The sequence below is a fragment of the Ammodytes marinus genome (genome assembly GCF_949987685.1).
Source record: "Ammodytes marinus genome assembly, chromosome: 14".
Taxonomy (NCBI): domain Eukaryota; kingdom Metazoa; phylum Chordata; class Actinopteri; order Uranoscopiformes; family Ammodytidae; genus Ammodytes; species Ammodytes marinus.
The window spans coordinates 18,820,637-19,052,163 of NC_137218.1; the positions used below are offsets into that span (position 1 = coordinate 18,820,637).

Sequence of the window (231,527 nt, forward strand, 5' to 3'; positions counted from 1 at the left end):
CACCTAACCTATTGTGTGCACCCATTCTGACTTGAGATCACTTCAGCAGTAAAAAAGTAAACACATTCAAGATAAATCAACACAGCATCTTCCTTTGGGACATCAAGTGGTTTGCTAAAGAGTTTAACAGTGTTAAAAATCAAAAGACAAAAAAAAAAAGTTAATACAATATGATGTTGAAAAACTATATGAAAAACACAAGTTCACCTGCTGTATCTCCATGGACTCTTTGTGCGATTTCTCCATTTGGTTCATCTTCACCCTCATGTTGGATTCCTGGTACTGAAAGTCTGCTTTGATCTCTGTGAGCTAGAGAGAGGGAGAGAGAAAGAGAGATGGGGGGGTGTGGTTATAAATCACAAGTCACCAAATGATTCAGCTTTGACTCATGTGTGCTGAATGGTCGGGTGAGGCTGGTGATACCTTTCGGTCCTTCTCCAGAATAGTTTGATCCTTCTGCTGCAGGAGCCTCTTCATCGACATCACTTCCTCTTTCAGTTGGCTGATCTGGATGAAGTTGTCCGTTCCTCCGGAATCCATGGACTGGGTGATGGAACTGCTGTTAGGGAGAGAGAGGATAGGAGAGGAGCATTAAACCACAGGGCTGAGGGTCGAAATTCAACACGTGGAATGGATTTTTTATTTTTTTTTAAAGTAGACAGCGCGTGCTTTCCTCAAACTATTGCGAATCTTATCGCACCTGTCCCCGTTGGATGGCTTCATGTCCAGTTTTGGTTTCTTCTTTGGAGTCTCCTTCTGGATTGAAGACGATTTATGGCTGTAAGGGGAAAATCAAAATGGCAATGTACAATTTAGGCATTAAAAACTCTTTCTGATGCGTGTCATGCGGTTCAAAACAGGAAGGAAAAGTTTTACCTCTGCTTCCACAGTCCCTGCTCCTGCTCAGGACTCAGGCTCCCACTCAGTCTGAGAAAAAAAAGATAGCCGTGTGTCACAGGGAAGGAACTGTACAACTCTATATCTTTTTAAATTCCATTATCTTTTGAAAGCCATACTTTGCATATTTTTTTTATTTCCGTTATATAGTGATCACGGGATAGATCACGAGATAATAGAATAAAAAAATATATATACATGCAAGTATGGCCGCTAAGGGCTTCCGTAGAACTGCAAGAGAAGTGGCACAGCGGAGGACATACTTGTGATGAGAGCTGCTGTGTCTGTGTTGGTGGTGGTGGTGGTGATGGTGAGGTCTGGAGTGGTGGTCTTTCTCGTTGAGGGACGAGGAGTTGGAGGAGCCGAAGCCCTTCCTCTGCTCCTTGGTCTTCTGCAGGACGCGGCGATAGGACAGGGTGCAGAGCCAGCACAGCAGTTTCCCATCCACCTGTGAAGACAGTGGGTCACAAGATTCCCTTAACCATTCAAATGATGACTGTAAGTGTGTGTGAGAGTGAGTGTGTGTGTGCAAGGTTGGTACCTTTCGCCTACCCTCCTCCTTTCGGTCGAAGGCGCATTGCTGTTTGCACTGCTCACAGGTCTGTGGAGGTCCATATTTCTTCTCTGAGTTGGTACAGCGCTGGCATTTTGTGCCGATGAAGGCTGCAATGATGTTACAGTACTGGCAGGGTTTGGGCTGGAAAGGTAAGAACGACATAGACAAAGTTTAAAAAGCGTATTTGACTATTTCACTACGTGACTGTGAACAAACGTACACAGAGTTCTACTGCACTGAAAAGTGCATCAGGTAAATAAATAAATAAAAACAGGAAAAACTTGTTACTCACTGTTCCAAACTGTTTGACATTCTGGGCACATTTCTTGCAGATTGTATTGGTTTTACTGGAAAGAATAAACACTGTGGTTACATTTAAAACAAAAATGGCAAAATTCACTATATTAGCATAAATAGAAGCAGTACTTCTTCTATTGGAGCACATGATGTCTCACCTTTCCTGCTGGAACTCAGACCTACAGTATGTGCACTTCACTATGGGATGTGCAATGCGACACTCCTGTTGTGGTGGTGACAAAACAAAGAAATGTCAGTGCTCTCATTAGACTCTGTCAGCAAAGACTGACAACAACTCAATTGTGCAACGGACTCAATAGGAATTAATGAACGCCTCATAAATCATATCTCAGCACTCCTTGACATTTATTGTGCAACAACTCTTGGGATCAACATCTGTGGAAATGCACAAGAAGTACAGACGGACATGGGTGGGTGTACTTGTAACTGCTATTGTTCAACAATATGTCATCATCACAATCAGGAGGCTGGGGCGCATAGGGAAACCAGTGACTTTAGATGGCATTGGCTAATACTTAAACAACCCTGATTGAGAAATCAAACTGGATTATTCACCATCAGTTGATGATTGGGCTTTAACCACACTGTGCAAAGGAAAGTACGGAAGGATTATTTAATTTATTTATAGAGTGATACAACTGTCCATCCTTTTTGCCTTAAAAAACTTGGACCACCTAGCCCAGGATTGTCCTCAACTACTAAAAACACTGCTGTCTTGCAGTCAGTTCCCCAGTTTAAAGCTCTACAGGAGCAACAAGTTGGCAGTGATGTACATTAGAGGAAATTCTTCAAAGTAGTATCCTCGGAATGCCTCGTGAATTTATAATAAACTGGGAAAGATGAGGCATTTATGTGTTATTACCTCTTTATTCAGTCTTAGTCTATGGTTATTAACAGCTAAACAAGGCTGCGGTTAAGGTATTAGCGTGTCCAGGTTGGGAAGATAAACACTGTTACATAACCTCAGCCGATCTCTTACATGCTGCTCGTCCTAACACCATCACAACCGGCCCACAACAACAACAATAATCCTCCATCCCACTAACACACACATTCAGTGAAATACCTTGCAGAGCTGCTGGCCCTGCGACAGCTCCTCGAAGGGATACCGCTGGTTACACTTCGTGCAGGCGTACAGAGCCGACGTTGCCATTCTCGTTCACTCAACTAATGTCACCGGGTTAGAAGAGGTGAGCGTAGTCCAGCTGCAAACCCGACGGATTAACGGCCCTATTTCCCCTCTAGCCGCTTGCTAATTGAGAACTGAAGAGACCGCATACATATACACACACAGACAGTGTTGGCATCCAGCGTCGGCTAACGGTAGCTAACTCGGCTAGGTAGGGCAACAGAGAAAATAGCTAAGCTGGAGGGAGCAGGCGAGGAACAATAAAAACTCCCAAATAATCTGTGATCTCTAACTGCTCACGAGCTGTCCAGCCGGGCTAGCTTGAGGCCGACCGTTAGTTCTGCCGACACACAAGCAATTCGTCCATATAGATCTACCGATTTCTATTAAGTTTCCACTGTGCTCGCCAAGAAATGTATTTTCCTGTTTTCCTTCTCTCTCTTTTTGTATCAACGCCGTCGTCGTCTTCGTCATGTAACCGGAAGCGGCCCAGAGAAGAAAGAAAACCTATCGCGACACAAACATCCGTCCGCGGGATTCACATTTTAAAACGCGCAGAGCCAATCACATGTGAGGATTCATTCGACAAAGCTCCACTACTAGATAATCATGCCATTAAAACTTGCACTTTTTTAAAACTATTTTGGCTTATTTTCTTCTTGTCTTATTTCATGCTAGGCCATGAAGAAGGCCCAGAGTGTACATTTAGGTGTCTAGTATTCTACCAAACCTTGTCTGTTAGCGTCTTTTCCCAAATATCTCAACTTCTAAAGCGTTTTAATCAACTAAACTTCCCAAGAACCATTCTGAAGGTTATTGCTGAAGGATATGTTGTTAATTGTTTGATTAATGATACATTTTGTCCGTAAAAACTAGCTGAAAATGCCTTTTTAAGACCTGTAGCCTAGGCCTAGGCTACATAGGACTACTGTTTTGATTTATGAAATTAAAAAAGGCTGTATCCAAATAATTTTCTGTTAAAACTGTGGACACTAATATGTTGTTAAAAAAACATCCATATTATTTTGAAGTCTGCTATTTCCTATGTAATAAAATTCATCTTCAGGTTTGCATAGTAGCCAACCACTCTGCAGTATAGCTGCTAGAGTGTACTGAGGTCCCGAGGCCCTACACTGAAAGTAACAATATAATTACAAGTCTGCAGATACATTTGCAAACACGTTTTTTAAACTTCAGTTTGTGGCCATGTAGCCAAGCGACTGCCCACGATTCATAATTTGGGTAATACCCATTACCTAGTAATAGTAACTCCTTTATATTAGAAATACATTTGAATATTTCGTTTGTGTATATGGCAGAGATCGAATTTTCATGTTTCATTGTTTTTATTATAAATAAATGTTTTGGAATAGATTGATTGGTAATAAATAAGTTCAACATAAATATTTTGCTAATAAATAAGTTTAACATAAATATTTTTGCTAAATTGCCTTCAGGAGATGTACTAGGCAGGACTTTATTTCATTATTATATATATATATATTTTACAGTTAAAACAAACTACTCTCTAATGGACATACTATAGAATCATTTTCAAACCAAATAAGTGTTTCTCCATAGTTTCTGTCTCATTTGTTGTGTTGTTTTCATATGTGACAACTTAACAATCAGTAGAAGAAATAGGGAGAGCCTTGCTGGATTGTAGGCTAAAGAAAACCCAAAAGTTTCATCCATATAACATTTTAGTGACAAAATAAAGGAGCTCAAAAGTTGACTAGATTTTATCAGCAATTTTATTAATTTAACATGTTTACACATTTTGACAGTACAGTTTGATATTGTTGTTGCCTGCAGTTTGTGAATTTCCAAAAACAAGTTTTGAAACAGTGAAGTACACACAGCGTCGGGACTTCACTTCAATCGCGTGGTCACAAATTAAAAAGTGGACATTTTTAAAGGGAAAGTGATTCAGTATAAGTGGTGATACATAATTATTTTTAAGTATGCTAAAGTTTTCTGATCTATTGCAGTCTAATATTACCCTCCGATACTGTACATTTCAGACTTTAAATCACTTTGATATATTTCTTCATTTAGAATAAAAGGCACTCTTTTTCTCATCTATTATTGTAAGACCATAATTATAACCAGATATAATTAATGCTAATGCTACTAGGATTCTGTTTCCACATGACCCACTATGGCTAAATCCCAGAAATATGGAGGGTGTAGTGAACAAACCATGCTGACTCCTTGATGTTGAGTCTGGTGGTTATTGTAAGAAATCACCTGTGCAGTTGAAAAGGCTGACTCAAACTGTTTAACCTTGGCAGTTAAACACTTTCCTCTTGTTATTCTTCTGGTCTGTCATTTAGAGCAAGGCACAGGTTCATAGTCATTTAACTCAAAAACCACTCTAAGCAAATCATTAGTCGTTACACATTCTGCTGCGTATAAAAACAAAGATTGGCTGACACTAGCTTTGGAGAGCATCTGTACGAAATGTTCACATTTGTCATTCTGAGTAAATGACCACTAACTGGGACAAATGAGCTTTTGCATATTATGTGAGGCTTATTAATATTACATGGGAACATCTCTCATCAATGTATGACACTAGACAGAGGGTATTTATGAGCCATAAATACCTGTCCAGACTAATGCATAATAAATAATGTTAACTAGTTAGAAAAATGAAACTTACAAAAACTTAACTCACTCAATGAGAGTGATGCCATACATGACACATTATATGTTCGTTAAAAAATTAAAACAAAAACATAATAGCTATTTGGTCATAACAATCTAAAAGTGGAGTGAAAACAACTCGCCAAATTATGTTAATGCACTCTAGGACTATCGTTTTACTATTAGAATAAGCTAACATTACAGCCCTTTAGCCATGTCCTGAGCCATTTACTGTAGCTGGTTTTATTACTACAGGATTTAGCTCAGGGTAATTTTGCAGCAAAGTACATCTTCAAAATTGCTTCAGCTTTATCGCTTTCAGATCATTACCTAGCAAAATATTTGCAGTGTAGTGTTCCTATGAAGTGTATTATAAGGCATACTATATTATCTTACCCACATAATATTTAAGCGTATTTTTAAAAACTATCAACACTGATTGTAGGTAGTTTGACATCGTAAACCGTACTCACTAGTCTGGTTACATGTCCTTTCTGCTGTGGAGGAAGAGTACAATATGACTGTAGTGAAGCACTCGGAGACAGACTTTATGTGACCTGTGAGAGATGCAAGGACAATATTCTGCTTCGTATTAACACGGTGTGTCACCCAAAGAGGCAGTTTGGGACCCAGGTCTTTGATAGGTGCCAGGAACGGCCGTATGGCACTTTCTCACAAGTAGGATTCAGCCCGTACGACCGCCATCTAAAAAGATGACGTGGTGTCAAACAAAGGTCTGCACTGGAGTGATGGAGCGTGTTGGGGAACCCGCCCTCTCAGAGGAAGAGGAGGCAGAGCGATTGGTCACTTCTCTCTGGAGCTCGTCCACTCTCTTCTGCAGCTCGGCACGCTTCGCCAACAGCTCTTTGTAGCGCTGATGAACAGGTTCCTAGAATGAAATGTATGTGTTAAGCTCAAGATCAACCACTAAAGACAGAGCATGTATGGAGTGCAGACAATTTCCTTTGAAAACACTGATGTTACACCGCCCACACACACAGGTTTTTTGACATACCTGAGGTCTCATGCGAGGGTTCCAGCGGATGTAGTAGCCAACCCAAAGCTCTAGGTGGCGTAAACTGACTACAGGGAACAGCACATGGTTGGAATAGTTCACATACAAAGGATTGGTGAACTCTTCCAGCTGGCTGTTTATGTAAGACCACAGCGACACAGTCCTCTTGGGAAGATCCTGTAACGTAAAAGGCGTGGTCGTCATGGCGCTGGATGTACAACAGACCTCCATACCCTCAACAGACTTTCAACACGCGATCCGTCCGATATTCAATTTTTTAAAATCTCACTTTTGCAACCTCAAACATAAATAAGGCTCTTACTTCCTTCAACCTCTGCTGTTCGCTGTTACACAAGAATGTCCCGAACAGGCAGCTGTACAGGTGGTCCAGGATGGTGACCAGGAAGTACTCGTTAAATTCAAAGGCTGCGGGAAACTTAAAGTAAAAAAACAGCTTCATTAGATTATTTGTACGATAATGTAATTCTAAAGATTTTCCTCACATTGCCAGCACCGCTTGCTGCTTACCTGGCGAGTCAACTGCCAGACACAGTCGATGAACTGAATGAAAACAGGCGAGCGGTCTGCGTCCGTGTGGTTCTTATCACCGTGACCGATACGCTAAAGGAGATGGAGAAAGGACAGGAAGTGATGCAACTGGAGAGGCCTCACGGCACCTTTTATGGTTTTGTGGCACGTCCGAGGTGTGTAAGAAAATGCATTTACCAACTGGAAGCGGTGACCAAAGCTCAGCCACTCTTTCTCGAGCAGCACCTCAAAGCCGCGGATGGTGCGGTAGTAACCGTCCAGCATGAGCATGGCCAAGGAGGTGAGCTGGCCCGTGCGGTCCCAACCATCGCTACAGTGCACCACCACTGACGTTTTCCCAGACTCCACCTTGTCTGCAATCCGCAGCGCTCCTGCCATGATCAACTACACCCACACACACACACACACACACACACACCTTAATTTACTTAAATTAACCTCATTCTTCTCCATGTTCCCAATGACAGTGATGTATCATAATGCTGACTTTGATGTGCTCTAGCCAATGAGTGGACTCCAGATTGGAAAGCCAGTGGGAGTCCTCGATGTTTGGGTACACCACATCCTTCAGCTTGCGGAGCGACTCTCTCATCACGTGGATATTGTGAATATCCAAGAACACCAACTCAGCGTTTTGATACGCATCCTCGCTTTCATAACCACCCCCTTTCATCTGAAGGAGATAAAAAAAAGAAGTGGAGGGCATAGACGGATTATGAGATAATGGGCCCCTGGGCACAAACTCTTAAAGGGCCCCCCAATCGTCCCTGTCCAGTCAGTACACTGACTTTTCCACACAGATACATACAATTAATGGCAAAAACATATCAAGGAAGTCAGGATTTCCCACAGGATTTTGGGATACTGTTGGAGGGACCCTGTACCTTGTTGGGGTGTCCGGGGGCATGCAATTTTTTTACCGTTTTAAAGTAAAATGCATCAATCTGGTGCACTTTGAGAGGAAATTTTAGAGGCTATATCAAATCCTGAGATTATTATTTTTCAGATTTTCCTTAAACAGGCAGCACTCCTTACTCTGCAACTGTAAAAACAGTACAGTCCCATGCAGACCCATGTTCTATGATGGAGGCCCATTTCAACAGATTAAGGGTGGATAGCTACTTTTTATGAACAATTTAGAATTCACACATAGAAAGCTTATTTCTGTATGTGTCAGGGGTGCCTTCAAGGCCCCTCATGGAGCCCCTTAGACAGAGCTACTAATGCTGTTGTTTTTAACTTGCTTTTGTATTTCTCTCCTACTAGTTGAGGGGCCCATGATGAATTCTAGCTTGTTACATTTTAATGAGTATACTTATATTTAGGCTATTCCTTTTTGGACCCTGTTATTGACATCTTTGACTATGCAACATGAAAAGTTACAATCAGTATCTCTGGCTAAGGGCCCCCCTGAGCCCTTGGGCCCCTGTGCAGTAATCCACCCCTATATATATATATATATATATATATATATATATATAGACATATAGACAGATAGACAGATAGATAGATAGACAGATAGACAGATAGATAGCGAGAGAGAGAGAGGAGCACATCATTTTCTTATGATCTTGATAAAGACAGTTTTCCTTTTTTAAGAAAATATGTTGGCCAAACCTTGTTGGCGGCAGCGTTGACACTGGGCCTGGCATCAAAAATGAAGAGTTTATGGGACTGAGCGTTAGCATCCATGATGGCCTGGAGGTATTTCTCATCCTCTTTGCTGCGCTTCCCATTGACTCCGACCATGGGCTGACTGCAGCGAGTCACTGTCGCCTGGCTCTCTGGATGGATCCATGACAACACCTACACACAGAATAGAATAGTTGAACAGAATATCACTAGTAGCACGGGAGAGGAATGTTAAGACTCATGATTCACTGCTCACTCACAGGCATGCGTCCCTTTGCTCGGAAGGCAGCCACCCTCTTCAGCTCCTCGTCTGGTATGTTGACGGGCACCGCCAGAGTTGATGGGTAGGTGTCACACACCTCGTAGTGATCGTTTACTTTTGTTATCCTCCAGCTTTCATTGGGTATACCCTTTAAAAAATAATTCAGACAATAGACCAATGTAAAGAGCTTCCTTTGACATTAAAGGTGGAGTCAGCTGTTTTGTCCCACACTGAAAAAAGACCTGGTGTACACAGCCAAGGCTTGTGAAAATACAGGGTATGTAAACAAATGGGCCAACCGTAGTTGGCAACACGCCCATTTACAGAGTCTAGGCTGTGTATTAACACCAGATTTTTTTAAGCGCACACACAGTAGGTACAGGTAGCGGATCGTAAGGAGGTAGCCACTGATTTTGACAAAAGCGATTTCGACAACATGCATTCTTCAGTATTACTGACTCCAACTTTAAGCCAGGCAGTCTGACGGTGTAAGTTTAAATACCTGTCGTTTGTATTCCGAGACGGGGTCATACACCTTCCATCCGTTTTCGGGGAAGACTTGCCCATATTCAAAGGCAAAGATTTGCTATGGAGAGCAGGAGAGAAACTCATCAGTGGTGGGTAAACGGTGCAGCACATCTGTGTCAGAGACAGCGTGACTACAGATCACTCACCAACCCGTTGGAAACAGGAAAGGAAAATTTAATCAGCACTTCGAAAATGGACTTCCTCAGAGTGTCCTCCATTTGCTTGTGTGCAAATCGTAGATTACGCACATCCTGCAAAGAGGCAGAGCAGCAGGTCATGGCCAATGGCAGGGGTCAATAGCTATATGTAAACATAATTTCACAGCACTAAAGAAACAACAGGCGGTAAGGGCGGGCTATTGTAGATATTAAGCTTGTTCACAGGCTCACTCTTTCTTTATGACAGTGTTGTTTCACAGAGAGAATGTTCAATTGCTGTCAACTTCTGTGATGCCTATACGTCTTTGCATCCGTACACATCTGAATATGAAATAAGTTTAGATACTCCAGACTATATTTCCACGTCTTACTCACCTTACAAACTAGCCCATAGGACACATCCCCGCGGCTGGATGCGTTTCCAATCTTTTCAATACGACTCACCACTCCGAGAGGCAGGTCCAACACAAACGCTGGCTCCTGGAAACCAAACAATACATTAAAAAAAGGAGTCTATGAAATATGTACAGCGGTTTTTTTTGTTTCTTTGTTTTTAAGAATTCACTAATCATACCCTATCCATGCATTTGAAGAAAAGTCTGTAGTTGGTAACTATTACTGTTCCCCTCAGTGCTCCAATGAAAGGACAGAAGTAGGTGACTTCTTGGGCTATAGAAAAAAACAAGAAAACAAATCAATGTCCAAGCATATAACATTTCATATGTGTGTATATATATATGTGTGTATATATACTGTATATATATACAGTATCTCACAAAAGTGAGTACACCCCTCACATTTCTTCAAATATTTCATTATATCTTTCCATGGGACAACACTGAAGAAATGACACTTTGATATAATGTAAAGTAGTCAGTATACAGCTTGTATAACAGTGTAAATTTACTGTCGCCTCAAAATAACTCGACACACAGCCATTAATGTCTAAACTGAAGGCAACAAAAGTGAGTACACCCTAAGAAAAAATGTCCAAATTGGGCCCAAAGTGTCAATACTTTGTGTGGCCACCATTATTTTCCAGCACTACCTTAACCCTCTTGGGCATGGAGTTCACCAGAGCTTCACAGGTTCCCACTGGAATCCTCTTCCACCCATTCATGACGACATCACAGAGTTGGTCGATATTAGAGACCTTGCGCTCCTCCATCTCCCGTTTTAAGAAGCCCCAAAGATGCTCAATAGGGTTTATGGCTGGAGACATGCTTGGCCAGTCCATAACCTTTACCCTGAGCTTCTTTAGCAAGGCATTGGTCGTCTTGGAGGTGTGTTTAGGGTCATTATCATGTTGCAATACTGCCCTGCGGCCCAGTTTAAGAAGGTTGAGTGCACGTTTTCAGCGTCATACCAAGAGGTTGGCTTTGGAAAATAGACGTATGAATACTGCCAGCATTGCTGCAGGTCTTGAAGGGGTTGGGGGTCAACCTGTCAATGCTCAGACCATACGCCACACTCTGCATCATACTGGTCTGCATGGCTGTCGTCCCAGAAGGAAGCCTATTCTAAAGATGATGCAAAAGAAAGCCCACAAACAGTTTGCTGAAGACAAGCAGACTACGGACATGGATCACTGCAACCATGTCCTGTGGTCTGATGAGACCAAGATAAACTTATTTGGTTCAGATGGTGTCAAGTGTGTGTGGTGGCAACCAGGTGAGGAGTACAAAGACAAGTGTGTATTGCCTATAGTCAAGCATGGTGGTTGGAGTGTCATGGTCTGGGGCTGCATGAGTGCTGCCAGCAGTGGGGAACTACAGTTCATTGAATGCTAACATGTACTGTGACATACTGAAGCAGAACATGATCCCCTCCCTTCATAAACTGAGCCGCAGGGCAGTACTGCAACATGATAATGACCCCAAACACCCCTCCGAACGACCACTGGCTTGCTAAAGAAGCTGAGGGTAAAGGTTATGGACTGGCCAAGCATGTCCCCAGACCTAAACCCTATTGAGCATTTTTGGGGCTTCTTAAAACAGGAGATGGAGGAGCGCAAGGTCTCCAGTATCCACCAGCTCCATGATGTTGTCATGAATGAGTGGAAGAGGATTCCAGTGGCAACCTGTGAAGCTCTGGTGAACTCCATGCCCATGAGGGTTAAGGTAGTGCTGGAAAATAATGGTGGCCACACAAAATATTGACACTTTGGGCCCAATTTGGACATTTTAACTCAGGGGTGTACTCACTTTTGTAACCGGCAGTTTAGACATTAATGGCTGTGTGTCGAGTTATTTTGAGGGGACAGTAAATTTACACTGTTATATAAGCTGTAAACACGCTACTTTACATTGTATCAAAGTGTCATTTATTCAGTGTTGTCCCATGAAAAGATATAATGAAATATTTGAAGAAATGTGAGGGGTGTACTCACTTTTGTGAGATACTGTATGTGTGTGTGTGTGTGTGTGTGTGTGTGTGTATATATATATATATATATATATATATATATATATATATATATATATATATATATATATATATATATATATATATACACACACACACACAAAAGCTTACTTGCCTTAAAAAGTGCACTATGTAACTTTGGGTGTCAGAGAAGTAAACAATTTCTAAGGTATATTCTGGTAGATTCTAAACAAACTTTCCTCACCAAAAAATGTATCCCTGGAACACTGTTTGAATTTACAAAAAATACCTTAAAAGTAACTGTTGTTGTTGTTTAAAGCAGCAGGGCCCACAGTTCTGTTAACATAGTATAGTCTAACATTTGGTTCAGGGTGCCTCAAAATTAAAAATTAAAATAAAACTAAGAATTACATGTAGAGAAAATATGTATTTTAAACTAAATGTAAACACATCCCTGCACCTAAAACTGCATAGTGCAGCTTTAATGCAGGCAATCTGTTTATGATTTGAGCATAAAGAGAAACATACCCATGTCCTGCACAGTCTCATTTGGAAGCAACTGTGGTTCCTCTTTGTCTGAATCTCTAAATACCTGCCGGAAATACAAAATCAGAAACACATTTATGACTGAATGTGTAGCTAAGGTCATTATTCAAAGACACTTGATGGGTAGTTTTGTCATAGATGCGTTCGTGGCTTAGGGCATACCTTGGCAGGACCTTTGGGCTTAACCTAAAGGGTGCAGGGGAGAAAAAGAAGAAAGTCATGCTTCTGTTACTATCATTTCGTAGTCAATGATACAGCAGTGGAGTATGTGCGGACAATATGGCTATATACCAACCCTGAGCTCAGGGGAGAGTTCTGCAGAGTCAGAGGACATGGCAGAGGGCAGCTTGATCTGGGCGGAACGGTCGGAGCGAGAGGTGGAAGTACTGGTGAGAGATAACACATACAGTATGAGGGGAAATACTTTAGTCTGAGAAGGGCGTAACACACAGCCACACATCTCATTTCACTTCTGCCTAAACCACAGTTTGATTAAGCAATTGAATTGTCCCACCTAAAAAAGGTTATTGTTATAAAATAAAGAACTGTTTGTTATTTAATTTATGTTCATTTATGAGTTGACTAGCAACGTTTAGCTGTGTGAGTAAGTTAGGAAATCATGCTACATACTAGTGCTTTACCCATCATATTAGTCGACTGATACGCAATTATCAACTAATTTTGTGAATCAATGTTATGAAAGAAATGTATCAAGCAGCCACTAGTGGTTACAGCATCTCAACTAGAAGGATCTGCAGCTTTTCACTGTTTTTCAAACTTTGTATATGACATATTTTACAGGTTTTGACAGCTGCTTGGACAAAACGAGCAACTTGAAGGCGTCACCCTGGACTCTTGGATACCTTGTTATTGTTTTCTGACGTTTTGTAGCCAAACACATTAACACAACCGTGGATATTGTGGCTACTTTACAATCAGACTGTGCAAATTGATAACTTCATTTGCTTAATAATTCTTCTTTGTGATAAGGAGAAACTACAGCCGCCAATGACAGCAGACCTATTTTGCTGTCATAATCAGTGGTCGTTTAAAGGGACTCATTTTCCCAGGTTACAATGCGTGTGGTTTAATTAAGATTAGGAAAAGTGTATGAGGATAAGACATTGTTCATTTTTATCATGAAACATGTTATATTTAAGACGTTTGTTTTTTCTCTCCAAACTTTCAGCTAGCTTGACAGGCTCCGTGTTGTGTAGCGGTGGGTGATAGGGTAGCTATATACCTCGACAATGAATCAACACTTGGCTGTCGGGAAGAGGAGCGTTTCGAGCCCAAACTGTCGATGCTCCCACTCTTCTCCATGTCCTCTTGCTCGCTGTGGTTGGAAAACCGGCTGCACGAACCCTGAGTTAGCAACCGAGCTCCGTGAATCCACTGAAGAATGTCTTCAAATCCCCCCTCGGAGAACAGTACAGAGATTATGATCCCCCCACACAAAAGGAAGCTGCCATCTTTTCCCAGCAGCCTCTCAATCCCTGACCCGACCGAAGTTAAAGATGGCGCCCCCTGCCGAGAGTCGATTTATGGCATGCTGCCTTCTCTGTACCACGTACAAACCATTGTGTACTATTATAAGGGTAGATGAAGAAAGAAGAGATTTTACATAATTGTGTGAATGGGGAATAACTTGGGAAAAGCACTAGACTCCTTAAGAGACAAAGTGTTTAATTTGGTCATACTATTCTGGATACTCGATCAAGCTTAATCTATGATCTTTATTATAAAAAACTTAAAATGTATCCTTCCATTAGGGGAGAACGGGGTAAGTAGGCACACTTTTTACTCTAGTGAGAATTGCTCATCACCTAAACATCTTTCAATAGTCATTCCTACATTAAATTGAAGCTTAAGGTGTTGGCTTGAAATGTGTACCCCTCACTTTTTCTATCTTATTGTAAAAAAGAAGAAATTAATCGTCAAAGACACCCTTACACATTGTGACAACCAACCCCATCAAGGGGTCGGTTGTCACACACTATGGGGTTGTTTGTCACAATGTTATCTTAATGGGAATAATCTTAAAAAGAAGACGAGAAAGCAGAACTAAATTTGAACGTGTAATTGCATTGTCAAGTTGACAAATAGGCCTACATAACTTACTGTAGCCTTGGCAGCTGGTCTAGTTTGGGATGCACTGGGTTGTTTTGATTTTGTTGCCCTTTTTTCTTTTGCATGCTAGCTGCCTTTTCCTGCTCTATTCTCTCCTTCTCTGGGGTGTCAGTGAGGACACAGCTTGACAATTTCTTTCGTTATTGTGTTCCTTTTCTGGCTGCAGCCTTTGGATAACATGTGACAACCAACCCCCCAAAAAATTTGACGACCAACCCCAACTTGAATTTCTTGCTAGCATCAAGGCCAACAACCATCTGACAACTAATTAGCTTGCTAACCACAATCTAAACTATAGTTTACCCTTCACACTTTTTATGGGTAACAAGTGTTTTGTTATAAACCCATTGTGTAAAAGCCTAGAAGAAAAATACTGAGGAGCTAAATATTTTCAATTTGACATGAAAAACACAAACAGTCCTCTCACCTCAAATTCAGCAGTCTAACTCCAAGGAAGACTATGTAGGTGACCTCTGACCCCAATTGTGGATATTTACATACCAAATTTTCACAGACAGCGCCTTCTGGTTCCGAGATATAACGATTGTGACAACCAACCCGTGTGACAATTTACCCCGTTCTCCCCTATAATCATATTAATGCATTTCAGGTTAGCAAGTTCTCAAACAGTGTGTGCCACAGATAAAGAAATACCCTGTTTTTAGAAACCGATTGTTATTGCTCCATCTTTGACAGTAAATATGAAGTTTCCTTCAACACAAAACATTTTAGGACATAAATATTGTGATTTTAATTTTGTTGGTATCCAAAATCATTTGCATACTTCAAAAATAATATGAATACTCAAATTAAATATCAGTCTGGACTAGGTTCATAATAATATTCTCTCCACTTCAAGTTATTTGATTTTTCATGGTTCTTAAAAAGCTGCTTTTACATGATTGTAGAATAACCCAATGTAAAAAAACGTTTTTAGTTTAGGATTTTGCTCAATAAGAACTGTATAATAAATAAGTTCAGTGCGCAGACAAGATACAATTAAGAATTCAAGGTTTTGAAAACAAAAGCTGTCCACAGGTTCAGGCATCTCAGAGAAACAGCTTCAAGTCATTTTAAGCACAAGTCATTGTTTATTGAAATTAATAAAAATTAAAAAAATCCAGAAAGACTCAGATGTTGAATCAAATGTAACAATCCCATTCAACTTTTCACAAGCTTTATTCAGAGGATGGAATTCATCAACTGATTTATATACAACCTTTTACGTATGGTTTCAAAACGCTATCTATCATTCTTGCGACAGGATACAACTGGAGAGTGGAAACCAAAGAAGTTAGGTTTAAAAAAAGAAAAGAAATATAAATCAAGACATCCTATACTTTACTTTACATATTTCTCCATAAACTTTTTGTGGAACTCTGAGCGCAGGGTGTCATTTACAAAGCGTTTCTCTTTCCGTGCTTCGTCCACTCCTTTGGCGCAATTCTTGAACACAACATCGTCATCCCACCTAGAAAGATAATAACCAATTGTTGATGATAAGTGAATACAGAAGAGACATTTCCTTTTTTCAAATATAACATTCATGTTGTGCATACATGTGTGTGTTTGTGACATACCTTCTCTTGACTCTGAATGTATTCTGAACCGGGGTAATCTGTTGTTGTTGCTGCTGTTGTTGTTGTTGTCCTGCCAAATTAATCAATGGATTGCCACTCAAGATATTCTCCATGCGAATCCTCTCCTCCTCTGCCTTCTGCTCTCGCTCCTGTGATACAAAAAATAATAATTCACTGAACTCAAACCTCTTCCAAAAGGTAACCCATGGGTTAATTTGCTGCTTGTGCGGTCATGCGGTTCTTGCAGGTAAAAATGGCCGGTCTGAAATGTCACTTTACTTTGCGTTCTTGCTCCTCAGCCCGCTCCTTCTTAATCTTCTCCAGTTCTGCCAGAAGAGCCGCAGTGTCATCATCATCACTGTCCTCGTCGGAGTCCTCGTCCTCATCGTCCTATTAACAACAAAGAATCGGTGGTGAGGAAGGGAGCACAATGAGCTTAATGAGCTTAAAGAGCATTCGTCACCACCAAGTGTCCGCAAGCACTTACATCAGTGAGAGGGTCGTCAGCATCAAGGTTGGCTGCTGGGATCTGATCCAGTCTGGGCCTCTTTGAAGATGAAGATGAAGATGATGAGGATGTGGTGTGCTCTGGAAAATCAGGGTCGGTGCAGTATTTTAATTAGTTGTTCATATGTGGATAACCATTAGATAAAATGAAGAGACTTGATGGGGAATATACACACAAAAAATTTTATGAACATAACGTCAAACATCTCCAGAGACACCCACCTCTTGGTCCTCTCTCTCTGGTCTTTTCACGGACAGCTACACGCTCCCTCTCTTCCAGCTCCCTGCGGAAGTCACGGGCACGCACCTCCTCGGGGGCATCCTGGGTAGGTTGCCTGAAGACAGCAGAATATTCGGGAAGGAAAAATGTTTTAACTATAAATATTACTTATAATATTTTGCTTGCAGCATATTTCCCTCCTTCAGCATGAACAGACAGGCGATGCAGAAGGTAACAGTCCAGGAAGTATGCAACACATCGTTACTCAAAGTAGTTTATTCCTTCTGCTATTAGCTGCTGAAAACAGACTTCACCAATTTTAAATGACTGTTATTTATTCTAATTTACTGTTTGTTTTTTATATAGTTATTATTGTTACTTATTATACCTTCTTCTGTTCTGTCCCATGTCCTTAACATGTTTCCTTTGATTTTATCATTGGTTGTCTGTTTTATGATGGATGGTGGATGTATGGCTGGGACCTATGGCTACGAATGAATTGCCCCTTTGGAGATAATAATACTGTACGTAAATCAGTGCTGTGCTCAGCATCCAGCAGTGCATCCAGCGACACACTGTTTCCAACCAAGAGCTCAACTCCATTCACGTTGCATCTGCTGACCTGTACTTGATCTTCGTGTGACCTGGAAGATCTCGACTGGAATACTGCTTGGACAGGGCACTCAGGTCCCCTTCTCCTTTACCCCTCCCTCCTCTCGCGGGCTCAAACGTTGGTCTGGCAGCTGTAGTCATCTTCGATGGCTCTGCTGTGGCAACACGTAAGAAATGAGCAGACATTAGTATAATTAATAAAGTCAACTTTTCAATGATGAAGCAGCAGCCCACTCGTTTCACTCTCACAACGAATGGCACATGTTACAGAAGTTTGGATACAGCAGTGGCTAGAGAAAGATCAGGAGGCTCTGCTGCTCAGAATTAAACATTGCACAGAATGTCTGCAGCAGAGTAGTGAAACAATTATAATTTACAGATAATATATTCTTGAAATAATGTAGTTGAGTACAGCATTAATATTAATGAGTATATCATCACACACACAGGGATAATGAGTTATGCTGCTACAGAAATGAAATAGCCAATTTCCCAACTGCGGCAAGTTCAAACTGTTCTCTCGTCAAATATAAAGCATAAAGAACTTTCAATAACAAGCTAAGCAACATATTGGACCAGGGGGTTGGTTTCGTAATATTAATAGCGCAAACACCAAGGTTAGTGTTATCATGTCTTTATGGGACATATACTCGCCATTATTGGGCAAATAATCAGTTATCTATCTATTGTTAACTACAAAACACAAGCTAGGTAGCTAGCCAATACAGCTAATAAGTTGCTAGCAGGCTCGGGTAAATCAACGCTGTTGATGAAAACAATACTATTCCGCGCGACTTTATATCGTCAAACAGGAATTAAATATATGTTATATTAGTTGAAATATGACTAAGATTGACAAAATGTGCATTTTATAGATGAATTTTAGAGCAATAATACTTACAAAGCTGCTACCACTTTTTTTCCCCAGCACACGACAAAGCAAACCCGACCGAAGAAATGACGTCACGTCCTGTAGAAACCTGTGCGTGGGAATGATGCCTTCAAGAATCACTGGGAAATTAGATAACCCATATTAATGTACATTCTAAATGAATATCATTAAATACAACGTTGGCAATATTCAGCTAAACATAAAAAATGTGTTTCTGTAAAAGAAGTGGTACTCAACAAATAGTCATCAGTTTCTACGTTTTAAAGTTTTTTTCGATTGCTAAACCACAGTGGGCACAACTGTAGCTCAATGTGCAAAACTCTAACTACAGTCTGCACTACCAACAGTCACTGGAGCTGAACAGTTCACCTCACCTGCAAAATCATAGACATAATATTGCAAAATAGTCTCAGTGCAGCAAACACTATGAATTGTCCTCACTGAGATAACACACACTGTCACTCAGAATATGCTCAGAGTACAAACACTAGCATCAAACCCCAATACATAAATTACAAATCTTTAATCTTTAATCTTTACAGTTTGAATAATTTGTGTTATTTCACACAAATTACGTAATATTTTCTTTGATGAAAGGGTGAAATTCTTTCACATGAAATTGTTTATTTTATAACATAGCCTACCAGTTTTTTTTAGGAAAACAAAAATAAATTAAAATCAGAAGTTTGCTTCAATAGATACACATTTTGTATATTTTATTGAAAACATTTCCAAGTATTTATCCGTGTAAATATTCTATAATTATAATACAGAAATCTATCCTGTAATGTTGTCATTTACTGTGCTGGAAAATTCGTATTACAGATGCAACTTTAGATTTTTGCAGATTGGGTTGCACTCTCAACCCTGCCTCTCTCAATGAGAGACCATGATTCACAACAGGGTCTATCAGTGTAGCCCTTACTGTATTTCATCAGACATTACAGCTCTATGTCTTCCTCCACACATCCACACTCTCACTGCCACTCTTCTCCCTCCAACAACCTGTCTTCATTGGTCCATTTCCCAAAAAATATATATTTTTGAGCTTTCCCTTTATACTGTATATGTTCACTAACAAGTCTAAAACAAGACATCTTACAGTAGTGTTTCAGTTGAAATTGCAATCTGCAGTGTTTGAAATGCACTAGGCATTCATTCTGTTTTGAATGTGTGGTTTACAGTTGTGGCAGTAGTGTGTTAGTGTTTGAAAAAAAGGGCTGGAAATCCACAGTGTTGTGCAGGCTGTGGTTAAGCCATGAGATAGGTGTGTAGAGTTTTGAAAATTGTGTTTAGCCTTCCCACTTTCTACCCCTTAAGGGCGGCCCTGCCTACATGTTTACAATTTTCAAAACTCTACACACTTATCTCATGGCTTAACCACAGCCTGCACAACACTGTGGATTTCTAGCTCTTTGTTCAAATGCTAAAACACTAGTGGCACAACTGTAAACCACACATTCAAAACAGAATGGATTTCAGACTAATGCATTTCAAACACTGCAGATTACAATTTACTGTAAACTGAAACACTAAGAAGGTGTCTTGTTTTGGACTTTTTAGTGAACATACTGTATATACAGTATAGGGAAGGCTCAAAAATAAAAATAAATTAAATGGACCAATGAATGTTGTTGGTTGTTGGAGGGAGAAGTGTGGCAGTGAGAGTGTGGATGTGTGGAGGAAGACCTAGAAGACATTGAGCAGTAATTTTTGATGAAATACAGTAAGAGCTACACTGATAGACCCTGTTGTGAATCATGGTATCTCATTGAAAGAGACAGGGTTGAGAGTGCAACCCAATCTGCAAAGATCTAAAGTTGCATCTGTAACACGGATTTTCCAGCAAACAAACAGCTTACAGTTGCATCCTTATAGTAAATAACAACAGGAATTGATTTCTGTATTACAATTATAGAATATTTACACGGATAAATATTACATTTGGAAATATTTAAAAAAATATATAAAATATGTATCTATCGAAGCAAACTTCTTATTTCCATTTATTTTTGTTCATACGTAAACATAACAGCTATGTTATAAAATAAACAATTTCATGTGAAATAATGTCAGTCTTTCCTCAATGAAAATATTACGTAATTTGTGTGAAGTAACTCAAATTATTCAAACTGTAAAGATTAAAAGTTTGTAATTTGAGTATTGGGGTTTGATGCTAGTGTTTATACTCTGAGTATGTTCTGAGTGACAATATGTGTTATTTCAATGAGGCTGGTTCATAGTGTTTGCTACACTGAGCCTATTTTGCAGGTGAAGTGAACTGTTCAGCTCCAGTGAATGTTGGTAGTGCAGACTGTAGTTAGAGTTTTGCACATTGAGCTACAGTTGTGCCCACTGTGGGTTAGCAATCGAAAAAAACTGTAATGTCATATGCTGATACTGATACTAATATATACTAATACTAATTAGCAGGTGTTTAAAAATTGGTTTCATGGTTACATTTTTACACAATGTGCAATCCCTGCATTGCAGATGTAGTACACTTTTCAATTTAATAATAGGCAAATACTTTTTATGTATTTCATTTTCAGGCCAGTGTAGACATCTCAAACGAGGCCTCATAATATAAAAACTTTACAAGCAGTTTTCAACATGGAAATAAATGACAATGTAAATAGCTGAGCCAATATGGCAATATGAATACAAGGCTGTAAAGCTGCCAGTGACTTTCAAATTAAATGTATTATCCCTAAGGGGAAACAGATACATCAATCATAATTTCAAAACATGGGCAAAAAGACAATAAAAACAAAGCCCACACACTTTGAAACAAATCACGTTTATTTGTTTTATTCTGCTGTGCACTTACACTACTGTGCAATCTCATATCGAAAGTGAAATAAAACACTTTTCATTTAACAAATTAGTTGTATACGACATGCATTTAATCCTACAAAATGTAGCCTCATGTTTCTCTACAACAATTTTCATTGTGCAATACATATGTTCCTGTTCCAGCTGATCAGATCTGTACATACTGTTCTTTACATACATGCATAGTTGTGTTGACAAGAGTCATGTCCTGATACCATGCTGTCAAAAATACTAGAAATATTTTCTGTTATTGTTGGCTGAGGTTCAAGGGGGCAAAACCAACATAGGAGGTTATGCTGGATTCCACAAAGCATTCAGGTGCAATGTGTAAAAAATGTCTTATCTGTCTTTTGCAAAGGGGAAGAAACCCCAGAAAAGTTAAGAAACAATGCAAGAACTCTGCCAACAGACTGAACTATTTACAGTGTGACTATCATTTCCTGCAAGATTTAACTATTTAATGTTTTAGTATTCATAATATACAGTATACACACATGTACCTGTATGTCAATGAGTTTGTGAGAGAGCAAAAAGTGTGTGTTATTGGCTTTTTTTCTACTTCTTGATGTATCAAGCCATGCAGAAAAATATCAGACTTGCTGTGACAGTAAAGTATTATTGTAATTTCAGATATATATCTTTAAGATGTATGATACAATCCTCATGCAACGAAAGTAAATACATGTTTACAACGTTAAAACAAATACATTAAAATATCTGGAGTAAGGTCTCCTTAAAGAGGCAATGTGCCAGACTCACAATTTCAGTTGATTAAAATGTATAAATAACTTAACATGAAAAGACTGAGGTTTGTCTTCGTTTCTGTTTCCAATTCACTGAACAAGATGATCGAAGGCAGTAGATAAGATTCCCAAGTAAGATCAGGTATCTCTTGATTTCTGACATCAGCTCAACTAGAACAGTATGTTTTTCTTTGGAGCTATGAGTGTAACGACAAAAAAATGTTTCTGAGGAAATGTTTCTGAGGAAATGTTTCTGAGGAAATGTTTTCTGCGGGCGAGCTGCAGGGCTTCTGTACATGTATAGTGTTTGAAGTATGTTGTACAATGCTAAGTATGATGTACAAGGCTAAGAAAGGGGGGGGGGGGCACCACAAAGCATCACAATTCAGAATCCCCCAAAGCATTACAATTCAGGATTGGTTTAAATAGTGTGTAAGTTACACATACAGTAATACAGGAAGCAGGAAGAACAATGCCTTTAAAGAAGCTTTTCTTTTTTTTGTCAGGAAAGAGTGATTGTTAAAATCTGTGTGGAAAATGGCTCTGGAATGTAACAAGCAACTATTAAGCAATGGCACACTTCGGCCAACTCCGTTACTGTCATGAAAAGCATCCCGGCCACCCACTGGATCGACCTGACATACAAGGGGGTTGGAATCTTTTACATGCAGAGGGTGTGTGGGGGCTGCGCTTGAAAGCATCTATATATACTATACCTGCCTGCCTGACTGAGAGAGAGAGAGAGAGAGAGAGAGAGAGAGACCCAGAGGAGACTCTACACCACTCTGCTTTGACAGCACACACACACAGGTGAGAAACACATCTTGGTGACAGGAGGGACGTTCACAAAGGTTCTGATTGCATGCTTCCTGACGGTTCCAGGTAAGGGCTCATCATAATGTCCTAATTGCTTTCATTCTCTATGCATAATGGATTTGGTTCTGTCACATCTCACGTGAGGGTCATCGTGTAAGATTGAATGTGTAAGTGCAGGTCAAAATGTTAACAGGTGCTTAAAGAGTATACATTCACAATGACATTCTCAGACTGCTTTGATTTATATCCCATCTTACTTTTTAAAAGAAGTTTATTAACCATCACTGTCTGGTGTAAGGGCAAAATTAAGACAACGCAAAACCCTGGGGGCACCCTTAGCTCAGTTGGTAGGGCGTCCTCCCCCGGGCCGGGCCCAGCAGCAGACCCGGGTTCGATTCCCTGTCTCTTCTCACTATCAATAAAGCATAAAAAATGCCAAAAAATATCTTAAAAAAATTATAAAAGACAAAGACAAAGCAAAACCCAAAAAGTCAGCAAAAAAAATGTAACCTGTAATCTGTGATTTAATAAATTTTTGGTCTGAAAGTTGATTGTTTAGATGATTTCCTAGTTATATGCTCACATTTATTAAAGCGTTAGGGCGTTATCAACTGACGGGCAACAGGATGGATCCAATAATTGTTGAGTATGTTTTGTTGAACCGATAGAGTAGTTTTTTTTTTGCAGCCGATTGTTGTTCGATTGATATCTGTTGTGTTAGCAGAACCATTGTGGGATATGGTGAGCACTGACAAAAGCTTTGACTTCTGCTCAGTAGTGCAGAATGTTGAACTACAATCGACAAATACTTAAATGTCACTTACTACACAACACATGACATATGAGCAAATGCAAAACTTTGAACTTTAAATTCTGGGGAAGTTGTTTTTCGGCGACGAATGTGGTAGTACAGGTTGTGTGAGACCTAAATAAACCGGTCTTAAGGAGTAAAAACAAATGAGAAGAGAAAGAGTGACAGATTCAAGTTCAAGTAGCAGTTTTGTGAATGAAAGTATAAAAACAAAAATTGGATACATTTTTTTTTTTTACTTTAGATAATCTGATAAGGTTGAAGATCTGACAAGAATATCAGCAGCATGTCGAAACGTAAGTCATGTTTAAAGATATTACCCAATTTCTATAAGATCATTTACATTATGCCAGTATTCTTGGTGCACAGAACTGACATAAAAGTGTGTGTTTGTGTGTGCGCTATAGCAAGAGAGCAGGTGTTTCAAACAACCAGGGTGCGGACTTCACTGAAGAACGACAGTAGCTGGATGGCGATATCAAATCAGGATAAGGACAAGCAAGAAAGGTATTTATCATTGACTAAAATGTGCTAAATTAAAACTGAAGTGTTAAATATTTAAACAATAATCCATTGAATCTCACGCAAATGTTAACTGAAAAAAGGATGTACATTCCCAACAAAGTATGTTTCCTCTGTCTCAGTACGGAGCAGGCAGAGGACTCCAAGTCCACACGCAAATCATACGTCCTGTCCACAGCCAAGAAATTTGAGTGAGTGCTGAATAGTTTACATTGAAAGATCTGAATGACGTTTTTTGTTTGTCTTTTTAAAGAAGAAAAATTGAACAGTCTACAGACTAAACTAGGCTTTGAGAAGCAAATAGACAAGATCCTCAATGTAATACTAAATAAATCTTTTATCAAAAAACTTTAGGTAAGTAGAAATCTAACCACTTGTATTCTCACCGATCACGATTTCAGATTGAATCCATCCAGCCAGCAGATGGCGCCATTTCTTACTGTATCAAACGCTTAAAAAACGGTGAATCTCTTACAAAACACAAATTGTTTTATAGTGCTACTAGTAAAACAATATAATGACAAATAAAATGTCCTTTACACATGTTATTAACAATCTAGCTTAGTTTTGGGAGTTGGAAAATGCAGTTAATTCCAACATGCAACATATTCAGTGGTTATAGAAGGTCAGTTTGGTATGAGGATAAGATGATGTGGTGGCAGCCCAGCACATCAAACTGAAATTCCCCTTTGGTTCTGATCGTCAGGGAACAAAAACAAAAACAAAAAGGCTTTAGGCACAAACTGCCATCATCCGTGACATGAACATACATCAACATAAAGTTCAGCTATTACTCTGAATACAAATCTTACTGGAGTATTTGCCCTCAAGGCAAGCCGAGACACGCTTAAACACTTGCACATTTGCCCTTAAATACCTAGTGCTTCCAGCCTTCTAATGGACATTTTACAAATACCCAATTTGAGCTAAACAAATATTTAGCCAATCATCATGTCAGTGTTAACTACTAATCTTGTTGTCGTGCTGAGCATAAAAAAGTTACGGTTATTCCATCTTCACACACACGCATAGGCTTATGGACACATTTGTACTGCAAAAATATTTCAAAAATACTTTTATTCTATTTCATTCACCCTGAGATCAGCCGGAAGGGTCTATTGTTCTGTGTGAATCAAAAATATTTCATATTTGAACACATGTGAGAGACGCCCCTTCGCAAACTGAAAAAGGAATAAACTTTCCACATCATATTGAACAATATATTTATTTTATAACTACTTAATGGGCAAATACATTCACAATATCTGAGCAAAAGAATAAAAGATTCAGAAACGTAAGTAGTTAGCAGTTTCTCAAACATGTAATCGTTTTACATTCTCTCAGTACAGAAACAAATATTATTCACCCCTGTGTTATCTCAGTGTGTTTCACATCAGGCTTGTACACCACAAAGAACAAATCACAGTAACAGCTTTTATAATTAGATATTGTTTGCGAATATTTCTGTATACACACTGGAACATGTTGAATGTTGAAAGACCTCAAACTCTAACCTAATTTTCACAATGAAATAGTTTCTGTAAGTACGGAATCTCAAACAGCCTACCACCTGACAATGTGGCTAAGTTTGAAACCTGTCCCTTATATAAGTATAAACCAGTTGTCTGGTCCATAGAACTGATTAAGACATTTTGGCTGACAGTCTTACACCATGTAGACTTGCTTACTGTCAATGATCCACTGAATAAAGACATCAAGTGTAACATATAGATAGTATTTATACTTCTTGAAAATAGTCAGCTTAGATAGCTGGCTTGACAAAGACAAAACATTACAGAGCTTAAATTAATTGGCTGTACAGTACTTCTCTAGCTATTCAGCTTTTGATCCCCTAAAATGTAGCAGGTTATTATTACAGGTTATTGCTGTAATGTAGACATGATTTGTGAACAGCTCAACCACTGTTTTTTCTGTTTCAGTTCAAATTGAGTGATTTTTTCTGAGGTGAGAACAAGTGAAAGTAATGCAAATTAAAAAAATTTAATAAAAACATGATTTTGTTTAACATAAATAAATATTGTTTTCTTTCTAATTCCGTGAAAAAATATTTGACTCCTTTTGATTTATCTTGCGACCTCCCCTGAGGTTTGGAACAGCTGTTGTGCTGAATTCTAAAATTTTTACTGAACTACCACATCTGAGCACGATGTAGACATGTAATTACTAGCTGCACGCTCTTTTCTGACAAACAGAGCTCTCTGCGGGGGGGCTGGAGGAGGTGGTGCAAGTGCGCAAGCGGGATTGTAAAGCCATACAAATAGTTACTTATCAACTGGTATGGGTTCATTCGGGGTTTGTAACATGATGCATTCAGCTAACCCCCACCAAAGACAGTGACAGCCGCCTGATGAGTCTTGAGTAGCAGCCTAATGATTTAGGTAGAGGTCTCAGTAACAGAGTTATCCCCCACAGTTAATGTGGACAATGAGGGTCCGGCTTCTGGGCCCATGCTGTGCACTGGCATTATATGACCCTCTTCGATGGCAAAGTGGTTCAGTGGGTAGATGCCACATTTACAGAATCCTTCCTTCACAGTCCTCACTCCGTGCTCCTCCTTAGCGACCTCATACGTCGCTTTAAAAACACCTGAAAACTCCTTCTTGCTGACTGCAAAGTGAGTGTCGGAGGCAGAGCCGTCGCCTGCCAGTGCTGCAAAGCGCTGCCTTAGGAGGGCAAAGAGACCCGCGTCCAGTGGCTGCAGTATGTGAGAACAATGTGGCGGGAGACACAGCAGGGTGACGTCCTCCTTACGAGCTGCCTCCACCACCTCCAGGCTGACAGGTGACTTGTGGCCGTCGAAAATCAGCAGCAACGGGCGCTCCCTGGGCGCGTGAGCCAGGAAGTGCTTGAGGAACCATTTCTTGAAAAGGTCGGAGTTGACGCACCCCGAGTCTGACCATCCGTAGAGAGCGCCCGGAGGCCCCTGTGTCTTGTAACATACCCCCCCTGGATAGGCCTTTGAGTAGATAATAAACGGGGGCATGTCCTCTCCAGCTGCGCTAAAGCAAGCCAGGACAGAGATGTGGTCCCTCAGGCCTTGCGTTGGCTTGTAGCCCAGGCTGGCAGATTTGGGGCCAATCAACCTTTTCCTGCCCAGCTGAAAGCCCGTCTCGTTGCAGTTGAAGATTCGATGAGGCTTGCCTCTGAGCCCCTGGGGGTCCATGACCGCACGAAGTAAATGAAAAAACTGGTCCACCGCTTCCTTCCTCACACACGGCGTCCTCCCACGGACAACGCCGTCCGCAGGCTGAATTGAAATATTATTTTCTTGACGCTTCCTAAAATTGAGCCACCAGGTCTGGCCTAATTTGGAAAATGCCACCCTCCGATGCTGCCGCTTGTAAATGGACGAGGCGAAGGACACCAGCTGCTGCTTGGTCAATGGAAATCCATGCTTGGACATGTGCAGGGAGAACTCCACCAGCATTTCTTCGTCAGCGGACGTTATGAGCTGGGCTGGCCCGCTGCGACTCCCCGGCGTCACCCGACCACTGACTCTGTCCCCCAGGGAAGATTTAGGCACCGCAAACTCCTTGGCCGCCTGTCTCACCGTACACCTTCCCGACTTCACCTCGACTAGGGCACGCTCCATGGCCTCCTCTGTCCATTTCTTCTTCTTCTTCCTCCCGATCTTGTCCAGATGATTTCTCGATGGCATTTTTTTTTCTAGGATGGCACAGGAATTTCAAACATGAATATTGCAAAAAAATAAATTATAAAAATATACAATACACTCAACAAAAACAAACAACACATTTTTTTTTTGCCTTTGAGCCAACAATGAACAACACACAGCTTGGTCTGACCTCCTTCCGAATTGTTAATGGGATTATATCACTTCCTTATTCTGACCCAAATTTACAAAAAGAAGGCCGTCCTGCCTGTTGTTGCTTACAAGTGCAATGCTCAAGTGTTGTTGTCGATGAATGATCAAGGCAGAAGAAGTCTGAAGGTCCTGATTCACTTATTGATCAGATTCTGGTTCTGGTTCACAGCTGATCCTCTGTCGTTGTTGTTACCACCCCACTGTGAGTTGTCAAACATGCTAAAGAGCCAAAACACAGACAAAAACTCGAGTTGTTTTGTCAACAACCGAAAGGGGATTGTGGTGCTACTTGAACTAGTTAAACCAGTTTTATACAATATTTTGAATATGTAAAATACTTATTCTATTCTAATCTATAAAAATCTAGGTCAAATAGCCTACCTGCAGTGTTGACTAGTCAAAGTAGAATATGATTAAAAATGTATTAAAGCTGATTTGTCTTGGAGGTGGTGGCAGAGGCGCCCGTTCTTTTCAGTTATACACTGATAATGTAGTTGCTCTGTGTCACACTTATCGCTGTCCTTGTGCTGTGGTCAATGTGTTTAAATACTCGCAGACTTACTGGTCCTGGGTAGTCTTCGTACTAATTGTTTCTGGGGACTGAAGTCAACTCGTCCTGTGTTGTTGTGACGCCGCACGACGTAACGTTACTGCATGCTTGCAAACTACAATAATTTGAAACCTGTTGGGTTTTTTTTTCCAGACGAAAGTTTTGTGTAAAACACAAACCAAGTGGCAGTGTCTATTCTACAGTCGCCGCTACATGTCTGTCGGTCAGAAAAAATTGGACCTCACACACAGCTTTTAAATACATCCATGCACACAATATGCGAGCATAGCATCAGATCAAACTGCTACATCACGAGCCAGGGAGGAGGAGCAGGAGATGGCGGAACTGAACCGGATGTACGGCGGTGGTGATTTCAAAATAAAAGCATTGATGTTCATTTTACAAAAATAAGTGTCCAACTCTATACGTTGTAGATGTGTTGAATTATTGAAATCACTACCATCAAATGACTCGAAAAATAATAGATGTAAATTAGATAATACTGTAAGAATTATAAAAGAGTAGTTGAAAAAAACAAGCTATTTATTTTCACTTAAATATCACCAGGCTACATCATCAATCCTCAATGGCTTATTAGAGTTTCCTTTCCTTGGTTAAAAATGCATGGATGCAAATATCTGAGCACAGCATGTGATGTGTGTGTCAAACACACACTCATACTATTCATCTGAATCATTACTCAAATATAGTTACTGTAAGAATGAAAAGACTCACATGCTTTACCATACTTCCTGTCTGTAGTGGACCACCTATCCTTACAATCCATCAAGGATGACATCTTTATCAAGATGTTTTGTTCATGCGGGCATACTTGACTCCAGGCCAATTCTGTTTGCCTCTCAACAGCAATGGTAATAGATGAGGGGCACAAACTGGGACCTAAGTGACTCATCCATGTTGCTCTATAACATTCCTTGTTCAAGGAAACAGCTCCACCCCCTTACATCAGTGCAACGTGCTTGGTGATATTTTCATCGTTAATTAACATTGTGTTGACATTTAAGACTGAATTTGTCAGCTTTGCCTCATTAATCAATGTAGCTGCACAGCTCATATGCATGCCGCTTATATGTGAAATTTGGAGCTGTCATAATCATAAAGAATTAATTTGCAAAATATAACATTCTACTCTTTTGTAGTCTGATACAAGATTATACATGCAAGTTCTTTTAAAAGTGTACTTTTTATTCAGAAGATCAGTAGATTCTCTTCTAGAGTGCTTGTCACCCAGAAATACATCTGAAGCATACTGGACTTTAATACAAAAAATTCACTGTGCACAATATGAGCAATTTCTTACAGCTTCACTTGTTCTAGGTTTGCATTATTAATCAGTTAAGGCAAAAAAAATTCAATTAGACCAGTTATTTAATTGGAATGTATGTATATATTTTGCAAATGGACTGTCTTCTGTTCTAGGGTTTCAGCTAATGAGGCAGAGGGTGAATATTCTCCTCCCCAAAAAGATGCTCAGCCTGAAGGGTCAACAGTGGAAACCTCGGATGACATAAAGTTAGTATTTGTGAGCATATTTGTATTGACTGTAATTGCAAGTTAATGTTATAAGTTGCATGGTGAGGGATTTCTGATCATGTTTTCATTTTTGCATAGTTTGAAATAAGTAACTCTCTCTGTTACAGGCCCAAAGCAGCCACAGAACAACTTATTCAAAATGGCAAGACACAACCAGTTGACATCACAACTGCACAAAGCAAGGAAGGATCTGCTGATATTACAGTAGCCCAATCAAACAAAGAACAAAAAGAGGTGGTGCCTGAGGTCAGTGCAGATATTCATGTAGAAGAAAACATCCAAAATGGTGCAGCAAAGCCAGAACAATCAGTTGCCAGTACAACTGCAGAAAGCCAGGAAGGACCTGCTGATGTAACAGTTGAGAAGACAACCACAGAACAAAAAGAGGTAGCAGTTAAGGTCAGTGCAGATGTTCAAGAAGAAGAACATATCCAAAATGGTCATACACAACCTGTTTCTGCAGCAGCAGTGTCTCCGGTGGAGCCAGCTGAGAAACCAGATGCTTACACAACAGCAGATATCCCGTCAAACGTAGAACATAAGGAGGTCCAGGTCTCTGCAGATGCTCATGTGGAAGATCCTGTTGCAGAAATTTCTGCTGCAGCTGCCACAGAGGGGAGCGAAGACACTGCTGAAGTCCGTGCTGCGCTTACAGCCGAACTGAAACCTGAAGAGGAACCTCCGATTCAAACAGAGCCAGAAAAGGCAGATGCAAGAATAGAAACAACGGTACAACTTGCAGAGGAGAACTGTTCCCCAAAACAGGAGACAGAACAATCAGTTGCCATTACAACTGCAGAAAGCAAGGAAGGACCTGCTGATGTAACAGTTGAGAAGACAACCACAGAACAAAAAGAGGTGGCAGTTAAGGTCAGTGCAGATGTTCAAGAAGAAGAACATATCCAAAATGGTGAAACAAAACCTGTTTCTTCAGCAGCAGTGTCTCCGGTGGAGCCAGCTGAGAAACCAGATGCAAGAATAGAAACAATGGTACAACTTACAGAGGAGAGCTGTGCTCCAAAACAGGCTGCAAAAGAAATTGTTGAAGCTGTAGCCGAGGTTCAGAAGAAACCCGACGAGGAACCTACGATCCAATCAGAGCCAGCAAAGGCAACACATGTTGATGATGAAAAAATAGAAACAACGGAACAACCTGCGGAAGGAAGCTGTCCTCCAGAACAGGCTTCAAAAGAAATTGTTGAAGCTGTAGCTGAGGTTGTTGTACTGACATCAGCTGACAAGAGTGATGATGTGATTGATGCAAAACAAGTGGAAGAGGCTGCTCTCCCAGACAGTGTGGAACCAACCTCTGTGTCACTGGCAGAATCTGTATCCGAATCGCCCGCTCAACCTGCTGCTGTGACATCAGTCGAGTCTGTAGAATGCAAAGTGGGGTCTGTAGAGTCCAAAGTCGAGTCTGCACCCTCAGCACAGCCAGTTTTGGAGACCACAGTTGAAAAAGTAGTTGAGTGTAAAGTCCAGCCTGTTAAAAACCCTGTTGTCAAGCAAAGCGTTGAGCCAACACCTGAGAGTGCAGCAGTTCCTGATGTGGAGTTAAAAATCGAGGACGCTCTTGAACTGGTACCAGCTTCGGAAGCTGAAGCTGTTCAGGATAAGTTAGCTTCCCCAGCCATTGAACTGACAGATGCATTAGATATGGAGCCACCCACAGCCGAAGCTGCTCCTGAACCTCTGAAAGACCCAAAACTGAACCAACAGTCTGATCAGACCACCATGTGAGTAAGCACTTAAGGAACCACCCCACATTTATAGTTTTTTTTTCTATTCAATATTCAAATGTAGTCTATCACTATAAAATGCATCTTAATGTTTGCTGATGACTGTTTGTTGTAGCTCTGAAATGTCTCTGAAGCATGTGGAGGAACCGCAACCAACACAAACTCCAGTTCAGGAAATACAGTACAGGTAATGTCTCACGTTTAAGACATTTTAAATTTGAATTAGTAAGTAAAAGTAGAGCTCCAAGTCAATAGCAGCACAACCCATTTTAAGCTGCAGATGCAAAGTTTATGCACAAAGGTAAACAGAGGTGAATATATTTTAAACACTTTCTCCCTACCACAGGAACGGAGTTGCTGTTTGTACATTCTGTGACAAAACAATTGATGGATTGATCAAGCTCACATTCAGTGAACCTCTGATGTGCTGCCACCCTGACTGTCTAAAGGTTTGTCTTCTTCTTTACCTGAAACATAGTTTATATCTGAGGTTATATAACGAGTTACAGGCTTGTCTTTGCAAAATGGTAATATTGAATCTTTTTTTGCAGTGCGGTGTGTGTGCCATAGCCCTTGGCGATTTGCTGTCCCCAATGTTTTTGAATGACCAAATGGTACAGTGCCGTGGCTGCTTTGCAAAAACTTTCCAGACCTGAAACCTATCTGGGACAAATCTGTCATCAGAGAGGACTCAAAGCATATTCAGATTAATGTGAACCTCACCATTGTTGGCCTAACATCATATGCACCAAAGGTCTGGAATGAACTTCAAGCCACTCTAAAGCTGGAATCACTCCCACCACTCAGTACCTTTAAAAACATGTTACAATCAGCTCTAAAAGAACACTGCAACTGTTTTTAACCTGATGCTTTTTATTTATTTTTAATTTGTTTTTGTTTTTTTAGCTGTATGTATTAGCTTGTTTTTATATAGCCTGTTATGAAGTGTAATTTTAGCATTATAGTGTCAATTGTGGTGTACTTTGTTTGTGTTTGTGTGTGGCCTTGTGCAAATTCTGCAACTTCTTTTCTGCTGCCTGTCTTGGCCAGGACTCCCTGTGAGAAGAGTTACTGTAACTCAATGGGACCTTCCTGGTGAAATAAAGGTTAAATAAATAAAATAAAATAAAATAAATTCTGGATTTTGAACCAATTCCCTACTGGAACTTTTTATTATTTAGGATGTATATGGGCAGGATTAAGATTTCTGTAATAGGAAGGTTTTGTTGCATATTATTTATTGTAGTTATTGCCAGAGATGCTTCAATGAAATACAGACAACATGAAATGTTTTTATTGTAACATCCTGTATATGGATACAATAAAATCACAAGTTACTGCCTTCAATTTAAATGGTTTAATCAGTCTTAATTTCAAGTGAGCACACACAACACAACCCAGCTCTTAAGCAGCAGGGCTTCACATCAAACACGAGTCACCTGGAGGCACATTATTGAAGCATCAACTCCTCAGTATCATAAAAACAGCTTATTTTATGCAGTAAACTCAAACAAATATCCAGAGAAAAGGGACTCAGATCTTTGTTTCTGCCCTACGCAGTGGCATTTAAACAATGCAAAAAATGCTTGGATGCAAAGCACATGTGCATGTATTGTAAGTCAAAGCACAAAAGGAGATGGGAGGATACATCCAACCCTTGCGGAGCTTTATACATTCAGCTTCACTTGCTTTAGTTCACGCAATGTTGATACACAAGAAGGTGATAATGAGGCGGCGGCAAAATCATATTCAGAATCAGTGGATGCATCAGTAAACACTGAGCGGAGAGGGCATGCAGTTATGATTTGCGAGGCGAGCTGTCATTTCTCTTAATTATTCATGAAACGTCATACATCACAATCTGACAACAGTACCGGCACCAACCAAGCTTCACAAAGGGAACAAAAGGAGGGACACAACCTGCGGGAGTAAAAATGAACAACCAGGCTAAGAGAATCATCTGGTGAGGAGGAGACGAGAGCTCACTGCTGGCCATGAATTATCTTCATCCCTCTGTCTGTTGTTCATACGAAAAAGTGATGAAAGGAACATTTGTCTGTTATTAGACACGTCTAAAGGAGATACTGTAGCAGGTGATCCAGGTTTGGAGGTTGCTGCTTCCCAGAGGATAATTGAAGGAATCTAGTCTTGCATGTGCTGACAGTCCATCTCATAGCCAGATGGATGGGCATGACTGGGACGCGTTGTTGCACTTAACGGATCCCTTTCCTGCCCAGGAACCGCAACACTGCGTAGTTGTAGGTGGTGGCAACCATATACACAAACTACAGGGGAAGACATTTAGATGGAGGTGGGGAGAATAGAAAGGAAAATATGGATTTAAACATACAGTTTGAAATCATGTTTCTTAAGGGTTGGTTCACCAAAATGACAAAAGAAACATTCTCTCTGACTTCTTAGTTTTGGAGTTGATAATGATTTGAAAACTTTGAAATCTGATAGTGTCTCTGTTACTCTGGACATGCAAATACTTTACTGTAGTCAGTGTTGGAACTATTTCTTTAGGAAGTAATTCCACTACAAACTGCTCATACCAAGGCTTGCTGATTCTTTAAAGTCATTTTTTTTAAAGCTTTGAGGACCACAACCTTAAATTCCTTCACAATTCACAAATATCTCAAAACGTATACACAACTGTCGGCATGCCTTGTTTTTTTTAGAACTGACCCTTTAACTATTATTCAACTGGTGGTATTTAAAAGGGAAGTTAAAATTAAACACTACACATGACCAGAAAGCATAAAAAACTCCCAATTGCTCACCAAAGCCAAGAGAGTGATCCCGGCGCCAGCAAATGCAGCTATGAACAAGTCATAGGTGACGTAGAACTGTGAGACATATCAAACACAATTTAGTTTATTTTACACTCAGAGAAATAAAAACTAATATACTAGACAATGATTCTGCAGAGTGATTTTAAAGTGAGGATATGGTCTGAAATGTGTGAAATGGTATGTTTGATCAATCTACTTACTTCACTGGTTTTGCAAATAGATGCCAAGGTCATTCCACACACCTTGCCTGGCATTGCATTCCAGGGGAGCAGACCTTAAATAGAGGCATGACATGAATACCTCTTACGGGTCTATATGGGAATTGTGATAAGTTATATGACACATTTAAGTTCCTAATTGTGTACAGCATATAAGGGAAACAGCAGTAAAGAAATGAAAACAAGGTGTAGTCATACAACAACCAGTTTTGCATCAGCTTCCCATGGATTACTTCAGTGCTTCCATGGACACATTAACATTCTCCTCAGGTGGATATACGGTCAGCCATTATAATACACAACGCACCATACTGCCTGGCGTCCATGCAAATCCAGCCGTGCTGATTAATGCTGGGGGTTGTTTCGGCCAGGATGTTGATGTTGTGGCAGGTCTGCTCCATGTTGAACAGGAAGAAGACTGGGATAGCGGTGAAGGCAAACACTGCCAGCCAGATGAAGGCCAAGATGTACGTCACTATGATAAACTGTTGAAAGAAAAAAGTTCAGTACGTAAGGTCACAGAAGCGTGGCGCAAGAGCTTGGGTTCCGACGTGATAAATGTGGTGTTGTTAAATCAGCTATCAACCTATAACTCATGATTCTATGGATAAAACGCAGACAACGAAGAACCTTTCATTGAGTTAAAGGTGGAGTCAGTGATACTGGATTCTGGAACGCTTGTTGTCAAAATCACTTTTTGTCAAAAAAGTGATTTTTTGACAATCAGCTACCTGTCCATACTGCGTGTGTGCTGATAACTCTGGTGTTAATCCATAGCCTAGGCTCTGTAAACAGGCAAGTAAACAAAGGTTACGTTAACAAATTAGGGACCCACCAAACCCATCATTTTACAGAGCCTAAGCTGTGCATTTTGACAAGAAGCCTTCTCTAGAATCACTGACTACACCTTAAAGGAGCGAAAAACAAACCAGCATTCAGTATCTTAACAAATAACCTGACGTCATTATTCCCCTCCCCCTCTAACTCTCTCCTCCATGTTCTCACCGTCAGGCTTAGGCAGCGGCCACATTGGGTGCTCCTGAATTCACCGAAGGTCTGCTTGACGGCGCTCGTGGTGTAAAAACCCTCAGCCAGCAGCAGGATACCATAGAGGAAGAAAAATGATGCCAGGCCATAGATCACGTACTGGAAGTATTTGATACTGGGGGAAGTCAAAGGGAGAAGTCAGGTCAGACAACTATGGAGAGGTAAAAAAAAAATCACAATTCAGATCATTTAACTGAGGCATCACTCACAAGGAGGCCATCACCGCAAAGTCCTGAACATTGCGGGCGAAGTACGTCTCGACCAGGACTTCGGTCTGGGTCAACGCTTCGTGCCCACATCCACAAAATAGTGCCACGCCAGCATAGCACAGCAAGGTGGCCACCAGGGATGGGTAGGGCACTGCCCCAATGCACCGGATACAGCAATCATAGCAACCTGAGGGGGCATAATATATCAGCACACAGGCGGCACACACCGCACATATAAGCACACAGCACATCTACGCCACGGCGGGGAAGCCTTTCACCCTGTGGGGGAGCTATGAAAAAGGCCTTGTGCTGTTTGCAAATCCATGAGCATACACCAGAACCACCAGAAGAAAAGCAACAGAAAAAAATTTTTAGACAGCAGTGGCAAGCAAGAGTTCTAGCAGCAGAATCCCAGTAAAAGCGTCCAAACAAAAACAAAAAGCAGTCACCACCGACTTCACCACCAACTCATGCACTTCTTCCAGTGTAAGCTGCGCTGTTGAAGCGGGTAGCAAATATCCACAGGGTTAATAAATGCATTGGCAGAAATGGGATAGAGGAAAGCACCTAAGGCTTTGCAAAGCCAAGGCTGCCTGACCGGAAACATTTATTGCTGCTTCTGATCTCGTACTCCTCAAACAAGAAAGATCCCAGTGCCAACCAGTGACGTAGGGTGCTGCCTACAAGGTATCTCTACTGTAAAATGAGCCTCTCTGCGCTGATTTCATCCGTACAGTATGTGAAAGCTCCTCTGCCTGTACCAACACCCCGCAACTCAGCTTCTACTAACTCTGGTCCTGCCCTCTCTCTCTCTCTCTCTCTCTCTCTCTTCAGCGGTCACCAGTGTCACCAGGCAAGTGAGAGATGGTGGTGAAACTCTGGCTTCAGGGGCCTGAAGAAAAAAGCTTCTCTTTGTGGCTGCAGATACAATTTCCATTGTCTTTGCCATGATCAGGTCGGGGAACAAAGGGCAGCGATGTCAAACAAACAATACACACCCATAGTTGTAATGTGGTGTCAACGGGGGTCACCAGGACCGTCTCATCACCACTGGCAGTGTGTCACTACTCAGGCCATCCGCCATTCACAGCTGGCTGAGAGTGGTACCATGGCACGGGGTGTCATTGCCGGTGGGGGCTGGCTGGGTTCAAGTATCCAAAGAGTGGGAGGCAGCATAATGAGGGGCAATTTGAATATCTTCACAACAACAACACCCCCCCAATCAAAATGAGAGTTGTGTCGCCTATTCTGAAGCTTAATGCAGATAAAACGTTCTGATGATTTCAATACCTTTCGGATTTAAAGGTGGAGTCAGCAATTCTGGAGAATGCTTGTTGTCAAAATCACTTTTTGTCAAAATCAGTGAATATCTCCTCATAATCCGCTACCTGTCAGTACTAAGTGTGCACTGAAAATAAAATCTGATGTTAAAGGAATAGTTCAACATTGTGTTGCCTCAATCTCTGGCACAAGAAAAGGCGGCAGAAACCGTTTCTGTATCTGTGCGCGCATTTTTGATATATAAATCGGCAAAGGTCACTCTTCTAGGTTAGCTTAGCTCAAACACTGGTAGTCAAGGGGAGCAAGTCAAAATATACACTTTACAACATCACTAAACGCTCCTGTGTGCTTATTGGGACTTGTTTATTTACCATGTTATTTTGCGTTCTATATTCTAACACTTTATGTCATTTAAAAACTAAATGCACACTGGATGGAAACCAGGAAGTGCCTGTGATGGCCACATATGTATTTGATTCTAAAATGACATAAGGTGTCAAAATGTAGAGCGCTACATAATGTGATATACGAGTCCCAACAAGCACACAGGAGTGTTTAGTCATGTTGTAAAGTTTATTTTTGACCTGCTCCCCTTGACTACCAGTGTTTGAGCAAAGCTAACCTGGATGAGTGTCCCATACCCATTTCTATATCAAAAATGCTCGCACAGATTCAGGAACGGTTTCTGTCAACTTTTCTTGAGCCGGGGAGTGAGGCAAAACAGAAACATTTAAATGTTGAACTTTTCCTTTAATACACAGCCTATACTCTGTAATCTGATATGTAAACATATGGTATGTAAACAAAGAACGCCCACCGTAGCTAGCAACATGCCCGTTTACAGAGCCTATAGGCTGTGTATGAACGCATTTTTTCCCTTCAGCTCACACACAGTACGGACAGGTAGCGAATCGCAAGGAGATATTCTCTGATTTTGGCAAAAAGTGATTTTGACAAAAAGCATTCTTCAGAATCGCTGACTCCACCTTTAAGTTGGAAGGAAACTGCTACTAAAGTATAAATAGTAACAGCAGGGAGACTGTTAGAGCCCCATAAATGATGGTGCCTCCAGACGCCCACGCTTCAGCTGTGCCCTGCTGCAACAGTACTTACAGTGATGGAGTGATGCAAGTAATCATGGCCTCCATTTGAATTCAGCGCAAAAGTTATTTACAATATACACCAGATAATCAATCAAGATTCAAGACAAGCTGTTTAAAAAAAAAGTGTGACAGTAAGCGCTAGGCACACAAGTTGTTTGCAAGTGAGAGAAGAAGAAAAAAGCTCAGCAGAAGTTCATCTCAGTCCACAGTTCTCATGGAGATTTGCTGATTTATTCCCTGTGACACATGTGGGAGTATCTGACCTCTTTCACACAAGTGAGTGACCTGGCATGGCCTTGGCATGTTGAGAGTCACTGTCCCATCTCTGTCAGCCACACTGATTCCAGTCTGGTTTTTTAAGGTTAAAAGGGGTTAGGGGAGGTAATCAAGAGTTCTTTCTTTATTGCATTGCAAATAAAGAAGGTCTATCTATTGAAAAGTAATTAATCCTGGCTGAGCCAATGTGCTGCTTTCTTCTCAGTCTTCTGGAAATCACCACTGTCTGTTAAACCACATCATATATTAGAACCAAGGGCAAAAGGTGAAAGAATAGTAAATCATTGATCAATAGGTAGATATGAAAATGCTTAAGAGAAATGAAAAAAAAACAATTGATCAAATCAGCAAATCCTCCCCACAGTGTGTGAGGGCAACACCGTGTCTACGGACAGAGAGGAAATATTAAAGGCAACATTGGTGTAAGTTATTGAAATCCACACTTTTTCAAATCACATTCATAATAGATGATAAGAGTCATTAAAAATTCTGTGCACTCACCCATGTCCAGAACGAAGTGCAGTGGGTTATTGAAGTTTTGCTGGGTGGCTTTGTGACAGTGTTATGAGGGATATGAGAAGTTATTCCCCGCCACTCCTATATGAATCTGACTGCCGCTTTTGTCTCATCAACAATAGATAGACCACGTCTCCCCGAGTCACATCTTAAAGTCACAAAGTCCCATTTCAGCTGCCAGTCATTATTTATAGAGCCATGGGTTCAGGCCTGGGGACAGAGAGTGGCTCACACATTCTAATATGACATTTTTTCTCTGTATTTTGACGGTATTTGCGGTATTTTAGCTGTTCTGACGAACACATGTCGCTTTCTTTGAGTACATTAAATTGTGTGGGTCATTTTGCAAGAATGGGAGTTTTTACTCAGAATCTCAGACATGAAAATGAAAGATTTTTGGACATGTAATTTTAATTTTCTTAGCGCAAAGGTGCACTGTCTTCTTTATCCACATTGCAAATGATCTGAGTTAATTATATTTAATTAATTATCTTAACATGCTTTTCTTCTGAGGGTTGTTCAGTTATTGTGAGATCTCATTCGGGCGGCATTTCATTCACTTTCAGTAGTTCATCTAATTATCACTGTGCACATGCATGTGTTGTTGTCTGTCTGCACCCAACATGCACATGCTAGATGTCAATAAACAGGCGTGAGGGGCTTCTCAGAGCATCATCTTCAGCAACACACACAGAGATAAGAGGTACGCACAGACAAAAGGGTGAAATAAATCGAAACGCCAGTGGCTGACATCGATGAAGTTGACCAACAAGGGTGACATTGACGGTGGGGTACAGCTGCTGCCCTCCTTCCCTCCCTCCCTCATGTTTGACCCAGTTGATGTCAAAGCTGGGTCCAGTACAAAGGCGCCAGTGTGGAGCGGGAGAAAACACAATTTTTTCGTTCTTTTTTTGGAGAAGCCCCTCATCCTATTTTGTCAAACCAAACATATAGTAAAACACATTCATTATCCCTTCATCATATGATATTGCATTGCATTATAATATTAACATTTATATTTAATATTAATACTATTTAATATTTAAAACAGACTACTCTTTGTTGGGTACTAACATTTGCTTTAGGGACCCACATACTTGGGCACTGCCATTTTACCATTTTCGCCAGATAACAAACATTGATCTGGTCCCCTGAACATCCAAAGGATGTGATGGACATGTACACCATAAACGCACACCTCCTAAGATGATGCTTTTCAGAGATAAAAAGGCTTTTGGCTTGGTTTTGTTTGGTTTGAGTTTAGAGTCTGTCGCATTTTGTTTCTTAGAGAAACCCAGAGCTATAACAGATCAAGTAATTGGTATGTAGAAGGGATTAATGACATCATCTTTGTTAAGCTGAAAGTGAAGAGAGGAGGGGAATGAGGCCTTTGAAATCTCAGAGAAAACCGTGTGAGAGAGGGAGAAAGAGACAAGAGGCATTAATTAACCTCTGTACTGTGTGTGTGAGTGTGTGGAATGGCTGTCAGCTTTACTGCAGAAGTGTGAATTAGCGCTAATGTTGCCAATCAGAGGACAGGCTTAGGAAGGGGAAGACAAGTTTTAGAGGCTCTCTAGCTCGGGGGGACACGAAGAGAGCAAGCCGTTCGTTTATGAATAAACTATATTCCACAAAAGCTTATGCGGATGGTGGTTAGGGATGTGAGCAGCTCAGATGATGAATTATTGGCTAACACTCAGATCGCCTCTAACAACCATTACTTGACGAATGCATGAACTGACATTTTAACCAACACATTACTCCCCAAGCTTTCAATTAAGCTGCGGATACTGATTAGATGCATAAATCATGTTGCATAATCAGATAGAAAACGGTAGGCCTACTGTACCTCTATAATGATCATTGCTTTGTGAGTGTACCATATATCAACATGACACTATGTGGCAGTGTGTGTGGTAACAGAGTGCTCAATCTTTATTCTTTTTTGCCAATTGTTTGCAGTGTGAAAGATACACTGGGAATTATTTACGCACCCAAAGTGGTAATATGCATGTGTTTAAACAAGGGGAGGAGGTGGCCCCCCTTTAAAAATATTTGCACCACTTCCTATCCTCGCCATTGTGATGTGTTATCTTTTGACTGAGCGAACAAACAGGCGTCGAGACGAACAAACAATCACTTGGAGGACAAAAACGTCACGCCCAGTGAAGTCAGTGGCAATGTCCTCCTGTGGTGGGGGCCTAAATTATTTGTTTTATCGCATGATAAAGTAAAAGGGAGGGCTGGGCTGTTCTCCAACTGGGTGTTTCATCGCGTGCGTGTTTGATTGTCCTTCATGATAATCTCAGACTCTGCTGGCCGTGTCTTTTAAGCCCTGGGGAATCTGGCACCAGAACTGTGTTCCAATAATTCTAAAGAGTCAGAATAAAACTGCAGCAGGGGGCCGGTGCAGAGCCACAGCTGTTAAGATGCATGAGTGGAACATTATAGGGAAAGATGGGGAAAGAGGACAGTGCTTCTGCTTGAGGTGGTTAAGCATAAAATTGAAAGTGATAAGCACAGTATGTATGGTAGAGAAACTCGATGAGGTTTGAATAGTCAAGTCCTTCTCAACACACCATTAATCTACCAAAGTTGTACACCAATCAGGGGGTCCGGACTTGGTGTGATAGCCTTAAAAGTGGGTTAGGGTAAACAGGAGTCACCGTGACAACTATGTAACGATGAATGGTAAAACAGTGACAGTAGCATGTCATAGTGGTCATATATACCATGTTAGGCTGTAGTGGTAGGGTAAAACCATGGGTAAAACCCATAAGTTAGGCAATTGAACAAGGGTTCAATGTATTGCTTATTCATCCAATGTTTCATATTTAATAGGAAGAATATAACTATATTATTACACACATTTGTCATGATGCTTACATTAGAGTGGGGGCGGGACCCGATAAGCCTTTGGCTTCTCCTGCTTCCCTTCGGACGATAACACAAAGTATGTGTAATTGTCCGGAAGAATAATAATAAATAAATAAAAATTAGCCACAATGCAAATTGACAGCCAACATTTTGGTGAGAGATTCAGGTGTGTTTGTGCTAGTATTACAGTAGTGGCTAATGTTGCCCCCAAGCTACTAGCCTTAAGCGGAGTCCTCCCCATGTTCTCCCCATGTTTCAACTTTACAGCAGTCTTTAACTGTTAATCGACATTGCATTTAGTCTTTATTCCCCAAAATTGTATTTTCACTTTATTCTTTACATTTCTACTTTATTCTCAAAGTGCATAATGAAAAAATAAACGTCCTCATCTCCGGTGGCCCTAATAGTCTTCAGCTCCAACAGATTTATATATAAAAAAAAAATCCCCCAATCCCAAAGGAGCCACAAAAGGCTTGATAGCACATTTTTCACATATGCAGTAGTAATCCAACACACCTGTAAACAGACTTTGTAATGTCATCCTAGGCACCAACTGGGGCTAGTTTAACACTGAACCGGACACTACAATATATATCTGTAGACTAGGCTTACATTTCACACAATCATTACTGGAAACTCTGTAAACTTTTAAGGACACATCATAGTCACTTATTGAACCCACATCATCTATATAAAGTGTGATTTTTTATCAAGTAGACAATTGCTCGTATTTCTCTCCCCATTCTGATCAAAATCCCAATTTGTGACAAGACTCATCTTTAGTCCCAAAAATCTTTTAATGTCTCATTTAGATTAAACAACATTATGATAGGTTCAAATAAATCAAATCTCAAAGCATCATGTCCATTCAGTAAAGAGCGCCCCCTGGATATATCTTGGTACGTACGAGGTCCGACCCCTCCTTATTGGAGAAGGAGCGATAATCCGTAGGTTTCATGAAACTCCTTTTAAAGTGTGAATAATAGAGTTGGTTTACATACAATTACAATGTAATTACAGATATCTTTGACCTTTTCGAGGGCCTTACAGTATTCATAAACAATTGACAAATTAAATGTAGTTCTAAATTTATTCTGTACAAAGAAGCCAAGCTAAAAGAACCATGAGTTGGTTGGAGTAGGAAAAACACATTTAAAGCAATTTTCTTTGTATAGTAAAGCAGAAGTTATATTCCTACAGTGTATGAAACAAAATGATAGACATGTGAAACTAAAATATAGCAAGGATACTCAATTAGACTACAATAGATTACACAACACTACATATGCAAAACTGAAAGGTTAATTTCAAACAAAGCCTTATTTACATTTTTTTAGCGCACAACTCAGTCCACACACACACACACACGCATAGGCACGCACGCACACAGACACACACAGACACACACACACACACACACACACAGACACACACACAGACACACACACACACAGACACACACACACACACAGACACAGACACACACACACACACACACACACACACACACACACACACACACACACACACACACACACACACACACACACACACACAGGTGCTATATATTGCACTACCAGATAGAAATCTTTACCACATATGTGACCAGCATTTGATAAAAATTTCAATCCATTGTTCCTATGATTCAACAGTAACGCCTTATATGAGCGAGTTTCAAGGCATTCAAAAGTAATTACAGTAAAAATTCATTTTTATAATAAGCAATGTACCATGAGAAATATGTATAAAATAGCTTGATAATAATCATAACACTGCTTTCCAGCTTTCTCCAGATCTCATCTTCGTCCAGCACGAGTTGTAATGTCACTTTTTTTCCACGAGATCCAAATAGATATCACAGAGTAAGAAAAAACTTCCCATACAAATCCAACTGTATAAACATTATACTAAGTTCTTGCTAGGTAAAGTTCCAAAAAAGCCAGAGTGGAAAATGAAATGCACTTTTTTCTTTTGGGCTGCCTTTTTGAACATGATTATTATATAAAATGACTCTGCGGTTAGACTTCCTATTATGAGAGAGCAAAAAGGCAGGATGTTGGCGCCGCTTGTACACCTTTGGAAAAAGACAGAACAAACATATTCATTTCTATTTTCAGCTACACATTCTAAATACACAATTGCCTTGTTTTACATACAGTACGTCTCAGTTCCCTCTCTCTTCCCCCCATCTCCTCTCGCTCCCCTTGCCAGGCTATACCCGTGTGGTGGAGTGGGTGCTGGGCAGGCCTGCAGAGCTGTAGCCTGCGGGGAAGGTGCTGTATGGACTCATGTTGGAGAGGCCCATCAGGGAGTTGGGGATCATGGTGATGTTGTTGGGGGTCATCAGAGGGATGTCTTCAGGGGAGCGACGCCGGCCCAGTGAGAAGTCCATGCTGGGCGAGGCATGCAGAGGATTGTGGAGGGCTTCACACTGGTTCCTGCCGTGGGAGGACAGGGACTCGTCCACCGTGTTGGTGAGGCTCACGTTGTTGCCCTTGCCGTCACGCTGGGGACTGGGCTGCTGCGACGTGTCCTGCCGACTGCGCTTGTCCTTGCGGTAGTACAGAGCGGCGAAGGCAAGGACATTGAGGAAGAGCAGCGACGCCCCCACGGCAATGGTGACGCTGAGCTCCGTGGAGTAATCTCTGGGGTTGGGCATGATCAGAGGACCCATCTCCCTGCCAGCGTCGCCCTCGTTGTGGGCAGTGGATACGGGAGTCCGGCCCGTGCTGCCTGACCTCTTGCCATTGGCCTGGGTGGAATCCAGAGGGGTGACCTTGGTGGTGGTGGAGGAGTAGTGGAACATGTCGTGGAGGTTGTAGAGATGGGGCACCAGGTGTTTCCAGAAGGCCACTTTGGTGGCGCGGTAGTGGTCGCGGATACGAGGCTTCAGGCCAATGTGCAGGTAGAGCTGGTCAAAGGGGTCGTACTTAGACCACGCCACCTCCTCGAAGCGGTTGGCCTTGGTGTGGATGAACTTAGTGTCCTGTGGCACTGGCTTGTTGGGATCCCTGCAGAGACATCAGAGACAGAAAATGTAAGTTAAAAAAATGGTTGGAATTAAAAAAGCTAATTGGTAGTATAAGATACCGATTTAGACATATTATTGCTTATTAATGATTCAGAGCTGGCTGTAATTAAAAAACAACAACCTTTGATATTATTACGTTCTTCACAAAGTTATTTTCTTTGAACATTAGTGTGATCATGTGATTATGCTTACATTTATCACCACCGTGATGTATAGCATTATTGGAGAAAAATAATCCTCATTCTTATCGTGATAATAAACTCAACCACATTGCCCAGCCCTTTTTGTTAAATAGTAAAACAGAAAAAAGAAGATAAGGAACCAACAGCAGGACAAAAAAGGAGGTCAACACAATGTAATAACACCATCTCTCCTCAAGAGCTCATCCTTCTCTCGTTCCTACACACTAGACCAGCTGCCTACAGTGACCCGTGCTGTGTCTCCTCCCACTGGTGGGGCCGTCGTCCACATGCTCACTGCAGCTGCGCATTGAAAATGCAGAAATACTCTCATGGGGCATCACAGCAGTGTCATCCAACACACTTGTCTCTTATGTTGGAAAACACTGCAAATCTTTTCCTTCTCTATAAACAAGCTGATAGAGAGAGAGAGGCCTGTGGAGCTACACTCTGTTGTTTTTTTCTGTCTCAGTCAAAAACTATATAAATGCTAAACTGCCAGGAGGAAAGACAGTTCAAATGTTTGGGTAAATGAAGTCTATCTCTGTCTAACAGCTACTTGAAGGCTTCAAACTGAAATCTAAACAGCACTTGCCAAGATTGATATTTGGTTAGAGTGTATCAATATTGTGCATTTCAAGTGAACATGGATATACAGAATATACATTTCTGTACTTATCCTTTTTGCCGCCCCTACTCGAAATCACTACTCACAGTCAAGTTGCCTCAGGTTTATGGAGTAAAGCTTAACTGCCTCTTCAAATTTTCTCTTCAAAACAACCTTTTTATGAAACGGTGCTTTAAACATTTATGTGACTTGAGCTATAAATTCTTTACATCTGTCATCTTCAGGGAGTTTGCCCAAAGTGATGAAACTTTGTTACGTGCCCTAAAGAGATTTAATGCCAAAGTCTGAACTGGCTCTCTAAAAAGACACAACGTGGCACTCAAACAGACAGCTTCACTAGCTTCCATTGGATGGTGTGTGCTGCTATGTATGTTTTACGGTTTCATTGTTTTAATGTGACTATATCCGTATGTCAAGCAATGTCAATTGGCTGAGTGTGAAATGTAACTTACTCTACATGCATGGTGAGGTCAGCAAGATGAAGCGGACTTAACCTACAGTAAAAAGTCAATTCATGCAAATTGATAAAAACGGAACGTCTTTGAATTCAAGAGATAAATGTTTGCTATGTTGGCCCAGAAAGGAGTGTAAAATGAGACACTGAAGGATATTCTAATACAATTTTTTTTCTAAAATAAGTCACATTCATGTTGTCCAGTACTTTTGTTTGTCCCCTGGGTTTCACTGTTTACTTACCCACTCTTTGCGAAGTTGGTCCAGTAGGTCATAACCACGGCACTGAGCATGATGTCATTCCTGGAGAAGTTACAGGGGAACAGGTCAGTGGGGCCCACCATGGGGATGCCAAACACGTACGGCACCTCGTCTCCGTGCGCCGAGTCCGACCACACTGGCTTCATGAGGCTCTGGCAGTGGTGGTAGAAGGCGTAGAAGTAGGTGGGCGAGCCGTAGCGGGCGTGCAGGTCGGCCGTCACCACCGAGGGCTCCACCCATTGGTGGTCGGTGAACAGAGCCACCAGGGTCTTCCTCCTGGTCTCGGGGTTGTCCTTGTCAGCCCAGTCCGTGTACATGAACTTGATGGTCTCCCTCAGCGTGTCCTTGCCCTCCGGGTAGCCGTACAGACTGTCCACGAAGTCGGACACGGCGAAGTCAAAGTCGCTGCCGGAGACGCCGTCCTCCAGGTCCATGACGTTCTCCACAAAGCGTAGCCCCTCCCCCTGGTTGACGCCCAGCATGATGTCATAGTTGAGGAACTCCCCTTGCTCCATCAGGATCTCCGGGTCGTCGGGGATGACATCGCCGTCGATGACCGGACCGAAGGCCACGCGGTACCTGGCCGGCTGGATGTCTTGCTCCACCAGCTCCTTGGCGCTCTTCTTCTGCAGGCAGGACACCATGTCCACTGTGTCCAGCACGTTGCAGCCCACCCTCTCGGCCAGCATGCGAGTGTACTTGACCGGTTGGTAGTTGACGGCCCAGCTGGACAGGGCCGATCCGCTCTGGATGATGGCTCTGTGGAACAAACCTTTCGGATACAAAAATCCAGAAGAAAAAAAGACAGAAGCCCAGAGAACATTGGTTAGTACTCACTGCCCACCAATGTTTTAGTAGTTTGCAGCACAAGCCATGAGCACATTTAGAGGTGCCCCCTTATTAAGAAAATATATAATTGACGTTGCACTACTTGCTATTTGCAATTAAATCAAAGGCTTGTTGCCATACAAAACTTTGGTAGAAAGAAGCAAACAAGCCAACAGGAGATGTGCTTTGAATACAAGCCAGGGAGATTCAGCACTACAAAGAGTGGCAAGGCGAGATAGTTGAGCCCTGCTGATGAGAAGCTGCTCAGCAAAGCAGGTGGTAGAAGAAATGAGCTGGTAATAGGATGTTGGACCATTCTGTCATTAAAAAATGAAAAAAGAAAAATGCTTTTCTCTGTTGATCCCCTTACTTGTTTCATTGTGGTGTCATAGGCGGATGATTACAAGTCAAATTAATGATCAATTTGCAGCATTGTGTCAGTGCGGAGGTGTCTTGTTTTCCCTTCGCCAGTTATTCACAGACAGCGATAATTGTACAATCGTTAATACTGTGTGTCTAACCAGCTGCACAGCTTACATATAGACTGCTGATGCCGAACTGTGCAGTGGAGGGTCTGTGCAGGGAGCTGAATATGCAGTAACCCTGATCCTTCAATGTTGATACAGTAAACACGCTGCTCTGTTGAATTGTTTATATGCAGTGCGTCAGCTCCGGCTCTAGGGATTTTGTATCTACCACCTAAAAATGACAATTGATACGTATCAAATCTAAAAAATACTCTGTGCATGTAAGGACATGTAGCAGTCACTGGAAAAAAGAGCGCAGGGCCAGTGTCACTTCCTCCCTCCACTGCTGTCATTTATTTCAAATATGTTTTGGGGTGGAGAGGAGCAGCAGCTAGCCAGTCTACTTCAAAGACAACCAGAGGTCTTTGTGCATTCGCCGCAGCCGAGCTAGGGCATCAAATACAAACCTCACGAAAGGACAGTTGCCGCAGCCTCCCTGGAATTGATGAAAACACAATTTTTGCTCTTCTTGTAATTCGGTCCAGCATCAATAGAAGGACCAGGCCAATAATGAGGTGAAGATAAGAGGTTCAATTTCCTATGGGCCACCCATTTTGAAATACACACCTTTGAATGAAGCAAGAAGCTTTGGATACGTGTGGCATGAAAGAAGAGGGTTTGTCAACATACCAGTTTCTTAAATGTATTATGCATATACGTATATGTATTTTAATTGGATTCTTTTTCATTGAGACTGCCATTTCATGAATAATATTACAACCGTTGATAGCATAGTCAAAGCTGTGTTAAATAGAACATGCCATCTACAACACTGCCAATATATCTGTGAGAAATAAGAGAAATCAGTTGGTATATAATTTGGATTTATTTTCTGGTTGTGTTGTATTCTTACACCAACTTTGTCTTTGGCAAACATTGTCTTTACTCTGGGCGTTGCAATTACAATTAATGCTGTTATTTTCTTCTATATTTCTAGACAAACTTTGAATCTGTTTACCGTACAGTGGCGGTGGCAGGTAACAGAGCGAACGGCAAACAAATCTGAGAGTGAAATATTCATCAGTTGGAAGGATAAAAAGTGAGGGACACAGGTGAAAGTGATGGCATGGTTGAAAACTTTATAATGCCAGTATGCTTCTTTAAGAGCCTCACATTTTTAAGAGGCAAAGCTTTTAGGCTGATTAGACTAGAGTAGAAGGGGAACAAAAGCAATCACTTACTTAACGAACACCCCTTTCACCCTACTCCCATATCATAACACTTCATCTCCCTGACAGATCATTTACAGCCGCACTTGAAACAAAGAACAAAATTACCCAAACGATTAAAAGCTATTGTTCCAAAAGTACTGACACCTTGAAGATTTAAGAAATTAAAATGATTGCAAAAAAAAAAAAGTAATATTACATCTCTCAAGGTTCATGGATTAGGACATTGATTTGAAGTTATTGCAATAATTACCACTTCAACTTTAGCTTATAAAACCTCTGAAATAACTGAATTCTTACCCTCTGAGTGGTGGGACAAGGTAAGCAGACTGACACAGGAAGCGCCGATTCCCGATCCAAACACTGTGATTCGCCCCGGGTCGCCTCCAAAGTAACCGATGTTCTTACTGATCCAACGCAGAGCTTGAATCTGATCCAGTAGTCCGTAGTTTCCTTTTGCTGCCTGGTCACCGGTACTGAGGAAGCCTGAAGTGTACAGATAATGGATGAAGTGTATAGCCTATATGAACAGTATAGCCTAAGTCACAGCTTTTATCTGTCAAGTCGTATAGCACAGTGTGGCGTCGCACTAAACTGACACCATTTCCCCTCAGGTGCAAATATGCGTCTGCTCTCGCCCTGCAGCGCCTTGAATACTTCAGCCAACCCCTCGTAATAGTCTTCCCACGCAGTGCTGCCCACCTCAGGGAGTGATCAGGGCTCTGCTCATCAAATTTGATTCGAATGCTCTCCTCGCATGTGACTTCATAAAATTCGACCCACATGAATAAATAAATCTTTTACTTGTGTCCGATCCTTTTACACAGATTTCATAAAACCACACACAGAGGTCACTGGTGCTCTTACCATTGATCCTGTTGCGTATTTTGCTTGTCTGGTCCTCATCTAAACAACATGCTGTTTTGAATGCTAAACACAAGGAACTGAAAAAAAAAAAAAAAACTCTTGACCTTGTGGACGTGTGTGAGTGCTGCGTCCCTCTGTTCTGTATTAGCGAAGGGATAGCGGAAGTGATAATCTTGTACAGATTAGATAAATCCATCTAGAGGAAGATGTATTGTGTTTTTTAGAATGGGTTCGAAACAGCTTGGGTGCTTCAAGGACAGGGCATGATCCGCATTTACATCCATCCATTTAACAACTGAGGACAACATTAGTATGCAAATCAAGCTTTGCCATACCAAGATCTCAGTTGCCTATGCTTTCCCATGCTATTTTACACGATGATAGGTTAATAATCGTTACATAAGTGGGAATGAATGACCATTACGACAGCTCTCTCATATTAAACGGGGAATGAATACCCCATGAAAACACCATTAAAAGCGAAACCAAGAGAGACGTTGTCATCACCTAGTATTCCGATTCTGTAGTTTAGCGTGACGACAACAACATTCCCATAACTGGCCAGCACACTGCCGTCCATCATGTTCCCGGTGCCCTCCATGTACGAGCCTCCGTGAATGTAGACCATCACAGGTCGAGCTTCAGAGTCCCTTATATCTGCAATGTCAAAACACACACACACACACACACACACACACACACACACACACACACACACACACACACACACACACACACACACACACACACACACACATTGAGAGGCAACAGTAATGAAGCAGAGAATACTTGGAGTGGAGCGCTCAAAACGTAATATCAACAGTGTGAACTCAGCATGAGGTATGGGTAGAAACTGCTTAGAAAATGTGCTTAGAAGCAGTGGTTAGCCTGTGGTTTGCGAGGTGTAATGACATTCAGAAGAGTTTTTAAAAGTGCCTCTAAGCACTCAACCAAGCAATCTAGTGCTTTGTACCACATCTGAAATATGTAGATTGGAGGTAGGAAAAGAAAAACAGGCTTGTTGTTTGATCACAGTTGAGAAGAAAATTCTGTAACAAAGGCATTTTACAGTTCAACATATAATACACATGCATAAGGAAAAGGATGTAGACTTCAACTGAAAAGGACCACACTGCACCGAGCTCTTGTTATGGAGTATGAGCTAAAATGGAAACAGTTATTTTCGTCAATAAAATTATACGTTTCATGTTTGGAGACCAATTTGTTTTATTGACTAACGACTGCCCTTAAAAGGGACTCTAAGGCAGATAAGTACACGCAATGCAATCTCTGGATCAATGTGCACAGCGGCAGAGATGTAGCCCTTAGTTAACGGATTTCAACAGCGCTCAATTCAATACTGGAGGCGCGGGAAGAGCAAACTTACGTAATCAGTAAATGAGATAACAGCATTTTTTTCTCCTTCCACTCAAAATTAAAAGAACCCCCCCGCCGGTGCCTCGGGAAAGTCAACCAAACCAAACTAAAGAGTTGCAATTGTCTTCATCCACCAAACCCAAACTCAAATGAATCCATGCATCAAGACTGTGAGCTCTGTTAAAAAAAAAAATACCTTCAGAGATATGAGTCTCAGCATGTGAGAAAGCCGCCCCCTTTTTCTTGTGTTGGCTCCCTGGGATTCACATGAGGAGGAAAAAAAGAAGAAGAAGTAAAGGATTCAAAAGAGCATGGTGGACTGTGTGCCTCTTCGTTAATACACGGTCCAATCAAACTGACTGACCTTGGAGGGGGCGGGGGGGGGGGGGGGGGGGGGGGTGCTTACTTTGTAGGCAAAAAGAGGATTAGCCCGTTTATATACGTTGAACTTTTCCCTGTAATTGCTTTCTGACATTTGGAGAGGACTTTATGTGAAATCTCTATAGAGATGACAAGATTACATTATGAGTTAGAGGAGATTAATAAGTGTTCGGAATTCAGTTTTTATCAAGTATGTATCAACAAATTCTTGGTCCTTGTTAGATATCTTTTCAGGAAATGAAAAGTGTGTATATGCACAAGCACACACTGCTGGCTTTGAATGGTTAATTATCTGTACGGTTAAATGGACCCAGCTGCCTGGGCTTTGACCGGAGTAATACATCTGTCTTGGTTCATTGTATCTCAGTTATGTTTTACACAAACTGACATATCAATTCTTAAACGGCAGGATATTAACTGTAGATATCAAGTAAATGGTTTGTTGAAAAAACTCTGACTTGAGTAAAGCATCAGGTCACAAAAAAGAAGAAGAAGAAGAAAAAATGAAATTCTCAGTAATTTCAGAAACTTAGCATTTAATTTGACGTGGCAAAAAGACATCCGTATACTGGGGATAGGCAAAAATGAAAACATCAAAGATTTCACATCAGTGAAGCAAATAATCTAGTCTCAGAATGCCTGAGGTGCATGTTAAATAAATAATGAAAGTCTTCAGGAAATATAAAAATATATGTTGGTTATGTGATTCCCTGTGTGAATGTAACGTGAATGCAAATGTGAAACTTAATTAACGCGTTGGTGTGCCGGGGGAGAAGGCCTGAAGGCAGCAGCACTCAGACCAGGAGCTTTATGTAAACGTGGGCTGCACCATTTTGGAAAGCTACCTCTCCAGCAGGCTGTGTATGCATTGTTGCTATGCTACCATAAAAAAAGTCAGTCAAAGAGCGCTGCGTTACGTACCACAGCTGAACACGGCCCACTTCCAGTGCTGCATGTTGCTTTATCATACTGAATGCTTGCGAGGGAGGAAATACACGGAATTCCCCCGAACCCCGTTTAATTAGTTTATTGAAGTAGCATGAATTAGAGAGATGTGTTTGTCAACACTCGAGTTAGAGGAGAAACAGCATCACTGTGGTATTACATTGTTGTGTTGATCTACAGATCCACATCAACTGTTCCCTTGCTGGTTTATTTCACAGCTCAGTTAGATGCAAAAATAGTTGGGATTCAGCACACAGGAGTTGACTCCCGTACCAGACTAATTGGCCCCCAGCAGACACACTGTCGGAACAAAGCAGAGATTCAGTAAATTAGAAAGAAATTGTAATTTTTTTAGCAAACATGAAAAGCAGGCTCTGCTATAGGTTTCCCAGATCTCCTCTAAGCCATTCTTCATGATTATGCTTTGATGCTCAGCGGTGACAGCCAAATATGCTAGGCTCATCATATTATGCCGGAAATATATTGCTTGGTTTAGGGTAGACCACTACTTAACTAACAGCTGACCTCAGCAAGGGGGAAAACAAGTACATTCCCTCCGGTCACATTCTATGTGTTTCTCTATGTGAATACATTCATTGCACCAGGGCAACTTCTTCAGATGCCACCGCCGTATAATCATTAACGAACTTGTTGCTTTTACAAATGAAATATGACTGCAAAACGTGAAACAACAATTGCTTTGGATGGTAAAGCAGCCCCTTGGTGACAGAAATGGCGTGAGAATTGGTCATTCACACACGTGCGTTATGACGATTACAGGACAACACCAGGGGGCCATGATAACAACAAGTGATCGACAGACATGGAAAAGTCATTAACATTTGTCCATTAAGTTTACCAACTCACCATCATCTGTCGGAGCGTAGATGTTTAGAAACAAACAGTCCTCACTCTGATCCTGAATGTACGTGGCTACTGTGTCCAGGTTGTAGGTGAACCATATGGGCATCATGATCTCTGGCACAGTGTTGTGGATGTTCTGAGGGCACACGGGCATGAAGTGAGTGGCATTCTTGATCCCTGACCAAGAGGAGGGCTGCTCGGGGGGCATGAAGCGCTTCTCTCCCACGGGTGGAGCGGCGTAAGGGACGCCCAGGTACTGATCCACGGGCCTGAGCACCTCGCTGGGCACGGGAACCCTGAGGCCCCGCAGCTTCCCAAACTGAGTGGTCACAGTCGGGTAGAATTTCTGGCTTGTGGCCTTGGTGAAGGACCAGCAGGAGCATAGGATCCACCAGAGAAGAGCACAGTGGGTGATGGTTACAGTCCCTTGCTGGTGTGGCAGGTGTGCAGGCAACCGATGGTCTCTAAACGTAGCCAGCCACATGGTCTGGGCAAGACAAGTGCCCCGAGTTGCACGGCACAAAAGCACACTGTAGTGTCCGCTCAGTACACTCTGTCTGCGCCGACCCCTGTCAAACAGACATCACTCACTCGCTGTGCCTTTGGCTCGGACGCTTGTCGAATCCAAAAAAAACCTCAGCCAGGTATGGACAGCCACCACTTCCCCTTCTCATTGCAGTGCACACAAATCTGAAAAACAAGATGATCACAAAGATGAAAAAAAATCAAATCTATAAGAGTAGAGATCTTCATATCTGTCTAAATGACTGTATCCTGGGGCTCTCAATACATACTTTTATATAAGCTTGACATTAGCATGCCACATCCACTGAAACACTTCCAAGCTATAGTCCTCTGGGGTGAAATTGCTTTTTTAAAGAGCAAATTTATGCTTTCACATGTACAAATCACTGAATACTGATCTCTGTGCATCTGTTGGATGAGGCCATGGGAGGAATTTAAAAAAAATCCATCTGCTGTGATGTTGGAGTGATGCTGCGGAAGCGTCTGCAGATAAAAAGGTGTTGAGCATCACCTTTACCTTATGTAAAAGCAACCAAGTGAACGACAAAGGATGACAAATCTTTAATATGCATTGAAGGGAGATTAGAAAGACCTGACTCGGGAAAAACGTTTGACTATCTGACTTGACTCTGAGGCAGTGTTTCAGGTATTTTCTCAAACAAATATCTCACATCATGGACAGGGAATGTTTGCATCTCCTTTCGTGTCTTACATCTGAGCAACGTTGTCAGCTACATAATGGATGTGTCTGAACAAACATGTCTGATGGGACCACGCCAGCAGCAACCCCCCCCCCCCCCCCCCTTACAAAACAGAGTCACTGCAGGTTAACAAAGGAATGCTTCTAGGCAGCTGAACACCATTTGAGTTCAATACTAGCAGAAAGGAAACCTTTTACACTTTTTTGTGAAGACCTGGGGTGGGAGGAGCCATTTCTAATCATACGATCTTAAGAAATATGTTCAGCTGTTAGAGTATTAAGAAACACTGCAAAATAGTTTTTTCACAAAACAGATGCGATGGAAAGCATAAATGAAATCCTGTTGATTCTACATTAAAGCTATAGTGTGTAACTTCTGTTGCCCCCACGAGGAATACTGAGTTATTACAAAAACACTGTCGGCGCATCTACATGAGGTAAGCCTTAGGTGCTTATACTGCTGTACAGTACGTCCCGTTTTATTTCTTGGCATTAGAATCACTAACTGAAACATTCTGGGGTGCTTCTTGAGATTTTCTGAGCTCTTGTGCAAGTGTCAACACAATTTTGCGAACGCTGCCATCCTGAGAAATACAGAGAGAGTTTTCTAGAGCTGATAGGCTTAATCAACGTTGTTTCAAATTGCTTTGCGTTGGCTTGAATATAACCGACATCCATATGAGAAAGTTCTAAGCACTATAGCTTTAAGCTTTTAGGTGAAAGATTCCTTTCCTTAATTGGGATCTGCAGGTCATTTGAGTAATATTGGACTTCCTGATGTAAAGATGCAAACTTTCTATCCATTTTCTAACCCAAATGTGGTTACCAGATCTTCTGCTTGATGATCAACTCAATCACCCCTGATCAAATGTACTGTATGTCAAAAAAGGATCAAAAGTAAGCTCACCCATGGAGGGCTACGGAGAGCAAACTGTTTCCTTCTGCTTCCAATTGACAACTTTGTCACTCCAACTTTCCCCTTATAGCCTATGTTAGCAGTTAGCATAATATGCCTGACATTAGGTTCTCAGTAAACAAAGCCAAAATAAATAAAACAAGCTTGTTAACCTAATGAAATGTATTGACGAGTACGGCCTTGAGGATTGCCAAAGACTGCAGCTAAACAGCTTTCCTCCAATCCGACACACCTATCCATTAAGGCAGGGTACAATTTCTTCCTCCTAATACAAGAAACTAATTAACCATAGATGTGGTGCATTGGCTTTTCTCTTTCCCTGCAGCATTTTGTTTACACCAGCAGGAACGTCAACACAAATAAAGCCAGCTCATTCTCTCTCTCTCTCTCTCTCTCTCGCTCTCTCTCTCTCACAGGTGTACAGTAGCACATTACCTGAAATGGGCATCATCACAGTTTGCACATTTTTGGGTAAAAAAGGATGGGACAAATCAGAGTAATTCCACACAGGTTCTTTTGAGATATATTCTACTTCTCCGTCCCCTAATTTATGTATGTTCCCCATGGCCCAAAAAAGACAAGACTCCTTCCATCCCCTATCTGTTACGTGACAATGATGAACGTCTCCCTAGACATTTAATGGAAAAGATAGAGAACCAGATTTTTTTAATCTTTTTTTTTTTTTTTTTTTGCAGATTGAGGCATATCTCCTGGTTCAGAACTGACACTGATAATAAATCATAAGAAGGTGTTCTCTATGAAATGGTTAGCGATGTTCAGATTATTAAATTAGGGGCTTTACAGCGGGCATCACCAATTCCACTTGGTTAGTTGTCTCAGGCGTACGAAGCATCCCCAGCAGTAAGAAGAAGGGAGAGAAAAAAAAGACACCGCTGGGGCTGCTGTAGATCAAAGGGGTGATATGAATTCTTAAAATGAGCTGCATTCCCCTTTTATACATTAGGCTACACATGATATCAGTGTATTTGCAGTTGTTTTGCTATTTGACATCAGATCAAACACAATCATTTCATTAGGAAACAAACAAACTTATTTAGACTGGCAACGTGCCCAGCAACAGGAGAGGACAGAAACATGGGTAAAACATTTCAATAAATAGCTATGTTTCTTAATCTAAATGTTTTAAAGCCATCTACAATATTCAAATAGGCTATTTTTGCACCAGCCAGGTCTCATCATGCCAGCCAGTGGTGTTTTGGGATCACTGGGTTTCCTGGGACTTTAATACTTGTAGGCTATTCCCATTTGAATGAGTTGATCATAATAACAAACAGACCTATTAGAATGATTGCAATAACCATGTTTCTCTGCCACCAGTACTATCGCTACACCTGCATCATTGACAGGCACACAATTCAACACCAATTCACCACTAATAAAATTCTATGGGACAACAGCTTATCGATTTTGTTATGTTAGCCTGGGGGGGGGATGCTGGACATGAAAGCATTTGAGAAGGAGCCTATGTCAGACAGCAGTGCTGGGCTCCCGATGCCCTTGTAATTCGACTGGTCTGGATCAAAACGGTTTCAGTGGATTCCCCAAATCCCCCCCTTTTAACAGTGCAATAAAGAGGCGCAGAGATTGATGCAGGGGAGATTACCTTATAGAGAAGATGCAGGTAGCACTGAACACAGTGATCGGTGCTTTACGAATGAATGCATCCCATGGAGAAAAACCAAGCCACAGCCCAAACAGCATCTACTGCTGTAGTGTGTGTGTGTGTGTGTGTGCGCGTGCGCTGCCTCACGTTGTGACCGAGGAGCTTGTTTAATACAGGTCCAGCACGGTGTTCTAAGCGAATGTGGGATGAAATAGCCTAGAATAAAAATAAGAATAAAAACTCAAATTGGCGTGCCAACAAAAGCGTCACCGTGCTCTTGTTCAGTTATCGCATTCAATAAAAAAAAATATGAGCCCAGATGTGAGTGATCAATCGGAACAAAGATTCGTCCCACGAAAAAAGAAAAAAAATCCCCCAAAACTGAATCATTTGGTTAACTCACCTGCTTTTACACAAGCTGGGACGCGCTCCATCTCGAGATGTCCTCCATAGGCGACCATGCCCGTCTGTTTCGCCGAAAGACAAGAAGCTGTGTGTGGAATATATTTCCCCCGGTTCCGGCATCAAACGCACGGATCTTTTACTCTTATCTCCTGCTTTGCACAGTCTGTGTGCTTTGCGCATTCACGACGCCAAGGTCAGGAGCGCCAACGGTTTTAATGGAGCGCCCACCATAGAGATCTCTACGGCGCCCACTGCCAGCGCGTTACTAGGCAACCACAGGGATACGCCAGTGCATTAAACTCACCCTCCAACAACCGACACAATCCCAATTTAGAAACCATTAAGTATCCACCTTCACCTCGGACAGCGCTCACGTATGCCTACAAAAAACATTTTGAGCTCGGGCGAAACTCATCCAGACTACCTTTGACCGGATAAACAAGTGAGGCTGTTAAAGACAGTAGGCTACTGTGCACTGTGCTGGCCTGCACGGTGATACGATGTGCCTGGCCCTCTCGAATACATTAGGATATCCTACGTTTAATTGGCATAGGGCCTTTTAGCAACCATGACAAACGAGGTGGGATAAGAAAAGCCTCAGAAAAGAATGCAACCCATCCTCCAATTTCCCATAAGTTAGATTTCAATGTGATCATTGTGGGGGTTTTCTTTTCAAATTAGGCCTAAAGAAAACAAGCCTTTCAATTAAAGATTGCATTTTCGATGCAATTTTATTTAGCCACAATAATAAACTATGAGTCAAAATGACCATGCATGAGAATAAGCAGGGAAGTAAAAGTTTATGAAACACTTTAGTTTTAGTATTTTGGGAAACAGAAAAGTATTGGCATGATTGAGCGTTCTGGCTATTTAAATGAGTTCATTTCAACCATTAAGGGTGTCGGTTATTTCTTCTGTCGCATTAAAGAAATATGAATATCTTACTGAAATCAGCCCCAAACCACACACTGGAGACACACTCACATACAGTGTGTGGTTCAAGTCCAGACAGCTGCTGACAGAGCAAAACACATTTCCCACATATGCTTTTTTTTTTTTAAATATTATGCCCAGAAGCCATGGCTGTGATGCTGTGATTTGCGCATGTATAGAGCTGAGAGATTGTCTTTACAATCCTTTGGAGAGATGCTGCCTGTGATGCATGTTTTAAGCTGGAGAGCTTTCTACAGAAAAGAAAAACCTTGCATTTGTTGTCTGTCATTTTGCTCATGAAAAATCAGTTTGAAGCAAATGGGTTTCTAAAACATATAGGCCTATAATATAGACTAGATTATAATGTAAATGCATGCAGATAATTACCTCCCTGTTCACATGGTAATGCATTCCAGGTCACCTGGTTTTAGCCTTATGGATCCAATATCAATATATTTATGAGGACATCTTTTGTGTGTGTGTACCGCACTTATAACTATTATCCTTGTGGCAGTGTGTGTGAAGAGTTCAACAAGCACATTTTGAAAGGAAGACATCTTAATTAAAGATAGATATTTGCAGGCATGGACAGTTTCTCCACACGATCCCCGGGCTGAATCAGCTTGATTATGGACAAAGATAAAGCAAAGCAGCTTCCGTCGCCCTGGGTGAATCAGAGAAATTCTTCTGTCGTAATAAAAAGATTTTGCACACAAGGTTTAATGGACATGGGTTGAGCACTTTGAGCCATTGTACTCAAATGAACTGCTAACATAGTGCATTGGCATTAAAAGACAAATTCATGTAAATCTGTAAGGCACCATATAATTTTGTGTCTGATTATGTTATCGCCTCATGCAGTCCATGTACCAAAATCCAATGTTTGTAGTCAGGGATCAGTCTGCCAGGACTTCCAGACACTGGCCTATGAGCTCCTCTGCAGGCCTGGCTCGAGGAGGTCATTTTGTGTTGGTCAAACTCAGGTTTGGAAGATGTTTTGTTAGGCCATGGAGAAGGACTTTCAGTTTTCCTCAAAGAGGTTCTAGAACAATGTAAAAGGAACCAGGAAGCAGAAGTAGATAGCTGGGTAATACTGACTTAAACAACAAGGTTTTTACAAGCGGCTAAAATGAGCCTCATTCAAGGAACAAATGAAGCATTTGAGCTAAATTGGGCATGTAATAAGGCTGCCTCTCAGGCAATGTTAAAACACAACGAATGAATGGATCACATTCCCCAAGTGACCTGGGAACTCCTTGAAATGACCCAAGAGGAGCTGGAGGACATAGCTGACGGGAGGCTGTGCTAAACCTCGCTGTAGTTGCTCCAGCCCGTACCCAGATTCATTTGACACATTCATTTTTGTTTACAGTTTACAAGCCTGTCTCAAGCTGCCATATATTTGTTTCAAGTGCTTTCCACAGTGAAGGTTCACCTTGATTAGCTCTTAATTGTCCTTAAAAAAACGGTGCAGCATCTTAAGTATGCCCTCTTTCTAATAAGGACCAGTAATGCCTTTGCTTTTCCCAAGCTTTGTTCTTCAGGACCTACTGCAGTGTCTGTCGAATGATGAAAGGATAGAATACCAACATAAAGTAATGCACAGCACTCACACTGTTTTCTGCAAACAACCACTGAACTCCATAGATATAGATATTTTGTGTGGTCCACAGTCTTTCACGTTACACTGGAATCCCTTGAATTTATATGCAATGTGGATTTATTCTAATTATACATTTTCCGTCATTTCTTGAGATATTTATGTAGATGACTTGAGATGATTTATTTATTTGATGTTATTGTATAGGCAGCTTGTATCGATATGTGTGATCATTTATGGAAATAAATGGAAGTAAATGTCTCTTTGTTCCTTGAATACACCATAGATAAAGGAGATTAGATTAGATTAAACTTTAATGAACCCTAGAGGGAAAATGGGTCAAGGAAGCCAGAGAGAACAGGATACTGTGGGTAAGAGAAAAATGGGCTGCTAAAGATATCAGAGGACAATATGGTGGTTATAGTGATTATAGCCATCTATAGTGAATATATGTACTGCCAATCGTATAACAAGCAGAAGGATTCAGTCGGTTCATTTGAAGGTGTGCACACGTATTCAGTTTATAGATTTACAGCACATGTGCAGTGTGTGCAAAATGTGCATCACTGTAAATGGAGTGGAAAGTAAGCCCCTGCAAAAATCTGCTTATGCAAATGTGCAGTGTAAACTTTGCATAGACTGATAATTTATAGATCTTTAGATGCAGCCCAACACAAACACTCCGTTACATAACCTAATTATCAGCAATTACCTTCCAAACCTGCACTTATTTGCTGCCTCGTTGGCATGGCTTCAGTTTCTGCAGGACTAGGGATATTGTGCAGAATGAAAAAAAAAGAAAGAACTGATTGTCAAACACCCCTGGGCGTTCCCGAGGCAAGGGGAGTCCCAGGCAAAGAAATGGCTTAGTCTCAGCAGGTTATCACTTCATTAGGTGCATTTACACTGAGCCCCCTTGCCTATGATTATTACAATTAGCTCAAATAATGTCTGAAAACGCATCATGGAACCACCATCAGAAGAATAAAGTGTTACATCCCATACAAATAACATACAGACATATCCTATGGGAATGCTCTTAAGTGACAGTGAGGTAGGAAGATAAAAATAGTAGCATACACTCACCGGCCACTTTATCAGGTACACCTTGTTCGTATCGGACTGGACCTCCTTTGGCCTTCCAAACTGCCTTAATTCTTCGTGGCATACTTTCAACAAGGTGTTGGAAACATTCCTCTGAGGTTTTTTACCATATTGACATGATAGCAACACAGTTGCTGCAGATCTGGCGGCTGCACATCCATGATACAAATCTCTCGTTTCACCACATCTTAAAGGGGCTTTATTGGGTTGAGATCTGGTGACTGTGCAGGCCATTGGAGTACAGTGAACTCATTGTCGTGTTCAAGAAACCAGTTTGAGATGATTTGAGCTTTGTGACATGGTGCATTATCCTACTGGAAGTAGCCATAAGAAGATGGGTAGGCCTACACTGTGGACATAAAGGGATGGACATGGTCATAAGCAACAATACTCAGGTAGGCTGTGGTGTTTAAATGATGCTCAATTGGTACTAAGGGGCCCAAAGTGTGACACGAAAATATCCCCCACACCATTACACCACCACCACCACCAGCCTGAACCGTTGATACAAGGCAGGATGGATCATGTTGTTTGAACAACATGGATATCATCTGAATGTGGCAACTGAAATCGAGACTTTAGCAATATTTTTCCAATCAGCAGTTTCTGAAATACTCAGACCAGCCCGTCTACCACTATCAACCATGCCATGTTCAAAGTCCTTTAAAACCCCTTTCATCCTCATTATGTCGCTCTTTTTGAACTTCAACAAGTTGTCCTGGGGTCTACATGCCTAAATGCATTGAGTAGCTGCCATGTGATTGGCTGATTAGTTATGTGTTAACAAGAAATTGAACCTACCTAATAAAGTGGCCGATAAGTGTATATTTTCACATTGTATATTTTGCTTTCTCCACTGTGATTTTCAGGCTGGTGTCTAGCCTACTGTTCATAATATTTATTAACAAAAGCATAAGCAGTAGCCAATTTAAAGGTGGACTCAGTGATTCTGGAGAAAGTTTGCTGTCAAAATCACTAGGCCTATTTTGTCAACATTTTGTGAATATCTCCTCACGATCCTATGTGTTTTGTGTGTGTCTGCTGAAATCTGGTTCTTATGATTGAAAACAGCCTGTAAGTCAGCGGCCAGGGAAGTAGAACTCATACAGTACTTTCAGGTTCCCTTCATGCTCCCGTGATGCACTGCTCGATTTAATATGCTGTTGTTGTGACTGTGAGCATATGTTGTGAGCTGTGGTTCAATAAATAATTTCACCTATAGACTTAAAAGTTCATACATACTTGCTTGGATGTTGCCGATATTTGTTATTTAGCCTGCGTGTAGTTTGAGCAGGCTAGGATGTCTGGAAAGAAACAGCCTGAGCGAAAAGAGCCGAAAGTTACCGGTGAAACCCGTAACCATGGCAACGACGTATGACGTGACATGACTCGCGGGAGAATAAACTGAAATAGCACCAAAACAACCTCTACTCAGGCTGTTTAAGTTTATGATTCTTGGGGCAATTTAATGACAGGTGTTGAACATGGAGAGACATAACTCGGGAAACGAAAGGCTCATAGGACCCACAGAATTCACGGCACCCGCGCTTCCAAGTAAGTTTTTTGTTCTAGCTGCATGTTTAGCTGACATTTAGTCGTAACTCCAAGCAAATGTGAGCTAACGCTAGCCTACTGGAACCTCCTAGCTAACTTAAAACGCCAACTTAGCAAGACTGCATTCGCCAGCTCAAGCGTTAACTAAGAATTAAAAAAGAAGGAGAGGTTGTATTTGCCTCCGTAACTTTCCTCTGAACCTCTGTAGAACATTACTATTAAGGCAGTCTCGCACAGCCAGACCAAACTGCAGCTAGTAGTCGTACTATTAAGGCAACATCAGAAATATTATATTGTCTTTGGCTACACAAAATTAGATAAGCTAACGCATGGGCACCAATAAACATTTGTTATGTTATTTAGGGAATATCCAGAAGGACTTGGTACCACCATCGCATTTCGAATCGAGTGTCCCGTCTGCTGGAGCACACAGAGGCGTCCAAATCCAAGGGCCACCGCCACCCATCTCCTGGTTAAACCCGGGCGTGACAGCAGTACCATCAGGGGATTCCGGTCCTGCCAATCCATGGCTTGCCATCTCTCAGGCCCAACAGGAAATCTTGAAGCTGAGGAAGGAAAATCAGAGGATCATGATGTCACAAGGAGACAGCGTTAGAGGACGGATCCCTGTTGATCACCCATCAAGCCTTAGGCCAAGGTAGCCCCACCATATGTTTAATGTTGTCAGAAATACTTTTAATTGGTTTGGTGGCAATATTGGGTACATGAATAGTTCCTCTTCCTCAAAACACAGATGTTCAGCAGAGAGAAGTGAGCAGTGGTCCCGATGGGAGTCAGAGTGGTGTCTGGAGGCAGAGAAGTACAAGGCTGAAGGCGAGAGGTTAAAGGGGCAGGTGGAGGCACTGAAGGAGACTGCAGGGGGTCACAGGGAGGAGATGAGAGATAGAGACAGCACTCTGAACAGGTAGGAGATGCGCTTATATTGTCATGAATTCGAGTCATTCTACGGTTCGGTGCGACATTCTCTCTACGTGACTTAACATTTAGCGATGGATGATTTTGAAGAGGCTTAACGTGGCATAATCTCTGTACGACAGACAGAGCCACGAGCTGGAAGCGATGCGCGAGGAGCTTTGCAAGGCTAAGACTGAACTCAGCCACATCAGAGAAGAGATCACTCACAGCCGTGAACAGGAGGAGAAAATAAGCTCAAAGGTAATGCAGTTTTAGCAACAACATTTCCTTTTGACACTGACGTTGACGAGGATCACATGAGAGTTTCTGTCATATTATATAACTTATATCGGCAAGTAGGAGTCTTTTTAATCCTTCTTGTGGTCCTAACAATAGCTTACAGACAGCTGACAATTTTAATTTAGAAAGTTTCACAAGATTACATTTCTTATATTATGATTATTCTATGTTTAATATTATTGTTTTTTTTGTTTTTGTTTTTCAGCTTGAAAGACTAAAAGGCGAGTCTGGTGAAGAAATGACAAAGCTGGGGAGAGATGCAGAGAGGCAGAAAGAGGAAGCTCGGCAGCTCACTCTGAAGGCTGAAATGGGCCGGTTACAGGCTGAGGAGGAGGCCAAACAGCAGACTCTTAGACTGTCACAACAACTGGAGGAAATGCACAACAAGCAGGAGGTCAAGGTGTGTGGCACAATCTCTGCAAGGAAACATTGAATACTAATATCTATATAACTCTACTAATACACAATAACATCATGAACCTTGTACATACTGATGCGAGTGCCTTCAGCTCAAGGCCCTGCATCCAAGAACCAGCAGGCAGTGGCTGTGTTGTTGTCTCCCTGAGCAGAACAGTGACCACGTAGCACAGTGCTTTCTCTGTAAGTGACCCTTCACTCTGACCTTCCTCTGGAGGGAACTAAATGAAAGGAGAACTGATCCACTGCGATCGATATAGATATAACGCCCTTGTGTGTGTCTTAAAACTTCCATGGTTTGCCTCTCAACTTTCAGCTGCAGCAGTTGAACGCGTCCCACTGTGCAGAGTTGGGTGCGGCGAGAAAAACAAACGGTGAACTGCAGGACAAGCTTCAATCAATGACCTCAGAAGTGCTGCAGCTAAGAAGCACTCTGGCGGAGGTATCCACTGAGAGAGATGGGCTGAAAGAACATTTAAGGTGCCACATTCAATCTAAAAAGGAAGGCAGCTAAACATCTATAGCACTTTGTAGATTTACTGATTTTTTTTTTTCCCGGGGGTGGATGTGGTTTATTTTTCAGCCAAATGGGACAGGCTTTCGAGACCCAATCGGCAACACTGTCGAGCCTCAGAAATTACATCGGCCAGCTTGCCCCGGAGAAAGGAGAGAAGGAACGATTACATGACGCTCTTGAGGTGAAGACAATATAAACCGTATTGATTGCAATCAGCCCACTGTAAAGTAATTGCATGGGGAGAAAAACTTATAGAAATAATTGGCAAATGAAAGTTACATATTAACATGCATATTGCGTTGCATGCACATATAATCCATCCCATGAAGTTAACTTTTTGTTCTAACATTTTCCCTTTTATAGAGGCTGAACAAAGAGAAAGCAGCTCTTCAGTTGACCACAGAGCTTTTGACAGTCAGGTTTAAGTCTGTGAATGAGATACTGGCACTCCAAGAAGAGAAATTGATGAAAGAGGTGAGTGCCTTTCCGCTGCGGTCAAGATATCCTTTTTGCTTTGCTTTGTGCTGTCTCTCTCTCCCTCTTTCAACCTACACTTAAACATAGGCTACACGCGCATTCTCACATATTTTATGTAGTCCACGTGCTGGGCATTTGATTACTAACCGACTAGTCTTTCTGGTGCCGACTAGTGAAGCAGCCGGCATTTAAACGGTTAACCGACTAGTCATGTGCATCGCTACAAACCACAAGGTTTAATTGAAGGTGTGTTATGGCAATAAAGGACAAGGCACTCAACTTTTGGTACTTTTTAAAACATCAACCTAATTTGTAAGCAAAATTACCAATGCTCATATGAATCATTTGAAGTGGCGTCTGTGTGTGTGTGTGTTAACCGTACATGTGTGTGTTTCAATAGACCTCAACAGACCCTCTTGTGAAGAACGGATCAGAAGGCCTACAAGTGCTCCAGCTCTGGAGAGAGAAAGTGTTCAAGTTATGTGTCCAGCTTCGCTCCAAGGACATTGAACTTAGAAGAGAGAAGGATGAACTTCTTTCAAATGTATGAAAACAGTCATTCTGTTAGTACACCACAGTACAATCATGCCCACTCTGTCTGAAACTTAAGTGTGTTAAGTGTATGGGTGTGGTTTTCAGGTCCGATCCATGGAGCAGCAGCTCCAGCAGGAGCAGCACAGGGCTAGTGTGCTCCAACACAGTCTGGATGACAGGATAGCTGAGCTGGACCTAGAGAGAGTGGGGAAGGAGGTAAGCACCAGAATAAGTGATGTGATTTACGTGGCTGCCTGAAGATTTGATGATGCACAATACATTTGCGATTGCTTAGGAAAGTAATAAATGCTTGAACACTTGTTCCACAACACAGAATGCTGACTACATGAAAACGTTCATCCGCTGGACACGGATATATTCGCAAAACTGAACATAACAGTCGATTTGTGTGAGATACTCTTGTTCTATGGATATGTGATTTTCCTCCCAGACACTGAAGCAGGACTTGGTGCGGGCTCACAAGGAAAACACAGAGCTGAGGTCACGGAATGACAAAGCAGAGGCTGAACTTAAAACACTTACAGAAGCATTGCACAGGTAAACCAAAAAGAAAATAGAGGATTACTTAAGAGTGTAGAAATATTGAAATAAAAATGTCTTGTCAATGTTAATAGTTTAATTACAGTTAATATTTATTTCACAGTTTCCGTCTGGCTTTTGAAAGCAAGGTGGCAGATGTGGATGCAGCTCAAACGAGGCTCAACACTTCAACCCAGAGGCTAATCTTCGCTAAAAGACGAGTGGAGACAATCCAAGGTGTGATTATAATCACGTTAAATGTGCTGATTGCATTGCTACCATTTGAATTGCATGTGTCTGATAAATAAATGAAAAAAAAAATGACTCCACAATGTTTTCGCTTTTCAGGTCTCATCATGAGGAGGTTTGCCCTGCAGAAAATTCAGCATGCCAGTCAACGAGTAGAACAGGTTCCAGACAGGTATAATAATAATTCTAAAAACATAAAAAATAAAACTAATAATGATAATACTATTATAATTATTTATACATTTTGAATGCACCCACATGATCTTTACCCAAACTGTGTAAAAGAAAGACTTTTTTTTTCTGTGACTGGTTTCAGAGAACATTTCATCATCCATCTCTAATCAAAGTACTCGCCTGAGATTGAATGCAAATCATTTATACATAGCTTCAGTTCGTTTACGGTTTCCAAAAATACACGCAGGTATATTCAAATTTAAATAGGTATGTATACATGAGTTTATGTAAAGTTGTTATACGGTGTCACATTATCCCGATGCTAACCACCAATAATTTTTTTCTATAATAAACTGATCACAATCATTTAATCCTTTAAAGGCAAAAGTAATGCCAAATTCCTGTTATTGTGATTTCGACATTATTGTGATGTCTTAAAAGTGCCTACTTATTCAGATCGACAGCATCCAAATCCAAACTATTACATTTTTTAATTTGCGATGAAGAAATTCAAGCATCTATTTGCATTTTATGAGCTGTTAACAACAGATGTTTTTCTATTTTTCTCAATTTTGTTAAGTGATTAAAATCCAACATTTCATTATTCATTTTATCCATTTCAGAATTAGTTCAGGGAATTTGGAGCCTCAATTCAATGATAAGCTATTCACCCTAGCTTAAAGTTTACTGTCAAAAAATGCATAGTGCTTTACAAAACATGCATACAATAGCATCCAAACATGAACACATCTGTTTCAGCTTGGTTAGATTTTGATATTATATATATAGGGGAAGGTGGGGTGATTTGTGCAACTTTTTACTCAAAGTGATTTTAAAGTGAGGCCTTGACAGTTATGTCTCCAACTCAAATATGTACATATATTTCAGGATGTTGTGCATCCCTGGCAATAAAAACTTTGGATCTGGAATAAACTGTTTAAGAAATATAGCTTTCGGAAAAAAAGTTGTCTTGTCGCACAAATCACCCCACGTAGTGGGGTGATTTGTGCGTCATTGTGTCACAATGACAAAGTCACCATCATCATCTTTCTGGCCATCTGAACTCTCATCAGTGGTGTCGTTAAGTGGAATTGAGATGTCACTCTCTCCTGAGCTACTGTAGACTATCACTTTCTTTTGGTGACCAGCGTATACAGCCATGCCACTGGCACAACTCTCAGAAATGTACTTTGCACTAGTTGCTCCGTGCTTGTGGAACCAACTGCCACCTGACAAATGTGATTCCCCCTACATTTCTGCCTTTAAATCAAGGCTCAAAACCCATATGTACACCCTGGTGTTTCCTCCCCATTAACCTCTGCACTACTTACTTACCTCTGCACTACTATCTGTGTTTATGTGGATGTATGGGCTTTACGTCTTTTATTTTGGTTATTGTTATTTTACCTTCATTGTTTACCTACTGAATGCACTATGTACAGCACTTTGGACAGTGCAAACTGTCATAAATGTGCTTTTATAAATACATTTTACTTACTTACTTACTTATAACTCACCCAGGCCCTTGCGCACAAATCACCCCATCCCCAGAATTTTGGATAATAGGCATGATGCAGCAATTTAGGGTTGACATTGTGCTAACTATATAGACTCAAAGTGTAGCATACCAAAGCACTAAAACATGTGTCAAATGTTTTCAAACGTGTCTATAATTGTTCAGACACAATAATCAAAAAACCTTGATCATGGAAATTTTACTTTGAAAGGCAAAACACAGTTTTTTGAGCTTAAATGTGCTTATATCTTATTCCTTGTGTCTCCCTTCTTTACAGGATGAGTCAAATGGATGGCTCTTCTTAAATATGTGGTCACATTTCCAATTTCTTCCACGGTTTTCTAGAAACAAGGGGTTTTGCAACTTCCAAAATGCACAAATCACCCCACCTTCCCCTACTGTATATTTGATAATATGATTTATATTTATTTTGTGAAATGAATTTGATTATTTTGTATATTCTGTATATAGAGGGTATGTATGCTAGGTCAGTCAGGGTTTATTAACCTACATGTCAAAACAGTCACTTTCATTCTTTGTAGAGTTGGAATTGTTCTGTAATGTCTAGTTGCTATACTTTACCTATCTGCTTGACTCTGTGCTTCTTTTTATTTGCTCTGCCATCTTGTCTGTGTTGCTTTTCAGCATCACAAACCTCCAGACAGAGCTGAGTTTGGTGTGTGAAGAGAGAGACAAGCTCACACAGGAGCTCAAAAGAACCCCGGAGCTCATCGAAAGAGCACTCGCTGACCTAAATGAACAGTGTGAGCACCCTTACAACTTTAATATGATCAAAATCAGGCCTTAAATGTTTTGAATTTCATTGCAAAGTATTGAACTTCCTGTACAAAGGTTTACATTTTTTGATTGCAACTTCTAAATACTTGGAGAGGGGTCATTATGTAACGAATAAGCACGTATGTTATTTTTGTTATCAAGAGTTTACACATACTTCCCAAAATTATTGTTACAGTATATCAATGTGTGTATATTAATGTGAGCTTATAATAAATTATTTTTATTAAAATAACCTTTTTAAAATGCAACAGAACTTCCATTATTTACTTCCTACTTTTGCCAGTAGGGTCTTGACGTTGGCATTTAATTTTATTTTAAGTGGCATTAAAGAGGTATTAGAACGTCTTATATTGAACTTGGAAGATCCCTGGGGGTTCCCTGTTTTTGTATATCACTTTCTGTTTATCTGGGTTTTTGGCAATGTGCTTGTGTGTCTCGTTTACCCTTTTGCACATGGCCCTCAGATGAGAGCAGAGTGAGGCAGCAGCAGCAGGAGCTGGAGCAGAGCTCTGCGGGGGCTCACAGAGCTGTGGCTGGCAGAGAGGAGGCTGAGCAGAGCCTGCAGGAGATCCAGGCCCAGCTGGACCACAGCAACGTCCAACTGGAGAAACTCCGCTCTCAACTGTACAGCCAGCAGGAGCACCAGGAGCAAGGTGAGGCACACAACTGCCGCATGACTGTTTTTCAACCTTGACTTAGCCATGAAAAGCAGCAGACGGAGCACTCCTGCTATTTTTCTTTTACAGAAATGCCCTTTTTGTCACAGTCTCTCCACATATTCACACCTGGCACACTCCTGTCTTCTCCGTAGCTTCACTGGAGCAGTTGGGGGATTAAGCGACATGCTCAAGAGCACCTTGAATGTAGTAGAGAGTTATTGACTTTCTCTAATACATTTTTTCCTGTCGGTTCAAGGATTTTTCTTAGTTTAAGGGCGTTTTCACACATAATAGTCCGAACCAAGGTTAATTTTTTTGTTCCACTGTATAGTTTTGATCCGCTTAGGTTTGGTTTCACATTGCAGTTCTTGTAGTGCACCAAAGAACTTTCCATGACATGCCTAAATCCTGTTGTCCCTATACTGGACAGTGGACATTGATCGGTTTGTAAATGGCCGTGTATGTGACCCTGGTGTGTCTATGCAGTAGATAGTCATCAGTTTGAATGAATTAAAGGAGAACAAATTTATGAACACATTCCCTTCATTGCCACTATAATAATACAGCCCTTTAGGGATTATAGTTAAAGTGCCTAGACAACGCACATTGTATTAAAAAAACTAAAGTATTTTCAGTCGCCACCAGAACAACGGAAAAGTCCCAAAGTCCGGACCAAACAAGGTAGGTGTGCCCTACCTTGCCCTACGTCGCAGAGGAGAGGGTCACAATTTTCCAAGTGTCTTAAAACAATTATCCAGTGCCTATATGAACAGTGAAACAGGGTCTGCTTGCTGTAATCATTCTTTAGGAAGGTTTTTTTTCCCTAAGGGGGATTAATTCAAGCAAGCACAGCCGGTATCATTGTTCATATATGTGCTGGAAAATTAAGAATCTATCCCTTTAACTGATTCTTTGGCCTCTTAGGGCCAGAAATATGTTCCTGATTATTTTATGTTCACATTTATTAGCTTACAATTGCTTATTTACACACCCCGCAGTAGTGAATGTGTAAGTAATTGAAGTCCATTACTGACTCTCCTCTTTATCTCTGTTTTGCTTTCCACCTATTCCCAGGGGAAATATGTAGCTCTTTGGCTGTTTCCACCAGTTATTCTCTAACTGAGTCTGCCAGCCGTTAGACTTTGCATTAGAGGTTTTTGTCAAAAAAAACAACAACACAGGTGAGAGTGAACCACAACAGTGAAGTTGCTGGCCAATATGAGAAAAACAATCAGCACAATCGACCCGAGTCTTCTATACAGTTCTGGAGAGTTTGGTGATCATTTTCTCTGTGGGTTTTCCTTTTGTTTACCTGCCATCGTGTGATCCATATAAAATATATAGCCGCTTAAATGACGCCAACATCTATCCACACTAGCAAATTTAATTTCCTTTTTAAATGCCAGGAATAAATAGCTTCACTGCCTTTGCCGAAGCAAAAGACCAACAAATATGTGCCGCTAGCTATAATATAAAAAGAGTAAAAGTTTTTTTTTCTGACCTTTTAGTTTTACTGCCCCCCTTGCTATGTTGCTACCTAGGTTGCATCGTAATAATTGATCAATCTGGAATTGAATCAATCAGATCCTTGTCTGTGGTGGTCTTTAATTTCTACAAAGATTTGCTGAACAGATATAATTAAATGAATGTTTTCCCCCGACGTACAAATACAGCATTGAACCGTGTCTCATTGTGTGAGAATACTGTATTGAGTAAGATTACATTCGTTGTTCCCCTTCAGTCCTGCAGGAGAGAGTGTCTGAGATCAAGGACTGCTGTGCTGAGAAGCTGAGAGAGATGGAGGTTCAAGTCAATGCTGCCAGGAGAGAGCACACTAAAGCAGGTAGTAGGATTAGTACCATGCTACCTCAGCCCACAGAAGCTTAACATAGGGGGCCGAAACAATATCTGTAATGCAGACCGTGATCTAATATGATTGGAATTGTTTACACAGTATATAGCAGCATTTCCCTGTAGCTTTTGTTCTGTCTGTATTGTCTCTCGCAGTTATGACTCTGCGGCAGTTTGAGAGAGAGGCAGCAAGGAAACAGGATGAGATGAAAGAAGTGCAACATTTGGGGAGAAAACACATAAAGTGGGAAGTCCAGAATAAACAACTGAAGGAGACAGAGAGAGACAAAAACCGGCTGCCGGTAAGACTTTCTAGGGGCTTCTACACAGCACCGCAGAACATAATACGCAAAAGTATGTTTATGTCTAAACTTTTGAAACCAGGTTCCAAAGTGAAATCTTTTGAATACGCAATTCCAGCATCACTGTCAACAAGCAGCATCAGTCCCTGTGGAAACAATGACATCAAGGCTTCTCCTCCCACTTACGAATTACATTTGCAGTCCAATAACCACACGCGAGTTTAGAAGACAACATTAGCAGATTAGCAGATTACCGAGCTGTATTTGTTTGTTTGTGTTGTTATCTCTGGTTAGTTTCTTAACGCTCCTCCACCAAATTGTAGATTTTCTGCACCGTTACTGTGATCTGCGGAGACGGATTATTTACATGTTGTTTCTGTCATCATTGCTTATGTATGACTTTCTATGACCTGAATCTGTTCCAGGCCACTGTCACTGAGAGAGGGCTGACCTGCGAGTACACAACAGCCCCACCATACACTGCTGCTCCCAGGGAACATAGAGAAAAAACATCAGAGAGGGGTTGTTCTGTAGAAGCAAAAGTCCATCTACCTGCAGAAAGTTAGTACTTTATCATGCGTCAGAAACTACTATTTTTTTTAATTTAGCTCTTAACATTTACCCAGACATGACTGATCTGACCTATGGCCTGCCTGTGTTCTGTCAGATAGACTACTGTGTGTTTTGGAGGAGCTCCACAGTCTCAGTGCTGCAGTGGTAAACAGCTCCGAGGATTCTGCGGAGGAGGAGGGACACGATGACAGCGTGGGACCAGGCACAGAGGCAGACAGCTGATACCTGATGATGATGACTCACTTCAGCCAGCGAACCAACGAACGCACATTTTGGTTTGCACAAACGGTGGGCAGTGTAGACGCTTAAGGAACCAAACATAATGATAAAAGAAAAGTCAGTGGAAATAATTATTTTGAGCTGCTAAACATCAGAAAACCGTTTCACATTGCTACTGGGAATATAAGAAGAAAAATATCAATATAATATCTAATACAGACAGAGTAATCTTTGATTTAACAAATATATATATTATTTTTATGCATCTTCTTTGTCAATTTCCAAAAGGCCTTTTAATGATAGAGAGTACTGTACATCATTTGATGGATAAAGTATTTATTCTCTTGCTTGGACTAAATCACCTCACCAGTAAGACTACGCACCACATTTTTTACTTATTTTTCTTGATTTTAAATGGCATTTCCCCTTTAGAATTGGTCAAACAATAGTTGGCATTGTGCCCACTGCCATGCTTTTGTACTTTTGTACATTGACAATAGGATTTATTACGTTTATTTTTTATTTTTTAGTACAGATAAAATCATAAAGAATTTATGTGTACGGAAAATAACTGGACAGATGGGATGACTTTGATGAATTATTTGTAAGGTTCAGTGAGCCTTTTATCAGATGACAAACAGAATCCTGCCAGATTAAAAATACAGCTGACGTAGCACTAGTCCTGCTAATGTGAATAAGAGACTTTCTCTACTGACTTTGATCCTGGAAGTTTATGTGATGGTCTAAGTATTTCTCTATGTAGAGAAGGATGTCTTGATTTGCAGTGCAACTAATAAACTATTTTTGTATTGAAGTTCTATGGTGTTAAGCACTCGTACCTATTTACATTGTTCGATTTTTATCCAAAATTAAAGTTTTTCAGGGTTTGTAATTAGCTTAAAATGTTGACTTTGTTGGGATAGAGACAGTTTTAATATCATTGGTTTCTATTTAGATAACATAGGGAAGACCTACAGTCTCGTGTGAAAGTTTGTGAACCCCTTGAACCTTTTGGAATTTTATTTATTTTTACCATTATTAATTAATTGTTATCAATACCAGTATTTTTTATATGAAATAACAGATGTTTGTTTATCAATTCAACATTTTTCTTTTCCAGAAATCAATCCTTAAAAGACATAAAACAAATGATTTGACAACTGTTGTATGTGCAAAAGTTTGTGAACCCTGAGCTGCATTGATTAAATCGAGCAAGTAAACACAATCAGATGGGCCAAATTGCGTCATGAAATGGACCAATGTAGTGAGAGATCTTTAGGGAAAAAATTGGGCGGCACTAGATAAAACAGAGATAAAACCAGGTCAGTTTAGGCTCACCAAAGTGAACCCCTACAGGTCAGACATGCTAAAAGGGAAACAAATCTCAGAGGATCTCAGGAATAGAGTTGTGATGCTGCACATTTGTCTGGGGACAGCTATAAATTATTTAAAAAAAAGTTTTAGCTCCATCGGTCCACTGTGAGGCAAATCATCTACAAATGGAGAGCTTTAAGAGTGACTGAACATCTGCCTAGAAGTAGACTTCCTTCAAAAATATCCATAAGCACCACAAGAAAAGTTATTTTTCAGTTAAAAGCCAACCCAAACATTACATCTAGTGATTTGCAGACCTCTCTTGTAGCATCTGGGACAGATGTGCATGGTTCCACAATAAGAATAAGTCAAAATGTCTTTCAAGGGAGGGTTGCTGAAGAAGCCTCTGCTCTCAAAAAAGAACAAAAGTGCTTGTCACAACTTTGCCAGAGAGCACCTGGAGATACCTGAAGTCTTATTCTGTGGACAGATTAGTCCAAAATTGAACTGTTTGGTCATAACCAAAACCGCCATGTTTGGGAAAAAACGCAACTCTGCCTACCACCAAGATAACCTTCTCCCAAGTGAAGAATGGTGGTGTCAAATTGTCTGCAAATCTCCAGATGTAATGTTTGGGTGGGCTTTTACCTGAAAAATCACTTTTCTTGTGGCGCTTGAGGATATTTTTGAAGGAAGTCCACTTCTAGGCAGATGTTAAGTCACTCTTAAAGCTCTCCATTTGTAGATGATTTGCCTCACGGTGGACCGATGGAGCTCAAATTTTTTTATATGAATTTATAGCTGTCCCCAGACAAATGTGCAACATCAAAACTTTATTCCTGAGATCCTCTGAGATTGTTTTTCCTTTTAGCATGTCTGACCTGTATGGGTTCACTTTGGTGAGCCTAAACTGACCTGGTTTTATCTCTGTTTTATCTAGTGCCACCCAATTTCTTCCCCAAAGATCTCTCATTACATTGGTCTATTTCATCAATCAATTTGGCCCTCCTGATTGTGTTAACCTGCTCAATTTAAGCAATGCAGCTCAGGGTTCACAAACTTTTGCACATACAACAGTTGGCAAATCATTTGTTTTATGTGTTTTAACAATTGATTTCTGGAAAAGAAAAATGTTGAATTGATAAACAAACATCTGTTATTTCATATAAAAATACTGGTATTGATAAAAATTAATTAATAATGGTAAAAATAAATAAAATTCCAAAAGGTTCAAGGGGTTCACAAACTTTCACACGAGACTGTATATGATTTCATATTTTAAAAAAATCTATATTTTCTATTTAAAGTTTTTAAAGGTCAATTTTAAAATGACTTTGCAGTCATAGAAGAGATGATGATAAACATCAGGATGAACATGATAATTATGCTATTTTTCATGTTGTCAAGTGTGCAAATAAATCGAGCAGTAGTTGGAAGATTCAAGCCTCTAGGTAAAACATCCAATGGAGAATCGAGGGAGGGCAGACTAATAAAGTCCAGACTTTCGCGTTCTATTTTCTAAATCGAAAATCATTTGTGGGGACAGATTCTGTGCTGGAAAGGTGATTCATCATGCCAAGCAGATGATGAGTGCATCAAATTTAAGAATACTATCGGATTTTTTTTAGCAGTGCACCCTTGCCAAAATAGCATGTTGGTCATGAGAATATTTTAATCAGTAGTTTATTGTGTATTAAGCCTTTCATACAAAAATGAATAATGCCGTTGGTCACACAGTGAAGTAAATCTGTATGGTCTAAAGTTTGATGCATCATTAGATTGTTTAAAGGGAATAAGCTGCCACATGTAAGTGATATCAAATATCTTGTGAACAATCAGTCTTTTTGTGTAATGTGTGCATCGTACATCAAAACCATATATTCATGTCAGAAGCAGTGTCATTTCAATATAACTGAAATATTGATCATTGTGAGTCATGATAGCATATTATCAGGTAGAGTCTACCTGGTAGACCTTGCAAGAGTGAATGAGAAAGAGAGAATACAATTTAAAAAAATCACGTGTCTTTATATGCAGCTCAAATCCAGCAGAGGGAGACATTGTCAAAGGGGAGAGCAGGAGCAGCTGCAGTGATGTCGTCACCGTTCTTTTGGGCTACACTTTGTAAGTGCAGCGTACATTGTTATGGACAGCAACACTTTGATTTTTTTAAATGTTATACATTTTTTTATTTTTTTTTTAAATAGGCCAGTGAGTTAGGTTGGATAGTATGTGCAGTGTGCACACATCTAGTTAAAATGAATTAACACATTTTCAGTACTTCACTTAAATCTCTTAATCAATCTGAACAGCGAACATACCCAGAACCATTTAACACCTTCTCCACAAATGGCAAACAAACATGCACAAGTATGGCAAAAGATTGAATGCATTTAAACGTCTCCATTGCCTTGGCAGTGTGGAGAGTATTTCACAACACCACGGTTAACTGCTGAATAATTTAGTAGAGCAGTCCAATCCAGGCTAGACGTAAAATAGATGAGGTCATAAAAACCAATCAATAAGCTCCTGACGGATTTTTATTAACAATCTAGAATTAATGGCATGTAAAATGAGTGCTTCAAACAAACAAGCCAGTGCCAACCGACTGTGTGTTTACATGTGTGACTCCGAGCAGCACTGCAGCGGCCGTATCCATTCCTTACACGGGGTCTGACATCACTTAAATGTGTGTTGTGCTTATTTGAGCTTGACATTTGAGTGTCAAGAGAGCACATCAATAATTTATTGATATTAAATAGATTTACTATATTCAATCTTTTATGTTTATTGTAGGGTTATCACCGACCTCAAACCAGTTCCGTGCCACTGGTTTCGAGGATAGCTGATTTTTGTATCGATAGATTGTGATGTCCTGTGGTGTGCTTGTGTCTGAGGCCTCCTGCCTCTGGTTCTCAGACTGAGACTGTTGTCGGTAAGCAGCGTGTCAAATCAGGACATCTGCTGTCACCGGCTCTGCCTCTTATCCAACGCGGCGACTCAGTCCTACACTTCTTTTTCCTGGTTGATACGAAAACGCCCAAACCTGCAGGCCCCTTCTAGTCAGTGTTTGGATTAAATGTTCCACTATCGCTCACAGGATATTGGTTCACTATTATCAACAAATGATGTATGGCCTTATTATTGCTAAAGCTTGTATCAAATATTTATGAAACAACAAATGGAAAGTAACTCTTCCAAGTTCCTTTGGGATTGGGGAAAAAGCGGTGCTGTGTTGTCCACCACAATGAGGAACATTTGTCAAAAGATGGTGCTGGTGATGATCAGCTTCCTATTGCAAGTGTACTCTTTGCTGTCAGGTTTCTTACCTGTGTGCTCCTCACTTGGCAAGCTGTAAAGCCAAAGTCAAAAATCACATATCTCAAGTGTTGTGAAAACCCAATCCTCTGCCTGTAAAACTTTCTGTCACACTTTGCTATATGTCCCCACAGTCGTGTCCTCTTGGGGCCAGTCCTCATTCAAGTTTGCTACAGCCAGTGACTGGAATGTGCTACAAATATCCCTACAACTAAAAAGAAAGGGAAAAAAAGAGAGGCTTATATTATATATGCCTCCAATATTTAATAACTTGGTTTATACAATGTTCACTTAGAGGATGCCAACCTATTCAAAACACACTTAGTCCTTGGGTGAAGGTAACATTTTTAGATTTAGATTCCAAACCGTTTCAAACTACTTGGCTGACACAGCGCTCACTGGGCTCGTGTGGCCTCCCCCACATGTTTGCAAAGTTCTTGCAGGCCTGAGGTCAGAGCAAACTTGAAGCAGTGCAGTGTGTGAGGTTGATGTGATCCAGTCAGTCAGGGGTGACTAGCAGCAGTGCCGCATGCTGCATCAGAGCCTGGTGGCTGGTTGTGCACTGCTGTGGCAGGACATGCTACAGGGCAGAGTACACAGCCAGGGAGCAGTGCGAGGACAGGCAGCCTAGTTAACCCTATTAATAGATGCATTGCAATGTGGGGCATTGTTTGGGGCGAGGCAGCGGACTGAACTGTCCAATCTGTAAACTACGTTGTTTTCCTGAAGCAGGTGTAAATGAGGCAGAATTTTGTTATTATTATATAAACAAGAGTGTCAACTTCTGAGAATTATCATGGAAGAATTCTGCTTACTAGAGAAGCTGAGCAAAATGATCACACATTTGCTTATTTTATCATTATCGTATCTATCAGTCTTAATTTTGAGAGACATAATGGGGCATTTCAAGTAAAAGCAGGTCTAGCTTTCTGATGTCTACATCCATTATACATGACAGTATATGGTGTTTTTTCAAGAACAGCAACCATAAACCATAAACATGTCCTCATCCGGGCGTGATGAATTCTCCACCTTGGACGAATGAACGTATGAACAAATGTTGTAAAGGATTCTTCTCACATTTTATTGCTAGACTGCCACAAATAATATGGCTCTTGGCCAGCAGATGCTCTACAGTACTTATAGCATAAAATATAAAAATGTAAATTAGGCAAGGACCCATTTTACTTTAAGTTATGATTAGCTACACTTTAGCTGAGGTGGAATCCATTTTATGATTGTTGACTCATTTGGAAGAAGTGGTGAGAAAAGTGCGCTATATAAATAAAATGTATTATTATTATTATTATTATTATTATTATTATTATTATTATTATTATTATTATTATTATTATTATTATTATTATTATTATTATTATTATTATTATTATTATTATTATTATTATTATTATTATTATTATTATATTATATGCACGTTACTGTGGGTGTGCCAGCTTAGCAAATCAACATATGCGGAGAGTTACAGCTGCACAGGAAATGCACCGCTGCCAAAGCATCAGTCCAGGCCTGGATCTGATATAAAAAAAAAATATGGATTAAGATCGGTTGCAGGTCATTACGCTTGAATATATCTGTATATATTACAATGCCAACAAATGTGTTATTAGACATTGCTTTTTTCTCAGATTATACAGTTTGTAAATGTCCCATACAATCTAAAGTTGTTTGTACCTGTGTAGGTTGCAACAAGCATCACATTTTATTATTTCACTTCTCCCTCAATGTCTCAGGTGCCCCCTGTCCCCCATCTCAGTTGTCTCATAATGCTCCCGCGCACACACATACTGCAAAGCTCACAGAGCATCTAATGTGCATTTAAAAAAACATCAGAGGTCCCCTGCTTCTTTGTGTTCCTATCATTGTGAAATGTTGGCAGTAAACATTAGGTTCCAAAGGTGCTTTGCTGTTGGATGAGATTGAAAGCAATTAAGACTTGGATCAGCTTCTATACTGGAATCACTGGTATGAGCAGAATGGGGAAAATAACTGCAGTGCTCCTGGAGTCATATTCACAATTGCTTTTCTGAAAATTTGTACTTAAATGTTTGATATAGCAAAAACTAAAGGTAAAACGATCTCATGACATATCCTGCAGACTGTGTGTGCTGGGTTTAACTTTGATAAGTAAAAAGAACGTCAATGGGAAGTCAGCCAAAGGGCATAAAAGTCTAATGTTGGTTCTGTCCTTTAGAAGCATCTGTTGTTGAGATCTCATCAGGCCAAAATAGAGACAAGGAATGAAAGAAAACCGCCAGGCTAATTTGTTTTGTTCTGTAAGCGCCTTGCCTTTGGGATATTCGGTTGAAGACGTGGGAACATTTAATCAAATTTCCATTAATCTTCATCTGTGCTGTTACACCTTCGCTCCCCTCTGGTTACGGACATGCTGTTCAAATAAGACTTTTGTAATTACCTGATTTCTCAGACTTTCATTCCATCATTTTCTCCATTTGCGAGCAATCTGGTCCGCAAAAAGTATCACTTTGATTCAGTTGCTGTTCTTTCTTTACAAGGACACTTTGTTTGAGTGGATGGCCTTGTGACAGTTTAATTATACTGTATACTCAGTGTTGTAATGGACAAGCGCAGACTATCTTCAATTATTTATTATCACAGTTTTTTTTCATATTGTCAAGAATAAAGAGAAATAATGGTATGCTAAGATAATTCTGCCTTCTGCAAACAATATATACCTCTCAGTTACAAACCTCTATGATTCATCCCTCTACATGAAAACACTGCCTCCAGCTTCCCCTCTCTCAACAAAAAAATGCTAATGTTGCGGAACATAAAAAGTGGAAGATGAACTCACATGAACTCATTTTCACAAACACTCGACCTAAAAGAACATATTTATGAGATTATCTCACTGCAAAATTGTCTACCATGTGCAAGTTTTTTGGTGTAAAAAGCTGAGATTTCTCTCAGTGGTCCATGGTTTAAGACCCGTTCATATACAGTATGTCATAACAGGTAACATGGAACTGAATGTTGTATGAAGATGCAGTAGAATTAAGTTTTAACTTTTGATTTCCGTAACACTTACTACATTGTGTTGTCTTTGAATGTATTTTCTATCTGTAACACAAACATACCCAGGATGACGTGCTCTCCAAGCTTCTGTGCGATTGCTTTGCCAACAGTTTAGGAGAGTAGCTGGCAAGCTTCTGTTGTCACAATTAGAGCTGAAATAATGAGCCCATTATTAGAGTCATTGAGCAACAGAAATTACATTTTTTTTTGATAATGAAAAAATCGTTTTTGTGAAAAAAAAATTAAGGCAAAAATGACAAACATTTGCCTGTTAGCTTCTGAAATTTGAGGGGTTGTATTACATTATGGTAAACTAAATACCTTTGAGTTTTGGTTTTGGGAAATAATAACAGGCAATTTTCTAACATTTCATAGACAACACAATGAAACGATACTAATCAGACCATTAAAAAAATGCTTGAAAATAATGAGCAGCTTAGTTTTAGATAATGAAAAAAGCTGTTGGATGAAGCCCTAATTAAAACATTTTTAAAGTCAGTTATCAGCCTGGTGCATTAGCAGTTGTCATTTAGCAATTTTTTCAGCATAGTGCGTGGAGAAGAGTGGTGAAGGACTGTCATCATTCAGCTGTATCTCTCCATCTCATTTTGTATCAAGTCATCCCTGAACGTCACATCGGAGCATGAGCTGGGTTATTCAAGGATTTTCCCATTCTTGCTCATGCCTTTGTCACATCTTGTTTATATTATTGTGATGCACTATCTACTTACGTAACAGTCATCCCAAAATCATCTCTCAGCTTGTTTAAAATTCTGCCTCCAGGTTTTGAGCAAAGCCTCTTGACTCAAATTTGTTCGGTTAAAGCCTCTTAACACGGTCTCTCAGCACGTTTGAGATGATTTTAAAACCCTTTTAATTGCCTATAGGTCCTTCCATGGCAGGATTCTAACCTGTATTCTCCTTAATGTGCAGTGTATTTATTTATTTATTTATGTATTTATTTATTTATTTATTTATTTATTTATTTATTTATTTATTTATTTATTTATTCTGATTCACAGTTTGAATATAGGCTGCAGCAAAGTGAGTTTAATACTTTCTGAAGGCACATGCACATCCTTTACTTAACTCAGTACAATATCACTGAGCAATAGTGCACACAGCTTAGTAATCATCTATGCAGTAAATTGGCCAGATGGCATACACACACTTTAGTTTCTCCATTAGGCCCATAAACACTGAGATCAACACTGTGTGTCCAGTATTTAGTGAATGATGCTGCCTGTGTGAATACTTACACCACTGGGCCAAAAATGTGTTCCATTCACTAAATCAACTGTTTGCTGCAGGACTAAAACGGTCATGAACTGAATAAATGGCCCAAAATGTAAGCGTTCTGAATGTTTTCATTGGAAGGGTGAATCCATTAAGGGCGTTTATCAAAAAAGTGTCTTTCTTTATGCTTGCTGCATGGCTCTATTGGTGGCCATGTTGGTCTGTCGATCGGTCTGGAAGTTGTCCCCTGGCATTTCCTCTCATGTGGCCTCAGTGTTTGAGGCTTTGAGTGAAAGAGCCTCAGCAACTTTTTTGGATGAATTGCCATGACATTTGGTACACACATTCATTCCTCCCTCAGGATGAATTCACTTTCAATCTAGCTCCATCATGTCAACTTTTGAATTTGTCCAGCTGTTCTTTGTGTTTAGTCCTTAAAAGAAAGTTAGTATGAAGAGACGTTCAACCAAGATGGTGAACATGATAGACATTATACCTGCTTAATATCAACTTTCTAGCATTGTCATTGTGAGCTATACACACTGATGTGAGTATTTAGCTAAGAGTGCAACTATGCATACCTACAGCCTCACAGAGCCGATAGCATGGCCGTAGCATCTTCACAATATTTGTAATCATGGAAGTTTGGGCAAATAGAGCAACTCTTAGATATGCAGTGATACATATGAACAATTAATGATATAAGAAGACACATACAATTCGTCTCCTTCTAACCAATATTGCATTATTACATATACAACCCTCGCCAATGTCGTAAATTCTAAACTGATGGAATATGGAAAAATAAATTAAATAAAGGAAATAGTTTTGTTTACATGTGAAAAGATTCCAAATATTGTGACGTGTGACCCTTCTCAAAGGTTATACAACCCCCCACATTTAATAAGTGACGTCTACTTGCTGTAACAAGAAAGGTTGTGAGCTGAGATGTTGTAGAGAACTGAAAATAGAAAAAGTGTGAAAATCGGAGATTATAATCATTTGCACATTGATTATATTCTGAGTTTCCATCTTCCAAAAGTTTCTGTAGTGACACAAAGACTTCCTTCACTGTTGTTACTCAGAGCTGTCAGCTAAAACCAGAGCCATGGTATAGGAGACATCTGAGTAGGATTTCTATGATGAAGTCAAAGAAGAAGACACTATCTAAGTGAAGAGCTATAAAGCCACGGCCTGTGTTGTGTGATATGGAAATGCAGATATGAGTGGCTCAGAGCACTTACTGCTGAAACATGTCACACCGCTGTAAATACAGGAAGCCTCAGGAGAATGGAACATGATAGGTTTTATTGTGTGTGAGTTTTATAGGACTCAGCAACGCTCGATTCATCATTCTGACCTTTCTCCCGAGCTTCACACCACTTATTGCAGCCTTGGCTTTGGGACCTGCAACACAAAGTACAGTATCATCATTTCATCTCTAGATTTTTACGGGCATTTTTTTTTAATCGTTTATTTCCACGTAAAACCTCTCTTGGGAGGCCCTTTGCCAGGCAGACAGGCATGTTGCATACCACCCGTGTTTCCGGTTATAGCATATGGCTTATTAATCTCAGTTAATGCACTTCACACTAATTCCCTCTGGTCTGGTGTGTGTGCGTGCGTGTGTGTGTGTGTGTGTGTGTGTGTGTGTGTGTGTGTGTGTGTGTGTGTGTGTGCGTGTGTGTGTGTGTGTGATATTGGCTGAATGAAAGTTGTGGTATATTAAAGCAAACTCTGCCGCAGTCTGATCCGAGAGCAAATCGTTATCTCGCTCTATTAGATTGTTTTCGCTACCCTCTTGAACCCTTCGCCAAATGGTTTTGAAGACATTGTTTACCAGTGGATTTCTCATCTTTAATTATCGAGTGCCAGTCCTAATTTACGTTATCTGCCCAGGGAAAATGAGGCCGCGGCGCACGCATCAAAGCACTTCCGCTGTGCACTTTTCAATTGTGCCGGCAGGCTTTGGCCCTAATGTCATCTTACATGTGAAATGCAGAGCATCGCACATGGCTGCAAAGTTCCACATCCAATTTCACCGGTTCCTGCACTAAAACAGACACTTCGAATATAATAAAAAACAAGCGCATTTCAAACTTAATTATACATTTAGTATACAAATGTATAATGTTAATGTTAATGTATAATGTTTAACAAAAGGTGTACAAATTACTGTACATGCCTGGCACTGCTTTATACCAGATGAATGGTTCAGTAATGATGCTCAACAAGCTTATATCGAATGGGCCTTTGCTAATTAAAAGAGCATCAGCCTATTGTAAAATGCAGTGACACCTGTGCAGTGTGAATCTGAGAGTGTTTCTTTGTTAGCATCTGTTAGCATCTGCCTGATAAACATTCACATTGAATTGTAAGGAATGATTGCTAGGAAGTGAACATTCAGTTGCCTTTTTGATGACTTAATTACTGTGGATGGCTGGTGTGTCTGATAGTGACTGTGTGCTCTCTGCTACCAGTGCTATGTGTAACACTGGATATGCCCGTATTTAGGCCACTCTGCTCCCTCAGGCTTACAACTTGTGTGCATAATTCTGTGGGTTATTACAAGCAATTGCTATATATATAAAACAAGGTTATGTTCACAGACTTTGATAGATTAGTATCGACCAGTGATTGAAATCACTGTGTTTGGTTTGACACTGCACTGTAGACACATTATTCTATTTTAAAAAACCCACCTAGAATCCATTACAATGGTGCCAATGGTCTGCCCTGTTGTATCTCACTAACTAGCAGGGGTTTCATGGTTAATCATGTTAGCCTCTTGGAGCAATGCCAGAGCAACACCATGGCCATTAATAGCGCCCACCATATGCTCGACACTTCATAAATGCCATTTTAGCTTAAATTCCATTGTAAGTTCAGGAAAAGAACTGCTGACATTTCCACTCAATTGAATCTTGCTAAAGAGGCTGTGTATCAGACGGAAAGCGAGAGACTCCCTGAGCAGATCTCATTTGCCACGGTGGAAAGTGGGAAGCATGCCCAAGGTGTGCAGAGCAACGGTAACCTGAATGCTCTCCTAAAGACTCCTAATACTTATTGAAGTGCTGTCAAGATATTTGCTCAGGGACTTCTCACTCAGGGAAACTATGTTATCATGAAAGTCTCCTACTTTTATTGAAACCAGAGAATAAGCATGCAGTTGCAGAGGATGCAAAGTCACACTGACATTACTTGCACCGGCGTCAATCCAACCAAAAGGCAGAGACGTAAAAATAATAAGTGTGGCCCATATATCATCTTAAGGTTTTATGCCAACCATGAAAAAAAACCTTAACGATATGTCGATCCCGGTGAACATCATGACTATTTTCAGCAAGTACTTTAAAAAGCTGTCTTGCTCATACAGTCCAATATCGATTTCCTGATTTATTATGAATTGCCTGAATAGGGAGCAGCATCTTTCCAGTCATTTCTAAATCATCGTAAAGCCGTAACCATAGTTGAAGGATTAAAGAAAATGATAACACACAGCGTAGGCTCTGTAAATGGGCATTTTGCTAGCTACGTTGGGCCCCCTTTGTTTACATGTTTCCGAGTTTTGAGAACATTTTGATGATTATCAGGATAATATCCTGAATCGCGATTACTTTGGCCAGAATAATCGTGACGTGAATTTTTTATTATCGTCCCGTGCCTATTAGGAACTGTAGGAAACTAATCAGAAGCAGCCAGAGGGTAAGAATGGAGAGGTTATTGTCATTTTTCTTTTTACTGATGGTCTGACTTTTTCGGTAAAGCTTGGGGGGGCCCACTCACCACTTCATTGTTATTTTCTCGTCTTCATTTTCAGCGTTTAAATACTACAACAGATCCATGGCTCATAAAGGGTGCACCTTCCTGAATAGTACCCCCTCACCACACCAAACATTGTCACACAGTCCCTTATTCTGGTTCAACAGCATGGAGAATTTAGTGAAGTGTAATTCTTTGCTGCACTCTACTTATCTACATTTACCAGTTGAACATATACAGTTGTATAAACACGTTTTGCAAGAATTTAATGGAAACTGAATGATGAATCTGAATGTGTGTCCAATTGAACCAATGGTAATTGGATACTTTTTCAAGTGGATCTTAAATCTACAAATGACATGCTAACAGCGGTGTATGTCTTTGCAAAGGTCATACCGCCCAGACATTATTTCCCGTTCATGAAATTGAACTTAATTATAGTGCAGTTGTTCGGCTGGCTGTGTCCTGTGAGAGATTAGAGCTGTATGCCGTGCATTAAATCACGCCCAGATCAATAAGCACAGACTGTGTGTAGCCTGCTGTGCTGGTTCTGCAGCAGTCTAACAAGGAAAGTGTAATGATTCCCAGCACACCGGCACATACACACATACTGTACGTATATTAATATTATACGCACACATCCACCCCTATTTTGACAAATCACACTTTGCGAGCATAATTGATATAGTGTATGAATGTTTGAGTCGTACACGGTGAGTTAGGAATACTGAAGTGAATAAAGCGATTTACCTTTAACGTCGTCAAACTGATAAATGATTAAACAGAATGAACTTCAGGCAGAAGAGTTGTCTTTCTTTCTTTACTTTCAATCAAGCCATCGCCAAACGAGTTGACACAGAGTTGCTCACGCCTAGGCTGGCGTTTACAAACTGGTGTCACCCCCGACACTGCAGGAGCAGGAGCTCAGTAATATCCCAAGAAGCGCCCCAAAAATGTTTCAGCAGTTGATTCTACTGCTCAGAAAAAACCTGGACGTTCAGCAAATGCAATAAAATCTATGTGCGATCACCAAAGGCTTACCTCATGTAATGGCGCCGACAGTGTTGATGTAATTACTCAGAATTCCTCTTGGTGGCGACAGAAGTTACGCACTATAGCTTTAATACCACAGCTGGATTAAAATCACAATATATCACCTGTAAACTGTGATTTAATGTGCTGCATTTAGCACAACCTGCTGACGTTACAGACTATTGATTAAGACAAGTAAATAGAGCTGCAGCATTAAGCAGTGAGAACGTTTGTGGAGTTTACACCTAATCAAGCGGGGGCTGCTTCGCTCAAATTGTGTCCAGCTTGCTTCATTACTGGAGCATGTTTGAGGGTAGCTGCAAGCTTGCTCGCATCGTTGAGTTTTAAGGCCAGAGATGGCCTGCCAATCACCTCATTATGTAACAGAGGTGACTGTATGCTGCTTTGGTGAAACAGTGATGTTGTTGGTAAATTCCCATTCCTCTCTTATAATTGCCAGGCAGAGCACAACTCCCTTGTCATGTTGGAAATGCATTAATTGGACGGACCGCGTTAACAATTGGAGTCTCTACAAACTCAAACAGCTGCCTGCACAGATCCCTCCATCGCTGCCTCTATGCTGTCCACCTCAGATGGAGACAGCTTTAAAAAACACAATTGTAGTTAATAATGATAACTTCATGAATAATATTTTGTAATTGTGTGATTTTGCTGGCTAATGCAATGCTTTTATGATTACAAAAAAAAATATTTATTTATTTATTATTATTCCGGACAATTACACACAATAAACAATTTTCTCTTTGCATATTCACACATATTACTTTGTGTTATCGTCCGAAGGGTGGCAGGAGAAGCCAAAGGCTTATCAGGTCCCGCCCCCACTATTTACAGTTTTTCTCAGTTGCTTTGGTGCTTTTCTCAGATCAGAATGAAAATTCTCATAACTATTAGTTCAACCTCCGCAACATTTAGTCATTTGAGCACATCATAGTAGCAATTTCAAATTGCAAATGCTTTTGGACACGTATCAGTTGCTTTCATACAATTATCTGCTGTTTTATAACATTGTCATTTGCTTATGTCATGTCAGTCAAAATTAACTATACTTATGGATGCTGAATAGTCGTTCCCAATAAAACTAATAGTCTTCATTTCATTGCTTGAGTCATTACATACAAAATTGTTGAACTAGCTATCAAATTCTGTCAAGCAAATTGTATACCTTTCTCTATAATTTTCTCCTGGAAATGTCTCCTAAATTGAACAATTGCTCTCAGGTGGACTTCAGCTTTCACTCATGAGGAGGTGTGTGAAGTATTAGTTGTAACCAATGAATGTTCTCGCTGCATTGCAAGGGATAATATCTGTTGTGATGTAGATGAAAATATGTGGCCAGACAGACAGGAACGTCTGGATGTGCCAGAATGATTTACCTATATATGTTCAGTTACAATATGTCCTGTTATATTGTTCACATTTGTGCACAGCTCTACCAAAAGGGTGTTTTTTTATGTTTGTTCTAAATAAGTGACTGAAGTGTATTTTTCTTTTGCACAATGCTGTAGAATTGCAAAGAGCATATACAGTAAAAATTTGAAACATACGTATTCAGTGTCTTGTACTCACTTACTCCCCTAACTACAGCAATGTGTAACTTTACTGTAGTTTTCAAATGGCTGTACAAGTAGTGTATAGTGCTGTCTTGAGCATTTTCAGGTAGTGTCACCGAGTTCTGACCTTTTTTTTGCATTGGAAAACACTGAGAGAATAAACTGTCATAATGAAAACATGACAAAGCCATTTGACTATCTTGTTCATAAACGATGGTGTCAAGACTTCTCATTTTGATGACACTGGCAGTTTCATTGACATGAATACTTGCTTTTGAGGAATAGACTATCCATTTTGAGCAAGTGACGTACTTTTGCAGGTTATCCACTAGGTTTTGCAGTTTGCACTAATTGTTTTGAGAAATGCACTAACTGCTGTGCAAATGTTAATAGTGATGTGAGAAAAGCACCAAAGCGACTGAGAAAAACTGTAATTGGGAACTCCGACCCCATACTCAACCCATTACCACAGTAATGTCAGCCCGCACTTTTGTTAGGCTGCATCAGCTGTTTTGTGTTGCCCACAAAAATTAGGATGTTGAAATTGAAATTATTTACACAAACAAGTCAATCAGGAGGGTTCATATTTTGTATTAGTTAGGCCACTTTGCAACTGGTGATTAACAAGTGATAAATCAGTGTGTGAGCTGCCACATCCATCCAACAACAGAGAGAGAGAGGGGGGGGCCATATCTATCCTTGAGAAAAAGGATAGATAGATAGATAGATAGATAGATAGATAGATAGATAGATAGATAGATAGATAGATAGATAGATAGATAGATAGATAGATAGATAGATAGATAGATAGATAGATAGATAGATAGATAGATAGATAGATAGATAGATAGATAGATAGATAGATAGATAGATAGATAGATACGTGGCCTATATACACACACAGTGAGCTACAGACACACATTCTCAGTCAGCATTATACTATTGGTCCACACTGACTGGTGATGGTGGTGTGTGCTGTTCTGCCTTTGCACCACACACCAAACCCATCAGAGGCTTTACACCGCTCACACACAACTCTGCAGTGACGTTTTGAGGAAGACGGGCGGCTGCTCTGATTATAATTCAACGTCCGACCAAGTTTGATAAACGCCCCCTCCCTCCCTGCCCTCTGTCCTCTCTCTCTCTCTCTCTCTCTCTCTCTCTCTCTCTCTGGCCCATTTCAGTGGCCGTATTCTACAGTAGGCTATAAGGAGATCCGCTTTTCCTCTCCTCCTCCACCACCACCACCATCTTTAAGATAAAACACTGGCTTTAGGTTTCCAGCAGCAGCAGCAGCAGCAGCAGCAGCAGAGGTCTGGCGCTGCAGTTGCGCTGGCACACATTCAACGTGGGTGCACACAGTGAGTGTGTGAGAGAGAGAGAGAGAGAGAGAGAGAGAGAGAGAGAGAGAGAGAGAGAGAGAGAGAGAGAGAGAGACACAGAGAGAGAGAGAGACAGACAGAGAGATAGACCCGCCGCATCTTGTGGATTTCTTTTGCGTCCAAGCCCGTGTACCTACATGGTTCTCCCTGCTCTCCCTCTGTCACATCCAGACCAGGAGTTGATTTCACTTCACTTCTCGGGGAAAAATGTGGCATCGTTCAATAGCGACAGTCTTTGTATTGATGTATTTTTGGGGGGACTCGCTGGCCGGGTTTCCAAATCAGATCAACATCGGTAAGTTGACAGTGTTATTACAGCCTCTCTTGACTACACGTGCCTACGTGTATTCTTTTGCATTGTCTTAAATAGAACACGGCTCTGCAAGTCGCACCGATTTGCTTATTTGCATAATTCATGACCAAGTTCACTTCTCATAAAGCCAGGAGGTGGCGGGATCCTGCTCGTCTGTGTAGGCGGTTTGGTAAAAAATAAAAATAAAAATTGAGTTGATCCAAACAGTCTAATGGCGAGTTTCCGCAGTGATTTTATTTAGTGAGTGGTAGGCTACATGAATAATCTGGCCCGCCTTCTTAAAATGAACTCCTCTAATCATCTGCAATAATGCGTAATTGTAGGCTAAGGCACTGCCTTCCCCGCTTAAGTATTATCCCGATCGCGGGAATAAAGAGCGCATTCTTCGTGTGCGCCCGGAAAGAACTGATCTGAGAACTGTTCCATGTGACATTTTGTCTCCTGTAGGTGGGCTGTTCATGCGCTCCACGGTGCAGGAGCACAGCGCCTTCAGGTTCGCTGTCCAGCTGTATAACACCAACCAGAATGCGACGGAGAAACCCTTCAACCTCAATTACAATGTTGACAACCTGGAGTCCTCCAACAGTTTCTCTGTCACACACGCCTGTGAGTAGTTATACACAAAGCCCTAGAAAAGGCTCTGAGTGATACAATGCATATACTGCTTTATAAGATTTCGTGACGTAATTACAGCCTATTTCCAAATTGTATCCAGAAGTAGTGATACAGGTCGTCTACACACACACACACACACACACACACACACACACACACACACACACACACACACACACACACACACACACACACACACACACACACACACACACACACACACGCACACACACGTAGGCCTAGCTGTATTTGTCTCATTGGCAGACTTATCGAATAAAAAAAAAAAAAAAATTACACAGATGTTTATTAGCTGAAATTGGTGTTTGGATGAAATTGATTGGACACCTGGCAAGTGTCTGGCCTCATGGAGAAACACCTCGGTCCAAAATTTCCCAGGTGGATGGTGGAGCATCAAGGCCTGTAATTGGCTGAAAACAGTGGTTTTGTAAAGGGAGTAATTCAGTAATTCCAGAGAAGCTGATGAGTGTGCACTGACTGATGACAGTGTGGTTGTAAACAAACATTGCCATCCCGGTTGTTGTAATGTTCCGGCTGTGACACCAAAAAGATTGAGTTGATGGTTTGAAGTCACAAAGTGTGTTATGGTGTTGTTGGCCACTGGTTAAAAGTGGTGGCATTGTACAAATTCTTGCATTTGATCTTGTAATGACGGTGGCCCTGAAGTGCAAAATACGACAGCAATTCACACAACTCGACAGCAACTGGCCACAACACAACTGTATTGGTGAGACTGAAACTGAAAGGGTAATTACGTATTAGTCACTGATCCTCGCCCTGCTTGGATGTCCTGTCTCTCTTGTACAATTCTGAAGTTACCTTTCATAGTTTCTCCATCAGCATCTACTTTCTTAGTTTCACCCACAGTCTTACCAATGCTGTTGTGCTGTGGTGAATTGATGTTATGTTCTGGCAATTTGCTGTGTTGTTTTGTGAATTGCTGTTGTGTTTTACACTTCAGGGCCACCGTACATTTAAAAAAATGTTCACTCTACTGTCAAACAAAAAGCTAAAATGTCCCCAAAGTAATCTTCACATCTGCACTTTGATAATAAGGCTTGTGTTAAATAATAGATATAATACCGATTAGTATCAATCTTCAGGCTCTTACGCATTTTGGTCATGTACTTAGATCCAAATCTGACTATACTGTCATTCCCTTCGACAAAGCTTTAAAGCACCACATTAGGATTAAACCAGCAGCACAGCGGTGTCAATTCATCTGACCACCCTTTGGATGTATAAATAACATGCATGTCAACCAAGTACTCATCTCTACAAACGTGATGGATTTGATTGGAAGGGCTGTGTGGAGTGTGATGTGGCTTGGTAATTGCTCTACCAGTGGCTCTTACTGCCATGTAGGCCACCGAGTTCTGTCTGGAGAATTCATTTGTTAGCCTCCTTCTCCCCACCAGCCACACTCCACATTTCACGCTTGAGGATCTGCTCAAGCTCTTCAAACTCTGTCAGAGAGCCGTATACGAGTTTGGCTGTGCAGCCTAATGAGTTGAGAAACAAAATAAAAGGGGAAAAATGTAACACACATGTACTGTATAGATCTACCGTAGGGCTTTGGATATGATAGGAATGCCAATGCTTGTTGAGGTGGTCTGTGAGTGAGGCAGGGAAGAGGCAGCCGGCCTTGACACCCACACACCCACACACCCACACACACACACACACACACACACACACACACACACACACACACACACACACACACACACACACACACACACACACACACACACACACACACACACACACACACACACACACACAGATTTACACTCTCACACCTTGACGCTGCCCAGTTTGACCACAGTGACTGAGTGATTGCACTGGAGTGGCTGTGGGGTCACTGCTTGGCTCAAGGGCACTTGAGCAGTTGTCACTGAGGAAGAGATGAATATGACATGCTTGGCTAGTCTGGATCAGGGAGAAAGCACAGGCTCTCCTACTTTTTTTTTTCATTTCCAGGAGGTCAAAAGCAATCCATTACCTTAAATAACTCATCCACCCAAAAATGTGCTGACGGTTTGAATGAGCAATTTTCCATCCCGGGGTTGTCTTTTGGCCATACTCAAATCATTTCATCATACAGGATATCAATATATGTTTTGAATCATATCATATTTATCCTGCAGGGTTATGCTTCTAATGCCATTTTTTTTATGTCATCTCATCTTCCAAGTTTTTTTTTAGCAAGGGTCTACAAATATGTAGAGTTAGAGTTTCTGAGGAGTTCACCAGGAAAAATGGAGGCCTGCTGAATCACAGAAGCAATTGCTGTATATTTTCAAATCACGTCGCTTTAGAACGACGCTCATGGTTCTTCTCTGCAAAGGTTAGAGAGAGAAGAAAAAAACAACATAATAATCAGGAGGATTCGTTTTAGCCAGACAGGCTGATGCCAGCTGAGCTACTGTAGACGCTTCCCAGTTTGAAAAAAAGAAGCCCAGTGAGCAACTCATTATGCCGACCAGCCAGGCCAGCTTGTGACTTAAGGCACCACTTGAAAATGCACCAAACTCCACCATTCTTATTTTTAGCAGTCGTCGGATTGCATAATGCCTTGCTTGCCTGGCAGGTGTTGATGTGGCACATTTAATGTGATGATTGGGTTTTGACACGTTGCTATGCTGCCAATAGTTACAGGTTAGTCGTTGCTTTGCTTTCGTCACAGCTGACATTGATAATTTGTTTTGCTTTTTAAACGCTTGCAACCTTTTGGATCAATCTAAAAATGTCCCCTCTTTTTATGTAACAAATGAATTGATACAATAGATAGTCTTGTGAACGCAATGAATGAATTAGTTCTCAGAGCTCATTGGTTGCGTTTGTTGTATGGAGTGTGAATGGTTTAAAGCAAGACAACACTGCTATCCTCCAGCTGGGTCAGTATACTGTATAATGATCGTTACAAATCCTTGATGGCAAATGACTATGTTATTGGCAGTGCTGATCAATAGGTTGAAGGTTACAGTCCAGCAATTGTGTGTGTGTATGTATGTGTGTGTGTGTGTGTGTGTGTGTGTGTGTGTGTGTGTGTGTGTGTGTGTGTGTGTGTGTGTGTGTTTGTGTGTGTTTGTGTGGCTCCAGTTGTGTTCTCCTGAATGGAAAAATCAATTCTCACCAAGCATTCATTTTCTATCTGAGTCCCTCTTCACTTTTACTGTACATGGCCGTTCTCCAAATTCCCCTGGCCAGACACTAGCTGACTCTTCAGTTTGACACTTGCCCTGCAGCTCTTAAAAGTCGAGAAACAAAAACAAAGCGTCAAACAGCCTAGTGATACATCGGAGCAAACCGTTTCAGGTCGTTGTAGCTTGATCCAATCGCTTTCGACAACGACAACTTCACCGCGTGTGTTGTTTTGTTTATTATCTCACCAATTTGTGGCCCGGCTAGTGTGGAGCTGCGTGAGGTATTGATGTGACACTTTGCCCCAGGCCAGGACAGATTGTGTGCATAAATGCAGAAATTGTAATGTTATGTCCATTAAGGCCGAGGTCAGGGCAGGAAGTGACAGAGGAGACTGTGTGCACAATGGACCGGCTGCAGAATCACTAGGGGGGATTATTGTTTTTTGGATGTGGTTACAGGGCAGAGTGCGGAAAGAGATTTCTTTATATCTTTATTTCCGAAGCATTTATAATGAAGCATCCGTGTTCAGTATTAAACCCATTCACACTAACCCTGTGTTCCAAATCGCATACTCTTTCATACTTCATTTTACCATAACAAATAATCTAGTTAGTATGCAGTAGGCATACAATTAGGACATACTTTTACCTATTTATTTCATCACAACATTGCGCCTTGATCTTGCCTCTTGCTTATATATCTGTTGCACCCCCCGTTGTTTTCATATGGAGGCTCCGTCAATGGGAAGTCACTTAAGAAGCGTACTGTTTTGTGGGTCAGAATCGTCTGAAGAACACACTAAAAATCCTTTTTTCTACCATACTACTGTAAATAGCAGAAAGTACGGGCATTGGAACACAGCCTAATTTACCTGTAGCTACATGTGTGTAAAATGCTTATGTTACTGAAATCTGAATTTCCTGAGGATTTACAAGTGCACAGTTCCTATGCCATGTTTTAAAAAAAAAAAACCACATCATGCATTCCAAAGCCTTTTCCGCTTTGATTCTCTTGTCTAAAGCGTCAGCAGGATGGAGCTTCCGCGTCCAGGATTGTCTCAGAGGTGAACTCTGATCAAAAGTAAATATGACTGTGCTTCTCATTTGGGCGATTATTATAGCTACCTATCCCTCCTCCTCTGCTATGACTCAACCGGTGTGATGCCGCTCAGACAGAGGCTAATGTTAGAGCACTCCAGTGTGTAGGCAATGGACAGCCACTAATGCAACACAGACCAGTTTATGGAGCCAGATCTCCACCTCCTCTTTTCCCTCCTCTTCTTCTTTTACTTTTTCTTCTTTTCTTTTTCTTTTTTTGTTTGGACAGCGGTGAACACTTGGTCTCATAAGCTGTGACCAAATATGGACATTTTGCCCATGCTTGTATGCAAATTTAACATATGAACAACATTGATGGTTTTAAGCTAAAACAATCCCATGATTATTTTATGACTTGTAAGAGTAAAGGCAGTAAAGCAGGAGAGTTGTGTTGGAGAAGAGAAAAGATCAGCTTTGCTTGCCGTGAAACTTGTTCATAGTCAGCTGTGTTTGGTGGTGTTGTATTCAATTGATTATTTAAATGAATAGATCATGAATTGGGCATGCTCATTTGCTTTATTGCAGCGAGTTATATAAGAAGATTGATACCACTCTCACGTCTGTGTGCTTAATATGAAGCTACAGTGAGCACAAAGGAAACAGCTAGTCTAGCTCTGTCAAAAAGGCAACACAATCTTCTACCAGCACCTTCAAAGCACATTTATAAACATGTTGCATTCTGTTTAATTTGTAAAAATCAATGTAAGAAGTCCAGGTTTTGGTTTACTGTAATTTGGGGGATTATTCGTGTTTTATTATTATTTTTGGCTGGCTGCAATGGTTTCTTATCATCTATATGAGGTTGCCTGGCAACCAGAAACAACTTAATATGTCAGTTAATAAGTATCACAGGTTCTGGTAGCATATTACCTTTGGACAGAGCCAGGCTGCCCCCTGTTTCCAGTCCTTATGCCTAAATGATCTGAATGGCTGCTGGTGATAGCTTCATATTTACTTAACAGACATGAAAGTCCTATTTATCATCTTCTCCAACTATAGGCAAGAAAGCAAAACTCTGCTATGATCATGCCAATATAGCTAGTTGAAATTCAAAGCAAATATACATAGGCTACATTTTTCACAAAATGACTAACTATTCCTTCAAGTATTGACGAATTGTATAACTCTCACACAGGCAAAATGTGTTGAGGTTTCTGGAAGAGGGAAATGAATTCATCAGAGTAGGTTTCCACTGGTCGGATCATGAAAGCTTGACAGCTTTTGAACATTTTGTAATGTCGGAATGTAAATTTCAAATCAGACATGCTTTTTTTTTTGTAGTGACGGTAGCAAAGCAATCATGCTGTAACGTAACCAAACAATATTGAACATCCTTGGATCTGCAATAACTGAGCGAACTCATTTAAACCGACAAGCCATGAATGATGCATGGGCACCAGAGACAAGGTTGTCCAACTGTTTGGCCTGAGGGAACGCTTTCTGCATGATAGTTTCTCTCTTAATCCACACTCTCTGGCCAGAGTAATACATGTGTTTGCATAGAATAAATGATTATCAAACCGTCAGTCATGCTGCAGCATCAACATCAACATCCTTTCTTGGCTTTAAAGCTACACTGTGCACGCGTACATTCAATTATCCAAACAACAACACTCATGCTTAAATATTTTTGGAAATGTTTTGGACATTCGGACATCTTGTGGGTTTGTTCATCATTCAAAAGCTTTACACAGATTTTCTGGATTTAGGAGCCCTCGAGCAGAATGAGACACTCGCCCGAAAGCGTGTCCTTTTATCACGATGCACTGATGTAAATATCTGACTTCCTGCTACTGGAACCAGGGTCCTGTCAGTTTGGATGACCTGCCCCAAGTTTGACAAGTACTCATCCTCAGCGTTGTCATGGTGTTCTCATTGGGAAAGCTTAAAAAATACATAAGAGATTTCTGGATCTCTTTGGATTCATTTTGATCTAACTAAAGACTAATCTTAGTTGCATGTGGGGCCATTTTGTTCAAAACTAATACTTTCACCGAAAAAAAATACAAGTAAATTGGAGCTGTCGCTCAAGTGAGTAAAGTTTAATAAAGCTGCAGCCCTAGCTAGTTGTATTGTTGCAAAATGGCAGATTAGCAGTAACTATAGGTTCGAGGGAAGGCCAATTGAGATGTGCAGTTAGTCTTTTATCCTGTGCATCAGAATGTGCTTACAAGTCAGCACTGTAATGGAGCGAAGGTGATCACAACTGACAAGCTACAGTGGTTGCTGCAGCACTTTGTTTCTGTCTTACACAACGTCCTTCAGCGAGGAACGTGATTCACTAAATGTTACCTGAGATTATCCAAGGATAACATGCCGTGAACTACACAGTGTACTGCTAAAGAAAAACCGAAAATGCCATCAGGGCTGTGAATAATTTATGGAGGAGCCGCTTTCATGGAATTCGGTAAAGTTGTATGAACCTCGGCGGTTGACTGCGAAAGGAGAAAAATCACTTCATGTGTTTCATTGTTGGAAATGTACTTGAAGCCAGAAACAATTCGAAGCTCATTGGTTAATTATGCAGTTTTGATACTTGTATTTGTTCAGTCGAAGACATTTGTGTCATGTTATTTTGAAATACCGAGCACTGAGAACAGATGGTTTGAGTTGATATGAATGTGAAAAGGTTAAGAGTTGTGTTTTATAATTAATTGGAACCCATAAAAAATTAAAAGGAGCACTTTACTATTGTACTGTGCACACAGTCATAACATTTTCCACTTTACTCTTAAACCTTTTGCATTTTCTTGATGTATTTTCGACGTGAATCTATGATCCAGTATCTCCTGCAGCTTTACAGCCTTTTTAAATTGACTGTGTTGTATTGCTCTGTCTCTTTTAATCGTCGTCCTCGGATGATGTTTTTGCTGTATATGCAAAGCATGTGTAGGTGGTGTGTTCGCAAGCGCTTTAAACCGCGGTGCAGTGAAATATTCAAGTGTCTTCTTCCATACAAGACTCCAATAGCCACGGGCCTATGTCTGTGTACGGCTGCAGTAGATTTCCTTCTGTCATGTTGTTTTAGCGTGCGAGCTGAATCCAGTTGTATTTCTCAGATTAGGGCTAATCCAAACAGTTTTGCCGTATAATGAGTATTTGTTAGGGGTTAGCCCACTGGAAGAAAATTTGTGCTTTTACAAAGCTGTAATCTGTAGCGAAGAAGGGAATCCAGCCAACATCCAACCACACTGCCCGAGGAGAAACACCTACTCAGGCTCCAGTCCCTACATGCCCTCTGCTTTCTCTGGGGTTGGTCAACTGAGACGAATTGCACAACAATGCAGATTGTAATGTGGATATAAATATGAAACACTTAGATGTCATAACACACAGATCATTTAAAGCCGTGTGCACTTTGCCTTCATGAGATGATGCTGCGGCGAGTCTCTGTTATAAAACTCATGCAACATTTCAGGAAGATACATTATGTATTTGGCTCTTTTTTATAGCTATGTTAGCAGTGTGGCTATATCAGTGGCAACGTCATTCTGTCGTGGGACTTGGGTAACATCAAAATTAAAGGGAGGGTGGATGGATTTAGCCGTTTACAGTGATTTTGGAGAGTAAAAGACAGAAAATGGGTTGAACAATCATAGTCCCACAAGACAACGACCCAAAGCACAAGGCCAACGCTGTCAAGTGGCTTGCAAATAAAAAGGTGGATGTCCTGGAGTGGTCAAATCAAAGCTGAATTCCCATATAAAATGTGTGCAATGACTTGAAGGTTCAGCAACGAGCAGTGGGGCAGAACTCTGCACAGAGCCTGGTAGCTGTGCATGCTGCCAAATGTGCTTCTATGAAATATTTGCTCAGAATCAAAATTATTGCACTACATGGACATTTACGGACCACAACACGGTGTAAACAATTTCAAATGGGGTGTATACATTGTCTCTCAGCTTCGCCTGAGTTGGACACAATAAAATCAACAGTTTTAATTTATTAAACAGCCTGGCAAAAACCTTAAAACGGTGTGGACCTGATACAACGCTGATATTGTGTCGACGAACAGTACATACTGTATTTGGAAGTTATGTCCACAATTATACAAATTAATATGCATAGTGATGACATTTTATTTTTTTATTTTTAAATGAATATTTTCATGTTTAAATAGAGCAATAAATTAAACCTAAAAAAAACATCAGCTGCATCCCTTAATGATTAATGAAATTTCAAACAACTTTAAAATAAGATTGTCTTTATGATAACATTGTACTGTATGTCATTGAAGTTTCTATTTTTAGTTTGACAATAGCTATGCTTTTCCTAACATGGAAATGAAAACATTATATTGAAATTTACTACACCTACATTATAACTTCATTTATTGTTCCAACCCGCTTAAAATGGCTTGAGGGAGTAAGATGTCCAATACAAATGGAACATAATCGTGCGTTCTTAAAGGTCACGTTGGTCACACTGTAATGGATTTTTCCGGCGTGGCTGTGATACATTTCCGAAGAAGTGGAATCAACCAAGCTCCATTCTTATGCTTTGGAAATAGACATAAACTGTTGTGAGGGTAGGGAGGTGCGCTGCAAAATACCTGTTTACATGTTCTTTACTGAATTAAAGATATATTTCTTTCAGTGCCGTGTAGAGTTAAAATGTTCTTAAATATATACAGTATGTTGTCAAGCTTGACCTTCTATTTGACATGGGTGATCTAGGCTGCTCTATACCTGTGTTTGTATTATGTACTGTATGTATTGTAATATATCATTATGTTGATATGAGCAGGAAAAAAAAACTCCACTGTTGTTGAATCGGTCTGCCAAAAACATGCAGTTCAGATGATTCCTAAAGTATGTATGAACACAAAAAGTTATACATATGTCTATCCAACCACGTCATTGTCTCATTTCCCTGCTGCCCAGTGCATGCTGGGAGGGCCGGAGTGCCATGGCTCTCTGTTAAAGCAGAAACTGAATTACCGAGGGTGCTTGTGAATTTCTTGTGATGTCTGACGTAACATGACTATAAGCGCTGTAATGTTTGGAAATAACGTTCATGCTCAGGTGTCAGACAGACAGAGCGTCCTGAGATATTCCCACAACATCCCTGTAAATCCTGCCCAGCTGATACCCATAAAGGCTGCTGGCAGATGGCAAGGATGGAAAGGAGAAATGTTACCTGGAACAACAGGGGAGGGATTTTGGCTCTCTGTTCTGACCCTGTAAAAATCATCATTCAAAAGATGGCACAGCTAAGCCGCCCAGCTTGTTTCCATGAGGAAATACTGAATTTGCTGAGTGTCTGTCAGTCAGCACATTTACACGATTTGTAGGCCTTCTATGTATAGTCTAATTATGCTGTCACATTTGATGATCTCCTTCAGCACATTTTAAGAAAGGGATCTTGATTCATTTACTTTTTGAGTTCCAAAGTTCCAGTTTTTTAACACAGCCTCATTTATTTCCTCCAAGTTTCTGTGACTCAACATTGTCTCTCTGTTTTGATGTAATTGTCAACTATTAATACAGTGTGTCAATATTGGCATATGAGATGACTTAGATATGAATAGCATATTCTATTTCTACCAATTATTTTCTGACAAAACGCCAATACCCTTTACACACTTCACCTTTAATGGTCTGGATGTCTGATACAAAACTTGATGTAAGAACCAGTATGTGCAGCACTCGCTCTGCAGAGATGCATTAGCTGATGAATACACTGACATGACATCAGTAATCAGACACAATGAAATTGGACATTGAGATTCATTCAAAGTAGAGAAAAAAATAGTCAGCAGAAATTGAAAATGAAGTCTGCACAGTCCTAAAGCAATATACAGGTAGGTATTTGTTGTGTTGTTTTAGATCATGCTACAATCACAGTGTGTTAGATTTTGTATGGAATGGATTGCAGTGTTTGAAGCTTTATCTTTAAAGCTTTTGGTCTGTTTTTTATTAATTAATTGAATTAGTCAAACGAGTGATCAACAAAAGTCACCATGCATTGCAATGCAAGCATCCCGACTGCCCCCATTGTTAGCTGCAGTGCTCTAGGGATGGCATTGTCAATCTGTCACTTTGGTCTAGACTTTAGTATCTCCATATCTAATGAATGGACCGGTAAAACATTTGATACAGACGTTCATGGTTCTAAGGTGATGAATCCTAAGGACTTTGGCGATCTCCTGACTTTTCCTTTAGCGCCACCACAAGGTTCACATGTCTTAACAACTATGGAATGGATTGCCATGACGTTTTCTACACACATTGAATCCCTCCACAGGATTAATCATAATGACTTTGATGATACCCTGACATTTCATCTGGCACATTTCAGAAGGTCAAAATTTAAATTAGTCCCACACATTGGTTTATGATATAATACTTTCCCAACGGCCTCAGCTGTACTTTGTGTAGTTATTTTATGTAAGCATGCCAACATGTCACAATGAGATGGTAAACGTTGTAAATATTCCACCATCAGTTAGCATTGCCATAGTGATTGCGTCATGCGATAGCACGTAGCTCAAAGCACCACTGTGCTTAATTGTATCATCAGAGAGCTGCTAGCATAGCTGTAGTCTCTTCGGGCAGGAAAGAGACCTTACATAATACAGCTACTGTGGAGATTGTGTGGGATATTTAGTGTATGAGGCTTTGAATAGATGTGAATGGTTTTCATTAGGCTTAAGGACAGGATTATCTTCAAAGAAACCAGCTCCACAGCAGCTTGTTTACTTTTCTGCCGGGTCATTGCACATTCTGCAGCCTCTGTTGATGTAATAAAATAGTTGGTGAATTTTTTCCGTGTTTTTCTAGTTTCTCTTTGGCCTCATATTTCATGCGTTGGTTATTTTGGTGCAGAAGATGCATGTGCATGCTGCGTCCTCTTGACTTCCTATCTTACTGGATATGTGACCCCGGGACAGGACAGGTATTCTCATGTGGCTGAGAACAACACGTCCTCCCTCTCCCTCAGGGAAACACACTGAAGTCCTGCTGCTCTCTTCTCCTCTAGTATCACTGTGGGCACTTCTCTGAGACAGCGCTAGAAAAATAACTTCCCTCCAGGTAGCAGCGCAAGCATAAACTGGTCATGTGTTATCGTCACAAAACCTAAAGTCATTGTCCTGGCTTTGTCCAAGTGGAGTATCCAATTCTCTTAAAGCCCCTGCAAACCTAAATCCACAAAATCCTTCTAACTATGTCATTTCAGGAGTTAGTTGCATGATAGCAAGCATTTGAAAAGAGTTAGGCATATTTACAATACAAATTATAGCTATTGTCATTTAAGTTTGATTAACTTTACAGAAATTCGGTTAAGATGAGGCAGGCTATGCTCTGTTTCTTATTACACAATAAGTATTTTGAACCAATCACGGCAATTCTATGCCTGAACAGTCTCTAAAACACAATGACTGTTGCCATGGAGACCGTTTTCTTTTTTTTTAAACTAGGTTTTATAATATTTATGAAAACTTATTTTCTCTTTAGACCAGGTTTCCAGAGTCTTTAAAACCCCTAAGGCTCTCACCAGTGACTCAGTCCAAGAAAGTTGACCTCATCTGAACCTGATTCTTGATGTTCCCTGCAGGCAAGGACAGCAGCAGCCCCCCTCTATTCCCACCAATCAGCAATGGAGCTTTAAGAATTCACTTTGTCGGCTTGTGTCTGCCGTGCACACTATACTGTATACTATAGGTTCCTCCCTACATCAGTAAGATGTATGATTGACTCAAGAAAGATTGCCTGCAGGGGGAAACCCTCAAAGGTGCAGAGCTTTGGGATTCGAGGGAGATGTGAGACAGTGTTGGGGCTACTGCTGCAGCTTCCTTTTGAGATTGACGAGTTGGCCAGAGCTGAAGAGAAAGTAGAAAAGTGGGTTGGGGAGCGGGCAACGGTAATGACAGGCATATGTGGGTGTTTGTTAGGTGATGGCGGAACTAAGATGTAATTGAACAGAGACTGACTTTCTTTTTCTCCAGTTGGGTATTAATCATGCAGCCTGTGTTCATAGTCTGAAGGGAAATGCACTGAGCCTACATTGCAACAAAAAAAAATTGCTGCCTCTGTCATAAAGCAAATGATGCGTACCTTCATTGCAGACCACGATCGGGAGAATTTACTTTAACTACTGACTAGTGTTCGCTGCTTCATGAGCCCAAATATTGGATTTCATTAGTCCTTTATGAGAACACGCTGTCTAGTTAACCTTGACAAACAAAAAAAGCTATTGCTGCCATTTTGAGAGTAGAATTGTGTTGTATATGATGAGCCGAGAAGTGTTCATTTAACGGCTGTCCTCTATTCTTCTTGGATAACATGAGCTGAATTATTGCCTGTTGCAGGAGACATCTGTGGATCTGTAATTTTGAGGAGGATCTGTGCTGTGTTGTAATGTCGTCCACTCAAAGAGCTGTGTGTAGTATGCTGAATCCAAAACTGAACAGAGGATCATCTGTTCTGACATTTATCTGTATATGAAGTGGGGAGATTTAATGAACTGTTTACGAAAGGCCCGTGCGGCCCTTCAAAATGAAGCTTTTAAATTGTCCTTCAAATGTAAGAACATTGGCGCAGCAGCCCGCGGAAGGAGTACTTTTCTTGATTACAGCATCCATCCTCTACCAAACAGGTGCTGCCTTTATTTCTTTGCATGCGTGGGCTTGCTTAGTATAACCAGTGTCACAATGGCCTTTGAACACACACACCAGCAGATGTGTGTGCTAAGTTAAGTTGAAGTCTGAGAAAAGAAATGGAGGAATAAGGAAATAACTGTTGAAAAGATGACTGAATCAAGCAACCAAGGATAAGTGGATGAATAAATGGTTGTCTACGATAAATAGATAGCTGAACAGAAGCAACCTTTGAAAAACACACAGCACTGAACTCCAACGGGAAGGGCTTATATAAGGGCGGTATAAGCACAAATGTGAAAGACGAGTGACGCCAAGGGAGCTTAAATGATGTCATTTGCCTCAAGGAAGGTCACTTGAGTCAGCATTGTTTGGGGCTGAAGACTAAATGTTTGAAAACATATTTGGGGGGGTGTAAAGTCAGAAAAAAGTGAATCTACCAGAACCTTTAGTCTGTGTAACCTTTCATCTCTTTTATGAAGCTAGTTGCTGCTACGAATGTAACTCGTCAAGATTTAATTGTAGGTTGTTACAATACAATAAGTCTGGTTCTGCTCCATCGATCAGAATACTTTTCTGTCCACCACGAGTCAGGCATTGATATAAAAGTGCAATGCTAAATGGCTGTTGTTCTCCTTTAAGTATGTGCTTTGTTCACTTAATATGAAGGAATTCATAGTGTGTTTACAGAGGGGTCTTTCCTCAGGCTGACTGGATTTCAACCTACGTATCCTCAAAAAAGACAGTTATCTTAAATCCAACCATTCCCTTAATAAACTAATGTAACATTGATTATAGAGACTGAGCAGCTTCAGTTAACACTGTTGGACATTGCAATGAGCATAAGGTCAGATATACCAAAGCAGCTCTTCTTGTTTTATCAACATTTGCTTCAGTCATTACTACCGTTAAGGCAAGAGTCATATCCCAGATTCTATCCTGCTTGGTGTCATTAAAACCATCTACAATGTACAAATCAAATCAAATAATTGGCACACCCTGATATGCTGAGCGTTAATGGCCGCGACTCATTTCCATAGGCCCGCAGATGGCAGCGCATAGGCGCCTGCACATTTGCATGCTCATGTTTCGGGGTATTTGTCCATTAAGAGCTGTGGCCAGTGCACTGATTTCCCCCATTATTTCTAGTTGATTACCCAAGCAGTTGCATTTAGACCAAGGAGAAGTGAAGGGCAACGGGCAGCAGAGCATGTGCATTGGGAAGCAGACATCCCACATAGCCGCTGCCTCACTCAAGACGATGAATTCCTTGATGGATGTGCCCACATTCTCCACCTTACATTCAGTTAGTGGATTCAGCAATTTTAACTTTTTGAAATGTTCTAAAATGGGCACCTTAACTTTGTTTTGGAGGGCCCAGTTTTTGGGCAATTTGTTGGCGTCCTTTATGTCTGAGAGAACAGCTGGTCAGGGGCGACTTGTTTTGGCTCCGTGCTTGTCCCTGACCTAGGGCTGTGACAGTATAGACTTTTTTTTCCTACTTCCTGTAATCACTCAACATATCATCGTGGTGTTGTGATTAACCTTAACTTTTTCTTCATTAGCTATTATAGCCTCCATGTGTTCATTTATATGGCTTAATATTGCTTATTCCATACAAAACAATCAGAAGTGTTTTAATTTGAACTCTACAGAATTGCTTTGTAGGTCATCTGCCCGTACTGTATTTCAACTTGCATGAAAGGTCGCAGTTGAAATGGCGAGTGGCCCCGGCTGAATTTAGCCTAATAAAAAACAAAACAAATCTAAGCTTACGAAAGCCACAAAACTGTAAGGGAAGACAGTCGATCACAAATCATTTTTTTGATATGTTTTCATTTCATACAAACCTTACAAACATTAATTCGAGAAGAAATAAAATTAAAATGATTGACACAGCCCTGACCTGAACCTGCTCTCTCTCTTTCCCTTGTCACCAGTCTGCTCCCAGTTCTCCCGGGGAGTTTACGCCATCTTCGGCTTCTACGACAGGAAGTCCATGAACACACTGACCTCCTTCTGCGGCGCGCTGCACACTTCCTTCATCACACCCAGCTTCCCCATCGACACAGACGTGCAGTTCGTCATCCAGATGAGGCCCAGTTTGCGCGGAGCCGTTCTCAGTCTGCTGGCCCATTACAAGTGGGAGAAGTTTGTCTACCTTTACGACACCGACAGAGGTAAGAGAACGGGCCCTCTGGGGAAAGTATAACGCACACCTTTGGACAAATAAGCCTTGTTTCCACTGAGCAGTGCGGTTCGGTTTGGCGAGGCTCTTCACGCATTTATTTGCATTTCCCACTGTCAAAAGTTGGAAAGGGTACCAAAATAAGCGTGCCGAAGCCGTATCTATTTTGGTCACCCTTTCGTTGCGGTACCAAGCTGTCCCAAAGGGTCCCAAAAGGTTGGAACTATACACTGCAGTCCGTTGATTGGTCTACAGAATCATTTCCGTGTGAGAGATAAACTGCCGTGTGTAATCTCCTTGGCAAGAGTATTGTGTTAAGAGAAAAATGTCGGCACGCAGCTCTTTGATTGTGTGGTATTTTTCCTCTAAATTGAAATAATAAGCAGGCTACACTGTGTCCAGGGTTACCGTGCCCTACCGAAACCGTGCCAAGCTGAACCGAACCGTGCTGCTCAGCGGAAACGAGGCAATAGAAAGTTTCCATCTAGAGAGAAGGAGTTGGGGGGGAGAAGTAATTTGCACACCAAGCCCTCTGCTCATGAAGACGTGTTATTACACTGTATATATGATCGGTCTTTAATATGTAAATCCCTTATACCCAATCCTCATTCTAAGTGGTCGGATACATTCTAATCTCTGCCTGTAATAACCCCTAAATTGCTTCACTATGTTGCTCAATGCTTCTCGCTGGAGGAAGTCAATAGCTCCTCGCTTTCTCGAGGAATGAGTCATTTACAGGTGCCGCTGATCCGCCGCCGTAGTGCGACTCCAGCCGCCTGAGCCCCTAATCCTCTGCACTTTCTGATTATCATTTAGCTCTAATTGGATTATATAAAAGACAGAACACAACATGCAGTACTCTGTAACTTCTGCATGCGCTTGACGGGCTCCCGCTCTCCCCTTCATGTAGGCCAACTATTTACAGACTTGGTTTCTTTGTTGTTCCCCGAGGGTCAGCATCTGGAGAGGCTGCATTAACAAAGAGCACAACAATCTGTCCGCCTAGATTGGACCACACGCCGGCCGGCAACGATGTTGTGTATGAGATGATTCATTTGTGTTGTTGTGACTTCTGTTTATAAATGTGGACATAGAGGTTTTCCGCGGACAGTATCTGCTGTTAAATGTGCCAATTTGTTTCGAGAACATGTGCATTGCAAGTATTTTTAAACCGACATAGAGCATTTTCTAGGACAAGTGCACTCCTTCTTTTTTTTTTTTTTTACTTCCCCCGCCTCACTTTATATATCTGCAGTTCAGGTGGGTGTCTAAGCTACCGCTGCTCACTCATGAAACAGATTCTCACAGAGCCACAATTGTGCATTCTAAAAATCGTCAAAAACACCTTTTTTTTCTGGCAGTGAAAAAAGAGATTCTTGAAAAAAACATATATCAAAGAAAGACAACTGCGACACTCCAGCCTTAACTGTGATGTATGTATTCAGAGCCATGTTTGACCCCATTAAGGAAGGCTCTCAAATTGGGGAGGACCTGGGTTTCATTAATCTTGCCGACGTCTCTGTCTTTTGGTGGCAGATTGCAGAAGGTGATGACTGGTTGCCGTGGTTGAGACAAAATGATTTAACGGTTTATAGCTTCTCTAGGGCACAATCAATCTCCCCCAGAAGGGCCTTCCGATGTGGTCCTTAGAGCTCTGCTTGACTTTGTTGGCCCGTTTCACCTGCTGTGTTGAGGCTGACGGGCCCTCCACCATGTGTAGTGATGTGTGATTTCCACAGCGTGACACCACTGTAAACGCTGTAGTTGTTTGGGGTGGATTTCCAACATGCTGCACAGCTTGTGTTTGCTGAGAAGCTAGTTAGCCGTCCTACTATGGCTGTCAGTCCCAGCCCACTCTTCTCTGTCACGGCTTTGGAGCAATATAACCAACACTCATCCAAAATGTCACTTTAATCTTCATTATAGGAAAAGGGCCCTTTTGAGGTTGAGAGGGACTCTCACTCTCCAGAGATGCTAGTGTGTGAGTGACTGTTGATAGTTTGTTGGACAATATGACAGTTTACTGGCATTTTGCCTCGACTCGTGTTTCTTCACAAAACATTTTTTGAAATGTGAACTGAGCCCTTTATCAGAACAAAAGCAAAGGCATCTTAAAGTCAGCTTGAAGTTGGGACAATCAATAAAATGAAACTGTCCATACCTATGCTGCAGAGCCTGGGCAAGTGGATGCTGCCTCACGTTTAATCACACACCATAAAAAGGACTTTTGATCATATCCTGAAGGCGTAACTACCCTCGAACCATACATGCATGATGGGATTTTGACTGTAATAGAAACTCAAATGCCCAGAGACACTACTTAATGTACCCGTGCATGAAAGGCCCATCTCCAATGTGTATTACAAATTAGAAATAGTACGGACATCAAACGTCAGTGGGTGCAGCTTCACTTTTCACTCTGTTGGAGATGCATTCCTCTGACAGAAGTACTGTCCTGATTTAAGCCGATTTAACTGACATATTCATGGTGATTATTACAATGACGAGCAGAGTTTGTTTCACATGGCTCCTTTTTTGTACAGAAAAATGATTATGTATGCATGTACTTGTTTCATATAGTCCCAACTCCCAACTTTGCATTAGTAGAACTGATTGTTCACAGATCCTATAGACGTAACTCCTTCACACACTAAAGACTTTATCTGCTGCAGTGCAACATCGCCTATTTATGCTGGATGCACTGGTTACGAAATGTCCTCATTAAACAGGCTAATGGCTGCTGGCAGAAAAGACCTCTTGAACTGAGGAACATCTGGGCATTACCAGCTGTCCACTGAGAGTTGGACCCCGCCAGGTTTTCTCATATTTACCTAATTTACAGCAAATTGTATTTGGTGCTAAAATATTTTCACAAGGGGCACCACAGTATACCGTTCATGCCAGTTATATAGTCTTCATAGTCTATATGGTCATTGTCAAAATTATAATAATTTAGAAAATATTCTTGATTATTACCCGATCCTACAACAGAATTGAACCATACAAGATTTTAGTGAGTGACAATACATATTCACACAAACAAAAATCTATTGCAAAACGACGTGTATTTAATGTGGTTAACTCATCATCTACGTGCTTTGAGCGGCAGTCTACACACTACACAAGATAACACAGATTTTACACTAATATTAATAGAAGTACAGTATGTTCTCCATTTGATACTTAAGTATTGTATTGCAGTTTGTTCTATTCTTCTCCCCTAATGGCCTATTGTTATTCCATCTAGGCAAGGGGAGATGTATTATTAATCAGTGTGCATATAATGTTGCGATCCTAAAGTCTAAAACCTATAGTATTACGTTTGGGAAATCATTTATTTTTAAATTTTAGTATTTAATTGAGATCAGTGGTGGAAGAAGCACTAAGATCCTTTCCTTGTACAAAAGTTAAAAACAAGTCTCTATTAAATGTAAAAGTCCTGCATTGCAAATGTTTGAACACCAAAGGATCAAAGGTGAAAGTAGTAAGCAGAAGAATGGCCCCAGTCAGTGTTTTATTATAGAATATAATTTAATATTTTTTTATCCATACATAATGCATGGACCAGTGTGCAGCTATGTAATATAGCAAATGAGTTTAAAATCAAGACTGTGTTACTTATAAAAGAAAAAAGGACACAACCTTACTCTTACAAATGAAAGGTTGAGTTCACAAGCAATTAAACAAAACCTTGCTCAAAACAACACACCCACTTATTTTGCTGGCACAGCCTTGCTATGGTGGCAAATGATAGCTAACTTTAGATGGCTAAGTTTAAGCATTTACGAGTATCCCATAAGCACACAGTACTCCGCTCGAGCCACACACAGTCCTACTCTTTAACCAAAAAAACACATTAATGCATGATATTATGAGGTCATATGTTTTGTATGTAAAATCTTAAACCTGTGAAGTAACTAGTATTTTTATCTGTTGTAGTCAATTAGGGAGTTTAATATTTTCATCTGAAATGCTGTGGAGTAGAATTCCTAGCGCCTCAATGTTGTATTTAACAACCACCCACTCTGTAATCTATATAAGGCCTCTTGATTCATGAACTCTACGAAATGCAAACTAGATATTATTTTCCTCTTGTTGCCATCCCAATGAAGGACTGCAATCTTACAACAGTGATTGCAAGCTTTTCCTGCATTCTCCTGCATTCTCCTGCCTGTCTGACAAATGGGGATTGTCGGGTATACGGTGGAGAATTTGCATTGGCGGTGCAATCACACTGCGCCGCTGCTGAATGTCTGGTTGGTTTTCGTCTCTGTGCAAGGAAAGGTCTGATTAATTGCATGCCGCTAAAGAGCTGCACTCAGCAGTCAGGCACACAGGCTCATTAACAGAGAGTGGGAGAGAGAGAGACAGAGAGAAAGAGAGAGAGAGAGAGAGGCCAAATGGTACAAAGCAGCTGTTCCACTCCGTGAACACCTTACTGCATGCACCTTCACTCCCATATTGGCACCTATCTACCCTCTGTGGGTACACACTGTTTTCCTCCCAGGCTTTGATATTAGGACGGAGAGGGAGAGATTCATCAATTGTGCTCTTTTTTTCTTTTTTGCTTCAAGAGAGCCATTTTCCTCTGTGTGCAAGGACTCTCTGCCTTATAGAGAACATGCAAAGACCAAAGGAGAGTGGGATTGGGCTGCACATGTAACAGAATAGCCAAGTACGGACTGAAAGGTGCCTTTTCTGTAAGATGGCTTTCAAAGGATTCAGAACAAGAGAGAGGCAGATGAGAAAGCCCAACGCTCCAAGTTTAAAGAATCCCAAGGTTAGACTGGACTATGTTAATTGTAACAAACTTTCTAAAATAAAACAGCGCCTTTTTCTTTTCTATTTGGCTCAGTTCTTCTGACTCTTTATTGAATGAATATTAGATTCTCGATGGAAATCAATTCGCCTTTAAAATTATATTCTCAGCTGGGCAAATTGAGTGTGTTTGGAAAGGCTGTTGGCTGCTGCAACTGTGTGTGTGTGTGTGTGTGTGTGTGTGTGTGTGTGTGTGTGTGTGTGTGTGTGTGTGTGTGTGTGTGCGAGTTTGTGCACCAAGCAGCGTGACGTCATTGGTGAAAACTTAAAAGGGCGGTGTGCATTCAGCGAGAAGAGATACAGCTGAGGCGTTTTCTCCCGTGTCTGAGTTTTTCTGCATGAACCAAACCTCCTGTTATCAAGCGCTCACTCCGCTCTGTCAGACACCAAAAAATGGCACCAATTGATCCGTGCACATCCACGCATGCAGAGGCAGTGGAGTGCAGCTTGAATAACAACATCAAACAACATGTAAGCTGCAGGGTCTCTGCTCCACACCGCACCGTCAAACCCATTGTATCAAAATCATGCATGTGAATTGTTAATGCAGAATTTCAAAAATTTCATGGAGTTTCTCAGCATGCAGTAGGATCTGATGATGCCTTCATTTTTCAGCATGGATCGTCTGTGAATTATAGACTCAGTATATCGTACATTTTTTTAAAAATGAAAGTAGTATTTGTTATGAATATTCTTGCTTTGCGACACTACAGCACATCTTCTCTCCGTTGAATGGATTGGCCAACAGGCTTGCATTGCAGAGAGTCAGAGACACTACTGTAACTACAGCAACCTTCAAATGGCATTACATAACAGTTAAACAGTGACATCACTTTGTACATTTTTGTTCTTTGCTTGAAAAGTGGGAGTTGCAATGAGGCTTTGTTCTCATTACAGGTAGTGTGTACTCTGGGAAGCTCACGGCAAGCAGCTCAATATGTAGCGTCACTACTGGACCAATCCAGCATACACACACTGCTTGACTGGCAAGAGAAGACAGGAAATGAGCATATGGTTAATTTCTTATTTAATTCACATAACACATTGTGTAACTAGTTTGGACTAAACAGAACTTCTCTCTGTGCAGGGAACATTGTTTCAGGACCTTGGACAGCTCCTATAGCCTTCATAGCTTTCTATGCCTTTAGTGGTCTATCCTATTTAATTATTAGCCTTCCTTCATATATGTTTTACTATACTGTATTTCTATTCTGTTGTGGAGTTAAGATACACATGGGGGTTAAGATACACTTGTTTTCTGCAAGTAACAGTTTAGTTCGAAACAGATGATATCAGTGTATGATGAAAAAGTAGCCTTGGCCACCTTGCTATACCAGTCCATTAGTAATGGTGTCACTTACTATTTATTTTCTCTAGAAATCAGTGCTAAATGTCTATTCACTTCTGTCGGCTCATGGAGAACAAAGGGGCAGCAGCAGCAGCAGCAGCAGCAGCAGCAAGAGGTTTATGGCAGCTAAAGCACAGATTCCCCCCCTTTGCTCAACATTGTTGCCTCAGTTGCTCACAGAAGTAGAAATTCCCAGTGAAGAAATCTTCCAATGAATAACAAATATGAGTGGAGTCAGCAAAGCCTTTGTGTGCCCTCTCCTGCGTCAGAAATAATCAGCAAATGGCACAGAGGGCAAAGCACTGTCAGGCATGCTGTCAGATGCACCAAATGTTTCAGAGCCCCTTCCTCCCTTCATTTTCTTTCTGTAAGATCCAGACTTGTCATAATTAATGTGCTCTGACCTCACCACTTCACAACATGGCCATATGAGAAACCAGGTGACTAAGAGTGTGCTCCCTCTGCTTAAAGGGCACTGCTTCCGTTGATGCCTATAGACTCTTGTTCTCTGTGTTGCTCAAATGTCTCTCATCTATATCAGGATGCTTGCTTTCAGGATAACTCCAACCAGACCATTACCACAGTGGTCTTTCCTTTTTGCATTATGAATGAGATTGATGGGATGTGTGCTTCCCCTGCTTGCCCAAGAGAAAATGCCATTTTTATTTGCTTAGAGGATAGGAGGGCGTTTCTTGTGGAGCCCTCACTGATGGGCGAGAGCAGGCCTGCTCCATTTATTTTGAATGTGGTTCAAACTTCATATGTGAGCATTTTCTTAGGCTCTAGCTCTGTCTGTCTTTATGTACTGTATTTGCATGTACAGTATTCCACTTGACTATATAACTAAATCATCTTTAAATCCCAATTTTTTTTATGGGCATGGGATGAAAACTTACATAATGGGTGAAACACCGAAGACTGACACATGAGGAGAAATGTTCAACAGTATGTTAGCAACTTTGCAGCCGTTGTTAGATAAGGAATAATCTGTTTGATTAGCTCCGATCAGGACTTTGGCATGAGTGGGTGGTTGTGGGGGTGCATGGCTGTTTGCAGTTCAGCTAATTCTGAACAGGGAGCTGTTATCTGCATGGGTCTGCATTGGGAGTAGGTGTTGTTAGGCTAATTGTACTCAGAAAAGTGTCCTTTTAATGTCATTTGGCAGCTTTAATCCCTTGCATTTAGCCTTGCAAAACAGCCGTCTATGTGAAGCTCCCATAAAGCTCGGAGATTTTGAAATATTTTGTCTGAATTAGGTCCACCGGCTTTGTCAGAGTTCCCTGGTGGTAGCTCAGCTTTTCGGACATCCCATGACAAGGCGCGCTGTTCAGATGCCCGCAAGAGAATTTCTAAAGAGGTCACCTTCTCCAGGGAGGGGGGATGGATGACTGAGTCACTGTTGAGACTGCACACACCACACTCCACTGCCATGTGAGCCGCTGCCCAAGACGGACAAGAAAGAAACACAAGGCAGGGTGCCAGCATAGCCTAGGACCATCTCCTTCTTCCAACTCTTGTCTGTCACACAGAGAAAATAAATGGCTTTGTAAATATATTATTATGCAGAAAAATCTAGGCCCTGTGCAAGAAAAAACAGCCAAAGATTTAGTATGCCTTTTCTGAGGATGCTTTATTTGTTTACATGACTGTGAGCAAACTGTAATATTATTTTGTTCATAGTTGAACCCGGCAGCGCTCTATAAAACCAATCCTCTGAGCAGCGAAGCACGCCATATCAGAGGAGTGCATACTGATCTCCTGGGCAGTGCTGTGTGGGCCACTAAGCTCATATATTCAAGAGAATCCCACACACAGGCTTTGTGTTGCTTGCTCTAACAATTGCCGTCATCTTTGGGCATTTCTTTGGGTTCTTTCTGTGGACAAACTTCAAAGGAGTGTGTGTTTAACATTTTCTTGTGGCTTTAGGCTTGAGCATAAACACAGAGTAGAACAAAATCTCAGCCTTTCGCTTGTTGTCATCTAGCTTAGAAAAGGGAAGGACATTTGTATAACTTTTTTTTGACCAGATAGTACTTAGGATTTTGGACACATTAGTCATGATATGAGGTGCCTCTCTGAATTTGCATGATATTAAACTATTTGAACCATTACAGCATGTCGCAAGTGTGGTTCGGGGCAGCACTTACATTTCCTATAGGAGAAAAGTTGTCCTCTGTTCTTTTTCTTTGAGAAGCAGCCACCAAAACATTGAGTTAAAGTAATGGCAAGCTGTCGTACTGGTGCAATATGAAACTGAGGAGGAATCATTTGTTGCAATAACTCAAAGCTTTATCTTCCCTTTTGTTCTCTGCATAGAGAGAGTGTGTGTGTGTGTGTGTGTGTGTGTGTGTGTGTGTGTGTGTGTGTGTGTGTGTGTGTGTGTGTCTGTCTGTCTGTCTGTCTGTCTTTCTCTCTATGTTCTTCAGACTTCAAGGTTATTGCATCATTTTAACAAAATAATTCCTGATATTAAAATTGTCTTACTTAAATCTGCAATAACTGATATTTTGGCCTGTTCAGGCATTGGAAACAAGTTCTAAACACACACTGACACCCAACTCAACTCCATATGGGAAACTTGTTAACAAGCAATTGCTTATTCACACCTGTACCAGATAGGGAACAACATTCACACTTATTAAGAGAAGTGTTTCTGGTGTCAGTCCAATATTCCTTCTCCTTTTAGCTGTTTTTGGTTTACACCAACTTTAATGGGGAACTATTTGGCTCTTGGAGCTGCTTAACATTTTGCTATGTTTGCTAGCTAATGACTAACTGTCAGCCCACTGTACGGTGCAGAGCAGGTAGCGCAGTTTTTTACAACTTCTCCCTATGAGTTCATTAGTATAGTAGTGACCCTTTTCACATCAAAATAGGCATGGGAACCATTGTTAATATAAAAATTTAAACGATAGCTTTAAAATAGCATTGTTAATATAAAAATTTAAATGATAGATTTAAAATAGCATTAATTGATGAGACGGAAGAGCTTCAAAACAACCTGATAGACACTAATTTGGCTAATGTATTGAGCAAAGCGCAGCAGCATAAGCATGTATTTGTTTGTTTGTCGTGTTTTCTGAACGTTTGACAAATACACGTCCAATATTAATGACTCTGTTTTGGTCAACACCCACTTACCAACTGTGAAGAAAATATTTGGATCTTTAGCTGGCTAGTTGGTTTTTTTTGTCCTTCACTAGCTAACGTATGTGCTAACTTTGTTTTGTCTGCTTAAATGTGCTGCCTGCTCACCGAGGCTGAAAGTACAGGTGGAGGCTGTGATACTTAAACAGTGAGCTTCATGAGCTGGAGAGCCTTTTGTATTTTGTACCTTTTGAAACATTCCTACTTTAAAAGGGGAAACTTGAGACTTGCGATTTATGTCTTTATTTTCCTGAAGTTAAGGCTGAAAACTTAAATTTAGCATCACTTCCGGGCGTTCATTCATGATTCATGTTTTTTCTGACATCAAGGCCTTTTTTTGTAAAACACTTAACTTGCGTGAGAAAGTGTTATAAGAATATGCTTCTGGTTTTAAATATGTATTGTTTTGCAGGACGGGCTGAATAATTGACTGTAAAATGTCCTTGATGGTTGTCCCGCCTGCTGGCTGTTGTAAAAACGTACCATCTGTTTACAAAGTCAACCCAAACTCTTTTACCAAAAGACATCGTCATTTGTGCGCAGACTGATGAATCCCCCCAGTGTTATAATATTCACCAAGAGACTCTTGGTGTTCTTTGACATTCAGATTTCACATTTGCGTTGTGGTTATTGAAGTTAGAGTACACTAAAATGTCACACTCAGATAATACATTCAGTTCAGGACTTTCAAACATGGCTTTTATTTCCCTCGCATCTTCAATTGTGTAAGCACACTAAATACAGTCATATGAAAAAGTTTGGGAACCCCTCTCAGCCGGCATTATAATTGACTCTGCTTTCACAAAAAAAAATATAAAAGTGGTATGTCTTTAATTTACCAGGAACAGCTAAGTACTGGGATGTTTTCCAAACAAAGATTTTTTGAAAAGCAGTATTTGGTTGTATGAAATAAAATAAAATGTGAAAAACTGGCTGTGCAAAAATATAGGAACCCTTGTGGTTTTGTTGATTTTAATGCCTGTAACAGCATGTAAAACTGATGACTTTAAACAAAAAGTTGGTTGAATTATGTTGTTAAGCCTTGAACCTCATAGAAATGTCTGTTTAATCATGAGAAAGGGTATTTTAGGTGCCTAAATGCAAGTTGCACTTCTCTTTGACTCTCTGCTGAAGTGAGACAGAATGGGATCATCAAAACAGCTCCCAAAATATCTGAAAAACAAAGATTGTTCATTGTCATGGTTTAGGGGAAGGCTACAAGAAGTTTTCCCAAAGGTTTCAATTGTCAATTTCGACTGTAGGGAACGTTGTCAGGAAATGGAAGGACACAGGCATAGTGGCAGTTAAACCCAGGCATGGCAGACCAAGAAAAAAACAGGAGCGGCATAGGTGGAGGATTGTGAGAATGGTTGCACACAACCCACAGATCACCTCCAAAGACCTGCAAGAACATCTGGCTGCAGATTGTGTATCTGTACATCGTTCAACAATTCAGTGCAATTTGCACCAAAACATCTGCTTTTTATAAAGACCAAATAACTTAATTTTTGTCTCATCAGTCCAAAGCATTTTCTTCCAATATGAAGCTGGCTTGTCTAAATGAGCTTTTGCATACTCCATGCAACTGTATCTGTGGCGTGGGCGCAGAAAGGGCTTCCTTCTCATCACCCGGCCATACAGATGTTTTGGTGCAAATTGCACTGAATTGTAGAACCATGTACAGATACACAATCTGCAGCCAGATGTTCTTGCAGGTCTTTGGAGGTGATCTTTGGGTTGTGTGCAACCATTCTCACAATCCGCCGCATATGCCGCTCTTGTACTTTTCTTGGTCTGCTAGACCTGGGTTTAACTGCAACTGTGCCTGTGTCCTTCCATTCCCTGACAACGTTCCTTACAGTAGAAATTGACAATTGAAACCTTTGGGAAAGCTTCTTGTAGCCTTCCGCTAAACCATGACAATGAATAATCTTTGTTTTTAAGATCTTTTGGGAGCTGTTTTGATGATCGCAAGCCTGTCTCACTTCTGCAGAGAGTCAAAGAGAAGTGGAACTTGCATTTAGGCACCTAAAATACCTTTTATCATGATTAAACAGACCTTTATATGAGGTTCAAGGCTTAACAACATAATCCAACCAATTTTGTGTTTAAAGTCCTCAGTTTTACATGCTGTTACATGCATTAAAATCAGCAAGACCACAAGGGTTCCCATATTTTTGCACAGCCAGTTTTTCACATTTTATTTAATTTCATAAAACTAAATACTGCTTTTCAAAAAATCTTTGTTTGGAAAACATCCCAGTACTTAGCTGTTCCTGGTAAATGAAAGACATACCACTTTTATCTTTTTTGTGTGAAAGCAGAGTCAATTATAATGCCGGCTGAGAGGGGTTCCCAAACTTTTTCATATGACTGTAGCTTACCATCAGCAAGCTCATAGGCCTACTAGTGTATCCAAAATATCCAGCTTAGTTTTGTGACAGAAAAGGAACAAAAATACAACTCAAATACAAATCCCCCTCAGATCCTTTTTCCTATGCAGCCACTAACATGTCTCCAAATGTCATGCATATCCCAGCTTATGGTGTTCAGTGCTATGTGTCGGGATACTGGGAGGAGAGCTGACACTCAGCCCCCCCTGCCTTTTCATTTCCCCCTCTGCCACCAGAGATATATACTGTGCTGGATTCTTGTTTTGATATCCCCGAGCTGAGAAAAAAAAGAAAAAACATGTTTCTGCCTGCTTGACCTGATAAAGTCTGGATGATGACAGAGCTGGGTCCAGCCTGAGGTCAGCTCAGCAGCTTCTTATCTATTTTCAGACTGCTCACAATGCACTTAGACAGGACGGCCACAACGACACCCACTTTTGGATTCCGTAACGTCCCAGAGTATCAGACACATGGATTTGAATCTCCTCTAGCCTCTTCAGTCTCCTGAGTGGCTTATGTGGTGGCGCCCGGCGAGATCCACTTGTCTTTAAAGGCCATACCTGATCTGAGTGCTGTCTGCCGAGCACTTCAGCGTGAAGGTCACTAGAGTGAGGAATGAAGGGCGGGCATGTCAGCTGAGTTGCTGTGCTCTGAATACTTAGTAAACTCTGTGTCAGCCCACATGTCCGTTACTATTGGACATCAGTGGATGGTCGAGCCGGGTGAGAACTGAGGGATCTTTTTGATTTGATTTGTAGATTTTTTTTTAAACATTTCTAATCAAGTGGCACACATTAATAAGTGGAATACAGGTCAACACAGCCTGAAGCGGACAGGGTCATCTTTCATATGGGTAATTTGAACATTTATGCTCAAGATAAGTCTTAAAGCTCTGCCCCTTCCATCTGCTTGAGGATATTTTTCTGCTTCATAAAATCTTTTTTAACATACACGTCTTGAACATTCCCCTTCAGCTTTCTCATCTCAAAAGCTGCACAGTGAAGGTCAAACATCCATGTGAAGTAGCAAATAGGCAAAACACATATGTGATTGGAAGTTCGGGGGTTGGTGGGAATTTAAAATTCTGGTCTAATAGCAATAAAAGATAAATAATTCAAGGGATGTGGAACCTTAATATTAAAAGGGCCCTGTTGGACAGTCTTGCTTGGCCTTGCCGATGCTTAATAATACCCATACCTTTAAGAATAATTCATGGAGAACTGAGTAACACACCCAAACTCGGTCTCAAGTATTAATGAGCACCATACATTTCTACCTTATAAAGAATACATGCAGGAGGTGTTATAACAGCAGCAGAAGCCGTGATAATAAAGTGCAGTCGAGTCTGTGCTGCAGGGAGGTTGTGTATCACTTGACTGTGATACATACTGAGAACCAGTCTTCATTTAGCCTGTGTAATGCCAGCTATCAGCCCAGGGGCTCAGTAGCTGGCTAAAATGTATATTTACATACACATTTTACACCAGCTTATTCAGCAGCACCCAAAATAATATCCATTACTTTATGGAATCAGCAGTTTTATCCGTGCTCAGAGAGAAACGGGTAAGACAGCATTTGATGCTGCTTTAGTGACCATTTGGTCCAGTCAGCTACGACGTGCCTACCGTGGTAAACAGTTATGACCCAATACAGCACATAATGAGTGTCCGAGCCAATACGCATTTTCACCGGCACTCAACATATTTCAGTGCACTGTTCCTCAGATAATGGGAATATGCAAAACTAGGTTATAGGTTGTCATTATGTGTCTGTTTGTTTATTCTGCTGTTTTTGTGTTATTAATTATGTTCGTGCTTCATAAGGTGACATACCTTTTCGAGGGTCACTGCTCTTCCTACATGATGTGTTTCTTTAATGGCTGCAGTTCATCCGTGTTTATATTGGCCTCAATATACAATGATCTGGATTTGCATTGAGTTGCATTCATTTTAAATGTGGTAGCTTAAAGTTTTTTAGATGGGATACAATTGAACTTTATTTCTTAGAACAAGCATTTTAGCATTTTAATCTCAGGTTTTAAAGATATTACAAAAACTAGAGACTCCTACTCTGCAAGATACAGTTCGTTATATTCAAATTAAATTCATCTAAGTGTTACACAGCAGCACAGTTACACTCTAAACAGCCAGTTTGCCCAATGCTGTTGCAGCACAGAAAACTGATCGATGCTTGACAGGAGATTGATCACTTTGAAAAGCCACATGGCCTGGTGCCCGTGGCAGTGACCTATATTCTGTCACTCCAGCCAAACACTGTGTTTATCACAGCCTACGTATTGCCAAACAAGAACAAACAGAATGTACTGGAAATGCTAATACACACCTAGTAGTATACTCATTATCAACAGCAACTACTACAGTGCATGATAGTTTTGAATGATTGAATGTCATTTAATATTATCTCGGAAACGTACATACTGTATGTTAATGTTGCAATCATTTACAGAATTAAAATGTATTAAAAGACAGTTGTATTTAGCACAGAGTGTGGAATCTGAGAGGTCCCTTCTAAGCATCTATGTGACACTCCTAGCTAGGACATTGTGTGTGACAGTATGTATGAGCATGTCACTGCGCTCCTCCTCCCATAACTAATGTTTTGTTGAATGGACTCCATAAACAACCTTCACACAGCATAGCAGGAGGGTTCTGCCTTCCTGGAACTATCCCAGTAATCAGGCCTTCACATCCTTTTAACTGCACCACCAACTACAGTATATGTCTAAATTTACCAATACAATGACACCCGGTAGCTGATCATTTCTCCACATACTTTACAGAACAGCATCAGATTAATGGGTAACAAGCTTAGGGCTCTTGCTTCAAACTTCAAACTAAAGAACAAGCATTGTGTTTGAAGATCATGTTAATAAACAAAATTAACATAACATGTTGTTTCTGAGGTTCAAAATGATCTTAATGTCGCTCCTCTTGTTCACAAACACTCTTGTTTGTTTTCCCCAAGGGAATGTTGAAAATGCCACAGATGACTTCCCTCTCAGTAACCATTTCAAACATATTTAACAAAAGTGTTCTGCTTTCTTTGGTTTATCAGCTGGAGTCACTGGTGTCTCTTTTGGTTTTGATTTAGAGACTGCTTTTGTAACCCATTCTGACAGCTGACCATGTATCCTTAGTGAATTATATCTGTGGAGCAGTCTAAATTCCTGCGCTTTTATCGTGGGTTTGCAGTGTGTATAGCTGCTCAGCCGGGTTACTGTTAGCTCAGCATCTTCCTTTCAAACACCTCACCTATACACTGATTCATCCCGTGGCGCCTGAACTGCCTCTTTAGCTGTCCATTTCACTCCATTTTGCAAGAGTATGTGCTACAAGGATTATTTTTTTGTGTCTTTGCTCTCTGCTCGTGTCATCTGTCAGCCTTAAATCTGCAACTTTGACTTCCTCAGCTAGCCAGGCGAGAGATAACGGCGCCAACCTCCCGTGACACCCCGCTAAGGTGTCATGGGATCCTCAGCCATCTCCCAGTTGATAGTCAGTTAATTATGCCCTGTATAACCTCGTTATCTTTTTAATGGGCGCCACAGCTTTAACTAAATCTTTTGTGGGTGTATCGACCTTTCTCTGGACTTTTTTTCTTTCTCTTCATTCCTGAAGAGAAAGAAATTGTTTTGTGATACCATATTCGTACGCTTTTATCAGGCTTCTCTGATATAAAAGGTCAACTATTATGCAAAACACGTTTTCATGTTTTTTCATCATTAATATGGGTCCCAAGTGTGACTAGAGACTCCCAAAGTATGAGAAAAAACAACCCTCTTCTTTTTTCTCCAACTCTATCTTAAGCCAGTCTGCCAATCAGAGCACACTGGGCTTTTCGGAAGGCAGGGCTGAAAAGAGGAGACTCAACTATGTCAGTGTAAGAATTATAAAGGTTTTTTTGTACACCAAACTATGGAAACTGTTTCTAGTAGATACCAAATTTCCAATTTTGAACCTGAAAATGAGCTCAATATGTGACCTTTAACTCTAAGAAAATAGTGATTAATGTTGTATTTGACTGCAGTGGTATGTTACGTATGCGTACTGTAGGGTCATACGCTGCAAGGGCAGTGAGCTCATGTTTAAGTCATGTGCAGTACATTTCCGAAAGTGTTGTTTCCGTGTTTCTCTTGATTCAGATCACTGCTATCCATCAGCTCTAGCAACTGGATGTATATCACACCACTTGGTACAATACTCATCAATCATAAGATGCTATACAGCATGTACGTATACAGGTAGTCCTTATGAGGGGGATTTTATTGTTCAGGTAAACACTTCAACAACAATGCATTTGCAGTTTGCTGGTCGTTGTAAAAGTAGGCTTATGAAAAGCTTTTCAAACATCAAACATGTTCTTCTTTACAGCTAACCAGATTCTACGCAAAGACATTTAGATGCTGGTGTGCTCTGAAACAGCGAAAAATACAGCTGTGTGATGGCCTTGTCCTCCCTCTGCTCCTCCAGGTTTTGCCATCCTCCAGGCCATCATGGAGTCGGCTGTAGCCAATAACTGGCAGGTGACGGCTCGCTCGGTGGGGAACATCGTGGACCCCACAGAGTACAGGCGCATCATTGAAGAGATGGACCGCCGGCAGGAGAAACGCTTTCTCATTGACTGTGAGGTGGGCAGGATCAACTCCATACTGGAGCAGGTATTGAGCCAACACACACGCACGCACACACACACACACACATACACACACACACACACGCACTCACACACACACACACACACACACACACACACACGCACACACACACACACACACACACGCACGCACACACACACAAACACACATACACACACACACCACTACTAGTTGAGCCTGCTTCCTTTGACAGAAAAATAACACACTGCTGCAGACAACCGTCTCTCCTTAAATACTCTTGTTTAGCCTCGAGCGCTCCATGTTCCATTGTTTGAAAAAGGGAGTAAACACTAACTGTCTCTTCTTCGAAACACCATCTTTATTTTGACAATCAGTGAAATGAAGCACTCTCCTTTGCCCGCTCTGATCCCCACTTCTCGTTAAATGTTTCACTGTTACCCTAAAACAATTGGCGTGTGCATCATGATTGCCGCGGATCTCAGCATTCTCATTAAGAAGACGATGTTAAAACAGATGCGACGGGCTCATTCAATCAAGACTTGTTATTTGTTGTTGTGTGTTTTTTTTTTTGCGCGTGTTGTTTGAGGTCACCTGGGCTTAATTCACATGGAGAAAAATAAACAGCCCCCTCATCCTTGTTTCCTAGGTGATCGTCAGCTTTTACCCAGCCTCGGTTCAGACTCAGCGTTTGCTAATGGTGTGTGCTGTGGCGGCACTGCAGAGCATACTTTAGTGCCAAAAAATTATTAAAGGAGGGATAAGTGGAAGTCTGTCTACTCAGAAGATCATTAGAAGAAGATCGTCATTGGTGGATTAGAGGCTACTTAGCACCTGAGGTCCCCTTTCGCCTTGCAAGTTAACTTGTGAATGTGTTGTTTCTCAAGATCCATGCAGTTGAATAGAGGCTTGGATTTCTTATCTGTTTTTTTGTTTTACCGTCTTCTCCATTTGTTCAAGCAAACAGATCTAGCTTTATTTGGATAGCTGAATTGCTTATTATCTCTAATTCTAGGGGGTGGGTTGTAGTAGGCTAGTAAGTTAAAGTGTACATTTCACTTTTTTACTTCATTTCTGACCGTGCTCGCAACCTTTAAATGAAACTTACAGTAACATTTATAGGCAAACAGTTATATGTTTGACTTGAAAACAACTAGCCCTTAAGCGACACATCAAAGACCCTCAATAATAAATGAATCAACAACAGTCTGTTTTCACTTATAACAACCTCTGTTTGCATTTTACATTTTCAGAAATGCTCAGTCGTTTTTGCAATTACTGACAAATGACTGATCTTGTGTTTAGTTATGAGGACTACATGTGTTCTTTGTTGAGATATTTTTTGTGCAAACGCCTCTGGCATCTACATAATGATCTTCATAATGGTCGGCCTTAATGAGTTCTACTGTGACCCTTACATCAGATCTGTCTCCGTTTCCATTTCACGCTGGGGGAAATATTTGTAGTGACAGCACAGAACATTTTCATTAACTAAGGGGCATTTGCATTTGTCTGCCCTTCACACTGATACAGTAGTTTTCTTCAAATGTTCTCAAATCGCCTCCTAGATTCTAGTTGTCCAATCAGATAATTGTGGATTGCTTGGCTTTCACGTCAGGCCGATCCGATTATAATCTCTTTTAATGTGGCGTATTAATGTGAGTGGTGGCCGTGTGGGCAGCATCTGTCAGACAAGCGTCTCTCCAGACGCTCGAGAGTGGCAAGACACGCCCCGCGTCTCTCGGGAAACGGGTCCTTATGCGAGCTGTGACATCAACACTTGCCTTAATGTAATAGCAGCTCCCAGTGTAAGTAGGACACACTGTCCCGTAACAGCAACAACAATGGAGCCTACTATAAATAGCCTACCCTCCATAGCCTGAGGGAAGATCTCTCACAAAGGCAGGAGTGAGCAAACACAACCGACATCACTCTGGCATCAGGAAGCAATTATTCTGGACATGATTTATTATTTAACTAGTGCTCAGGATCTGACCTCATAAACACTTTAATCACCAACATAATAATTCAATTCTTTTTGCACCTGCCATTCAGGTTATTATCTCTACCCAGCGCAACATAAATTAATTTATACACCGACATCTATCACTCATTTTGTGCTAATTGTTTTTGCCTTTAAGATAGATTCATTTGTTACAGGGGGGCTTTGATTTGTGAATAAATGAGCTGTGTTTTTATTTTATTTTATTTTGCCTCCCTGGCTGGCTCTCCTGCCACTTTCTACTGCTCATCTCTGCAGTAAAGCGAAGACTAAGTGACAATCACCTTTTGGCATTCTCATCAATAATAGAAGCTCATTGGTTTCATCATTGCTGCTATTAGGACCAGTCACCTCCAACCTCCTCCTGCATAGTGGACAAACAGTCAGGGGAAGAGTCAGGGGAAGGAGAGAAAAAAGTCTGCAACTTGTGGGAATTGAGCCATGTAGTGTGAGAGTCTTGTATTCTGGAGGGAAATAAGAGAAGCTCTTACACCCAGAGGTGCACTGAAATTCCACACTGTGTGAGAAGCATTGTTATACGAGATGATGATTTGCTATATTTGAAACTTCTTTTGTCCGTTAACTTGCGCCTGCATTGGTTTTAGTGACATGACATAATGTTTGAGTTTCTGTCGTTGTCTGGTCCTAAATGTGCAGTCTATTTAAACAAGATTGGTGTTTGGCCATGCTACTGTGTAAGGCTGAACTAAGGTACAGCGGTACTTTTAGTGTAGTGCTATCATGCTCACAGTGACAACGCCAGCATGCTAAGGTTATCAGGTAATAATAACAATAATAATACAGCAGAGGCCGGGAATATAATAATAATAATATTATAGTTTTGCAGGTATTTTTTGAAAAGTGAACAGTTTAAAGCTAACCAGTACAAGTTTGGCCACTAGTTGCAATGTAGAGCAATGTTTTTTGAAGAGAATTGTCTTTATTGTATATTGTTTGTTTCTCATGTTCTTCCAGCATTGCCATGAGGATGTACAACATCCCCAACCCAGAGGGTGATGTTCCTTTGTGCAGAATTCAGAGGGTGGGAATGAGTACAAGAAGTTAGAAATGATGAACCATAAAAATATAATTAATACAACCCTTTCTTTTCCAAGATTTCCATGCTAGCTTGCCACTAAGTGACGTGTACATGAAACCTCGACTTGAGCTGCAAATAAAATATTAAAGAAACAGCATGAAAAGTAACATCCAAGGTTGAAATAGATGGCCCCGCAAAAAAAAATCACAACAAGACAACTGCATGTGCTTAGCCTTTCATTTCCTTTTTCATTACTCTGATTATAAACAGGAAAACATGGCTTCTGAAAAAAGGAAAATGGTGACTCTAAAAGAAGTCGTTTTTTTGTGCAGTCTTCTTTGTAGCCTAGGCATCCAAAGGAGACCCTAGAGGAGTCTGAGTTAAAAGCAACCCGAAATGAAAAACAACATCAAACACACGCAATCGGGAGAGTTGGCAGATGCACAACAGCAACAAGGGTAGTAAGGACATTACAACTGCATACACACTGTTTTTATTTTGGTGAAATTGGCATTCAATGAGAAGACTGTTTAAAAGGCTGCTGCAAGCAGGAAGCGACGGCTGTCCCACTCCCAGGAACAAGGCTGGCTAAAAAAATTATAATATAAGTTCTTGGATGAACCGAATGAATGCAGAAAAAATATGAACATAATGTTTTATGATTCTTCTGATGATTCTAACTAACAAATATTTGATGGATATTAGAAATGCCACATTTTCAAGGTTTCACCAAAATATGTTTCAAATACTGTATTCATTGTGTCCAACAGACAGGAAGACAACCATATCCTTTATATTGAGGATAAGTGAACAACGGGGCATTTGGAGTAATGTTTGACTTACTGTAGATACAGTATAGCCATGTTTTTTATTTTTCTATATTTTCTTTCTTTAATGCACTTCTTCGACAGTCAAAACCCTCCTCACGTTTTGCCCCACTTGCAGTAGCTCAACAATAATTAGTTAAGTGGTGAAGAGGGACAGTTATCAACCTTAAGTTTGCCCGTTCCTATTCTGAGGGAAGGCAGACAAATCTCTGTAACAAAGAGAAGCCTCCATCAGGGGGGTAGAGAGTCAAGTCCTCTTGAAGGCACTTGGGCAGACATCCAGCCTTGCATAGGACTGTGGCTCCAGTCTGCTTAATTAGAGTCGATTCCTACGGGAATATAAAGGCTAATTGTCCTCAGCCCATCTCAGGCATGCTTCAAACAGCACAGCACAGACCTGCTCGTCGAGGCGGGCGGGAGGATGGACAAAATAAACAAATAAAGATAATTGAGACCAGAGGCAAGCTCTCACTCCACTGTCACAGTTTGTCGCCTGCATAACACAGGGAGATTGCCCCATATTTCTGATCATACCCCCAACAAAGAGGTTAATGCTGAAGTGTTGATGTGACGCGAGTCTGTGTGCTGTGTTGTCTGAAAAGCTATGATTCATTCGATTGTGTTGAGCTGGTAGGGGCTTGGAAGAGGATGGGCTGTGTTTTTAGCTACAATTCAGCAGTTTGACAAGAAGATCGATTGCTCTCCTCCTGTATTTGTCACCTACACAGCCAGTTAGCTTAGCTTAGCATGAAGACTTTTTAAGGATATCCTGTGGAGTTTTCTTGTAAACCAACATGTTTTATGTATTGTTGAGGGCTAACAAACCTGAAGAATGTGTTTAACAAAAAAGTAATTCAAATGTTGCTCCATAGTGCTTCTAGTAGTCAAAAACTCCACAAGGTGCCTTTAAGTTGAAAATATATCCATACCAGGACATGTCATGTTTTGAGCACATCATAAAAAAACAACTAACTTTGGTTTAACCCTTCTTGGTTGAACTGTTGCCAGGTGACAACAATAACTTCAGAAAACAGTAGATAGAGGATGGCACCTTGACTAACCTTACCATTTAATGAGCATTAAAAATGTAGGAGCCAGTCAGGACAATCAGTGTTGCAGGTTTCTTAGCTCACTTACAGGTTCTCTTTTTCCTCAAGCTGTTTGTAGGAGCTCGTTTTTTGAGGCAATGCATTCTGACAGAGAGGAAGATAGGAGTGCTGTGAGCTTTTTCCAGAAAGTAAATAGCAGAAAAATCACTCGAAAACATAGAATATGTCAATATGATGAATCAGTTATTATAGCGGTTTAATTTTTTTATGTTTACAATGAAAACACTGACTTAGGTGAAACCAGAGTGATACTGTAAATATCAGAATGGTTGAACAAAGTCATACTTTTTTCTTATTTTTACCTCACCATTGCTTGGATTCAATTTGATTTATTTCAAAAGGTTTCATGTTTATGTTATATGTGAAATGGTAAAAAAGAACGGGATAGGATTTTCCACCATCTGATAATCTCATAACAGATGAACTATTTATATTTCAATTTGAATGATCAAAATATAGAATGGAAACTGAAATTTACACAATATAAGTCACACTGGCAGGAGTTACGGAAACTAAAATGATTTTGTTATGCTTTGTGATTACTTACACATTATTACCTTACCTTATTATGATCATTGCTGCCATTAAAGCATTTTACTATGCACTATAGATACACTCCAATACATTTAGTGTAGCGCCTGTACAGCTCTCAGTTTGCCATTGCTTCACTGATTTTTTGTGTAAATACAAACTACCATCCAGAATAATTTCTTCCTCTGAATCACCAGCCAGATTCCTGAACTTCAGAAGCATTATCAGTCTCTGCTCTGGCCGCCAACTCAGTGACTGCAGCTGCCAGGGGTATTTTCTTCTTTATTTCATGCAAGTAGTCAAATAATTTTCAGGTTGTCCCTAAAAGAAAAACTTGACAAACAAAAGCAGCAGGAGGGTAAATGAGGTGAACAAAATCAACAGTGAATATCTACGAGGCAATAGATGCTAAAATGCAATGGCTTTACATAATAGTTTTAAATTAGTTCTCGTATTTCCGGATTAAAATGTTTGAAATATTAAAATCAGGGCTACAAACGCTTGCAGCATTTTTGCAGTTTGATAAACTAAGACGCATACATTCTGTTTATATAACCTTCAGAGTTGCATTCAATAAAATATTTACCTCCCCAGTCCTCTACAGCAGAGACACCCAAATGAAATAGGAACTAAACCACCTTATATTGTTTGTTTATGTGTGCCTCGTGGCTACGTTGAGCAATACATGTTTACAGTTGTTTGTATTCTAACAGCTAAACAAGGATTTGGTTAGAAGCAGCAGTCGAGGTGCTACTTTTAGTTGCTCATAACGGAAGTGTGAAGTTTGCGCTGTGTACTTTTTGCCTGAGTGTGTTGCTGACAAACGGGAGTTGCCGCCCAGTCACTCCGGGCACTGTAGCTTCATTAAGTGCTCGTGCTGTGTTCTTGCTCTTGGGTCACTGCGGTTCCCTCTCACATGGATGAATAGTAAAAGGAAAAGCTTTGCAAGACACTTTGGTAGACAAAAAGCAGGAGAGCTGTCAGGAGTTTTAGATTATGAGTGAGAAAAAAGGTGCTGGATTGTGGGGCCTTTAGAGTCTGTGGTGGAGGAGCAGGATGTAGAACACAATGAAATAATTTTGCATATCAGGGCAAGGTAATTGGATTAATTGTTACATTTCTCAATGCATAAGCCGGTCGGAAGACAAACTTTGCAGCATCAAGGACGTTCCCTCTCCAGAGACAATTAGGAGACATTAAAGCAGGAGATGGTTTCAAAGTGTGTACGTGTGAATAGAAGCACAGGAATGAGAAAGGTCAGGACCTTAAAAGTCATTTTCAGGTTCAAAATTATATTTTGGGATTTCACAAGAAGCGGTTTTCATGATGTAGTATTAAAAAAAATATATATTTCTCACAGTGCCTTGCTGGATCTTCTTTTTTCATCCTCTGCTCTGTTTGGCTCTGTATCAAAATAGAGAAAATGAGAGTGGGTTGTTTTTTCTCATACTAGGAGTGTCAAACCGGGGACCCATATGAATGTTGATAAACCATGAAAAAGTGCATTTTGCATAAAAGGGGACCTTTAAAGAAAAACATTGGAAATTGTTTAAGAGTGAGCACCACAGAGATGCATGTCCAGGTCAGTATAAAAGGCCTCATCTGCATTCAAGTCCTCTGATAAAAATCTCTCCCACATCACTATCACTGTGGACATTTAACATGTGGATGATTTCAGTGCCTCAGTATACTTCATATCAAAACTGTGTGGGAGTGCAGAATGTGAAAAAACAAAAACAACTATCCACCCACCACTGTATCTTTTTTGAAGCTTCATCCTCTGCGAAGGAGAATCAGAAGCAAGGGAGACGCGGGGAGAGAGAAAGTGACTTGCGTGTGAAAGAGCGAGTGAGAGAAGCCAGCGCTTGGCTGTTTGAAGGGGTTGAAAGAAATCAGCGAGTGCAGCTCTTTTTCTCTCTCTCTCTCTGTCTCTGTGTGTGTGTCTGCTCGCTCAGACAGGTGGCATACAACGGTTTTTGGGTTTAATTAAGTCTTGTGTGCGGAGCAGGAAGAGGCCCACTGTAGAGCACGGCAGCTGCAGAGAGACAGAGAGAGAGAGAGAGAGAGAGAGAGAGAGAGAGAGAGACAGAGAGAGAGAGAGAGAGAGAGAGAGGGAGGTTTGCTGGAGCCGTGACCTTATTTAACATGTTGAAGTTAATGGAAAGGAACAAGCACTGTCATCACAGTTTCCCGCTTATCTCTCTCTCTCTCTCTCTCTCTCTCTCTCTCTCTCTCTCTCTATTTCTCTCTCTCTCTGTGTCACACACAGAAATGTAGAAATGTGCTCGCACGCTCCCTCGTGCCCTCCCAAATGTCACTCTAAAATGTCTCTCTTTTTTCAAAGTTTTTCTTTCTTTCTACCAACTACTCTAGATGTATGAGGGTGAAGGTCTTTTGTAGTACTTCTGAATCTCTCAGCCCTCTCTGTGTTATGATATGTGAATGTGACCCGCTGTGTGTCTCCTAATTCAACCTTGTAGGTGGTGGTCTCGGGCAAGAACGGCAGAGGATACCACTACATCCTGGCCAACCTGGTGAGAGCTCGCAACATTAACCAATCCAACACAATACCCAGAACAAGCACACACTGCTACTCGGTGTGATGCAATGCACTGCAAAGGATTGCAACACTCCAAGCGGGATAGTCGAACTTGCCAATAAGTAGTAATGATAGACTTATAATTGAGTGTGTGTAGTTAAACAGAACTCAGAGATACGCTGGCTGATGATGAGCAAGCTTAAGCACTTTTCTTTGCTGCTAATGATTCCGGGCCTCCACTACCAGCCAGTCACTTGTGCTCTTTTGCTCCCAGGGTTTTTCCAACATGAGCCTGGACAGGGTGATTTCTGGTGGAGCCAACATCACAGGCTTCCAGATCATCAGCCCAGACAGCCCAATCGTCCAGCAGTTCCTCCAGCGCTGGGAGCGCCTTGATGAAAGAGAATTTCCAGAAGCCAAAAACACTCCGCTCAAGGTCAGTGAGGCATATACTGTAGCTGCCGATGCCGCAGTTCCATTTTTATTCCAGATACACTTTTTTTTCTCTCTCCCACCTCCTCCCCCTCTTCTTCAAAGTTGTAACGTACAGTAGTAACTCCGCTGAAAACTGAAAACATATGTCAATACTTCCATTGAGACATTGCTTAAATAACTTGTCACCTGCTTGTCCTTGAATAGAGGCAGCTTTTATACTCGTGTCACTTAGAACGCTTTCATTCCCTTACTTACTTCCTTCCTTTTTTTTTTTTTTTTTTTTTTTTTTTAAGGGACAACACACAAACATGAGCACCAGAGTCTATCATGAAAAATTATTCAGATTAAGCTGTACAGGCTCATTTTCATCTTCAGTCCCTGGTCAGTTGATAGCTTAAAAGAAAAAAAACATAAAAAAAAACTACAGCAATACAACATATAAGCAAAACAAAACAAGAACACATGAACATAGGCAAGTAAAATGAACCAACCACTATTCCAGACCATAACAGCTTGGCAGGTTGGTGGCGTGTGGAAACCTAAAACAAGAAGCATATAGACACAAATAAAAAGCATATAAACATATAGCCCACTTAAACACACAAGCACACCAGCAAGGTCTGTGAAACTTCTGCAAGAGATAATAACCTTCTCTGTTTTTGGCCTCTCTCTCAGTACACGTCAGCGTTGACCCACGACTCCATCCTGGTGTTAGCAGAGGCCTTCCGGTACCTTCGGCGCCAGCGAGTGGACGTGTCTCGAAGGGGGAGCGCGGGCGACTGCCTAGCCAATCCCGCCGTGCCCTGGAGCCAAGGCATCGACATCGAGAGAGCCCTCAAAATGGTAGGACTGACGGAGCTCATCATATCTGTGAACAGCTGTGCTTTTTCATTATAGAGTTTGTCTATTTAAAAAAATAAAAAAATCCTTCTTTGAGATTCCTGGTCAAATCTTAAAGGGTCACTGAACAGTAAGCCACAACTCCACAAACCCTTACCTTACAAATATACAGTAGTTATTTGTGACCATTATTGGGAAGAAAGTGCTGTCACACTGAATACGCCCATTCCTTACAAACGCATCATCAAACTACTAAAATGTGGGCAATGTGAACAAACTGTGTGAACAAATTGTCTAAGCAATGTTTCCGTTACTTTAAAAAATCTGTCACCTCCACTATGTTTGAACAATCATACAAACTCATTCCCCTTTCCACATTGACCCAATAAGTCCAAAATCACACTTTCCTGCCGCAACACTAGGCTCTCCAATATACATACTACATGGTGCCATTCGAGCTAGTATTATTTTTACTGCTATTTGGACACGTTTTATATAGACCATTTGTGGCATGTTTTCATGTGTAGTTTGCCTCCTGTATGTTAGGAACAGCTGTTGTCATTTTTTTTCTTGGTGCCTGGCAGGTCCAAGTACAAGGTATGACAGGGAACATCCAGTTTGACACATTTGGTCGAAGATCTAATTACACGATGGATGTGTACGAGATGAAGTCGGGAGGCGCCAGGAAGGTAAGTGAGCGTATAGCCCTCGGTTACATCCATCATAATTGAATCAATGCCTAATGAAATACTCTAAGCAGGATTAGCATATGATATAGACATTAGCACTGTATGTGTTGAACCCACTTACATAAATAGAGACAAGTTTCAAGCAGCTCCTAGATATGGATTTAAATTTTTCTCGGCATGTTGGCAGTATATACGAGCAGTAGGGTTGATTCTGATTTGGCAGGAGCCCAGTCTTGCAACGCCAGTCTGAATCATGTGAGCTCTCGTCCAGATCTCAGTTGAGCCTTTGCAGATGGACGTTAAACCAATCTACAAACTTTTTTCGGGGAGCGGTAGTTTGATGAGACGTGACTATTTATTGCTGCACACTTATTCCCGAAACAGGTTATGGTCCATAATTGAGAAGAATCGTGGTGCTTCCAAAAGATCTGCCATGTGTTTCCTACTAATTTGCTAAAACCCCTTACTGTTGCATCAGGCATTTGAAGGCGTAATGGGGATGCCTGAAGGAAGAACTGTCAATCTCTCCAAATGACTAATGCCTATGGAGTCAAGGCAGACAACAACAGGCAAAGTTTAACTTTTGGGCTTGCTTTTTAAGATTTTAAATAGCTGATAGTTTGTTCATAGCGTATGTATTGTTTATTTGATTGGGACTTTTAAAAGTTCACTCACAATTCTTTCAAACATCCATAACAATGAAAACTCTCAATTAAAACTCACTATATTGAGGCTGATAGGATAGTTAGCAGCTCTTGTAGGGCAGGTTTTCAAAGCTTCAATCCCCAACACGGATACCTGCATCAGCCCTAGGTAGCATTAAAATGCAACTAAAATAGCATTTTTATTTCATGCAACAGCAGAAAAGTATGGTCTGTTAATTAGATGTCCTTTGTCATTTTTTAAGGGAGTCAGGATGGAAATGTATATTCCTGGTCATATAGCCAATAAAAACGTCAGACACATCTAACACAGAAGAACTGGGAGTCGTTGCACACATTACCCGTCAGCTGCAGGGTGTCTATTTGGTCTCCTAGCATGGACACGTCTTATAGTAGACAAGCAAGCAAACAGGCCCCAAACAAGGGAAGAAGTGCACTTCGCTTCAGAAGAGTAATTAAGCTGCTCGGCTTGACAGCTGTAGCAATTGTCAATGTCTGTTAGTTTAGATGCTGAATGATTACGCCCTGAATGAAACGCTGTCTACCCCCTTATTAGCTTGTAAGCTACACTGACCAGAGCAAGTCTGTTCATAGACACGAGCACCGAGGCTAAAAGTTCATTTCTGAAATATGTCCCAAATTTTCCCTTTTGGAATATCAGAAAAAAAGACAAAACAAACAAAAAACTAATGGCGTAGACTTTTCAAATTTCAATTGGACTTTTACACTCACGTATCTCCCGATTCTGCACTGCAGCCACATGATCCCTCAGTGCTCTGCTGTAATTTTGGGGCCTTTGTATAACCGGCCAGGCCATAATCCTGCCTTCAAAAGGCACACACACACACACACACACACACACACACACACACACACACACACACACACACACACACACACACACACACACACACACACACACACACACACACACACACACACACACACACACACACACACACACATCCCTGACTAGCTCCATGACCATGAACTCTGACAAGGTCCCCACAAAAAGCTGGCACCAACAGGAATTGTCCTCATACTGTCCACATAGTTCAACTCACAAGGCGACACACATCACAGCTCCACAGCACATCCAAACTCAGGGTGAGACAATCTGCAGTGACAACAGAGTGAGTACTGTGCATCATAGGAGTGGGAAAAGGAATAAACATATTGCAGCAAGTGGAATCATCGCGGGCTGGGTAGACACAGGCCAGTGTTTGTTTTCGTGTTAGATGAATCTATGTGTATGCCATGTGTCGTATTAATGGAACAGTGGAACAACCTACTGCACTGGCTGGATGAGGTACATTTATTCTATTAGCTTTGTCTTGTTAGTACTAATCTGATCAATTTTTGAGTGCTCTATTGGTCCTGCTTTCTTATTATGCTAGAGAACATTTGCTGAGCCAGGAATTGCTCACGCCTACTCTGCTGAAGTGTACAGTCCAGGTGAAGTGAGAAGCACCACTACAAGCTTTTTATAACATCGTACAACATGCAACACCAACACTGTGTCTCTGTTGTGTTGCACGGATAGAGCCAACTCGCACGTACTTGGGAGGCTCTACTGTTAAGATGTCTTATTTCTGTTTCTTGTAATAACTGTGAAACCTCTGTGTCGTTTTTCAGATCGGCTACTGGAATGAGTACGAAAAATTTGTATATATAATGGATCCGCAGGTCACCAACGAGTCCTCTTCTGTGGAAAACCGAACAATTGTGGTCACTACTATTATGGTACACTCCCAAGCAGGTTTTTAAGTGTTTTACATAAACGATTTCTGCCACTCAAGGTCAAGGTTTCCATTGTTGCAATCTGTCCTGGGCGGGTAGAATTATTTTGTTTTTGAGTTGCTTTCCATCCACTCACTACATGTTGAAACAGTCGAATCACAAAAGAGTGTTTCAACTGTATCCGTGTGGGTGCCAAAGCATTTTATTTTCTTATATTACGGTGGGCTGTTGTAGTAGTGATGCACAATAACGGCATTGGTAATGATAACTTTAGAGATAGACTCCATTGTAAGTAAAAAAAAAAAAAAAAAAAAAAAACGTTTCCCTCTCATCAAGTAAACCGTCAGTGACGCTCTGGTGAATGATCTGCACACACGGAGGACATAAACCGCTGCAGGCTGCAACCTTCGGCGGCTTATCTCTTTGCTCAAATTTACTTCCACTTTGGCACTGAATTGTAATGTATCTATTGTAGGCATCTCTTAAGACCAGCATATCAGGCTCAGGGCCAGACACAGTGTTTAGTCAGACAGACAGACAGCAGCGGCAGGTTAGTCATCATCAGCCATTTTTAAATGTAAAATAAGGTGCTCCTTATCTTACATTTAAAACCATGGCCTCTCTTTCCTTCTGACTTTGCCTATTGTGTTTTCATCTTAGGCAAATTCAGAACGCAATGGTCATACGTTCTCATTTCAATGTGAAGAAAGTCATTGTCCTCATGAGCAGGCTTTAGATAGAACAGGAAGGACAGACAGAAGAGTAGTGTCATTCCATTATTTTCTCACCACCGGGCATGCCTTTGGTTTGAATAAAGACGACTATTATTTTAGACACATCACAGTCATGTCATGAACCTCATGTTGCTTTTCTTACGTTCCATAAGTTCAAAGAAAACGGCATATTTAATAATACAAGGTCATCCTGCTATCATAAGAGATTATTGAGATTATTTTATTTTTGTCTTCTTCAACATTGTACATGAACGCAGAATGAAAGAGACAGTGAAGGACTAGTTCAAACGACAGCGTATAGAGTAAAGACTGAAGAATGCTTCTACTGGGAGTCGAATAACCTCTGAAAAATATGTCACTGCCACTCGACAAAGTATATCAGAGTTTCTGAGGTGCCGTAATTTAACCTAAGGAGACTTAACGGCAAACATTTGGACATTTTTACATTTGGAGGAACTACATGACATATTTTATTAAAAGTCAAGGCACAGAGGTGATGTGGAATAGCCAAACGGCATAATCAAGGCAATGCGCAGATTTTTATCGTGATAGTCACAAATGTAGGCTTAAGTAAAATGAATCAGTGTGATATTATATTTGGTCACACAACGTCTCTGCTGATGTGGCTCACTTAATATTTGTTAGAAGAATGAATTAAGGTGTTTTTGATGCTTCACTGACGGTTACTTCATGAACTGGAAAGGTGCGCCATTCAGCTTGTGCCCCTTACCCCCAACCCAAACCCCAACCCCAACCCCAACCCCAACCCTACTCCCCTATCGCCCATTGCTACAGATTTAGATCCTGGATGAGGTTGGCATGAGGGAGTCCCAGAAACTTGCACTGCCTCGTTTATATATGTGTTAGATGCTCCTCTCCTTTCCCGCTGGCCCAATCAACTTCTTAACTCCACTATAGCGGCCCCGCTTTTTAACTCAGTCCAGCCCACTCTATCCTGATAACATGCCTGTCACTGATTCAGCGTATATAGCTCCTTTTCTAGCCTCTACTCTGTTTGTATCTCTATATTTCCCATGTCTGTTTGTTTGTCGCCCCCGGCATGTCCGTGCATGTACCACCAATCAAGGCCTTTGTTTTGACCCGTGCGGTCTGGCCACTTGTTGGATTTGTGCTTTCTCTTACAGTGAGTGAACTAAACCAACTATGTTTAATTAACAGGAAGCTCCGTATGTGATGTACAAGAAAAACTATTTGACGGCGGACGGGAATGACAGATACGAGGGCTACTGTGTCGATTTAGCTTCTGAAATTGCGAAACATGTGGGGATAAGATATAAGCTGTCAGTAGTTCCCGATGGGAAGTACGGAGCCAGAGATCCAGAGACCAAGACGTGGAACGGGATGGTGGGTGAACTGGTGTATGGGGTAAGTGCCGGTGTAGCTCACAAGAGAGAAGGGGTTAACTGTTCATCTATCATTACGTGACCCAACCATCTGATTTAAACACATTATATTAAAGCATACAGCTCAATGTTTTTCCTCTATTTGTTCAGAAAAGTGGTTTTATAAAACTCACTCAGACAATTGTTTGGCCCATGCAAGATGTAGGCCCACACGTTTACAGTAAATGTTACCATGTAAAAATGTAAACAGGTCTATGCCATTACCAACACAGGATGAATGTGAACGCTGTTTTCCTAAAGTAGTGAAGATGGCAGCAGCTTGTGAAAAAGCCATTTTAAATCATTATAAAATAAATCCCTAGTTGATGCAATCAAGGCCTGTCCTGTCTTACAACGGAGAATTCACAGATGATGCTGACAATCAGTCTTGCAAACGAAAAAGAATTCATCCGATTTAAAACATGGTGTACAAATATGTCGGTCAAAGTCGGTCTGAGTGAGTTTTTCTGAAATCTTTTCAACTGTGAAATGGCCTACGCTGGTTTTTATCATGCATCTCTTGGCTCACTCACGCCCGAACACGATGATTTGCATCTTTTATGAGACCTCGGCTGTTGAATGTATAATGTGGGGGGGAAAAATTCTTACATGGCAGACAGAAATCTATACAGATCTGTATGCAGAGCAAAGCTTCGGTGCAGGTTTCTCAATCTGAGACGAGCAGTTCCTTCCAGAGCCCTCTGCTCTCCTGCAGCCCTCGCAGTATATACAGTATAGCGTGTAGCAGACAAAAGAGATGACCCCCCCTCCACAGACACACACACACACGCAAATGGCCATCATAATCTGCCATGTGAATCCTTTGTGCCAAATATTTCCAGATTTAAGTTCCGATACAATACAACGTTCCCCTCACAGTGTCTCACTGCCAACGCTTGTCATAGCAGTGAGACGCTAATTAATGAGCCTGTCAGTCGTTTGCAGAGGATCTGATGGAGGCGAATTTAACAGGCTGATTCACATTTCATGGACTGCTTAGATAAGCTCCCCCACCTCTGCCTTCTAACCCCCTTCCGCTTGATTCACGGAGGAGATTTGGATGGAGACAAAGACATTAGGCAACATTAATGCTGAGTGACTCATTACTTTTTGGTATATTCTTAGCTGCTGCATTTCCCTGTGTCCAATCTATTTGCATTTCCATGACTTCTCTGAAGTCTGCCTGGCCGTGTGTACAGTATGTGGACAGTGTGCCTTATATATATTTATATATATATTCATGGTTATTGTGTTGACTCTGTGCTCATCAATATTTAATTCATCAAATCCATATGGAACACTTTGATTGGTTATTTATGGTTTTGTCCTGTGAGACTAATTCTCAGTGTGCCTGTTTTTTTTTTACATCTTCACAGAGAGCTGACATAGCCGTGGCTCCTCTAACTATAACGTTGGTACGGGAAGAAGTGATAGACTTCTCTAAGCCCTTTATGAGCCTGGGCATCTCCATTATGATTAAGAAGCCTCAAAAGTCCAAGCCCGGCGTCTTTTCCTTCCTGGACCCGCTGGCCTATGAGATTTGGATGTGTATAGTGTTTGCCTATATCGGCGTGAGCGTGGTGCTGTTCCTGGTGAGCCGCTTCAGCCCTTACGAGTGGCACCTGGACGAGAACGATGAGGTGAAAGACCCTCAGAGCCCGCCAGACCCCCCCAACGACTTTGGCATTTTTAACAGCCTGTGGTTCTCCCTGGGCGCCTTCATGCAGCAAGGATGCGATATCTCACCAAGGTTGGTTCGTTGTGTCTCACTTTATCCAACCGCCATTACCACCACCTTCTCAGTTGTCCTCGCCATCTCTCTGCATTTTACATACATGCTTCCATCCCATGGTGCATATAGGTTATTTTGAGCTTTGCTGCTCCTCCACCTCACCCCATTGCTTCACCTCACCACACTACTACTACCCTTTTTCTCCCATCTTTTTCCGTTGTACATCCATTTATCTTGATGCTGCATGCTGGCAGTGAGGCTTTTTTTTTTATTTTATTTTTTTTTTACAATCCACAAAATAACTTATGTCCACCATGCTGAGGGCTGTAAAATGCAAAGGGGTCATTACATTTCACTCTGCTACTTTCACTCAAGTAGCCGTCCGACTTTTCTCATGACTCTTGGAGGGTTACCGTGTTTTTGCTGCATGTCTCATTTTACGGTCATCAACTCGGTGCATATAATGTATTTTGTGCAGCACCATAACTGCATTTTTTTATTTATTTTTTGCCATTACACCAGCCATCTGCTCATCCCCTCCATTCATTTATTCATTCTTTACTCATCACTGTTGTGGTGTACCTCACTTCTGCTTCTTCAAGGATTCTTGCCTCTGTCATCCTTTCTTCTGGGACTTTTGTTTGAAGGTTGTTGAGAAGCAGGTTGAAGGGCAAAAAAAAATAATTCAAGGAGACGTTTTTACAGATGCAGATTAGTCATGGAATGGAGTGATTAATGATATGTGACTAAAAAATATGGGTTTTTCTGGGTGGGACATTTGACATCCTTTCAGAGTTTATTATGATCAATTGGAAGAAACAGTTGTAAGACAGGTACAAAATACATGCAAGTAAAACCTGCACACGTTAAGTAACAACACCAAAAAATATACATGATAATATAACAAGAACAAAGTCTCTAGTTTGATGACACCGTAAAGTAAATGAATGAAAGCCGACAAAAGACCAATGTATCTAAATGGCTTGCTACTGTCCATATTGGATCCTCAACTGCTCAGTGGTATGTCAGCATGTTAAGGTGTCCGATAACTGGAGTGAGATAGATGATCGTTTACGTTAGTTATGAATACTTATACAGGAAGCAGCTACTGTAGAGATGGAATTTGCAGAGCTGTGGATCTGCACTGTGCAATAAATAATTGGAAAAAAGGCAATTCAGCAGCAAATTGGTCTTATTTTGACTCTTAAGTACATGCATCTTTTGAATTGGAAACAGTGATTCTATAATTCTTGCTTAGTGGTCCTATACAGCCCTGATATGGACCAGCAGTTTGCAGGTCAGCAGAAGGGAAAGTCTGTTAACCGTTATTTCTAGTGTATTCTTTGTGGCTACAGCTCTGCCAGTAGCTCACGCCTTGTGTAGACCAAATCATCTCTCATGCTAAATGGTAATCGACTTTAATGTGAGATTTCTTTTGATAAAAATCTGAATTATTAATCAGTACACAGATTCTATGTTTTAATTAATCTGCCCATTGTTGAAGCAATCGCACAATGTATGTTTTGATTGCAACACAGAAGGACAAACAACATATCTACTACTTCAGAGTGCTACAAGGTATAGCATGAATACTTACATAAGCTATGAAGACAATATATTTGGAGATATCCACAGCAGTACATCTGCAATACAGGGATCTTTGCAAATGGATCCCTGTTTGAAATGAGAATGTGAGTTCATCTGAGAGCAGCACATTGAGTGGGATATGTGTGTGATCCTGGAAGTCAGGTACCAGAGAGAATAGTCGGATTTTAAAAATATATTGAGCCAGGCTTGCACTGTGATGCAAATATTTCAAGTCGGAGCCTTTATGCTGATGCTAGAACTGTGAAGAATTGGTTAAGGACCAGTGAGCAGGATAGGAGTATCTGTGTGACGGAGCAATTAGGCTCATCGCGCCATGACTTTAATAGCAGACAGAGTGTCACAGTGCTTTTACTTCAGATTTGTTCAGTCCTCTGGTCTGAATTGGTGGCGGAGAGTGTTACATTTCACAAGTGGGTAAACTTACAGTCTGAAATACCAATATACTCACGGTTGCTTGGTAACGTCAAGTTGAAAACAAGCTTTGTTTCACCAAAGACAAAATATTATACTCAGCACTCAGGCTAACCTTGAGCCAGTGCAGCCCCTGGAATTAACCCAAGTAATCTTGGACAGACTGTGGCGCTCATCACAGGTCTGGCATGATCCTGCAAGCTGCTGGATTCAGGTTGCTGTTGGTGTGAGCATTCTTGGCTGTGTGGCGATGTTGCGCTACTGAATAAACAAAAAATGTGGACGCAGTTATATTGAGTTAATGAGGCTTATAATTACTTCTAAAGAATGCACCCGCTGTAAAGGCAGTGATAGTGAGTTGATGATACTTCACTTAAGTGAACTTAGTGATAACTGGAGCAGCAGGGACAGTTCTCCTAATCACCTAATGGGTAACCTAGACACATTTTCCGAAAGTGTGGAATCAGCTAGGTTTTTGAATACTACATATTCATAGTCAGTCGTTTTGGATTTCCACTGCCTGGTTGGTCAGACAGGTCCTGAGCCTGCATCTGAAATTCTTTCAGAGAAGTGGACTGAGCTGCAATTTCAATAGGTCTGAGCCAAACCTCTGTGCTGATCAAACAAAGGGGCACCGAATCCTTCTTCTTCTTCCGCTCCCTTTGTAGATACAAACATGCTGCTCTCATGTTGCCCCGTCCGCTCTGTTTTGTCCTCCTATCAGGTCTCTGTCTGGGCGTATCGTCGGAGGGGTGTGGTGGTTCTTCACCCTCATCATCATCTCCTCCTACACAGCCAACCTAGCCGCCTTCCTCACCGTGGAGAGGATGGTCTCTCCCATCGAAAGTGCCGAGGACCTGGCCAAGCAGACAGAGATCGCCTACGGGACTTTAGACTCAGGCTCCACAAAGGAGTTCTTTAGGGTGAGTGTCTAAAAGAACTCCTTTGTAGGCCCGACATCCGTCATCCGTGCTGCTGTCCCTGCTCCAATGGTACAGCAGTTTAATGCCTGGAGGGGTTTTGATTTATTACCTTGCCAGGTAACAGGTAATGACTAATTGTATGTTTTCCCCCTGATACAGCACTTCTAAGGTATTACAGCACAATTACATTATGTTAAATTCAGTGCATCCTAAACAAGTTGTTTAGAAAATGTAAAAAAAAAATATCCCAAAAGAAGTAAACAGCTAAAAAGACAATTGCACCCATTTGTTTTGTTCAGTGATTTTAAAAGTAGCTGCTTTGGGATGCATAGCCCAGAGTCAGAACATAACATTAGTCCTACTGTGACGACCACAAAACTAAATTATGGCATAAGGAGGCCTGTTATCAGCCTGGTAGCAAATCCATTTTGTACACAAAATTAACTTTGGTTCTCTCCATCAAAACCAAATGTATTTTCTCAGCTTTACACTTTCTGTCAACAGGAATAATAATTTAGCCTTGCAGCTGGGACAATTACGCTCCTTCCTTCCTCCCTCCATCCATGAGTAGTCATAAACCAAACTTTGATTAGCCTCGCTGCCACTCCGCTAATATGAAGATTAATTTCTATCTCCACAACACAAACGTGCTGCCAATACGAAGGCCCCCATACACTCACCAAGGTCAAACAGTGCATAAATGTCTGCTAATAAAAAACTATTCCGGCTGCAGTCTTAAAAGACACTACACGTATAAATCAATGTCAGTAAGTGTAAGCCATTCCGAAAGAGCTGGTGACAGATTGTCTAAGCTTGTAGGTGTTTAATTCTGAAACTATCGATTTTTCTAATTCTGCATCAAATCGTGTTGATGCAGTTCTGTCTTGGCCTCTGAACCTTTTGTTCAGCCGTTCACAAAGAATGAAATGAGGTGAAAGTTCAGCCTCACTTTCATGCTACTTGTGTCTACGTGTTTGAAACTTAAGGAAACAAAATAACTTTCAAAAAGAGCCATACAAGGTGTTACTATAATTTCAATTTGTGGGCTTCTGTCACAAAACTGCAATCTCAGAGACAGCGCCCTATTCCTCGGGAAATAGAAATGTCATTCACAACCAACGTCCAGCTCTGAGCGGAGGGCTATTTTTAGCCCAAGTCTCTCTCTCTCTCTCTCTTGGTGTGATTGCTCCGAGTAAGCCTGAGACGTTTGACAAATTATAAAAAGCCTGGACTCAGCTAGACTCGGGATTGATCGGGACGGGACTCTGCCTCAGTCCACAGGGAGTTATGAAATCCACAATCTTACAATCTCCTCCTGGATTTACAGAAAGCTTATAATGGAAATACTGCGCAGGTTACACTAAAGTAGAACAGCACATTTTTGTCCTAGTAGCTTTGGTTTTTTCCTGCTCCATTTTACACTGCTCACTGCTGGCTTTCTTTTTAGGACAAAGTAAGTCCAAACATTAATCTAATAAAAGCAAAGCTCTCACGGGAAAAGACCAAAAAGACATATTAGTCATATTTCTGGATGAAAGATTCCAATTCTTTAAGAGTGGAGAGCAATGAGTTTGCAGGAAATGTGGTCGATTGGAGCCAATGAATAATGATTCTGTGACCCAATAGTTTAATAAAGGAGTTTGAGGGTGCCGCTGTGTCGAGACGAACTAAGGTCTAAACACATTGAAATGGAGGGATATTCATGATCACTAGGGACGAGGTCATTTTACACTTTACTTTATTTTCTGAAAAATGTGGCTATATTGTAATGACAGATTTAACTTGACACGTTCAAGTTAATCATGCAATAAGAGGGAACATTATACCGTAGGAACCATAATTCAGCCAATTTCTCCATTAGTCTCATAACCCCAACATTATAAAGGAGACCATGAATTTAACAAAGAAGATTTTGTAGAAGATTGGCACCTGCAGAGGCCTAAAAATATGCCTCCGTCATGTCACAAAAAAAAAAAAAAATCAGCAAGTATACATCGAATGAATTATCTTTGAGGCTTCATGGTGAATCATCACATAAAAAGCAGCACCACAAGCAGAGGCAGATGTGCTAATCTACGCTGTGATTTGTCAGGCTGTGATTTGTCAAAGGTGCTCTTGAGGAGATAATTGACAGGCATGCAGAGCGACAATTATTCTGCCTTTCTCCCTCAAAATGAGAAACGTCAGCGCCCAGGAATAGTGTTCTGAACAACAGTTCCTGAAATCTGGTGACACACAGCTAATGATTAATAGGAGCCATAAATACCTTTTTACTGTGATCTTCAAAGACGGGGCATCACTGAATACAGATCCTCTGGCCTCCACAATGCTCATTATATATGATGTTAACTAACATGGACATTTTTCACCCTTTCTGGTTTAAAACAATTTAAAATAATACTTTGGTTTCGAATCTCTAGGCTTTACAAAGCATGGAGTTAGGGTTTTACTGTGATATGTATCATATAGATAGGAATAGCTCTACATTTGGAGAAATATGCTCATTCACATTCTTGTGAGATTAAAAGATCGATGCCACTGCTTGGTCTAAACATGAAGCTGGAGCGAGTAGGTGATTAGCTTTGCATAGCTTTAGCATGCTTAGCCTACTAGGAAGGGAAAACAGTAATAGTAAGAAATAAGTGGAAAGTTGTATGGGGCGCTGGTTGCGTATGTTCTATTACAAAACCAAAGTGCTTTAAGGGATAATATCTACTTGGAGTAGGTGTGCTTGCTAAACAAGCCATGCTGTTATGTATTTACCTCTTTAATTTGTTTCCCCTCATCATGACAGTGAATGACTGTTAATTATATGGACTACGCTACTTCATCACGCACGTGACGAAGAGTTACGTGCAGATAAAAATAATACTTGAGTAAGATTGCACATGCTCTGTTTGGCGTGTCGTCTGTGCTTGGGGATGACAGACGCACACGGGGGGGCCATGAATCACTCTCAGCCCTTCAGTTGAACTGGTAGCCGGAAGAATGGATAGGACCTGTTTGTCAGTTTAAAAGATTGCCGTGGTCACAGAAGCCATTAATTAAAAATTCATTCAATTAATCATTTGTGGTGAAAATCACGACTCGGTCAGCACGAGGAGTTGTGACTGAGTAAAGCACAGGCGAGCGAAACCTGCTACTGACAAGCATGGATCTCCACGTAACCCAGAAAAAAATGATGTTTTCACACTGCGGTCAGGCCTGTCATCAGCTGTTATTGTCATGCTAACAGTGTTTACATGAACACTCAACTGAACTGAAATCGTGCATATGTCAAGAATGATTCACCTACTAGCCTAGGCCAACAATCCATTACATCTCCTGTGAATAATTTACACAAGGCAGCCACACACACACACACACACACGCACACACACACACACACACACACACACACACACCGCCGAGCTGACATAGTTTGTTGGTTCACTCTGATGTTTTCCTTTCCTCTCACCATCAGATTTGATGTACCACTGACTCACACGATGGCCGAACACACAATCAGGATAAAAACTGTCACGTATACTTGAGTCCTCTACATCAAATACCGTTTAATAAGGGGGTAGATGAATACGATAGTGCCTGGTTGGCAAGAAATAATTAAACATGTTATAAATAAAGCAATACAGATTAGCATACTGAGATAAATATTCCATTTCTTATTCCAGCTATAATGTGTGCTGTAGCCATTAGGTGATGGTTGAGGCCATCACACATGAAATAAAAAGTCATAGAAATAATACAAAAGTCATAAAGATAATCTGACTTTCTCTGAGGACCTTCTCCAAAGTTTCACATTTCTGACATCAGGGCTGCATTCTAAATTGTGTACCCTTTCTTTTATCTATTCTACATACTACAGCTGATCATAAAATGTTGGTAGTGTGCATGCAGTAGGCATACAAATGGGACATACTTTTCCTTATTTATTTCGACATAACCATGCCTTGATCTTGCCTTTTGCATATAGTGTATATCCGTTGCGTACCTGGTTGTTTTCATCCGGAGGCCCCCTTCGATGTGACGCCACTCCCGGTGCGCACTGAATTTTGGGTCAGAATCGGCAGAAAGCATGCTGAGTTCCACACTTAAAATCCGGACCAGATGTAATCGGGTAATCGTGTTATTTTCTAAGCATATTGCTTCTGATCACAAGATTGGGACGTAATAAATCTTTTTCTTCCATACTCATTCGCAAGAAAAGTATGGGTATTGGAACGCAGGACAAACTTCAACTTCCTGTAGAAGTATCTGACAGGCAGCAGCCCCGCTTTGCAGTCTAGTCTAGTTTCAACTTAAAGTTTCCTCTAAGGTGCTTCTCTCGCTCTCCGAGCTGAGCAGAAGGACACATTAGCCCAGTTTAATGCAGCTTTCTCTCTATCGTAGACAGCTGTGTATTGCAGCTCCCCGGTGACTGGCGATCAGACTCTTGCTGGCCATTTTTAGTAGCGAACTGAGTGTCAGAGTGGAGCTGTGCCATGCGTGTCTGTGGCTGCTCCAGCTGGCAGATGACTGGACCACAGAGGTGAAGCCATCAGTCTCGCAGAGAGAAAGCAGGTCAAACATGTTCAAGACAGTGCCGTTATGGAAGGTGTCCTAATCCATCGTCAACTATTTTTTTACCTGGATTGGTTTTTGTTGATGTGGAATACCAAATCAAAGGGAAAACGTGACAATATTGAGAGATAATCGTTAAAAAAAAATAAAAAAAAATTTAAATTTAAAATGATGAAGACAATCTCTCAGCAGCTTTTAGGAAAAATATATTCAAAAACGACCCGCATTGGCTTGACCCTTAGAGATTTGCAGAGAGATGTTAAAGCATGAAGCTGACACACTACAATAAAATTAAAAGTTCAATAGATAAACCAAGTGATATTGTTCAGTTTTTGCTTTGGCCAAATAAATTACAAAACACACTAATTCTAAGGGATAAGCTACAGTTTGCATTTCCTATATCTAAACTTCTTTCCACTTTTCTACATATTTTGTATGCTACACCATAATAAACTATAACACATATATTACATCATTATCATAAAATATATACTAAATATGTAATATACTAATATATAATTAAACAATAATTATCTTTGAAACAAAAATCACTCTGTATAAACTAAGTCCAAAATAACATATCAAAAAGCCTATACACAAACATCAAACTGACTTAGCTGATATAAAAGGCTACCTATTATGCAAAATGCCCTTTTTCATGTTTTTTCAACATTGGGTCCCCGTTGTGTCTAGAGACTAGCAAAGTATGAGAAAAACAACACTCTCTCTTTTTCTCCTCGTCCACCTTTCTGAAAACCTGTGTTCAAAAACCCCAGTCAGATTTCTCTCCCCTTATGACGTCATAACGGGAGTAGCACTACTTCCACCTGTGATAAGCACAACCCAAGATACCCCTGAATCTAACTGGCAGTTAAATTTAAACTGGCAGTTAAATACAGGGCCAATCAGAGCAGACTGGGCTTTTTGGAAGAGACAAGCTCTAAAATGGAGTGTTTCAAACAGAAGCTGAAAAGAGGAGATTCAACAATGGCACAGTGAACAACAAAAAAAAAATTCCTTGGACACTACACCATCAAAATAGTTTTTAGTAGAAGTCCAAATTACAATTTTGAACCTGAACATTTGCACGACATTGTATGTGACCTTTAAAATTTGGACTGTTCCTCAGTGCGGCCGCCGGCCGTTTTAAAAACGGAACTGTTGGCTGGCTGCATTATTGACTCGAGGCAGTTTTAGATGAATGCACTTTAACCTTTTAGTGGAGAACCTGCAGTTGTACAACACTTAATGTTTTCAGTCACAGCATACTGTATTTAAAGCTACTGTATCATCAAGCTGCACAACATTTCAGAGACACATCTGTAAATATTGCATACTCACACCAGTTGAATCAAACAAGACGGATGTGTGAGTGAGGATGGATTTGACTTAAATATAAAAATAAAAGCGTAGTGACTGTGACTCCAGCTGTGACCTGCTGGTAGGGACTCAGTCTGACGGGGGAAGAGGTCACTTATGTCTGTTCATATTGATACCAAACATGTCCAGCATTTTACTGCTGCTGAGCTGCCAGATTGTCAGACTTCAGGCTCCTGGCAAAAAGCCAGCTCACCTCTGCTGTGCTGTTGTAAGCAACGTAAAGGGTAAAGCCACTCTGAATTACAACAGGCAGTGAAGTGTCGGAGCACGGCGCTCTTTATGTGTTGACATGCTACGGCACTCCTCGCTCCAGTCTGTACTGCCAATGTGACATCACAGATTGGGGCGTGGCCTGGAAATGCCATTCAGAGTTGCTTTAAAGGATAAGTTTGACATTTAGGACAATACACTTATTCACTTCATTGCTGTGTGCTGGGTGAGAAGATTGATACCACTCTTGTGTCTGTGAGCTACAGCATAAAGACTCCAGTACTATTTGTGTACGGAATAAACAAATGAGAAAAACACTGTTAATTAGACAGCTATAGGGTTAGGGTTTTAACTTTGGACAGAAACAGGTTAGTTGTTTCCCTTGTTTCCAGTCCTTATGCTGAGGGGCTGTATTCAAATATTGTTTTTGTTCCTCCTGAAAAGAGCATAGTCTGGGGTGTACTTTTAGGAAGAACAAAGGGAAGCCTCGTAAAATTTGAATCCCTGATTGACATTTGATTGAACTCTTCCCTTGTGAGATTAACTGTTAAAATTAAAATGTAGAATTAAAAAGAATAAAACAATGTTTTATGACCAATGGGAGCAGTAAGTCAGTTATGAGAAACAGAACAGATGTTGGTCTTAATAGTTATCAGTGATTTAATATGATGTCTCCAGATAGTGTGTCTCAGCTCTGTTCATATGTTTGGCAGCAATAGTTGGTTAAGCAGCTTGTGATTCCAAAATAGAGTTTTATGTTCGCCCAATAAATAAATGATTTGGAGATATTGGCAGGATCGTGTTGCAGTTTATTAGTAAGTCAAGGAGATGGTCCAAAGGAAATATTAATCACTCTTGGGAGGGTCTTGATTAAAAAAATTATAATAATTTGAAAAAGGAATATAAGATTGAGCCCCATCTACACCATGGTAGTTTTATTGGACAGTTCCTAAACTGATCTAGGGACTAGATATCAATCTTCTCATATGAGATAGCAACTGCACATATTTCCCCAAAATATTAAACTTTTCCTTTTGCTCCAGCCCACAGCGGGCTCAACAGGAATGTTTCATTGAGTGCTTACTTTAACTGTCTCTGTCTTCTCTCTGTGTCCTCACATGCAGCGCTCCAAAATAGCTGTTTATGAGAAAATGTGGTCATACATGAAATCGGCCGAGCCGTCAGTGTTTGCCAAAACAACACCAGACGGGGTTGCTCGGGTACGAAAGTCGAAGGGAAAGTTCGCCTTTCTTCTCGAGTCCACTATGAACGAGTACATAGAGCAGCGGAAGCCATGTGACACCATGAAAGTTGGCGGCAACCTGGACTCTAAGGGCTATGGTGTGGCCACACCTAAAGGCTCTGCATTAGGGTGGGTGGGATAATATAACAATATCCTCCATGTTGTTATAGTGTTCCACCTACCCTGATGTCTCTATTTTGCCATTCTCTTCTTCCTCACTCCTTTAATTCTTCTATTTCTTTTTCTTTCAAGTGCTTTTCTTTCAATGAGTGAACAGTATTATGAGTTTAAATGTATTCAAGATGTTTCGGCCATTTTTCTGTTCTGTTCTGTTCTGTCCTCTGTGTGTGGTTTGTGTCTCTGTTACTTCTTTCTCTAAAGGTTACTGGTATATTAGTCACTCTCAGTAAATCCATTTGAATGTCGATGTGCACTCTTCACCCTTCACAGACCTTGTTTGTTTTGCTCTCTTTCCTTGCTCAACCTCTCCTGTCTCCTGGTTTCCGTGGTGCCCTTTTGCATTGCTTCTAATTCCACATTTGACATATATGTCTTCTCCTTTGCTAGTTTACATGCTGGTCTGTGAGTTGTGATGAATGTTAAGCTGCATGCTGGATGTTCTTATTATTAATTCAACAATGAACACAGAATGTCCCCATCCCGCACACTTCAGTTACAAGCAATGTAAGCCTCCATGCCACCTTTCTAATATTGAACATTTTCTTTGCTGTCAAAAATGCTTCTAACCCTTCCACGCCAGTGAAATTATTTACAAATTTGTCCCTTCCGTGCTCCCCCTATGAACCATTGATATTTATCACTATTCTTTTGACTAATATTCTATATTAGATTTCTCACGGACCTGTTAATTTTCTTACAAGTTATGTTTTATCGTTTCAAGAAATGCTGTTAACCTGGCAGTGTTAAAACTGAATGAGCAAGGCCTCTTGGACAAATTGAAAAACAAATGGTGGTACGACAAGGGAGAGTGCGGCAGCGGGGGAGGTGACTCTAAGGTCAGCCTCAATGTCACCAAAGTCGGGTATTGTAGAACAGAGTAATCGGCAAGGCTGTCATTCACTGACTCTAGTCTTTGGGCCCAAATGTCTATTTAGTTACAAATTATACAAATTATTATGCAAATGTGATCAACTGGGAACCCTTTACTTGGCTAATAGAGGAGAAAAAGCCCAACAGTGTGAGCGTAAGTTCAGTAATAGGATAGAAGAAGTTCAAAAAAGTTTTTATTAATAGTTAAATAGTACGACAGTGTAGTTATTTGTATGTTGTTGGCTTGTAGTTATGAAAAACAGAAACCCTTTTCTCTTTTTTTGTATATACAGGCCAATGTGAAAGCTTATCATCTTTATCTGTGGCATTCAAAATAATGCCAGAAAGAATTAGAGCGAATCTGACATTAGAGCAATATATGCACTCTCCAATCTGGCGAATGGGTGTTAGGGCGGGCACGGGGAACAGCGTTGTCTTGAGGGGACTAAGCATCGCAGGAAAACGTGAGAATTCTAATGACAGAGTGACGACTAACGGTCCAAACTTTTTTGTCCAACATCCTCTCACCGACAATTCTAGCGTAAGACTGACAGAAACCCTTTGGTTGGTCTTGAACCAGTCAAGGCCGGTCAAAGTCTATCCATGGCCACCCTGACCTGGTAAACCCTGCAGTTGTAGAGTGTAAGATATGAACAGGGGCCCCATTTGTACAAGAGGATTTGACTTGGATCTTCCCTTCGTGTAAAAATCACTTCAACATGGTGAGCATAAAGCTGATGTACACATTACTGAGAATGAGTGAAAATTGAGACAACTTTAGCTCAATAGCGCCCACTGTGGCCACAATTGGCAACTGAAGGACAATGGCACATAGTATTTTTTGGTGTTTATTTTCTAGGTTTATATTTCTTAGTAAAAATAATGTGTTTTTTTTCCTTTCTAAAACATATTGTAAAAGGAGAAAAAGTAGAGAAGAGTTACAAAGTATTACTGCCCGGCTCTTAGTTATCTAAAATTAAAACAGCAAACTGTAAACTAAAGGCTGACATTGAATGCTTGTGATATAAGCTATCATATCAAATTTCTTTCATAAGATGATGATTATGGCATTTCTTTTTTCAAACGTCACATAGTTTGACTTTAACTGTCATGTCAAAAACAAAAGACAACAAGAGGAAATACACAAGAACTAAATATTTATTAAACACTTGTTTGCTTTTTGTACTATGTGCACATACTCTGTCCTTACTAATACCATTTCAAAGCTGGTCACATCAGGCTCAGCATCTGACCATCTTTTCCAGATCGTCAAAAAAAAAGAAGAAAAAAAGTAGTGACACGAATAAGGGTTGTTTCCAATCAAATCATTTGTACTAGCTTTCTGTAAATGAGGCCCCTGATCTTTTGTTTTCAGACGCCAGCGCGTAGTCACAGCCCGACTGTGGATCCATCTCTGCCTCTTCTCTTCAGCTTGCATCATGACCACAGTAGCCTACACACTTGGCACATTGTGAAGAGAAGAGAAGAGACGAGGCGAACTTTGCTGTTATCGACACCAGTCATCCATTCCTGAGTGAGCAGGATATGGATACTACCTGTGGGATAACACAAAGGAGCCGTCCCCTCTCGCTGGCGATGTGCCTCAAATTCTCGGTTAGGAACAGAATTAGACGATCAGTGTAACACTATATCACGTCTGACTGCCACATTTCTCTGTCCTTATTTCACTCTAAGAAATGCACGAGCGGGTAATTCAACATTGAGATGGAAATATATTGTATGTAACTACCACTGAGAACATTTAATTTAATCAATGGAATCAAATTCAGCATTTAGAATTATACACAAATTGTCATTTTCTACAGCTGTTCACATGGGCACTCTCAATAATCAAAACTGGATGATTTCAAGCACTGACATCCTTGTGGGTAATTCATATTCCATACTGTGTGTCATTTCATTTGACATCATACAGCAGGTGATCTGTGTCTTAATTCGGCCGTGAGAGTCAGTAATTGTGCATTTGTTTGTCCATGTTATTGTGTGTTCATGATTGTTTTTAGATGCTTCTTGTTTTGCAGACAGACTGAAGGGCAAAGTTCTGGTGTGATATAATAAATCAGTGCAGGCGGAGGGTTTAAAGTTGACACCTTTCACCCTGACCCATAAAAGGGGCAGGGGGTGGACACAATAAAAGAAACGCCCACAGCAAGTGTATTAAATCCAATGCAACAATAAATCCTATCTTTGTGAGGCTTGTAAGTCTCATAAGACACAGTATTTACAGCTACACGAGGATCCCAAAAAGTTCCTGTAGAGGTGAACCAATACCTCTCTGGCACAGCCTCATTATGAACAATCAAACCTCACAAATGTGAGATTTATAGCACTAGCTGTTGCATTGCATTGCAATAGATTATGCAGGTGTTCATGATATTCTGTCCACCCCCTCTACTTTAAATCACAGGGCTGGATTTGGACTCTTATCATTGAACTTTTTAACACAAAATGTGTTTAATTATGGCAACAACTAGCACGTATATCATATTGTCACACAACATGGGCAGGTCATCTGTGCTAAAACATTTCACCCGTGCCCTCAAATGATCTCTAGTCCTGGAGAGAATCCAGTAGGCACTTTAGTAGAGTTACAACCACTGCCAGATTATAATTGAATTTGATTGGTCAGCTGGATGCATAATTGATAAGCCTTTGTAATCAGACAGTCACCGGAGAAGACAGAGGCCTCAGTGGCTCATGTATCCTGCTGTATCCAGTTGATGTGACATTGTGTTTTATTCTAGTCTCGAACATGAGCTCCCTGTTGACTTAGAGTACTAAAGGAAGACATGTATTGTAATACAGGTATTTATGTGCCCTATTTTTTACATGATTGTCGCAATATATTCTGCCATCAAAGCTCACATATGCAAAAAGAATGATGAGAAAGAGCAGAAATAAAATGATATTTAATTGTTAATTTCGCATGAAGAACATTAGTGCTATGCAAAAACTATATCAACTAAGAAATATGAACCGTGGACCTTTATTCAACTGACAGTTCAGTTTCAGTGTTCTTACACCCCTAATCGACTTGTTTTTGCTTGTTACACGTCATAATATTTTCTATCTGTTTTTGAAATGCTGCTGCACAAATCCAATTAGCCGTAGTGGCAGCATATTACTATTATTTCCTTGGGTTCCGCTTCAATTGGAATTGTTTATTGAAGATATGCTGTCAGTTCTTTGTGAATGTGCGTCAGCAGCACAGGTCAGATTATTCCCTTTTTTCCCCATATGAACTGCTGTTACATCAGAGGTTTGGGGCAGCTCACAGTGTTTCTCTGACAGTAAATGTCGGATGGAGTTCAACGGGCAGTACAGAAAGAAATGTTTTGATTCTACGTCTAAGAAAAATATATAACAAAACAAACCCAAGCTGTTGAGAGAAACAGATGTACAGTTTTTTCTTTATCCCCTTGAGTCTTTAACACAACTTAATTTCTCCTTCCACCTATTGTTATCATCAGTTTCTATGCTTAGAATTACAGTTTATATGGATGGGGGTGGGGGGGATATTTTGTGTTTCCAAACTGTGAACCTGGGCGGTGTGCACTACAGTGTATTATTTAAAAGATCACAGCCTCCACCTGGTGGTGTGTTTGAGTTTGTATCTGATGACCAGCACAAACTGTAGTTTACTCCTTTTTTAGGGCTGAAAAAATGTAAGAATATAAATAAATGTAAGAAACCCAAGAGAAAAGGTGGGCCAGTGGAGTAAATCATCCTACCCAAAATGCTTTGGGACATAGTGGACATTATCCAATCATAATCTTAACCAGCTGTGGTTATTCTTATGTGACTAAAAACATTAAGACTAAGAAGAACAAGGCATATGAATGTTAATTTGACACTCGATCAATAACTGTAGCCAAGTTTTGTTATGATGAATACACTACCCTTAAAAAAATATTATGAAAATGGCAATGTTTAGCCTTTGTTCCCAAATGGATGAGAGCTTCTGTGTTGTTTGCAGTTCCTTCCTATAGTGTCCTTTAAATGAGTGCATCCGTAGCTTTTTGCATCACAACTTTGCCTCTCAAAGAGGTTTGACTGCAGAACAGGACTGCAGGACATTCACGTGACATCATGCATGACTTCTTTCTTATTTATTTTTTCTATGCATAAATGATCAGAAAACAAGCTTTGTATTCTATTAGCCGTACAACGAATACAGTGGTGAATACAATATATTTGATGATGTTGGATTACAAACGCTGATTTTTATTTTTCTGAAAGGAAATAAGCCTGGAAATGTAGCAGTCGAGCAAAAAATTAAGCATGATGTCTCTCAAAAATCAGGGATGTTGTTGAAGAAAAACTTGTCTTTGGAGACTCTTCCTACTACATTTTCTCAACTTCATCTAACTGGTAGTGATTCAAAAACACCCCTAGCTATGGGAAAGATTAAAATGGTAAACCAAAATCACTTTAGATACAGAGTTTTTGGAAGCAAGATCTAAATTTGCAATTTGAGCCTTTTATCCTTATTGGTTCAGGATGTTTCTCCATGTTGGAGTCACATTAAACACTTGGCCTTTGTGGTTTTTTAAGGGGGGTGATTTTGTGAGACATTAGCTTTCGAAATAGCTATTAATGAAATTGGACTGCTGTGTTTCGTCTGTTACTCAAGAAAGGGTTCCTGTTAGATCAACTTTGCCGAAAAAAAAGCTGCAGCAACAAAACAATTACTGTCCATTCCTGAGTGTCATTCTGTGAAAGCTATGCAGCAGCCTCTTTACTATATTTATTTTCTTATCTTCCTGTGATCAGTGTGTGCCGATTACTCAAAGCGATATAGGTGGGGTCTGGCATGCTAGGGTAGTCATGGATTTTGAAAAGGTCATATATTATACATATATACATATAATGTAGTGTTGCCTGCTATATGTGATGTGTTGGCCAGGACCCTACTCTTATCGCTTTGCACAGTATTAAAGTAGTTTTTTAAAAAAAGTTGAATAACATAAAATAACATAATTAAAATGTTATTTATGTTATTTCCCACGTGAAGAACTCCTGTAAACCTTGCAGTATTGAAACTCAGTGAACAAGGCATCTTAGACAAGCTGAAAAACAAATGGTGGTACGATAAGGGTGAATGTGGAACCAAGGACTCTGGAAGTAAGGTCAGTCGCTGCAGGTCTTTTTATACTGATAATGCATTTTGACCTAACTGTTCATATGCAAACATCCAAAGAGCACATTCCCTCCGACATATGTTAATCAGGACACAACATATTCCCCGGAAACCTGCTTGTCCTCCCTCCAAATAACATGTGGAAAATACCTTCACACATAGTCCGATTTATTAAACACTCTGATCCCAATCCATTACTTCATTACCACTGTATGTAAACAATCCCCAATTTGTTAAATTGCAGCATGATTGCACACTACTGTATATTCATGCCATCAAATTCTGAGAAAGTTGAATCATAGAATTGCAACCATTATACTGCTATTTTTGTCATCCAAACCGTTATTGAAATTTAGTTTATTGGTGGTCTTCATCATTTGTATGCAGTGTAGGCTATTACCTCTGATGCTTCCTGCTAGTTTCCCCAAAGCCATTCCTATTCTGTCAAATTCCATACTGACCTTTAAATGCCAACAGAGCACAAAGAGGTCAAATGGTGTTAAATAGTCATGTCTCATAGATATATTGTCAATGTCAAGGTTCTTTTCTTTATTATTATTATTTTACACCTTTAATTAATGTTAAGTTTATTGGACTTTTTAAGATATAAAAAGCAGAATGTAGCCTACCGCCTTCAGAGTAACCCCAGAGTAACAAAGTCAAATGGTAGAACTCACATAAATTAAGTTCGGTATTACTGTTTTTGGCTTTTAATAGCAGCAAAATGGTTCAATTCACCCCACACAGCTTGCCACTTTGATTGTACTTATGCAGTGTGTTGAAGTTGAGCAGCCATGATAGAAGAATCAAGGGTTAACTTTAATCGGTAGACCTGTACGACCACGACCACCTTCCTTTAGACATGGTCTCGTAAAGAGAACCACCAAGCAACATGTCAGGACAGACAGTATCTCTCTACATTCACCTTCCCAGCTCTGAAGAGTAGAAATAACTTGGGACTAGGAGGAAGTAGATACATTTAAGTTGTTCCAATTTATCTCACTGTGTAGGCTAAATCAGGCACCTATACCTCAGAGGGTTTTGTAGACACAATTAGGAGCCTCCTCAGAGTTACTGTTTAGTCATAGTGCAGCAGGATGTACATGTAGGATGTGTGTTTTGGTGTGGGTGCACGTGTTGTGTTTCGAGGTCAGCCTCGAGTGTCACTTCTCGAATGCTTAACGGTGGTCTTTACCCCCATCCCAGGACAAGACAAGTGCACTGAGCCTGAGCAACGTGGCAGGCGTCTTCTACATTCTGGTTGGAGGGCTCGGCCTGGCTATGACCGTGGCTTTGATAGAGTTCTGCTATAAGTCACGGCAAGAAACCAAAAGACTGAAGCTGGAAAAGAATGCCCAGAACTTTAAGCCAGCCCCTCCACCGGCAAACACACAGAATTTCGCCACGTACCGTGAAGGCTACAACGTGTACGGGACAGAGAGTGTAAAAATCTAAGAGGGTATGTCCTTTATCGTTGCTTCCATCATGTTTCAGTTTAATCCTTTAATGTTCTCTCAACCATTAGGTAGAGGCCTACATAGGCCTATATTTATTTATTTTTTAAACTGTGGAGAGTGTTAAAAGAAAAGGGAATAAAATATTGCCCCAAGGAAATAAAAAAATGCAAAGAAAATAAATTCAGTAATTTTTTTCTTATTGAGGACATTAAAGGGTTAAACAAAAAGTGCAACATCATACAGAAATCATAATAACTTCATATAAATGTTTTTATTAATTTCATTGTAACTGGACTTAAAATTATTTCCATTTCAGAAACTTTTTTGTTTGAAGAATTGTTTGTCTGTGTACTGAAGGTTAGTACTGAAGTCAGTCCCAGTGCACCTATAATAAACCCGACTTTAAAGGTGCTGTAAGCGAAATGGTTATTTTAGCTAACCTCCTGGCAGTCGTCCCCACGTCACCACATTAATGCACTGCGGTCTTCATCCATCATGTTATCTAGCATCATCTGTGTGATGATGTGTGATAAAACATGGTAAAAACCATCAAAACAGACATTGGGAAGGATTTTTACCTGCTCCTCCACTGTAGGCCATAAACATTCACCCATCTTTCGCTCAAGCGTTCTCTCTTCTGATTGGATATCAGTAGTGGGATCCCACATGCAGCGCGGATGACAGAGATCGGAGTTATGCAATGTGCACACTATATTAGTGATCACTGTATGAATATAGAGCGATTTAACACGTATATTAACGTAAATATATCGCTTACTTCACCTTTAATGCATGTTAGTGTAACTTCCAACTTAAAGTCTTCTTTTTATTGAGCTCAACTTAAAATTTCCATTTTTTCAAACTCATGAGATTACTTTGAAACAAATTTTTCAACTTATTAAGTTTGGTTAAATCATATTTTTTAGTTGGACCATTTACCTGTTAATGATTATTATCTAATCTTTTGCACCTCTCTTGGTTTTGCAGAGACAAAATGCATTGATTCCCACTGGAGCGTCTGGATGGAAACAGCTACTGTGTGTGACCCTGACACATGGAAGGCTGGCATCTTGGAGGCAGAAGCCTTCTTTGTCATCAGCTTGGACACAAACCTTACAAGTCAACAAGTGCTCGTTCTGGGTTGTGAGGCCCGTCACACTAACAGAGGGCAATGACGCAACATGACTTTTTGCTTCTGCAAACATGAGATTTGCCTCTTGTAGTGCCTTATGGAGCATTTCGGCGTCATGGCAATGCAATTAAAATTTTAATTCACTTGAAAAAAAAAAAATCTGTGAAACTAGGGCAAAACATTGCTTCAAATGACAATTAGATGAACTGTTGTAATGTCAGTGGTTTTCTATTTTGAAGAAGAAGAAGAAGAAGAAGCCATGAATCGAAAAATCCTGGAGTACTTTAAGTCATTTGAATCCTTTATATTTTTGTGGTGAAATCTTAAGTTGGATAAATGTTATATTTAGTGAAGTAAAGTCATTTTCTTATTTCATTATAAGGCTATTCTTGGTTTCATAATATTTAGGACAAGCATCAATGAGTAGGGTTCAGCATCAATTAAACTGACACATTCTGTACCCCAGTTTTTACTCGGAGGAGAGCAATTAATAAGAAGCTAGTGTTCATATGAAACTGCTTAGGTGGTGTTATTTTCAAAGCTTGTTGGACATTGTGTACATTCACTTAGATGCTTCTTTTAAATCAACCACAAGAGACTGCTTTTGTTTCAACTGCCACTATTTTGAAACAAGATATTTTATTGAAATGAGGTCCGCTTTTTATCACTTAGTGCCATATTGTGGAAATCAAAAGCATAATATATTCTTAGGCGACTATAGGAGAGTGATCCCTTTTTATGTGACAGCATATTCCAATGGTTTTGACCGAGCTTATGGTTTACACACTTTGTACACTTAGAAGCTGTTCTCATGTAAATGCAGTATCTGCAGCTGTGAATCTCTAAATTGTTTGGTAAATGATTAACAGACCATAGCTTCTTTGTATTGATGAGCTTTCTGTGTCTATGCATTTCACAGAAGGTGAGCTGGTGAATTGAACATTGAGGAAAGAGCTACAGATGAAACATTTGTCTCATTGTTTGTTTGAGTGAACTTTTTATAAACTGAAGGGAAAACCTACAAATGCTACGAACCATGTACGCCTATATTTGTTTAGTTTATCAGACTTTCTCTTCCTTTTCTCCCCGGATAAAGTGCATGTGAATTTCAGTGATACATTTAACTACAACTCCAGATGAACCCTGGTTTTAGTGAGCGTAAGATAACGACATTTGATCCAGTTTGGTTTTTAAGTTTTTCCAGTTCATTTGTAACCGTACGTCAACCATGAGAGTTGCATGTATGTCCACAATGAACCTCTGGAGAGGTCATGTACAAAGGATTTTATTACATTTCTTTAATAAAAGCCAGTTTATATTCATCTTTTGGACTTTTATCTATAATTTTTTTTTACATGTAAAAAACAATCACATGAACATAGCTTTAAATTCTACCCGTGAATAAAACGAATCTAAGGTCATTCTCAAAACTGAAGAATTTGTTTCGCCAGGTTTAATTCACATTAATGTGGGTTTAGGGTTAGTTTCATATAACATCCCACAAACTGGACTTTTCTCTTGGCCTGGAAATATTCCAGTCACAAAAGTATGGAAGCCAATGGAAGCGACTGTTTTACATGCAACTAAATAGTTCCCGTTTGATCCTAATTTTGCAATATTAATGTGATCCTGATAATGATCCACAAATAAATGAAGATTTCTAAAACAAACGTTTGTAAAGCTACTGAAAAATGTATTCAGGACTATCTTAAACACATCATGTTGGTCACCACAGCCACATGTCTGCCTGTATTTTAAATTAAAAGTGAAGACCTGTAGGATTCTTAAAATGACGATGCAAGCTCTCCATGGCCCAGTTAACTGGTGTTTTGGATGGAGACTCCAGGAGAGAATTGGTTGGTTGGCTTCTGAGGGAGCTACCAGCAGTTTGAATTGATCTTAGATTTTAATTAACCATAACTGACAAGTTTTACATGCTGCGGCAAATATGTGTCTGTGGTTCCTTTGCAGCTGTTGATGTTGGCAACACATTTTTACCAGCGTTGTCACCTGTATGTATTTCAGTTGTCTAATCAACAGAATACACTAACAGAAAATGTAAAATTAGTTAAGCTGCATATTTTCCCATTCCAACACTATCTGTTTCCGAAGCCGCTGAGTAACTGTTTGTGGAGAAGGAAGAAAGAAAAGTAGGAGACAACATCAAAGTGACACACTAGGAAAACTATTTATTTATTGGTTTCAGTTTTTAAAAAAAAGCTTACACTCATTGAGTACAGCAGATAAAATCTCCAAAAGTCATTTCGAAACAGACGTTTTGGAGTACAGAGCATTTGTTTTCTGTCTGATTTTTCTTTACAATTCTACATTTGAATCAAGGTTGAACTGGCATTTTTATAAATTATGTAAAAACCTGATTAACACAAAATCACAAAAGAACTGTAAGGGACATCCAAAAAGAAAAGAAAAAGAAATAACATGATGTGAATTTCATGTTACTTTCTTTTTATTATTGTACACAATATACAAACTGGTCCTTTGTTTCAGTTTCCTCAATTACACCTACTATCTTACTCGGATTAAAAGGTGGAGATAAATAAATAATAAGTATCTAAGTATCTCGAAAAGGATATGAGGTAAGTGAATATGGAAAGCAGGTTAACTCCAATAAAACGAGCAAAAAGCAAAGCCTGACGACGTACAAAAAAAAAATACAATTTTCAAGCATGAGACTAAGAATCCATGACCACTAGTTAGCAAGAGATCACTTCATACAGTAACAACCTTTTCTAATTGGAACAATGATAACAATGTGGTTAGAGCAGCACATTGTGCCCGTAATGAATAAGAAAAAAAGAAAGAAAAAAGAAAAGAAAAACATTTCAGCTTGTTTGCCAGATACTGAAATTGAAAAACAATGAGGTGATCTGTAAGTTGAGTTAACTACAGCTAACAACACTTAGGAGGGGAGTTTACAGCAAAAAAAACCCCAAAAACAACAGAGGCAGAAATGAGAACACCAAAGTACAGTGGGAGTCGCAGATGCCTTGCAGATAAAAACGCAGCTTCTCCAGTTCTGTGATGAAATCAGAGGAGAGAAAACCCATTAAAAATACCGGCCACATACGTGTGGAACAGAGAACTGTTTGCATAGAAAGGAGGAGCCAATCTTACCTTCACCATTAGGTTAGTGCACATTATCTGTGCTTGTCAGAGGATTTATGAGTGTGACTGTTAAGGGAAACGGTGAATTATTAAAAGACTAAAATGCTGACAAAAACAAAATTCTTAGAGAAAAGAGAAAAGAGATGCCTAAAAGCATCTAGGCTGCTTCCATCTCAGCCTGTAACTGGTATTAAAGGGGATGATTCAACAGAGTTTGGCATGGTGTAAATCACAAGTTTTTTTCTTATTACAGGAAAGGACAAACGCTTCATTAATACTTGGGAAGCGTGCCAGTGTGTGCAAGTCACTACCTGCTATAAAAGCAAGTGACCAACGAAGTGTCAAAATGAATGACGAGATTTGCACATTGCATCAGAGCAGGCTGCAGTTTTTGAGGACAAAAATGGTTTCACAGTAACAGGCTCAAATTAGAAAAGTAAAATGGTTATAGGGTGAGTATTGGGTGTACTAATTTTGTTTACATGAGAGTCCTGTTGGTTTAGTTTCTCATCGCAAAATGGCTTCTACTGCCATTCTGAACACTTACCAAGCACCTTAGTGTGCTTAGTGACACAAACGACATAAATGGAGGTAATCTCAGTTTCTCCTAATGAAACCAAACAAGACACACGTTTGGTGCAGTAAGAGACTGTACTGAACACATGCTGAACCACTGGTACAAAAAACGCCCGTTATTATGATTTAGACGTAACGTTTAAGGATATTGCTTTTTCTCTTCCTTCCCTCCGGAGGCGTCCCTCTTCTCTTTCTTTTCAGATTTCTCCTTATCGTGTCGGGACTCCTGCAACACAACAACACAAAACAAGTCTGAGTGTCAATAGATCAGCAGCAATGGGGAAAAAGACACATGAATATAAAGCATTCACTTAAAGGTGGAGTCAGCAATTCTGGAGAATGCTTGTTGTTAAAATCACTTTTTGTCACAATCAGTGAATATCTCCTCACAGTCCATTACCTGTCTATACTGTGTGTGATCTGAATGAAGAACTCTGGAGTAATTTACACAGCATAGGCACTGTAAACTGGTATGTTCAGAAAAGGGGCCCACCGTAGCTAGCAACATGCCAGTTTACAGGGTCTAGGATGTGTATAATCACAGGAGTATGGACGGGTAGCAGAAGCTGAGGACATATTCCCTGATTTTAACAAGTGAATTTGACAACAAGCATTCTCCAGAATCGCCGATTCAACCCATAAGACTATATCTCTTCTTAAAACAATCTTCTTAAAATGAAGGAGTTATTCTTTCTTAGATGAAGGATGGCAGGTTCATGAATAAGGGTTCATGTACTCTACAAAGAGGTGAGGAAAGGGTTTGAGGCACTGGTGGAAGGAGGCGAGCCGAAATGACCTTTTTGCCTCCAGAGGACGTCCGCTCAGGTTTCACAGCGTCGGCTTTCTCTTTACTTGAAGATTTGGGTCTTTTGCTCTTCTCTTTTTCAGCTGAAAGCGGCGAGTCACAGGAAGGACTCGTGCTCCTGCTGTTTTTGGAGGAATCTGGGAAGAGAGAAGATTTAGTTTTTCCACACTGAACTTTGTTGCACTCTGCTTGCTGAGAGAATGGCTAATATATAGATACATTATGACCAAAATGAAAACATACTGGTTCCATTCTCATCCTTTTTACGTTTGGTTTCTTGGCTCGCCTCGCGGTCATTGACAGCATGGTCCTATGGGAAGAAGCACCACAATATACAAAGGGTTAAAGGTGGTAACTAATAACCACGACTCATTGTTAGTTCAGCATTTACTAACTTATCTTCGCATTTATGAAAATATTAAGCTTGTTGTTACTCAGTAGGTTTATGAAAGAAATGATAAATACAAAAAATATACAAAATTCTCAAGGATGACCTATTGTGTTAAATACTGACTCTTTTCCTTTCTTTCCGATCCTTTTCTTCCTTCTTTTCTTTGGATCGGCCTTGTGTGTTGTCTGAATCTTTCTTCTCCGTCTCCCTCTCTCTGCTCTTGGACCGGGCTACTGAATTGTAGGTGACGTGGTGCTGCAAAGACAATTATATTTGAACCGAAGAGGATAAATAAACTTATTTGTATGTTGTCGGGAGTGCCTTTATATTGAATGATAATATCACAAAAAAGTAAAAGCTATTGTGTCACAAATAACCCACATTAATCAGCAGGCACCTGCTATTCACTAGTGACGGTTTACATAATCATAGAGAGCATTCAATGAGACGCAATACATTGTAGTAGCATTATTCAAATAATCCTACCCACGCTCTCACTATTGTATAGTCTAACAGTGAATCACATCAATACTGATAAACAGAAATATGTGCAGAGATGATTTAAACATACAAGAACTGATGCCTACTAACTTTTGACTTAAAGCTGAGACATTTCTATATTTTCATTTATCTATTCAAACTTAACTCAGGGTAAGTCGTGTGAGATGGGTTTCTCAACAACTGGTAGAATGCTAAACAGTTGATGGATATTGGACTTACATTTATCATATTTTCAGAAAGATGATATAAAATGAACATTAATGTCACTACCAGTCTGCTGGATGTACCAACAAGTGATTGATCGCTAACACGGTCACCTTAACAATTGTATATGTAGAGTTATGCCATTTTAAGGATCAACACCAACTTTGGTAATGATGACACATGAATCAATCTGAGAAAATCACATCTGAAAGGAGTTATTTTCCTGTGAGTAGCTGAACAAAGCAATGAGACGGTCTGAGACGACGTAGGAGAAGCAGAATCGGTTCAAACCTTGGATGTGGTCTCCTTGGGTTCGTTGTTATTGTCCTGTAGGGATGAATGGAGATGACAGATGAGCTGGGAGGGGGTGGGGGTTTGGGAGGAGGTTGTCAGACAGCAGTAGAGAGTTTGAAGAAGGGGGAAGGGGGGGATAGTCGGGGCTGGCCGGACCCAACAGCATACTCCTCCCTTGACCTCTGACCTTCAAGGACTAAGGCTTTGACAAGGTTATTACATAGAGGAGAGTTCATAGGCTCAACATCTGGAATGTCAATACTTTAAATAGAAAAACCCTGAGCATATTTGAAATAGCTGCTAAGTCATATCACTACAAACATATCTGCAATATCAGGCAGCATAATATAAAAGTCCTACAGTGCAGCTGGTATTCAATACATCTAAAGTGCAAGTGCTGTGAGTAATGTGTATGTGTGTGCCTGTGTGTGCAGGACAAATCACTCAATTCCTATGTGCTTGACTGCATCCCTACATAGGTAACTGTTGCTGCTGTCACTTACAGTTCCGGAATGGATAAGACACAGGGAGCCTATTTCTCTGGTGGAAGGGTAAAATAAAGACCTATCACAAGCTCCCAGTGGTTTGGGCAACGCTCCAGACGATTCAGGCTTCGCCCACTCTTTCCCTCCCTCGCTCTCTTTGTAGCGGCAGGCTTATTTCCGTCTGCATTTTTCGCTGAATCACAACTGCGACATTCATTTTCTCCGTCGATCTCCGCTGTTGGTGGGTACGATTTCCCAGGGAATTCTTGCCAGGGGGTAGAACGCCTGTTGTTGCTGATGGCTGGTAGTGGTAGGGACAGCGTGCTGTAGGGGCCGGGCAGGACTCACTGGACACTCACTCATCATGGTGTGACGTGATAGCTGCATGCAGGCCGTTTAAACAAACGGAGATATGGGGGAGGGACCGATGACGTTTGCTGGACACCATCTGGCTCTGTGCTGGAACCGGGAACGTCGTTCTTTACATCACTTTAAAGCAGCAAATCTTCCCATCTGGCACCAACGGGGAAAATACTCATGGGGACCACTTCAAGTAGGGAGACAATGCTCTTGGTGTTGAAAAAATAAAAATAAAAATCTTTGCCATTGGAAAAGGCGAAAGCTCTTGATTTGGCAAGCCACTTCACTTCAGTTGATTATTTTCTCAAAAAATCTTTCCAAGGCACACTGACTGCTTTCATTAATATAAAAATAGATAAATATTTCAATATGAAAATACTCAATATACACAATATTCTCTTGGCTAAGTCCTTTGGGGGGTTTTCACCCAATTCTGCAAAATATTATGCTCATGTCCATGGAATGCTTCCAACTCCCATGGATTTGGTTGGGACTTCCAGATGCCATGACTGCATGTACGACAACTCTCCTCTGTGATCTTCAGGGCTGCTGGAATGTGCAACGGCAGGGGAACTCTCCGGCAGATAGAGAAGAAACGGGCACAGCCTTCCTCAAGCCATACTAACCTTAACAGACGAGGAGTGGGACGGAGAGGAGTGACTGTCGAGCTTTCGTCTTTTGTGATCTGTAAAAGACAGCAAGAGGGACATCTGTGTTTATTTTGGCCACATTATCCCTTTACGACTGACAGGCCTATTCCACAAATATGAACCTTTCATTAAGCTTTATTTGACTGGATGTATTAAATACAATGTGTTGAAATAACAGAGCATCAGGCTCATCCTTAATATCCTGACAAGGCGGGTGAATATTTTTTACAGACCATGTAATGTTTCGACAAACTTAAGGAGTCATGTGGAGAACACAGCAGTATAACGCCTAGTCAACCCTAGATCTGGCTTGCATTTCCACTGCAGACAGTAACCGTACTTGGCACTGGCAATGTCGGCTATGTAACTATCGTACACAGTGTAGCCGGCTGAATAATTCAATGCAGAGGATAAACACATCACAGTAAACAAACAGATGCGTGCTGTAATTTTTTCTCTAAACACAAAAAGATTCACTCATGCCTAGCTGATTACACACAGCGGTTTATCTATGGCACGGAATGAAGACTCTGTCGACCGATTAACGGACTGCAGTGCATAACTCCACCCTCATGGGACCGCTTGGTGCCCCAACGAAAGGGTGACGATAATAGGCACGGTATGCTTATTTTGGTGCCACAAATAATTGCGTGCCATACCGAACCAAACCGAACTGTACCGCACAGTGGGAACGAGACGTAGCAGACAGCCAGAGAGACTCCTTACCCCTCTCAGATTCGGCTGACTCAGATCTGGGAACTGGTGACTTGAGGGTCCCGGCCACAGCGCCCCTCTCTCCTTTCTCCTTGCTCTTGGAGTCCTTGACGGCGTCTCTCTCCCTGGATGGCTCCGCTGGCTCCCCGTTGCCGGCTTTGGCCTTGTCGTCTTTGCTGCTCTTCTCCTCGGCCTTGGCTTTCTCCCTGTCTGCCTTGGGCGTCTTCTCCTTACCCTCACGTGCCGCCCGCTCCTCCTTCCCCGGCCTCTCGTCTCTCTGCTTCTCCCGCCGGTTCTCTGCCTTGGTCTCTGGAGTGCTGCCTGGTGTCTTGTCCTTTTTCTCTTTTTTCTCCTTCCCGCTCTTTTCTTTGTCGTCCCGTTCTTTAACGGCTTTGGTGCTGCAAAGAGATGCTTATTATTATTATTATTTTATTCTTTATTAAAGAAATAAATCATATCACGTGATATAATATCATAGTAAAGATAACTTGTGGTCATAGCAGCTCTTGAGAATCCTACCTGTTGAGGGCACCGTTCCCGTTGCTGGAGGTCACTTTGGCTGCTGCACTGTTGGTTTTGTTCACTGGCTTCGTTGTCCCCTGAGATTTATCCTTGCCCCGTTCTGCAAGAGAAAACAAAGAAATGTATGAGCACAAGATTTATGAATACTACTGACATGCATAAGGTTTGCAGCAACGTAAACATGCTGCTGCTAAAGTATTGCATACAAGATTGTTGAATGTTTTCAAGTGGAAAATAACATTGCACAAAGACAAAGACAAAAAAAGCTCCAGCATTTAAATTTGTAACATTTTAATTTAGAAGATGTAATGAAAAACAAGCAATTAAAACAAGATGTAAAACAAATCTGTTACAGTTCAAGGTACCTGTTACTTGTGAACTAATTCAAATTGTTATGAACTGCATTCACAAAGAGCCTTTTGCTGCATTCACTCACCACCATCCTCTGACGTCCCCTCCTCAGTCTTGCTTGTGCTTGTGCTGGTGGCAGGCTTGCCAGTGCTGCCGGGTCCATTCTGTTGACTGGCAGGGGTGGCACTGCGTGCTGGCTGCTCCTTGTGGTGAAACTCATTCTCAGGGACCATGTGCACCTTGTGGCCTTTCAACCGACCTGAATAACTGAGAAATGAACAAAGGATTTGCACAAGGCAGAGACAACACCTCGTTCATATAGTGTCAAAAACATAACTTGCAGGAGAACTCTGGTTACTATGCTCAACAGCAGCATTTCCCTGCAGAATTACAGGTTGTTGCGTTCTAGCAATTGTTAAAACATTTACGGTCATGTCTAACGATTAATTTCCCACAACAAAACTCATCTGGGTTACAGTCACCACTTCCTCAAAAGATATTAAAATTAAACCATCTACAAATGCAACATATAAGAGAAAGCATTCTACTCTGTCTTCAGGACCCTGTCTCTCCACATTTCCTTCCTATTACCACACTTAACACATTATGTGAACAGTGTGCTCCACTAAACTGAACAGCACACAATGCTGTGTTACCCCATTGCTAAGGCATAGAGGTCTGGCCTCTTGTCCTTCTCTTCCAGGCAGATCTTGTGGACACGGCACTCCAACGCCTGTCCCAGGTTCAGGACCTTGGGGTAGCAGGGCAGGATCTTGGTGAGCACAATGAGAATATTCCGGATGTGTGTGTAATCTCCTGTCTCCAGGCAGTGAACTGAAGCCTGGATGGAACAGACACAGAGGACATACCATAGATAAATACACCTTCCATAGAGCTCTGAATGCCAATAAATAGACATCTTCAAGGAGAAAAAAATGATAAAGAAAGGCTCACTTTAGTAAGCATGTAGTGCCATTTGTGCACCACATGCCTGAAGTTCTCATAATCTAGTTGATCTGCTTTGTTCCCTCCATCGAAGCCTGTGGCTCTGAAGATAGTTAGGAAGCCGGGGTAATTGACACACTCCTATGAACACACAGACAGAAGACATGTTCAATCCCAGCTCACCACACATTAACATTTTTTGCAAATACGTCAGTGGTGACAGGTGTAGAACAAAAGTAGGACTGCACACCTTCTCGTAGATTGCACGGTCGCTGTGCCAACGGGTCACAGTCTCCAGCATGCAGCAGAGGAAGCGTCCGTAGCGATGAGACTCGTTCTCCGTACAGCTGGCCACAGTGTAAATGATGGCAGAGAACACCTGCAGAGAAGTATGTGAAGTGGGTTTGCGTTAATTACAGAGTATAGTATTTATCTATGAATTGCTTTTGGAAAAATATCAATGTCAAATGTTAAATAAATCCAGCCAGATGGTACGTCAAAGCTTTAAAGCTCAATATAGTTGCACAATCAGTTAGTGAACGTCCCTATCAAGCTTTAATTTGATGGTGCACTTGACTGGTTCATTGAACCGCTTCCATTAATTTTCACACTGACATTTATGCTTAAGAGATATTTCTACTTCAGCTGTTCCGCTGACTGGGCTAAATTGGAGTTTTCATTATCATCATTAATAAATTAAATAAGTTTATTTTTTCTTATACAGCACTTTGAAATGTAGTTTAATTTATCATGATCATCGTAGGTTTTTCAGAGTAAGAGTATGTATGTCTGTGTGAAAGTGTCTTACCCTGTCGTAGCACAGCAGGGTGCAGAAGTTGGGTGTCTTCTGCTGGTGGACCAGCTCCACAAAGCGGGCGCAGTACACCGCGTCGATGGAGGAGAAGATGCACCGGGGGAACAGACAGAGCTGCAGGAACTTTGTTATGGTCTCGTTCTTAGTGGATTCTGTCGGTAAGCATGTAAAGTTGAATTAGTAACAGAGACAGATCACTTTGAAGAAGCTTTGGCTTTGTAATTCATGAGGCTGAATGCATGTTTTTTTTCTTCTATAAATGTACTTGGATGGATGCACCGTTTCTTCTCACATAGCGAAGTCACGGATTGAGGAAGACAAACGTACATACAGATTAAGATGCATTCATAGTGTACTTTTATGAACATTTAAAAACTTACTGGCCAACAACCAGTTGTCTTTCTCCAGTTTAAGGCGGTGTAAAACCCTTTGGACGTGCTCCAGCTGCTTCTTCTCCTCCTCCTGCAGTTTCTCCTGCAGGGCGGTGCAGCGTTCCTTTTCCTTCTTCTTCTTATTCATGGGCTACATTGGGGAAAAATTCAATGTGTAATCATTAATACACATTGATTCAATCATCGTCTTGCGCTCATTGGCACTAGTTACTCGTTGTGACTTAAATGTAGAGGGATTCTACTGCTACATTTACACAAAATCTTCAGTTAATTGTGGTATTTAAAAATTATCGTAAGTGCTGTTTAAGTTTGGGCTGCTTAGAAATAGCTGTGGATTTTTCTACTCACTATTTCTGAGTTCTCCTCGATGGCCTTGATCTGGACCTTGAGCTTGTTGACCTCGCGCTCGTAGGCAGCATGTGGAACGGCCAGGTCGTACATGGTGAGGGACCAGAAGGTGGCGTAGAACTGAGGGCGCAGGTCGTCCCAGACCCTGGCCGGATGCAGGGACACCACAGCCGTGTGCACCGGTGTCATCACTTGTTCACAGGCCGCCACATACTTGTGCACCTTCTGCTGCTGCCGGTTGCCTTTCTCCGACTTCTTCAGCTCGTCGTACTTAGACTGGGAGAAGATAGAGCATAAAGTTAAGGCTCATTTTCTCCAAATGAAAAAAAATACTCTGCCCAATTCATTCATACGGCTAAGAGTACAGGCAGCTTTAAAACAGTCAAACTTTTTTTTAGATCAAAGTTGAGCAATGTCAACCGACATGAGCTTGAATTTTCAAAACGGTGAAGAAAACAATGGCCAAATCACGTAAACATATCATCTCTCAGCTCTACTACAAAAACATTTTGTTTATTATGGTCTTGTTTACAAAGACAAAAATCCCTCTGAATAAGATTTACAATAACGCGAAGCACAATAACGCTCAGACAGATTATTCCACTTACCAAAATCTGGTGGGCGTACATTGGCCGAGACAGGAAGAAGGCAGCATCATGTGGAGTGTGGAACTGGTTACAGAGAATGTCAATGGAGGGAACCCGTTTGATGTAGTCTTCTGTGCTAAGGTTGGAGGCCAGAAAGCCACCAAACTGCACCAACGTATCATGACACTGTAGATAATAAAAAAAATACAGGAAAAACAGGCGTTTTAGACTTTTTTGGTTAAGAGGTGTAATGAATAATTAGTTTACTGCTAAAAAAAAGTGATGGATTAAATTGAGAGAGGTTGTGTACCTGATCATAAAGATGGCCGACAAGTTTGAGATGTTTCTCTCCACCCTCTAAGAAGACCACACCATTTCGTTGCTGGGCCATGAGTAAACACAGTGGCAAGGCCAAGTCGTGGTCGAGCAGCGCGTCCTTCAGACGCTGTGATGACTTCTTAGTGTTCCTGATCTGGCCAAAGTAGCCACCCTGTTAACAGACACACATCCATGAGGACAATAACCTGAACTCAGGTGCAGCGCTGCACAAGGTAGACATACAGATGTTGCTCAAGAGACTTAATAAGGGAATGGTAACTGTACGAGTACATACCTCAGCTTTGAGTTGCTCTCCTCCGGTCATGGCCTCCAACTGCTCTAAGGTCATCTCATCTGTGATCTCAATGCCAGCCATTTTCTGCACCACCTCTTTCAGAATCAACAGGTCAAAACTGCAGAAAGAGGAGGGAAGCATGTGAAGCAATTGAACAACAAAAACAGCAACTCAAACACATTTAAGAATGAGCAACAAGTTCAACTACTATCTACTTAAAATACTTTTAGGACATTGTATTGTCCGCAATTGTTTTCCCCTTTTTTAATCTGTGATTTTCAAGGAAATGTGGAAAATATGCTTGCTTGTCCAAACCAATGTCTTTGTTACTAATGCATTACGATAAAGATTATTGATTGTGCAGTATACTAACCCAGTGATAATGAGGAATTTAGCCCCACTGGGTTATTGGACATGTGGAGCAACTTACCTCTTCCCGGCTTTAAGCTGATTGGTGACATACTGAAGAAGACCAGCCAACTCAATTGGGTATTTTCTAAAAACGGCTCCACACAGACTTGCCAGGCCTTGGTTGACGAGAGGAACAGGTGTATGTTAGATACTCATTAAAACATCAGACAGTTACCCTCCCTTTGCATGCAAATGAATGATGTGACTGTGCGGCAACAGTGGCAGTTAATGGTGAAGCAACATACTCTGAAGCCATGAGGAGATGGTGGTGTCGTCATGCTTCATCTTCTCCTTCTCGGGATTGGCCAGAGCCTCGATGATGCAATCTGAAGACAGAGTTAAGGGGAACAACGGAGATAGCAGGAAGGAAGACCACCTTACACTTTACATTCTGCCTCTGACAAAACACACACACACACACACACACACACACTCAGTGTAGGATACAGGCCAAGACGTCATAGTTGAGGGATGTGAGGTATTTCAAGGAGTCCACCACTGGAACGATGAGATTGTCGTACCATTGGATCTGAGACAGCATCTGATATAAAACAGGACAGAGGACGGGTTAAAACATCCTTCCACCAACTATAGAGGAAATACATTATATATATCCAACCAGGTAACACCCCTTTACCTCCAATGTGTGGCCAAACAAATCTTTTACAGCACATATGCTATAGGAATTACTGCAGTGCAAGAATCTATCATAAAATGATACATGGCTCAAGCTGATAATGATTCCACTGTTTCTTCACATTTTGTGCCAAAGAGAAGGAATAGATTGTTAAAATGGCGATGATATGTTCAAATGGAAATGCAATAAAAAATGAACACTGTACTGTGTATCATAGCAAAGTGTTCCAAGTGATTGTCTTTTGTTAGTGCAGCTTGAAAACAGTCACTGCATGATTTGTAAGCAGATCTCTAAGCGTACACAATTCCCAGAGCAGACACTTGTGTTATGTCAAGAAAAGCTATCACTGGTTATAAAAGAGAAAGCAAAGTGCTACATGCTGTAGAGAAGATTTCCCACTTTCTCCTGGGGCTGGGAGATAAGGGCAAAACTGTAATCACGATACTAAATGTCCTATTTATTTTAGGTTTAAGGTTGATTTTTGCCCTTGAGTGAAAGTTGAAGAAACCAAGACAGGAAAATGTAGTTTAAACCAATACAGATGAGTTGCTGCTTGGTAGTCACAATTACAGGCCTTTGTTCGTCTCCCTCTGGTTAGAGGCAGGTGGCAACTAGCGGTTAAAGTGGATTAGACACTCTGCGTGGTCTAATTATCTCAAACTTTAGATTAAAGTTGAATAAAATATCAACAGCAAAACACACTTACATAATCAAAGAGGATGGTGGGATTGCTATGGCTCAGTTTGCCAATCTGCCTTCCAGATTGTTTCACATTCTCTTTGGTCAACCGCCTAGGGACGGGAAAAAAAGCACAAGACAGGAAACACAAGATTAAAAAACACAAAGTGTGCTGTACACAACAACTGACTCGACTGAGTTTCACAGCAAGTGCAAAATGCTTTTATGGTTGTCAGCTCAAGATAAAAGTACTGTCATTCATTTATTCAACTGCAGAACAGTGCTAATGACAATTACTTTAGCAGCAAAAAAAGACCTGTTCCTTTCAATACAGCTTAAGTTGAAATGGCTGATGGAAAACACATTTCTGCATGTTTTTGCTATCCAATCTAGCCCATCGTACGGAGTGAAGTTTTATGAAATATTGCTTATAACTTCATATACAACCTAGTCCTCTTTCCAAAGCTTAGTTGCTTTGGCTTTTCTTACGTCATATATGAATATGAGAAAAACTAAAGAGCAGTATTAAGATATTGACAGTCAAAGGATGACTGTGAGTGGACTGAACTAGCAAACAAAATGGGTGCTTCTGAGAAGGAGAGGCAGCAGAAAGGAACAAAAGATGGCCTTGATGTCCTGATGGGAGTGATCTTCTGTGGTGTGTTCAAAGCTCATTATATTGTCCAGAATGTTTCTGTATCTAAAGCACCTCATCTTTGGAAGTGACTCACCACAGATGATGGTAATTTACGTGTGATGCAGGGACAAAGAGCAGAATGTTCACATATAAAAGGACTGAGAGTAGGTGGAGAAATATGCAACAGCAAAGAGACTCAACTTGAATATATGGGGGAAGAATCCCCATTCATTCAAAGTTTACTTTATCTTTAATGAGTAAATCAACATTAACTGAAAAGACACTAGCACAGGCCTGGTGTTAGGTTTGGAGAGAGGAAAATGGCTTACTTCATAATGTATTTGGCCCTTTCGATGGTGTGAGCTTTGACTTTAACCAACAGTGGATGGCTGGAATATGTCTCATTCTTCCATTGTCCATATAACCTGTACCTGAGGGGGCAGAGATAGAGGAAGCACAATGAAACAGTTGAGGTTTACCTGTGCAGCACTAAGAAACATTAGCAGGAATGGCACAATTTAAGGTCTGTAAAAATGCACAGACACTCTCACACTAAGCCGAACATGTCGACTTGCAAAGCCTGCATCTCTACTGCAAATCATCTACAACATGCTTCAGTGTTCAATAACTCAAGTAGTTGCATTACCAGCTGTGACAAACTGACAATGACTGCTAAAGTAAAACAAAACCTTTGGGGGTGTTGACTGCCGTTACTCACTAGCATTCTGGCACAATATTCAAACAAAGATCAAACATAATACTATGGTATTGTTTGAGAGCAGAGAATATAGTTTGCCAAATAACATAGATAAATACATTCTGAAACAACTAAGCATGGTTCGATAACATGTGTACTCTATACATTCCTTGCCAGCTAGTTAACAACATCCTGAAGTACTGCCTGTGGGTTTACTGTACGGCAACCTAATTCAAAAGTGCCACATGTAGTATGTGTGTGTGTGTGTGTGTGTGTGTGTGTGTGTGTGTGTGTGTGTATATATATATATATCTCACCTGTGCCGGTAGGGAAAGAGTTTGAAGAGACCCCACATTTCCTCAGACATGCAAGCATTACACTCCATCAGGGAGAGAGAAGGGAGTAGCACCTGGTCTGCAATGCTCAGGAAACAACTCAGTAGTGTTTCCTGCAATGAAATCAACATGAATGAAGTATTCTAACGTATTATCCTCAGAGATGAACTGGCAAATCCATTTAAGCAAAAGCAAATGATAATCAAAATAATCTAAATCTAAGCCATAAAGATATTAGTTGTGTCCTTACCATTTTGTCTTTGACATCCTCTCTGCCATCACTACTTTGGTACTGAGAAGCAGAAAAACACCAAATACAAATCAAAATAGGATTCAGGCTGTAGTACAGATGAAATAGAAATGTACTGGTGACAGTTTAGTACCTCTTTCATGAAGGCCTTGCCCAGACGAACAATCTTGGCGAAGAGGATAGCGTCATGGGAGAGGTGAGGGCCCAGGTAGCCCAGCATGCTGAATATGTCCCTGCGAAGGTCCTCAAAGCTCTCTGCAGGCCGAGGGGCCCGCTTGCTCCTCAGTGGATGATGCACACATCCCTTTGCCCCTTTTGGGAGGCCGGCCCTGTGAGGAACAGACCACTGTGTCAGAGGCTGTGCTTTATTTGTCTTTGTCACTTTTTTTTTTTGTTATACTAAACTAGTAAGCATAAAATGTTTGCATAGACAGGAGTTTAGAGTAGTGTGGAATAAGAGGTACTTGTGCTTGTTCTGGTCTTACTACACATGAACAGAAACAAGGACAAATCCTCACCTTCTATAAAGAGGCTCAACAGTCAGGTGTACAAGCTGGCAGAGTGCCAGTGCGATGGCCTTGTGAGAAGTACAATAGAAAGAAGGCATCTGGTCCATAATACACTGGGCGTGGTGCCAGTCTCCAATTCTAAGCAGCGCTTCCAAAAGACCAAGCTTCTGGTTATCTGGTGGCTGTGGGAACAAGAAAGAGCAGTAATTGAGTGTCATAGTTCAGTAGCAGCACTCAATAAAGGCAGGGCAGAGCAGTGGGAAAAGCTGAACACAGCTGCTGGCACACAAGTGATGGATTCTTTTTTTATAGCACTGCTATTGATATGTTTTGTAGGATGACAACATAATATTATTTATTTATCCTTCATTTAACCAGGAAAAGTCTCATTGAGATTAAACATCTCTTTTACAAGAGTGTCCTGGTCAAGACAGGCAGCAGCACAGTTCCACAGCTACAGACAAGAATTTAAAAACAACAGATAACACATAAATAGAGTCACAGTCAGAACATCATCAAACAAAGCATGTACAGACAGAAGAGCCAGCTTCAACATCATTCAGAAGGGATTTCAATCTGCTTAGAAATTTAGACAGAAAAATGTACACATAACATGCCACAGGTCATTAGATGTGAAATTGGTTACTGTGGGTGTAATTTCCTAACTTTAACATACTTGACCTCAACCCTTGTTGCATTTAATGTAATAAATAAACTCTAAGAATTACACTACATGTTGATTTGACTTACGCTGATGCTAACTAGGATTTAAAAAAGGGAATTGTATTTGCCGTTTCCTGCTTAAGCTAATTTAAATATCACTTTCATACCTCTGGCTCTTAAAATCCATCTAATCCCCCAGAACAGGCTTATATTTAGAATGGCTTCCATACCTTCTCATTCTTCTCTTCCTCCTTCTCTTTCTCCTTCTCCTTCTCTTTGTCTTCATTTTTCTCTGAGGGCAACACTACCATGACCAGCTTGCGGGCAATCTGCTTGGCCTCCGAGACACTTTGTTTGTGTTCCTCTAAAATGGCGGCATCCTGTGGCATAAGCTGGAATGGCAGAAAGACAACAAGAGAGATGAGTTTTCATTTGTGGGACCAATTATACTACAGAGGCTTCATATTTGATGAAGGTGAAATAACACTGCGTTTTGTATTTGACACAAAGCCCTGAATAAAAGTGTCACATAAATCATACTGAATATATTACAGGGTTACAGCTTCTAGCTTTATGTTTGAAATTCTGAATAACATGTATATTGAATAGTGATCTCTTCTAAGTAATGTGACTAATACGCTGGACTCAAGGCCGTTTCTTTTCCTTACATGTACGTAGAGATCTTCCAGCTCTATCAGGTTATGGTGAAGCAGAGCAGCAGCAATGTGGTAAAGTGACTTGGGCGTTTCCTCATTGGGCTCCTGAAGAAAACCAAATACACAGTATAAAATGACTAGGAAGCATTTTAAAATATATCAACAGGCTATGGCATACACATATTCAGGTTTGGTCTTCTCTGCTTATGGGTCAGTTTGTATTATTATCAAGCTATATTCATTAACCATTATGGAGCATCTCACCTGGTAGAATTTAAACTTGAAGCCCAGGATGTGGCAGAGGGTGAGTGGCTCACACATGTAGGACTTGATGAGCGACAGGAAGAACTCATCCTGGTCAGATCGACTCTCGTACACCTCCAGGATTATGTCCAGAACACGATTTGGGTCCAAGTTGAAACATCCTGCAGGCAGAAGAGAACAGGAGGAATAAGCAAGCCGTCAGTTGGTAAACAGTATTAACCCGCACAAAGATAACGACAGAGAAAATGTCACACAAGGGGCATTAAAAAGAAAATGTAGTTGTAAGTCCAAGTTTTTCGGCCACAGGTTGTCAGTACTACCGAGACTAATGTTCTGACAACTGTGGTGAATGTGAGGTATACAGGAACATGGCCATGCAAAGCCCAGCATAAATAGCAAGACAATGGGGGGAGGGGGGTATCAAATCAGGGGTGAAATGGGTACACAAATACAATTAAATAATAATAAATAAAAATGGATGTTCACAAAGGCTGCAGATGTAGAATTGGGAGGACTGTAGCTTAAGACATAGTAGCAGCACATTCATGCATTCCCCTAGAACAGGACTAGTTGGGTACCTATGAGGGACTTGATGCTCTCCAGGACAAGGTGGCTGGTGATGCTGCCTGAGAGGTCTTGGCCGAGCTCTGTGATTAGTTTAGCATAGCCCTCGTTCTCCTCCCTTAGCAAGTTGAACTTCTGTTGCTTGTAACTGCGAAGACATAAAAGATTACACAACTATTCGATATGCATTGTGGAGCATAACATGTATGCATGCATGTCTATGTATACATTCAACAGTGTGCACTTTACTTACAATAGTTTAGTCTTGATTTTAACAATCTTCTGATTGAACTGATGGGCTTGTTTTATAAGTCCAAGAGATTCAAGGGTTTCTGGATCCAGCCTCTCTTTCATGATGGCGTCTGGAACAAAATACTGGAGGAAAAAAATTAAAAAAATTGGTTTCAGTTGTTTACTACATACCTTGTTATTAAACTCAGTAACATATCTATGACACAATAGGCAATGGTTTATCCATCCAAATTTGCCATATTCTTATATACCAAAAACACTATCCCACATTCAGAACAATGCATATTTATTATTAAGTGAAATGCAAAGTCTTACAAGCTCCCTTTTGTTTTGAGTTTCTTCAGGCAGTCTTTGTAGTAAAGGCAAAATAAGTTTTATGTCAATTCATTCATTAGATGTCAATACAGAAACATGTTTCTTACCAAACATGCTCCCACCAGTTGTGTGTAATGGTCACGTTTGTTTTTTTCTTCCAGTGCACTTGTCTCTAAATCTGTAAAAAAAAACAAAAAAAAACATTACATTACATTTCTTTTCTTATAAATTATGAAAAGTAAAAATAAGGCCAAGTTTACAAACCACTGAAGGTTATTATAATAGTAAATAGTATAAGTAATTATATTGCAGTACTTCAGATACAATAACTCAAACTTACCTAATATGCTGAACACATCTGCTAAAATCGATGGCATGTCATCTCGGAATTCCTGAAAGCAAAACAAAAGTTAGCTGACAAAGTTAAATACACTGCTTCAATATTTCCTGACAGAATGCCACCCAAATCCAAAACTGTGGTCAGGTAAGAATCAAATCAAACTCTGTATGCTTACCAAACTCACACAAATCATGGGTTTCTAAGCCATTGTCTTTCAATATTTGAAAAACAAGTAAATGCCTCACAGCTTTTCTGTCATATTATGATAAGACTAGATGAAAATGTAAATGCACTCTGTGGATGGGGCGCGCCTTTAGCTCAGTTGGTAAGGCGTCCCCCTCCCGGGCCGGGCCCAGCAGCGGACCCGGGTTTGATTCCCGCCCGCGGTCACTCCCCTCTCTGCCCCATTTCACCTCTGTCTCTCTGCACTATCAATAAAGCATAAAAATGCCCAAAAAATATCTTTAAAAAAATAAAATAAAATAAAAAAAATGCACTCTGTGGATGTACAGTATGTTAAGTTTACAAAGAAGCCGAGTGCACAACCATAACTGATCCCAATAGCAAGCCAGGGACACACATTTACAGACAAACCATAACTTTGAAAATCAAAACCTGTGCAAGAAAAATGAAAAGGTACTGGGATTTCTTTGCAGACATTTAGCATGATGGAATGAAAACAGGTGATTAACGATGAAATAAAGTTGTGTCTCTTTAAATATAGAGCGCAGACACCGCTTGTGTATAATATTGTTTTATCCCTCAAGTAAAATGTTCTTATAAAACACTCATACCATCATGTCCCCAAGGACGCTGGCGACAAGATCCAACTTCAGGTTCCCCTGTACAACTTGCCAGCAGAGCTCGTATAAGGCGGACTGTATATCTGGAGGGGTAAACAGACAAGACACTGATCTGACAGATTTTCGACTCTATAATATTAAACCTGAAAATGAATATATAAAAGATGACCTACATTTTTGTACAAGTGTTTAGTAGAGAAACATTTAGCAGCAATGAAAGCCTTGAATGTAAGTGGATATGTCTGTGTCGGCTTTGTACATCCAGACGCTGCAATTTTTCTCTTCATTCCTCTCTAGCCACAAAGTCTCTACTCTACTTTATCAGACATGCAGCCGGGGTTCGATGTGCATTGCTATGACTGGGACCGTTCAAAATAAGACACTTAACTTAATGCTATGTAAAAAATAAAAAAGTATTAATGATGCATGCTTTTGTTTTGAAAACTATCAATCATTTATTACATTTGCATTCACATCCAAGCTTACTATTGTGCAACAACTAAAGTCATGGTGACACACTGGGGTGACTGGGCTATCTGCGAGTCCCAGCTTGACTTTTTGCTGTCCAACAATGAAAGGGCAATTTACAGTGTGGCTGTCTTTTGAGAAGCTCAAGAAAGTAAAACGCATTGTTTGTGAATGATGTCAAAGGAAACACATCCAAGTTGCCGTAGTTTAACTACAACAGTTAGTAAGTCAACTTACCTCTAATCTCACTTCCATGATCTGTTTTCTCTGTAAGCTCTTTACAGAGTTGTACGCTATGAAGAAAAGAGACAAAATGGTCAGTTAGGCTACATAAACATGTCAATCATCCATAGCCTGTAAAAAACGCCTATATTTAACATATAGTAAGTCACTTTACACAGCTTATTAAATTAATTCCTGCCCATGAAAACTATACAAACACAGAGGCTTCATTGGTTGAATTATTATTCTTGTAACATCTGGACTGCCTAGGCATTTAACACTATGCCACCACCATACCCAATCTACAAGATCCCAAGTAAAGATGATAAAATAGAACGAGACGGTGGATATTCCAAAATACCCAGGAAACTTTTCCCTAATGTGGATGTATCCGAGCCGACAGACCCATAGACCTTACAGGGTTCGACATAACGTATAGCCCGATGGCCCGGGGCCAGTAAAATCATATGCAGGGCAAGTTGATTGGCCAGTCACTGTCCCGCCCGGGCCAGTGACTGGCCAATCACAGTTCAGTATCTTTTTGTAGACTACATCATGGTTCATTGAAATACGCGTTGAGAGTCGGAATGAAAGCAGTGTTTATTTAAGACTCAATATAATAAACCTAATATAAAATATATTTTTTAATGAAAGGCCAGTGGACACCGATGCGTGGGTGTTTTGACAGGCGGGGCAACAAGCGGGTGCACTCTCGCTCCGTTGGCAGAGCTGCCTACTGTCCGCCTGCGAGTCGACAAATCAATCGACTTGCTTTGCCCCCTTTCTTTCTTCCCACAGCAGAGGTTGAGGTGCAGAAAATGATAACTGCGCTTTTCCTTTATCTGCCGCCGTAATGTTACAGTATTTTCATTTTATTTAAACGCTGTGAATGCGTCTCTGGTGATTGTGTCGGTTGTAGACAGAAACGAACGGAGGGACTCCGCTCACTGTACAGTATAGTCGCGCAGTTTGGCACTGTGTTTTCAGGCTCGAGACATTCAATCAGATCGCGGAAGTCTTTCCCATTGAAATCGCTAACGGGGAGAATATCCCCGGTTATTATTTTAGCCACAAACCACAGTTCATCTGCGCGGCGGCTCACTCGCTGGCGAGATCACACGGTGAAACGCTGCTGTAATCGGACGAAGGCATTGTGTGTTTCTAAGGTGATTTAACGTCATAGTCTTAGACGAGCGTTTAACTTATGCTGCATATTTTGCACTGCATTGTTTTTTATCAATAGTTTGAAAAAATGGTCCCACACCGGACTCTTATGTGAAGCTGACACTTCATGGAGAAGTGACACTCCTGCAGCGCGCACGACCAGACGTGAACTCACATACACGGTGAAATCTCCCATTAAAAAAACGGCATAACCCACTGATTTTCGGATTTCTATTCTATTTTTAAAGTCAACTTGAGCGCAAGTGGAAAACCGGTCATTCGGTCGACACATTCACATCCCTAATGCATATAGAGAAATTAATAAAAACAGCCTACCACACCACAAAGAATGATCAGACCTTCATCTCTTATTTTTTTTTTATGTTTGATCATGACTTCTGCAGGTGAACTATTCATTAAACTGCCCAAATTCAAGAATAAAAACAACCATCAAACTACTGGACTTTAAAATACTGGCCGACTCTTTCAACATACTTTCAGTTGTAGGCTTCTAATTCAATATGTTTGCCTGGTTTTATATTATGTGTATGAGCAATATCAACATTTCATATAATTAACTAAAAGAAAAATAACCAAATCTAAAGGGAATATCTATACTGTTACAGAATAGATATTCCCTTTAGATCTGGTTATCTTTATTTATTTTTCTAATACAGGTATTATAATTATTGACACTAAATTATGAAGAAAAAAAAAGTGTGTGCAGGGCCAGTGAAAATATACAAGGGGCCAGTAAAACTCGGATCCACTGGCCCGACGGGCCAGTAGGAAAAAAAAGTTATGTTGAACCCTGCCTTACCAGGGCGTTCCCCGTCTACTCAACTGACCTCAGAGAATCAGAACTGGCGAAAAGGTTGACAGGCTAGGGACTTTGAGTCGCCCCAATGTCTTCTGTTCAAACTTGCATTTAAACACACCACACAGCGCACTAGCTGACTAACTTTGCCACTGATTCTAGGTGCACTGGGAGCACTAACTGTACACACTATGGCCGCCAAGTAGTCAATGGCAACAAACTGACAGTGATGTGTCAGGGCATTGAGGTCAAGCATTGTATTCTTGATATTCCCATGAGGTGGCGGACCATTTTCATTACTATAATCCATACAGCACTGAATAAGTTGATGGATATACTGAAGCTTTACTGCTTGTTCCCAGCTGTGAACAGCAGTTGAGTGTGTGTTAAATCAAAGTCAGTGCAAAGGGGAATTCGTATCAGACACCGCACACTAAGGTAATAGTGTGCATGATTTAAACACATACAAGTTTTTATGTTGATAGGAACATTGTGCAACTATCTAAGCCAGTTTTCTTCCAAAGTGTCATCAACTACAGACAAGACTATGGAGTACTTAGAGTTGGTGCACCTCACAGCAGGCCTTACTGAAATATGCAAGGCCTACAACCACGTATAGAAGCTAGCACTGTGGATAAGCCTATTGTGTCTCCGCCTGTACATCATAGCTTTGTTCATGAAAATGAGAAAAATTGCGTTCACGCAACATTTCTCCTTCGGGAGTGATAAAACTAGAAACCCAATTTCGCATCGTTTTCAAATTCCAGGTGTTGGGCGAGTTTTTCTTTGCAGCTGCCCAGATCAACAGATCTGACGTTGTACCAATAAAGTTGATTCTCGTTGTTCAGTTACAAACAGTTATCAGAGAGCCCATTATTTTGAATCGAAATATCGCCATGATCAATGTCAATTGATGAGCTAACTGATGGGTTGTACATATATCTAGCGTGAAGTTATCTGTCAAATTGTATTGTACCTTGACTTTACGACAACAGTATCCGTGTAAAACTGGGATCTAACTCAAAAGAATTGAAGAGCGGTAAAAAAAAAGTATATGCATGTGAGTAATGTTTCCATCATGTCGTGCCTATGCAATATACCGTTTAAAGAGGCCCCCCGACAACACATATCCCGTAGCTAACATTACAGCTAACTTGCTATAAAGCTATGTCAAGATTTCCCTCCACTTACCCACGACTGTTTTTAACACTACACTGCTCTGGCTAATGAGGGGTTTTCTTCTTGCCAAATGGTCATCGATACCATGTTGGGAGATAACTTTAGTTAAATACCTGAACATTACGTGAGTTGATAAGGTAGAGTAAGATCTTTGCAGAGACTACATGGATGCTAACTAGCTTAGCTGCGGTAGCCCCCGTGTTTACAAATTAAAGAGGTCTGCTGGATGCGTAAGCTACTCAAATCGCTAGCATGTATGTAACGTTAGCTAGTTGGGTTACGTTAAAGTAAAGAGTCGGCTAAATAAAACGAAGTGAAACACAATTTAATTTCGAATAAACGAATTGCCTTTTTCTTTAGGCAGCTTTAGTAAGCGTGGAAAGGCCGTTTGAAGTGTTTCATAGCTTGCTAACTGCACCGCTTGTTAGCCCTAGCAAACACACTTGAAAGTATGGCCTCAAATAACAATGCTAGCGACGTATTTTGATCACTTAGCTCATATTAGTCAACAACTGTTAAATTACTGTAACTTATGTCACTGTGTTGCACTTCACATCTACTCACAACTCGTGTTTTCCTGATTTTTCCCAGTTTTTGAACCATTCACCAGGGAGGATAAGTGTCGCCATCTTCCATACACACAGCCCGGATGTCTAATTCATCATGGTACGCAGGGTCAAATGTGGTGGTGGTGGTTTGGTGGTTAGCTGCTGCTGCTAGCTCAATGCTGCATAGTGGGACACTGGAGGCTGCCTCTCAGGGCTTTGTTAATAAAGAACTGCTAAAACTACATTTAATAACAATGAAGTTAGCAGAATAAAACAAATGTAAGGCTAGTTTTCAAAATCCCCGCTGAACTTTCTGTTTCTCCTGTGTTCTAGTACTATTTTGAATAATAATAATAATATTGTGTGTGTGTATATAATATTTATATATATATTTATAAATATTAAAGACAGAATAACTAATATCTATGAGAAATATCACTTCTTAATGTTCACCAACTGCAATATTGCTGCACAGTTCCTACCTTGTACACTTAACGGTGCAGTGTTTTTCTCATACTGTAGATAATATATATATAAATATATATAGTTTTTCTACTTATAATATCTGGCTGTCTGTTCGTTCACCTGAGAAGATTGTTTACTTATTTTAATTTCTTACTTAAAATTAGTTTTATTATTTCTGCTGCCTTGTCCCCTTTATTGCTCTTACATGCAAATGTTGTAGATTCATTGTTACACCTAATTTGGAAATATGGATGACACTACAGCCGTGTTCTTAAAATCCTCACACAGTCACAGAGGGTTTATTCTGTTCATGTTACATCTCCAGACATAAATACAAATAGTAAAGGATGCAATAGGCAATTCGAAAATAGAATAAAAACACAAATTTTAATATAGACAAATATTTAAATATGTGTAAACATACAGATGTATGCACATTTTCAGCAGTTCAATGCAAAACAGAAAAGATCCCAAACTAAATGATTAATGTACTTTACAGGCTATTCTAAGTTGTATTTTCTCATCTGCCAACATGAATGAATAGTTAGTATGTATATGGTAAGGTTTTAACCAAGTTAGCTGTTTCTCCAGTTTATAGTGATGTTATAAAGAAATTAGGGATTTGTTTCTATATATTACTACAAAATGTATACACCGCTTCCCATAATATCGTAATCTTCCAACCAGGCCAATACACAGAGGTAAAGAAATATCGCAATAATCCCCTTAAAGACAAACAAAACAATGTACAGTATGTATACTTGCAAATTAGTAGGTTGACTTCAAATAGCTATTCTATTATTTTAACCAAAAAATGTAATCCAAACAGAAACAGCAAATATGAAATGAGCACAGATTCACAATATATTACACACCTGTAATTGTATAATATACAATCTGATACTACAATAGCTAAAAGATTTCTAAAACTTTGTCATTTAGAATAATTCTATAACTCTTCAAAATGCAACATCAAATAAATTGGCGTTCTGAGAAAATCCTCTGCACACTTTCAAACTGGAAAAAAACTAAACTAAATCAAACACCACACCTTAACCAATTTTCAAATCCTTTCCTTTAAGATGGCAATTATGGCATGTCTGTAATATTAGATATTATTAGATACTATACAGTGGAGAAAAATCCTTAAGATATAGGAGAAATAACATGTTTAAGGTTGAGTCAAATTTTATGTATGACACTGAATGATCCCAATATTAAAAAATAATTTTAGGCGCAGCTATCAATTTGTCAAATTCCTACATTCGAGCAATGCATTACCTTTGCACTCATTCTTTACAGAGCGATGAAAAGAAAATACAAACAGCTGGCCGTATCTATAGTAACATAATACTTTCCATTAAAAAGGAAGGATTATTTCAGCATATATGTGAAATAACATGATTAGAAACCATTCATTTACATTTGATTGTCATTACAAAATATCTATAAATGAAAGTCATCTATAAGGTATAAAAGCAGAACACATACATTTCTAAAAAATACCATCACAAAGAAATCTGAGAATGTCGTATATCGTTTGTGGCAAGGCCTTTGAACAGTATGAGACGTCAGTTCACATTATACTTTACTGTGTACATGTTTCCATATATGGCTACATGCCATGCCAAAGTCTACAGTTTGAAAGTACAGTAGGTGAACGTAACATCACAGACACCCTTTACAATGTAATGCAGTCCAATTAAATACCCCTGCAATAAATGCCGTCTTTGTGAAGCTTATTATGTTTAATCCTGTTTAGTTTGCGTCAGAGAGGCATTGATTGGAGCCAATGATAATTTATAAATATATGGCTGTAGAATTACCATGGAGTTGAATTAACACCTCTGTGACAAAGTGCAGTGTCCTTACAGTGTTCAACAACAACTGAACGCTACAAGCATCATAAAGCTGTTATTATTTTGCAGGGCTATTACAGCTCTATCTACTGGGGTTCACAAAATTGTATTCCCCCCACCCCCTCTCCTGTACATTGGCCACTATGTATTTACATCAGACAATTTTTGTCTAAAGAATGAAAAAAGATTAAAGGTATATATTGTTAATTTGAATTTCAGTCTTTAAATTGTACCCTCACTACATGCCTGCCACATAATGTCTGTAATGCTTCAGACATTATGTGAACATTATTTTTTTTAGCATACATTAAGTTTCTCCTGCAGTTTGACAAAGAAAATATCAGGATAAAATTCAAATTCAAGCCCTCCCCTTAAGTTTTAACAAAGTGTTGAAGAGGCAAACATTGGTTTCTCACAAACGATTTATAGTAGTCCATTTCGAACAGTCTTCCATCGTATCTTCCATGGATTTTGATATCCCATTTACCTCAATGCTTCCAATTTGTTTTAGAACATTGAAACATTAAGAACCTAAAGACACACAAAAAAGTAAATTAGAAATCGTCAATCCTATAAATAGGAAAAAAAACTATGTTCTTGCACATTTTTTTCTAGGACGTAATTATATTATTGTTTGGACATCCATACATTTACAGTTAAGCATGCATGCAAATTCATTTAGGTTGAGAACGAATACAGTATAGTCAATTCGTATTAAGATAGCGTTTCAGTGAACTGTGATTTCATCAACATTTAGGGTGTATTCACACATGGAAAGTCCGTTAGTTCACTTGCTTTGGTCCAGACCAAATAGAATTTGGATTTTTATTTTTGGTGTGGTCCACTTTCATATTGCCCCTTTTGCAAGTGAACCAGCATTACGAAGCAAAACCACACGTGATCTGAGGTCATTCATTCATTGGACAGACATTCTGGGGTGGGGAGAAGCAGGAAGAACGAAGTAAAAACTGCGAATTTATCATTGATATAATATGGGGTTAAAAATAATAAAAATGCCTCTAGCCTATAAATAAAGAAGAAAAACATCAAATTATTGTTGTTTCATATGGTTATAATATGTAGCCCTATGACAATGCCACGTTATGTGGCTTCTAGCCTACGATGTGAAACATAATTTTTACTGTATTTTTGCTGCTGGACGCGCGGCTCGCATGAAGAATATGCTCAAACTGAAACACAGCTGATTAAGCTGTGTATCAGCTGGGTGTCAGTTCGGCGCAGTTCAGCACCAAACTGACACGGGGACAGTATTGACGGTCCCGTTGGGAAGAACAATAAAAACACACACTTCATGCAAAGCGCAGCGTGAACCTGTTGGCACTGTAGGCTACGGGAGACGCTCCTCTCCATCTGATCGCTGATCCGCACGCGTCATTATCAAATGTAATATTTTCGCTCGGGGCTCCCGGTCAAACCACAACTAATCTTCCTAACAAGGGCGACAACAACACTATCCCATAATGTGAAGCTGATGGCGATTTATTAAAAAGAAAAGAAAGAAAAGGCGCAGTGCTTCCTGCAATTGGGTCGGATCGAGTCCGGACAAATTCACACCACAAACGAACTGCAGCAGAGTGCGTTTTGAAGCGCATCGAGACCACCTCTTCAGCTGGGTCTCGGAGCGTTTGTTTGGTCCGCCCCCGAGTGCGATTGCTGTATTCACACCTGTCTGAAAGATGCGCACCGAAGGCAGAAGTGCACCTGAGTTCGTTTCAACCGAACTAAACACAGCATGTGTGAATACACCCTTAGTCCGTGGGAATTTTATTTTTATGCTTTGCTGTGCTTTCCATCAATTACTATCATTGCTGTCTTCTGTGAGAAAGCTAATTGAGATTTTCCATAAAAAAGAAGGAAGCAAATACACAAATGTTAGAAAAGGAAGTGGAAAATCCTCACCGCGTCATCCATGATGGAAGATGGATCGAAGTAGTCCGGCTTTAGTTCAGTTCTTTCTCTGCGATTCTTTGATGCTGGCTGAAAAAATAACAGTCCAGTCAGAACAATGCACCCTTTTAATGTAATGGCTGTTTGAACTTTATAGCTTGAAAAAAAAAAGGTTGAATGAAAAAACGTCTATTGTAGCATCAAGTGCGGACGGAAACATTTAAATTTGGCACCACAGTGAAAAAACCTTGTTTCATTTGGAGGAAACTTGCTTGGATAGTTTTCCACCAGTAAAGTATGATTGGACCATACAGACAGTTAAATGTGCACTTTGTAAGACAATAATAAATATTTTTAATAAAGTAACAAATTAAAATGTGAAAACAATGTTACACCATGCGACTAGTCCCTTGTAGTAATGAATCTACAGAGAATTATCAACTGAATCTACATCTCCCCTCAACTAGATAATCACCAAGCACAAAAGCCAAATATTTCTCTCAGAAGTTGGTAAAGACCAAAAAAGTTCGAAAAAAAGAGTACACATTGGTGTCACATTTGACACAAACACGACTCCAAACGAATGCTAAGGTAACAGCTGGATGTGTGAATAAGTGTGTAAACTGCTTTATGACAAGTTTTTTATATCCACCTAAAAGAAGATATTTCAACATTGTTTCCACTGCCTCCAAGTGGCCAAATAATCTGCTATGTCAGGTTTTAATTACCAGATCGATGTCCATTGTGTCAAAATCCATGCCCTCATTGATGTCCTCTGATGACATCATCACATCCTCCACTATTGGCTCCTCGTCATCCTCCATGAGTCCAGATCCTCGCCGACTGAGGAGAACACAGGGATACTTGTTAGGAGAATGTATTTTTTCACAAATCAATTCACTATTAGCTGGACAGCTAAGTTTCCCAGCCTTGTTCCACAATTCAAAGCAATATAATGTATTCCAAAGAGGAGTGTCATCTCACATTGTCTGCTGCATGTGGTTCCTCATCTTGGCGTAGTGCATGCTAACCCGCTCCTGCTGCTGGCGGGCCTCGGCTTGTTGCCTCTGTGTTAACATCCAGGTAACCTGGGTACTTTGGGACAGTGTTGAGTATTTAACGTGACTTCATAATGCACAAACAAAAGTAGTACAATATGCTGTCACAAGCAACATTTGCAAATATTTACTTCAAGGTAAGGTAAAGTAGGTATGTAGACAAGATGTCTTACTTGTAATCAATGGCAGCCTGCTGGTGAGGGTGTAGCTGCTGCTGCTGCTGCTGCTGCTGCTGCTGCTGGGGTGGCACATGCTGATGGGGATGCTGCTCAATTGGCATGGCGTATGCGGCCGTGTAGCTTTCCTCTGGCCTCATGGTCTTTGGATCCCTCAGTACAGTGGAGGTGAGGTGGGGCGAGTGCATCATCACTGGCGTCTGAACGTTCTGCTCACGGTTCACCCACGCTGCATCAGTGCTGCTGCAGCTGTTCTCCTCTGCAGCACACAATCATTCATTCAATGACAGAACTCCCGACGCTAGGAACTGTTATGAAAATATGTTTCATATATGTATCTGTATGTGATGTGTTTGCTTGTTTGTTTCTACGGTCCCCATGGTTTCTGTAAGAAAGGTAACCCGCACCAACAGGGACACTTTCTGTTGCTGTCCCACACATATGGGTTGATGGGAGGGCAAAAGGCTAAAGTTGTGGGTAAAGATGATATATAAGGATTTAAGTAAGAGGATGGTTTTGTGTGTGTTAGCAATGTTGTAGGATGCAACTCAAAATTAGGAGATGGACTGGATGATAAGAGATAGCTTTATTTCAAATCATTTAAAATAAATACTTTAACAACTGGAATGTATGCTTATGTGTTAAAAATTGCAAAATAAACATAAAGTTGAAAATTTCAGAACCACTGCTCCCCGCTTACTGATATACAGTACTGTATATATACGTATAGTGCACAAAGAAAATATTGATTTACCGAAGAAATTGCTCACCTTCAGGCAATTTCCTTTTGCTAGCAGTAGATGCCTTGGACTTCTTACTCCTGATGGTTGACCCTCGACTGCTGATCCCGCTGATGACAGACATAGTGTCGTCGTCCCCTCCCACCTGCAGGGAGTTCCTGTACGAGATGAGAGGCATCCAGCAGTCATCTCTCTGCAGGGCCATCTGAAACGTCATGAAGCGCTCCAAATACGTGTGACTGTAAAAGGGACAGAATGACAACAGTGACAGTTAGGGAACGTTTTCTTTTTGTCAGCTCATTGCTCCCCACATACATAAAGCACAGCACTGACCATCACGTGGCTCAAACTTACACTGTTCTCTTGTCCTGCCGCATGAGCTTGCTAGAGAACTCGCTCAGGACATCCAAGAAGGCCAGATTGAGAGGTGGACTCCCCTCTCCTTGGGGACTGGGTTCCTTGAAAGCAAACTCAATTCCATCCCTAAAACAAAGACAAAACCTCTGCTGATTAAGACACAAATTACATTGTAAGTACGGGGACACATACAAAGTCTGGTTACTTACTTGTGTAACATGGCAATAGCGTCCCTGGTCTTCATCTGATCCAAGCCAAAAGTCAACGAGAAGCGCCGAGCGAGCTCTTTTATGCCACAGAAAGCTGACGTTGAGCGGTCGACAAGGAGGCCAAGTTCAGACAGCATATCATTGAATAACTACAAAAGAAAACGATAGACGTGAACATTTCCTTACAGGTGGTTTCGCAGAATGAGTGGTCTTTCCAATTTATTCTATTATAATTCGGCCTAAATAAGACCATCATCGTCCTCTGTTTACATGGCACACTGAAGCAAGTGATGCTAACATGATAGTAAAAAAGGGAAACAAGGGAACAATGAATAGGTTTAGCTTTAACCACAGAATCTTACCGTTTGCAGGCTCAATACGAGTGTCTTTGCACATTGTACTTTGTCAATTTGTCTTGTTTTACTCATTGTTTCCTTGATGATATCTCCGTAGTCGTTGTAATACTAAAGAGATAGAGAGGCAGCACTGTTAACAACGAGAGCAGGGTAGGAGGATTTACCATTCATTTTAAAAGGGGGGTTCAAAACCTACCCTCATATACTGTTTAAATATATCCGCCCCAGTGTTCATTTCCACAACGTTGTAGATAATTAATTTGCAATAGGCAGCGAGGAGGTTTCTTCGCTTGTGCAGAGCCTCGATTTTACAGGCTTCATCATCTTGCTGTCCGTCTGAAAAATACAAAATAATACAAATAGTAAAAAACATATTTTTAACAAGTAGTAGTTAATGCTTCCTGACTTTTCAAAACCCACAGTGGTGATCGTCTCTGACCTGTGCTGTTGTTGTCATCATCCTGATCAATGAACACTTGATCCATGATGAAGTTTAGCATCTCTGCCTGCAAAGAGGAGTCTGGCGTATAGACCAGAGGCTCCAGTTGTTCCCGGCCTGAAGACATCATTTGGTGACTGAAGATCAGTAGCAGATCACATAGTATGGTGAAGGCCTGGAATAAACACAACACTTCAGCATTTAAAAGAAATACAGACGAGCAAATGTTCCCGTGAAGCTGAAGCGTGCCCCGTGTAAAAAGGTATCAGCCGTATCAGCATAACCCTACCTGCTCTTTAACGGCGGTGTTGATGCTGCTGAGGTAACGCTGACACATTAAGCAGAAAGCTCTCATTTGCTTTCTCAAGGTCACCATGTCACTCTGAAAGGAGAAAGCAATCAGTTAGACAATTAACAGTTAGGAAGTGTCCAAACACTAATAGATCCATACGAATTAAACACATAATAATTCCACGGGGAAAACAATTATGAAAACACATTTTTAGCTGTCAAACAGTGCCAGAAACAGTCTTTAAGAAAAACACTTTGCTTTAAAAAAAATGTTTTACCCTTTGAATAAGTCTGTGTTAATGTTCTTTTGATAATTTGGCATGAATGTGAAACAGATGACGATTCTCAGACAGCTAATGCAAATGGATGCCCTGCACAGTATGAAGTGACTGACTGTAAAACTGTAATGATGTAGAGTATGTCTATTCGATAAATGTATGTCATAAAATGTTAGGTTTGTTTAACGGATATCCTATTCACATCTGTCCTTATGCATTTATTCTGCCAAGGATCCCCCAAAAATGTGCCATGACCAATACATGTAAATACCGTTAATGAACTTCCATCTGAAACCTTCGCCAGGTGCCACAGGATGATGAAGTGTGTGCACTGCATTGCGTGGATCACAATCTAGGGGGGAAGATGGCAAGCAAGATGAGCTTTAATGTTCCGCACAGTCCATGCATTTGTATGTACTTAATTAACCAGATTAGGGAATGCCTTTACCAGCACTATAGTAACATAATTAATTACTGTAAAATAATTTATCACGCCCATATTTATCAATATTTCCCCTACCCCCGATTACAGAAGCAAAGTTGCTGGTTTACATGGGAAATCAGCCTATAGGAGAAGTCAACGAGTAAAATAGACAATTAAGTGCATTTAAACAAAAAATGAAAAAAGTTTTTGCATTTTGCAGACATTACTGACAAAGTTAGAGAAGACTCTGTTGTTGGGGCTAACATACCTGTTCAGGCATATCCCCATTCTGCAGACCCGTGTTGAGGAGTCTGTAGTTGCTGGTGAAGAGATCCCACTTAGAAAGGTCATGTGCACTGAAAGCAAAAACATTGCAAACGATAAAAACCCATGCTACCATAATTAATAAAAATGTCATTATTCACTTCTTTTTTTTTAAACGTTTTAATTGCTGTACTTGTGGAAAGCGCTGATCTTCTTGAGTGTAGATAGAACCTGGTAGGCATCATCCTCATCTGGTTCTTCACCCTAACAAACAAGAAATCAAACCTGTTAATTCCTGGATGCTGCTCACCAGAAACAACAACAAAACCTAATTCTACAAGGAACAATATATGACAGCACCCACCTCTTGCAGGAAGTCCTCCAGAAGTCTATTGAACTTGTCCACCAGCTCGTCTAGAAGCTGTGAGCGGGTGATGTCCACGCGGTTGTAGATGGTGAACTCTTCGTTGCAGAGATAGTGGTAGGTGGTGGAGCAGGCCTCCAGAACCTCAGTGTCTGTGTGCTTGTCCTGGACCTCCCAGATTTGCCGCAGCAAGGCATCCAAATGCTTCAAGAGGACAAGAAAGCACATTGTCTCACTGACGCTGCACGCAATCTACAAGTTGCATAATCCAGAAGGAATGTGAAAAGAAAAATTGACAAACCTTCTCTAACCTGCCAGTTGTGTAGATGTCAAGATCAAAGAACTTTGGTATTTGAAGCAAGTTGGTCACCTTATCAATATCAACGCAGTACTATGACAAGAGAGGAGAAAGCTGTTAGGTTGTATGGTCGGGAATCAAACCTGAGTCAACTCTGTTAGCCGTAGTGTAGAAACTGAGATATCACCTTTGCAAGCAAGAGAGGCAACGCAACTGCAAACATCTCTGTGATCCGTGTCCGATCATCTAACTGCATTTTCTTCTCCTTCGCAGTCAGGACCTATTCCATGCACAAAAAAACAACCATGTTCACACCATGAACAAATTCGACAAACAATAATCCCTTCTACCTCGAGCCTGACGACCGGACACTCACCCTCTTCCCTGTTGCTCTGCCTACAGGAGGGTGGCATTCACAAGCCTGACGAATGGCACAGAGCATGATCTCAACCAGAGCCGTCTCCTGGCGATCAGTCAGGGCTAAAAATCACAGGCATAGAAATGTTTTTTACGAAAAGATTTGTGAAGCTAAAAATATGAGCCAGGGATTTTCTCTAAGGTTTGACCCTCACCCTCCTCTCCTGCCACGGGCTCATCCAGCAGCAGGCTGATCATTGTCTCCCAGTCCTTCAACAGCTCTGACCCACACTCCCACAAGCTATCCACCAAGTAGGCCCCATGTTCGTGGAGCTGTAACACATGACGACATGGTTAAATGTTGTTGAATTACATTAAAACATATTGAAACAAGATCCCTTGCCGAGTATCTGGGTATTTGATTTGATTTGTAAAAAATGGAAACAAATGCAAATATCTTATCCCATTCATAAAGAACACAATTTGAAGACTCAAGACTAGATTAACAGGCTTATTAAGATGGACATTTCTATAATGGTTTACTGCATACCTCGCTCTCCAAGAAGAAAAAGATAGTAGTCTTGATAAGGCTGCCATTTAAGCTCCGTCTGCCCCTTCTTGGTAATCCCTCCTCCTCAGGACCTTGATGGCTGAAGAGCCTTCAATCAGCAAAACAAAAAGTCTGGTGAAGGCAGGTGGAATATATATCTCTCTGCCAGAGTCTCTTTGGAAAAGGTATACACTGGTACAAATTACGCACATAAACACCAGGAGACATATGTTATGTTTTCACAGGTATTTATCACTAGCTTTCATTTAAAATATATTAACACATGTACTTTGCAGTGCTACATCGTCTGTATGCTCTGCTGTAGGGCGGTTGTTGGATTCACATCACACTAAATGCATATTCTTGTTAAAATTTTAACATATTTAAAGTATTAAAATCCTTTTAAAGATTTAAAGTAATCACACACAGTTCACATTACAGGCAAGATGAACCTTGGAATCCAATGTATGTATCCAATACTAATGTGAACCCTAGCTGACCATAACCGGCCTCTTCTGCAACACTCCAGAAATAAATGTGTTTATGTTAAGTTTACAAAAATTGAGAAAAAAAGCAACTATACAATTACTTCTTAAACAGAAATTCTCCTGCTGAAATAGCGATGGGTCGATGTGCTGAGTAAACCAGATGATATACACTCTCACAGTCCTCTGCTGTCAGAACCTCATCACTGCTCCTGTTAGATGGAAGACATACATTTTCATTGAGAAAAGGCCAGTTAAGTGAGTTTGTGACTGAATAAGACAAAAGGTCAAAATATAGAATTAGACTTCAAGGTAAACGTGTGAAATGGTTTGTTTTACATTGTTTGTCATGTTTACATTAAATAATATAATCTGTCAAGTTAACACTCAAAAGAAGACAAAAAAGGATAACATCTGCAAGAACTCAAAATAATGAGTATTATGACTTTCACATGCTGCATCTATATAAAAACAAGGTGGAAAATAGCAGTTTGCTAAAACCTGGTATAATGCATCTCTCCTTGCTCTAAACAAGGTTAATGTTTCTTTTGTACATTGTCCCTGTTCAAATAAAGTTATAATAATAAGATCAAATGCCAAAAGATAAGTAAAGGGGGAGAGGTTACTCACTGTAGGACAAGTGTCAGAAGTTTAATGGCTTGTACTGCAACATCGTATTCCTTGTCCAGAGTCATAGACACAATGCGGTCCTGTCAATGAGAGTGTTTCTGTTCAGATACAGTATCCAGGCTGCACGATCTCCATGAAAGTAGTGGTCATATCATGCCCATCATGTCATATTGTGTAAAGGAGTCACATTTATACTATGACTCTTTAGTTATCACCATATAAAGATGTAACAAGTGAACAGCCAGTACATTCCCTGCATGTGACAGGTGCTGAGGTGGAGCAGCGATCGGCTCACCTTGAAGCGACTGGTGAAGAGCTCCAGTCGTGTGCCGAGCTCTCTGTTGTGGAAAAGACATTGCAAGGCCGTCAGGCACTTCAGCCGCACCTCGCCTTGCTGGAATCACAGGACAGAAGTACATCATATGATTACCATTATAGAATGACAAAACTCAAGAGAAAACATCAACCTTTTGTGAAGGCACATTTTCCTAGTTAATGGAAACTCAACACTAACACATGCTGCTTTTCACAATATGAAAAATGAACCATGAAAATTGTTCCAGCAAAAAGGACTACATACGGCTCGTATTCTGAAATGACTGCAGCAGGTCTTGACCAATAGAATTGGATAGCTGGATTTTAAATTAGGTCAATATTTGGACGATAAATTTCACCATTGTCATAGGTTTTTAGCTGCTTGATTTATTCACCCACACAAAAAACATGCTGCCTGTTAGCTCACCTTGTCGTGCATTGTCCAGCCAACGTACTTCAGGTAACTGTCATTGAGGAAGGCGTCGCTGTAGAGCTTCATCCACACTCCAATCTCTTCAATGCAAACAGCTCGGATTTCAGGAATGGCGTCACTGGTAAACACAAGATAAGTGATTCCATTGATATATTGGTCCTAGTACAACACAACTGTTCAAATCATAGACTCATAATAATGGTGTCAACATTAATTCCACACTAGAGGGCGCCAGATGGCCAGAAATTAACATTGAAAGGTTCCTGCTTATTGCAAGTGTGCCTAGTGGTGGATCTGTGATATCTAAAAGTGTGTATGTCAGTGAAGGATTCACATACCGATATCTATGAACAAACACTCCTTTGAAAATTGCATTCATCATGTTTTCAATTTCATCTTGATTTTCTTGGAGCTGAAAGATACAACACAAAACAATACATTTTAAGGACATTGCATGAAAACAACCAAAACTAAATTATCTTGTTAAAGCCTCAAACACAAACACTAAACAGACTGACTTTGGAGAGGTTTCACAGACAGGGCTCTGCTTTCGGTTGAGCAGTGTTAAAGGGTAAGGCTGCTATATTATTTTCTATGTTTTTAACTAATTTAAAAAAACAATGTGTTTGTCAGCCCCAAACTCACTGGTTCCATTTGAATAAGGACATGTTAAAGTGATAACTCAAAACAGAAGTAAATAATACATTTGTTTTCAGCCATTTATAAATCCATTGTTGGTTTTAGTCTTTTTCATGGGATTTGCTGGAAAATGAAGAAGAATCCTTCTTCTTATCCTTTAACAAAAGCTTCTAAATATGGACAATGAGCCTCATGCAAGAATTTTTTTAGTTATTAATCATTAACATTTTTTAATTATCAATATTTTTAAATCGTACAATTGTTCTAGGTCAGGTAAACCAAACTCTCTTAACTGGACAACCTTGTCATGAATAATTTTTATTCATGATGGGAGGAGCATGTCCGTGCGATATGATCAACATTAGCAAAATTAACATAATCGATATTACCATATAAGGCTGCCTGCTCTGCTTCATTTGTGAAAGCTCACAAAAATGTTAACAAAGGGTGAAAATACATTTCACACACCACAGAGCTTCAAGTCCTGCTGTCTCAAATTAAGCAAACAAATTTAGCATATAAGTGTACCCGAAACAATTAGAAAATATTAAATGATGCCACACAGACGATGCGTCATAAGAGAACCAATGCAGTGTGACCGTGAAAAATAAAAAGGGAATGACTTAGCATGAAATTTAATAGTGTCTCTTTAAGCAAAGCTGTCCCTGACTTATACTGTATGAAAGGAGGTTAATGGGGCGTGACAGTCATGGAGATAATAGATGAGAGAATTTTATAGCTTACAGTTAGTGAAGTTACAACGTTGGTGAATAGAGGCTTATACTGGACAGACACCTGCATACAGACCCTAAGACAGCTGTCAGAAGATTGAACTGTTTATATTGTTGTTCCCAAATTTGCTGATTAAATCAAATTTCAGAAAAACAAATTAAGTACATTTAATGTATACATTTTAACTCAGCACATTTCAGTATCCTAACTAAACTTGCCTCAAAGGCGTTATGATTTCAGGTCAAATGTTAAAGTTTTTTTCTATCAGTTTTGGACTGCTCATAAAATCTCCTCATCTTAGAGAAATATGCTTACAATAATGAATCTGGTCTAATGGAGTAAGAATCAGTTAAATCAAATGCAGTTTTTTATCCAGATAGTACAAATTGCAAACGTCATTTTCTTCTCACCTCTTTGCGCTTCTGTAACAGGAGCTCCAGCCTATCGTTGGCCCGTTTTGCCACGACCTTGTTCCTCTCCGCCTCATACTGCCTCTGTGTGTTGTCCATGTTGATGCTCAGGTTCAGAGCCACGTTCACCAAGGCCGTCATCAACTTCATGGCTGGCGGAGGGGACAAAGTTCAGACATTGGAGGAATGACCCCCTTTGTGGACAATGGCAACAAGAGCAGCATGCGGACACATGTTGAAACTAACCTGCTAGCGTGCTGGTGTGTCTGAATGCCCGGACCTGAGAGTCTGACAGGCCTGTAAGCAGTGAGATGACTGTGTCCATCATATACTCGTCGTAGATGATGCTGTACTGGCACTGGCGCACCAGAACGGCAATGAAGTCACAGAAGCTTATCCGGAACTTTTTCCACTGTGGTCCTGACATCGTCAATGGAAAGTCCCCGCTGTCCTGTTAAGATGATAACAGACCAAAGATCAGATTCAGGTCAACACATTCATTTCCTTCTGATGATTTCCCCTTAAAAGGTACAGTAGAGTCAACAATTCTGGAGATGCTTGTTTTCAAAATCTCTTTTTGCCAGAATCATTGAATATCTCCTCACGATGCATAACCTGTCCATAATGTGTTACTACACAAGCTAGGCTCTGTGAACTGGCATGTTGCTAGCTTGTGCCCTCTTTGTTTACATGCCAGTTTATAGAGCCAAGGCTGAGTATAAAAACACCCGATTTATTTTCAGCGCACACACAGTACGGACAGGTAGCGGATCGTGAGGAGATATTCACTGATTTTGACAAAAGATATTTTGACAACAAGTTTTCTCCAGAATCACTGACTCCACCTTTAATGTCTTCCTAAAAAATTCCCATGCTGGCTTCTGTCAACTGAACCGATTTTGGGTTAAATCTATTCTTTTGTTTCAAAATATCATTAAATAAATGGTATAATGCTGACTGGGTCACCTCATCAAACTCCTCTGTCATTTTTCGGATGATTTCGGAGTTCTGCATGTTCCTGAACATCTCTCCACTCACAGCACCTGTGTGAAGAAGTGCACAAAGTTCAGCATATTTATTTGCTTTCAGGCCATCAACCACCAACAGATTTAGACAACCCATTTTTGAGATACCTACCTTTACAGCCAGAACACTGAATGAAGAAGTTGATTAAGTCCAAGAGAGCGGTGTCCCTCTCCAGTTTGTATGCCTCGATCCAGTCATCAACAACAGACTGGAGGATAAAATATGGTCATGTATATTCATCTATCAAACCTAGAGGTAATGATGTTGTCCCAATAATAGGGATGAGAGGCGACCACAAAACAAAACATTATCTCTTCTTTATCTCTATGGTCCGTACCCACCTGTGTGGCACTCTTCCCTGTTTTAACCACCTCAAACAGGGTCATGCTCTCCATCCCGTTCTCCTGATGATGGCCATTGGCCCGGCCTGGACCAGGGACCTTCCCTGCTCCACCACCTTTGGCCTTGTCTCCAAGCGCCTTCTTCCCTTTCCTCGCTGCCTGTTGGGGATAAAAATATGTTTAATGGGAGACCAAAGTGTTATTTTGTTATTATTAAAGTGTAACTGCACCCTTTTACTTGTTTTTTGAGATATAAGCTGAATTAAATCACTATGTTGTTAAGGAACACATATATGCTGGTGTTGATATTGAAAAAAATTGCAATATGTTAAATATCGGCAATTCAAGAAATGTTTTGTATTGTAAATCATTTTAGAACTTTACTAAGATTTGAAAAAAACTTTTTCCTTCGGATTCGAAAAATGACGTACATGGGACTTTTTTGACCCCATGTACATCATCACGTCGCCGCAAAGCCAGGCACGCTCTTCACAGGTCCATGGCTGGTCCATAAGCGTCTACTGTTATACTGTCCCTCCAAGGATGTTATTTCGGGGGTTAACACCCTTCACTTCTACCGACAGTGTGTCTGCAATATCTCGCTTGTGCGAACACACACACAGACACACACAGACCCGGACTCGTTCATTGTTTCACTTTATTGACACACGCTACCGCTCGCTCTCCTCGCTCACACACACACACACACACACACACACACACACACACACACACACACACACACACACACACACACACACACACACACACACACACACACACACACACACACACACACACACACACACACACACACACACACACACACACACACACACACACACACACACACACACACACACACACACACACTGCCGCTCGTTCACTTGCGCTACTCGGTCTCCTAACACTACGATAGAAACACCCGCCAACAATTTAGAATAAGAAAAGTCCTCCACCTCAGACGACCTATCTGTGTGGCATATGAGCTCACTGTGTAGCGACAGTGCCGTTAGACTTTGTGTCACTCGATATTTCAATGAAGTCATGTCATTCAGATCTTCCTGAGTGATAGCTAGCCCCCTCCTTCACAGACACCGCGCCCCCCCCCCTTCCCGATAGTCGGCCGGCTGATGTCGGAATGTTTAAAAACAATGGTTCTCAAACGGAATTCAGAATCCATGGTCTGAAAGCATTTTTCAAAATCGTGCAGTAGCTCAAACAGGGGGTGCAGTTACCCTTTAAATGTAAAGCAGATCATCATGTTTCTGGTCATTTAAAATCTGTCACAGTATGTCACATTACAGACATTATGATGCAGCATTAACTTGTTGGACTGGGCTGGTAAAAAAAACAGTCCAAGGTGTTTCCCTGCCTTGTACCAAATGTATTGTAGGATTTGGGAGCTGATGTCTTCCTGTGACCCTGATTAAACATTGACAGGTGTGGAAATGGAATCAATTTAGATAAAAGGCTTGAAAAAAAAACATACCATTCCCTTTCTTGCCTTTGCATTTTTGCCATCGGGATCCTCAAGGTCAGGATCTGGAGAAAACGGAGATTCTGGCTCTCTGTGCACAAAACATGAAGTCATTACAAGCGCGAAACGGACTTCAGAAAATCACAAACAAGTTTCTAGGAATGACAGGAGAGTGTATAATACCTGCATGCATGCATACAATCAAATTAATTAACTAACTAATTTTCAAAGTTGTGTGTATTTTGGACAATACATTACATTTCCATGAGGCGTGGCTTACTGAGGGAATTGAAACTCTGTGTGCAAATCCTGCGCTGCTATCATTTCTTTAACATTTTCTGGATGTGCAGGAGTAGGTTCTTCAAGTGCTCTGGACCCCAAGCAAGAAGGTATCTTCTCAGCCGCACCTGCAGAATTGAGTGGGTTATTAAACGACAACACTGGCTGCAATAATTCACAATACAGTAACAGGACATCTTGTATAGGGTCTCAGTTTCAGGCCCCAAGATGCACCAGCACACGTCAGTGATAGAATACCTGTTTATATGCCATGATGATGATGATTGATGACCATGCAGAGAATGATCATTGATGTTTTATAAAAGCCAAGAAAAAGAAACAGTATTTTCTGTAAGTGGGGCTCATTTAAAATCACCTCGACAAAAACTACACTTATAGCAACACACACTACAAGCTATATGAGTCATGTACCTGTGAAAATGAGAGATCTCTGAGTAATCTTTTGAACAGGTAGGTGGAGGGTCTCAGTTGTTACATGGCAGTAGTAGCATTCTAGCACTCAGAAAAGAATGCCTAGAATGTAACTGACCTCTTTCCTCCCAAGCATACACAGTAGATAGTGAAATCTCAAACATGCTTTTGTTCTCAATGGGTGTGCTTCCCTCAGTCTGAGTGACTCACTTCCACAGTTTTTCCCCTCAAAATCCTTCAATCTTTAGCTGTGAAAATAACTCTGTATTTATAAATCAGTCATTTGAGAATGCACAGTTGGAAATACAAAAATATGTTTTCCTTATCATTTTTGTCATCGTCTGAATCATGTATTGAATGAAAAGTTTAAACACCCCAAATGTTCATGCTAATGCATCACATAGCATTCAATGTATCTCATTCACGTTTTATATTTAATGCCAGGTTTAGTGCCTTTATATTAATTGACTGACTGAAACTACCAGTAAGCGGTGGAATTAAAATGTTTGTACGAGTCAAGTGAGAATGTGCAGGGAATTAAGATAAAGATAAATTGCTGGGTTTTTTATAGTACAAAAGAGGCAGTTAACAGATAGAACCAATACGGATTTACAGTACAAATTTGAATGAGCACATTTGTATCCAAGGACTGTGGGGGTATTTGCTTCTGGCCAGTGGAAATTAATTAAATTACCATTTAAAAATCACACCTTTTCGCCTCCTTCAGTGAAATGCTACAACAAAAAAACTATGGTTATTAAAATGGTGACGCTGTGTCATGTAAAGCTGATAGGCCAGGTTCTCTGTCTCAATCCTGCCCTGCTGTAAAGAGCTGTAAAGACATCTTGGACAAACATTTAGTAGAAGTAAAGCTGTCGTACTCAAAACCGGCCATCTACTGATAACGACTGAATGTCTGACAGAGCAGTAGGACATTGGTACTGTAGAAACAAAATGACTCCCTGCTGCCTCATATAAATAAACTAATAATGGTCGGCCTACACATAAGCCTACTATCTAAGGGACAGCTCTAAAATGATTAAGATATAGTTTTACCTCAATGTAAATTATTTGTTTGTAAACTATACAATGTTTCATTTTCTTACAATAATGGCTGCCATGTTATTATTTATAACTTCACCACACTGCACTGACTGAGGCATGCCTGTGTGATGATCTTCCAAACTGGGACTGTGTGTGTATTCCAAGTTGTTGAAAGAAGCAATGTTCGCTGGTGTATGCACATACATGAAGCTAGTACATAAAGGTGTGAACACTGCCACAGCTCAAGGGTCATGTTCACTCGTTGCATCACATACTCTAATCAGGATTTTAATTTTCATTTATTTTTAATAGGCCTTTAAGGTCATGACATTTAGCTAGAAAAAAATAACGCAAGCTATGCGTGAGACCGCGCTTCTCTACTTTATCTGTAACTTAAACTTTACAGCAGTCGGACAAGGGAAATATGTGGGGTAGGCTAAACATGGGACTGATGTTGTTGTTATTGTTGTTGATGTGAACACAGACGAGGGGCCCGACCTCAGACTCCCACGACCATAAATGGGCATGTATACTGTGTGCAGCAATATCAACCTGCGTTACTTTCTAGGACAAGTAATGTACTATTTTATATTAAAAACGAATTTACGGCAGGTCTTTTTGAAAGTAAAATCGAACGTTAGCTCGAATAGGTTTATTTCAGAACCAATCTGACACGCGCAGTTGTTTACTTCCGAACTACAAACGCAACTGCAGATGTTTCCGAGCCTGGCGATTCCTGTCCTCGTCTCTTCCTGGCTCACCGTCTTTGCTACGGCGACCAAGCAGCTCTCTGGCTAATGTGAGCTCCTCTGTGTGGTGTTAGCTTTGACACCATCTCGTTAGCTACCCGTAGACCCTCTCCTTCACAGTTTTATTTGTACTGAGCTACGCACCTCAGGATTTTAATATGTTTAGCATCAGATGAGTTGCTAACTCGGCTAGCAGCACCATTAGCTGTAGCTGGCTAACAAGACCACAAGCAACTTAAAACCAGTTAAAAGGTTATGCCGCCTTAATTAGCCACGGGAATTTTAAATTATCCCGTTAAAGTCGTATGTTGATGAGTCAGGTGATACTAATGTCAAGTGCCCAAGCAGCTTCCCAGAATAGCAGCATCAATGACAAACTCCGCGGATGTGAACGTAAGCTATCCGCCATTTTACAACTTACCTCGTTTTAAATCAAAGACGGACTCAAACCAAATATTCCAAACGTTGCGGACTTTGCAAAGAGGATGCGTTCGTTATTGTCTTGAACACACTGTCATTAACCAAATCTAAAAAATAATAGTTTTATTCGCTAGCTAACATAAAGAAGCTCCTCGTTGGCTAACAGGCACAGTTTGTATTTTCGTTTTTATCCATGCAGCACACACACCACCTGTCGGCAGCGCCGCGAACTGCTGCAGCGAGAGGCCGTGTCATGTCTGACCCTATGGTCTGACCGTGCACTCAGGCTTCTGCTGACTTCTCTCCAGTGTGATCACAGCTTTGCTGACAGTCCATCCTACTACACACAGGCTATCAAACATTTGAGATATCATCAGGGTTCCCACAGCTTGAGGCAAGATAGATTATTGCAAATAAACAGGCTACCCATTTTACCATAACCAAAGGTAAAAAAAAATTAAAAATAGGACTTCAGCAGTTTCTCTGGGTTAAGGACAAGTTTGCATATGTTTTAAAATTTGGAATTAAGAAAAAAAATTAAATCCTACTTCCCATGTCTTAGCATTTTAATACTTTTGAATGATTGATTCAATTTTTTTTTGGAAAATGTGAGTTTTATTTTTAATTATGAAATAAATAAATGCCTTTATAGACATTCAGGGATGTATAATTTTTTTTTTTTTTTACATGTATTGGGTCATTGTTGGAAAATGTCCTCAACGAGCAAAAACTCCAAGTCTTATAATCATCTATCTCTGAGTCAAAAGGGTACTTCAATACATAGAGTACACGTTTAATCACAAATCTGTATTGCACATACAAATATAAAGGCCCAAACATGTTACATTTAAAGAAAAGTCCATATAGTTCTGACTCCAAGTGAAGTGACCACTTTGGGAGAAATTGTGGGCTATCTGATAAACTGACTTGTTTCATTTTGACAAAAATGAACCTGCTTTGTGCAGCTCATCTGCTCAATAAGCTGGTGGTAACTATTTGGTTTATAGAATGATTATTATTATTATTACTATATTTGTACGAATTTACATACAAATATATAATAATAATAATAATAATAATAATAATAATAATAATAATAATAATAATAATACATAAAAACATCTGAACATATTATCCATGCAATTATTATACAATATGCCTGTGATATCAAGATGCAAAAAAAAAAACCCAACTCATTATTTTTTGTGTCTAGCATGGATATGATAATATAATACTAACATTTTCAAGCTTTCAGTTTGATAATGTGGGTCAATATATAAACATGATTGACAAAAATTATGGTGCAACTTGTAGTGGTTGTAAAAGCAAAAGGGACATATCAAACATTGCATTCAACAAAATAATGCTACTTTTAATACTTTGTTCATATGGAGTTTCATATGGAGTTATTGTCCCATTCCCATGTCCCAGCCGAACAGTCTGTTTGGTCATAACATTCAAGTGCCACAAGGTGACAGCAGCTACATTTGATGTACCATATGGGAGCCGTAGGCTTCAAGTCATGGAATTCTACCCAACACAATCCTGCAAATGCTTCACAATAAAACCCTTTTTAGGAAATAAGAGGATCCTGTAGATCGAAACGCTTTGGAGCTTTTAATTTGAAACGGATACAGGAAGTTTTGTGCATTAAGAGCGTAATGCAACAACAGCAACAACAGGAGATTTTTAATTCAGTGGCCTTTTATAATGATATGCCTAGCACCTGTGCAACAATAATCATGCTGTCTAGTCAGCATCTTGATATGCCACAAGTGTGAGGTGGATGGATTATATCAGCAAAGGAGAAGTGCTCACTAAAAAAAAATCTGTGAACAGAATTTGAGTACATAAAAAGTATTAGATCTTTGGTAAAATGGGAGCAAAAACGAAAGCATTGCATTTATATTTTAATTCAGTGTATATTACCACTGTTTAAATTAATTGTTGCTGCTCCATAAATCAGCTGCCATGTGTAGTCTGCTGTTTATGCTTTTCTCAATGGGCATTTCTACATGACAGGGTACCAAAAACTCAGACAGTACAAAGGAACAGGGGGCCAATTAGGGCCCACATTGACATTTTTGTCCCATGGGCCCCCATAGTGGATTGCTCATCATTTGACCATACAGCTCAAATGATTGGCTGTTTTCTTGCTGCAAACTCTATTCACCCAAAATGTTCAAAAAGACGAGTCAAAACATGTAATAAGGAACTCTTCTTGGATGAAAAAAACGTCTCTCCACACCTTTTACAGCTTTGACATTTTATTGTTCCATTAATCACATCTTTCAGGTTTCATAAGCAGTAGGCCTACCAACTTTGAAAAGCCAACAACTGTTAGTGATTTTGACTAATTCTATAAATCCATGTCATATCTCTTTCTGTGATATCAAAATGTATGTAGGCTATATAGTATGATCCTTTCAAATGCAATATTCTTCATGGGGGAGTTAAAGATGTGATGTAGTGCAGTGCTACATGAAAATTTTTCGAGTCACACATGAAAAAGAGAGGGGAAGTCTATAGTTCTGATAGGCCACACTTGAATACGGGTTGGATTTTTGCGCCGGCGACGAGGTTTCATCTTACATGAACTCATTGAGGAAACTGTGTACTGTCCCTTCAGGTGTCTCCTCCAGGGGCTGGCCCACACAGATGGAAGGCACCACCAGGAGATCGGGATCCTTGATCTCCAGTTCAACTTCCATGGTGCTGCAAGAAAATGGTAAAAAAAAATGTCAAGAATGTTAATTAGAGAAATTTGCATTTATATACCTGGAGGGTTATTTGCCCCAAGCGTAGAAAAAATATATATCCACTAACCTGATTAAGAATGATGTGGACTCGGTGACGTAGAATGTGGTGATGGGAATACATCCCATGGTTACAAACATGGAGTAATGACCTGAAAAAGAAAAACACGGTAATTATCATAAGTCCTAATGAATGGCGTCACAAAACTGGCCCCATGTACTGTGTTATAGCACCTTTTTCAGCTTTCATGCCGGGCATAGATCCTGACCAATCGTTGAGTTTCATTCCCTCCCCTTCGATGGATGGACTTCCATAGTTGACTGTAGAATCGAGCTGGGCGTCATCGGGAATGTCCAGAGGGTGCATGGTGCATTGCAACGCTTTCTTCTCGCAGCTCTTGTTTTTGCTGTCGATCTCGTAGAATACCCCCTGCCATGGTGCACATACAGATTCAGATGTCAAGGCGCAAAAGCAGCATCGAGTGAATGGCGACTTTTCAAAACAAGAAAAGGAAAGATAGAAACTGGTTACCTCATCAAAGAACATCAGTATATCCAGACCCACTGATGTGTTCACAGGGTGGCTCTCGTTGGATCTGAACCGTAGTTTCTTGCCCATTGAATCGTAGGTGAATGCCCCGTATGCTTTCACCTCACCCTTGATGTTCATCTGGTGTCATGTAACGACACACGTTCAAAGAGCAAGAGATAAGGTTTAATGCTATTATATTTAAAAATTATAAAAAGAAAACGTGCCATAAGAACAAAAATAAATAATAACATAATTAATTAAAGATACTCACCACACTCATGAATCCTGTCATATTGGGTGAATCTGAAAGACAACAGTGTCAGTTACGTTGGACGACTTACACATGCTGATAACAAAAATTCTTCGACATTAAAAACATTTTGAACAGACAAAACCAGAGACTGGTTACTCAAGTAAGCCTTGTAAATGTAGTAGTGATGGATAAAGCTACCTAAAAATAGGAAAACAAAGAAAAGAATACGCAAAACGATGGAACTGCAAATTCTTACGACAAGGATGATGGTGGTCTGCATAGGTGGTGGCAGTCAAGCACATGAGGACGAACAGTGTCACGGCTGTGTACATGTTTCCTGGTCCAGAGGGAGAGTCAGAAAATAAAGTTCGAGATGGCAATAACAAACCCTAAGCTCATCTAGCATCTAGTGAGGTTACTGCATCTTTTATAGGGCTTAAGAACTATGCACTCAATAAGTGCGTAAAAAAAAAGAGCCAGGACTGTGAACTTCAAACGCCAAGCTGTATCAACAAATTAGCCCCTGTCCCAGCTGGTGGTCACCCAATAAAATCATTTTCTTAGGCTATCTTTTTCTTGTCTGATAGTACAGCTGTCCTCAGATGTTTACCCACTATTTTTTTTATCCCTGCCTGACCCCACAATTTGGAACTGTGATATGTAAATGGGAGGTCAAGTGGTGAATGTCATTTGAGGATAATCGTGTGAGGGAAAGAGGGCTATACAATGACATGTGATGACGTTATGCCTAAGCCGTATGTGAGTGCAGTTCTACAGCTACATTGTTTTGGCTAGACATGGATGCAGCTTTTACCTGCCGAAAACTGAAACATTTCTTTTAACGAGGACTTTCTGTTCCATAATGGCAGCGGACCCAAAATAGTGGACCCTTAGGTTCAACCAAATACGTCTGCCTTCTTACTCAAAAGGAGTTGTTACTAGTATGGATGCAGGGTGGCCACAGGGTCCCCAGAAATCCTTAAAGACGCCCTCCAGACACATTAAAGACATACAATACTCTACTTTTAGATGATTTGTGTCTTAAATGGAATTTCGGGGGAATAAATAGTTATCTAACCTTGTTCATCTTTTATATTCCTCCTCTTATTCAAAAGTCTAAATGCAAGATGTCTTCTACTTCATTGAAAAGTCCATTCTCAGTATACTGTATGTGCAGTGGAGGTTTCAATTTGCTCATCACACTTGTGCTTGTTTCATATTTGACCACAAGCTCCCAAACTTGCGAGAAGAGGGGGACTTGACATTTATGAAGATTACATTTTACAATGGACATTTAATTTCATTGCACTGTAGTTTTCCTTTTTTTTTTGTCAGAAATAGTCAATTCTTCTCAGGCGTGCGACCATATCTCAGAAGCCTCGATTTGATGGGTTCAGTGTTCTTTTACGTAGCCCTCCGATTTAAAAGAAATAATATAATTGGTCCTGTATGTGTCATCTGTAAACTGAAACCTCCCTGCATGCAAATAAATTACTACACATCCCAGATTTAGGTACCTATGGGAATACCCTATTATCTATGGGAATACCCTATTATCTAGCGAATGTTATAGATGACCCCGATTTCATGGATTTAGACAAAGATAAAAGTATTGTTTCATGTGGTCTAAATATTCTTACAGGTAACTATGCAAAATGGCTTCCAAAGTTTAAATAATGATAAAAGAATAAGGATTTGTTTTTGATTCAAATAAACCCTTAGTATTTAAGAATAAAATAAGCACAGGTAATAATAATAAGAACAGTGTGTGTGTATGCATAATGTTTTGCAATGTAACAGTGAAACAACACGTTTTGAAAAACGTGTGCAACAGTTTATTCGCCCCGGCCTCCTTAACCACGCTTCCCCTTTCTTTTATAAAAGTCATCCAAATCAAATAGAAAGCCTGGGGTGTTTATAACAGGTCAACTGCACGAGCCGGGCCAGAAATGTGTTGTTGTCACGACTAGTCTTTGTGCAGCTGTCTTTTGTTCTTTTACACTTCAAAATGTCCCTGTTGTGTCAGTGCCTTCAGACAACAACAACTCGGTGCACTCTATCACACAGGTGAAAAACTTGTTCATCTCATTTAAGCCGCATCTTTCTTTACTAGCCCCCCCACCCCTCCTCCTATGATATAGCTGCCGATAACATAATCTATCTGACAGAACAATCTGTAGTTTGTATTATTTGGTCCCTATTAAGCCAGTGAGCCGGCTCCTATTTGGAACCTAAAATGCTGCATTTACACACATGTTCCAAGGCACTGAATTTGTATTTCTTAAGAGATTAGAGTTTTTTTTACAAATTCTGAGAGAGAGAGGGTGGGGCATAGCCTGGCGCTACCAGACCATCGTACTTCATTTCTTTTGTACAGAAGGTCTGGAAGTGCTGTAATTGGCAAACGTTCACTCACTTGGAGGCGGGTGTCTGTGGAAGTTTAAAACTGTTGGATCTGCTCAGTGCCACTCTGGATCAGCCAACCAATCGCATAACGTTTGGTCGTGAGCCGGCTTTTGACGGTGCGTTCAGGGAACTCGGACATTTCCGACTTCACTACATATTGTAGTCTATGGATCTACCGGTACCTGGCAACGGTAACTTGCTAGAGTCTAACGTTTAGTTATTTGGATGAGAAAGGTTGTAGGCGTCCATACTTTCCCGAGCAGATGCACTGGAACACAGACAGGTCGGAACTCGGAACTACCAAGTCGGAAATTTCCGAGTTCCGAGCGTAAGGGAACGCAGCATTCAACTGAAACTGGAGCGCGACTTCGACCCATTCGACCTCATCGTTCTCAGCCACTTCCTCTGTTCGCTGATTGGATACTCAGAAATCTGTTCGGAAAAATGTCACTAATACGCCCCACCACCAGACTGACTACTGAAGGGAAAATGAAATTTGGGCGGAAGTAGGTAGGCGGGCGGAGCCAGTCTAGGTGGGGCAAAAAGTAAAATGTAACTTTAATTTAGGCAATTTATATCTCTCATAAAGAAACCTGCACTTACATGCTATGTGTCTTAACCATAAATACCAGACACCCTTATGTGACGATGTCTTTTCTTTGCAATATGGTTTTGGTACTTACTTTAATGAATTATTATTAACGTAAAGACTTTTTGAATCGTGAGGGTCTTGTTGACTTTTCGTTGCCAAAGGGCTAGAATTGCATAGTAGCCTTTTGAACACAGCAGATACGTTTTACTTGTCATAGCAGGAAGAGCACCGGTATTATTACCAATAACATTACAGATAGCTCAGTTCCACTCAAGCGTCCCTGTGACCCTGAAACTGGAGCAGCATAAAGGAGTTAAGCTTAATACTTATATTATTTACATCTGTGCTTTTGTTTGACATTGTTGTTACTTACTTAAAGGATTTTTAAAAAAATTACAGAATAGCCCTTTAAGTGTATATTTGAAAGTGCTTACAGTAAATGGAATCAGCATCATTGCAGTCATAAATATGTGTCTAAAAACACAGTTCTGTAACCATAAGATGAATAGGAGAACTGGGTTTGAGGTTAGATGCTGTCCCTTGTGGAAGTCACTTAAAGTAGGAAGGAAATGCATAACAAAACTAAAGGGGTTGCCAGAAACCACAAAGGAGTGAGACTGAAAATAGACTGAGAGTTAGTTGTTTGCATCACCAGGGAAATGTATTTAACATTACTGTATTGAGTGGATTTGGGAGGCAGGAGGGGGGTTATGAAAGTGAGGGAAGCCCTTTTTGTTTCTGGACCCCTTCCCCTTCTACTGACCACAGTTTTACAGTTCAAGAAATGCCAAGCATTTTCTGTTTCTGAGAGGAAGTCACATTGTTTTGTATGAACCGTGACTCACCCACTGACCTGCATTCCATCAATTCATAGTTTGGATGATTTTATTTTTTTGTTCTTGTGCTCTAGAGGTCATGATGTAATCAAATGCAGACTGTATCCTGTTGAAGGCCTTGGTCTGCAGTGTCATACAAGATGCTATTTTCTGCATAAAAATGGACATTGCAATATTCAGTGGGAAAATAATTATTAGTTATAGAAAAGTAAGTAAAATGGGGCCTGATGTTGATCCTTGTGGGACACCTTCAAAAAACCACCTGTTGATTTGATGCCACCTGCCAGATCTTTACAATTATTTGAGCATTCGCTGACAATTGGCATGACACTTGAGGCAATGCATCTATTCGTCCCCCATATCTTTACATAAACTTAAATACTGAATCAACTGTGATGTAGTTAGTGTAATGAATTGCGTCATGAATGTCTCTTGAGTTACAGCAATCAGAAAGTAATAAGCTTTAAATCAGAGACAAAGGAATTTATAGTTTTACATGGCTCCAAGGTCTGCAGGCAGAGTGAACTTTAAACCCTACTGAAGCACTCATAGTAACATTAACAACCTATAACCTCAGTTGTGCATAAGTACAATATAGAGAAAGACTCAACTTTCCTGCTGCCAAGTAAAACCCAACACTAATAGCTATCCCAAAGTGAAACTGCCACACCACAAAGAGGTAGGTTGAAACTACCAACTGATTATTGTTACAGTCGGAGTTTTTTGAAATATTTTTAACTAATTGCATACTTCCAGAGGTTTGTCCTTAACACACGGTAACTTTTCTTGACACCAGTATGAGAACTGTTATTTTAACTTTGGCCTGATGTAAGTTCTAAGAATGATCTTGGCTTTGTCCCTCACATGCGATTAAACTGTTTTAACTTCAAAAACTAACTTTGAGAAAGCTGATGAAAATCATTAGATTTAAATGTTAACACTGAATAAGCTGCTCATATACATTTTCACTGTTATCTAACAGACAGTAAAAAAGGCCTATCTCTAATAGGTTAGAAACGTTATTTTCCACTGTGTGGAAAATTGTCTTTGGCTTTAACAGAATCTATTTGGGCAGCATTAAAAAACATTGGGAGAGCTTGGAGCTCAAATAGGCCTATTTTTTTAAAAACACACAAAGTGTGCCATCCATAAAAATCCATTGAGATGATGCAAGGTAGTGGCCCTGTATTTCGGCCTCATCAATGCCCCACAATTGAGTATTAATACATTTAATTGCTTTTGGGACAAATCATTTCTTGAAAACATTTTTAGTGGCTCCAGTCAAAAGTGCTTTCCTGACGGAGGCAATTTCAATTGTGGGTGCAATGGATAGGATGAATCACTTTCTTTTTAGTATGCATACCCAAGTGAAAAAATTAATACTTTAGTAGATTTTTAAAAAGTATACTTAATATATTAAACTGTGTTTATAAGCAATATACTTAAGTTGTGTTAAATTGAAACAAGTTATACTTAAGCAGTGCTTCAACATAATTTAAGTGTAGTTCTTACCTCATTTGCATACCAAAATAGTACAACTTATTTTGTACTTAAAGGCCTACTTCACCGGTTTGAATATGAAGGTGTATTGAATTCTGAGATCCTATGTAGTATAAATGTGCAAAAAAAATTGAAATTGGTTCATCCTAGCCTGAGAAAAGGCAGAAAGAGTGTTTTTTTAACCCTATATTAATCTTACTGTGACATCACAGTAAGATAAATATAGGGTTAAAAAAAAACCTTACTTTGTAAATATTACTGTGATTTCTCCTACTGTGACATCACAGTAATATTTACAAAGTAATTTTTTTTTTAACCCTATATTTATCTTACTGTGATGTCACAGTAAGATTAATATAGGGTTAAAAAAAACACTCTTCCTGCCTTTTCTCAGGCTAGGATGAACCGATTTTTTTTTTTTTTGCACATTTATACTACATAGGATCTCAGAATTCAATACACCTTCATATTCCCACCGGTGAAGTAGGCCTTTAAGTATACTATTTAAGTATACTTTTGAACCTATACTCCATTTATACTAAAATATACTTCAGTAAAGGGTTTTTATTCATTAAAAGTATACTAATAGTTTACTATTAGCATTTTACAAATATACTTCAGTAAAAGCTTTTTATTCATCAATAGCATACTATTCAGGTAAATCCCATTTCATATACATATACTTTAAAAAAATATATTTATACAACACTTAAATATACTAATAAAAATCATACTTTAACTGTACTTTGGAATAATGCATTGAAGCACATATGAAGCACAAAATAATATACTTAAAGTAATCATATTTCTTTCGAAATCATAGATATGGTGTTCAATTTACAGTATAATATCCCCCAGCTTCTATTGAAGGCTGGGTAACTTCCCGTATTGAATACATTGGATATAGCACTGTTCGGGAATCTACCTCCAGACACTGATCAACCCCTTCAATGTTGCACAATTTTCTGGAAGAGTAGTTTTGTCAGCCGCGAGGAAAACCACAAGTCTATGCTCAGAGTATTTATTTCAGTACCGAGACTTCTTTGAAAGAAGATAGCAGAATCGGATCATTTAACTTTAAATGGCATGTAGAAGCTATGGTTTATTCTTCATAATTACTTTAATAACTTTGCTGGTAGAAATAATGCCTCGAGAGAGTCCAGTAATCAGCCACAGCTAATGTTTTCCCCCAGACCCAGATAAACACATACATACAGTGTATACGAAAAGTATTCACAGCGCTTCACTTTTTCCACATTTTGTTATGTTACTGCCTGGAATAACCCTGGATAATTTTTTTTCTCAAAATTCTACACATAATACCTCATAATCACACAAGATTGTTCGAGATTTATGCAAATTTATAAAAAAAAAAAAAAAAAAAAGTAGAATATGTAGGGGAGAACGGGGGAATCTGAGGCATCGGGTAATGTGAGCCACCCCCTGTGTCTAGGCAACGGAAAACATTTGTGGTCATGTGAGATATATGTTTTCAAGCCCCTCTCATTTCCCCATGGCCCTGAAAAAGAGGACCTCTTGGTGCTGTGGTAAGCATGTTTTTTTCACCAAAATAGGTATTTTGCATGTTAAAGTAAATTTTCTTGCTATCAACTTAATCAACTGTTGTGCCAAAGCAAATGTATTCACGTAGAAAAACTTCTATCATACGTGTTGATGAACTACCAACAAATGAAACCATGTGATGCTGATAACTGAAGATTAGCCTGAAATGCTAAGAGATGAAGTTTTTTCTCAAATTGTGGTGGTGGGGGAAAGTGAGCCAAACGCTGTGGGGGAAAGTGAGCCACTGTCTCACTTTCCCCCACCATGAGGCACAAGTTAAGTTTAGTCTTAAACATATTTTAATGTAATATTACACGACATATGTTTTATTTTAATGTCATACACATTGTAGAAAAGCCATCATGCCAAGGAAATACACCAGGAAGACGACCTGGGGCAACCACACGGAAAGAGCACCTTCTCATCTGTCCCTGTAACCTTCAGGGCTGGAATGTAGAGTAGGCCTAGTTGTAGAGTATGACAGGCTGATGTTATAATCCAGTTGGGTCTTCTCCTGTGTTCTGAGTCCCAGGCTGTTCTCGCTGGTTCTGATTTTCCTATGCTTTGGCCCCCAGACACTAGCTGGCTCTAAGGGTCCTGTGTTCTGACCCCCAGACTGTGTTCTAATCTAACTGGTTCTATCTTTCATTTGAATCTTATTAAAACCTTTTGAATTATAATATGTTGTATTTGATTTTGTTCAGAGTTACTTTCAAGTGTTTAGAAAATTTGCTTTGCTTAATTGACCAAACCCCATAATTCTTTTACTAGTCCGACATTAGTTCTGGAATGTGTGGCTAGCTTTCAGGATTCTTACTGTTACAATATGTGTTGTTATGGTAGTGTCAGAGTGGAAAAAGCAAGTGGATCAGTTCACCCCACAGCTGGGGTAAAGTGAGCCACATGACAACTTTTTTTAAAACAATCATATTTTCACTGCCCTTTGTCTTGAAAAAATTCTGCTAATGCCCATTTCTAGGAAACATCCTGAATTAATGGGAAATGTGTAAATTTGAGTGATAAATCATTTTAGCTCGCTTAGAGGGGAGCAAATGTAAAAAGTGGCTCAGATTACCCCGTTCTCCCCTACATAAGTATTCACAGCCTTTGCTAAATACTTTGTTGTGGCACCTTTGGCAGCAATTACAGCCTCAAGTCTTTTGGAATATGATGCCACAAGCTTGGCACACCTCTCTTTGGCCAGTTTCGCCCATTCCTCTTTACAGAACCTCTGGAGCTCCATCAAGGACACTCAAGGACATTCACAGAGTTGTCCTGAAGCCACTCTTTCGATATCTTGGCTGTGTGCTTATGGTCAAGAGCGCTCTGGAGCAGGTTTTCTTCCAGGATATCTCTGTACATTACTGCATTCATCTTTCCCTCAATCTTGACCAGTCTCCCAGTTCCTGCCGCTGAAAAACATACCCACAGCATGATGCTGCCACCACCATGCTTAACTTAAAGGATGGTATTGGCCAGATGATGAGCGGTGCCTGGTTTCCTCCAAACATGGCATTCACGCCAAAGAGCTTGACCTTTGTCTCATCAGACCAGAACATTTTGTTTCTCATGGTCTGAGAGTCTTTCAGGTGCCTTTTGGCAAACTCCAGGCGGGCTGGGGCTTCCGTCTGGTCTGATTGGTGGAGTGCTGCAGCGATGGTCGTCCTTCTGGAAGGTTCTCCTTTCTCCACAGAGGAATCCTGGAGCTATGTCAGAGTGACCATCGGGTTATTGGCCACCTACATAACTAGACCTTCTTCCCCGCTCACTCAGTTTAGAAGGACGGCCAGCTCTAGGAAGGGTCCTGGTGGTTCCAAACTTCTTCCATTTACGGATGATGGAGGCCACTGTGCTCATTGGGATCTTTAAAGCAGCCGACATTTTTCTATATCCTTCCCCAGATCTGTGCCTCGAGAGTATCCTGTCTCGGAGGTCAACAGACAATTCCTTCAACGTCATTCTTGTTTTATGGTCTGACATGCACTGTTAACTATGGGATCTTATATAGACAGGTGTGTGCCTTTCCAAATCATTTTAAAACAACTGAATTTACCACAGGTGGACTCCAATTAAGCTGTAAAAACATCTCAAGGATGATAAGTGGAAACAGAATGGACCTGAGCTCAATTTTGAGCTTGATCGCAAAGGCTGTGAAAACTTATGTGCAACTGATTTTCTTCGTTTTTTATTTTTAATACATTTGCAAAAATCTCAAACAAACTTTTTAAAAGTTGTCATTATGGGGTATTATGTGAAGAATTTCGAGAAAATAAATACATAATCCAGGGTGATTCCAGGCTGTAACATAACGAAATGTGGAAAAAGTGAAGCACTGTCAATACTTTCCGTATGCACTGTATATCACATTTAACACAAATATTAATAATCATATCTTCTATGTTTGGACAGGGTAAAATACAGCAGAATAGAAGATGGGAACTATTACAAGACATTTATTTTCAATAACGACAGTCATGAAAAAGTCATAAGGATGGGGGCCTTTTTGTGTATGCGTGTGTTTCTCTAGGTTTTGTTTTGTTTTTGTGAGATTCTGTGAAACTGTGTCAGTCAATTCTGATCCACATCACAAGACTCCCGAAATAGTCCCTCAAGATGCACAGTCAGGACTGAAGTTTCAGATTCTAGCAGTTTTTTTTCCCAGCTTGCCACTTTCATTGCTGTAGTTACCCAATAATGCCCATGGGACGATAAATAAATGACCGTTCATTTCATGTGTTTTACAAGTTTTAACAGGACACAAATACACTTTGCTGCTCTAATCTTACCAGAGAATGGCAACCCCTTAATTATTAAAAGAGGATTTGAACATGTAGAGCAATTATAAAAGTGATACTTGAAGATTTCACACTGGGATTCTAATTTGCCTTATACTTTGTTTTTCTGTCGTTTATCTGTGTAAAATTTTACTTATTGTATATTTATGTTTATTTAATATAAATCACTTTAAACAATAGGTATCATATAAAACCTAAATATTTAACCAGTGTTCTGGAAAATAGTAATTTCCCACATGAGGTATGATGTGAAAAAAGGGTGATGTCTGTTCTGTGTAGCATGACTGAGTTTTGCTCAAGGGAGCAAAACCCGATGCTGTAATAGTTTACTCACTTGTGAATCATAGTGGTGACCACAAACAGAGAGAGAGAGATTAGGAGAGCGAGAGAGGAAAAAAAGCAAAAACTCCTGTCAGAAACCGAAAGAAGAACATGACAAATATATAAACTGTACGTTAGCCTCACTACAGCATCAAGGTGTCTTTGCCAGTGTCTCACTACTCCTCCAAGGTAAGTCTTAAAAACAGTAGATCCTTCAGACATGAGTTTGGTGGTTTCAGGGTTTAATTGTTTGTAGACATGTCATCCTGGGAAACATCTCAATAGAATCATTATTTTATATCTATATTTTGAAAGTATTTACTGTATCACAAACTGTTTTTAAAGGAATATAGGAAACACTTTATATAGATTTTTTATTTTTGGAATAAACTTCAAGTGTCTTCAAGTATTGGCTTGTCAAACAGCTGCAATTTTTCTGAATGCTTGATAATGTCTAGGACTCATAATCTTTTCAGTTCCAATTACTTTTTGTTATTTGAGTTTTTTTTTCCATAATTGGGAGAAACCAACATGGTTATGGTTCATGTGAATGACCGAAACGTTGACTCATGGAGAGGAGCTGTTTGCGCCAACAACATGTGATGCAACATAAGAAATTGACCAAAGTCAAAATACTTTTTTTTCTTCTACTCAACACTCCCTATTTTGTTTTTCGGCCTCTTGAACTGTTCTGCAGTGTGTTACAGAAGTATGTACCCTGTAGTCCGATGATTTAGATTCAGTACCTTGCATTGACATTTTGGGGTGCAAGGGCACAAATAAAAACGAGACACCCTGCTTCCTTTCACACTGAAAATATGTATAGGAATAAAGTCACTACTGTTTCCATCCATGTGCAACCACACCAACTGTAGTGTTACTGAAATACATGCATATTTGTGAAGCGGTGAAGGAAGTGGGGTGCATTTTCTTATGTTCCCATAAAATGAGTCAGTGTGTAACTTAACCCCGACCGTTTCAGTGTGTCTTGGAAGTGATACTGTAGGTCCCCTTTTCTTCTTTTGTAATACAGTGTTGTACACAGAAGAGATGTTCTTAGTGATAGTCGTAGCCACATTATATCTGGAAAGCATCTAAGAAAATCTGCGTTTTATAATGGTATTGGTTTACATAATAGATGTCAATGTAACCCACAACTGTTCTGTTTTCAGATGACTGTTTGGTGGCGGGCTCTCATCCTCCTTTTTTACATACTGGTCTGTGTGGAGTCCTCTGCTCCGTCTCCAGCCCTCCAGAGAAACAAATACAACAACTCCTTCCGTCTCACGAGGTCCACCCGAACCCGTGTGCAGCTGCTGAAGACTAGATATGTGAGTGCTGAAAGCTACTCCCTGCTCCCCTGACTCTGTGCACATTCAGCATTTTAGCTTGCCCTAACCACAAATCTTTATCCTTGGTATGTTTTTCTTCATTAGAGAGAGCAGAAGTTGGGGGCTAAACACTTGAGTAAACTTCAGGACACTGAGTACAGAAGCCGGCAGCTAAAGGACCTGCCATTGCTTTCTACAGATTTCGACAGCTGGCTAAATCTGACGGTTAGTATTTGCTTGAGGAGTGTTTCAAAACATTTCCATAGACAAGTCATTTCTCTTGGTGCATTGATTTGCAAAACACAAACTCAAAGTATTTAGAGAATTTCTTCCATCATTTGGAGAATTTAAACAAAAATATCTGGTGGATAGAAAAGTGAAACAAAGTAGATCTTCAGAATGCTTGCTCTTGCAGAGAGTAAAACTTTGTAAAAAAAAATTCAGTGGAATTTCCCCTTTTAACAACTTCATGCAAGGACAAGACGGTTGTGCAACAATTTGCTTATGTAATCGTGTGGTGGTGTCTTGTGCTGCCTTCAGGACTGGGAACGACTGCATGCTGCCTTGACGGACATGCAGGCCTATTGGAAGAGGCTGGATTGGAAGAGAAAACAGCTAGAGAGGGAGGGGAGAGGGCACACGTTTGGGCAGGCGGTCCGCAGCACTTTACCTCAGAGCATCAAGCACATTCAGCTGGACCTGAGGGACCTGATGAGCCAAGTACACATGCAGGTATCCACAGTGTTCTTACTAAAACTCTCGTCCATTTTTGTCACCTGTTTGGCCCATGCAAAGACTTTGGAGGAAGTGACACCAAAGCCTGATCAAAAAACTGTTTTGCTTCCCTCTCCAGATGAGCTACATGCAGAGCTCTTGGACACAGCCAACGTCTGCTACTAGACGGACGCCCTCCAACCCAGAACCAAGCTCCAAGATTGGATGGGATGGCCACGTGGAGGGTTACATCATTCTGAGAGATCTAGAGCTTTACCTCACCAAGCTGGCAAGGGACTTCCTCCTGCTGGCATCTAAAACACACTTATGACTAAGCACTGAAAAAATGAGCGCCGAGACCTTGGCCACACAAACACACACATGCACACAAACAAATGGAGAGAAGGCTGAACTGATGACCAGCAAAGTTGGAGTTAGCGTTGTGATAACTTTAATCAGTGCTTTGGTGGTGTTTACTTTACATGAAGCTCTATTGTAAGCATTTTCTTTTTTATACATGATGTTTTACTGTTAATTTATGGGTTTGTTTGGGTATTTCCCGGAGTTTCTGTCTTGCCTCTATAACTGTAAGTTAGCAATAAGCTCCCAACATCCGGTATTTCCCCCAAGCTCTCAACCTTCTGGACTTTCCAAAGATATATTTACTATTTATTGATATATTTATTAACATGCTATTTATTTAAAGTATTTCTAAGACATAATGTTGTTTTTTTCAGACATTTTATATTTTATATATTTAAATATATTTGCGTACGACTTGTATGACTGAAAATAAAGAGATGAATCATTTGAAACAGCGAAGACTTTAAGTTATGATTTCCTTATCTTTAAAAAAACAAACATAAGCAGTGATTATTGCAACACTTAAGACAGTCTTGTAATAATGATGACGTGTACAGTATGAATTAATAAGGGGATCTTCCTTCTGTCGAGTATGTCGCGTGTGCTTGTTGTGTCCTCATGTCGGCTACAAACTAACAAATGACAACACAACTTCTGAGCTGCAATCCTCCAGCTAGCAGGAAGGATCACTGTTTATCTGGGTGCTGTATGTTTTCCATTTCTTCATGTGGTGTTGATCTCAGGGGCAGTCTGCAGAGGGAAAATCAAATTGAACACAGTCAGCTGGCTGAGATGTTTTGAACATAAAAAAAAAAACTCCCTCCTTGGAGGATGCACACATGACACTGGAACAGCCGCTGACTCACCACTAGCAGATGTCCTCGCTTGCCTTTTGTCACTTTTAGCTCCGGACCCCGGACAAAATCAATGATTCCCTCCTTGCCACGAGCCACAGCAAACCTAATACTGCATGTCACATAAAGACAGGACAGGGACACATGAGTACGGTTGGGTTGGCAACAACTGCCAAAAAGAAGCTCATTCAGAAAGGCCTCACCTTCCCGCGTTGACATTGACGTAGTTGACCTTGCTGGCCATCATGGATATTTTGGTCACAACCTCGATCACATGGCTGCAGTGCAGCAACACGTCGCCCTTAAGAGAGACACGGATGCATTTAGAGTGGTTGCATTTTGGGGCAGTAGTAAACTGTGATGGCTGCTGTGTTGCCGTACCTTCTGCTTATTGTCCTCACTGGGCATGTGCAGAACAAACATCCCATCGCTGAGAGCGCTCACAGAGATACCTGTGTAAAGAGAAAACCTGGCTTGGATAACATGAACTTAAGAACACACTCACAATGAATAAATCAGTAATGTTTTAGCCACGTTCTTTGGTCAGTAAAATCTTTCCATCCATCTTCATCCGCCAATTCGGGGTCGGGTCACAGGGCCCCCGCAGTGAAAACTATGCTTAATTATTTACAAGTTACTTAAGCAAAAGATAAGTCTCCATTTCCTGATGTGGTTTCATTACAAATGGTTTTCCTCTCAGCTCAAAGTATCTTCCTTTCAGTAGCAAAAATAATTACATTGGACACAAAAATCACACAAGGTTGCTACAGTACGGTAGTTGTGGCATTATGAGTGCTGAAGGTCACAGAAAAGATAAGTTTTTGTAACAACTGTAATAGCTCGTTCTTAGCAATACAATTGAAAAAGAAATGATTAGGACCTCTTAGAGCCGTGTAGTCCATCCTCTGTTTGATCTTGGTCCTGTCCACCAGCACAGCAAAGGTGTGAGTGAGGAGCAGCTGGCGAGGGCGGGGTTTGTAACCCTTCCTGTCATGCTTAATGACTGAAACACCGTACTGAAAAGCACAAGGCACAAGACAATAACTGAGCAGCAGATCAAGAGGTCTCATGACACTTTTTTATTATTATCATCATCATCATGGCAAAAGTTAAATCCCACCTGCACTTTTTCATTGCCGAGGGTCTGGATGACTTTGAGACTGATTTGCTCACGTTCTATATGAAGCAATGGGGAAGCCTCAGTTAATGTTATGTGTATTTTATTTACACATCTTCTGTATGGTACGGGAGGTATTTGTTATGCATGTATAAACACGTACCAAGCCTGGTGTCCAAAAACAGCCTTCCGACACTCGGGGGGTAGTTGTCTTTCTGGTCCTTGAAGATCTCACTGGCTACAACCTTCTGCATCATCTAGCGCGGAAGAAAACAAAATAAAAAGTTTAATTTGAAATAAAGTCAGGGTTAGGGTCATGTCTTCTGTCGTCAGTGTACCTGCTTCTTCCATTCAGGCTGAACATTCTTGCAATACTTCACGACCATGTTTCTCATGTGCAGCAGTCGCAGGTATTCTGATGCCTGTGGGGCAACACGGAGGTGACAGTGGACAATGTTCATTATTAACTCCACAGATTCTTACTTGATCTTATTCATTATTTGATCTGTATGTCATCATCTCAGTCAGCAGAAGAATGACCATCTGTGTGTATGAGCTGCTTGTATACCTGAACCAAGGAGGGAGGAGGTGTCGGCCAACTCTTGTCCAGAACGCTCTTGGGCAGGTTTTTGCGAAGGTTCTTGAGGAAAGAGCAGCGTACGTGATCCAGGAAATAATCATTCTCTGGGCCGTATTCCTCATGCCGGTAGATGAAGCCTTTAATGAACCTTAAAAAAAAAATTTAAAAAAACAAGAAGAAGAAAGATGGAAAAAATGAAGCAAATTAACTGAGCTGTACATGCAAAATGAAGTCACAAAAATAAACACAGAAACCAATAGTAGCAAATTATCAGTCAAGCACCTGCGAATTAACTCAGCAGCCTGTCGACGCTTCTTAGCCCTCCTGCGTGCTTTCATCCCTCGCCACGCAGACTGGATCACTAGCACTATACATACACACACACATGCATAACACCAAGATTACTTTATATACTCAGCCAATGAGAACATCCCAAAGTTAGTATAGCATACTGAAAGAGAAAGTCATTAAGCCCAAATGGACATGTTGGAGAAAATAAATCAAGTCATATCCAAACAAGAAAAACACACAAATGTACACTGAAATACATGAGCTGGAATGTGGACAAACTTAAATTAGCTTGAAATGCATCAAAATGGTAAAATGAAATTATACCAACATAATAAAGTACTTCTAACTGTATACTTCAGTGTTCTAAGGACACAGTGAGAGGGAGGATACTGTGATGGAGTCAACAGTGGGAGGTGGTCTGACCTGCGTGCCTGATGCGCTGGTACTTGGCTCTCTCTCTGTATCCTCTCCATGACGTCTGCAGGGTCAAAGCTGGGACACAACAATAGAAAAGAGAGCAAAGGTGGATGAATCGCTGTGGAGGCCTTAGTCCTAGGAACTGATTGGAGTATCATCCCACAAAGGTAATATTTGACTGAGAGCCATTACCTTCCTTTTAAAATGTTCTGGTTGTCCAATGTTTACGACCACTATTACTTACCAATGTCAGGCTTTTTTGCCTCTAGTGCATCCTCAGTGGTGAAGAGAGTTTTGGGGAATCGGATGAAGATTTTTGACCTGCGACAAAGCCAACAAAGGAATGTGTGAGCAACACGAAGGTATAATGCCATTTGACAAACGCTACAATCCAAATTTAAGTCCTAACAGTTTGCACAAATGCATTTAGTCTGACTGGCACCATAATCTGCCATACTCAAATCCCCCCTACAGCTCTACACCTCCAACAACACATTACCTTCCCAGTTTGTACTCGTCCTCGTTGTAGCCTAGGTGGTTGACCAGTGTCGAGACGCCATCGGCGAGGCTGCCATGCCAATTGGGCCACGTCTCAGGACACAGGGGCTTATACCTAAAAAAAAAACACGCGTGCATAGTTTTAATGACATGAGTGCACAGGATGAAGTCACTGAGGCTGTAAGCTGTTTGGAGAGAAGCTCATCACCTCTGCAGGAAGGCTTCGAAGCGGCGTCGGTAGGCAAAGCCCGCTCTCCTCACCCTCAGGTTTTCCATCAGGCCCAGGTACTTGACCTGGTGTCTGACCAGAACTTCATCAAACCTGCCTGCAGGGACAAATCGTATTCACCAGTGATAATAAAATAACATGTTTGAACATCATGGAAAAGTTCATTATTTCCGTAATTTAATTCAAAAAGTGAAACGTTCATATTCCAGATTCATTAAACATAAAGTGAAATATTTCAAGCCTTGTTTTAATTTGATTGAGAAGAGCTATTTTTTTTAGATGCACCTGTACTTGTGGCAAATCTTATTAAACACATTCTACAGTATAGCATATACTAAACATTAATAATAACATAGGGTAAGTTTTCAAGTTATTCTTTCTGATTGTATTGCCTGTGTTCATTTGTTGTTGTTACAAACCAATAGCTATTTATTTGAGAGCAACAGTACTAATATTTACAACAAAATATGTCAAAAATGATGTCAAAGATGTTAAAATGTACCTGGCTGCTTGGCATCATTAGGTTTGATACAGCGCACGTAGGATGGCTCTTTAGACATGAGGATCTCCATTAGTTTCGTCAGGCTGTTTTTAAAAAAAGTGGCTGCCTAAAGAACAAATTAAAAAACACATCTGTACATTTGTGTGTTGTTGGTTTTTGAAAGAGACACAAACCATTCTTTCTACATAGTGATACTAAAGTGTCTTTATTATCACTATGTGCAAACCACAGCAAACCTTTTAACTTAAAATCACACCTACAAATGATCATAGCAGGACAGCAAGATAAGAGATAGAGAGAGAGAGAGAGAGAGAGAGAGAGAGAGAGAGAGAGAGAGAGAGAGAGAGAGAGAGAGAGAGAGAGAGAGAGAGAGAGAGAGAGAGAGAGAGAGAAAGCAGGAATTACTCTCACCATCTCTGGGCGTTTCTGGTCCGTCACTTCCTTTCTCCGAAAGCAGTGCCGTAGGATTTGGTTATCTGACTGGCACATAACCTGTACATAAACCACACCACACAACCACATGTCAACACAAAATGCCCCCTTGCTTCCTCTTCCCTCGAGCAATGACAAGGGACACTGAGGTTTGTGAAGGCTGCGGTCAGGCTCTACCTTGTTCAATTTTCATTATCCTCACCTCTTTGAGGTTCCTGTTCAGCAAATCATTGTGCTTGTCAAGGAAACCTGAGCGAGACAAACAAAGACACCGGTTGTCATTGAGGAAGCAGCCCTTTGTTGGTCATTAGGGTTGGGACCATGTAAGATTCTATCCTGATAAGTAACACTTACAAAGCACATTGTGTTGATTGTGGTGAATTTACATTATAGTGATGAACGTAAATTGTTCAGATGATTGACTTAAAAACACTGTCTGGCTTGCTATAGAATACAGTACTATATTGATTTTATGAGTCATTATGAATTGCCTCAAGAGGGAGCTACATCTTTCCAGTGGGTCCTAAACCTCTCACCATGGTTGAAGGCTCGGTTTGCACATTGTTGTGAAATTACATTTTCATATCGTCTGAGGCGTATGGGTTATGCTCTTAAATAAACTGCCTCTGACGAATGGTCTGATCTAGAAGGTTTGTCTAGTGATAAGTGATTACCATTGACATTGTAGTTGACCTCTCCAGCATAGTGCAGCAGCCGGAACTCCTCCCTACTCACCGCCCTGCGAGTCTTTCCATTTGACAACTTGTGACTGAAAGACATAAACACACAGAGAGAATGTAGAAAGATGTACCCTCTTTTATATGTCAAAATACTATTTCTATGTCACAATATCATTTCACATAAGATGATGCTTACGTGACTAAATGGGGATGGCCTCCGAGTGTGTCTTCCAATTTCTCTAAAAAGGAGGCGTCGCAGGTTTCTCCAGGTCTCAGACACTCCTCATCCTGAAAGAACAGCCACACTATTTGACTTGACCTACCGTGACAGAGAGTGAGACAACACCATACACAGAGACAAACATATACACTACAAGCTGTAATGCACACCAGAATGGAGATGATGCCCTTGTGCTTCTCCTCGATCAGGTCACAGATGATCTTGTTGTCAAAGTATTGAACCGTCTCCCACTGAGAAGTGAGAAGGGAAACATTTGGAGGAGAATAATGTTTTGTAAGCATGGAAATATACATATTAATACTAATAAAAACATAGTCATTTTGCCACTACCCAACTACAAACACTGGACTCACCGCAATTCCCTCTGTCTCATACTCCTCCTGCTCAGATCTCAGGGTGAGCTCAATGAACAGCTGCTGGAGCTTCTCGTTGCAGTAGTTGATGCAGAACTGCTCAAAGCTGTTGGTGGAAATATATACGGGAGAGAGAGGAGCACAAATGCATGCTGGGGTGATGTGTGAAAGCCATGTGCATCAGAGACAAGTACAGACAGAGAATGTTGCTGAGAGAGCTGACAGAAATTCAGGGAAATGAATAGAAGTTGTGTACCTATTTTGCAGGAGGACCTCAAAGCCGTAGATGTCCAGAAGCCCTATAACCGAAGAGCCCTTACTGCTTTGGTAGATTTCATCCTGCTTAACATTTCAAATACAAACAGTTTGTAAAATAAACAACAATAACAACCGGATGATCCACCACTGTCTTTGAGTTTGCTGTCAGAAGTGTTACCACACCTTCAGAGCCAGCGACTGGTTGATCTTCTGCACCAGCCATGTGAAGGTGCGACGGTACACAGCCTTGGCTAAGGCATCGCGGGCAGACATTGCCTGCTCAAAATTCAGAGGGCTGATGATCTGCAGCGCACAAGTAAATAGAAGGCAAAGTATATAAATCACACAATACGAAACCAGACAACCGAAAACAAGAGGAACAAGGATAGAAGGGCCGTCACCTCCTCTCCTTTGGCAGTGAGTTTCTTGTGAGTGAGTGCCTCCCTCAGGGCCGAGCCATCAACACCCAGCAGCTGGAAAACAACAACACATCTGGTTCTGAGCTATGCACGTTTTTGTGCATATTTGAACACCCAATAACACTTGCGGGACTGTTCTGACCTTGGTGACATGGTTTATCTGAGTCTCAGTGGTGATATGAGTTTCTCCTTCCTCCCCTTCCCCAAACTGAGTGTTCCCCAGGTGGAGAACGCTGGCGATGATATTCAGCAATTTCTGAGGTCAGACACAGGAAGCAGTTAAAAACAGCCACATCACAGATGAACTATCTGTAACTATAGATGAATGTCCAGACAACCGAGGGGACAAATTAACCAGAGAAATGTAACTTTTAATGTAATACAGTTTTCTAAACAAGTCTCATACTTATAGTATGAGATAGTCACCACAAATGCTTGAAGCAGGAAGGTTTTATATCCTTAAAAAAAATAAAAGTCTTAGGGATGCAAATAATGTTTTTTTCCCCCGTAAGACAAAACTATTCAGAAATAAAACTACTGGTTTAAACTTCATGTGTTTACAGGTTGAATGCAAATTGTAAAAACACTGTTCATTGGATCCATTACCATTGGAGTGGTTATGAATCTGCCACTTTCATGTGGGAAATGTGGTTTACAAGGGAACATGAGTGAAACACAAAAACGAACTGTTTCTGCACGCAGCAATCATTCAAAGCTGTAATTGTTACTGACCTGTACTTCTTCCTCGGTGAATCCAATAACAGGCAGGGCCTTCATCACAACTTTCCAATTATTCTTGTCACTGAGGGAGCTGACCCTGGGACAGTTGCCCTGAACAAGCGAATAAATATTACACCAAAATAAGGTGGTATAATTGCATAGACTTCAGTTTGAAAACAAGTCATTAATCAACATTTGCAACACACACACACACACACGCACACACACACACACATACACACCTTCACCAGATAGGTATAGTTCTGTGGGTTTCTTTCAAGAGCCAGAGTGATAAGCAGCTCATCATCCCCTCCATCCAGAAGCTGATAGAAGATGTGGAAGTTCCTCTCACCGTGGTTCTGATGTACTACACGTGACTTCTCCAGCAAGTAGTTCAGGATGTGACCGCCCACTGGTGCCCCCTAGGGAAAGTTACAGACAAATACTGGATGTTAAAATCAAGTTTCACACTTGAGAGGTTTAACTTTTTAAGTGTCTACCAATTATGTAACTGAACTGTCATTTCCATTATGGCATTAAAATTAAAAAATAAAAGTCGAGGAGGGAGTGTATACCCTGAAGTCAAACTGGACATCCATGTATTTTCCAAAGCGGCTGGAGTTGTCATTCCTTAGTGTTTTGGCGTTGCCAAATGCCTGATCAAAGCAAGAGAGCATGGGAATTAGAGGGAGGAAGTGAAATCAAAAACAACAATAGAATAATTAAGTCAAAGAAACAGGAAAAAGTTATTAAAACGTATTTATCAATGATGCAAGTGCAAAGTCAATTCTGATTCCTCAGATTAACCAATTAATGAGATAAATTGTGAAAGACAAATAAGTCTAAATTGAAAGTCATTTCGATTGTGACCAATTCACTGTTTAGTTTGAAATGGCAACGGTTAAATACCTCCAGGACAGAGTTGGACTGCAGCAGGCGGTCACCAAGCATAGCCATGTGATCATTAGTGGGGCAGGTGACAGCGTAGTAGAGGAGGATCTTCTTGGAGGCCTCAGTTTTACCTGCACCACTCTCACCCGATATCATGATACACTGGTCCTTCCTCTCTGTCCGCATGGCCCGGTAAGTGTTGTCTGACAAGGCGTAGCTGATGGAAAACACAGAAGCAGCTTCAGCTACACATGAACATAGGGTTGGAACATGGTGGTGGAATAAAGTCAAGCAAACAGTTGAACATTTAAGTCAAATAGATGGAATGAAGATGAGGTGTTTGTTTGGATTTTTTGACCGAGCTAAACAGTAAAATCAGTTGTTAACTTTTGATTTATTATCTCAAAAAAAGGAGGGTTGATGTTCATTTTATTAAGGTCAAAAGAGCTAAAAGAATAACAGTAATGGACCGTCCGTTGTACAGTGTTGTTTTTTGAGTTGTAGAAAGCCTTTGTGGATGTTTCAGTATTAAAGCATGTAATGCACACATACATATATGATAAAAATGTGTCTGAGGACCATGCAGTGACTCACATGTGAGGCGATATCTCATAGAAGCTGACCCCTCTGTAGCGTTCCATCTGCGGCTTGGAGTAAATCTCCAGGTCTTTGTAAGGGTTCACCGACACCAACACCGAGCCAATATATGTCTGAGCCAAAGGATTAGAACAACACATTCAAAATATGTCTCATCACACCAGCTGGAATGTTTTAGAACACATGAAAGATAAAAATAGGCTTTCTTTACATAGATGAGGTTTTCTCGGAAGCGTCTCCGTAGGTTCTCTATGAAGGCTGCCTCACTGTTGAAGTTCTCCAACAAGACAAAGTCCTGCACCCCGACCCTGTCCCGGGCAGTCAACCCACTCTCCATCACCATGCGCACCCTCCCATCAACATCCATCTCCTGCGGGGATCCAAGAAAAGGAGAAACAATTCAGAGAGGTAAGGACGCACCTGACACAGTTCAGCAGTAATGCAGAGGAATTTGAATTGAATTGAGATACGGAGATTGCTCTTCATCTACTGTATAACCTTACTGCAGTTGTAATTTCACCCTGTTGACAAGCAGGGGGCACAAAAGGCCTTTTCTCATTTTGTGTGATGCATGATATCTTAACCAGTAATACAAAGGATTAACGTCCAGTGCTCAATAGGACAGTAATTGCCACACAATATATTACAAGACAAAAATCCATCTATGAAGAGAGGCTATATTAGGACATGTCGTCAAAACATCAGGGCAAATGACTCGAGACTTACTGACCGCAACACTAAAGCAACCCTGTGTAAACAAAGCTAAGTGAGAACAGCTCCGCCAAGCCGTGCCAAGATTAAAACAATGAAGGCATTTACGGAGTCGCAATGATAAACAGACTCGTCTCAAACTCTTTTATGTGATAGTGAGCTAGAGTATTGCGATGTACTGTATGGACAGTACACACAGCTCTGTATCACCAGACAGGATTAAACTCATGTTACTAGGAAAGTGTGTGTACATGTCAACCCTACTGTGATGGCAAACATTATAGCACAGACAGGAAATGATTACCAGTCGTGACGGTGTCATGTTCTAGATATGCCCTAAAGTAAGATATTACTCACAAAACCACATGCACAGCCATACACACGTACATGCAACACAAACATAAAAGTGACAGTAGTCAATACTTACTGCTGATAAATATCCCCGCACACAATGCTGCGCACCAGCCAACCCTGCTGCACTCTATCCTCAGTATCAAACACGCATTAATGAAAGAAGCCCTGCTGTTTTTCTTTGCAAATTCATAAAAAAAAATAAAAAAAAGTGGAACAAAGGGGATAGACTTCCACAGGACTTCTGTTTTTCTTGAATGCAAGAGCCTCTCTGGGGTCTCATTTGGCTGGGTAATACCGGTAAGAGGTCATTATCACTGGATGCAGTAAAATCCTTAACAAAACAAGAGGACAACAGTGGAAGATAGCCAAGAGTCCAGAGCAAAGGAAAGTCACTGGACACTTCCACTGCAGCCCCCTGCTCTCTGCCACTCCTCGGAGTATTGTTCTCCCACTCCTGCAGGTGGGCTTCCTACTGATAGTAATTACAGTTTGTGGTCAGATTTTCCAAAGGATACAACCAAGGAATGTTAGGGTCAGGTTTAGGGTAGGCTCTCAGTGGATGCCACTTAATGTTTCAATGCTGTGTGCCTGCTTTTATATCAAACACTAACAACACTGTTCATGTTTTTGCATGGCTGGTCAACCTGGAAATTCTCAACACCTGCAAGGCAAAAGTGCAATATTTAGCAGTGCAGAGCGAAAACAATGTAATAAAGGTGCAGCTTAATTCCTTTGAGGATTGCCAGCTTAGAATGAAATGTGGTTCATATATCGAGCATACAGAGGAATATATTGCTCAGTCTGCCAAGTTAAATTTCATAAAAATATTAACGTTCTTTAGTTTGACCTTTATCAGTGCGTGAGGCTGCAGCTTATCACTGTATAGGCCTTGTAGAGAAAAGCTTTGAAAAACGCTGCCATGTGTTCAGCAAACACATCAACCTTTCATGGAAGGTGACACTGAGCAGCAATGCCCGGCTCTGAAGTGTGACAGGCTCCTTTGGCGTGAATCTTTCATTCCATCTTCCTAAGATCTCACACTGTTTATGTTCATCTGTGATGTTATGAGGTTGTTCAGTAGCTGCTGTGCTGACTGTGTCTGTGCAGAGTCAACATTTCCAATGTCTGAAACAATCCAAATGTGTGTAGCAAATCTTGCCAGGCTCACTGGATTTGTATCGGACATACGGAGCAACAAAACACAAACTCTAAACACACAGCAAACATTGTTGTCAAGGAGGATGTATCTCTCGGCTGTTGTGAGACACATTTTCTCACTCACACTTTTTCTACTAAACCCAGGAAAATAAATTCACATTGAAACAGAAACACTGCTACCGCTGGGGAAGAGAAAAATCTTAAAGGATGTGAATATGTTATGGAGACAGTCTGGGGCTGAGCTACCTAAAGGGCCTATGGTCTGGGATGGAGATATAACCCGAACATAATGTAATCCTTGCAGCTTTGTTGTCTGTGAACTGACTTGAGGCCCAGTTGTTATGGAGTCTGATCTACAACTGACATACACCCAGGAGTGCTTGAGTGCTTTGTGGAGGGATTTGACTGTGAGTGCCCGGAAGCTTCGTATAGTTGCAGCAGAAGTGACAACCAGCAAAGAGGAGGCTAACCTAACAGTGGTGGAACTTGGCTCCAGGCCCCATGACTAAGCTCTGCTGGGCCAAATACTTTGGGATTGTCTTCCTTATAAGGCGTGCCCCGCCACACTGTCCTCCAGGCGAGCTGCGCTGGTACCACAGCTGGCTCTCTCTACCACTTACTTATTATGTGCCAGTGGTGGATGTGGTGGAGAAATCCCAAGTGTATCCTATTTGGATTGTTAGGGTTAAGGCATATACACAAACCCAAAATACCCACTCTGACTCATACACAGGCAAAAACAAAATTTCAAGTGACTCATTGCTCTGTTATGTGTTCCCCCCCTCATGAGTTAAAACTGTGAATTTGTGGACAGGATCGTTGGGGCTTCACTTTGAAAGAAAAGACAATAACAAAACATCCCAAGCATCATGGCAGTCAAGATCTTACCCTGCCTTGGTACCTCATCCTGTCCTGTTTGTTGCTGGAAGAAGGCTGAACTGGTAGTGGTCCTCCCCCCCCTCCAGACTGGTGCTCCTCCTCTCGTGTCAGACCGACTCCTCAACTGTAACTTCTCATGCACCTTTTGCCTACGGGCGACAGAATTAGGCAACTTATCCTCTTCTCTCTCCCACCTCACTTTCAGTCACTTTCTTTGAACCCTTCTCTCTGCGCGTCCTTCCCTTCTCCTCGGCCAGGCTCTCCACCCTCTGTGAGCACAAAGAATAGACGCACTCTCAGGCCAAAACACCAAAAGTCCCTCTTGTTTATACCTTCAATTCATCTTCCCTTTTGACAGGTCAAGTTAATGTCCGCCTCTCTGTTGAGTCCCTCTCCTTTCCCTCTAAACTATACTGCAAGAAACAAGGGCAGGAACTCCACTCACCCACGTCACACAACTGGGCAAAGAAAAAAAAGAGAAAAGTAAGGGAGAAGTAAGCTATTGGATCACAGAGAGAGAGAGAGAGAGAGAGAGAGAGAGAGAGAGAGAGAGAGAGAGAGAGAGAGAGAGAGAAAGAAATAGAAAAAAAGAGCCAGAGAAACAGAGCTGCAGAGGGATTGGAAAAATTTGCTAAGAGACCCAACTACAAACATGTAATCACTATGCAGCTATATAAAAAGAAAAAAAAAGGAAAATCACATGATGAGATCTCGCTACATTCTTTCTATCCTTCCCTCCCTGTTCTAGTTTGCTCCCTCCCTTCTCTCCCACAAGCTGAGACAGATTCGCATGGATGTGAGTTATGGAAGTTATTCCACCACCAGCATTCACAACTGCCTGTCTCATCTTCCACAGCTGATGAAA

The 231,527-nt window shown here is 40.6% G+C and overlaps 12 protein-coding genes across 21 annotated transcripts in view; 2 read left to right on the forward strand and 10 right to left on the reverse strand.

Annotated features, from left to right (window-relative positions):
* Positions 1-3,358, reverse strand: part of fam76b (family with sequence similarity 76 member B) — a 5,003-nt gene extending 1,645 nt beyond the window's left edge. Inside the window, exons 1-9 of the mRNA XM_080040481.1 lie at positions 2,838-3,358; positions 1,909-1,973; positions 1,746-1,800; positions 1,439-1,594; positions 1,161-1,345; positions 877-927; positions 701-778; positions 424-559; positions 208-309 (exon numbers count right to left, since the gene is read on the reverse strand). Coding sequence (XP_079896607.1) covers positions 208-309; positions 424-559; positions 701-778; positions 877-927; positions 1,161-1,345; positions 1,439-1,594; positions 1,746-1,800; positions 1,909-1,973; positions 2,838-2,924 — 915 coding nt within the window. The 5' untranslated portion in view covers positions 2,925-3,358. The remainder of the gene's footprint in view (positions 1-207; positions 310-423; positions 560-700; positions 779-876; positions 928-1,160; positions 1,346-1,438; positions 1,595-1,745; positions 1,801-1,908; positions 1,974-2,837) is intronic.
* A 1,292-nt stretch (positions 3,359-4,650) lies between these two features.
* Positions 4,651-14,084, reverse strand: mtmr2 (myotubularin related protein 2). Its single transcript, XM_080040724.1, has 16 exons — positions 13,868-14,084; positions 12,920-13,010; positions 12,787-12,810; positions 12,607-12,670; positions 10,268-10,362; positions 10,069-10,173; positions 9,682-9,786; positions 9,510-9,593; positions 9,006-9,155; positions 8,731-8,919; positions 7,601-7,786; positions 7,291-7,497; positions 7,093-7,185; positions 6,887-7,000; positions 6,565-6,741; positions 4,651-6,438 (listed from the first exon to the last, which is right to left on the reverse strand). The coding sequence occupies exons 1-16, from the start codon at positions 13,945-13,947 to the stop codon at positions 6,274-6,276; spliced, it is 1,929 nt and encodes a 642-aa protein (XP_079896850.1). The 5' UTR covers positions 13,948-14,084; the 3' UTR covers positions 4,651-6,273.
* A 1,715-nt stretch (positions 14,085-15,799) lies between these two features.
* On the reverse strand, positions 15,800-18,621 carry cwc15 (CWC15 spliceosome associated protein homolog). 3 transcript variants are annotated; one of them, XM_080040647.1, is made up of 7 exons: positions 18,575-18,621; positions 17,684-17,828; positions 17,064-17,176; positions 16,822-16,922; positions 16,614-16,724; positions 16,335-16,483; positions 15,800-16,225 (listed from the first exon to the last, which is right to left on the reverse strand). In XM_080040647.1, the coding sequence occupies exons 2-7, from the start codon at positions 17,812-17,814 to the stop codon at positions 16,096-16,098; spliced, it is 735 nt and encodes a 244-aa protein (XP_079896773.1). In that variant the 5' UTR covers positions 17,815-17,828; positions 18,575-18,621; the 3' UTR covers positions 15,800-16,095. The 3 variants fall into 3 exon arrangements, with proteins under 3 accessions (XP_079896773.1, XP_079896774.1, XP_079896775.1); XM_080040648.1 differs by having other exon boundaries at positions 17,684-17,839; positions 18,575-18,615; XM_080040649.1 differs by having other exon boundaries at positions 17,684-17,825; positions 18,575-18,601.
* Positions 18,622-25,543: 6,922 nt separating this feature from the next.
* Positions 25,544-28,920, reverse strand: LOC307261258 (uncharacterized protein). Its single transcript, XM_080041755.1, has 2 exons — positions 28,702-28,920; positions 25,544-27,979 (listed from the first exon to the last, which is right to left on the reverse strand). Exon 2 carries the CDS (start codon positions 27,969-27,971, stop codon positions 26,688-26,690), a length of 1,284 nt encoding a protein of 427 aa, XP_079897881.1. The 5' UTR covers positions 27,972-27,979; positions 28,702-28,920; the 3' UTR covers positions 25,544-26,687.
* Positions 28,921-34,195: 5,275 nt separating this feature from the next.
* plp1b (proteolipid protein 1b) lies at positions 34,196-39,459 on the reverse strand (the record flags this gene model as incomplete). The annotated part of the gene is made up of 7 exons (XM_080040431.1): positions 39,413-39,459; positions 36,252-36,438; positions 36,001-36,157; positions 35,303-35,480; positions 34,978-35,051; positions 34,766-34,831; positions 34,196-34,267 (listed from the first exon to the last, which is right to left on the reverse strand). Exons 1-7 carry the CDS (start codon positions 39,414-39,416, stop codon positions 34,196-34,198), a joined length of 738 nt encoding a protein of 245 aa, XP_079896557.1. The 5' UTR covers positions 39,417-39,459.
* Positions 39,460-44,516: 5,057 nt separating this feature from the next.
* On the reverse strand, positions 44,517-54,298 carry nlgn3b (neuroligin 3b; the record flags this gene model as incomplete). Of its 5 annotated transcripts, XM_080041593.1 has the most annotated exons (6): positions 44,517-45,315; positions 46,839-47,628; positions 49,681-49,866; positions 50,755-50,904; positions 51,821-51,880; positions 53,818-54,298. In XM_080041593.1, 6 exons carry the CDS (start codon positions 54,296-54,298, stop codon positions 44,517-44,519), a joined length of 2,466 nt encoding a protein of 821 aa, XP_079897719.1. The 5 variants fall into 5 exon arrangements, with proteins under 5 accessions (XP_079897719.1, XP_079897722.1, XP_079897720.1 ...); XM_080041596.1 differs by lacking the exon at positions 51,821-51,880; XM_080041594.1 differs by lacking the exon at positions 51,821-51,880 and having other exon boundaries at positions 46,839-47,688.
* Positions 54,299-63,105: 8,807 nt separating this feature from the next.
* Positions 63,106-74,017, forward strand: cchcr1 (coiled-coil alpha-helical rod protein 1; the record flags this gene model as incomplete). The annotated part of the gene is made up of 19 exons (XM_080040564.1): positions 63,106-63,175; positions 63,539-63,833; positions 63,930-64,100; positions 64,234-64,351; positions 64,596-64,790; positions 65,124-65,287; positions 65,391-65,505; positions 65,688-65,798; positions 66,202-66,345; positions 66,441-66,551; positions 66,787-66,893; positions 67,000-67,112; positions 67,224-67,296; positions 69,460-69,578; positions 70,077-70,265; positions 72,013-72,114; positions 72,279-72,424; positions 72,850-72,985; positions 73,092-74,017. The coding sequence occupies 19 exons, from the start codon at positions 63,106-63,108 to the stop codon at positions 73,217-73,219; spliced, it is 2,607 nt and encodes an 868-aa protein (XP_079896690.1). The 3' UTR covers positions 73,220-74,017.
* A 16,056-nt stretch (positions 74,018-90,073) lies between these two features.
* Positions 90,074-157,538, forward strand: gria3a (glutamate receptor, ionotropic, AMPA 3a). The gene is made up of 16 exons (XM_080041639.1): positions 90,074-90,183; positions 90,649-90,807; positions 105,621-105,860; positions 122,065-122,252; positions 130,196-130,249; positions 130,529-130,690; positions 131,365-131,532; positions 132,114-132,218; positions 134,516-134,623; positions 136,534-136,740; positions 138,134-138,507; positions 141,233-141,431; positions 148,706-148,953; positions 154,910-155,024; positions 156,242-156,494; positions 157,480-157,538. The coding sequence occupies exons 1-15, from the start codon at positions 90,096-90,098 to the stop codon at positions 156,488-156,490; spliced, it is 2,664 nt and encodes an 887-aa protein (XP_079897765.1). The 5' UTR covers positions 90,074-90,095; the 3' UTR covers positions 156,491-156,494; positions 157,480-157,538.
* A 2,251-nt stretch (positions 157,539-159,789) lies between these two features.
* On the reverse strand, positions 159,790-182,825 carry thoc2 (THO complex 2). The gene is made up of 39 exons (XM_080041112.1): positions 182,728-182,825; positions 179,019-179,074; positions 178,305-178,396; positions 177,511-177,562; positions 177,278-177,348; positions 176,857-176,978; positions 176,618-176,751; positions 176,040-176,200; positions 175,788-175,880; positions 175,350-175,511; positions 174,466-174,638; positions 174,081-174,276; positions 173,948-173,989; positions 173,680-173,810; positions 172,995-173,096; positions 172,057-172,141; positions 171,161-171,254; positions 170,959-171,039; positions 170,733-170,829; positions 170,303-170,420; positions 170,000-170,179; positions 169,711-169,875; positions 169,103-169,378; positions 168,743-168,884; positions 168,357-168,514; positions 167,799-167,927; positions 167,558-167,689; positions 167,260-167,444; positions 166,689-166,870; positions 166,250-166,352; positions 165,743-166,128; positions 164,993-165,051; positions 163,519-163,554; positions 162,646-162,777; positions 162,375-162,441; positions 162,123-162,268; positions 161,476-161,552; positions 160,760-160,810; positions 159,790-160,661 (listed from the first exon to the last, which is right to left on the reverse strand). The coding sequence occupies exons 1-38, from the start codon at positions 182,790-182,792 to the stop codon at positions 160,783-160,785; spliced, it is 4,710 nt and encodes a 1,569-aa protein (XP_079897238.1). The 5' UTR covers positions 182,793-182,825; the 3' UTR covers positions 159,790-160,661; positions 160,760-160,782.
* A 654-nt stretch (positions 182,826-183,479) lies between these two features.
* On the reverse strand, positions 183,480-202,719 carry stag2a (STAG2 cohesin complex component a). Its single transcript, XM_080041204.1, has 34 exons — positions 202,521-202,719; positions 199,876-200,002; positions 199,608-199,686; positions 198,116-198,274; positions 197,886-197,982; positions 197,715-197,791; positions 196,995-197,199; positions 196,749-196,900; positions 195,306-195,379; positions 194,962-195,085; positions 194,515-194,613; positions 194,220-194,299; positions 193,694-193,801; positions 193,105-193,213; positions 192,770-192,887; positions 192,574-192,677; positions 192,385-192,477; positions 192,201-192,290; positions 191,900-192,103; positions 191,729-191,799; positions 191,540-191,627; positions 191,119-191,199; positions 190,568-190,660; positions 190,279-190,453; positions 190,036-190,175; positions 189,846-189,947; positions 189,484-189,632; positions 189,272-189,400; positions 188,948-189,156; positions 188,175-188,436; positions 187,928-188,038; positions 187,672-187,786; positions 186,956-187,033; positions 183,480-185,566 (listed from the first exon to the last, which is right to left on the reverse strand). The coding sequence occupies exons 2-34, from the start codon at positions 199,917-199,919 to the stop codon at positions 185,543-185,545; spliced, it is 3,843 nt and encodes a 1,280-aa protein (XP_079897330.1). The 5' UTR covers positions 199,920-200,002; positions 202,521-202,719; the 3' UTR covers positions 183,480-185,542.
* Positions 202,720-205,107: 2,388 nt separating this feature from the next.
* On the reverse strand, positions 205,108-206,392 carry epd (ependymin; the record flags this gene model as incomplete). The annotated part of the gene is made up of 6 exons (XM_080041590.1): positions 205,108-205,234; positions 205,346-205,427; positions 205,510-205,705; positions 205,808-205,945; positions 206,079-206,110; positions 206,317-206,392. The coding sequence occupies 6 exons, from the start codon at positions 206,390-206,392 to the stop codon at positions 205,108-205,110; spliced, it is 651 nt and encodes a 216-aa protein (XP_079897716.1).
* Positions 206,393-218,939: 12,547 nt separating this feature from the next.
* Positions 218,940-231,273, reverse strand: LOC307260951 (unconventional myosin-Ic-like). Of its 4 annotated transcripts, XM_080041351.1 has the most exons (33): positions 230,995-231,273; positions 230,672-230,811; positions 227,772-227,930; positions 227,558-227,673; positions 226,982-227,180; positions 226,648-226,728; positions 226,315-226,494; positions 226,085-226,183; positions 225,495-225,608; positions 225,335-225,406; positions 225,117-225,236; positions 224,932-225,017; positions 224,676-224,781; positions 224,472-224,552; positions 224,278-224,369; positions 224,076-224,170; positions 223,604-223,650; positions 223,381-223,461; positions 222,970-223,075; positions 222,447-222,564; positions 222,240-222,353; positions 221,985-222,061; positions 221,747-221,815; positions 221,315-221,399; positions 221,021-221,180; positions 220,791-220,874; positions 220,616-220,709; positions 220,456-220,511; positions 220,216-220,351; positions 219,717-219,787; positions 219,539-219,636; positions 219,348-219,447; positions 218,940-219,231 (listed from the first exon to the last, which is right to left on the reverse strand). In XM_080041351.1, the coding sequence occupies exons 2-33, from the start codon at positions 230,687-230,689 to the stop codon at positions 219,205-219,207; spliced, it is 3,141 nt and encodes a 1,046-aa protein (XP_079897477.1). In that variant the 5' UTR covers positions 230,690-230,811; positions 230,995-231,273; the 3' UTR covers positions 218,940-219,204. The 4 variants fall into 4 exon arrangements, with proteins under 4 accessions (XP_079897477.1, XP_079897478.1, XP_079897476.1 ...); XM_080041352.1 differs by having other exon boundaries at positions 224,932-225,014; positions 230,672-231,273; XM_080041350.1 differs by having other exon boundaries at positions 230,672-231,273.
* Positions 231,274-231,527: the final 254 nt, after the last annotated feature.

Coding starts and splice junctions, on each gene's coding strand:
- stag2a (XM_080041204.1), bottom strand. CDS start 199,919: ATGATAGCAGCGCAGGATTTGCACACAGAGTTTCAATTCCCTCA. Junction 191,628..191,728: donor AAGATCAGCGCTTTCCACAA/GTACAGCAATTA, acceptor TTTTGCTTTCAG/TGCACATGACCTTTCTAAGT. Junction 189,948..190,035: donor TATTTAAACAGTATATGAGG/GTAGGTTTTGAA, acceptor CTATCTCTTTAG/TATTACAACGACTACGGAGA.
- gria3a (XM_080041639.1), top strand. CDS start 90,096: ATGTGGCATCGTTCAATAGCGACAGTCTTTGTATTGATGTATTTTTGG. Junction 105,861..122,064: donor CCTTTACGACACCGACAGAG/GTAAGAGAACGG, acceptor CTGCTCCTCCAG/GTTTTGCCATCCTCCAGGCC. Junction 130,691..131,364: donor CCAAAAACACTCCGCTCAAG/GTCAGTGAGGCA, acceptor CCTCTCTCTCAG/TACACGTCAGCGTTGACCCA.
- LOC307260951 (XM_080041351.1), bottom strand. Junction 226,729..226,981: donor AGTCCAACTCTGTCCTGGAG/GTATTTAACCGT, acceptor TGCTTTGATCAG/GCATTTGGCAACGCCAAAAC. Junction 220,875..221,020: donor CTCCTCCCTCCTTGGTTCAG/GTATACAAGCAG, acceptor GTTGCCCCACAG/GCATCAGAATACCTGCGACT.
- LOC307261258 (XM_080041755.1), bottom strand. CDS start 27,971: ATGCCATCGAGAAATCATCTGGACAAGATCGGGAGGAAGAAGAAGAAG.
- mtmr2 (XM_080040724.1), bottom strand. CDS start 13,947: ATGGAGAAGAGTGGGAGCATCGACAGTTTGGGCTCGAAACGCTCCTCT. Junction 7,787..8,730: donor TCAACGCTGCCGCCAACAAG/GTTTGGCCAACA, acceptor TATCTCCTTCAG/ATGAAAGGGGGTGGTTATGA. Junction 7,498..7,600: donor ATTGGCTAGAGCACATCAAA/GTCAGCATTATG, acceptor GTGTGGGTGTAG/TTGATCATGGCAGGAGCGCT.
- thoc2 (XM_080041112.1), bottom strand. CDS start 182,792: ATGGCGACACTTATCCTCCCTGGTGAATGGTTCAAAAACTGGGAAAAA. Junction 176,979..177,277: donor AACTGGTGGGAGCATGTTTG/GTAAGAAACATG, acceptor TTTTTCCTCCAG/TATTTTGTTCCAGACGCCAT. Junction 171,255..172,056: donor CCACCATCCTCTTTGATTAT/GTAAGTGTGTTT, acceptor GTTTTATATCAG/ATGCTGTCTCAGATCCAATG.
- cwc15 (XM_080040647.1), bottom strand. CDS start 17,814: ATGACTACAGCTGCCAGACCAACGTTTGAGCCCGCGAGAGGAGGGAGG. Junction 16,725..16,821: donor CTGACGACCCTCTCACTGAT/GTAAGTGCTTGC, acceptor TGTTGTTAATAG/GACGATGAGGACGAGGACTC. Junction 16,226..16,334: donor ACATTCAGAGTCAAGAGAAG/GTATGTCACAAA, acceptor TTATCTTTCTAG/GTGGGATGACGATGTTGTGT.